Below are 274,169 nucleotides of genomic sequence, written 5' to 3'. Positions count from 1 at the left end.
CAGGCCCCTGCTGCCTTGCTGCTGCTGCTGCTTTGGGCACTGGTGAGCCCTGCACCAGAGCAGAAATTCAGCATCAGGGAAAGAAAACTGAGCATGATTAAATACAAGCTGTTTGTAAGCCAGATAGTAGCAATCCATCCACTCCACTGCCATTATCACACCTGCTCACTGGTACCTCTGTGTGTAAAGCACGTTTAGTTCAGCCTAGCAAGGGCGATAATCCTGACCAGCCGTTCCTCGCACATGTTTTGTGTCTGACCGGGGCTCCAGGCAGGGTCAGCTTCGCTGCTGCTCTGCACACCCCTGGGCTCATCAGCCCTGCAGGGCAGCCGGCTCCGGGGCTGTCCCGGTGTACCAGCCCTGCAGAGCCGGCTCCGGGGCTCCGGGGCTGTCCCGGTGTACCAGCCCTGCAGGGCAGCCGGCTCCGGGGCTCCGGGGCTGTCCCGGTGTACCAGCCCTGCAGAGCAGCCGGCTCGGGGCTGTCCCGGTGTACCAGCCCTGCAGAGCCGGCTCGGGGCTGTCCCGGTGTACCAGCCCTGCAGAGCCGGCTCCGGGGCTGTCCCGGTGTACCAGCCCTGCAGGGCAGCCGGCTCCGGGGCTCCGGGGCTGTCCCGGTGTACCAGCCCTGCAGAGCCGGCTCGGGGCTGTCCCGGTGTACCAGCCCTGCAGAGCCGGCTCCGGGCTCCCTGCGAGCCCCCGGGCCCGCCCGCCCCGCCGGGGCCCTGCAGCGCCCAGCCCCGGGCCCAGGCTCGGCTCTGCTGCGCGGACAGCCCGCCCTGGGGCTGAGCTTCCCCCGCACAAGGACCTGGCACGCCGGCTCACTCACCTTTTACATTCCTTGAATTCTAGCACGGGGTTCCACCAGCAGCTCCCACAACTGTCCATACACCAGAGCAAAACAAAACATTATCTTGGACAGCAGAACACCCAATTTCATTCTGTTGATGGGGAAAGGAGGAAGGATTTCAGCAGCTCAATTAAAAGCCCTTTCCCAGACCAGTCCCTGCATTTCCCAACTCACAGTTGTGCCCTGGCCCCACAGCCCTCACTCCACAGCCTCCCCATTTTCAGATGAGGCCACACCTTGCCCCAGTAATTAATGATGTAGGTAACACCTGGAAAAAGGTGCAGTTCTTGGCAACTTCTCGAAGGGGGATGTGGCAGAAGGATGACGGGCATTTTGCTAATAGGAGGGAACACCTTCAGGCTGAAAATCTGCAGGTTTATCTTGCCCCGGGGCCACAGGCAGCTTGTGCTTGCCAGCTCTGCTTGCACTACCATGCGCCTGCTGAGCTGGCCTGTCTGCCACCTCCAGCCCCCATCACTCTGCAGTCCTGCCCCTGCAGGGGTCCCTCCTTCCCAGCCCGAGTCAGGAAATGGGGAATTTATCAATGTAGCCACTGTTGCTAGGTTCTCTCTGTCCTGTTCTCGAAGAACCTCAACATTGTTAAGCATGATGATAACATGTGATTTTTCAATTTCCTTTTCTCTTAGGAAGCTACCCTGCATCCAAGAAAAAGTTGCTTTGTGAGTTCTGTAGGTGGGGACACCACTCCAATAGAGCAGGGCTGAGGCTGGTGCTTGGGGAGCCTTGATCAGCATGGTTTCCCCTTTGTTTCTGGGACAAGCCAGCAAATAGGACAGCACGTTTTCTGGGAGCCAGAGGAGACACCAAGCCTCTAGAGCCAGAACTGTGAGCAAAGACATCACGAATGGGAGCAGGAATGGGAACAGGAGAGGCAGCAGCAGGAGATCAGGTCTAAGTGCTCAGCAGAGCTGCAGTGGATGAAGCAGGGAGGAGCTTGTCAGCAGATCTCTGTAGACTCCAGCCCCACTTTGAGGAGAAGAGAGGAAAGGTCTAGATCAGACAAATGACTGATTTCCACTGTAATCACAGACCCAGCCATGCTTAACAACAGAAGCAGAGCATTCAGCCTTATGTGACTGCTGGTTTGAGGGCTGTCAAGCATGTCCCATGAACAATTACCCCTCAGAATGGCTCCCTTCAGAGCAGGGAGCACGAGGCATTGCAGATCTGCAGCCTGTGTCTGCCTGCTCCCTTTCCAGGTGGGACACGGAGCCGAGCGCAGGCCTGGCTGCCCTGTCGCGGATCAGGAGAGGGCCTGCAAAGCCTGAGCAGGGACAGAGAGGCTCTTCCCCAGCCGAGCCAACACGAAACAGGACTGCACCCGAGCAGTAATAACCACTGAGTTACTGCTGTAATGATGCTGAACCATGGGGGAGAGGGGTCCTGCCCAGCAGAACCAGCACAGGGACTTCGGTGCGCTTCTGCAGCTGCTGCCCGTGGCCCTGCGGTGGAGCGGCCGGGACATTTGCATGGCAAGGCCGTTTGTGCATCCGGGATGCCCCGGAGGCCGGGATAGCCTCGGCGAGGTGTTTGTATGACCGAGCAGGTCCGGGGCTGCACGTCCCCCCGCGCTGCACAGCGCTGCTCCGGGACGCGGCAGCGCTGGCCGAGCAGTCAGCGGCAGAGCCGGGGCGCTCCGGCGGTGCCTGCAAGCCGGCGGGCTGGGCTGTGCCAGCTGCCCCGCTGCCGGTGCCCGTTCCCATGTCCTCTGCGCACCGTCCCGCCGCTGCCGGGTGCAGCCCGGCCCCGCGGGGTGCAGGGGCACGGCGGCCAAGCCGCAGCCCCCGCGGCCCCCGGGCCCGGCCGCTGCCCGAGGGCTCCGCCCGCGCTGCCGGACGTGTCCGCCAGGGGTCGCCTGAGACCGCGGGCGCGCGCACGTGCAGTGCCAGGCATCGCCGCCAGGCGGCCTCAGAGCCGAGGGGGTCGCGAGTCCCCTCAGGGCGCGGCGGGACCCGCGCGGGCCACTCGGGCCGGAGCCTTCGAAGCCCTCAGGGCCCCTCCGTTAACTCCGAGATCCAAAGGGTTCCCATCAGCCGGTCCAGATCCCGTCCCTGTAACTTCGCGGCAGCAGTGCCCCAGGCACCCCCTGGCCCAGCTCTGGGCACTCGGGGTAGCGAAGGCTTGGCCCCGCCTGGGCTAGTCTGGCCGCGCCCAGCAACAACCGGCCTTCGCCAGCTGGGAAAGCATTGGACGGGACAGATGGAATGCCAGCTGATACCTACCTGCCAGTCTGTTTCCAGAGGTGGAGGGAAATGCTGATGTGCCCAATGGAGCTGGAGAGCTGATCTGAAAAAAGTGAACTGTCTTTCAATGAAACATTTTTGGACGAATATAACCCAAGTTCTTGAGCAGTGTGGGACAGGACTATTTTACCCATGCCAAGGGTCACAACTGCTTCAAGACGTGTGAGACAACAATCAGGAGGGTGGAGAGATGTTGCTTCCTTGAAGATGTTTTCTGCTGAGGAGTGCTCCATCAGTGAAATGTCACCTGCTTCCTCATTCAGTCCCTGTTCTCTTCTCGGGATCCTTTGCCCAGGCGAGCAGGATGGGATATTTGTAAAATATCTCGTTTAGTTCTCAGGGTGTGTCTGAGAAAAATATGAGCCATGCTGTCACAGCTCCTTCCCAGAGCAAACCAAGCAGCTGCCTCCCCCTCAGTGTGCTCACTGTGTCAGCACCATCCCCTTCAGGGAATGCTCAGCAGAGCTGCGGAGGAACGGGGCTGGCTTGGCCCAGAGCTCCTGTTCACCCTCAGGGAATGAATGGGGAGGCACCTCGGTGATGTGCAGATGTGTCAGTAGTGCCAGAAGCAGGTGGAATTGAGGAGCTGACTGACCAGATAGCGCAATGTGCTGTCACACTCTTCTCTATCCTGGCCAGACAGGCTCTCAGGCATCCTCCTCCCTGGAGGTCACAATCAGGATTAGGTGTTCTTCAAACAATGATTTGGAGCCAGAGGTGTCCTCAGGCTGTTGCAACAGAGGTCTGATAGGTGACCCCAATCTGAAAACACTGTTTTATGTGTAGTGGAGGAACTTTTGAATGCCTTCAGACCTCTTGGCTCTAAGTCAAGAAGACTATCAGCTGAAAGCAGGCAGGACTACAGGAACAGCTGCACTGAGGAAGAGGGCTGAACACACACTGCATATCTCCCCATCCGGCTCTGGCCCTTCTCAGGCAATATTACTTTTTTTTTTCCCCTTTGGCCAGGGTTGGCACAAGGCTGGTACAAAGGCCAAGAAGACATTCAAGGTGACTCTTATTCCTAATTTCAGAGGGGATCTGGCTAGAGTACAAGCCACTCAGCAGAGCTGGTTTGCCCTGGGATATTCTATTTCATGCTAACTCAGGCAGCAAAGAACCCTCTTCCTATTTCTAACTCCAGTCAGTGAGGGAGGCTCCTCTGAGGCTGATGAACTACTGACCAACACTTAAACACCAGTTGATTTGGTGTTTAAGAAACAACTTAAAGACTGGTATTTTGTGGTAGGGAGCTGGCTGTTTGCAAAAATTTCCACTATTAGCACATCAAAGTGATGTTATTTGGCCGGGGAGAATGACTGCTCCAGTGAGAAACATGAGCCAATTCCTCACCTCCACTGCTGCAACCCAGCTTGGCTGTACCCTTGCCATATCCCTGTTTGTTCCCCAGGACCTGGGTGGAGCTATCAAACCACTTCCCACAGACTAACCAAAAAGCTGAGTAACACCACCTAATCCCCTGCATTATCAGATTAAATCTGTTGACATGGGAGTAGAAGGCCAGTGCTTTCACCTTTGGTCATCATGGTCCCCTGCTGCTCCTGAGCCACAGCCAGCACCTCTCAGGTGACCGTCCCAAAAGAATGCAGAACCATTTACCCTCACAACCATGTCCCATCCTAAGTCAGACAGCTCTAGCAAAAGCAGCACCATGCACTTGCTTCATCCATAAACTGCTGGAATTTGCATTCTGGTTGTGAGGAGATTACAGAGGGAAAAATCCTGCAAACAGCTGCTTTTGCTTTTTGATCTCTTGCTGGTTTTACAGTACTTGCATCTCTGTGAAAACAGAGAAAAGGACTCCATACCTTTATCCGTAAAATATTGTTTCCATTCCCTTCTTGGTTCTTTGTTCCTGATACCACATGATCAAAACCCAAGAGGAACAAGTATCTTCTCCACCAGTGAGGAATCTGCTCACTTTCAGTTTGTACAAATAATAAAGGATTCAGAAATTCTTCTATGAAACACAGTAGCCAAAATACCTCTTGTTTACAGCAGGGGCTCAACCAACATTGTGCAGTCTCTTGCCTCTGCTCAGGGAGAGGGAGCTTTCTGCTAAGGAGTGCTGTCCTGGCAGCTGCAGCCTTTCTCATCCACACTGAGCCAGGCCTGGAACTGCTCCATCACAAGCTCCCTGAGACACACGGGTGATGCTACAAGTGCACCTGCCTCTAAATACGCATGTCACACAGAGTGGGCCCTGAAATCCCTTAAGGACAAAGTCCACAGAGGCAAGGGCTGTTCTCATCTGGGACAGGGCAGGCTACTGACCAGTGGTGGAAAAACACAGGACCAACTGCTGGTCCTTCCAAGACAGACTCTTGGTGGGTAAGTCTGACTGAACTGACCTGCAAACTGAGTCACAGTGTGGCTGCAGGGACCCTGCCAGAGGCTGTCCCACGCACAAGGGGGCTGGAAAGGATCAATGAGGACGAATGCTATGCTGCTGCTCCTTTCCTACACCTGCAAGACCAGACACTGACACCAGCTTATTTTTGTTGTGTCCTAGTGGTGTGTGGCTGGCTGAGTGTAGGATAAAGTCTGACAATCAGAGCTATGGAGAACTTGCCGACATTTTGAGCTCTCAGGGCTCAGCAGTTTTGACACACCCCTCTTCTTCTCCATGACAGCACCTCCCTTCCCCTGCCCTCGCCCCTCCAGAAAGATCCAAACTAGACCGGTGTTAATAGCTGAGGTCTTTATTTAAAGTTTTTTATATACAGTAAAATTGCCACAGATAAATCTGCAACAATCAGACAAGACAAATGTAAATCTCTCTCAACAATTAGCAGCTTAAGATCTATAAACTACAGTGTTACGTTCACAAGTGTCATTTCTGTACTTTTCAACCCGTGCAAGTGAGTTTTTCTGGTTTTTTTTTACACTTTTAAAACACACTTACAGCTAAGTCAATTGCCTACGACTATACCACCTGGCATACACAACACAGACACACAGGGTAACTCTTTAGCCACTTCCAGAATTCATTTAAAAACTGGCAAAACTACTCAGTCTTGAACCCTTTGTAGCTTGGCTTCTTTTGTTATAATGCCTTTTCTTTTTTTAATTTTAAAAATGCATATTTTCAAAGCTGACAGACAGTGCTTTCCTGCAACACGCACGTAAGTCAGCAGTTCATCTGATCCCACCTAAGCACACATGGGATTGGAATAAACCAACAGAGTAACTGCTGGGAGCATGCTGAATACCCTTGAAATAAACTAATGAGGCTGAGAGAAAAAAGAACTTTCTAAAAGTTTTAAAAATATTTTTTTTTGCATCAAGATTTTCTTTCTTCTTTATATTGAAGGAAATAGGGGAAACAGATGAACTTCACTTGAACCCTCAAATGTTAATGAGGAGGTGCTGCTCCTGGAACTTACACAGTCCATTATATTTTTCCCTTTTTATGTGCCAAGGCAGTATGTGCTAAACACATCTAAGCAATTTCTGAATCACTTCAACTCCGAATATGAAATGTTTTGGGAAACATTCTGCCACTCAGAGATGGTCACTAAAAAGTTTTTATCTACAAAGGAGGCTATTAAAGGTACTCACGCACGCACGCACTCACATCCACAGCAGAAACTGTTCTCTACGCGTCACCCAGAAACACTCCATCAGGAAAGCAAACACAACCATGTACAAGGAAAGGGAGCTTTAAAGCTAGAATCACATTTCCAACAACATCATCATTAAGCTATCAGAAATCATCACAGACTTTCAAATTGAAGAGGGAGGAAAACCCCAAAATGTTCTGCTAGTGCAAAAGGCAAAACACATGGCAGTTGTGTTAGGATATGAGAAGTGGATGCAGCATCATACATGACGTTACTGCAGACAACTTTCTGGAATGGAAGAAACTGTTGAGAGAGAAAGAGACAGACACTTTGTCCAGACCCATATGTATATGGCCTTCACCAAAGAGTTCTGAGATGTCAGTTTCTATTAAGCCTGCACTTCTGGCAAGCTAGCAAATGATACTTACTGAATATGACAGAGTTGAGAAAATAAATGAAATTAGGACATAAAGAAGAGGGACAACACTTCCTTAAATACTACAGACACTAAATGTCCAGAGCCACTGGTTTTTAACTCCTTCCTGATTTGACCACATGAAAACGTATCTTAAGCAATTGTAGTGTGAACAAGACTGAGAAAAAGAGGTACAAAGGCCAGTTTTCAGGAAAAAAAAGGCAACGAAGTATTTCAGTTATGTGCCAAATCAGTTCTTACTGTGATTCACACATTTGTTTCTGAAAAAACCTGGAAAATGGCAAGATGATAGTTAGCCAAGAAATGTGAGTCACTAGAGAAGAGCCTCACCGGAGCCAGGAGCAAGGGAGGGAATGGCCACACACCTCTGCTCTGGCTGTGGCACTGCAGAAAGCACAAGCAGTTTTGGCTTGAGTCAGCTGTAAATGTCAGTCTTTGTTTTAATTAGGACAGGAGCAGATTAGTGCACATGGTGACAGAGAGGTGTACTGGGATCCCTGGGGGAAGGGCACCTGAGTTTCCTGTGACTGCAGAAAAAACTCTTGGAGGAAGAAAGATGGACAGTGGAGGCCTTGCCTTTGCTGGAAATCAGAAAACACTCAAGGTATTAACTTTGTTTGAGGGAATTTCTCAGAACCCAGAATCTGTACCATAGCACAATGCCTATGCATGTGTGTATATGTATGTTGTACATGTCTCATACATGCCCACGTATGATTTCAACTGGTTTAGGTCACTTGGGCAACATTTGATTCCTAGAGGGAAGTTGATCCTGGAATGAAGGAAAACAGTAAGACCTAACTAAACACCATAAATGGTTTTGACAGAATCCTGGAGGGTTTTTTTTTAGATTTCATGAAGACAAAAGATGAATCTTGGCACTGTTATGGTGAAAAGGACAGCAGTTAAAAATCAGCACAGAATGAACACAGATTCCTTGGACTTGAGGGCTGCCTACCTGTACCAACAGGTCACCAGTAATGGCACATTGTGAAGACTTGGGGCTGCATTTGAAGCTGGCATTTCCTTTTGAGATTTGCACACACAGGTGTCTGCACCAAGTGCTGTCCCTTGTGGCTGAAAAAGAGGATGGCACACTACAGATACAGACACACAAATAATCTTACCAGAGCCTGACAGGACGAAAACTTTGGTTTCACTTTTCAGGTTTTTTTTTTTTTTTAATTAGAACTATTTTTGAGATAACCATTCTGTTAAGTGAACTGTTGAGTCAGTACTTCTTTCCTCAAAAGAACTTGTCTTTTCCCTAGGAAGAGATGAACAGAAATTCCTTGCTCTTATCCTGAGGCCAGGAATGAGAGATGACACGCAAACAAAAAATACAAACATAGCATCCTTCACATGTGGAAAAAGGAAAAAAGCCCTGCATGACAAAAAGGTATGGAGAAAACAGATGTTTTCCATGATGCTGCATCTTCAAGCTCAGGAGGACAGACAAATGGCATATGGACAGTGCTGCATTTGACAGCCTGACACTAGAAACTACTCTCTGCCCTTCTCAGAACTGCTTCAGGACAAGACGGCTCACAATTATTCACGCATTTCTTCATTTAAAAACATCACTTCTTTATTTGAAAGAAAAAAAGTAATGACCCTCCCAACCCCTTCAAAAAAAAACCCCAATAATAATAATAATAATTATAATTATAATAAAAAATCCTATTAGAAACAATAAGGAAGCACTGAGAGTTTGAGTATTACACTCTTCAAGTATGCTGTTCGGATTTTTTTTTAAATCTGTGAATATACATATATTAAAAAAAAACCTTAAAAGTGCGACCAAGGGCTTCTGCTTAAAGAGTATATGTATTTCAAGGACTACTTCAAAATACTGTAGCACGACTGTGCAGTTACTGTATATGGCATGAGGCTTCCACTCCATATACTCAGCCAAGTTAGCCAGCCTTACAGAAAGTTACTGAAGTCAGGTTAACACAAACGGCGAACCCAGATGCTGAGCTGGGAGAGGGATCCACACGTTGTTGTTTTTCTCTTGTTAAGGAAAGAAACCACTCAATGCATACACTCGGACATGGAATGTGAGCAGACTTCACAGTAAAAGTTTAGTGTTACAGGTTTGCTGTGGTACCATCATTCAAGGCTGTGCACTAGATTGAGCTTTGCTCGTCTTAAGCTAACCACGTTCTCTTCTTCCTGACAGGTTTAGTACAGTAGTTCAAGCCACAATTTAAACTGCCCATTGGTATGCTCCAAATTTCTGTATTTTATTCATTTCTTTTGTACACTTTAAAGAATCTTAAGATTTGCATCCAAAGAGAACCATGCTACATAAAAATTATCCAGGATTCTCGCCAAAAGAGTTCTTGAGTAAAATCTAAAAAATACTATTGCAATGCATCTTGCAGAGAAAAAACGTTATTCTAAATGTAAACAAATTCACTCGGACACTTTAAAACTTCAGCAGAGTAGTCGCTGACTAATCTTTGCCACACTTGCTCACCAAGAGCACCAGGAGCGAGCGGCGCAGCCCATTCCTGCCACCATCATCTGGGGGGAGACAAGAATCGTTCCAAGTAGCCGGTGATGGCATCCCAGTGCTTCCACAAAAAGGCAATGAAAACCACTATAAATAAAGTGCTGAACGTCCTATTGCGAGTCTTCATCAGGGGCACAACGCAGTTGGCCACAGTGGAGACAAAGACGAGGAGGACAGCCATGACAGCCAGCAAGATGTTGATGAACTTCCCCAGCAGGTTCCTGGCTGTGGCATTCTCCAGCCCCTCCAGCTGCACCACTTGCTGCTGCTGCTGCTGCAGCTCCATCTTGGAGATGCGCGTCTGGCACGCTTCCAGTGCCTCCTGTGGGCAAGAGCACGTACTGGGTTACTCAAGCTCACATCTGTTACCGCACCAACCAGGCCAAGCCAGGAGCGTCCCCTCACCTCACCCTGCTCATGCACTGAGCTCCTGCCCTGCAGTGGGAGCAGGGGAAGCAGTGCCATTTCCCATATCCGAGGTGAGAAGCCCCTTGCTGACTGGGCACTGCAGCCTGCAATACCCCAGGTGCCTCATCCACACCCAGAAAGCTTGACTTGGAGATGCTAGGCCGGGAAAACCCACAGCTTCTGCCAGAAGGGGGCTACCCAGCCATCTGGTCACTTCAGCTTTTCCAGCAAGAGGCCACTCAGAGGACAGAAGTGCTGTGCCTAGCCAGAAATCTTCATCTTCTTCTGGGATGTGCATTCCCAGAACCTCAACTTCCACCACCTTCCTTGGAGTCACTTGTGTTTATCTGACCCCTTTGCAGAAACTAGGCAACCTTGCAGAAGCTACATCAACAAAAATAATTACCAAAGGCTCAGCTGTGTTCTGCTTGCTTAATGAGCTGTGAGCTCAGAGAAAGGTCTGAGGGGCACTAGGGCTGGGACTGCACAGCTGCCATTGCAGGAAGGATATCTTCTCCAGACTGCAGCAAGCTGTGGCACTGGCATAGCTCCAGCTGACTGTGAGGGCTGGGGAAAGACATCTAGAAGGGTAAGAAGCATGAGATTTGTGGAACTGCCTACAGGAAGAGGCAAAATGAAAGGAGGTGCAAGGAGAAGACTACCCTGCACAAATCCACCTCTTTAAAGCCCCACTGACTCAAGCGGGATTTGTCAGACCTTTTCACCGGGCTGAACCCCAACTGGACCAACCCAACCTGCACTAAAATACCGGTGACATGCAATGCAGGGGGCTAGGAAGTAGGAGAGAGGTTTTCAGGCAATTAACACCAAGAGAGACTTCTGCTCTTGAAAATACCAAGTTACAAAATTTCTACCAATCTTCCCCCAAGAGTCACCTGAATTTCCAGACACATAGGCCATCTGCAGCAGTCCTTCCTAGACTGATCACCAAAAAAGGAACCAGGACTGTTCCTCTGCAACAGTAGCCCATGTTCTTAAATAGTTTTTTATACAACAAAACACCTCCCTCTTCCCCAGCAGTGCTGAAAAATAGGCTGTCCCAACTTTTAAGATTACACTAAAAGTACTGAATCGTACGATGAAGATTAAAAAAAACTGTTGAGAAATCCCACTTCAATTCAATCTTCCTGCCATCTGAATTTAGAGAGGAGAACAAAACCCGACTGTTGTAACACTCCTCCAAGGGACAGCCTCCTGTTTACACTGCCAGGGGCCATTGTACCACTGTCCACAGACACGGATTAAATTTAACTTAAAGGTCATTGTCACCTGTTACATTTCTCACTGCATCATGTTTGTGGGGGTCAATGAAACATGGAATGCCTCTCCTTGGTTAAGACCGCTGAAAGCACAGGGCAGAATTGCTCAGCTGTCCCAAACAGCAGTGACCAGGAAGAACGTTTGACAATCAGTTACAGCTGGTGTATGAACAGCATAGCCTGCTTGGTCTTCAGAGGAAATTACCTGGCTGAAGTACCTCGGCAAGAAAAAGGGAGAACTCTTAACCTACAACTCTCTGCTCACACTACAAATATTTCCCATGAGCAATCAGAACTGAGATATCTGTTAAAACTACCACAGCAAGTACTTATAATAGTCAAGAGACTTGTTTCTGAACAGGCCTTTTTCTGTAAGGGTCAGCAGCTGCTTTGCTTTGTTAGAAGGGCCTCCAACTTCAAGATCTCGTTTCACAACCTTTTCTACATATTAAAAGAAGCTTTTCTTTTAGAAACACCTCCTTATTTCTTCAAAGCCAACAGAAAGAACTGTTTCCTGACTCAATGCAGTGCACACACATAGCCATTTTTCCTTAGAGCTATGTGACCATTGCTGTAAAATCAGTGACACAACCACACCCCAGGGCCGTGTACTGGGAACATGACTGCAAAAAAGTGTTTGGGTCACGGCCCATTGAGTGTCTAATACAGAAACCTGCAGAAAAAGTGGGCTCTGGCTCCTGCTGTGCTCCAGCTGAGCAGCAGGTTCCCTTTGTGTGGGACACAGCCCTGCTTTACAGAGGATGTTACCTGGAGAGATACCCAGAGGTCAGAAATGGAAAAAGGATCTTTTGGAATGCAGTAGTTTAGCAATAAAGCTACAAGGATTAAAATCGAATATTGAAGTGCAGGCATACTTCAAAAGTGAATGAGTTCCTGAAAGAGCAGGCAAAGGGCAGGACCTGGGTTGTTGCTTCTATCACCCACCTGGATGTCCCGGGCTCGCTCGTAAGACTGATAGGCAATCTTTTCCTCCATGCTGGCCAGCTCCTGTTTTAAATTGAGAATCTCGTTCTGGTGGAGCTCAGTCAGGTCATTTAACTGCTCTTCAAGTCTTTCACATCTAGAAATGACAACACATGGTACAATGGCTTTAATGAGAAGAGGATGGCAAAATGACACCAGTGACAAACAAGCAATGAACACCATGGCTTGTGTCCTGAAACCAGCATGGCTGCCTCAGTCAGCACACAGCACATTCTAGCACTAATGCCCTCTTGCTGGGAATTCCTTCTTTCTACCAGGTAAACTCTGTGATATTGTTCCTAACCTGGAGAAAACACACAATTGCATGGTAACTGTTAAGTGATGCAAGAAATCGAGGACAGAATAAGAATAGAATGAGGTATTCACCAAACTTCTGTGTAAACCAAACAGTTCCCTTCTATAATACCATAAACTCCTAAGCATTTTTATCTACACTTGGAACTGTAATGGGCATAAAAATTACACGGAAATGACATGCGACTGATGCCTCAGAGAACATGGTGTTACTGTCTGATCTCTGCATGAGGTCACATGGATCTTTGATTTGCTTTTCCTTTATCTCCCACGAATGATGCAACTTAACAAGCAAATACCATCACATTATTTGTAAGAAGGACACATGAATCACTAACCCGCAGGCTTATTTTTCAGTTTGCTGCTGGTGAATGAACCAGGAGCAGTCCCGAGGAAGACGGTTGCTTAAACAAATTGAGTTATAACAACTCAGAGAGATAAAGTTTTGCTTCTCCCTGAGAGAGTTATAAATTAACTGAAATGGTAGCTCTGATGGTAACAAAGGTATGGACACAGACGTGGTGGCCATTGGGCCTTTTCCGCTGTCTACTCATTGTAGCAGATGGAAAAAGTCCATGAATGAAGTTTACCACACAGTCCTTATCATCTGAATCTTGATACTAATAACCAAGACATTTCTAAGGATATAACCACAGAGATAATTCCTTGTTTAAATTTTGGTTTTCTTTTGACTCCACTGAATTTAATTCCTACAAAAAACTCCCACAAGATGAGTAAGAAATATTTATCTAGAATGAAGAATTTAATTGCAAGTTCTGAAACTAAGACACAAATCCTGCTTCTCGTTTTTTTCAAGACTTTTTTTTGTGTTTTAGAATCTGTAGTCAAAAGCCAGCCTTTGAAAACAGTCTTAGTGTTTTGTTTTTAATAGACAAGTATGAAAACAATTTTTGTTTATGTTCCTAATGCAATATTACTTTAAACTAAGGAGTCAGACACAGCATTTCTGACAGCATGACAACTTGCAGCAGTAAAATGCATGTGGTCAACCTGCAGTGAAACCAAGACAACTGCCAGCTGACATGGCTGAGCCCAGAAAGGTGCCAGAAGAGCTCTGCAACTGTGCCGGGATACACCAGAACTGGTTTCCCAGGACTGACAAGGGAATGGCCATATGAAGACTGGCTAACAAAGAAGGAGCCCAGATAATTAATATTGCCCTTTGTTCCCACACGACTTAAAACTGACAACAAAACTGGCCAACAACCAAAAAATCACAACTAAACCCACTCCAAGCCCAAAAGGCAGCATCAATTACTTGAAACATATTCAGTTTGTTACTATATTACAAAATTCAGCAGTGTGTTTATTACACAAAAAGAAACTTAAGCATTTCTGAAAATAGCATGATTGTATTTTTTAACCTCCTCTCACATAACACCTTTCATAAAGCAGCTGGTGCCAAGCAGCTTAAATCCTGTTCTCTAACAGGAAACAATTGTATTTTAATAACTTCAAAACTACCTCAATCTACAGGAAACATAAGGAAACCCTGCTAATCTGTATAGTTAAGAGTTTAAACAGAACATGATTAGCAGAAGGGTTGGCTCCAGTCTTCCTGCCCTGAAGACTGCAGAACAACCAGCTCATTCCCAATCCACACTTCACTCCCTGCTCAACACCAGAACTGCTGCAGTTTGCATCCAAGAATCACCTGCATTTCCAGAACTCACAGTGTCAGGCAACTGCTAGAACTGGGTTATTTAAAAAAAAAAAAACATCCCTGCCCCCACTAACCTACCCTGACGTATTTTTTAAATGACATATCCTCCATTCAGCTTCTTTTCACTTCTTGTCCCAATATCTACAATTTAGAAAATAATTTTCTTCAGCGGCTTTCTACTGGTGTTCAAATTTACAAAGCACTTACGGGGCCCAGAACCAGGGTTTCCCTATTGAAAGCTGATTTGCATTTAAGTGGGAGTATTACACAAGTAAAAGGGATAGGCTACCTGTCAAGAGGGTTAAGATGAAATACATGCCTCTAATTCATCAGTGCCAGGCTCTACTGAACAAACTAAACTTGTCTGTGAATATAGCAGTGCCCTGAATAATCAAATCCCACTTCACATCATGTATGGAAAATGCCTCAAGAACTATTTTGTTACTATTTAAAATGTGAAATTTATCCTCAAAAGAATAAGGTCCAGCCCAGAAACATCTCTGTGCAGCAGACCAATGCTGCCTGTCACAAGTATCACAGAGATCATCAGACCTGTTCCTACGGACACAGTAAAAAGCTGGGGTGCTTGGCTCAAGTGTGGGATATGGGAACACTTCATTTCAAATAGCCGTGTTGTATTTCCACATGTTTTCTGAGGCTCACTGCGTGGGAATTGCGAAAGTGGTCTGAAAAAGGCTCGGAAACACAATTATGACCATCTCATTTTTTAAAAAAAGCTTTAAGGCATTTTAAAGTAATAGTTGCAAAAGGCACAGCTAGCACAGCATATGGAAGGGAGGGATGTGATAAAAAAAGGCATTTGATCTGCACTCAGTGCTATGGTGAGTAAAGAAACTCTGATCAAAGTAATGCTACAAAGACGTCTGCATTAGACTGTGAATGAAGTTTAGTACCTGTCTTCAGATGTCTCTCAAGATGGATCCTTTCCTTTTTATAGCTATGCCATACAAACCTTCATGTAATCTTTATTTTTCACTAAATACATCTTTATGCTACTGACCACAGTGCTTCCAATAGTGGAGTGAACAGGTAAAACCAGAAGTTATTTCCAGTATGCTCCAAGTCTTTGATCTTGCAGGACAGATGAAGGACAGAGCTTGCTCCCAACAGGGAGCACAAGCTGCTCATGACACCCACACATATCCCTGTACTTGCGGCTCCGAGCCTCCCTGGAAGGAGGACAGACAGCTTTGCAGGGATGTTTTGGTGCTGTCCTGGCTGGGTGAGCACCAACATGCTGCCTCCACTGCCTGGCCACACTCCAGAACAGCCCTGCCAACCCTCCCAGACCTCAGAGGTTTAGCTCCTCTGCTCTATTTTAAAACACATCATGAGGACAGACTGAATTGCTGCAATTAGACTACATTAGAACCCAGACAAATGGAAGCACCAGTGACTAGCCTTTAGGCTGAATGTTTTCTTCTGACAGGAGCATGGGAGACCTAAATGCCCTTTCCAAGGCTGTCAGGCTTGGGAAGAAACCCAAAACCTTAGACTGGCCACACTCCAAATATGTGAGCTTATGGTTTTGCCATGTGCAAACAGGTTCCTGAAGGGACAAGCAAGATGAAAATACTCAGCAGGAACTTTATTTCAGTCTTGATAGCACAGAAAGTCCCTGCTCGTACCAGTAAACAACTGCCACCTTCCACTAACGAGATTAGCAACAAGCCATTCAGGCGCCTGCTCCGGGTGCAGAAGAAAACAATGATGGCCAAGCAGCGTCAGAGCCTTCCTTCCCTTCCTCAGTGGCTCAGCCCCGGCAGAGCAGAGCAGAGCAGCGCTCAAGGGCCAGCACGTGCTGGCCAGCACAGCCCACCCTGGCCTGGCCACGGGGCTGCCAGGCCTGCACCAGGGCGGGAGAACTGGAGCAACTGGACAGGTGAGTCCCTGCCTCCGAGACGGGTTAGCACACCGGCAGCCACATGGATGGCAGACAAGATTTGGAAGCAAGGGGAGGGGAGGGGAGGAGGAGATGAAGGAGGTCATGGAAAACCTGTGAGGCAAGCCATGGATGATAAACAGAAACTGCACAAACAAAAACGGGAAAAAAGATCAGAATCTACAAAACAGTAGACAATTTAAGAAAGAGGAAATGGATTAAGACCAGGTGAGAAAATGTCATGGCATGTTCATTCCAGCTTCCAGGTACAATGCAAGCACTCAGTGTCACCTGACAAGAAAAAGACTTCTCCAAAAACTTTTTTTTAAACTCCAAGTCAACTCTGTGTTTGTTTTTGAAAGCTTCCCATAAATAGAGCAGAGTTAGGAGATATTTACAACTTTAAAGGCCCATTAGGATTAATCTGAATCCTCAGCCTGCCAGCATTAAATCACAACTTCTTTTCCCTTCTTTTAGCTTTTTTCTGAAGAGAGCTGAGGAGCAAGATGGGTTCCAGTTGGAGGAACAGGCACCACCTCTCCCTGCCAAGGCAGGAGCACCCTCTGCCCTTGGACACATTACATCACCGTCCACTTCTAAGGTGATGTTGGCTGTTATCATTGTGATAGTTCAAAATACAGAAGCTATAAAAACAAGAATCTACATTTGTAGAGTCCTGTAGTCATCTAACTGTGATTAACCCATGAGCTCTTGCTCATCATGCAGTTACCCACACAGACAAGGGTGGTTTGACTGGTCCTTTTTAAAGGTCACACCTTTAATTAATTTGCATCAACATTCCAAATGACAGGTCTAAATTACTGTCTTAAGCTTTTAGAAGCCAAATGCAGATTGTCCCTGCTTTTCACTCCAGGCTGCCCTGGTTAGTGCTTGGGGTCTGGGCTGACCTCAGGGGAGTGCTCTGCAAAGGTTAATGGCACATAACACAACAGATATGACTTCATGGTGAGCTAGTATGGCACCTATGTGAACCTTGCTCAGAGGTGCTGGGCAGTAAGCAGCCCGCTTAGCTGACAGCACACATCAGTCCCCAAGGTCTGCTATTGTACTTTCAGGCCACTCCTTCAGCTATGCTGTGCTTGCATTAGCGTTCCACCATGAATGGCTGCTGCTGTATGTGTGAAAACAACAACCTACACAGCAACAGACAACGGCACCTCTCTCCTCTCTGAGGAGCAGAAGATCCAGCTCTGCATCGCTTTGGGATGACTTGATGACACTGCGGCACAAGGAACCAAAGCTGCTGTGCTGGTTGCCGGTTTCAGTCAAACTGCTGATTATTACAAAGCAGGATTAGAAAGTAGTGTTGGTCTGGCTTTGTTTGCCCAAGCTCTGCAAAGCACACTGAGAGCCTGCTGTCTCTACCAGATCCTAGCAGGTTAGCCTTTTCCAGAGTTTTTCTAATGATTTGGCATAAGCATGTCTAAAGAGCTGGAGGGCAACTCTATGTTACACTGCACAAACCAGTGCAGCAAGTGGCACAGGGCACTTCAGCAAGCTTGTACACACCCCCAGCAGCTCTGCTGTGCCTTTCAGGTTGTGTTTCACATCCTGGCAAAGCAATGAAGGCCATAAAGAACCTCATGACAACAGCGTACTGCCCTTCATCACAAGGAGGGCTTGCGCTTTGCGTTTGTTATTTAAAGCTTAAGAATCCTGTCCGGGATGCCTGCAGAAGGGCAGCTAGTAACTCTTCCCTTCAGAGCCTGGAGTCAAGCCCTTGCTCCCAGCACGCGCGTGGAGGACATCGGGTGTTGGGCAGGACAGCACAGGGCAGTCTGCAGAGAGCCTCTCCTACCCAGCAAGGAAAGGGAAGCATTCCCTCAGTACCTCATCATGGGCAGCTTCCCTCAGCCGGCCAGGCTGCCTTACTGAAGGCCACTGTCACCTCTCCCCTGCGACTTCGTCAGGGACCAGCAGTACTGCAGCAACTGCTCCACCTTTCCATTCCCTTCCAGTGAGGGGAAGACTGATGGAAACATAGGCACCTGCTTCCAGTGTCCTCTAATCACAACAAGAGCACTGTCAGTATCTGACATTTAATTCAACTTCATTTCCCTGGGTGCTGCCACTGTGGACTGAGCAAAGAAGGGAAGGGATATCTTAGTTTTGGCACATGGGCAAGATCATGTATTTTTAGAGAACTTGAAGAAAGCTGGAATATTTCTTTCTCTGGTAGATATGGATCTGAGTGTTGGAGAAGGCAGGGTCAAGTCATGTCCACATTATTTCCCTGTCATTTGCTTTGATCCAAATATTTTCAGGATTTTTTGCAGGGCAAAGCACTGTGTGATACCAGTAATTGCATCAACGTACTACTCCTGGCTTTGGGACACCTTATTAGACCTCTTCAGCTTCACTTTTTATCTGGAAAACATTTTGAAATAACCTTTTTCCTTACAATCTCTTTCTTGTACAGAGAGGGAGGTGAGCAGTAAGATAGAAATATTTATAAAAGGCAGAACTGGGAGGGAATAGTCCTGAGAAGACCTCAGAACCATCCACTTGAATCAGGCTGCTGGGAACAGCCTGCTGAGCACTACCATCCACAACTCTGGTGCTTTGCAATCACAGCATTGGAATGTCAAACGAAGTACCACAGCACATACCTGTACCGCTCCTCCTGCAGGGTCTGCATTATCAACGTGTAATCCCTCTGGTAGCGAACCTTAAGGTCCTCAAATGATTCTTCCAGTCTTGCCTGTGTCTCTCGAATTTCTTGTATCTCATGCAGTATTGCATCAAACCCTGAGCTCTGCATATCCAGAGTGTTTGTTTTGGAGCTGGAAGCTCCCACAGGGCCTCCTGTTGTACTGTTGGCTCCCACCGAGCCTGATGTGGCACTGGAACAATCCTCTTCACTGCCATATTTTGGGCTTGACTGGAAGTTCTGAATAACACCTAGAGCCTTGCCACCTGTCCCATCTTCCTGGCCTTCTTCTAAGGAGTCTTTCAGATTAGCAATATTGTCTGCACTCCCAAACTTGTTCCTTATGAGGGAGGCAATCTCCCGGGGTTTGGAAACCACAGCTCCTGCTGCTGAATGTGTGGCCTGGGAGAAACTGGAAAGTCCGCCTTTTACACTGTCAACCACTCCCTCACTGAAGCCAGTGACTTTTGCTCCAACGTCTTTCAAACCCTGATGCATATCCCTGAAGACATCCTTTGGCTGCCGAGGGATCCCATTCTGTTCAATCTCTCGCAGCTTTCGATGGTAATGTTCCAATTTCTTCTGCAGCTGCAAGATGGTCTGGGCTGACTTTTGATTTTTCTTCTCAAACACTTGCTTAATGCGGGCACTCTGCTGCTTGTCTGCATTGTTGGCCAATTTCAGGTACTCTGCCACGTTGTCATCACGGGCTGTTTGCTCAATTTTGATCTGCTCTGTCAGCTTCAGTATCTTCTGCTGCAGGTGTGTGATGGCCACTTTTGTCCGCTGAGGATCTGGGGTCCCATCAACGGAGTCTGCATTGATGCTGCCATCCGTGCTGGAGGCCACGGCACTGGAGGTCTGTGCCAAGCTGCTGACTTCCAGTCGCTCAATCTAAGCACAGAGACAGAGAGAAACATGAGTGCTAATCAGCAGCTTCACCAACAGAAAAGCTTTCCTTCTTTATGCCAACCAATTCTGAAAAATTGTACCTTTTTTCAGCTGGCCAGGGGACAGTATCAATCAGGAGAGCTTCATATATTTTACAGAGATCCAGCAAAAGTTTAAAAAAAGCAAAACCTCTCATACTTGACTCCACTTAATCACCTCAAACAATTGAAAACTCAAGCACAAACGTGCAACAGGGCATCTCAGTTTGGCAGACCGAGCACTCCAAGATATCAGTACAAGGGCAGGGGCTCAAGAGAGAGCAAAGAGACCAAGAAGGTAACTGAGAGCAGGAGTCACAGTTTAACTGTACAGTACAGCACACCCGAGTCATTCCTAGTGCTTCACCTCTCTGAACAGCAGCAACAGTGAAACCTACAACCGATCTACTATGGTCAGAAAAATGGAGCCTGAGAGGCACCCTAATGCACACCTTGCCGCGGCAAACCCTGCGAGCAGGTGTCTCCGAGTGGGAGGAAAAAAGTGAGTTTCAAAAGACAAACCCCACGTATGAAGAAAAAAACCCAAAAAACAGGTTACAGGCTGTTTCAGCGCAATCCAGCCCGCCAAGGACCCGCCGCGAACCCGCGAAGGACCGGGCAGGTGCGGCCGCACCGGCGGCTGCTGACCCGGACATTCCTCCCCCGACCATGCCCCCCATCCCGGCCCCGCCGGCGGTGGGTGCTCCGGCGTTGGAGCGGCCGCCCCGCGGGCCCGCGCCGTACCTTGTCCCGGCGGGGCAGCAGCGCCCGCTCCCCGTGCATGGCTCCCGCCGGCCGCCCGCCGCCCGTGCATGGCTGCGCGCCCGCCGCGCCGCGCCGCGGCCCCGCCCGGCCCCGCCCGCCCCCTCGCGGCACGGAGGCCTCGCCGGAGCCGCCCGCGTCCCGCAGGGAACCTCCAGCCCCGCTTTGACAACCAACGCTTGGACCCCGCGGCCCCTGTCCCGGCGAGGAGCTGGCGAGCAGCCGCGATTGCTCCCGCGGCTCGGCGGGGACCGGCCGGCAGCTCCCCGGCTCGTTCCACCGACACAGCTGCCAGCCGACCCACCGCTACTGCCCAGTCGCAGAACCATGTCCCGTGATTGGGAATATGCGCTTTACAAAACAAAAATGCCGTTACACTTAACTGTAACCTCTCTCACGGTTCATCATTCCGTATTTAATGCAAAAAACCCCGCAGTCTGCAACACTGGCCGGCGCCGGGGGTTACCCGGGCTCTTTCCCATAACCCTAAGGTTCTCTGCTGCCCCATCAAGAGGAAAACCAGACACCTGGGGAAGCAATTGATTCATTTTCTACAGGAACTCAGCTGCTGGAAACTTCTATTATAAACAGAATATAATTTCTTGGTCTGTTGTGACTCCTAAATATCAACTGCTTTCTTAAGAAGGTTGAGTGGTAGAAACCCTGGAGCTCTGGAGAGATCAATGGAAAATTGGTGCTAAGAATTAATATTAATCAGTGGGACCAACACTATACATGATATCAGTATATCAGCAGATCCAGTACTGCACATATTGTTTCTGAGATGTAGGGACATGCATTTGCAAGTGATACACATTTGTAAAGACACCTCTTCTTGGAATTTGTAACTTCACTACGATTTTTCCAGGGCTGTCAGTGATCAGACTCTCCCTATGGCCTAGACAAACACAAAGACTCGGCCTGTGCAGGGCACGCTTGCCCTGGGAGCATCACCCAGTCTGTGCCTCCCCCAGAGAGCAGCTCCGCCAACCAGCCGCCACCCCGAGCAGCACAGAGCATCTGCGCAGCACACCGAGACAATCCTACCGCTGTTAACTGCCTGTGAACCAAGGGCTTCTCACTCCATTCTTAACAATCTCTACCTCCTCCACACTGAGGACATTTTAGTATTTAATGACAGACGATGAAAACCAGAAAGATCCACAGTTTTGATGCAAAACTTCCACAATTTAATTTAATATAATTTTTTTTTCTTTTTCTTTTCATAATTGATTTTTTTTCTCAGCAGTAGTAAGGGTGAGTGAGCATGGGACTGACCCAGTGTCTCAGAACCAAACAACAGCTCATCACCAGTTTTTCTGCAGCCCAGAGGCTCTGAGCTGAAATCTGCACAGATCAGTTTCACAGAACTACTGGGGCTTCAACACTACTTTGCAGCAAAGAGTTTCTAGCAGCTTAATTTACTCCAGGTTTGGTATAATTAGTATGTGTGTATGGATAGTTACCATAAATTACACCAATATGGTACACTCTTCCTCTCATGACACAAGTTTTATGAGAGAAAAATTTGGTAGAAACTTTTTCTTCCCCCCCTTTTAAAGTCAGTTGACTTCAGCAAATATGCCCAGGTTATCTCCTTACACCTGTGGTAGAAAATGAACTAGAACAGCAGTAACAGAATAAACCAAGTTGGGATAATGCTTTATAATTACCAGCTGTGTGGATATTATTCGGAAATAACAAAAAGGGTTCTTTCCAATTCAAAAGGAAAAGGCTGAATAAGTGCAGTTCTGGAACAGAACTGAGACAATTTAAATACTTTGTCCATATCGACAAGGCTTTGTAAAGGGAAGACTCAGCACAAGCTGGGTCCCTGGGAAATGCTGATGACATATTATTTAATTTGAGATGATGGTCAATCTGTCCTGAAAAGATGCTGGTAAATTAAGTACTATAATGATCAATGTTTGTATAAGAATAGGGGTTAGAATTCAATAGTCAATCTCTCTTGCAATACAATTTTCCGTAATATCTGACAGTCCAGTTAAGGGGAGCTGTGTGCCCTCCCACCAGGAGGTACACTGAGAACTGCTTTGGAATTATGCCACAAAGCAGGTGAAATCATGTGAGGGCCTTACACTTTCTCTCTCTCAAGATCTTACCAAATTCTCAACTGTTAATGCTCTCAGGCTTTCCCTCCTGTACACGCTCTCCAATGTCTCTATTCTGCATCACACAGCCCAGAAAGCACCTCATGGTGCCTTTTGGTGCTGCTGAAGATTAAATACAGCAGTTCCTTTAAAGGTATTTCACCCTCCTAAAACTCCTCAGTAAAAGCACACACCGGTCATTCATCAAGAAGATGGATTATTGTTTTTAAACACTCAGAGCAGCTCGCCTAAGCAAACAGCAGCTTTCAGAGCAAGCCGGCTGCAAGGGGGCAACTCCTGCTTCCTCCTCCCTCCCCTTGTGAAGCCTGGAGCTTCACAAGTGTGACTGAAAATTGTCATGCTACTTAAAATAAACACATGGAGGGCAAAGTGATTCAGGGGAGCTCAGAGTGAGACTGCACAGCCCCGGAAAGAAGCTAACAGCACCTGAGGTGCCTGGGTTAATCACCTTCCCACTGACTGCACACCTGACTGGCAGCTAAAACTAACCATGAAAACATTCAGAATTTGTTTGGCTTCCTTTTCCCACTGTGCTGAAGGCAATACAGTCATACAGACAGAAAATCTATGAGACTCATAGAAAGTCATAGGTTTTAGACTTCCTGTTTGGAAACACCACTCAACAGCATCATTAGTGCATGGCAGATGCAGGCTTGGGCACAGAGACTTGGCCAACCCCTCCACACTAGGCGGACAGATGGTCGCCAGCCTCAGGCAGGCACAGGAGCAGAGACTCAAAATCTCTGATGACAGTTACAAGGGAGTTGGTTTGTTAGTAAGCAAGACCTCTAATCAATGCCTCAGAGGAAATAAAAATCACAGGGGAGAAAAAACCCCACCATTCTTTGTGCCCGACCACATCTGCAGAGTAAAAGCCCCCCCAGGCCCCATTTCATTGGATCTGCATTACCTAAGTGCACATTTGAATGAGCACACACGTAATCCCCAGCAGGTACAATGAAGAGATACTTAAACTTCACAACTTACTATGAGGTTCCCTTAACACATTAGATTAAGTGCCATCAACAGTCACAAGTCACCTCCCTGCATGCCACCTGCAGCACATGACTCTTGAAACACATGGGTTAACGTGGCACCAGCCCCACTGTCTCATGAGCAGCCAGTGTCCTGTTCCTCTGGATCCAACACAGTCATTGTATAGGGCACAACTTACCACAGGTCTCAAAGGAAATGAAAAAGTGTCACAAACTCCCCTGCCTCACCCACTTGGGTGATGCAATAAGCTCTTTATGACCTACACGTGATCTAGAATTAAGAGTCTGTTTTTCTGATGCTTTGCTTTTTAAAGGTTGTTATTGAATCACAGATCAGTTGGGGTTGGAAGGGACCTCTGGAGTTTACCTGGTCCAACCTCCTCCTCAGGCAGGGCCACCAAGAGCCAGCAGTTGTCCAGGACCATGTCCAGAAAGCTTTTGAGTATCTTCCAGATACTACTTCCACATCCTGCATTTGTGGATCTGTCTGTTGCAACATTGCCACACGTCTGATACCAGCGACTCTATGGGTCACTATTTACTTCTAGTTGCGTATTTCTGTGATTCCAAATCCTGCGCAACAGCATATGTAAGGGAGAATATTTCTGTTCGTTCATCTCTCAGGTAAATATAAACAGAAGATCTAAATACTGCTGCACTGAACCATCCCTAGAAACAACTGCTCACTCACATGCGGATTCATTTACAAATTACCTTCCACCTTCCTTCAGCAAGTGCTCAGGGTGCATACATGCTCCCGCTCCACAAAACAGCTGCCTTGGATTTACTGTCAAGAAAAAGGAAAAGCAAAAAACATGTCCAGTGTGATTCCTTGTGACACACTGCAGTTATTCTGAAATACTGTATTGAGTGATTGAATCTTCAGAAGCTGCAGCAGCTTTGCTTTTTAACGGGCTCCAGCCACTCGCCCACAGAAACCTATGGTCATCCTTGACAGCAACTGTACTGAGGTGTCTCTAGCATGCTCCTAAATCCAAATCCAAATTAAACCTGGCTAAGGAAAGCACACAAACAGATGGACAGCTCAAGGAAGTCTTGCTGTGTGTTTTTCACAGCACAGCTCATTGTTTAGATTATAAAATGGGGATTTCTGAAAGTTATACAGCCTTTGCCTATGAGCAATTAACCCTCAAAATGATGGGAAGATCACCGTGGTTATGGGTTTAAAAAAAAAGCGAGAAAAAATGAAAAATTACTCTGAAAAATATTCAATAAAAAATTCCAGTACAATGCCTTTGCCTGCCTCAGACAACAGCTTGAGCAGGAAACCAACACTGTGACACCAAGAGGAAATGGCTTTACACCTTACTCACAATAGTTAAACAGTCACGAGTGATGATTGCTGCAACAGGAATGTGCTAATGGTACATCCGCCAACACAGAGCCCCACAGGCCTGCTTTGGAGAGAGGGGAGAGGGCATGTCCCTGCCCCGGACAGAAGGGCTGTGGGCAGCCACAGAGGGGAAACATTTCACATATGCTGCATGCAATTGGGCATTCCCTTTCTGTAGGGGGGTCCAAGCCAAGCAGCTCCCTGCCTAACCCTGTACTGGCACAGCCTGGGGACAGACAGGACAGCAGCTCCCTCTAGAGCCAATCTGTGAGTTCACTGGGAACCAAGTGATAAAGTGCTTGGGGATGTTCTTACTACTTTCCCAAATGTGGTTCACCATCAGGCCCAAGACAGCAGAAATACCACTGGAGGAAAAGGTGACCTGGGTCTGCTTCATTTGGCACTGGTGCCAAGAGCAGCATCCCTCAAGCAATGGCCTGAGGCACGTTAACAAACCTTCACTTGGGATTTGGTAAAGCCAGCTGCAGGGCGACTTGCCCATGGCCTTGTACCTAATTCAGTATGAAATGGAGATGTGACTTCATGTGTCACATCAAGTGCCAAAAATAGTTTAGCTGTAAAGCAGCCAGCTGTCTGTTCCTCAGAGTTGTCAGCAGCAGACCCATATTCAGCTGCAGCCCTTCCTGGCGTTGGGAGCAATGATGAAAGATGCTGCTGCCACACGGCATCATACTCGCTGTCCCAGAGGCAGCTTCTGTCACAACCAACACCACTTGTTCCACAGGGGAGCTCCAGTGCAGCCTTGTCAGTGAAGGCTGCTCACAGATGCTTCCCCCACAGCACCTTGCTGTCAGTGCAGGGGGGTCCAGGGGGCTCCACATGTTCCCCCTGCTTGACTCCCCCTGCCCAGGGCCCCCTGCCTCTCGGGAAGCAAATGTTTCGCTTATTAACTGGTTAAGAGGTAGCTGAAGCTACAAGCTGACCTCCCTCTTTCCCAACTGCCCCTCAGGCACATGCATCCCTGATGCCTACCAGCCCAGTATGGTGGGCTGAGGCAAGGAGCACTGCACAAGCTGTTCCCTCAAGCAGGACTGGAACACGTGGGACCAGGCACTAGCTTGGCCTACAAGTACTCACTGACATCCCAGAGACAGAAGGGATTGACACAATGCAGTGTAAAGTCTCCCTTAAGAGGCTGTCTACAGCCCCTTTAATTCCTTTTAAACAACATCGCGGCCAAAGACATCACCTTCTTGACCTCAAATTTCTGAAATCCTGAGAAAAATATATTTTTGAGCAAAAAAAGTAAGGCTTGATGGCCCAATTCAGTAATGGTTTCCTAAAGCTAGACTAGTCAAGCAGAAAATCATCAGTGTTGACTGAATAAACAAGGCAACATTGAGGGTGAGGGAAGTCCAAGGGAACGGACACAACAATCTGGTCGGAAAAATAGGAAAGAACTGAATTATACACAAGAACTTGTAGGAGGTGATAAGGGATGACACAGCAAAAGATACGGCCAAAATAACAACCATGGATGTTTATTTTAGCAGCTCCTGATTTCTAGTGGGGAGTGCCAGTCAGGCTAGAAGTTACAAAAATAAGGATAGGAAATGAGGTAAAGCTGAGCAAAAGTTAAGTACAGGAACCAGCAGAAGAGGGTGGATTAAGAAACAAGTTTATACAAGCTTTTAAAGGAAAGTGACTATGTAAAATGATGTGTGGTTTTTTTGTTTGGTTCTGATTTTTTTAAAATCTCATCCTATTTTCCCCAGTGTTTGAGTCACATCTCATTACCTGAGAGACAAAATTTTTGTTAACACTTCCCAGACTTTTATGCTTCAAGTTGCTATCTGATGAACAGAGATTATTATTGCATATTATATATTCATTTGTAAAGAACACAGCTTAATTTTATGGTTGCAAGTTAACTTTGACTTGCAAAGCATTGGAGCAAACTGGATCTGAAGTCTGGAAGGACAAATGCCTCTGCATGATCCTTCTGCACAGAACAGCCGTGTGCAAGAGCAAACATTCTCCCTTTTTCAGGGGATGTGTCTCTGCTGAGTTTTAACATGCACATCCCCTCCAAGTGTTTAATCTGAAGGGCTCCAGCAACTATACTTCTACACTTCCTTCATTTCTTTATTTTTAACTGTAGTATTTGTTGCAGGTACAACACATACTGTGACCATAACCAAAACTCCTCCCTGAAGTTTATCCAATCAACAATACAATATTAAGTAATTCAAAGCAACAAGATTCATGCTTCCTGTGAATATACTGCTTTGCCATTGCCATAGAGCATTTCTTGACATATTTCCTTATTTAAAGCCTTTGTAGTACAACATACACATAGTACCAAATAAGATCATACTTGTCACAAACGTACAGTACAGCTGCTTCAGACTCCTGCTTCGTTCAAAAGCAGCTTGTTTACTCCAAGTGCTGCAGGCGTTCCTGCATCAGCACCAACTAAATCTCTAAGATCGCTCCAAATGGCAAACACAGCTTGTAAAGGACAAGACACTGTGAGCAAGGGCAGTGCTCTCAGCCCATGAACATGCCCTCCTCAGGGCCGCTCACGTGCGGCACAGATGCCTTCGGAAACCTGGAAGAGAACAGCAAGCAACGAGACATCGGAGAGGAAGAGGCATTCAAGGGGTGACGAGCACCTGTCAGGGTCAGGCAACAGGGCACTTGTCCAGAAATCCACAGGGAACACTGAATTAGGTAAATACTGAAACCACTATGCTGCTTTCAGTGTTCCTGCAAAAGCTAAGAATCCCCATTGAGAACTCCATTTAGAGATAGCCCTCAGTGCAGCATCTCCTCAACATACGGTAGAAAGCTGTTCAGACCACCCTGACCTGGCCTAGAGAGCACAGAACATGGTATCCTGTGCTCACTATTCCTCTCTTCAGCTCTCAAGAGGTGATGCAGTAGTCTCAAGTTCGGTGTGACAAGATGCAAAGCATGCGTATCTATCAACCTATGATGTGGAACATGTGTAACCCCCTGGGCTTTCCTGCTGGCCTGTACCACCGCAGTCTGCACCTCTGCAACTCAACAACAGGCATCTTTCCTGAGAGCCACCTGTGTGTCGCTTTTATTATGAAGAATAATGAATGCAGTGAGACAAAGTACACATATAGAAGGTATTATTTTCTTTTGGGAAAATCAAAGTTAATGAAATAAATATATTAGACATATGTGTTTCAAACACAACAGGAATACTATTCAACCTTTCAACCATGTCTTCTGCGGACTGTAACAGACTCCGGGTAAACCATCAGCTATGTCAAAAAAACAGTTTGAATCCCAGGTTTCTTTTTTCCTCAAACACTGGACCACAGAGCATGGGAGAGCTAACTGCAACAATTCAAAGAGAAATAGCTTCTATTTTGTGTTGCAGATCACAGCATCAAAGACCTTACTGTCTCTCTTTGGTATTTAATAAATGGGGGAGGAGGGGAAGATACAGTTTACTGTTAATGCAGACTGAAAAAGGGCAATGCTGAGCTACACAGCTCAATGAAACAGAAGAAAAATACTTAATCATTTCTGAAGGTCACCGGGTCTATGGGAAGCAGCACATTTACTCTTTTTTATCTGGAAAAGAATATGGTTCTGCAGTTTGTTTACTACTTCCTGAAAATACATTTTGCACAGCTAAAAACAGCAAAACAAGAGGTCACATTAAAAAAGCTACCAATGCAAATACTTCTCTCTGACACTCTGGGCTGCATCTGCATCTTCTGCATCTCCCATCTCTTTCATCACTCACTGTATCATACAAACCAAACCGCAAAACAACAAAAACAGAAAATCCCAAAAAGCAGCACCACATTTGATCTTGTTTATGGATTGTAACACTCACTCAGACAGGAGCCTTTTTGCACTTCCCAGCTTCAAAAGCAAAGAAAAACTATATTAAAAAAAAACAACCACTGAAATTCAACAGCAGTGCCCAGAGGAAAAATGGAGGGCTTCCAAGGCTGATACACAAAATGAGGTCAAGTTCTACCGGAGACTTAAATAAAACAGCCAAACGTGACAGCTACAACTGCTCCCGTACAAGGCGCTCACCTTTGTGGGCTCGCAGAAGTCGCTTTCACAGCACACGCAGGCACAGCAGCACCACATGAACATCCCCGCGCAGCCATGGGCGGGCGCGGCGCCGGGCACCGGCCGGGCAGGGCCGCGGCCATGGGCCGGAGCGAGCGCCGCCCGAGCGCCGCTGCCGGGCGCGCATGGCTGAGCGCCGGCCCGGCCCGAGCGCGGCTCCCCGGCGGGACCAGCCCGGCCGCAGGACCGCGACACGGCATTTAAAGCTACAGCCCTCCCAGCCACTGCGCAACGCCTGACACTGTTTTAAAACTGTACTTTGAGCCAGAGAAATAGTTCAGGATAACAGACAGCCAAATCAAGAGCAGATCAATAGAGTCTAAGTGACACAGCTGCTCCTCAGCAACACAACATAACAGACCTGGGAGCAAAGGCCAAGCAGAATTGGCACTGGAGATTCAAAAACGCACAGCAGGACATAAATCCACCTATAAACTATAAGCTCTAATTACAGCAGTGCTGAAACGCTATTTAATAGTCACTAAACAAAATTTTCCGAATATGAACGTGATCTCCTGGAAGGCTGAAGCTCTGACTTTGTCACAGAAGGACTCCAGTACACAACAGTGCCAGCACAGCACTGTTACCACAGCTGACCTTGGGGCATGAAGAAACCTCAGCACCTCTTATCCCCTACCCTCAATTTCTTTGTCAAAGAAAATGTGTTTTACTATCGTATTTCGAAGAGGTAAAACGAAGGCCATCACCCTGTCTGACATCTCTGACTCACAGCACCTTATGCCACCCAGCCCCACTCCTTCAGACACATTTGTAAAAGGCCACCCTCACCTGCATGGCTATTTCTCCCCTTGCTCTTCTTTGTCTCACTGATATTCTGTTCATAGCAAATATTATCACTCACCCAGATGATCCGAAGACAAGCCATACATAATCTAAGTTTGGGATCTTCAGAACCATTATATTTAGAGTATGCAAGGTGCTCCCAAGGCTGCAGGTGTAAAAAGGGCTCTTAAACAGAAACATTGGTATTAGTCACTGACCTGTACCAAACGAGGATCCCAGACCACATCTGCCCCATCTCTGTGATCACCCACTCATCCAGGGCCTGCAGCAGGGTCTCATCACAAACGCCCTGACCGCGCTGCACAGCACTGCAGAGAGTGCCCGACTCCATCCGCAGCAACAACAGGCCGAGAGGCGTCCACTCCATTGCAAGAGTCTAGTGAGAAATGGCTACTAAAAACCCACTGTCCAGGCTAAATGCAGAAACGGAATAATTTCTATTCTTGCACAAGTTCAGAGCACACACTGGATTTGGAATCACAACCTAATACAACAGCAAGACATTTAGAGAAAAAAGAAAAAAGTCTCTTTTCAAGGAGCTGTTTCAAATTCATATGGCAGATTTCCCTCTCAGAAAGCAGTATTTATACCAAGAAACCTCCAAATGCCCAAGATATTTTTTCTGTTAACAACAGCAGATCTGACTTAACAGGGGTGAGAGGGAAGGATGGTGAAATTACTTGTGCAGAAAGAATGCCATTAGACTTACTTAGGAAGCAGCTGATGTTAGGTACAACCCAGTCTGATTCACATGAATTTTACTACTATTCAGATAGATAATTTTACCACATAAAGCAATAAAACAGATCCATGAAAATATGCTAATTAGTCTTCTTAATATAATCAGAGAGCCTTCAAAAGTTTTATTGCTACAGAGCAATAAAACCAAACCTACCAGGCGGAATTTCACCACCAATAAGAGGACTCTGTCTCAGTCATCCAAAAGGAATGCATGCTTTTCTCAGTGACTTTGTATAGCAACAGAGCACTGGTGTCCCATGCCGTAAAAAAGACACATCTACACGCACAAAGAAATAAAAACATCATACAAAGAGCACCAACAGGCACTCTTCCATGCAAACAAAACTCAAACAGCTCTGGCATGCTGCAATCCTGCAGCGAGTCTGTGCAGGTCTCATTGCTGCAGGAACTCCTCACCTCCCTGCTGTGACAGCCTGACACAGCAGAGACAGAGCCACTGCAGCTGGAGCCGGATGATGGCATCAGGCCTCAGCTGTGTGGGGGAAGACAGACATTCCAAGCGCCTCAGCCAAGAACCAAGCCTCCTAATTTGAGCCAGCACTGAGAAGGGCAGGGAAGGAATGGGGCACTAAGCACCCTGCTCCAAGTGCTCTCAGTACAGGGATGCAGCCAGGGGCAGCTTGTAGCTTGCTTACATTCTAGAGTATTTATTTCCTGAAGTTACTCAGTAAAACTGGAAAGACGACTAATTGCAGGGGTGGGAGCAAATGAGCTTTGATAGAGGTTAAAACTTACGGAGATTAGATGCTTATATGACCACCTGTAACAAGATGAGAACTCTTTGCAGGACACCTTAAAACCAAAGGGTTTGGAAAAAAATACAGCAGGGCTAAATCCACTTATGAAGAAGAGTCTGAATGCTGCCAAATATGAAGTAATGCAGAACATTATATGAGAGAGTGAGAAATTAGCAGAAAATTCAAGTTCCAAGTTGCCTTTATTGACTAGAATGTTGTAGAGGCAGTGAAGACTTAATATCCCAATGGCACTCCTGGATCAATAACCGCAGTGATGTGAGGCCTCTTGCATAAGGCTTCCTGCTTAATTCTGTGGTGATTACTAAATTCCTGCACGGTTGCAAGACAATAATCAGAGATCCCTGGTCTTGATCCATACTAATCCCCAAACTGAAACCCCCCAGCCTGTTCCCACGCTTACTGCCCAGGACAGGGGCTGAAGCCACCTGAACATTTTGCTGGCATATACAAATTATGGACCCGTGTGTGATTACAAATGCTGCAACAGCCTAATGGTATGAGGTACCATTTGGGCCAGAAGCACTTTAAGCTAATACATTATTTAACATTTATCTTCTAATTTAAGATCCTAGACTTCAAAGTCACTGCACAGAGCTGGATTTCCCCTCCTCTGTACACACCCATTGGAATAAAGCCAGTTTTGACTATATTTGTCTTTTGCAGATTTCCCTCAGAGGATGCTCTGTACACAAACTTGCTTTCTTTTTACTAGTCACAGATTCTTGCCCCAGTTTTAATCACCAGAAGAAAAACAGCCTTCCCTTTCTCCACACCTGTTTCCAGAAGTACTCCAAATGTTTCCATTAGCACTTGCAGTGGGGCGGGGGGGAAATGAGAGAGAGAAAGGTTAATTCATAATTCTCACATCCCATAGCACTGATGTGAAGTGCAGCCATACTGATGGGACTTTTCATAACCAGTTCAGCACAAAACCACCACGGTGAGTGCGAAGGAAAGCCACGGCAGGCTGGGATCACGCAGCTCAGGAGTGCGGTTCCAGCAAGGGCAGCCCGCAGCCAGAGCAGCTGTCGCTCAGCAGAGGTCCCCAGGGACCGTGCTGGAGAGGGAATGGCTGCAGGGACGGGCAAGTCCCCCTTCAGGAGGGATCAACACCAAGGACATTTCCCAAGAGCATCCTTGTGATCACTGCTGCATCAAGTTGACTCACCCACAGTCATAATGAAGCAAATCCAGCTGCTACCAACCAGATTGCTACTGGACCAGATCTGCATACATGGTTAAATGATGTCTAGTTAGAAATGGATTTCTCAGTATTTATAACAGCCTCTCTCTAGGGGAGACTAAACAGTTTGTCTATTCTGGCTACTCATGTGATGATCCAAAGCCTCACTTTAATCTGTTAGTAATGGTTAAGCTCCAGTTTCAAATACAGAATGGAGCTTTAAAGAATTACATCCAAAAGACATGCAAAACTGCACTAAAGTCTGGTCCTGTCTCCTTTCCATTTCTCCAGGTACAGGAAAAACTGACAAGTCCAAGATAATTGCCTACAACTCATCAATGGCTGCTGCTTCATGATCACTGGGATCTGCTTCCAGCCACAAGGGAAAGTAAGGGGAAAACAAATTTAAACTTCAGCAGACCTGAGACCTGCAGCATGGGCTTTAAACCCATGCTTGTTTTGTCCATAAAGCATAGTGTTGTTTTTTTCATAAGCAATGAATTGGTTAATCTGTTACAAATCTGCATTTAAAACATGATCTTCCTCCTTCATGATACAGAAGATTAAAAATAAAGAGTCTTAGCACACTATCCAACATGGCTCCAGTTCAGCAGAAACCACAATCAGGGCAAAATGCCCAGTCTGCATAAAGGATTAAGTTTATCAATAAAGCAACCTAAAAACTGCAGAGTGATGACATGGAACATTTTCAAGAAGACTTGGTTAGTCATTTCTCCATATTGCTGGCATGAACATTACCACAGTGTTTAATATTTAAGTCTAACTGACACGTAATACACACTCTCCCCAAAACTTACATTTCTTTTAGCCTTAATGCTGTTTTCTCCAATGACAACTTGGGAAGGTACACAGCTGTGGTTGAAATTGCTTGAATTTTCTTCAAACAGAATTTAATTTGCCAGTTTTTAGTTTTGCTGCACATCTGTATATCAAATTGATTACTTTTGGTTAGCATGTAAAGCTTTTTGAGCTACCAAACTTCACCTTTTCACATTTTCACTTTATTAAAGTAGTTGAAAAAAAATCACAAAAAACCAACCAAAGTACAAACCCACAAAAAACATCTCACTCTTCAGCAACTGTCTTAGTGGTTGAGTTTTGCCATTCAGTGACTGAAGTTCATAACATAACAAGCCTACACTGACACGTGGAGCGGGCTTGTCCATCACCGCACCTGCCAATGTGAGTCCTCCTGGTCACCACACGTGCGAGGCAGGATCCAAGGTTTTGTTTCTACTTTGCAATAAGCCCAAAGTGTGCAGCAAGCACAGGACGCGATGGGTTACTGCAGTTTAGGTGACACAGGCTTGTTTGTTAATTCAATAATATACCTGAGGCCTTATGCTCACTAAGTTGGCTTGGATACATTGGACAGCTCTCCTCTCAGCATAAAAGTGAAACCTTCTTCCCTTTAACCCATGTTTCCTTCAACTGCTAGAATCTGAAGAGCAGAAAATCTGATCCTTTCTGGCTTTGCTGGAGAGGTGTTGAAGTCCCAGATACTTGTAGCTAAGATGACAACACAAGAAAGCTGAATTTTTAAACCCAAAGTATTAGTCATTGAAATAGAGTACATACCATAAACCACCTGAAACCAGATTGACTAAAAATGTTTTTTCCTTTTAAACAGATCAGTCAACATGTATCCAGGCATCTTAGCCTGACACTGATGATGTCCCCTATAAAAATATAAGAACCCTTAATTGAAAGCAGCAAAAAATCCAAAAAGCTTACAATTTTCCTTCTACTCCCAGCTCACCTTTGAATTCTGCCAGTGGCTCTACACACTGGGCTGGCTGCTTTGCAGAGCTCCACAAAAGGCTCCCAAATAAAAAGAAAATAGTTTGAATGCTTTTAGTATTTTCACATTTCGTTGTCCCAACAATGCAGCTCTGTGCTCTGGGAAGGAGCACGCTCAGGCTGAAGACAGAGAGTTATTTTGCCCATGCCATGCCCAGGGAGCAGCCCAGCACTGCCCGACCCGCGCCCAGCAGAGCCAACGCGCACCAGGGGCACATCCAGAGCTCAGCCGGCGCACATGACGGCAGCGATTCCAGCAGGGACTGGATTTCCTCTGCACCAAGGGGAAGGAGCTCCTGGCGGGTTCACCACTGTCTTCTCTGTGAAACACCCCATTTTAGTTGACCAAAATATTTCCATTGAAATATGCAGGTAGACTTTCAAAGACCAGCACGTTTCCCTCCTGAAAAACACGGAGTTTCCTAGAATTGTCTTGCTGTCCTGATAAAATGCAGCCTTTATATGCTAAAGAAGTCTTAAAACACTACTAAAATGTATCTCAGCCATGTTTCTTCTGTCGTTCATATTCCCTCTTGTTCACTGAATCTGTACATAACACTTTCTGACAAACTCCCCACATTCTGTGCTGTTTGGGACAAATTCCAGAAGACTTTGCAAAGGATTCCCACGAGGAAGCCAGACCTTAAAGCTCCCTGGAAGAAATCACCGTAACTGGAGTAAAATTAACCATACTCCTGAAATGGTCTTCTGGTATTGCAAAGCTTTTTAATCACTAAACCATTCAAACTACAGATTCTTTGCATTCATGGGGAATGTCCCAATGAGCAATTTTTACTGCCACATCCAGAAGAGATCAAGCATTTAAAACAAAACCAGCATCTCAGCCGCGCAAGTGGGTTTCCTTAATTTAACGCTGAGCACAAGATGAGCCACAAACATTGCTTGCTGTGGAGCAGAAAAACAGCAGCAGAAAAAACTAAATCACTCAGATGAGAGGATGGACAGGAGACACTTGATTTCATTCCCTTGGTGTCACAACACACAGCACCTTGCTGACTGATTTTTTAAAAGCAAACTCCAGCAGCATCAGCAAACAGACATGCAGAGCCAGGCTGTTCAAAGGTGACTCAGGGCTCTGCCCAGCAAACCAGTCACATCCACAACCCCAGTACAGCTGACATCCTAGAGAGGAGAAAGGCCCAGGACATACGGTTCCAGAGGCAGGCAGCGAGTTCTCCATGCCGAGTGTGCGGCGAGGGCAGCACGCAGTGTGAAGCCCAGCACCCCTCCACTGGCCAAACACGCTGTACCACAGCCCTGTGCTGGCAGAGCCCAGACCCAGCTCTGCCTGCACAAAGCAGGACCTTGTAACACGACGCTGTAGTGCCCTGGGTGTCTTGGCAGGAGCCCCAACTGCGCGTTTGAAAAAGCAACTGCAACCCTGAACAAGCAAGGCATGAACACACTGCAAGCAGAGCCACTGAGCCTGCTAAAAATACTTCCTCCCTGCCCCTGTCAGAAACACATCTCAAGTGAGAGTCTGAAGAATAACAAAGTTTTCTGAATAATAATAAAACCAAAAAAGCAAAGTAGCTCTGCTAGCAACTGTCTTGGAAGCTTATTTTAAAAAACAAGCAAAACCCCAACATACTCTTGAACAAGAAAACACCTTATGTTTTATTTCAAGAGGAATACTGCTGAGTTGAAGGACAAGCTTTACACCTCTTCTAGAGCTCTGGGCCAAGGTGCAACCTCAAGATCTCTTCCTCCACAACCTGCCAGAGGAGATTGTTGAGGCTCCTGTTACAGGTTAAGGAGTCAACTGCAGACAAATCTAACCCGCGCCCTGCTGAAGAGGGCACAGACACCTTGTGCACTGTGCAGTACCATGAGAGATAGATGAACACCTGTCACCTGGCTGGTATGCTGCAGTAGGGGCCTTGTACCAGTCAGGCACCAGAGGAAAAAAAAGAGCTGTCAGACTGGAAAGAGCTAAAAACCACACTGCACCTGCTCCATCCCTCCAGCAGGACAGACACGAGGCTCTTCTGGGGACCAGGAGGAAACCACATGAAGAACCACAAAGCACAAGGTGCTGAACCGATCCCAAGCAAGATACAGGGAAAACACTGTAAGATGAGGCTTATATTTCATGCCTCTAGTAAGCACAGCAAACAGACACTGCATGTTTTGAGAACTGTTGGGCAATGGTCTAGACAGTGTACTCTTCTAGGGAAGAAGCGAGAGACTGTCCTCTCACAGCACACTGCCTTGCAGGTAGACAACTGTGTTCACCATCTATTCGTAACAGATCTAGCCTCAAAAAGAAAGACATGTGAATTTATTCATTGAGCATGTTTCCACACAGATTGTGTTCTGTTAATTACTAATCAGCATGGCTGGCTCTACCATGGTCATTCAAGAAATGCAGAGGTGAAAACCAAGTCCAAGGGACACTCCGCTGCATTTCCCTCCTGGTCGGTAGGTCACAAACATGGAGAAGCTACATGAGTATACTTTCTGGATCTGTAGGAACTATCTGTTTAGTAGCCATCTACCCTGATTGTCACAGAGCTGTTTCAGGGGCAGTCTGCTCTGCCACATGCTGTCCCAAGGGTGGCCCACCAGGGTGCATCCCCCAAAACCAATCTACCAACCACTCCCACTGCTGAGTCCTACATCTACCCAGTAGCCCTGAGAAACAGCAACATCTGCAAAGGCCTTCTTTAAAGACAGAACAATGAAAAAGGCGCAAGAACTGCAGAAATACTTCAAAAAACTGGTAGCAACAAGAGATGGTTTTAAAAAGGACAAATCTTGTACTCCTCCTTCTGCCCTCCCGCAAAGCCAAAACACAAGCTTGGTTTTCTGACTTAACTGCTACCTCACTTGGGCTTACAGTTTGAGGAAACAAATGCACTTCCAGTTTAGGTAGTGAGCATACCTTTTGTTCTGACAGCAGTCCCTATCAGCTGATCAGTGACTATTACCAGTTTTTAAAGGGAACCTTCTCCTATCTTCTTGCTCAGCAAGAACACAGGTAGTTCCAGGACTCACATGCTCTAAATTCATACTTGGAGTGGAACCTTTGCAGAAGTCACCATAATGGACAGCTTGCTGATAACCCTACAATGCACCAGAATTATCACATTATTTCTTCCCTTCATACTGTTTTAAGCTTTAATTTTGCAGAATATTTGGAAGACAAGTCCTTTCTTGTGACCACCACTTTTTCTTTTTTTTTCTTCACTAAAATTTAAAATTTTCACCTGTCTCAGTCTAGGTTAACTCAAAGCATGTTCTAAAAAATTAGTAAAAATTATTTCAGGAGGCTCTGGTCAAACTCAGGTTGGTACATTTCTAAGGTTTACTGTAATAATGCATTGCTCCCAAGACATATCGATTCATTATTAATCTCAACTCACCACAGAGGCCCTGCCTAATATTTGGTCTTGATGACCACTCAGATGGATGGTAAGGTCCCACCTGGGTCACAATGAGGCCACACAGATTGGGTCACCTCCCCAAATCACCATTAAACAGCATTCACAGCTGCAGAGTCCCGCCAGAGCACCACCAGCCGGGCTGGGACGCCGGTCACTAAGTGCCCACCAGGACAGCACGCTGCAAACACCCCACCTGCACCAACGACAGCTCCCTGTGCACACAAACACCCTCTGCACTGGCTGCTCCAAAAGGCTTTGCGGCTGCCTGGCAGTGCCATGGACATAACCCAAACTAACTAACACGCAAGAGTGGGGCAAGAGTGAAATTCGTTGCTATGGCAATTAGCTTCCACTCCTTCTAATCAATATCTCACAAACAAATGGCAAAGGCAGCGTCTTCTTTGGCCCGTGGCTGCTCCTTCCCCCAGGCAGCCCCTTTCCAGCTGCCCCAGTTCTGTATCACTGTCCTGCTTACAGCTGCTGCCAGAGCCGTTCCCTGAGCTTTCAGTAAGTGAACAGTTCCAGTAGAGCATGTTTCACTAACCCAGCTCACTGGAACTAATGTTTGGCAGCTAAAGAGTACAGGAGGAGTTACACAGCAAATCCCACCAAAAGCACCACCCCTCTTTTCCAGCTGTGCAATCCTTGGCATTGATCTCACAGAGGGACTTGCGCAAATACAGCAGGAACACACTGACAGGCAGCGGTCACTGTCCTGTCTTCTCTGTCCTGACTGCCCCACAACTCTCCCCATCCCAAAACCTGGTCTCAAAGTAGGCAATAAAATTTTTCCAATAGTATCGAGTTGTTTTCTGCTTCCTAATTGGAGTATTCCCACACATTTTTAATGACAACTGTCATTGGTTAGCTGAAAAGAGCTGTTGTAAGACAACAAAGAGTAGCCACAGAGGACAACACATAAACCTCACCCAGAAGACAGTCCAGAGCAGTGGATGAAAATACCCCCTCATAAGCAACTCAGCCAAATAATTGCTGAAAAGTGTCTCAATTTGTTAAAAAGAGAACGAATTTCTGCAGTGGCAGAGGGAGTTTCAGCCAAAATATCCACTGAGCCACTTGAGTAATTAAGTGTTCCTTCTCCATGGCATAGCAAAGTAGCTAAAGTAATTTACTGCCCTTTCTGAAAAACAGGATAGAAATACTGTTAGATAATTTTTCAGCATAGAAATGACAACAAAAAGGTTTACAGCACTGAGCAGCAAGCCTCTAGCTGAAATGCTGCCAAGTCATCAACACCATTCTCTTCATACACAGAATTTAATCTCTCAGGTAATTACCTCCTGGAACAGAAAAGTAATTTAATCTAGAAATCGGGTTTACTTAGGGGAAAGCAGCTAGAACTCTAGACCGGGAATCCTCAGTGACCAGAAAGACAGAGTTAGACAGAGGGACAGAGGGCAGCTGATGGACAGTGAGGTATTTTTAAAAGTATACGTACAATTTTTGAACAGCTATATGTAAAATTCAGTCTTCATGATAATACAAACCCTGTATTATTGCCCAAACTGCTTACACTTCACAGGGTCAAGTTTTTAGTTTCAACTCTTCTTAGCATTTCATAGAATCACAGCATGGTTTGGGTTAAATTGCATATTAAAGACCATCTAGTCCCAACCCCCTGCCAGCGGCAGCTTCTCGGGGCACCATGTGCCAGGCCCTCATCACCCTCACATTCAAGAATTTCTTCCCCATCTCCCACCTAAGCCTGTTCTCTGTCAGTTTGTAGCCCTTCCCCCTTGTCCTGTCACTTCATTCCCTTGTCCAAAGCCCCTCTCCAGGTCTCTTGGAGCCCCTTTATGCACTGGAAGGCTGCCCTTCAGCACACCTTAACCTTAAACACTTTTTCTTTCTAAACTTGAAGTTAATTAATGTCAAATTTCCCTTTACTTTGCTAAAACTATTAATTTTGTAAGTTTAAAAAAAATACAAGGTCATACTCCAGATGGATGAATTTACAAAAACATTTTGTAACACACACTATAAATGGAAACCTGGCCATGCTGGGCCAGGACATGAGCAGGTAAGAGGAGGATGATCATTGAGCCATGTCCAAGCGTACTAAAAATTTTCCATGAGATGAACCGTGACAAGAATTCAGGCATGACTTCTAGAAACTACTGAACAGCCTGAGCAGTCAGGCTGAGTGCAGTGCAGCACGTGTGTGCTGGCTAACACTACAAAGCCCTGGCACAGCACCACCAAGTGCTCCACCAAGTGCTCATTCCATGCCACATCAGTCAGAGCTTCTGAGGTTCTGCACAGAGCAGCAGACAAGCAGCTCAACCGGCACTCGGGTCTCTCTTCTCCCCAGCTGCCCCCAGGCTCAGTAAGCAGCCTCACCAGCAGGACAGGCAGCCAGGGCCATGGGAACGCGCCTGGCAGCAGCAGGGAAGGCCGAGCTCCCTGGCCTCTGCTGCAGCATGCAGCTCCAGGTAAGCCAGCCCCATGCAGCTGTCAGCATGAACCTGAGCACGGCCCCATCTGCAGCACGGCCACGTAATGGGCACCCCAAAAACCCACAGAGACATAGGGCAACGGCAGCAAAGCACCACACACAGATTGCACAGTACGTAGTGCAGGCACTTCCTCAGTTAAAAGCAGAACAGCATTAAAGTTTATCCCCTCCATTACCCTGTTTCCACCACTATGTACATTTAACCTGCATTCTAAAAGGATACAATTTCAATATTTATCGGTTAAACAATAAATATTTCGCTGACTAAATTCCAGCAGCTCTCCAGTAACATCTGCAGCAAGGTCCACTCTCTGCATTTCTGAGCAGTAACAGCAAGTTCCATACTTCCCAAATTTTACCAATATTAGGATAACATGAAACCTAGCACAGTCCTGATTTCCAAATATCTAACAAAATAATTAAGTCTAGGCTCATGTAAAAGGATTTGCTTTGAATCTTCACCGTTCTGGCACAGGCTGTCAGTGAACTGCTAAAGTTGACCTGCTGTCCCTCCCAGCTATCCACAGTTTTTCCCACACAATGAATGAAGGCATTCTCATGGTACTTTACATAAGAAAACTCTCGAAGACTATGTAGAAATTAAGTAGTTAGTGATGAACAAGAAAAGATCACCATACCTCAATTGTTTTGAGAACATTAGTAACAGAAGAACAAGTGCCCCTCCAAACTAGACTCTACATGGGAAGGATCTCCCTTTAAAGCAGATGTTTATAATTCATTCAGTGTAAAAAGCAGCTGAACAACAGCTGATGAGCTCTGAAACCAAAACCCTGCAGCAACCAGCTTTCTGGTTTCGCTAGCCAGCCACACCACAGGCATTTGCCTGGAGAAACCTGTAGCACTGCGGCCACAGAGCTCTGTGGTGCCCCGGTCCTGCCAGTATTCCAGGCAGCACTGCAGGGTTTCACCTATCGAGCGATTCTCCATCTGGGTCTGGAAAGACAGCAGATTCAGCCACACTACGTGCACTCTGACTGAACTTCAGTGGCCAAGGAAAGTTCCTTGCCCAGCAGTTTGTGACACAATTATTTAAATCTATAACAGCATAATGACTTCTTTGCAGTCTTTAGCTTTCTTGCTCTCTTCTGGCATGAAAAGCAGTATTTTCTTCTTCCTCTTTACTTTTCATGCAAGCTAGTAAAATGCTATATTCTTCTTGGTGGGCAGAAAAGAAACTTAGTCCCACTCCAATACATCAGTCCACAGGCTCCAGTGAAGCACCACCTCTCCATCAACCTGAAATTCCTAATTTCCTCTGCTCCTGCTGCCAATGCCAGCAGGCTGAAATGATTTTTTCCTGATGATAGAAATAGTTCTTTCCCCTCTAAGTTTTTGTCGACTATCAACAGGATCGTGGGACCTCTCACAGCACAGTGTAGGCAGTGGGTTTCAGTGCACTTCCGAGGCAGACATGCCTGAACAAGCACAAACTGTGCCTGCACAAAGGCCATCCTGTGCTAACTGAAGCACTGCAACATTTCATTTTCTTTGGGAGAAGCTAGTGATTCTAGAATGGAGACTTTTACAAGTTACAGACTTTCTGAACATGACTTCAATGTTCACAGGATTCCAAGAGTTAAGTAAGACCACAAAATACGCAGATAACACAGAGAAAATATTTTGCTGCAGTTGAACATTTACCAAGGGCACTCCACGAAAAAAACTCAACAAAACCCCTCTTGTAGCAAAACTTCAGTTTGCCTTCTGGTGATCTTGGATTCTGTTCTTGCTAAGTGTGTGCTATTTGAATGCCCTATCACAAAGCTCAAACAACAGTACTTATAATATGCTGCTGAAATATTTTATTACTCATATTTCAAATCCAAATACAATTTTCTATTCCATGCATACTAAAACCTTCACAGCAAATCTTTGAAGGACAAGAACCTTGCTTCCTTAGCAATTCTTCCTATCTATTTTAAATTGTATCAAAGCTGAGAACTCAAGAAAGGAATGCTGACCTCCCTATTCGAATACACAGTTACCCAAACTGTGTCTCAAGTTAGGAAAAAATCAAAACAAATAAACACAACAACAAAACCAACCAACCAAACACCCACACACATCAAAAACCATTTTGCTCCTTTACTCTTCCTGTCCATAGGAATAGGTTGCTGTAAGGTGAGCAAGTCAGCTCCCTCCACTTTGGGAACACTGAACAAATATGACTGAAAGAACAGGCAAACCCCATCTTTGAACAACCAAAACCCTGTGAATGAAACCTCAACCTCATCTCTGCTCAAGCACAACTGTTCACAATCAATCTCTGATAAGAATTATTTTGGAAGCCATTGTCACATTCTTTGTCACAAGAGGGAGACCCAAACTGGATTCATGTAAATGTTAAGAACTAACTCCTCTGGCACCATTATTTCATTTCCCCTGAACTTCCAAGGCCCCCCACTAGCATAAGGGTTTTTCTGTCCCTTCTGGAAAGGACCTAGTTTACATGTGCACCTTTATCACTGACTGTCACATCCGCAACAGAAAGACTTGCAAAACGACAGCAAACTTTTCTCTGCCCCTGAAGAAATACTGGCTGAGGAAACAGCCCACGGTTTGTCACAAGGAATTGAGGGGGAAAGGGAAAATTCTACACAAGCCAAAATCTCTACAAAGAACTCCTAAAGGTAACTAATTCAGAGTAAAGATGCCAACACTTGTAATGCTTCTTTTGATCCCTGATGGGAGGAAATTCCAATTGTTACTGCCATCCAGCCACCCATAAGCACCTATTACAAAGTATGGTGATCTTCTGTAAACTGCCATAAGCTGCAGAATTTCAATATTACAAAGAAAGATGCACTTATGTAAGCTGAATTCCCCTATAGTCTGTGTTTACAGCTTTATACATTCTAAGTCTATTTGGCAATGAGCCATTACATGCAATTTGCCAGACCTCCAGCTGGCTCTGGATTATTGTTAGTAATGCTTTCTTCACAAAGAGAAGTTCCCAAATCCTACCTCTAACATCTCTGCAGGTGTAGTTTTACAGACCCTGTTAATTACCAATGTGAAAGATGCTTCAAGTCTATTTTACTTCCTCACTGTCACGGCATTCATGGAGCTGTTACAGCGACACAGAACAAACTCCTCAGGAAACGTGGTATTCCAACTTGTTCAATCAGAGCATTAGAAGCCAATTTTCCTTTCGTAAGATGTATGTAGCATCTCTGTAACATTTTCCCACATTTTCCTCTGAGCAAGATGATGCAGTGGAAGCTTCTTAAGAACCCATTATACCTAGAAAAGTTCACAGCATTTCTAGTCACTCATTCCAAACCAGCACAGCCAGCAATGCTTAGAGACCTGTTTGCACATTGCCGCCTCTCAGCTTTGTGTAGACAAGCCTTTTGCCCTGTACACCATGCAAAATATCTGCAAGAACAGATTCAAACCCAAGTAATGTGAGGAACAATACACTGCAATGCCTTGTTGGCTTGTATATAACAGGGCACTCAAATGGCCAACACAAGCCAACCTAATGCTACCTTTCCTTTAGAAGCAACAGGAAAATTCTGAATAACTGCCCTTGCACTGACTGCGAGAAGTTCATCCCCTGCACGACCCAAGCAAGGGCACACACCTGAGTTATGGTGAGGTGTGCCTGGGACAGAATTGCAGCACACTACAAAGGCTGCAGTGAGAGTGAGCAACCTTCTATCAGACACCCTCAGCAGTAAGTTGCATCACATCTATCAAGAGAAAAAGGTTAATTTAAAGGTAATCCACTGAGCTACCAATGTGGTGACAAATATGTCCTTGTAGCTCAGATGATCTCATTAGATCCAACTACCCCACTGGCCTTGCTCAGCCACGGGTACAACCATGCCATTCCAGTTTCACAAGCGGGCAAATTTGAAGAGCCATAGGGAAACTGCATGCCTGCTGCTCTGCTAAACATGAGAATCATGTTGATGCATAAAATTTCCAAATCTTCCTCTTACTTCTAACTTTTCCTCATTATGAAGTGTAGGCAAGCTACAGCAGATATCTCTCCAAGGACCGTTTTACTTGGTAGTGAACAGGCACACTCTATCCTGAGGTATCTGCCCGACACCACAGGCAACTCGAGCTAAGAGACCTGAGGAAGGTGGGGCAACACTGCAGGAAGAAGTTTTTGTACCTGTGTCAGTGACAAGGAGAAATGCAGCCTGGGCTGTCAAACACAGCCACCCCGTCACTTTCACACAGGCGAGCTTCTTTTAGCTCAGCTATTCCGCGCTACTTCAACATAAAACACTGAAGTTCCTCTCCCATAAATAAGCTCCGCACACACCAGTGGCAACACAGAGACACTTCAGATGCTGATAAATCCAGATTGTACTTGGCAGCAAAAGAGTTTGGCCTGAAATTATTAATATTTTAATGTGCTGGATAAATGAATGGAGTATCAATCACAGTTCACAAAAATTACTTCTTTTGGCTTTTTCTTTCTTTAAATTGAACTTAACTACTTGTCTCACTGGAATCTTTCCCAGGAAAGGAGTACCTTTCAAAAAAGGGGAGTCATGACAACTTAGGAAAACATCCTCAAATAGAGTTCAATTTGTCTCCATTATTCTCTTTCCATAAACCCATCTAAAACATCTGAAAAAATTCAAGTTGTCTAACAGCTAGATACAGTTTTGTACTACCACCCCAACAGTGAGGGATCTCTCCAAATGCAACACATCAGCAACTGCACTTCTTGAGAACTTGGGTGACAGTAACTGTAGGGCCTCCAAGGGCTTCCGAACAGTACAAGATAGAGAGCAGTTTGAATCAAAATACTCAGAAAATACCTTGGATACTTAAGGAGGAAGGGAAAACATAAAAAAAGAAGAAAAAAAGGAAAAAAAAAAAAAGAAAATAAAAAAGGCATGGAGACCTCCCACAGAACCAGAAGATAAAGTGAACAAACCAAATTTGGCCAGGGGAAACTGGTTATCAAATGCAAACATTTCATAAATTAAGACACAGTTAAGTGCTGATACAGCCCTTTCCAGAACAATATTTTAAAACTGGATAGCCATTATGAAAATAAGAGAAAGGCATTAACCTCATTCATAGGTGGAAGATGGAGACTGGGAAAACTGAAATGATTTGATGGAAGTCATTCACTGCAAATAGCCCCGTGGAAAACCAGATCTTGGAGACTAAAGCCTGGATCATGAGGCCATATTTCTCCTTCCTGCATGAAGTCCTGCTTTTGCTTTGCTCAAGTTTTATAAGCACCAGTGGCAGCATTTTCAGTTTGCAGCTCTCAAATCTGCACATTCTATTTGAAGCGTCCACCATTAAATGTGGTTAGAAACTGCAATTTTGACCTTGCAGCTGCATAACACACGCACACCACATAATGCCCAATTTCACACAAGAAGCGGACACACCCTGGGAGCAGGTGCTCCAGGTCCTACAAAAGGATTTGCCAACTCTGAAGTGTAAGTCACCATCCATAAAAGAATCGAGGTTTTCACAGAATAAATACTAATAAAGTTACAGTTTATTTTTTACAGTCTGGCAGTGATTGAATTTCAGCTGATAAAGGTATCAGCAAAATCATACATATTTTCTATGCTTTCCTTCCAGCAGACAAAAGATGGTTTTAGCACCATTTGCCTCTCTTCCGCCAAGGTGCCCAACACACAGGGACTTCCCAGTCCATCTAAGGCACAGTGAGGAGACAGGGAGATGCAGTTCTCGTCCTACATCCAAACTGAGATAAACATAATCTCTTCCAATTGTTCACACAACTACGCTTTTTGTTTCGGTAAACACAGACCAAGCTCTCATTTTCTCCTTCAGTTCACTATACTGTAAGAGCTGCGCAACTTTTACAATTAAAACAGAGAAGTCAAGAGAATATCAGGGCCAGACAATTGTATAAAGTAGGTTTGACACAATCAGAGCTAATGCAGTGCAAGACACAATTGTGTCAGACAACACAAAAATGGACAGAGCCAGAAAAACAAATTGGTGAAAAATCAGTGAAAACATTTTTCCAAATCACCCTGCTCACCTAGAAAAACAAGGATTAAAATGGAGTTATCCAAATGAGTTCATTTTAAACTATTTTGGCTGCCCTACATAAATAAAGCTTAGATACAAAGTTCATTACTAACTAGATCAAGTCTCTTTTGAGGGGAAGATTAAACTCCAAAGTGTCTGTGGAGACCTCTACTGCTTGCAGACACAGCTTGACACGTAAAAAGGCAAACCCTTAGAAGATGCAAGTTGCACATTTCCCTGAAATGGCCACATCAAGATGAGGAGGTAGTAAAAAAAAATTACAAATTAATTAGAAAGATACCACATTATTGCAAAGCTGTAGCATTTCCCAAGACAGTTTGCAGGATGCGAATTCTGACCCATTTTAAATGCTGATGACAGCATTTTAGAATTCTGATTACTGCATTTTAAAACCTTTACAAATACACAAAAGGTGGTGGGAGGGATGAAGAACAGCTTAAATGTAAAGCGAAAGTTCAGCTTGCCTTCTAAGAGTCCAATACTGTAACTCCTATGTCCAGAGTAAATTCTGCTCATTGGGAAGGGTGCACAAACAGGGCTGTGCTGGCAGCTCTAGAACGGTTCATACATGCAGCGTTCTACACACTCACTTTTATTCACGGATGGATTTTTCCAAATGCTTTTGCAACTACATGCATTGCATTCAGTGACAATCTGCAAGACTACTTGGATTAACTATTCTCTCTCTTAAAGCAGATTCCGGAAACGAATTCGAACACTTTCAATTAATAAACAGCAAAAGCTATACACGGCAGCTCCTTTGTTCTGAAGCCCCGTGTTGCCAGTGAGGGTTTCTGAGCCTGCACAGGGCAGGGCGTGCCCCCCGTCCCTGCAGGTATGCCGCTGGGAGGCTCACACCGCTGAGGACCTTCAGCCCAGGACAAAGCACGCGTGCGAGCGCTCTCACAGGCACCTCTCGGGCACGCCCGTCGGTTCCGCTGCCCCCTCTCGCGCACCCCCGGCCCAGCGCGGAGGCTGCGCTGACCCCACAGCCGGCACCGCTGCGGTACCGGCGGACCCCCGCCCGCCCGAGCCTTTGTGTCCGCGCCGGCGCCAACAAAGGCGGAGGGGCTCCTCGCCCGGGCGCGGCTCTGCGGGGACCCGCGGCTCGCACCCACCTTCGAGAGCTGCCTGCGCAGGCTGAAGCGCTGCACCATGGTCCGCCGCGGGGCCGGGCAGCGCGGGGCGCGGCGGGCGAGGGGCGGCAGCCGGCGGCGCTCAGCGGGGGCTGCGCATCCTCGGGCGCCGGGGCTGGCGCCGCGTCCTGGCCCAGCGCTGCCCCGAGGAGCCCGGCGCCGGGCCGGGCCGGGCCGCACAGGAAGGGACAGCAGCGGGCAGGGCAGCGCGGGGCGCGGCGCTCCCGCCTGCCGCTGCGGGGGGCGGGCACAGACACACCCGGCACCGCCCCGGCACCGCCCCGGCACCGCCCCGGCACCGCCCCGGCACCGCCCCGGCACCGCCCCGGCACCGCCCCGGCCCGGCCCTGCGGGGCTCAGGCGAGCCCGTCCCAGCGCTCCCGCCGAGCCGCACCGGACGCGGGCCCCGCGCAGCTCCCGCTGCATTCGCACCGTGGCACGGGAGTGTCAACTCCGCCCCGGGAATCAGCACAGAAGACCCCGTTGCAATCACTAGAAAATAATTCAAGAAAGTATTTCTCCCTCCCCGCCATAAATATGCAATAAAAATGTGTGAAAAAACAGGTACACTTGCAGTTCTTCAAATGCCGTGACAAGAGTGGCTTTCGGATCCTGAAAGTGTTCTTCCTCCGCTCACAGCACTGGTGAGTGAGGGACACAGCACAATCTTGCAGAACAGGGGACTGCACGGCTCTAACCTCGCTTTGCAGCAATGCTCCGAGGGGCTGCAGGAGTCCAGCACACAGGACAGACACAGTGCCAGCCGGTGCTGTGCAGAGGGAGCCCGCTCTCAACCCATGGGCTCGGGCAGCTGCCAGCATGTTCACACACGAAGGAGGCAAACCAAAAACCCCAAACACAATGAGGACCTCAAAATCTCTGGGAACAATTCTGTTTCTGAAGTAGTCCTGTCTCACCATTTTAGTTTTGGACTTCTTAGGATTTTATTTCCAACTCATTTTGTAATTGCCTCCTGCATGCAATAGAAAGGCTTCCTTTGTGCACTACATTGAAATGGCCATGGCTTGATCACTCCAGTACATGGTCTTACCTACACAGAAAAATAGTTTCTCAGTAACTATCAGCAAAACTACTGGATAAGGAACAGCTCCCATGCCAGAGCATGTCCCTGATGAGTGTTGACTCAGTATCAGTGCTGGATTATCCAGGACTGTACTGCTCACTAGCACTCTCCTCATACCTTAGCTTCACTGGGTACCAAGTACTGGCACAGTGGCTAAAAGGGATCCCGTTGCATGCTTCAGCTGAGACAAATCTGGGGCTCCAGACAGCACAGTATGTATGGCCATGGTGTGTACCTGGCTGTTAGGAGTCAGCTGTGCACTGACTCCATACAAAACCCCTCCCAATGGCAGGTACTAGGTAAGTACAGATTACTACCATGCATGATTGTACAGTCTTGTAGAAAAAGGAAGGTATATTAGGCCAGAATATTTGCCTTGTTAAGGAAAACGTTTCTAGCCTATTTTTAAGGTCATCAGGTGATCTGGACACTAGAGATAGAAGAGACATTTGCAGTTGGGCCATGGAAGGTTATGAGAACAGTCAGTATGGTTCCTTAAATAGATCTTGAAGGGAAAGTTATAAGAAGATTAAACAGGGGTGTTTATTTTATAACTGTCATTCAAAAGTAACATCAATAGATGCACTCTTCAGCACCGAAATCCTAGCTATGAAATGAGAGCAGGATTCAGTAGCATTCTGCCCAGTCAGGGGTAACTCAGGGGTATTGGAAGCAGACATGTTCTGTACAGGGAAAGTATTCCCTGACAGAACTTGGACTCCTTCTCATAATGCCCTCCTTTTTTTGGAATATACTGAAAGTACATTACCCAGTTACCAGGCCTCAGTTTTGTGATGACCACGGAGAGCTGACAGTACAGAAAATGAAACGGACTGGGACACTAGAAGCACTTCCTTGTACTGGCAGAGAAGACACCAGATGCTATGGGGATTCTGCATCTAGCAGCTGCATCCTCCTCCTCCCTGAACTGGGTCAGTACTTCTTGTTCTGCAGTTTGGCTATATTCAGAAGCCTCATGCACACTGTTCAATTCCTACTTCAGAAAATCCATACCAACACCTTGAACAGCTGTGTGCCCGGGAAAGCTCATGTGCCTACTGCGGCAGAGACCAAAAGGACAAGTGTGTGTGAGATGAGAATGAGAGCGTGAGTGTAAGAGAGAGTGTGAGTGTGTGCACATACGCAGTCAGTCAGTGATGCAGTGTGGGAGTCCACCATAGCACTGGAGTAAAACACTGGAGCCTGGACAGCCAGCCGGGCACCTTATCTGCTGCACCCAAACCGCCCTGCTTCCATGCTGCCTGACAGCAGATACACCCCGAACGGCTCCGGGTGATCCCCTCTCACCCGCAGGGCTGGGTGCCCACTGTCCTGCACCTGGCACACAGAGTGCCTCATTTCCTCCACAGACTCTCAGCTCTCCCTTCCCCAGCAGGCTCCTGTGGCTCAGAGTCTGGGTCACAGAGATACAGATAAGGAATGGAGCCAGCTTGGCTGGGAAATAATCCACATCAGACCGAGATGGGACTGCCAGATTAGCAGAATTGATGGTAGTAACATTCTCCTTTGTCTCTGGAGCCAAGGCCTCACATTCAGCATTTCCAAACTGATGCTTATGATCTTCACAGTTAATTAATGGCTCCTGCTCTGAACATATGCCTTAGTCCCCTATTGCTGGGCTATCGTCACTTTTTTTTCTAATATTACCTTCCTACAGCAATTATTTTCTGTGCAATAGCTTAACTGGTGAATTCTTCTGTTTTTATCCAGGAACACGACGGAGAAAAAGCAAGATTTCAGTAAAAGACATAAAATTTTATTTTCAAATTTAAAATGAACTTGACATAATGAACTAGTGCCTCTGCCTGATACCCCTTCATGAGAACACAAAGCACAATTGGAATTAATCTTTGGTACAAAATATTGTGTAAATAATTTTCTTTTCTAAAATGTGCAGTAAAGAAGATAATTACTTGTTTTAATATCCCACTCACGGAGATCTTCTACAGCTTTTTACTTGTATATCAAATACAGAGTTTTTAGCAGTTTTTAAAAAAATTATCTTTTAGAACCATATAAAGCTAGAAGAAATATGTATGTATGAATGCTACATCAATGCTTGACACATGTAAATGAACAGGAAGGGATCTTCCTGATAACCTCTTACAGAAGGACCTTTTGAGATAATCAACAGGAGAGACATTTTCTTATTGCAGAAGGTTTGGAAGATTAAAATTTCATATTTTGAAACATACACGTTCTCAGGATAAACCCTTTCGATAAACCCATTATTTTATATGTATTTCAAAATGAAACACTTAAAGACGCCTCAGCGCTCTGGATGCAGGGCGGTGAGCCGCAGGTCTCTGCCCGCAGCAGGTACGGGCTGCTGTAGGTCCGTCTGAGCTCCCCCCGCGTTATCAGGCACCCCGCTCCACGGCGCGGCCCCGCGGCGCCCCCTGCGGGCCGGAGCCGCCGCACCTGCGCACAGCACCGCGCTACCGCCACACCTGCACCGCCGCCAGAACGGCCCAGCGCCTCTCCCTGCCCCTGCCTGGCGTGGCACTGCACACACCAGCTCCTTCCACCCTGCTGCCGTGGGCAGGGATGCCTTCCACTAGCACAGCTTGCTCCGAGCCTCATCTAACCTACCATGAACACTTCCACATTCGGGGTATATCAAAGCCCTTCACATTTAAAAATCACCAGAAACTCACAAACTTAAAAGATGCCATGTACTCCCAAGGAAATTCTCAACAAGTTCACAAATTAGGTTGATTGAGAGGAAAAAGAAGCCTATGTGCCCCACTGCAGCACAGGCTGCAGCCACCATCAGCACGACTTTGCCTCTCAGTCCCGAACACTGCTAACCCAGGCCTCCATGTCTGCTTTAGGTTAGGCAGTCTTACTTTGGGTAAGACTCACCTGTCCTGCCACATTCAGCGCTCACAGAAAGTGGGACACGGGCATAGCATTGCACTGCTTAGAGTAAAAATTACTTCCGTTTTTTCAGGGACCATATCTCTGTTCCTGGCCAGCACCGGTTTGCTGCTCGAGTACAGCAGATTTCCATTTCTCACCAGGAAAGTCACATCATTCCCATAGTGTAAAATACTTGAACATGCCCCAGAAAAATATCCTTCCTTCCTGCACACCATTTGGAACCGGGAGATTAGATTAGCTCTTTTATTCAGGACTTCCACCTGCAAACTGCACAAGGCAGATAAACACACCCAGTGGTGCCACAACCCTGCCTAATCCTAACACCCTGGCAGAGTGTCATGGTACCACTCAACATCTCTCCTCTCTGCCGCTCACTTCCTATATGGGCGGGCCACTGCAAAGCAAAAGCCCAGGTTTTATTATTTTAACATTAATTTCCAACTAAATTACACTTAGAATTTCTACATAACTGCTTCAGAAAGCACTCATGACAAGTTTGCAAAAAGGATGACACATAAGATATATATTGTCGCAGACATTTTTTATGAAAAATCCTTTCTTTAATATTTTTCCTCCTGAGAAGCTGAGAGGTCTCAGGAACAAAATGTAAACATTGATTATCTGCTGCTGTGGAATGCAACAGGTGGATCTTTGATTAGCCCATGTCGAATGTTTATAATTAATGGCCAATCACAGCCCTGATGAAATCTTTTCTTCTATTCTTGTAGTATAGTTTTAATGTAATATATATCATAAAATAATAAATCAAGCCTTCTGAAACATAGAGTCAGATCCTCATCTCTTCCCTTATCCAAGAACCCCTGTGAACATCGTCACAATATATCACAGTCAAATCTACAAATAGAAATTACTTAAAATGTTTTGGACTTGCCATGAAATTTGATACTAGCACCGTAACTATCATAGACAGTGTTGGTACAGTGAATAACAGGCAAACAAAGCATTTGTCACTTTGGTGACATCCCTGCAGTTAAAGACCATGGGGATAAAGATGGTGCAGCTCCTTTCCCAATGGCTCAAAATCATGATTTTACTGAAATTGACCCCAGTCCTAAGAGAGATTTGGGGATGATGTTGGATGGTATTCTACTGTGGAAGATGCAGACCAGTCAAAAACATCGATGACACATCTGCAGTGGCTCTGCTACCTGCTGCAGCACGCACCTGTCTCCAGAGCTTGCTCTATCATGGCTGAACACGTCAGCAGAAGATGCAGCACTGAGTTTTAACAGCACTGCCTAGAGAAGGTTACATTTTTAGCCTTATAATTGAGCAACCAAGTAACCTTCCAGTGAAGGACACTAGTTGTTGGCAACTTGAGGTGATAACACCTCCACCCTGCCCAGAACAACATCACCAACTGTAGGACCTGAGGAACACTGGAGGGGTGACTGTAAACCGAGGGGAGAGATTATAAAATAAGAAGTGTGTGCATAACATTTTAATACCAATAATACTTTTCCTTCTGCAAAAATTAGATCTGGACTAATAATGATGAGACCCTTCAGATTTCGGTTATACTAAAATTCTTGGCTCTTCCCATAGAGAGTGTGTGTGTATCTTTGCCCACAAGACTTTGAGCCTAATGCCCCTCTCTGCTGCACAAAGGTCACTGCTCCCAGAGAGGGAAAACAGTGCCAACTGCAGAACGGGCTTCTGGGGCAATTAAGCAACTGAAGACTAATTTCTGAGCTTGTGAAATAACCCTCAGCCTACTCCTGACCTGTCTCAACTTGCAAGCCACCCCAGTGATCTGCCAGTATCTTATCTTGCTGCAAGACACAAACAGTGCAGCCCTATCACCCTGCACAAACGCTGGGCTGGCTTCCCACTGGGAGCAGAGTGGCACAGGCACACGGGAGCCAGAGCTGCCCTGGACACAACGACACAACCCTGTTCGGATATGCTGGGAGCCTGGACCTGCAGCTCCAGGGGTGTACAGGGCCCCTTTTAAGAAGAGATAAACTCCTGCTGTCCTGAAATGATCTTTGTGCACTGTCTAGCGAGGTTCTTGTACGCCTGGCTGTCAGGGTAGCCCCTGCTTCACCCTCCCAAAAGAGTACAAGTTCTGCCTTCACGGGAACTGTGCAAGTTGGTGCTGGCTGAACATGATTCAGCTGCAGATGCTGAAAGTGAAATAATTTTTAGCATTTCCAGTCCCTTACGGCCAAAACTACAAATATTTTACTTCCATCAGTTACAAAAAAAAATAAATTACCAAATGCGCACCACCAATGTAAGCTGAACTGGAGAGCCAACACTAGAGTATGGTGCTAAGATTGCTTGTTCTTTGGGAAAATGGGTTAAAGCCAAAGTCATCTTTTAGAGATCCAGGACATACTGTTCTCAGCCACAGTAGACTTTCCACATGGTTTTAATGTTATAAAAAAACTCTTATCTTCTCCCTTTACACAGGTGGTTCTCCTAGGTGTATTGCATGGTGTTTAGGACAGAAGAATTTGCAAAAAATATCTGGCAAATAAGTTACAACTAAGACTATTTACAGTTGGAGAGAAACTGTTCATTCTTTCACAACTGTGCTACATATACTGAAAGGATGGCACCTTGCTGTCTTGTTTATGCTATCATGCAGTGTGCAGACCAGTGTGAACACTTGGAAGGAGTCACTGTAAGTAATTAAGAAAAGCAAGCTTATTGCTGGTAGGTTTGTGATACCCATAGGATCTACTTTATCTGGAAAATTATTGATGCAGCTGCAAGTTGAAGACTGTAAACTTATGCCAAAAGTATATGCAGTAATTTTCTAAAATGTGGACATTAACAGAATATAGATTTAAGTTGATAACCAAAACCAAAGACATTTGAAATATTTATGAAAACTTATTGTCAAAACTGACAAGTGGATGAGGACATGTGAAGTTCTGTCAGGATATAGTAGGACTGAAGTGAGTGGAGCCTTGAAAAGCGGGTCTATGAGAATCCCACTGCAGGACAGTAAATCCTTTCTCTCATCATTCCTGCAGCCCTAAGACAAACAAATGGCAACCAGAAAATGTCTGGGCCTATGGAGGCAAAAAGCTGCAAATCCACCAAATGGCTTCATACTAAATTAATCCAAGCTGGTCTGTCTTCTCAGTGATGCCAGAAGGTGTCAGCCAAGGGCTTCCACCAAACATTCCAAACCAACTGCCTGTCCAGAGTCCAGACTGAATAACCTGACCTCACTACAGCCATGCTCCAACAGCAGCACTGGTGTCATGCCCAGGTGACAGCAAGCCATACATGGTAGAAATAATGGTAAACATCACAGTGAGGTTCCACAAGGCCAGGTGCTGGGTCCTGCATGTGGGTCACACGCATGGATAAAAGTTCACGTGGACACAACTGCTCACCAAAGTACCAATAATTTCATATCTCTCAAACATCAATATTGTTCTGGTCTTGACACGTAATTAATTACCTCACAAAAAGCTCTGTAAGTACATGAGACCCAAATGAGATCCATGCAGGCTCAGCCATTTTCAAACAACCACAATCCCGATTTTTTCAACTCAGTGGGTTGCCTCTACAAGAAAAGATCTATGCAAAAATATTTAGACTGCTTGAAATAAAAGCCCAAGTGAAGTATCTCGGTAAGATTTTAATTATTACACTTTCAATGCTATGACAATCTCATTTCTCAGCTTCTATACAAAGCCTAACAACATGTGGCAGGATTATTACACATGCAAATATATGTAAATGAGGTATTCAGAAAAATCTGATCTGTTGTTTTGGGATAACATTTGCCCTTCTATTTCAACAACAAACTAAGAAAACAGAGAATGTAACAATCGTGTGAACTGAAAACATTTTGTGTGCAGAGGATTATTAAGAATTTATTCTCCTTTACACTACAAAATACTCAATGTCCTTCATTCCTTCAATGAGAGTGGAGGACCTCAGCACCACAGAATCAGGCTCATCCAAAACTTATTATTCTGAAGAACCATACAAACACAAGGTCAACCTATTTACAGGCAAAGTTCCAACACCACCTTTACCTGAAAGGCACGATCACAGCCCTTGCTAAACTCTGACAGTTGCTCCAGGCTTAACCTCATTCTTCACATAAACCAGTGCTTAAAGCAGAGATTGTATTATGCTTCTGTTGTATGGTAAAAGAACCTCTAAACTCTCTGAACAGCCTGAGCAAGCAGCTCTGTTGCCTCTGTGAGTGCCGAGGCAGTAACACTGCAACCTGGCCCCAGCACCCAGGGTCTAACCTTGGCCCAGGGGCTTTGCAGAACTGACGAGAAATAAAGACTCCTCTCTCCAAAACTTTGCAGCATCCACACATAAAACACTGGCAGGAGAAAGAAATACCAACACCTAAGCAACCCAACCCCCCACTTCAGTTAACAATACAACATTTTGAGGACATCACCCTCCTAAGCTTTCTGGCACAGTGTTTAGTGGGGGAGGTTGTGTGTGTGTGTAATGGGGTTACAGACATGAAAAGGAAAGTGTAGGTGTATCTAATCAGGAGACAGCTGGAAACTGACCCTGCCATGTGAAATAAGAAGACTGGGGAAAGAGGAAGCTCCTGAAAAAAGAAGTGTGAGGCCTAAGAAGACATCTCACATGCCAGAAACTGAGGAGAACGAGTGAAAGACACACACTGGCTACACCTATTTTTAAAAATGCAACATAAATGACAGAATGGTGCCCAGCACATGAAGAAAGATGACTTCTATCTGGTTCTTATAGCTGGAACAAAGACACCAGGAAAAAAAGGGGTGGAAAAACGGTAATGCGATAGAAGCTTTCAGAAGTTTAAAAAGTCCAAGACAAACTAATATCAATACCACATCTTGCACACATCTTCTCCTCGCACACGGTACTCTGCATGCGACTCAGGAAGAAGGGGACTCTGAGGAGCTGGCTGGAAAACTCAGCTCCTAGAGCTTCCCTGCTCTGAGCCCTGCCCTTCCACAGCTGCCCCATGACAGGCGCCTGAGTTTCTCAGTACACCATGGAATTTAATTACAAAATTTCCTTTTGCACTTTTGCAATTTACCTCGTGGACATGGCCAAGCTGATAAGGGTTCTTTCCTTTTCCAAAAGAAAAATATCTGCGTTCAGACATAGCACTACTGCTAAAAAGCAAATGTAATAAGCATTGAGCAGGACCAACCCAACAAGAAAATAAATCACAAGCTTTAGCCAAGTTCAACACAGCATTTATGTAGGCAATGTTAAGCATAAACTCTAATCCCTGTGCAGCCTTGCACAGAAGGATGATGCTCAGGGCTTGACTCCACAAAACATGGTAGATATGGAAATAGCCCAGATGTGTTTAACAGGTCTTTAAGCTTCAGTAGTAAGCAAGACTGAAGCACGTGGGCTCCTGCTCATCCATGCCTGCAAAACAGTTCTGCAACAGGTAACGCTCCTGTCGTTCCAGTAAGAAGCACTGACAATTTCACAGCCACCCACAAAAGCATATAGAATAATGCTCTGATAAAATAAGCCTCTGATAAAATACAAATGAAGGCTAATTTCTCAGCAATCCAAGTGTGATGACTTCCTTCATGGACTCATAGCAAAACCTTCTGCAGTCACAGTCAAATCTTAAAAGCAGTAAGGGTGCAGGGCACACAAGGGTGTGCAGTGCCTGCAGCTCCCTGAGACCTTCACGTCTCACTTCAACAGCCTAGTGAGCAGGTACAGAGCATGTGAAGCAAACACAAGGTTCACTACTCTGCCTGACTGTCTGAATAGATCTGAATACTGGGAGAAAAATAATGAAAGAAAGGAAAGGAGAGCAGGAATTCCTGCCACAAGAGCAGCGCCAGCACAGTGACACAGGTGACATCAAGGCATGGGCACAGCCCTGCGCAGTCCAACACCTGTTACCTGACAGGGCAGAGGAGCCCCAGAACCACTGACACACACCCCACACCAATGGGAACAAGCTGTGTCACCACACGGGGAGGTACCAGCAAAGCAAACAATCATGGAAGACAGGAACCAGAAAACAGTTATATTGCTTGACTACAAATCCTATGTTACATAGTTCTTGTCATAATTAAATCACAACTTTTCCATTCTATGAGTTGTTTCTCTGTTCCTTGTAGCTTGTGTAGCCCATATGTTCATAACAGATGGATCAATGCTGTAGCTCAGTGACATTTTTCTAATTATAGATGGATTTATGAAATTCTTAAATAATTTTGAAGGAAATACTCTCTGCTGAGGGAAGGTGAGTCAGTGTAGCATCACTGTCAACAGCAAACACCAAAACCAAGGAAGTGAAATTGCTGTGGCTTTATTAAAAGGAAAAGGTCAAAAATTTATTTAAAAGATAACATCACAAAAAGCTGAAGGAGACAAATAGGCAAAGTGTTGAGAAAGTGAGTACAAACCAACAAAAAAAGTTAAGTGAAAGTTAGATGCAGAGATAATCCATACAGGCTTGGTAGGACCTGGGGTTCCAGAGGACTCTCAACCCTGATGAGTGAGCATTATCTGCCAGACACTTCAAAAAAATTATTTCTATTTCTTAAGCTTCATTATGTAATCTAGTCTCAGTGAGGCTAAATAAAATAGGAGAACTTAGGGTTAAAGTAATACTGTGTGAAACAACTTCAAAACCTCATAACTTAAAGACAGTGTTTAAAGTTTGAATTCACATCAAACTTTAAGTTTGCTCTAATGATTTCAGATTTTTCCTGGCTCTTTACTGATTCTCATTTGAAGTGTGTTGTAAATAATTTTCCAATACAAATTGTTGAATGAAGAGTTAGTTTTTGCAACTTAACAACTCATTAATTTATAGTGATAAATTCCAGCAGCACAGCAGCCTGAATGCTAAGCTGGCTTCTCCGATGAAAACAGCACTGACATCTGTTATAAGGGTGATTTACCAAATGACTGCATTATGCTTTACTGATTTGACAAACCAAGGAGCTCTGCTAATAATTATATCAGTGATTTAAAATTTACATGGAGCTAATTTACAAATACATTACATCTCTATACTGAAAATTCAGTAAAGGCTGCTATATATTATTTAAAGCTGTACAATCATCTGCATTTAACCTGCAAGCTGTCTCCCATTAATTTGTAACTTCAACTGGCATCAACATACTTTAAACCTAGTATGTATAGACACATGCCATAGCCAAGACAGTACGCCTCAGATTGAAATAATAGCAAGATATTATGTTAATATGGCAAAGACACACAGTGCTTTTCACAGAATATCAGACAACATTCTGTTGTTCTCCGTAAAAAAACCCCAACATTTCTATTTTTCAATTTTTACATTTTGTTTCCTGTGCAAATTAAGTCAAGCATAGTTCATGTGATTTTTACAGCTCTAAACATTATATAGATTGCATAGCAATGTTGCAGCAGGCTTGACCTTTCTGGCTCTTGGAGGCATGAGAAAATAGAGATCCCCACATTTGAAAGGCACTAAACTACTGAATAACTCTTCCAACCTCTGTGCCACACTGTGAGATAGTGCTGTTACCTGCTCTCAAGAGAGTAAATGAGGTACACCACCCTGACCTGCGAAAATTTCCCAGGAAAAGAAAGAGTCCAAGTCTCCCGCCCATCCTTCTTCCCTCTCCTACAGACTACCTGCTAAAAGACAAAAGGTAGTAACAGAAAAACAGGCACATGCAACGTGATTTCAGTACAAGGGACTGACACTCACATCGCCCTCTCATGTCTCATTCTCCATAGCAGTATTTCCTTGGCCGCGTCACTTCAGACCTACAGTATGCATTGTTATTGTCTGTCATAAGATGGTGCAAATATTATAAAGCAGCTAGAAATTCACCAAGCTCTACCAAGGGTCAACTGATCACAGAGGTCTCCCATGGTTTAGTCCCCAAAGGTGGCCTTTCCCCCCTCATTCAGTTTTCTCCTGTCAGACTCCAGTCCCTCTCTCAGAAGCCAGTGCAGCCCCTCAGGCCACAGCCAGCAGCACCAAGGATGGCTCCCAGGGGTGATGGCCTGACAGGCCAGGAACCGCACGCTGCTCCAGAGGATTAGGCTTCACCTAATCACAAGGCCTTATATGCCAAAAAGTGACTCCTGAACCTGTTCTCACACCTGCAAGATGCTGTAGCAAAATGCTATCAGATTAACAGTCTTCATTTTTCCTGTCACTCCTGCCACGTGACCCCAGTGGTTTCCAAACTTTGCACATTCAATCAGTACAAAACGTTTGAGCATGGACTCCCAATACATGTATGCTTATTTATAAACTATGTATATCTACTACTCAACTATTATAATATGCTTATTTTAAAACATACACAGAAACACAAACTATAAAGGAAAATAAATATAAAAACAAACCAAAAAATATTTCCTTCCTACACTCCAGTGGACCGTCCTACCCACATTCCGCTTTGGAAACCACCAATCCAGGCAAACATTTCATCAGACAAAGCTGCACAGTTGGGAGAAAAGGCCTTTCGCCATATTCCCACATTACTTACCTAATATGCTTTGGCCTGTTCAATCTCCCTGCTCATACATGAAGTAAAGGGATGACAGTTTGAAATCAACAAACCAGACCTTGCTTTATAAACTTCTGTTGCTGGATTTGGGTACAAACTCAAAAAACTAACAAATTTCCCTAAAATTCTCCTGAAACAAAGATCCTGAGTCCACTCACAAGAGAGTGGCAATATGCAAGTAAACCTGAAGCTGTTATGAGGTCTCTTTCTCTCAACTTTTAATGGCTTGACTAACTGCAAAGTTAACCAGCCCAGGAGAGTGCATGCCTTTCACAACTACTTCAGTACTATCTCTGTTGTTGTAACAGTCAGCAAGAGGCAAAAGCTTCAGATACAGCTCCAGGCAGACTCCTTGCAAGAGGAAAAAAGTATATCCAGCCTCCATAGACACCTTTGTTATTAAGGGCTGTTTTTCAGAGGACTCTCTGAACCAGTTTCCTCAGCAAACTAAAATTACCTAATCAGAAAGCTAGTCTTCCAAAAAGCAAACAAACAAACAAACAAACAAAAAAAATGCAACTTCACGAATGCTTCAACTAAATTGATCTGGGAAAGGGGAGAAATGGTAAGACATGCTGTTTGCTTCTTGATATCATCAATAGGCTGATAGGCAAACTTTGCAAGAACGTGTCACAGAACGGAGACTGTCATTTCATCACTGCTTTTCCCACACAGGCAGGACAAACTGAAGGAGACAGCAGTGATCCCTCAGCAGCAGAGCAGCCAGGATGATCTAAACCACAGACAAGCAACCCAGCACTGAGGGGCTGGACAGTAGCACAGGCTGCAGCCCATGTTCCCAGAGCCTCTCACAGCCTAAAACACCAACAACACCATCCACTCACACTAGAACTCTTTAATTTTATAAAATACAAAAGAAAATAAGAGAGGAATTAAAAAAGTCATGTAGGTAAACGGAAGGTTTTCTTGCAGGAACTAGCTAACAGTTGCTAAGAAGGACCACTCTGGCTGCTGCTCAGCCTATCGCTCCTTGTTTGACAGAGGTGTGCCATTCAAACAACCTAATATGTTTCAAATGTAGCTCTCATTTCACTGATCAAATACATATAAAATCAGCCACCTGCCATGTGAGAAAATGACTAATGCTTGCATCTTTTAAGCTCTTTGCTTCACCACTGAAGAAGCTTTTGAACACAGCACCATTTGAATTTGCTGAAAGAAGCCTGCTTTTCAAAACAAGATTTCAAAGGGCTTAAGAAAACATACAAGGAGATGATAAAGATCAAAGGTAAATCTGAGTAACTTACTGCTGCTGCTGTGGCCTCTTCTCCACCTACATAGATAGAAGAAGCAATCTCCATCACAGACAAGTTTGTGGGAGCATCTGTAGTGGATGATGATCTGGGCCGACCCGACTGAATATCCTGAGCAGACCTTCGGTTGATCTGCGGGCTTCCTTTCGGGGCATCTCCCTTGCCCCACCTGCTGTGCAGGCTGGTCCCTCTCTTCATTTTGGGTGGCACTCTGATCTGCTGAAGCACCCGGTTCAGAGCTGTGGGGTGGGTGGAGACACCATCAATTTCAGCACAGACGCTTTGGCTTTCCAAATCCAGGTCAGGCTCCAGCTCAGCCTGAGCTTGCTGGACATCATGTGGAGAAACAGACGACCTCCTGCGCTGATGCTGGAACAGGTGCTTCAAGCCTTGACCAATGACATTAATGTTCTCCAAAGCATTATGCGTTATTTTGGATAATTTTTGCTCTGATTCATGTTGTTTTTTGGTTTCTTGATCTTGGGATTTGCCTCCAGGATCAGGGTCATCAGACAACTGTTCAGTGCCAGACGGCTCCATTGATGACACCCAACAAGTTTATTTGACTATTCATACATAAATATGTCCCCTTTCTTTAAAAGGCTTGTGTTTATTTTGAGAATGCCAAGATTGCCAGCCAATTAGGTGTGTAATTGCTTCAAGAGTGACTATACATGCAGCTGTGCCACGGTGATCTCATGCTTATCTAATGTTAAACAAAAGAGTAGTCATTATTATACATCCATGCAGCAAGTGTGGGTTAAAAATCCAATGCGCAAAACATGCCATTAACAAAATAAAATGTAGCAGTCCTTGGAGCACCCCTCCACGTGGCATTAGTTGCATCTAGGCTGTACGCAGAAGCCAAAGCTTGTGTGAGACAAGTCATTCATTGCCTGGGGGGAGAAGTCCAGCACAAAGGGTGTAGGAAAGCAAGAAAGGTACAAATGCTGTTCAAAAAGGGGAGAAGCAAGAAGAAACCAGTGGGGTTTTGTTTATTAAGAACAAGCCCATAATAACATCTAACATGAGGTTAAATTTCTGAAAAGCATGTTAGTCACTTAGGCAGAATTAATTTTGCTCTTTGACAAAGATCTGATACTAAGGCCCTAACTTAACAGTATTTAATACATGCAAAAAAACAGAACATTTCCAAATAAGTTATTCATTTCCACATAGTGAGAAATGGCTTATTACAGCCAGCATCCACTGATGGCACTGGAAACTTGATGTGAAAATCTATCTTCAAGCAAGAACAGGCAAGTGAAATGCTTTCAGTTGGCATAGTCTTGTTCCACAGCTCTCACAGGAAACAAGAATGCATTTTGAAAAGTAGATTAAGCAACCAAATCTGCAAGGGATCAGCACCAGGTATGTGCAGTTCAGCCTCTGTCACAGGAACTGCACATCTGTTCTGAGAGATCTCAACCCGACTCATTCCCTGGGCTGAGGCAGGACTGGATTATACAACAGCGCAGCTCAGCACTTGCTCATAGCAACAACTATGGGAGAAGGTCAGCAAAGATATGGGGAAGAAAGGGAGGAAGAAAGGAAGGATACAGTAACTGAAAGGGTTTTACATCAGCACCATGAGATCACATGCTCAGAAGCTGACCATTGTTTTCTGCAAGAGAAAACTTTGTTTAGGCTTCTATAAATATAGAAATCAGGTCACAAAGGTCTACCTCAATCTTGGCAGAAAGCAGTCTGTGCTTTAGAAAAGAATTATTTGAAACTCAGCATATTTGGGATTTGAGAGTGTTCATTTCTCTGCAAGAACAGCTGCAGAAACAGAATGCATTGGAGTTTACAACTGGAGTACTCTAGATTCTGTGCATCTGAAACCTAACACAATGGGTTAAACAGAGATTCCAAAATGCTTTTCAAATTGCCATCCAAAAATAACAGAAGAGCTGCCTCTCTCTTTCTTTTTTTCAAGTGTCACTGCTATTAGTTGGAGGCAAGAAGAAACTCAGTACTTACAGAAAGCAGAACACTGGAATCATGCAGGATTTTACCTCTGTGCTTTGAAGATGCTATAAGCATTGAGTGTAGATATACCGGCCAGTTTAATCAATAACACATTAAACGCAAAGGAATAAACTACATCCAAGAAACATATATTTACCCACATTCATGCAGCAATTGTGTGGCAGAAGAAAACAACATACCTACATACTTAACACTATCTTAAATGAATTAAAGTGCCTTTCTGTCTAGTAGTGTGCTTTGGCTTTTGGGCTTCCTCTTTCTTAATCTTTTTTTTCCCCTTCAGGCAACAGGTTTTGCAGAAAGTTAGACTGCACTCAATTTATGTTTTGGGACAAAAAATCGCAAAAACCAACAGACCAAATGGCTCAGTGAACAAAACTCGCCATCTAAAAAAGCAAGAGTCCCAAAACTATTTGGCGCATAAAATACAAACCTGACAGCTGACCTATAACTGCCTTTTTCATTTTAGCTAATTCACTCAGCATTTATTTTCAGTCAGGACTCACTGAAGAACTGCAGTTCTTATCTAAGATGATGGGTAAACTCTCCAGCCAGGATCTCTTTGATCTCCTGCATGCTCTCTATTCACATTATCACTGGCAATGCTGCTGGTCTTAAAGAACACCACCTGAGTCTAACTGGAACTCCATGCATTATCTGCTAGAAAAAATTACCCCGCTTAAATTAACCCTATGGCAGTTTACAAACCAACCTGAAACAAAACAGCCCACAGTGAGCTTACAAACAAGATATGACCATCCTGTGTATTCTACAACATATTTCTGAAATTATACAGACTCTCAGAGGTTACTAATGGGAGCTTTGTAGTCATCTCCTACTTCTATTTCCATAGGATGAGTCTGTTGTGAGCCTGAAATGAGCTTTGCAAATTACACATCTGGTATGAAGGTCCTTACCAGTATTTATTTGTTCTAGTACCTACTTCTGAGGAAAAAAAAATACTCTAAGTGTGAAGAATTGTGAATCTTCAAAATTGATTAGCACACTTATTTCATAAGGATTCAACTTTTGTGGCCACTTTTGTTTTCTCTACTTACAACCACTTTTATATTCTGTTAGTGGGAGGAAACGATACTTTATACCATAAAGTTCAAAAACATACATTTCTTATTTGTACAAGAATACACTACATCAGGAACAAAATTCACAATTACATATACAGCCAACTGAGCAGATGTTACAACATTATTATATCCCAGAACATTCTAATGCAGCCCTTTATTTGTGCAATTATTTCCCAGAAGCCCTGAGAAACAAAACAGTTCAAAAGGAAAAACTGGCAAAATCAACATTAGATAATAGTGAAAGGATAAACTTTTACTTGCCTCCATCATATGCCCTTTAGCATGGCTGACCCACAGCAGTCCCTCCACTGAACAGAACTGCAAAAGAAATTGGGTATGAGATACAATACTGAAAACCAGAGGAAAGATATACATAAACAGCAAAGAAAAAGCATGATTCCAACTTTTAATTTTTTTTTTTTAGTAATTTTTTTTCCATTGAAATGCAAGCGCCCCTGGAAGCTGTCCTGTTTTAAACTCTTTCAAATAACTGAAGGGATAAAAATATGACTGAAGTTAAAACTGAATCTTATGGAGTTAATCAAGAAGTTCTTGTGAAGTAGCATTTTATGTTGGGGTTTACGGCCACCACCACAGGCCGAAAGCAGAGGAAGATGCTAGGGCTCCAACCAACACCATGTAGATTTCATTTTCCTCTCCTATTCAGTCATTCTCCACGCTCCCAGCGCAGGTCAAACAGCTGGCTCTGGTGTTCACCTCACAGGAGGAAAAAGCTGTGGGCACTCGGACACACTTGCACCTGCCGCAGCTCACTGCACAGGCAGCTCCTGCCTGCCAATTCCTGCACGAGGCCCAAAGGCCAGGTGCTGGCTAGGAGATGACAAGAGCGCAGCTGAGACCACACACGCCAACCACACTTCTCAGGCAGCCTCAAGGACTAGTCTGAAACACAGCCAGATCACCCAGATTTTCTGAAGATGATCATTAACTCAACCAGCTCTTGAAAACAGGGAGCACACTATTCTTCAGATGAACACCCCAAGAACTCTGCACAAAAGGGGTATTTTGACCGTTTTATTCCTCATCAGATTCCCACCTCCAAGACAGAAAGAAAGGAAGAAAGGGTTACTCTGATCCACTGAAGTGGGATGCTAGAATATGAAGAAAGTGATGACAGCAAATATTAGGAACTTGGAAAAAAATGAATGAACACATTTTTGAAAAATATCTTCCTATAGAAGAAAATCCATTTCTATACTAGCATTAGTGGAGAACTAGTACATTGTGTGAAGTACTGGTCACACGAGGTGTCACTAACAGAACTTCAGTCACATTATTTGTCTACTTTTTTTTAACGTTTTAATGTTATTTTTTATTCATAGTAACTGTAAGAGCTTTTGTCAGCAAGGTCTTCAGAGACACGACCTACAGCACTACAGGATGACCTACAGCATTATAGGACCTGCAGATCAGCAGCTGCTTTTGGCTCAAATTGTTTCACAGCTGCCATAGTTCAGAGTCTGTGTCAAGGAGTGCCCACAGGTGGGCACTAACAGGCATTAGCACCAAAACTACCTGTACTGGCCCTCGTGTAAATCACAGCCCTAACTGACACACCACCAGAACTCCCATTTGCTGTCAGAAGCTCCATTTTCTTCTGAACTTTGAGAAACTATTGCACAGGGCTAATCAAAATTCCTTCACTTCCATATACTTACAAAGCGAAGCCATCACCTTGGCTTTGATGTTTTTTGACAATTCTTCCCACTCTTTCACTTTTCTTTTTTTCTTTATCAAATTTGTAACATGAACATTTCAAAAAATTTGACAAGCCTGAAAATACTTCTGCCCCTCTGATTTTAGACTTTATTCAAGTGAAAGTTTACTTTAATCAGTTTAATTAATTCCCTTCAAAATCAGAGTTCTTTGTAAACAAAGTGAACTCTGAAGCTACTACTGAAAATCAGTTTAGAGATTACTTATCTGCAGCTGAAGTACTCGTTACAGAAACAAACAGTACAGGACTGCAGAAATGGGGAAGAAAAATTATTTTCAAGCAAAGGAAATGGGAAAAATTCTACCTTCTTATAGAGTATTTCAAATACCTTTCTCTTATGCCATATAAGAACACCATGAACCCTTAATAATAAAGATGCTGAAATACAATTAGCTATATAATCCTCACATTCCTTTTATTTCATAAACAGGTCAACTTAACAGCTCACTATAGACTTGTCATCACAGTTAGCAGGGATCTTAGGAAGGAGATGCTTCCAACTCATCCTATTTGGTAAAAGAAAAGCACTTTTCAGTTGTTTCAGAATAGAAGCAATTTTTGCTAAGAAAAAGCCCAGCTTAGTTTGAGAAATCCCAGATTATTTTCAGAAACCCATCCCAAAATGGAGTCTGTATCCAGGCAAACAGTTTAGCAAGAAAGACTAAAGAAGCAACAGTCACACACTGGAAAGCCACCTGTTACAGGAATTGGGAACCCTAGCAAGCGATTTACATCCAAAGGAGGATTAAGATATTTTAAAAGCATCATTGCTCAGCAGAGCAAATAAGGAGAAAAAGATCTGGGTGTGTTAACAGCTAATGCTATCAGAAAAAAGAACTCATGAGAAACTGGAATGGGTGTGAAATTCAAGAGGGCTTTCATCTGGAAAACATTTAAAGAGGAAGATACCAGTAACAAAGTAATTTGACTCAAGAAAACAGGACAGTAACATGACTATCCAATATCTAGAGAAATGTATATATTTAGCTATTACAATAGAACAATTTTGAAAAAGTCTGAGTGGAGAATTTGGGCCAGAATGGAAGAAGACATACAAGAATTAATTAAATACAAATACCTTAGGTAAATGGTAGAATATAGGCAGAAAGAAAACAGAAAACAATACTATACTATCTTTAATGGAAAAGATACCTACAGTTTTACATACATAATTCTTTATCATCCTCCTCCTCCAAAATTTACCCAAGAAAATATTTTTTGAATTCTACTGAAGTCTAAAAGGAAAGCCAGAAACATGAGATATAGATACACAAAGACCCTCCCCAAGCCAAGACCAGAAAGGGAGTATGACTGATAGCACTGTTAGAGGAAAAGACTGGCAGTGTGTTTAGGTATGAATTACATGATTTTTAAGATATTCAGGGACAAAAATGGCATTATGTGTGATCCCATGTGAAACATGAAATGTTTCTCCTAAAATCCTCACAAGCCTAAAATAGCTGTACACAGTCCAGGCACTTGTTTGTTAGAGGTGAGTATGTTACAAGGAAAAAGGAGTGAGAGCAGATCCCCTATTGTCCTCCTCTCTGAAGCAGGGGTGGGGAGGGAGATAGTCACTTTTTCCCATGCATTTCCATACACATTAACAAATAGCAACTTCAAAGGTTTCATCAGCAGATTTTATGCTTTGGCACACCAAAAAGAGTTCACCATTTCTATTACTATATCCATTAATGGTTCACGTGTGCAAGGGCAGCATGCTCAGATCAGACATACCAGAAGGCGATCTTTCAACATCAGCCTCTTCTCAGATCCCCATCCTGTTGAAACAGCTCCTATAACTTTATATTTAATAAATATATTATTTATATTTAATAAATAAATTATTAGTTCTGCTGACCAGCAGAACTAATGTGTACAGTTTACGTTCCTGAAAGCTCAAATACTAATTCTGTAGATAAGAGAAAACTTCACTTATTGTCACTCACAGAGCATATACCAAACACTGCCTTAGTGAGTGACAGATCCCTTCCTCCTTTCAATTTCTTTTTAATAAACATCTTCCTGAGTACACCTACATCAGAATCAAGTACCTTCAATAACACTTGTGGGCAACCACTACATTACTGATGCCCTCCCTATAGGAAGTATTGCTTGCTCATTGCTCTGAATGTGGAATAAAGACTGCTGGTTCTTCTGCAAAGTAGAAGTTCACATCTGAGAACCACAGACAACATCACCAAAGATGAGGCAATTTTCCATGTTTATTTGAGTAATAATAACTCAAAAGTGGCCTAAAGTTGAGTGACTGGTTTTCAGAAATGGTTCTGCTGCTTTGGAGTACAACCAATTGCCAGTGACATCTTTTCTACTCCTGACATCTTTTCCATCCCTCTCTGAACATTCAGTAACTCAGTGGTTACACTGTTTGAATCAAAGCTATGAAGTAAAGATCAAGACTTCTCCAAAATTACTAACTATGCAGAGGTACCAATACATAATCATTCTGTGTTTGTGATATGTTAAAATCTCATGTGAAAACGAAAGCAAAATGTTTCAGCTGTATTTCTGTAGCTGGTGACCTGCCTATTTATCAGAAGCCTTTCCCAACTGCACTGCTGCATCTAGAGCTGGTGTGCCACAGAGTCTGACTGTGAGGCAATGCTGCTGGTTCCACAGCTCAGAACTTCATCCTTGATTAATTCCTTAGCTACATAAAGTATTTCTAGGTTTATATTACCATAACATGTGAGCAGTCTGTGAATTCACCCTTCAAATGCTCCTAGATTATGTTGAATTATCATTATTTCCCTAGTTTTCAGGCAACCCCCCACCACCACAGAGAGATCAAGAAGCTGCCTAAAGGTCATGTGACACTTTTACAGCAGAGAACGAAACTTAAAATTTGCTCTCATAAGGTTAGTGTTATACTTCCGTGATTTCTCCTGTTGATAGCTTCAGATTCATTTATGAACAGTGTACAGCAGTGTAACTGGAATCTACTCAAACCACTTAAAAACATTATTTTCTGGAAAAGGCTACATATGGGCTATTTTCCATCACATTATATAAAAACAGTGCTTCAAGAAAGCTAAGTGAATGTTGAAGAAAGATTTAACTAGAGTCTTCTGATTAGTTGACATTGACAATTACATATATCATGTACATTTTCTTGAATTTTTTGTGAACATAATTAAAATTTGGGAGACAACACTAACAGTGCAGTCTGCAGGGATTTTAGAAGAAAAACAAAGTGGATGAAGAATTATTATAAAGACAGCTGGTTTTACTAGGCTCAAGAGGAAACCTGCAATTCAAAACTGTGTGGTCTGCCACAGGAAGGCTGACAGTTGACACTTTCACTTAATTTAGTGGCCTGTTTCAGAAAACTGACATCCTCACCCACTCTTCCTCAAAACCAAACTGAAGTTAAGCCAAACAGCAGAATTTCCTCTAAAACACCTCTGATTTTTGCAAAAGGAAAAAATGCTGCACCTCTATTACCGTGTTCTAAAAACCAGCCAAATGCATCCTCTGAACTCAGGGCTTCACTAAAGAACACTGAAGGGACATCTCCAGCCACAGCCCAAGCAGGGATCTGAAGCTGTCCTTTCACAACACCAGAAGTACAACACAAATGGCAATTTAAGACATTTCCAACCTCTTTTGTCCCCTGGGGCTCATTTTCAGAACCATAGCATGGCATTCAATTTTAGCTTTTGTAAGCACAGATATTTCCACGGCTGTGATATGAACCAATACAAAAGAAAATAACTCTTATTTGAAGGAAGACAGGACTGAGGGACGAATCTGACCACAGACCCAGTTATAACAACTTTGGAATAAGGTTAAAGAGAGGAAGTAGACAGACAGGGTACACAATTACTCCTAGATGGTGTTATCAAAAACCTCCTATCTGATGCTATGGCCATAACAGCTGCAGAAACAGGAACTTGCGTGAGCTTCAGCAAGGATTCATCAGAACACAAGTGATTTCACTTCTACAGCTCAAATACTGCATTTTGCAAACAGAGAAACTTCCTCCCCAAAGGAAAAGACTGAGGAAGTGTAAAGCAAATATTCAAAACAATGTGTCTTCCACAAAGAAAAGAATGGATTTAATTCCTTGAAGCATCTCAAGTATTTTAGTGGTCAGTTGCACTCCTACTTTTAACTTCTCCTACTAAGATCTGCATTATCTGGATCTGATTCTTCAGTCTCTGGAAAAATGCAACAGTACTAGGCCATGGCAAGAATTTAGGCAGGATCTTTTCAGGAGAAAAAGGGGTGAAGGGAAGAGATCAAAGCTGCACTTATCTCCTCACTGCCTGTCTGCCAAGAGACAGTGACACCTTCTGTGTGTCAAAGCTGACTCAAATGTCAGGAACAAGTGAACCAGAAAATGGAAATACAGGTGTTTTCATTTCATTTCCAAGGGAAGACAAAAGGTTATGCCACACCTATTTCTGGCATTAAAGAGAGACGTCTAACCATGCTAGTGATACAAAGAAAAGAAGAGATGGCCTCTCATTTTAACTCCTAGCAGAATTATCTGTGATAATGCCAGCAGAGACGCTGGCAAGATTTAGCAACTCTAGTTCTAAAAGAAAGGTTTATTCCAGGCTTGCAGTTGTAAGGAGGTTAAAACAAGTTAAATTAGCAGGCTTGTAAAGAAAGATATCTACCATCAACCCACACCCCACACACTGTGTGATTTTAACATGTGCTTTTAGCCCTTGGAAAGTATCATATTTACAATGACTCGTGAAAGAAGTAGAACTAACCTCACACATAGTGGTAAAATAGTCCCCCTCATGACTCAAAACCAGTTCTTTCTACCAGTATTGTTTAAAATGTGACACAAATCTGGCAAGACAAATTCTGACCAGAAGTCAACAGTCATCGCTATTCTGACTGTTGATGCTGCTCAACCACTGACAGCTTCATCCTGCTCTTCAGAAGAAAACTCTCCTTCCTGATCCATTTTCAAGACTGCGAGTCTAGGGAGCTTTTACTCAAGTGTGACTCTTCAAAAAAATTGTATTAGTATAACAGTAGTGGCCTTAATCCGGGGCCAGTTTGTTTACGGGGCTTTTTCTAATCAAGCATTAGCACATTCCTCCCTGCAGGACTACAAACAAGATGTTCAGGTTACCCAAACACTGCTTGAAGTCCTTCAGTCAGCTTGCATGAAGCTGGGAGGACCTATCAGTAAAAGACTACCGCCACCCACACCTTCTTACCTGTTCTCCATGTTAAAAACCTGCTATCAGCTGTCAACAGAAACAGGAGACATCCATAAGGTGCTTTTGACTTGACTCATTACAGCCACTTCTCCCAGTCCCAGGCAGGCTCAAGCAGAGCTTGCGACAAGGAACAATATAATTGCATTCCTATGTACCCTAATGAGTAGCAACAGCATCGGCCTGGCCTGTGTACCTCACAGACACCGTGTGAGCAGAACCATGGGCACCTGCCCTGCAGCACACAGACACGCTGCCAGGCCTCTTTTCAGGGGCCAAGGAACCAGCCCAGCACAGCCACAACTCCCTATCCCCTCAGAGCAGCACCTTTTGGAACAGGACCCATGTCAGCCATTCATCAACTGCTACCACACAGACTTGGGAAGTCCCTGCTTTGCTCACTTTTTGGACTTTTGCAATAAAAATACAGGTGCGTATCTACGGTTCTTTTCTTCTCTTAGATCTTATCGTGCATTTTAGAGACACACACACAAACTGCACAAACACAGCACAGCAAAGCAGCCACTCACAAATAGGCTGCTCTTCAATATCCACCTCCACATCCAGCTGCACAGAGGCAATAATCTGGTATAAAGCAATTGGGCTTGACTACTTTGTTGCCAATGGGAAACAAGTAGTCATGCATTTAAAACCTCAGCCAAAATCATGTTTCTTCCCACATTCACAGTATAGTCCACATTAAAAAATCCACAAATCTTCACTCAAAGCAGCATAAAAGAGCAATCTTATTTGAAATAAGGCTGAATTTCAGCTACCACTGAGAAGGTGTGGGCTTACAATCAGAGCCAAAAGCAAGACACAAGTTAATGGCTCCTTACAGAGCAGCTGTGCAACTTGGGTTTCTGCCAGAACACCCGTTTGCTAGCTGCAGAGCAGCTTTGCAGCTGGTCAGGCTCCCAGTACAGGTACATGATAGGGATTTCAGTACATGGGTGGTTACAGAACACCAGCTACACCAGGTGGGTCCTCCCCAGGTGCAGAGCTTCCTCTTTCCCTTCATTGAACCTCATGAGGTTCATGCCTGCCTATTCCTCAAGCCTATCCAGGTGCCTCTGAATGGCAGTACTATCATCAGGTCTATCAACTTCCCATCTTGCATCACCTACAAAATTCTTCACCTGGCCCTATTAATATATTATTAATAAACAGATTGTATTGTACTGGACCCTGTACTTTTCCCACAGACTGGAATTACACCAGAAGCATTTAAAGGACTTCAGTAAACCAGAACCAAAACTTTCAGCACAACAAACCAGCTGAGAACTAACTCCCACAGCAAAAGTATGACCAGCACAGGAACTGCTCTGCAGAGCAGCAAGCAGCCACCGATTCAGCCCCCCTCTCTGCTCCTCTTACCACAGCATGCTCTGCAGCCCAGGCAGTAAAACTTCTCACAGGTACCCAATGCATAGCCAAGTTCTTCTGTTATGCAAAGGCTCACATATGCAGAATATCTTTCTCCACAAAGCATTTAATATAAATCAGTAGCAACCAGAGCTAGAGGCTACCCCAGCTGAAAGCCACCACAGGGAAGGACCACAGCCCCATGCACCTAGGAGGGACTGGCTTTCACCAACAGAGATTTTGCCTTACTAGTCAGTCTGTCATTACTGGCCTGAATGAGCTAAGTTCAGTCTTAGCAGATTCTGACCCAAAGTCGCTCTGTGCTCATTTCTCCCATTTAACTGCTATTCAACCTCAGGATCACAGCAAGGACACTCACTGCTTCTCACTGACAAGTCACACTACCCCTTATGACTGTGACCCACTAAAGCATGAAATGCTTGTTCAGCGGGCAGTGAATTTACAAACATGGAGTGCTATGGGTGCAGCACTTCCAGTGATCCCAGAAAAAGCCACAGTCCTTTTGCTCAAAACTAGTAAAGCTGGGAACCACAAAAAACACATTTATTTGCCTTCAGGATAATCACCATGGCAACTGGCTTCCAGGAAAATAATAGTCAACAGTTTCAGTATCGAAGGCCACTATGGGATTTGTTAAGGACACCATCAGCTAACACAAATCCAAAATATACTGAAATTCACCAAATTTATGCCTGAAAAAACTGGAAGTAGGTATCTACAAACTTCCGGTCATAACAGCAGTACCATTCATCTCAACACTGCAGTGTCCTCTAATGTTCTTTGAACTTTTCAGACAACCTGTAGAACAGTTTTAATGCAACTTTCTCTAATGTACACAATTTCACCTTTCAGACCACTTCTTTACATCAAAAGAAAACTTTATCTTATACTCAGTCTCCTTGTCATCCAGCATTTTAGTAATTCACTTTTAGTTATATGAGTTTGAATAATTAAACTGCACTTATGTTTTTCATGAAACTTAATGTTTTACAAAGGTAGGTCAACATTATCTTACAGTTAAGGAAATAAACACTAATACTCCGTTTAGGAATATACACTCATGGAGACATGCAGTCTATGTATTCTTACAGGTATTCAAAGATACTGCAGGACTTGTTCTATTGTGACAGAATGGCAGCTTTTTTGGGAAATGTGCACCATTAATTGATAGGATCACAGAGATCACAACTTATATACCACAAAAAAAAATGCACCAAGTTGGGTTGCAGAATCCACATCCCTGGTACACTGCTTAAAGCACCAATAAGGTGGCAACGGGCAGCTCAGCAAACCACTCCTAGTGTGTTCCTACAGCTTCTATGAAGGAAGGAATTACAGGAAACAATGCTCTCCTTTCTGCCCAATGCTGCTTTTGCACACTGCCACAGCCAAATAACACTGTCCAGGCAGACTGAGAAACACATTTTAAGTGTGCTGCACCAACTTCTGTCCACTCGTAACAGAGAATCTCACCAAGATGCCAATCCCTGGCCCCAGCCTGCTTGCAGGCGAATGAGTTCCTTCAGCACATGTAAGGCATCCCCTTCCCAACCAGTGCGCTTCACTGCCCATTACAGTTCAGACTTGCACTGCAACACAGCCCACTCTGCCTTCCTGTTACAGGAACACCATCAGGCTGTTTTAAGCCAGACAGGGAGGTAGGTCAGATCTGTGTCCCTCCAGCATCATCTCAGCCTGAATCACTGGAGCTTATCAACAAAAGCATGCATGTTGTCTGCTAAACATATCCTGTACGGCAACTGTGCATGATGAATGATTCAGTCAGGTAGCTACTTTCAGCACAACTAGTTTTCCTTTTTAAACTAAACCCACTAATGAGTGTCTGTTCTGGAAGCCAGAGAGGTGTGTGTTTGGCTGCCTTTCACTCTAATCCACCATTAATTGACAAAACTACCACTGCTCTGGAACGCTGGCATCTACATCACAGAAGGGATAAGGAGTCCAAGTAGTTTACAGAAGGAAAAGATGTTATCAGTGCACACCAGCCTCTTCTAAGTCCATACAGAGGCAGTTAGCCAGCTTCCTCATTCCAGGTTTAGAACATGTATAGACAGCTAAAAGCCTCCAAAGGAGGCTTTAGGAAAAGGAAAATAAAACCGTGCATACTGGTTACTTTCTATGCTGTGGAAACAGCCAAGGCTGTCCATCTCTTGTTACCTGAGTGGGACAAATGTGCACAGCAACAAGGCAAATCCCACCCAGCTCTGCTTGTAACTTGTACATCACAGGCACATTGTCTAATGAGACTGCTCCTTTCTGGGAGCAGAGACCACTGTGCTAGCACCTGTGCACAGGTAGGCAAGCAAAATATCCTTCTTTCCTAACCTTCATGCCAGATGCTTGCAAATACTCTGTAACTTCATGTGAGTGCTTTACCTTAGCAAACAGAGCAACCACCATGGCCTCCCAGGCGCATTTCAACAACACATGCACTTTGAAGAAGAAAATTTCGCAGACCATGGTGGTATTTAGGAACTGAATGGGTAGCAGTGGATACAGCTTTTCTAAATACCATCTTTTGAGTACTCCCACAGTAGGTTCAACCAAGGTCACCCTCCATACAATGCCAGCTGGTGCTCCTACAGCCTCACTGTGTATATGTATATTCTGCTGCTAAAACCATGCAAAACAGAGCACATCAGCTTAAATCTAGAATATGTATACCTAGAACTCTCTTTGCCCCAATGAGATGGCTTCCCCTTCCATGTGTTCTAAGTCACAGAAGGCATACATACCTCAAAAGTGCTCAGGATAGCTTGTCTCTTTGCATAAGTATGCTCACAGTTGTAATTCAAATGCCATCAACAGACGTTTAACTTTAAAAAAATTTAGAAGTATAAATTCCAGAGGAAACAGGAAAGTCAGGGGAGGGAAGAAGATATGATTTATCAGCTTCTACACTTGCAGGCATCTGCAGTAGGTACTCTAGGTCATTTTCAGAGTAAGTCTTGGCAACAAAGCTTCTTTGTAGAGGAGAAAGACCTGCCAAAATTAACAAGCATAATAAGAAACGCCATTAATACCTGATAAACAATAAAACAGCATACATATTCAGAGTCCCCTTCAGAGAAAAGAATTAACTCATTTGAAAAACTGGGTTACTGCTAGCTTTGATGTATTTAAAATCAGAAACAGCCTCTGAAGTTACCTCATACTCTGACTATTTTAACCTAATAAATTATCTCAAGGAGGGAAATCCTCTAAGCATTCAAATAAAGTTTGATCATATCAGAGCATGCAACACTATATCACATCACAGATTGCCCTGAGTCAGACAAACCTTCCCAGCTCACCAAATGCCTTCATGTTCACTGAGTATTTTGCCACAGGAGTGCCTGTGTGACCAGTGTCAGACTAAAGAATTAAGCCACTGTCCAAAACGGGGACGAACACAGAGTGTGATGGAAGCCCCAACACAGCATGCACACAAAGTACACACTTTGGGGGGTACCTGCATGGCGTAAATGTTCCAGAGTGTTGGCAAACTTCTGAACTTTTCAGGTCTGGATTTAAGTTAATAAAACGTAAACATTTTTGGGGCAGAGACCTCCTGTTCTGTGTTTGCATTTCACATGGTGTGTCAGATCTAGCTTCCAAATCAAAGTTCTCAATCTTATTTTGATAGAAGTGTTTTGTATTTTTGGTACAGGAGTTTATAAATAAAAAGGGTCAACTAGATCTGCATTACCATTAAATGTTTCTGAAAGTACGAAGACATTACATTTTGCAAAAATATATTTAACTCTACACAATTAATTGTCTTCTTCTTTCTTTTTTCCTTAACAGCTTGGTTGGAAGAACAATTTTGAGAATTTGGAGCTTAAATTCAAGACCAATCAGCTTGGTCAGCTATCATTGTCCTGTAACAATATCCAGGGTCTCAACTGCTTAGGGGAGTTAAGTATTTTCAGTATTTAATCACAGCAGAATACTGAGTTTCTAGAAGTGCAGACAATGCATGTCTAGACTGCCACTTTCATGTTCCTTTTCATTCAGCCATCTTCACTCTTTCTAGGGATGTCAGTTTATCCTCTAGGAAACATTGTGCCGAGTTCACAGATTTGCTGACCTTGGAAGGGACCTCTTGATGTCACCTGGGCCACCCAGGGTTCATTGCCTACACACCATTTTTACAAGTCTTGCTGTTGAGAGACCATCCTGTTCCTGGCCCCAGAGAGCTCAAGTCCACAGGAGCTCCATCCCCCATGGGGAGTGCACAACCTCTGTGCCAAACAGCATTCAGTGTGCTACAGCAACCAGCCTTCATCAGGCCTTAGGGGACAGCAAAACCCACTCCTATTTCAGGGGTGAGGAGACTCCAGGTCTATCAAGAGGCAGGCAACCAGCCAGCTCACCTGAGAAACACCCTGCACTTGGTGAATTCAGGTGCCAAAACCCAGCTCTCACTGGCAGACAGACAGCTACAGAACCACCTGAGGAGAACATGCCACACCAGTAAATGTGCTGGGGAAGCCAGTGGAAAGGGAAGACTCCTCCTCCAGAGTTCTAAGCAAAAATTCCTAGAAACCGAGCCCAAGATATTATCACACCAAGTCTTTTTGAATGGTTCAAAACAATTCTGAGAAAGACCACAGAAAACACTAACACAAGGTTTGCCCGACTCCAGAGCAGCCACAGTTGCTAGCTCACAGTCAGGCACAGGCCATTCACCCAAGCAGTGGAGGAGCTGACTCACTAGATACAACCTGTTTCCTGCAGAATGCACCGCTCTAAACACAGGGAAACAAAATCTGTAGACTTCCAATGACTTCCATTTTGTATCTGAATTAGACATAGGTTTTAATTACAGGAACTTTAGCTGTGATTAAATAAGATGCGAGACAGCTCAAACTATGACACAGAACTGCTGGGAAAACCAAACTCAGCAATGTGGTAAATGTGGTAAATTTTATGTGGTAAATGGAGGAGGGAAACCCCAGACTTCATGGAAACCTGAAGTTCCAATTTCTTTCTAAAGCAAATTCCACACAAAGTAGATCTTTCTCCATCTTCAGTTTGCTTCCACACTTTGGATGGCGTGCACATCAGCTGGGTGGCTTTATCAGGCAAAAGAACTGGACACAGTGTATCCAAAGCTCCAACAAACTTGTTCATTTGGTGCCAGAACCCTATGTGGCTGCAGAGCTGCTGAGCAGCGCAAGCCCTGCAAGCTGGGGAGCGCCACTGTCCCCGGACAAGAGATGGAAGAGCTCTCCCAGGACCAAGACAAAAACAGCCCTTCCAGCAAGTACTCACCGGGCCTTCCTTGCCTCTAGACACTTCCAGATGGGCGAAGAATTTACCCTAAGAAAAGGATCATGACCAAAAATGGAGTCACCTGCCACACGTTAATCTTGAGTAAAACAGAGTCAGTGGTGAGCAACAGGGACAGCAGCACTTACTCCCTGGGCTGAGGAGAACCCAGTGGCACTGGCTCAGATCAAGGCATCACTACTTCAGTGACCACACCAGTATGCTGTTACTAAAGGTTTCCAACCTGCAGAAACACCTGATTTTAAGGTTTGTGGATGATGGACACTGTTTACTGATGCAGTGGGAGTTCCATTACCCTCTTCTGTCTCCCCTTCCCCTAGCCTTCAACTCAGATCTTTGTACCTTCAGTTCAGACCTTTACACCTCCTACCCACCAAGAAGCCTCATTAAGTTTCCCTACTGATAGATTTTTTTAGTGAAAGCGATGCCTCCACCCACCATGGGAGTTTTGCTGGCCACCGCATTTGTCACTAATGCACACCAGGTACTTCCGTGTCTCCAGTGACAGCAGCTGCACACAAGTCACAAACACAGCGTCAGCTCCAAGTCTCGTGAATTTTGGCACTCATAAAGCTTCGAAGCTGCTGCTTTACCCCTTAAGCTCTTTACTTTAAAGGCCTATCACTGACAATCTGCTTTTGAGCCGGCAAATTCTGAGCCCGCCATGAAATAATTCGTGTCTTAACCATCTCATCAAAGACAGCCAAGGCGAGCAGGAATCAGTGAAGCGAACACACGGCTCAGCCCGCCCCAAACCAGAGCGAGGGCCGAGGCGGTGCCTCGCGAACCTCCGGCACAGGCCACACGTGCGTGGGGCCGCCCCCGGGAGGGCCCGGGGGGCTGTGGGGGCCGCGGGGATCCTGGCGATCGCGGGGGCCACGGCAGGGGCCGAGGGCGCCGCTCGCCACCGCCGGGCCGGACATCTCCCCGCCAAGCCCGGGCCCTGCGTCCCGGACGACGGCCCGGAACGGGGCGAGCGGGCCGGCGGGGCCGCGACCTGGACAGAGAGTCCTAAACTGGCCGCAGGAGCGGGGACGGCGAGAGACAGCCCGGCGAGCGGCGGGTCTGGGGGCGGGTGAGGCGCTCGCGACGGGCGCACGCGGGGCCGGTCGGGCGGGGTCTCCTCGCCCCGTCCCTCGGTCCTGGGTGTTCTCCCGCCCCGTCCCGATCCCGTTCCCTCTCCGTTCCCGACCCCGCGGTCCAGTCGGTCACTCACCGGCCGAGCGGCGGCCGCTCCATCCCCGCGCGCCGCCACCGCCCGGCCCGGCCGCGTGACGTCGCGCGAGAGGTGGGGCGGGCGCGCGCGGTGGCGTCACCTGCGGGGGCGGGCCCTGCGGTAGGGCACGCCCTCCCCACGGCGCCTGCGCGGTGAGGCCCCGCCCCAGCAACGCCGCCGCGGTCACGTGTGGACTGGGCGGAGTCATATCAGTTCCCGGTCCCGCTGCCGCTGGTCTTGGCCTGGCCCGTTCCCGTTCCGCGGGGTCTCTGCCCTGCCCTGCCCTGCCCTGTCCCTTCCGCGGGGTCTCGGCCCGGCCCGCTCCCGGCCGCGGCGGGCGCCGGGGCGGCTCTCGGTCTCTGTGCTGCGGTGGCGGCAGACTCGCACTCCAGACAGTTTTTCTCTACTCACCTCTTCCGTCTGCCGCAGCCCCTTCCCTCTGGACCCGGCCCCTTCGGGCGCAGCCATGGCTGAGCTCCCTTGGGTGTCTCCTCGCCTTGAGACCCCGGCACCCCGCCTCAGGTGTGACCCCCGCACAGGTGAGTCACGGCCCCCTCAGCACTGACTAAAGCACAGCCTTCCAAAGAGCAGGGAAAACCCACATCTCCCTGCCAAACACCCTTGGCTCTGACCTCTGTGTCGAAGGAGCAGGAAAGGACAGTCATGCCAGGGTTGGCTCTGAATAGTTACCATGGCTTGGTATGTCCTTAAAAGGTAAAATCCATGCATTTCCACCACAGCCGACACTCCAGCCTGAGGTAACTCAGATCAATAGCATATTCCCAGCTGAGTATTAAAGGGGCTGTTGTCTATTTTTCTGGTCCCCGTGACTAAATTACTGTAGCTTTGCTCTCACGGTCCAGAAATCCTAGAGAGCCTTCAATGAAATTATGGCTCATTATAACTTTGAAGGATGCACTTTACTCTCTAGATAACGGTGTAATGCAATAATATAATGAAAAGTACCCTTCAATTTGCAAGATACTCTGTCTCTTGTAACTGCTCCAATGCAGCCAAAGAAATTAGTAAAAGAAAAGCAATTAATGCAAATAATAAAATTTAGTCTTTTTCATGTGGCATTTCCAAGAAAGTCAGCCTCATATCATTGCCCTTGAGCTAGATAAATGTGATTAACCCCCACTGCAGATGGAGGTGCTGTATTAAAAACACCTTTCTCAACTGCCCAGGTACAGGGCACCCGATGCTCAGAGGGCACAGGTCCAGCCCAGCATAATGCACAGCGTCAGCAAGGGACACCGAGGCCCCACAGCTGATCGGCACAATTTCTCTGCATACACCAGCATGTGTCCTTGTTGTGTGACTGGATTGCCGTAGATTCCCGGTGCTGTGCAGAGCACTGGAATGAAAGCCTGGACAGCTTTTCCCCTTGGTAAGGCACCGGTACTGCACAGTGTGAGTGTAAACCGACTGTGTGCAATCTCCTTCTACCCAGCGCTGTCAGCACCTCGCAGCACCTGGGCTCGCTGGGTCCCACTTCAGGGGCCCGTGCACCGCACAGCTGCCCTTGGGCACCCACAGCACTGAGCGGAACGCTGCGCTGCCTATGGGCACCCACACCTTGCAGTGTGTAACCCCAGCGGGGTGCCCAGCCGTCAGACGTGAGGGCAGACATGTCACACGCGTGTCGGCTGCACTCATGTAGGCTGGGCACAGGGCATGGGGGGACACAAGGGGACACGGGGGCCGTGGGGAACACGGCGGGCGGAGCCCCGCACCCCGCGATGGCAGGTCCGTCCGGCAGGGGGCAGCAGCGCCCCAGCCAGGTGAGCGGAGCTGGGACCGGGCTGGCATCGGGCTGGTTATTGCACTGAGATCTGGAAGAACAGTAGGTGACAGAGAGGTCCCGAGGAATGACAGGAAAACACTGCAGGACACCATCAAACACATTATTGATCCAGTCACTGGAATGAGATGTCTCAGAATTGTGATTAACTGCAGGGCTTACTTAAGAACAAAGGATCAATACTTAGCTTGGGAGGAATGCTTTGGTGGCATAATAAGTTTCTCTGTGACACTGAATGATAAACTCCCAGTTCTCATACACTGGGAGAGAAAAAACATGTTTTCATATTTTCCTCTAAGTAAAAACTGCCAGGTTTGCCATCTTTCTGAGGATGCATTCAGAAAATGAAGGCTGTGAGGGAGACAAAATGGATTCAAGCAGTGGCCAGTGCACTCAGCTTCATTTCTCAGACTCAGTGCTTTCAGGCTTCACAAGGGGAATACAAAGTCCATGTGTATTCTCCCAGCTCATAATACTGGTGGGAACCTTTGTGAGAACAAAACTGGAGGTTCTTACAAGAAGGACGCCAGCATACAAAGAGAGAACTTCAGGAAAAATGCTGGAAGGAAGGAGAGCAATAATGATGAGGGTGAAAATTTTAAAAACTAAACTCCAAAGGGTCTGAAGACCACAGAAGTAATCCAACTAGAAAGTGCTGAATGATGGTAGTGAACTACCTTGATATGGTTCTGCATTTGAAAAAACTATTTCTTTTGTTGCAGTTTACAACTATTAAAAAAGTAACAAGAGAGACAATTTGTAAGAGCATTCAGAATCCAACCCTGCCCTTACTCATCAGCTTGTACTTGTCATGAACACTCACAGGAGACACAAAAATGTTTTAAGTGTTTTAGTCAGGGATACATCATTTCTTCAAGCCCTTCCACTTCCAAAAAAAAAACCCCAAAAACCCAACAACAAACAAACAAAAAGCCCAAACAAACAAACAAAAACAACAAACCCAAAAAAACCTCACCCCCCCCCAAAAAAAAAAAAACTTAATATGCCTTGCTGCTTGGAGTAAAAGATTAAAGTGATCATTTACTCTAAATGCCATGTAATGCAGACATAGTTTAAGATGCTTTATGACATCAAAGCAGAAAGAAATACTGAACACATAACATGAATTATCTGTATAGCCCAAAGCATACAGACATTTAACTTATTGCTTTGTTTTACAAAAATCACAAAAATTTGTCATGTTCCATACAGGAAGCTTTTTCTCTCACTGACTTGGTCAGATGTTAAAAATGTAACATAAAAGATTTTTCTGTTCTCATAAACACGACTTGCCAACAAAGAAGTTTGTTCTGCATGATGTACTACTGGATCAATAAGCAAAAGGCCGAGAGGAAATGTAACCTACCAAAGAATAGACACATTTTGCTGGAACGATGTGTTGTCATTAGGTATAATTGGGCAAATGGCAGTGTGATCTCCAAAGCCTCAGCTGATCATATTCCCCTGAGTACATTAATAATTTTAGGGAAAAGTGCATTAACTATGCCTTGCTTTATTGTACTGCTGAAGTGGAGAACAGGTGTGATAAAACAAACAAGTTTGTAATCTTTGCTTCCTTTGTAAATGAATTCTTAATCACTTTGGCTCTTATTTCCATACAAGATTTAACGTTTTGATAATTATGAGAGCAATGGAAGCTTGGCAGCTTCCCTTTTGTGGCACAGGTAAGCAGATTCAAGAGGCTTTTAATTCCTAGTGCTAATACATATAGCTTATTCAGGTCTTTCTAAAAAGGCAGATAACATCACGCCTGCCCTTGACATAATAAGCAAAGATCAACAACACAATTGTTGCCATTCTAGACTTACTTGCACTGAGAAGCAGGTTTTACTACATCAGGATAAAAGCAGAGTATCATTTCAGCCTTTGTCATGGGAATGTCTAGCTCTGTGCCAAATTTTGACCCTTCTTGATACATCTGATCAGTATGCTGAATTAAATCAACTGGGGCTGAGCAGTCCCTACAATTTATGCAAGCATGAATTTGGAGCAGTGTGGATAGGAAGAAAGAGGAATGAGAGGGTCTTTTCAGTGCTTGTGTGCAGTTAGATCTGATTATGGTTTACAGTGACACAGATGACACTGGTCTAACACCAGCTGCTCCAATTCTACTCTCAGTACCTCCAGCTGGGTGACTGTGCTCCAACTCTTGCACCACCAATTCATTCTAAAACTAGTGAGTTCTTTGAATGAAGAAAATTATCACCAACTGCTGCTTAATTTCAGGGTCACCAAGTGAGTATTTTAGTTTTCTCCCCAGTCTTTCTGCTCCCCTAAAGGCAGTTCTTCCCTGTGACAGATGCCTAAAGGAAAAATGCTCCCCTGCTGAAGACCCCTGGTGGAAGCATACATGTCACCGGGCCAAACAACTCAAACTTTTTCTTTCCTCTTCAGTGGCTCAATTAGGAAGTCAGGGTGTTCTTGTTTCCAAGTCTCATATGAGATGTGAGACTTAATTTAAAGACATCTTGTTCAGTCAGAAGCACCTAAATGGTCATTGATTGTTTTTCCATAGTTGGATATGTAAGTCTCTTTAAAAACACAAACTGTTTGTTATTTGTGTTCTATTTCCATTGCTAGACAAGCTACAGGGTTTGTGTTAATATTACTGGAATAAGACGAATACAAGTTTCAACAAGTCAAGTCTGAACTCTTACACTCCTGAGTACCAGGAGTATTGCCATGTTATCGAGACAAAATTGTTCAGGCACAGTCACATTAATTAGAAACATCTGCAAGGATCCTGGAGAAAGCACATCTGGTTGGAAAATTTCCATCATCATTTGGATGCTGAAAATTCAATAACACAAGGACAATATTACTTTATACCAGTTAAAGATAATAGGATGGCTATAGCTCCCCTTTGGTTCATTGGGCTCTGAACAGCACAGCAGAGCCTGTGCAGTGTTGGGGAAACTTCAGTTCAACCATCCAGGAGCTGCTCTGGCATTCACACTTGCATCGCCTGAGCCGGGAGTGAGGCCCCTTTGCAGTTTCTACCCCCACTCTCACAGTCAGACCAGGTTTCCTTACATGGCTCAGACATTAATATATTTCCTGAAGTAAACATTAAATAAGCAAAGACCTTTCAGCAACCTCTGGCAATATCAAGTCAGATGACACAATATCATTCATTTAACTTAATCTTTTCACTTAGGTTCCTAGGAGATAGCAGTTAAATTCTGCTGGAATCACAAACTTACTCTACATCTATACGATTTCAAGGGCTGCAGTTGATTCACATGCTATAGTAGGGCTCTGCTTCTGCTCTCACAGCCAGAGAAAGAGGGCAGTACCTGGTACCTAGAAGCTGCTACCGTTCCATATGTTGTCAGATCTTCAAAGGATCAAAGCAACCAAGACAACAAATACTTGAGCAAACCTGGCTACTTCCTTTGTGTTTAAAATGGGAAAGATAACCCTTTGAAAATGTCACCACTTAATTGTAAATTCACTGTCATTCCATTGGTTTTAATTTTTTGTGTTGTCAATTTGCAGGAAGCTGAGAACTCTAAGAACAGAAGTTAGTGCAGAAGAAAAAAGTTCTGTTAGTTCTGTTAGTGTAGAACTAACAGAAGTTAGTTCTGCAGACTACAAGTTTTGTAGTCTGCAGAACTTGTAGTCTTCTAAATTTTTAAGTAGGGAGGTCCAGACTATATCACCTTGGAGTCCATATTCTGAAGCAGAAGTCTAAATAAACCACGATCTACTTGTAATCAGGTACTGTTTTACATCATAAGGTCCCCAAACTCTCTACTACTGTAGATCACTAACTCTGTAATTAAATAATCTGTAGCTACCTGAGGCTGAAAAGGACTTAACAACTTTGCAATTTAAGTTTGCTACAGAGTGAGAACATTGCACCTGTCTTGACTGGTAAACCTGGCTTCTTTATCCAGACAAGGGAAAGAACAAGCTAACTCTGAGCCCTTTTTATGTATAGTTCAGAGCTCCTCTGTAACCACTCTGGCTGGGACAGAGTTAATGCCAGTGCCAGGCAGCCTGCATGTCTTGATAAGCTATTTCAAATGTAAAATATTGGGTCATATTTTTGATTAAAAGCTATAAAATAGAATGTTATGAACATTTTAACTTTGTATTTTCCATGATGATCTCTGAATCACTCATGGCAATGCAGGTGTGAAAGCAACTCCCAAGAGGTTTGGGTTTTTTTACTTTTTCTAGTTGCTTTGCTTTTGTTACAGTTTCTAGATGTGTAATCATTTGCTAGGATACCTGCAGATCATCACAGAGGAAATTTAACAAAAGGATTGCTTTTATAAATGTCCTTTTTCTTCATCCTTTGGAAGTAATTCCAAACCCTGCATTCTCTTGTACCACATTCAAGGAAGACTATCACCAGCCATTCCAGGAGTGCATTCTAGAATTCCATCACACCATTTAGGTGTCAACATAGAACATTTCAAATCTGATAGCAGCTTCAACAAGGAAAGAAAGAAATCTGGAGGAGAAAACTGTTTACTAAACGCATCAGCAATTTGTAGAAAGAATCCTGTGAAATTGCTGATATTTAATATATGTATGATATAAAATTGCGGTTTTGTCACAATTGACTACACCAGAGCTTCACCAGAGTCAGATTAAACACGAGTTTTGTATTCACCATTTTCTTTACTAAGATTTGCATGCCCTGCCCACTGGGCTTGGTGAAGTCTACTTGTCCCTAGGAAAATCCCCAACAAACTATAAATAACAATTTTTACTTCTCTTGTCATAATTTGCGACTGTTAAAGCATATCACAAGCATCAAAACTCTCTGTATCATAGCTTATTTGTGGACAGGGAACACAAAACTCTGATATTTAAGAGCTTACTTAATTCCAGTTACCATCTATGAAAAGTCTGACTCTGATTTTAACTATAGTTGGATTTTTGCCTCAATGAGTCACTGAAAATCACAGAGCAATTCAATGTAAGAGACAGAAACAAAATCAGCTCAGTTTTCAGGCTCCATTCTAATCAAATAACCATGTGGTCTCCCAGCTTGGTGCTTATAAAAATACAACATACATGCTGTGGTTTGCATCTGCAAACCATTCTCCAGCTACTTTTAAACGTATCTTTGTTCATGCTCAGGCTTTGCTGAAAACACCCAGGGGAAGAGAATGACACAAAACCTGAGAGGCATACAGACTTTGTGCCTCACAGTCTTCTCAGCAGAAGCAGGTGTTAAATGACTCAAGGAACTTTTGCTCCAGTGCTACATGTTCATTCACTCAGCTTCCCTTGACATGCACAGAGTCTGCCAGCTGGACTAATGAGAAGAGAAATCCACAAGAATATCACAGAAGCTATTGCTAAAAATCAATACTACTCCTGGTCTCAGCAGATCACCTCATGTGTGTCTTTATTGCCCCATAAAGAACAATATCTAGTATTTGTTCAATAATTGCAATTCCTGCCCCCAAAATGGCATCTGAATACCTATTGATTCTCACTTTATGCTGTTTGCTCATAAACAAACCCATTAAGCACCCATGGAAGAGTCTATTGTTATTACAATGAGTATGAGAGTTATAAAGGTGCAAATTAGATAAAGGTCATTGTTGTTATGTAGCTCACAGTACAATATGAAAATGGTCTTGAGCAACTGGTTGTGGAGACCTTCGTCCCCCTCCAAGTCTCTCAGCTGCACATCAAGCTCCAGCTAAATGGCTGTGCACAGTGGGCAAGGGAGCAGTTCTATACTGAGTACTCCGTAAACGTCCCTCATATTAACCAGTTAGTTCACACAATCCACCAAGGAAAGAACTCCCAACCTACTGTGCTCTACACAAGGCACACATGGCAGCATATCAGATCTCTGGTGGCTTCTGTGGTTAGTCAAGTACAGGCAGTAGCACTTCCCAGTTGTCTTCCAGCCACACCTCTAGTGCCATAAATCCATACATTTGCTACAGTGAAGGCTTGGATTCTAAGTAAGAGCTTCCAGTTTCACTGGTATCATTAGTAATGGTTGCAAGTGACAGGAATAAAAATTCCTGTAGCCATGTGCCCTGCAGACACAGTGAGACTAATGGACAATACTAGAAACAGTAAACTATATCATTAATATTTGCTAAGACCTTCCTATAAATGGCCTGTGCTGGAATTAGACAGCAAAACCTGCACGTCTTTATCCTTCTGGTAATGGCAAGTGACCCACTTTCTTATAAGCCTTTTCTTACAAAAGGGAGGAAATCCATGCCAGGATAAAATGACTGTCTTCTTTCTTTCACATCCTTTTTCAACACTGTAGCAAAGCTCACAAATCAACTGTAACCTGGTCCTGATTAGCTTGATGCTGATTTACAGCTACCCAAACTCTTGAAATATCATATTTATGGCCAACGCAACTGACATGATTACCCCACCCTCTTGCTTCATCATTTCATACACCTTCAGGTGCATGTGTAGATGTATGATAGGTGTAGGTGCACGCAGGGGTGTATGCATATACACCTAGATTTCATTCTAACTCTCTTGGGAAGACAGTTTCAGATTTTACTTCACCATAGTACTTATGTCTTCACTGTTGCTGTGCTACAAGACTCTTAAAATGAGTAGCTGAAAAGATAAAATGTCTAATCTTACTGCAGGAACGTGGTCAGCAAATTTAAGCCCTCACCAAATGAGTAGACCAAATAACTTAGTAACTAGTAAGAAAGACAAAGATACTAGACAAAATAGACAGGAACGGTTCATAAGTAAAATCCAGCATTACACACATTCATCATCACAGGCAGACAGGAATACCTGAGGAGAAGGAGAAATACCTGAACTGTTACCTAATTCAACCAGATCAGCTGACATGACTGGTACCAGAAGTTAACTTTGTTAGTTAAACCAGATTCCTGTTCAAAATTCCTCTCTACCTCTGATTCCAGGATTATCCTCCAGTAGAAGAGCAGTTCTTAGGTGTTGTGTATGGATAGGCACAAACACATCTGCCTTTTTGAGGTGGTCCTTCCACAAGCCCATTTCCCTTTCTTAGCACAGCAACATATACAAGTTAAGGGTAAATCACATTTGTGTTGCATCCTTAAAGCCAGGCTTGAGGTCACTTTACAGAATAATTTTAAATTAACTTCGAACATTGTCTTTTACAGCAGCCAAATGCAACAATAAGATATACACATCTTTAATTTTAAAAGCTGCTATATATATATCTAAATTTTGAGAGGATGATGTTCTACAGTGAGGCACAAGGAACAGTTCTGGAACTTTTCATTCTGCTTTTACATCCTATTCTTACTTGTGCTCTCCGATTCCCAATCACTGGGGATGCACCATTTGTGTCAAGCCTTCAGGAGCTTTGGAGCCTTGTACCTCACAACTGAAGCAGCCAGGACTGGCAGGCAGACTGTCCAAATAGGCTCTCTGCTGATTGCTTCTAGTGAAGTGGACAGGAGTACTGGCTGCAAGCTGAGGATTGTGGACTTCAAAATCCAAATCAGCACTTTCAAACACTGGTGCCAAACACTAAATCTCACAAATTTCCATCTCTTCACACCAAATTATAACTTCTCTGTCATAATTAGTATGTCTTAGGAGTGAGTGTAAGGGACAGGCACAGAGCAAGCACATCACCATGCCACTTCTTCAATTTCTATGGAAGTAGTGATCTTCTATCTACAACCATCCAGATGACTTTGCAATTTACCTCACAGTGTGAATCAGACTTGCTTCTGAAAAGTAAGCTGAATGTTTTCTACCATTCTAAATCAAATTTCCCCAAATCTATTCTTGCTATATGATGAAACTCACCCCAGTTCAAACATAGTATTTTGGCAAGGTGAACGGAACTGTAAATTTGCTTCATCTGATGACTGTTGGAAGTGAACAAGATCTTGAGTCTTGTCATCAGTAGCTGTGAAAAAACAACAGGCTGGGCAGCTGGAAGGTTTTTTTGGTGCTTGGAGGCATAGAGCCATGTTTCATTTAGTGACATTTGTTTTTGAAAGATCCTGGACTGTGCCTGAAATAAGAATCAGGGCACAGAAATATTCTTTCTGATGATGGCAATTTTCTTCCCAAATCACAGGGCTCACTTGACTAGAAAACTATAGAAATGATTCTGCATAAACATTGTGGAGATAATTACAAAATAAAGAATCACTACAATGAATCTATTGAGATCTTTAATTCCAAACTGCCACCCTCCCAGAAAGAATAAACTGTGAGTTAGTCTGACTCTTAAGTATACAATTAAGCCTGTCAAGTTTTGGCTGCCTAATATGCTGTTTAATATTGAAAACTCTGTCAGTTAACCAATATGTGGCATTAATGTCATAATGCTTTGGGTTTGCTTCCTCATGAACAATACAACTATTTAGCCGATACAAGCAACATGTTATTTATACACCTTTTGGCAATAGTTTTAATGATATGTGGAATACTGCCCTTTCCTTCTAATATAATAGTTCCCTTTTTGGATTGAAATTGATGAGGAGAGCTGTGTATGTGTTCCATGTGGAATTTACTCAGTAATTCTATTAAGGGCTTCCTCACAAAGAAATAAATGTTCTCAATCTCCTTCAATACTCATCCTACTCATTATTTAAAACAGAAGGCCTAATCTCTCCAGTTTCCTCAAAGGGTTTTCTATTAGTTTCAATGAATTCAAAAAATTAGGCTTCAACACTTTCATGTTTGCAAAACTATGAAAGTCTGGGCCTTACAGTCAGAGCAAAAGGTTTTGCCATTTCTGGAATTTTTGACAAGGAGGTGTCAATTGAAGGTTACACAGTCTTCAAAAAGGAATCCTTTACACGTCCTTACCATGTTCAGGTCATGCTTCAAGTGCCATTCAACATCAGCCAGCAGAGCTTCTAATAATTTCACCAGATTCTCCAGGCCAATTCCTTCACCTGGCTGTAACTAAAGCTCACCCCTAAAAGGCCACAGAGCTTACATCACAAACAAGTGTGTACCACTACAGATTCTTGCACTAGGCAACAAGAGAAGTACTGTGGTGGGGGCTCAGTGCTGGAAGAAGGAGAACATGATAGACGAGTTACCTTTGTTTCCCTTCCTAGATTTTATATTCACAGCTAACAAAAACAAATAGGAAAGCTGTCCTTATTATTCCTCAAGGGTTTTGGTTTTGTGATGACTTGCAGCAAAACCAGCTGGGCTATGATAAGCTGATCTGCTGCCCATAGTGAAGCCCCCCTGGCTGGTTACGTTTACACAAAGGGATCGCTTTTGCTAACAGTGGTGGTGACCGCAGTAGGCTGCATTTCAGAAACCTCCTTCATGTGTCATTACATCCACTCAGAACTGTCTAGGTCCATTTACCTAGCAAATGAATTTTGGGGACTAGCAGATAGAAGTTGCTTAAAACTCTCCCTTCATTAATTATTAATATTTAATACAAGGTTTGTAGATTATACAATCTTCTATTGTAGTGACATCTACTGCCACAAAAAGCTGACAGTTCTGGGAGATCACAAGTCCTTTTTTAATTCTAAGAGGAGAGACAAACTTTCAGACATTAATGCATTTCCTTGGGCCTAAAAGAGGTTTGTACTCCTGAAGGCTTGCCTCCCTTGTAAAACTTTATTATGCATGTAAAAATATACCATCTAAATATCATTGTGGCTGTACATACTCTGGCACTCCGATGTCATTAAAATCAGAATGAAGAAAAGCTGGAATTATACGTCTCACAAAAATACAATACATCCTCCTCCAGGGCAAACTATTTACCTGTTCTTATGCAGGAAGGATCATGTTAAGAAATCACATGGAAAGAGAGAATTGTCCACCTATTACTGATATCAATCTCCCTAATTTTCTGCCTGAATAGTTCAATCAAGGAACAAACTGGGACAAATGATATAAAGAAACTGTGCTTTTACATTTTCCAGAGAAAACAAAATAGCTGATTTGACTCTCATTTCTGTTAGCAAACAAGTCATTACTAATTCACAGCACTTTCAACAAGAGGAAGTTCAGACAGAACAGCTTAGATTTGCAGTCATTGGAAGAAATACAATTCAGGAAATATCCAAGAGGTTAAAGTTATTTAAAGAGATGAGAAGATCAAAATTACAGTCATAGTGACAGTGTACAGTTAATAAAAATTAATGGGATGCCTTAAGTAGTCAGTGAAGGTATTTCTCTCATTCTTGCACACAGAAGCAATGCCATGTAGGTAACCTTTTAAATGGGAAAGATGTGTGTCTTGTGAGGTTCTACCAGAAACCAAACCTATTTTCTATAAAGGAAGGCTAACTTTAGACCAGAACAGATTCTGGTCTCACTTCCTAATTCTAAAACTATGGATCTGTGACAAAGGGCAAACCGCTTAAAATTCAGCGTCTCCTAGTGAAACTGGTAACAAATGCAATGAGCCATAGATTCCAAACAAGAGTATTTTTTATTCCTATAGGTAAAGAAAAGCAGTTCCCATAACAACTTCTATAATTCAGGATTCCTGGAGGGATGACTATACTAAAAATGAGCAATGTACTTCAGTTACTTATCTCTGACAGTGACAAGAGCAAGGCAGTCAAAATAAGATGTATAAATTCAAAAATCTGCCAAGGAGAACTTTCTGCCCAACTCATGGCTGACTAACTGTACAAAACATGTCTATATTCTTTAAAATAGAGATGAGACTAGGGTTAGCAGCAGATTTTCTCATTATTCTCCTTTGAGATCTTTTTAGGGACCAACTCTGTGCCCAGTGACAGCCCCAATGTGAAGGCCCCACTGCTATGAACGCCAACACTGAGCTGGACAAGTGCTCGGCACAAATGGAGGCACCAGGGTCCCGGTGCCACATGGTGAGTGACTGCAGTCAGCAACACATGCAACACGCAAGCTGGAGAGGGGAGCAACACAGACCTCAGTCCTCACAGATCACGTGTATGCGTCTGACTCTGGTTCTGGAGGAGCTGTCTGCCTCCCAGTTTCTTCATTTAGAAGCACCTTGAGAAGCAGGGGTGCCCTTGAGAATGTTTAAAAGAAAATTCAGGAACTTCCTCAACTGAGCTGACACAAAAGATCAAGGGGCTTGATGCACTTGTGACAAAATACAGCAGCTGGACAAAGGATTGAGGATCACAGTGATGCTGAAATGCTGTATTTAGGTGTGAAATGTGGTAGTTCAACATCTCTGCAATTCTAGAACCTACCGCAGACTTGGATGTGGACTGGGAGCCAAACCCCGTGCTGACAGAAGCTCTGGGCAAGTCTGGGTTGTCAATGTATTTGTGACAGGACAAAAAAGTATAGCTTGGAACACTCTGGAGTTTGAGGAAACAAACTCTCCCTCCTACCCATGAATTCTTCTCAGTGCCATGAGTAATTGTGCAGTCAGGGGGAGGAAAGAATATTTACACTTATAAAACAAACCTCCAGAAATCTTTTAAATAGAAAAATCACCTGTGGGGGAAATGAAACAGAAATAATGTAGCTGGGAAAAGGCAAAACAGAACTCAAAAAGAAAGGATATCATATAAAAATCAGATAGTTTTCCGGCTGTGAAATAGAAAAAGGACATTTTTCATTAAAAACCCTGACTCTCTGAGGTGCTGAATTTTAAGTTTCTTCCTTTAAACAAAGCACTAAAACTACTAAATGAGTCCAAAATAAGATAAAATAACTCTGAGCAAAGAGATGAAGCTGGCCAGACTGGATGTCCTGGGCATTGCACTGTGAATATAATTTTGCACCTGCTGAGGAGCTTTGCATGGGGATGTAATTATAACACAGTGTTTTACATGTTCTCTAAAAGTAACCTCAAAAGTGTGTCAAGAATCAGATTTTAAGGAGAATGAAACTGGGCAGTTTCCCATTTCATCAATGCCCACTTTCATAGGGCAATACAGTAACTGTTTAAACTCAGGTGTCGTACCTGAGAGACCTTATGGGCTTACGACACCTAGGAAATGCCAAGGGGTTGTCCTGCCCTGTATGAACAGTACTGTGTGGAGCAGTATGTTAAGTAGACAACAGGTTAAAGACAGGGAGTCTTATTTCAAGTCACAATAGTATAATGCTTTTTGAAGCACATAGCAGCAACATAAACATGTTTTAATATTTAATGTTATGCACCTCATATTCTAAAATACTTTCTGTGGAAGCCTATGCCAAAAAAATATGTAACTGTGAGCCAGAAACTGTATAGTGTCATTCAGAATAAGAACCCAGGGTATACACTTACTTAAATCTAATCCATTACATTTTTGCCATTGTCTTTTTTCCCTAGCCTAATTAATTACCTACCTCTCTGCTTTTATTCCAAAACACTTGCTTAATAGAGGACAAACAAGCTTAGTTTTGTTAAGCAAAGAAAACCTCCTTTTATTTATGCTGAGTTACATAAAGTTCAACATAATCTCTTTAGAGAATGGGAAAATAATGGTTTCTGGGAGCCGAGCACGGATTTATGGAGGCCAGCAGATAACTGTGTGAATCTTAAATGCATTCAAAATGCAGCTCTCTGAGAGCAGTAAAAAAAAAACCAAAAAAAAACCAACAAAAAAAACCCCCATCATATTCCCTAAATTACCTCAGAGCTGTTTGCATAAAGGGTCCAGAGGCAGTAGACTATAAGTACAGAGATGTGAGCCCTGCAGAGAGCACACGGCAACGCTTCTGTTGGACACTCCGTGTGCCTGCAGCAGCAAAAGGGCAACTGAAACGCAGGTGCACAAACAGCTTTAAAGGACTTGGCAGATGCATCAAGCAGAAATCTGAAACTACAAATCAGGTAATTTATCAAATAATTTCCTTTTTAGCAGATTTTACCTTTCTGTCTAAAGATTGCTCTGAGTCAAATTGCCTATGTGATGTTCTTAGGGCTATTACTCAAGGATTTGATCAGAACTGATAAAAACCTGCCAATAAAAAAGGTAATGAACTCATTTTCTATTTGGGAAATTTCTAGGACTTCATAAAATTGTGCATTTCTTTTATGTTCTGAAAATATAAGATAAATTACTTCTGCAGTAGTATTAAAGATGTATTCCATTCTACTGAAGGAACTCTGTTTACTGTAAAATAAATCCCTAAGCATGTTAGGAATTCAGTGCTAGCTAGAAGAAACAGGAAAACACTTGGTATCTGGGCAAGACGTAATAGAGGATACAATTATTATTATGCTTCTGAAAAAAATATAAGGTACTTCCCTCATTTGTTTCCATGCAAGATATCTCCCTGCCACACAGAGCATAGCTGTCTTCTTAGCCTGACAAATACCCAGCACATGGCTACTTTAAATGTATAGAAAAAGACAGCAAAAAACTAGTGGATTATTTAGGTTTGCCTTTAACTAAGGGTGGAATGGAAGTGCTGCTAATCTCAACATCATTTTAAAATTAACTCTTAACAAAGGGAATTGCCTGATGGAGATAGCAGGTATAGATGCCTACACCTTGTGCATACAGAGTTCAAGGGGGAAATTATGTTTGCCTCTTGACAGAAGGCAGAGTAAAATCACTGTTTTTCAGAATCACTTGTGCCTCAGGAAGTTCATATCATATTTATTCTGCCAGAAAAATGAACAACTACCTGGTTTTAATTATGAAGAATTTAAATGCTTTGAAGGATAAAAAACAAACGGAGAGGTTAAAAACAGAAATTAGGAAAGACCCTAAGAGACTTCAATCCCTGCATCAGTGCCATGTTTGTTTTTCAGTGTCTGGAAATATTGCTGTTATTGCTAGGTTTGCTTGCTCCATCCTCCTCCCCTGTTGTTCTCTGTCCAATTGAAGTTGCAGGAACCCCTGTCCCAAAATGCCATCCATCCAGCTGCCACTGCTACTCCTCTGCTTGACCTCGTGTGGTGTTTGCTTCAATGGGGGACATCTCCTTCCAGAGGAGAGTGAGAACATGGGAAAAAGTCCCCTGGATGACATCCTTCAGAGATCTGAAAGCCTCATTCTTCAGTCTGTCCTCAAGAAAGCTGAAAGGGAAGAGATTAATAAAGGTATATATATCACTGGGGACACCCATTTGGTAATAGCATAGCACTTGATTGAGATCATTAGATCTCAGAAATCAAGGTATGACTTCCATGTCTTAATCTTTTTACTTAGCACTGGAACTAAGGGGAAGGGAAGGATAAGAGGGCTGCCACAATACAGTGACAGACAGTTCTTCACAGGTGCTTTCTTTTCTAAGATCTCTTTGCTCAGGAAAGGCTGTACTATCCCTAAGCAGCTGCTGCATAATAAAAAGGTAGAAGCTTGTCAGAGAAAACCTGCTTGTCCAGCAGGTACTTCCCTAGGGAAGCTCCAAGAGGTCCCATGAAGGACATTCTGCAGCTGTGGACCCTGCACCTAATGTAAATTCGAGGTGGGGGTGCTGCCATTCACCTACTGCCCTGATCCACTGGTGCCTACCCCCCAACAGAGGCAGGCTTTTTCCACGGCTGGGAATGCTAGAGGCTGCTCCAGTGTCTACATCTCCCACCTTGTAGACGCTCTGCTACCAGTTGTCACAGCAAGGAAGATCAGACTCAGGGATTGCAAGAAACAGCACAGAGGTGCCGTCCAGCAAATGGGAGCACTGGGTCCTTCCATAGTGGAAGACGAGCTGGCCCCAAGTGCCCACAGGAAAAGCCATTCTCTCTCTTCACTTCAATGCTGAGAATTGTTTGTGTTGATCCAAGCACTGAAATATTAAAAAGAGCCTAAGAATGAGTAAGATATACTAATAGGGTTATGACTGGTAGCTGGAAATACAGAGTTGGCTTTCAAAAAGCAACAGATTATGATCCTGCTCCACAAATTCCTATTACAACTTCCTTCGGGAGGATTATGGGGTTTTATTAACCTTATTCTTTTCCTTGGACAGAATCAAATGCCCCTCTGCTACAACGGCTTTCCAAAAGACAACACCCTGGGAAAAAGTACCTAAGTAATCTGGAGAAGAGACAGCATCCTGGAAAAAGAGATGTTGAGGAAGAGGCATCTTATGGAGACAGTCAGAAGAGGCAGCATTCAGGAAAAAGGGAGATGGAAGATGATGTCTATCTGGAGCTGAAAAGGCAACAGCCTCCCAGCAGAAAGTCACTGTTGGATCAGTTTGCTTACAGCCCTAGGGCACAGCTAATCTACACGAATGAGTTATCCAAAAGAGAACATCCAGGCAGAAGATATCCGATGTACAAGCACCAGCGTCCTAGCAAAAGAGGCTGGAATTATGAGGTAGATGTATATGGTGAGAAACGCCAGCATCCTGGAAAAAGGTACTGGAATTCTGACAGCTCAGATGACACAGGTCCCTGCAACTTTCAGGAGACATTCACTTGTCATGAAGGCAACTTGTTGCTTGATTTAGTAGATGATGTTAGCAGAGACAGGGTAGAAGAAAAGCGTCAGCACCCAGGAAAAAGATCAGCATGGGAAAATGAAACAGAGGAATGAGAAAATAATTGTGTAGCACTTGCATTTGGTGAAGTAAACTGCCAAAATCACCAAATCACCAAAACATCCCGTTCACTTCTTTTTGGCTTCCTGCTGCTGACCTCTGCACCTACCTTTAAGTGTGTTAATGCTCCCATCCAAGTTAATGGCTTTGTCACACACTTAAAGCAAAGAAACTAAAGGACCCATCTGAATGGAACAGGCAAGTACTGAGAATCCTCAATTTCCCCACTTTAGGAAGAGTGCTTATTTTCTTAGGAGCCCAGACCCCAAAATAATCCAGCTGTGTGTTCCTAAATGAATAAAACAGGCTCTTAAATTTCTGTTCTGATGCTACTGAAGTAGAATAATTATATGGTTTCCTCTCACATCAGAGAAATCAGTAAATAGTGAGGAAGAAAAAAGAACATATGGCAATTGTTTCAAAATTAAATAGAGCAGGTTTTCAGTTCTAAATAATAACATTCTGGACACCTGAGTCCTTGTACACTACAATCTGTCCAGACAGTAAAGCACTATAGAGAGACAGGAACAGTTTCAACTGGAACAAAATAAATTAGTGACTTTATAGTTTGTCTTGGAACTGGCACAGGAAAACCCTCTTCACCTAAGAGGCTACAGAGTGAAAATGGTTAATGCATCCCTGAACATCTCAAGCACACATTGTGACCCCTGCTGACTGTGTACAGCCCACACAAGAACTCCCACCCTGGTGTGTCCACACTTCAGTCATGCCACTTGAAATCATGCCTTCTCCTCAGGCATTTAATAATAAAGCAAGAAGAGATCCTTCTCTTTCAGTGAGGATTTCTGATTTTACTTCTCTCAAAGGAATGCTTTTACTTTCTGTGGTCAGATTTCCAAAAGTGTTAATTTGATATGAGTTATTCAATAAACAAGAATAGTCAACTCTGGTGTCCTTATTGGTTGTGCAAACACACTGCAATAATGTGAAAAACATACAACCAACTCAAGCTAAATAAAATAACAACAAAGGGTATTTTTCTATGTACAATCTCCTTGCATGCTGGTAGTCAGCACATGCTTGTACTTAAAACTATTTCATTACTGAAATGGAAGGATGATAGGCTCCCTTTTAAGATCTTTCACCTGTATGACACACATAATTATGCATCTGGGCTAAACTCACATCAATGGTGTCACACACTTCACAGGGAACTTGACAAGAAGCTGATTTCCTGTTTGTGGGTCTAAACACTAGATTTACTGATTTTTGCAATTGATATGCAGTTACTGAGCACACTGTGTTACTCATATCACTTCTTGTACATTCAAAGAGGTTAGACAACATAAATATTTTGCTAAAATGTTATTTTTACGAACAAATGAGTATATTTTCCATCAACATTCATCCTCAAGATCATAGAGACACATCAGCTGACTTGGAACTCCTCCTCAGTTACAGAAGTCAGCTTTGCAGAAATCAGTTTAGCTACCCTGAAGAAAAATAATTCATCATTTCACAAGCTTCACTGAAGTTAGATGCTCACAAGCTGATCAAGACTTCATGTGGTCTTTCAAACAATTTCTAACTTTGGAGGTAATATGATGTTCAGATGTTCAGTATGTGACAATGGACAGACATCTTCTATTGACAGGGGGCTTCTAATAAACAAGTGCTGAAATCCTTGGAGAAGATAGGTGGGGACATTCCATATACTTCAACTTCCTTCAGCACACTTTCTGTATATGATGCTTTTTAAAATTTTTCATTTGCATTTTATCAGGGAAAAAACGATTTATCTGAAGTATACCATTTCATATACCATTTTTGGCAGTGAATCAATGCTTCTTAAACCTTGGGGAACACTACTTGCTGTGAAATCTTCAAAATAAGTGAAAAACAGAAAAGAAAAAAATACCAATTGGGTAAACATGGCTTACAGCAAGGATTACATATTTCAAAAGTTCTTTTTTTTTAACTCACTCCAGTATTTCAAAATGTCCAGATTCTTGTTTTAAGCAAAAGGACATTTTCTCCCAGTATCTGCATGAAAATTTCACCTCTATTTATTAATTTCTTCCTGTTTTCTGCAGTGTTGCAGACATACTAACTGGCAAGTACACACTTTCTCCTACAGACATCATTCTCAGAGCATTGACTACCACAGGGGATTTCACACTTTTGTGAATATGAAGCACACACAAGCACAGGTTTGTAGTAAACCCCTCAGGTTTAGCCAGGGCCCCTTGGAGAATAGAATGCTGACACAGCGGCAAAGAAGTTTCCTGTCTCCAGGGACATCCGCCTTGTACCTTATCCCTATAGCCATGTAAGGCAATATGTTGTTAACCCTACTATTGGTCACTTGTGGTCACCCTAATACCTTTGCCATTGGTCAGGATTGGATCCGGGCCAAGGGTATAAAAGTAGCAAACTGTACCCCTACTAACTCAGAAGAAGAAGAGCTGAGACCCTTCACGGACCCTCCAATAAAGCCACACTCATTGAACAGCCAGCGTCTTCTGCTTCTCCTCTCTCTACCGTCTGCTGGAGCCTTAGGCCAAGGGAAAAGCTACCTAGCAAGCAAAGAGCTTGAAATCACAAGAGCTGCCTAATCACTAAGAGCTGAATATCTCCCTGCTTGCTAGGGGCTGACCCGCGGCCTTGGTCTGAGAGCGAGCTGGCTTCTGGCACCCAGTGCCCTTGGGGACTGAGCTCTGGAGCTGTAACAGCTTGCATAGGATAAGACCAAGTAAGGCTCATTTACAGGTTCAAAGTTAAGTATTTGTCAGATTTATCTACACCAAAAAAGCTTTTCCACTCTGGAGTTTGGCTAAGAAACTAAGCAGAAAATAGGCAGCTTTTATCCTATTATGCCATGCTTATTTGAATAGTAAATATAGTGCAATTTCTTAGCAATATGAACAACTTAGATACAATTATACTGTTTAGTTATAACATAAGAATTAGTTAATTGCACATCTCTCTTTCATCATCTTATTTTTATTGTACAACTTCCCCTCACTGTCACTTTTTATTAGAACTTAGGAGAATTTAATAGCCATGCAAACATCCACAAGTGACTAGCTTTGCTCTGTCACTCACACGGCGACAACTGCAGAACCAGGCCTTACAGTTGCACTGCTCCCTGAGGAAGAGCTCTGTCTGTCAGACAGGCTGGGGCTCTTCAGGAATGAGAACAAACCAGCAGCAGACTTGGTCCAAAGGTCATGGAAGTCAGTAGCAAAATCTGCAGAATCTGAATTAATTCCACAGAGAAAAGCTGTGCAATGGCTCTAATGTGGCAGCACAGTCAGGCAAAATCTCATTTCTAGCTCTAATTGAGACTAAACTCACCTTGCACAGATGAGTTCTTTGTTGATTCCACTGCAGTTTCATATATCTGGGTATTATTACCAGTTACTGAGACATAAGGGAGCTTGATTTGTAAAGCACAGATTTTACAAGTGTCTTCAAAATGAGTTTTGTTTTTAATGGGTTGAGAAAGTTCATGTGAACCAGCTGTATAATGAACATTCCCTGCAACTATTTTCAACACCTCTCAGTATTACCGTTCAATGCCCCCTTCCACACACTTATGAGCCTTGACCTCTTTGCTGACCCACAGTAATTAGCATGGGCTGAGTGTTTCTGAGGGACATGTGGCCCCAACAAACAACTTTATTACTACTTATAATGGCTCATTAGTTGAAGAAAGTTTGAAAACAGCATCATCATCACCACAGCTGAAGTAGAGTCGCTGCTTCCCTGGTAACTCACTCAGTTAACATTAAAGGGTCAGCTGCAACTTTAAAGAATCAGTCAGGTCAGGACATCGTTATAAATAAAAAATATGATTGAAAAAAGTCAAGTGGAGAATGCAAGAGGGATGACACTGTGTGAAGTCTAGATTGTACAGAGACATGACACAAAAAATTAAGACAGGGAAATCCTTTTGATTCTAGGAAATGGGTATGTGGACTATCAGCATTGGAGTGCAGAACCCTCTCTTCCCCTTCTGATAAGAACAGCGTGAACACCCCTGCAGGGTAATGAGGAAAGGCTGGACACAAAGACCTTCATTAAAACCAGATGGGAAACTCCTTGAGAAAAATGAGCTAACGTACCTGCCTTAAGACTACTTTTAGACCTACGTGAAGACATTTGTGCTTTGATTCCTTGATGAAACCAATACAGCTTATATGTACTAAGAAGGAAACAAAGGAAAGAACATTTGTCAGGTACCAGCCAATTCACCTTGTCTGCTTCCACAAGAAGGGAGGAGCACTGGCTGAAGGAGTGCTACTAGATCATAAATTGTATTGGTACGCTAGAGCAGAATACCTGTTTCTGATACACATGGGCATTCAGGTACCAATACAACAGAATGATCCCAGCCAAAAGGTGAAACCAGCTCTTGAACTTATTTCAGACACTGTGGTTTGAACTGACAGCCAGTGATCCAGACAAGACAGCAGTATGCCACAGAAGGGTTGACTGAAGGAACACCTTCCTCACTTACAGCTAACATTTCCTCACTTTCTTCCTGTTCATACACATTGGAAAGAGGGGGAATCTGGACTTCATAGATTGCACAAACACTCCTACAAAATGGAATGCCAGTAAACGAGAATCCAACATGCGATAGTTACTTCATTGCCATCTTCTCTCTATAATGGATGTAATTAATTTGATAAAGCATAGACTGATTGGTATAGAAAACTAGAGGAACTGATCTGAAGAGTCTGCCTGAAATATGATTGTTGATTTAAAGTAATTTTCACAGAGAAGCATATGTTTTCACCATGAATTCCCTCTTGATTTGGAAGCTGGAACTGTGTGGGGTGTCAGAAGAAGCTTTGTGAAAAAAGAAGAGGAAGAGGAGGAAAGTCAAGACAAATGAAAAATATAGTAAGAATTTATGAAAGGTTCTCTGAGTCAAAAAAGTCAAGACAAAGAGCAAGTGATGTTAAAACATCACTTTGAACAAGCAAGTGGTCTTGAAAAAGAGAGCAACAACCTTACAAAAAATCATAAATCTTTTCCTGTCAAATACCAACTGGTGGGGGTATTCTACTTACTGCTTTTAGACATGCTGTCTTCAAGAAGGGCATCAGTTGCTGCACAAGCCTGTAGACAAAAGAGAAGACAAGAGGCTAGAAGAGACAGCACCCCAATATGGTGTACTTGACATTTGAAATGAGCCCTGAATGGAATCCAGGCATTGTGGTGTATGTCTCTTACAGTTAAACCATTAAATTAAATGTAAATGCAAAGAAATTCTGAATATTCCCATCTCTCCTCTTTATAATTCACCTTCTTTATGTAAGTGCTGCCACTCCATGGCACTCAGGACCAATATGACAGATTATTCAGCAGTGTTAAGGGACCAAACAAACTTGAGATGATGACTGGCTTGCAGGTATCGAAGCAGTTAATCAACAAATCAGATAAAAGGGGCTCAACAAGCTGCCACTCTTGCAAACCATGAGGCTGTCAGTTTGGATTGATGAGACTGCAAACACAGTAAAAATCATGGATTTGGCATGGAAATGTAGCTTTTATCCTGTCTACACAGACCAATTAAACAGATTTGTTATGTATCAAAATGTTTAGTATAAGCAACTTGAGTATACTGAATATATGGGCTTTGGTAAAATGAAGAGCAACATGAAAATATTTTAGTTCTCTGAACAAAATGAAAAAATACAGGAAATTTTAGGTCAGATCCACCTAAACAAACAAAAAAACCATCTTCTCTGATAAATTAAAAAAAAAGATCATTACCATTGTAAGATGAGTTTTGTGCTACCTATTTCAATGTTAGGAAATTTAAAATTAATTTTTAAAAAATCTATCATTAAATGATAAAATTTAATTTAGGTAAATTTAGAAAACAGCATTAAATTAAATTAAGTGACCGTTTTGTTTAGGGAATATTTAGGGAATACAAAGAACATTCTGAAGAACAGTCTGATTTTTTACTCTGCTTACACTCTGTTTAGAAAGTCTATACTGAACTCAATGCTGTTAAATTTCAGGTATTTTAAACCTTTTTTTCACTATGTTTGTGAAAAACATTCCACTTAAATACCCTGAGAAGTAGACAGGCATCATTAGCATTTACCTCGCCTGTGCAGAGGTCAGATTCCATTATTAAACATTCCAAATAGTACTGAAGGTATTACAAGATACAAGAAGTCGAAGAACACAGATGACGCCAACTGGAACATTTTTCTGATTGAGCTGTGCCATGGCTACAGGACCAACTGCATCCCCCTTCTCAGCCGTATTCTGAAATTCAGCCCACTGAAATTTCTCCTCTTGGACAGTAGCAATTACCAATTTAGCAACAGACCAGGTCCTTAAATTCACAGTTAAGAGTTATCACAACTCACAAACATATTTTACCACTTACTTTCTTACTGTTTGCAAAGGACCTTGACTGTGGCAGAGGAGTTACCTAAGAGATGTGGGCTTTTGTCATCTGAGCTTTTATATCCTAGGGGCAGGATGAGGCAGTACAAGTGCGACTTAACTGCTGGAGCGAGTCCTTCTGTGCTACTGTTTGCTTGCATTCATTCCCTGTGAACCATTACTGATAAAATGAAGCCCTCAAGAGAACCTGTAGAATTGCAGTAAGGTTTAATTTGTCCCCAAATACCTCTTCCTATTGCAACTAGCTGGATGAAGACAAATTAATTTTTGAAGCACTGTAAACTGAATTGCTATAGACTGATCTGGATGTTTTCACTTTGTGAACACTCTCTGTATGGGGAAGTGTGATGAGACTGACCAAATAACAGCAGCCAAAGTCTTTTTGTTTATACCAGCACAAAACTAGATCATGCTCAACATCTGTTAAGGGATATAGAAACTCAAATTTCCCTTTGAGGAAACTGATAGCATTCCACACATCACTGTATCTGGCTTAACTTTGTAGTATCAGTTCTCTAATTGTCTCTGAGATATTTCCAGTAAGTCTAATACCCTCATAAAGACCCAAATCATATTGAGAGGTGGAGTCGCTTCATGGGGAATGAGTTTCTCAGGAAGGGATGAAGTCCACTTATATTCAGAAACAGGCAAACAAGTGGCATTTTTCTTTAAAAACGCTGAATTAAATTTCTCTTTTCAAGAGTGATTGACACTACACAGTGTTTTATCAGTACTCGAAGAAGATTCATTCAGTGAGATGTGTTCTCATATCTGAGGTGAAATGTAGAACATGCAAAGGAGCACAATTAAGTGAAGACACAGTGAAATGTTTGATTTGCTGTGCAGACCCCACCATGCCATCATCCTCCTCACAACTCACTGCAGGCAGTCCTCACTGCATGGTTTGTATCCCAACAGGAGGCTACCAGACTTCAATTGTTCTATTTACCACTTTAATTAGCCTTTAACACTTTATTTTTGAAATAGAGCAGTTAGTGAAGCTGTGGAGAGACAGGGCTGAAGAAACAGCTTGCTGTTCTGTACAGCCTCGCTTTTCCTTACACACCTGATTCCTACTACCTGGGAACGGCAAGACAGGATGGACTGCCCGGGTCAACAGGGCTCACAGCCCGCGGCAGGAGAAAAACCTTTACAGCGAACGCGGGCGCAAGGCACGGCCGCGGCCGCCGCGGGCCCGCCCTCGGCTGCTCCCGGACGGGCTTGGGGCGCCATCTAGTGACCGCCACGGCTCCCATCCTTCACCCACCCCTTTCTATGCCCGTTCCCTACACATTCGTGACAAATCAAGCACATGAAACGGGAACCAAAAAACTGAAATACCAACAGAAACCTCCCTAAAAGTTCTGCGATATGGATCTTGCAGTTCTTCTAGAGACACCTGTATCGCTGTAGTGTTCTTTAACTGCTCAGTGAGTTATAACTCACTGGCCTCAACCGAGGACAAAAGGAGCAACAACGAAGGCAGCTGGTGCCACTTGGTGGCGCAGGTATGGCTCATCACCAGGAAACTGCCCGGCTCCAGCAAATCCAGACACCACAGCAGGTGAATCCTCCAAGACGCTGATCACGATCCGGGCTGAAAAGCTTTTAAAGGGCTTAATATAGAGGGTAGAAGAGCAGGGCATGATGAGTCAAAGTCCACCTTTAATGGATAGGACTCAAGTGTAAATAGCATTGCCACGAAGAAAATCTCTGCCTCCAAGAGCTTGTAATCCCAACACATGAAGCCAAAGAGTGGTCACACACTCCTATTGTTTCTATTCGACTGGGAGTGTGTGAGAGAAGGGACTGCTGCCAGCTGAGACTAAACAAAAGCCGGCATCAGAAAGGGGGACACTGGAAATGCCCTGCCGTTGATTCACACAAATCTTTGTCAGGACGCAAGCAGTGGGATTCCTGGGCTTCGTCTACGGCTGAATGCGCCACCGGCTGTTCTGGTTTGCAGTTTTGGGACACTTCCTTTAGGAAGATTAGGTAGGCTGGGAAAGGGAATGTGGAGAGTGTTGGTATCGGCAGCGGTGGTCCTCTCGAGCGTGCTCAGCGGTTAGGACACTCAGCACAGACCCCTCAGCGCTGTGGGAACGGTCCCAGGGCACCGGGGCGGGAAGGGGCGGCGGCGGCACGCGTGTCCCCTACGTGACAGAACCGTCCCGTCCTGGTGAGGACTCTGTCACGGCAGCTCTGCGGGCCCGTTACCGGGGCCTACGGCAAGGCGGCTGGATACAGCGAGCGGTCCTGGCCTCAGAAGAGACAGCCATCCCGCTGCCGGCCCTCCGCGTCCGCTCCCGACCAACATCGATAGCTCGGCGCTCGGCAGCCTCCCCGCCGTGTCGGACGAGCCCTCCTTGTCCCCGCCCTTTCCTCTCATCGATGGCTCAGCGCCCGCCCCGCCCTCAGCCGCGCTCTGCGGCTCCCGGCAGTCGGGACGGGCCTCGGCCGCCCTGCTTTGTTGACAGTCACCGGCCGCCCGGGCGCTGAGGTGAGGCAGGCCCTGCCCCGGGCGTTTCCCGGGCCGTCCCTGGGCTGTCGCTGGGCCACGGACCCTCCGGCGGGCGGAGCAGCCCTCAGCGGCCTCTCCCCCGGCGGGCGGTGCGCCTCAAGCCCCGCCCACCTCCCTGCGCGGCCTCTCTCCTGCCCTGGGCGGGGCCTGCGCGGGGCCGCGGAAGGGACCGGAAAGGACCGGGAGTGACCGGGACGGGAACCCTTGGAGGGGCTCGCGCCCAGCCCGGGGCCTTCTGCCTTCTTTCTTGCGCCGCCGGTCGCACGGCCCTGGCCTGGTTCGTTTTAGGCAGTGCCTGATGACGATGCCGCCCCCGCATCCCGTCAGCCGCTGAGGGCAGCGCGCGCGGCCGCGATGGCGTCGGGCTGCCCGGCGGCCTTCGGGGACCCGACCGAAGTGCGCGAGGGCTTCCTGTGCCCGCTGTGCCTGAAGGATCTCCAGGCGTTCCGGCAGCTCCAGGCGCACTACGAGGAGCAGCACTCGGGCGAAGACCGGGACGTCAGGGCGCAGCTTCGAAGTAAGGGTGGCCGCGGTAAACGCGTTCGGCTTGGCCGTGGGAAATCCCTGCTCGTATTTCGAGTGCTCCCAAATGTCTGACAACAATAAAATATTAATTGAAGGGACTTAGAGGCGAGGTATGCAGTTCCATTCTTCCGTAAATCTCCTTGGGCCAAGCACAGTATTCACCTTCTCCCGATACTTTCCATAAATTGATTCATTGATTCTAAAGCAGGGGCTAACGGACGTTGCTCTTCAAATGTTTGATTTTATGCACAATTTTTACTATTGACCTTTTTGCGTTTTTTGTTTGTTTTTATCGGAAAACTCAAAATTATACTAACCCAGTGAAAACCCAAGAATTACTTGAAGACTGTGGAGAATATGGAGAATCTCTGGTACTTGCCAGGTTCCAGTTCAATAATTTCTTGTTTTGACAGTAGATAAAACTGTGGTTGCAAGTAAAGTGTGAAGTTAAGAACTGTTGTTATATGGTGAAGTGTGTGGATGGTGGAGCTAGCAGGAGATGCTTGGAGTGCTCCATATCTGTTATGGATTTCCACCTTTCAGTAATGTTTGGAAAATCTCCTTGAATTTTGTTTTACTAAGATATTTCCCTTATTTTACTCCCTTGTGTACCCAATGTCATTTTATATTGACAATGTCATTTTATATTGAGAGAAGAATGTTTAAAATCTAGTGATAATTCTCTGTGGTTCCTGCAAACTCTGGTTTTAGTATGCTCGAGGTAGTGGCCTGGCAGTCTTGATTTTTTTTTTTTCCCTCTTGAGATAGATTTTTGAAGTATTAAGTAATTTTCTTGGTGAAACCCTAACCCTAACACTGGACTGTTACAAGCACACTGAAGTTGGTAGCTTGTGCAATAAGACAAGGAATGTGTTGAATGTTCTTGAATCTGAAGAAAATAATAGGAAATTATGAGAATTAAGATAAAACTGTATGATGCCCCGTGCAGTGAGACAGGTACCGTAGTTTAAGATATGTTACTGTTTTACAGTGAAGTCGGACAACGGTCTTCTCTCTTGTCCTTAGGACCTCATGCTGCTTTATGACAGACAACAGAGAGCATTTTGTGTCGTCTGTGGTGCTCTGAACTTCATTTTTCTTCTAAGAATATTTTGAGGATAAATTTATCCAGGAAAAATATTTCTGCTAAAAGACGAGGAATATTCTATACTGGCTTCACATGGCAAATATTTGGTGACTACCTGATATGTTAGATAACTTGGGTTTATTTTTTTTAGATTTAGTCCAGAAGGCCAAAAGAGCAAAGAAGAAGTTGCTGAAACAAGAAGATGATGACAGAACTGATTCTGGATCTCAGGAACGATATGAGTCATTCAGCTATGGTGGAGTAGATCCATACATGTGGGAGCCCCAGGAAGTAGGTAGGAGAGCTAGGAAGCAATACACAGTGGGGATAAGTTTTGGACTCAGTCGGGAAAGTGCTACATTATTGCTGAAGTGGCTTGGAATTGTGTCTGTGCTGCACTGGATTCGCTTGCAGGGGTTATGGTTTGCACACTGACTGAGCAGCCTATTTGCATTGGGTGGAGTGCGGGTAAAACATGGTTAATGGGGAGAAGAAAAGACATGTACAGAATCAGTACCCAAACTCCCCTTCAAGGAGCTGTTAGTCATGTCATTGTTGCTGTCCTGCTGAGATCTGCTTAGTCTGTGTTTACCTCTGTGCAGCTAGCTTCATCTTGTGACTTTACAAAACAGAAAAAAATTAAAAGCTAAGTTATAAGTGTATAAAATCTCTAGCTTTTGGGCTACACTTAAAGTAGCTGTTAGTTTGCATGTTCAACAAGAAGAGTATCCATCTATTTAAACTTTTTTCCTTGGATTTGCGGTGGCAATCACCTCTTATTAAAAGGGGGCTTACTTTAAAATGACCAAGTTATAAAACCAAACAATAAGCAAACTCCACTCCTCTGAGTATAAAACCACATTTGTAGAATTTCAAGGATATTGACTGAGCCTGTAATTATAAATACTGCTACTGGCAGTTTCCTGTACTATAACTGAAAATACCACAGTTATTTCTGGAGAAGGAAGCAGCACCATCTTTTGTGGATCATGGGAAAGTTTCCACTATGGTGCTGCCAAACTAGGACTGAGTCCTTTGGGTGTGCAAGGTCTGAGTTCTGTATATTTCTTTACTTTTGACTTTGTAACTATCTGAGCAGCAATCGTAATGTAAATATTAGCTAAGAATAAGTTTAGGGAGAAGGTTTATGAACATTAGATAAGTGAGAACTGCTTTCTGATGAGCGTTGAGAAGATAAACCATAGAGATTTTGGCATGTGATTTGAAGGATCAGTGAAAGGGATTGTGTCTCCAAAGCAGTGGCTTAAATCAGTGACCCAGAGGGACTCTTTCGCTTGTATGAATGCATCTTTGGAGATTTTTGGTTACCCCATTAGCATGAGGAAGTGAGATTCTTACATTTACATAGGTTGTAGCAAAAAGTAACATCTGATTTTGAATTTTGCTAGCTGGAAGAAAGATATTTTTTTGGGTTGGTTGGTTAGTTTGGGGTCTTTAGTTTTTTGTCTGTAAGTTTGATTTTTTAATACCTCATCCACCTTACTTGTAAAAGGAGTAATCTTAAACCAATATTATTGACTATGAATTGTAGATATCTTAGAGATGCTATATAGTTCATTTCAATACTTGGTGACCAGTTTTCTGCAAATCTAAAACTCTCATCAGGGATTTGATTCAGGCAAATCTAAACTGTCATCAAGGATTTGATTCAGGCCCCTAAAGGTGTAGAGATGATCAGAAATCTGAAACAAAACTGCTGCTGCATAGACCTTCAGTAATCCTTGGGTGTGCTTCTTCCCTTTGCTCAACATGTAGCCAGGAAACTAAAGGGAGCTGGTTTTGAGAATGCTACTAGTAGGTAACAGCTTACCAAATGTAATTGTAAATGTAATGAAGATGGAGAAAAAATTATTGCAGATTTTCTTTTTAACACAGTGCTGCTTGTTTTCTGTAGTAGAAGTAAACCACTGTTTATTGCTAGCCCGAATATTAGGCTTTAACTAGCATGTTTTATTTACAACAACACTGTGAAAATGTAGGGTTCCAATGTGTCTTTAAAATTGAATTTGAACAGGACAATGGTGAAAAGAAGAGACATCTGTTTTTCAAGTGGCATTTAAATCCATACAGAGTACTTGGGTGATAGGACAACTTTCTGTTATCCCTGCAGGTGCTATGAGAAGCCATCTTTCTGAATTCAAGAAACACCGAGCAGCCAGGATTGATCACTATGTAGTTGAAGTCAATAAGTTAATAATCAGGTTAGAAAAGGTAAATTTGGTGCTTCTTAATATTCCAACCTTCTAAATGTTTCCTAGATTTAAAAAAAAAAAAAAAAGCTATTTCAGTATGAATACATTTTATAAAAGATTCTAAACTATGACTCTCTTTATGCATTACCTTGAGAACTGTGCATGATTTGACTCTGTGCCATGGGTGTTATTTCTGGTTCTATGCACCATTTTCAAGCTGAAGATGCTTCAAGAGCCATTTGTTCTCCTGTTTTATTTTCTCCATGTTTACTTCACTAAATTGCTCCCCAATATTTTTATCATGATTCTTCCAGCTTTTCATTCTTCAAAATCTGCCAATGGTACACCTGCATTTTGGCTCAGATGCAGTTACGTTGGCTGCAAAAGATTATGTCCAAAATGTCCTGATTTGTACAGGTTTGATAAGTCATTGTTTAGCACTGGTATGAATATGGAATTAGAAAAAAAATAAAAGTTGCATAAGTCTGGTGTCAAACCAGCTGAAACTCCTCTCTCTTAAAAAAAAAAAAAACAGGTTTCTTTTTCTTGTTGGGCTGAGTTGTGTTGGGTTTTTTCCTTGCAAAAGTATAATCTTCTTGAATATATTTATCTTCAACCAGCTGACATCATTTGACAGAGCAAACACTGAGTCAGCTAAAATAAGAGGTTAGTGTGATCTTATCTGAGACTATTTGCCCCCATAGTCTAACCAGGTGAGGAATCAATTGAACACTTATGTGGTGTATATTCCTGCTCACAGCTATAGAGAAGTCTGTTGTGCCTTGGGTCAGTGATCAGGATGTTCCATTTTGCCCAGACTGTGGCAGTAAGTTCAGTATCCGAAACCGCCGTCACCACTGCCGCCTTTGTGGGTCTATTATGTGCAAGAAGTGCATGGAATTTGTCAGTCTTCCTTTGGCAAGTAAGTACTTAAGAGTTAATTCTTTGTTTTCTTAGCTCACTTTGGGTGCATCCTGGCTTTTTGCCATTAGAAAAAAATATGCTGCTAATAGTCCAGCTCTGCAGAAAACTTCCATTCAGTTTCATGCAGAATCTTGCCTGTGAAGCACAATACAAGGAATTATTTCTCCACTCTTTTTCTCTGTTCTTCTTCAGATTTGGAAGTGTTGCATAACACTGAAAAATTTACTAGAAGTAATAGTCATAATAGTAAATAAAAAATACTAAGAAGTAAAAAAGTAGAAATTCCTGGTAAATATAGGTATTATTTATTCTACTGAGTACTATAACTATGGAGCTATTAGCTTTAGGAACTGCCAAGGTTCCAGTATTTTGGATTTTTCCAGTTTTGTCTGTGTTGTCCAAATGTTAGACCTTGGGACAGCAACTTAGGGAAATTTATGTGTAGGTCTTTAAGAACCACTGGAAACTTTTATCTTTCTCGTCTTGCACTGGAGAGCAGACTGTATGTTCTGTGGAGATAAATGACATTAACTGTGCTTTTCAGAGTGTGCAAGCACAATGCCTGGATGCCATTATCATACCTGTTCTACACATTGTTTTGTGACTGTGCAGGCTCAAACATGAGAATGCTTGCAGGCATAAGCAATGTCGGTGATGCTCAACAGTCTGCTCTCTAGCTAGTTTTAAATACAACAAGATTTGCAGTGAAGACCCAAATTCTGACTTGCAGTCATGGTTGTCATGCAATCCTTGCATATCTTTCAGCAGACTGTTTCAACCTAGTTTTTTAGTACCACCTGAATGTAAAGTTTCTGTTAAAGGGCAGTTTGTTTGTGTTGGTAAAATCTGTTGGCTTTTCCAGTTACTGTGAAATGACATGTGTATTACTTTCAGGCAAACTCACTAGTGCCAGCAGAGAGGCCTTGGGTTCTCATACAAGCCCAAACTCCTCACCCAGCAGTGTCCACGGCTCCCGCCGTGGCAGCATTAGCAGTATAAGCAGCGTGAACTCTGTTCTGGATGAGAAGGATGATGAACGAATACGTTGTTGTCAGCACTGCAAAGACACCCTGTTGAAAAGAGAGCAACAGATTGATGAGAAAGAATACACACCAGAGATTGTGAAACTCTATGAGGTAAGTCAAGCTCTGTGCTACAGCATATATGTCTGCATATATGGTCACTACTTGACTTTTGGCTTGTTACCTTATGTCTAAACTCTATGACTTAATACTGACTTGTATTAGAAGAGATCATTGGGTGTTCATGCCATGTAGCAAAGACATATCTGAAATGTTGGAATCAATTTCAATATAGTATTTATAGCCCACATTAGCTTCCCACGTATTTTTAAAATACATCTTCATTCTCATCATCTGGCGCTAGTAGCTCAGACATGCCTCTCTCTTAAAATTGTGAACTTGTTTAAACCAGTGAGTGATATACTGTGCATTTGATAGCTGGGCTGCACTGGAACTTGACGTCACCACTGTTGCTATCAGTCCTTACACTGATGGGAAATGCATTTTTTGAACCATCTCTATCAACATTACATTCAAATGCTTCGCCGCAGGTACTGATGATCACCAGATACCTTTTCAGTAGGGTTCACAAGCTCCCCTGGTTAGTATTAATTAGAGTTTTTGTTGGTGCTCTTGTTGGTGAAGAGAGGTAAGGCTAGAAGTTGTCCAAGTCAGCCATTCAAACAGCTTCAAGATTCAAAGTCCGCCTTGTAGGGGTACAGTGAGTCTTTCTCTGTTCCTGACAATGCCATGTGTGTTCTGGAGATAACTGGAGAGTCTTGTCATCCTGAACAGTTAAAGTGCCTTTCACCTGGTTAACTTCAAATCTGCACAAGCAGCATGAAAAAATTCACGTCAACAAGTTCTTGCATTAGTATTTTAATGTCAGTTATTTTTTTATACGTTTTGTTTTAATATTATAACAAGAAACTCCGACTCTGCATGGAGAAGGTGGACCAGAAGGCACCAGAATACATAAGGATGGCAGAATCACTAAAGTAAGTCCTATTGCTGGCTAACATGTATTTTTCCTCCAAGTGTGAGAAGTAGTAAGGAAGTGGTGTACTAAGGCTGCAGGAGTGTGTAACTTTAAAGAAAAATCAGTGCTTTATTATCTGTTGTCTTCTGGATGCTCTTCAACAAAGTAGTACTGAATTAATTATTAATGGTAACATACAGAGGAGTATGTTGTTTGATTTGTTAATTTTTTAAAGCCACTTCCCAGTGAGGCATTGCTGTTGTACTTTGACACATCATCTTTGCAAAAAAGGGAAGTACAGGGCTTGCAATTACTGTGTAAATGGGCCTCTTCAAAACAGTTGCAGTAAGCTGTTGCTGTCCTCAGCTGGGATGCTCTGGCTTCCAAGGAGTGCTAGCAGTAGCAGATCATTAGAACACTGTTCTGTGTAAAGCACCTTCACCTGGCAGTTGTTCTGCGTGTAGCTGGGTACCCTTGTGCTGCAGTGGTTAAGCAACAATCTCATGTTTCAGTTTTGTGTGTAATTTCTCGCAGTACTATTCTCTGACTGGGGTAACTTAAGTCTCTCCAGCTCTGTCTGCAAGAGGTTGCCAGGTTATAATTTTGGCTCATATAGTGAGAGAAATACATGCATTGGTCTTTGATAGGAAGCATTTCCTTTTGAAAAGTTAAAGTTAATAAATAATGCTATACCTGTCCTTTAGGTCTAATGGTTGTAGAAAAATTAGTAACGAGCATGGTTGTAAAAACACTCCTCGCAATAGGAAGAAGTACAGAAGGTGAAAAACCTGCTAAGATGTTACTGCTTTTTGTCATGAGTTCATGAAAGATTGGGTTATGTGGCTTGGCAGCTGGAGAAAAGTAAAAATACAGATGTCTTGGATAAAAGAAGTAAATGTCAGAAAACAACAGGCTTGTTATGGGTGAAATTAAAGATTTCTGACTAGTAGTGTGTCCTGGAAATCAGAATCCTGTGGATAGCAAAGTTGCTTTTGAGAAAGTGATGCTTATAATTTATTTTTGTGATATAAAAGGACAGGGAAACTAAAAACTCATGAAGAGTTTTCCCCACTAAGTCCTAGTTTGTTTTATCAATAAAGTGGCGACTCTAGTAAAGTGCCTGTAATAATTGTATCCCCATATGGTCAGTCATTGACAGGCATTTTAAATACTACACCCTGTCCAGCATAGTTTTTTGCTTTCTGACAAATGCTAGTGGAGGTAACTATTGTGCTTTAATGACATAGTTAGTTACTTAGAGATTTTTCCCACCAAGTTGTCTGGAAAGAAATCCCCCCAAAATAGATACATTTGCTAAGCATATGTATATTTTAGATATTACTTTAGAGTGGCATTTTTGTGTTAGAATACAGTTTCTCCTAGAGTAGTAAGTAATAATATATAAGTAATAATAATTTTATATATATTATTAAATAATTGTGTTTAATCATAAATACAGTTATCTTCTATGAAGTGTTTATGTTTGCAAAATTATTGTAATTTTCCACTTTAGTCACAAAAAAAAAGTTTTTTTAAACATGAGCTTGAAATAAAATCATTCAGCCCTTTAGTGTTAGCAGTTCTTATCATTGTTGAATCTTGGTCATCTTGGATAACTAGTAGTGTTGTATATGTTGTTAACTGGATGCATGACTTACAGTAAAGTTCTGTTTATTCTTTAGTGCTGGGGAGTCAGCCTACAACCTTGATCATGCTAATGACTTGAGGGTGGAGATTCAAAAAATGTATGAATTTATAGATGCGTTAAGGTAAAAGATTGTCTCTCTCCCTTTTCCCCCCAGCATGTATGTATCTCTGTTATGACTTAAATGATTATATGGATGATCAATATGTCTGCTCAGTTGTAAAGAGCATTTGAAAAGGTAGATGCTGTTCCTGTACACCACTGATTTCTACTTCTTCTCCAGCCTTAAAATTCATGCATTTCTCTTCGGGAAGAATAACCATAGAGGAAACAAGTAGAAGCACCATTGAGGGGAAAGGAATTGTGTGTTTTGGTTTCTTTGTTTTTCTAAGGCTGAGAGTGGAAAGTGTTGCAAATTGTAATATCCAAAACTGTTTATCTAAAAGAACATCAGAAGTTTTTGATCCAATATTGTCTCTCCACTTTTGTGGCATTTTTCCTGATTTTGTTTTTGAACTGATGAAGCTGTATGTTTTCTTTGATTCAGTAAGAAGATTTTGAGTCTAGGCTTGCACGAAGATCCTCAACCTCATCCTAAAATACTACAACTTCAGCGAATGATAAGATATTCAGCTACACTTTTTGTTCAGGTGAATAGAGCATATGCTGTGAGATGAATGTACATTTTAGATTGTGTTCTCTTCTTTGCCAGGCATCCCTGTGGTTTGAAACTATTTTGACAGGGGCCTTAGTTCTATACATTTTCTGCATTTTCTGTAGTTCTCCTAATGACTGTCTTGAATAAGCTGTCTTGAACACAGATTTTTCACTCAGAGCAGCATTGCGCCTGGGGAACCCAAGAGGTGTGTGAGCCTTGGCTCTTCCTCTTGCTGAGGTATGAGCCCACACAGCAGTGCAGGTGTGGCAGCAGGGACTGCAGTGTAGAAGCATCTTTGATGTCATGTGGGGTTTCTGCTGGTAGTATCTCTCTTCTCAAGGACTTGAAAAATGAGCTGAATACCTGCAAGCAATGCTGTAAATATTTCAATTTTTGCCAGGAAAAACTGCTTGGCCTAATGTCCCTGCCAACTAAGGATCAGTATGAAGAACTGAAGAAGAGAAGACTGAATATGGTAAGACAGGTTGGGATCTGTTACATCTTGTTTCAGGCTTTCTCTTAGCTGCAAGCCTGGGAGCTGTGTGGGGATATGAGTCGCTGCCTTCAACACTGGATTTCAGGGGTTTTTTTTTTCATGCATATTGTCCCATCCCCTTTATCAGGGATTTGCCTAGCTGCTGCTTTGTTCTGCCCAGAACAGAAGTAGGTGGGCACAAAGGTGGACACTTCTAGGAAGCAGCAGGGAGTTGGGTGCATGGGCTGTTTCTGCTGCAGTGCGTGCAGAGCAAGCTCTGATGTTAGTGTGTTAGTTTATACTGACTTCGAAATTGTGTTCAGGAATTCACTCACATAAGTAGAATTTGGAAAATTCTTTTGTTGGTGGGAAAGAACATACTAGAATAAGGATGCCTCTGCAGGGAGAGAGGCTTTTTTTCCTTTAGGAGGGAGGATATCTTTAATTATAAACTAAAGCCAACTTCATCTTGAAGTATAAGTTGAGAAATTAGAATAATCCCACTCCAAAAGCCAGTGATTCAGTGACCTTAAAAACTGATGTTCTATGTGATATGATTGATGTCCAGATCAATCTAGACCACTCTTTGCACAGCTGCATTAGGCATTTTTTTTTCCTCTATAAAGAGAATTGTTGCTCCTAGTTTCCCTCAAGTTTGTAGAGGCAGATGTCATGGGTTTTTCATCAGTATCATCACAAACTCAAGGGAAACATGTAAGGAGTGGTATGAAAGCAAGAATCTTCTGCAAAGTAACCCAAATGGCAGCTGATCCCTTTAAGCGTCAGCCAACAATGTCTTAAGATCGGCTAACTTGTACCTATGGATACTTAGAATGAAATTTTTCAAGCTTGCAGTGTTTTATTACTACATGTTTTTTGGTTTAGGTTGCTCTTGAAGCACAGGGAAGACAAGAGGAAAAGCAGAAGGAGTTTATATCTGCATCTGCAGTTAATGGTGATGAAACTCACATAAAAAAAGGAACAGTCAAAAAATCTGAAGGCTGGTTGCCCACATCTAGCATTTCGAGAGAGAGGGAGAGAGCAGACCCACTTCTTCAGCAGATTGACAATATCACATCCTTTATTAAGCAAGCAAAGGCAGCTAATAGGATAGATGAGGTCCATACGTTGCAAGAGAACCTGATGCAGCTTCAGGATGAATATGATCAACAACAAACTCTGAAAGCTATTGAGCTTTCTAAAAAACAAGCAGAAGAGGAGGAGATACAGAGGGAGGAACTTCAGGTCCTTCGTGAAAAAGAGTGGGAAAGAGAGCACCATAAATTCATGTCTCAGCATTCAAGGACACGCTCCTTAGACTTCAGAGAAGTCAAACAGCATTTGGATGTTACTTGGATCAAAGGGGACACAAGTTTTGAAACTCCTGTTGAGCAGCTGCCAGCAAAAGAGCCCTCAACCTTCACACTCAAACCCCAGAATGTCCCACAGTGTGACAAAGACCGTGATCAGCCAGCCTGTCTAAACCCCTTTGAGGATGAAGCAGATACCCCTCAAGTAGAAGATCCTGCTAATCCATTTGCCAAAGACATCTCTCCAGTGGTTTCTTTCTCTAACACAGCTCAGCAAAGTGATAAAAAAGAATATAATCCATTTGAAAGTGAGGAGGAGGATGAACAAAGTAATGGAGCACCTGGCAGTACTTCAAACCCCTTTGAAGAGGATGAAAATCCATTTGAAAAGCCTGGGGGCAGTTGGAATTCAGGGAATCCATTTGAAGAGGGATCCTCTATCAATCCCTTTGAAGTGGAGGATGGCAGTGAGATCTCTGGAGAGGAGGCTATAGAGGAAGAGCTGCTTCTCCAACAGATAGATAATATTAAAGCTTATATATTTGATGCCAAACATAGTGGACGACTGGATGAGGTGGAGGTACTGACAGAGAACTTAAGGGAACTGAAACACACCTTAGCAAAGCAGAAGGAGAAATCTAACTGCTGAAGCAGCAATAGGGTTGTGTAATAATTCAGTCTGCTGCTAAATATGGGAAAGTAAAGCAGATACTTACAGACAGGAGTACAGATCACAAGAGGGAATTGGGAAAATCCTGACTTTAAAGCACTTTCATTTAGACATAGCCACTACTACGCAGTCTTGAAGAAAGAATCACTGAGGAATGCTGCTGGTCTCTAAAGCTTAGAGTAGGAAATTTTAAAATAACTTTTTACAGCACTTTTTAATGCTAACTGGTCTTACTGAATGCTTATTTTGGTCCAGGGGTTAAGTGGTAATAGGGGAACTGTGATGTGGAAGTGGTTGGAATATTGGTTTGCCCTCTTTCCTGCTTTCTGCTGTAGTGTTGGCCTTTCACGTGTGGCTTTGACTAAAAAGAGATGAAAACTTTTCTAAAACTTCTTCATCTTCTCCTGACCCAGGATAGTTGAACAGCTAAGGGTGTTCTGGCAGTGTGTTGTTATAGAGCTACTGTGATGCTCTGGGTGCTGACTGTACAGACTCACAGATCAAGTTTATGCAGTGCTAATCAATACATAAAAGGGATCTTAAGACTGAGAAAAACTTTCTAACTGATCTTAGTATGAGTAACTTTTTAATATCTGTATAAAGATTCCCAAGTAAAATTTTGGATGCTTCATCACTTCTGGTTTCCCATTTGCTCTGAGCGAAAATGATGGCGTTGTAGCATCATGCTGGCTTCAGGCCTGCTCATGAGGGAGCAAGCATTGGCTTATTTCCAGGAAAGGAGCATCAGGCCAGCAACACTTCTATCTGTAATATAAAGGGTGAACCTCCAATTGCTTATTACATTATGGAATCTACACATTCCTTTAAATCCTCTGGGTGACAGAATGATCATGTTTGTTATATTTGTGAGAGTGGAATATTTTGTAGCACCCAAGCAACAAAAAATTTTCTTTATAATGGAAAGCTGAGATGCCACTGGAATTTTGTGAAAGCTGGGAGACAAAGTCTGGCTGCAATAGTGCCAAATGGCAATTCTCTCTCATGTTACATTCCCCTCAGTTTTTATGAAAATGAGGCATACCTATTTTAAATAAGGAACTTCAGATTGCAGACCTCTTGTTATCCTGTGGCCTGAGGGATGACCTGGTGACAGCCAGTACCTGTGATGCAGGAGGACCTACAGCTGGGCAAATGCAGGGTTTTTGAGAAAGATGGAATCTAACTGCTTTGATTTTTATCTTTGAGAGGCACAGACCCATCAGCAGGAATCACTGTTTGCAGGAGTGGTGGTGGTGAGTTAATCTTAAAGGGTTTATTTAGAACTGAAATAGAGGAAAATCAGGCAGATCACACTGTATAGCACGAACAATAGTGGCCTTACTCAGAGGCGTGAAGTTCTGTGGAATGGGACATATGTTTTAATCATGTCTCTGATATTGGCATAGCTGTAACCCCAACACTGCTTAAGATTTTAGAGACAAGTAACTCTGTTACCTAAAGAGCAGGAACTCTGGTTCCTAGCTGTGAGTAAATGGAGGTAGGGACTTGTGGAACTGTTGTTTAAAAAGACCAAACCATCTATATCCTCACTTAGTACAACTAGCAAGGGGTTGAAGTAACTCAGAGCAGCCAGTCAAGGATGCCTGATGGTCTGTCTGGTGTAGCCTAATTCTGGGTTTAAAAGGTGTGTAGCAGAGGTTGGCTTAAGACCATGAAGTTCTTATACTGATGTTTTCTTAGAGCTGATTTAGTCCCCAAGTTTTACTTTGCACCAAGTAGAAGAACACAGGATTCTTAAAGGTCTTGACAGAACATAGGTGCTTAGCACCAGATTCATGAAGGCAGCAAAAATTGTTGATAGCTAAACAGAATCCCTGGAATTATCTGAGATAGTAAAAGGCACTTATTTAGGACGGTCTTGGTTGCTAGTCAGGAGGATTGCATCCTGCACTGTAACCTAATGCTTTTTTAGGTATCAACATGAAAAACTGTTTCAGTGGCTACAGCTTTCTCATTAAAAAGTGGTTTTATCCTGGTTGCAACTATCCTGCCTTGTTTATATTTTCTGGCTAATACACTAATACCTGAAGTATTCTTATTGTATATGTAATGCATTATTTTTACAAGCAGGTAACAGACTAGGATACCTCATGATCTTTGTCAGTGTTAACTGTGATAGACTAGACACCTAATAAGAATGGTCTTCACCTCTAATGTGAAGACCTTTGCTGGTATAGGGACTGCTGTGTGGCTTGCAAGGCACAAGGGAATGAAGATGAGTTAAGCATAAAGCTCAATAACTAATAAGCATCGACTTTTGTTACAGCTGCATGCACTACTCTGTATGAAAACTTTGTAAAAAGAGATGAAATAAAGCAACGTGTTTATTTTGTGTTGTGTTCTTGGCAATTTGTACAGGATGCTTGCATCAGTGTGAAATTTTGTATTCAACTGAATTCAGAAATGCTGCAATACATTTCTACAGTGACTTGTACATATAAGCCTGACGTAAAGGTCTGTAGAGTACAATCTATCATGTTTATACATATTACAGGGATGGTGTAATTGGTGAGGCAGAAACTGTAATGATTCAGAAAGGGTTTTTTTGGTAATTGTAAAACTTGCCTTTTATAAACCAATTTTCCCATTCTCCTTTCCTGCTGATATTCCCAACTTGATCAGTGCTTCTCAGAGCTGCAGTATCAACAGCAAAAGTTGTATCTTCCTGGAAATGAGACTCTGAACTGTTTCTGATTCATAACTACATAAATTAGGAAAGTTCAATTGAGACTGGAGTTATGTTATCATTTGTCTGTCTTTAGTTGGTACAATATGGACTTTTGCACCACTTTCTACAAATTATGGAATTCTGTGCTACTTTTAAGATTAAATTTTTTAGTCTAGCCACTCTATCCCAAAGAAAACATGATCTTAGTTTTGCCATAACTGACTACCTGCAGTACTTCGTAGAACCACAGCTTTTTTTGGTGCCAGTTTTAACTTTTATTTATTTCTCACTGAATACTTCTAGTTGTAGTTATAAGAAGCCTTATGGCGCAGAGTTCTCTGTATTGAATGAACTTGCTTGTTCCTGTTCCCAGGAACTGCTGCCTCTTGTCTCTCACTGAAGCACCTTCATTGTCCAGTCCTGAGGCAAAATAGCTCCATGACTTGAGATCTTGAAATGTCAGGCTCATGCCTCATTTTTCATGGCACCTTTGTATTTTCCCCTCATCTCTTTGGGCAATGGTACAAAAGCAGGACAGGGAACTTGGCCTTCAATCTCACACATGCATTCTCGCAGATGATACTTCTTGGGCCCAAAGGTTGCTGGATGTGATAGTTTTTTCCTTTCTCTTTCTTCTTTATCAAGCATTTCTCTAGAAAAGAGATTTGTTACTATTACAAGTCTGACTTGCAATATTTCCTCTCCCTTCCCTGGACCCAGGTTATTAGAAAGATGGAGTTACAGTTCCTACCTTGTGGACTTTATCTTGCTTGTGTCAGTTTTATCCAGGAAAAGTAGTATTTCTTTCTGTATTCCACAAAAGTTTGTAATATGTATGCTAGATGATGTATTAGCTTACTGCATGCTACTTACTTGCTTTTCCCCAGGATTTTTTTAATGTGCTCTGTTATCTCTCTGTTGGTTTTATCTTCCACGTCTACCAAAACTTGTTCTCCACTGTCTGTCAAGAAAAATTCATAACAGTGTACCAAATGATACCACTTCCTCCTGTATGCCATTTCGAGAGGCTTTTACACGCACAGGAATGAAGGATCTACTTCCTCCTGCGGTTAATGTGTAATGTAACATTTTAAGTGGAAAAGCACAATCTCCATGAGGGCGAGTCACGGGGAGCTGCTAACGGCTAAAGCTCTATTCCGCTCAAGCAGCCGAGGGCGAAGGGCCCAGCGCGGCGGTCACCACGCTGCCGGCGCGACCCAGCCACTACTGTGCGGCTGCTGCGGTCCCCGCGGCTGGCGCCACCTACCCAGGTAGAACCGCAGAAAGGGCGAGGGAGTCATGTTCCTGAACAGCATGATCTGCACCCAGGGGTTCTTGTACTGGATCTGGGGGATGTTGAAAAACACGAACTTTCTGGAAGGAAAGAGAAAAGCACACAACGGCTGACCCGCTGTCGCTGTGCAGGCGCGGCCCGTGCAAGCTCTGGTGTCTTTGCAGGGGCACCCCGCGCTCCCGCCGCGCCCCGCACTCACCTTGCGCCTTCGCTCAGTTCTCCAGCCGTGTTGTAGTTCACGGTCATCACCTTCACCGAGCTCTTGAACACGACGTCGCCCTGGCTGAGGTACTGCAGGGTCCGGCGCACCGGGAAGCGGCCCTTCATCGGCATCGCGGCGGCGGCCGGAAGGGGAGGCGGCGCTCCCGCGCGCCCCCTGGCGGAGGCTCCGCCGCCCCGCCTATCCCGTCCCTGGCAGTACCCGCGGAGGGCGCGCGCTGTGCGCGGGCCCGGCGGCGCGAGGGGCGCGCGGGCCGTGAGGGGCGCGCGGGCCGTGAGGGGCGCGCGGGCCGTGAGGGGCGCGCGGGCCGTGAGGGGCGCGCGGGCCGTGAGGGGCGCGGCGGGTCCCGCGCGCCGCAGCGACAACTTCGGGGGTACTCAAAGCTTTTGTGCTCACGATGAATTAAAACCTTAGGAAAAGCCCTCTCTCCACCTAGAGAAGTTCCTTGGAGTCAGTAAGTTAATGAGATTTCTTTTCTATACCAGACCCGGTTAAATCTCTCTCCTAAGATAATCACTGTGGTGAAAGCAAATTGCTGTTTCTCCCTAAAAGATAGTAAATTATGTATTTGGCTTACAGAGCTCCTGTTCAAGAGAAACTTAACTTCAAAATAAAACTCAAGAATGCAGTTATATTTGTAATTCACTTTAATGGTAGAAACCTCATTTAGCTACTAGTATTAACCGCAACAATATAATATCACAACAGCATTTAATAAAATGCATAAGCTAAATCATGCGCTGCAATACTCTATATACAAACACAACAATGCAAATTCCTCTTTGTGACTGAAGACAGTGCTTGGATATAAAATTTAGTTTAAAAAAACCCCATGCTATTGTTTTTAAATGCTATCACACACAATAATACTGATTTCACAAAAGAAGCTGTGAGAAATGAAAAACTTTTGCAGTTTTAAAATAAACAATCGTTTTCGAAATTATAAGGAGTACAGACTTCCAGAAAATATCCCAAGGAACTGAAAGTAAATGCTTCCTTCTATAAAAATTTGCTGTATTTTAGGAGCTCAGCATTCCCTAGTATGCCAATACAGATACAACTGTGCAGTTTGTAGTTAGGAAACTAAGAACACTGGCTTCCAGTGTATTTTGGAGTACAGATTAATTATTAAAAATACTTGAACATTTGATCTTGATTCCATATATGGAAAATTTAACATTTACAGTCTGTAAGTAATATGTTTTCTTCTTAAAGACTGTGCTTTTTTGTTTTAAATTTACTTAGTCCTGCTTTAACCCACAATCATGAAAATACTATAAAGTGGACCTGTGTTGTATTATTGCAGAACCTTTATTGCCATTACATTTGAGCACATTTTGTTCTTCAGAATACAAACAATTCAAATGTGGATATTTGGTTTCACTGAACTTTGCCTTTTATTTTTTTTTTTTCCTGAATTGACAGTTGAGTTTTTAAACAGATTCAATCTTGCATTAATGCCCCAATTGGCTTCCTAAACTTTAAAACTGTTCCTGCAGAACAGTGACCTTAATAACTATTCACCTTTAAAGAGAAAAGCAAGCATTCAAACACCGCCAATTGTCCAGACACCAAGGAAGGAACACCTGTCACAGAAATTCCTGACATTAATTTACACATTTTTCGTGCTGAAAATCGTAGAAATAAGGGTTTGAAATGCTACAGGTTTATTCCTATATTTGAAATAAAAGCTTACAAATGCTCACTAACCAATACACCAAGAAATAGAACATTCTCAGCATTTTCCAAAGCAAACTTTCCAAAATTTCCTCAGACTTGTGGTTCACTTTAATAATGCACAAAGTTAATGTTATTTTGATTAGTGTCATTTCATTGGATTAAACATACACAAGTCTTTGCCACAGTGAGCATAGAAGGTGGAAATAAATGCCCATAAAATTCTATTTCACCTTTTTAATGACAGAAACAAGACTTGCTGAACTACTGTCCTGCATGGTCCGTGAAATGCTTTTTTTGAAAAACTCACAGTTAACAGATTTACTTTATGGAAGGCTTCCTTTTTAGCTTCATCAAAAGAGAAGAAGAACAAGCTTTGATAATGTAAATGTTTGAGTCCTCATTATGAATAAGAAATGGTCTTACTTCACATCTCATTTCCCAACTGTGTGTCCAGGTCCCACATGGGGTGGGTCTGTCACAGGCAGTGCAGGGGCTGCACAGATTGCAGACCCAGGAGAGGACAGAATGTGGCAAGGGACATAGTCTGACAACTGAATTAAGAAACTAGCTGTGTTCAGTTTAAGCTGGAAAATAAAAATAAAAACTTTGGAAAGTGAATATACAATTGAAATGCATTGTGAAAATCCTGAAGATGTCTTGATACTTGCTAAGAAATAAACTACCTGCAATGTCCCTACTATTTAATTACCATCGTACCAGAGCTGCTTTTTCACTGACCAGAGCACACAGTCTCTATCTCACAGCTTGGTTTCATGAAATCACTATGACAATATGACTATTGATTTCTTAAACAGCATCCATTACCTCCTCTTCTGTGTGCTGCAGTTCAGTGATAAATGGCAACTTGGTTTACTTTCAATTAGCCACAGATGAAGACTTAAAACCAAAAAATCAGTCTCTTACCAAGCTTCACAAAAAATACAACTTTACAGAAGTATCTCAGGAGGGCTGGAAGAGAATGAGTATATAATGAGCAGGGAAGCATTTTCTATGACTATAGTTATTTATTCCTTATTTTAAAAAGGCTTCATATGCTCAATTAGCTATTGACTTGCAGACCTCTGTAGGTCAAATGAGAAAAGGTAAAGAGAGTAATGTAAAAGCCAGAAAATTAATGGAATATATTTGTCAGTTCTGAACAGCAAATAGTGAATTCAGACTGGTTTAGAAAAAAGGTGCAAAGCTCTGAAATTTGTGAGGATTCACCAAATTAGGAAGCTATGGTTTAGCAAATGAATAAAAAATTTTAGCACATAATAGATGAATAATGGCTCCATATCTGTACATATATACATACACTACACATTTCCTATACACTGTACAGAAAATATTTAGACAGAGAGGTATAAGCATATACATTCATACACACATACATACATACAGCTATTTACATATGCATCATCTGCTCGAGTGAGTTCTAGAACTGAACATGCAGAAATGCACAACGGTGGGAGGCACAAAATAGACATGTACAACTCTATCAAACCCCTTAAAAAGAAAGGCAGGAATTTAACAATAATAAGCCATTTTCAAAGCATTCATGTAACAAAGAGGACTGAACAGATTGTGGGCATTAATGGAACATTACAACAGTACTACCTGTGATGAACTTAGCATGACTTCACAATAAAAAACATCTAAACTTCAGATGCTTAAACTTAGAGCATCTAAACTTTACAAAGAATTTTACTTTAACTTGTAACCCCGGTATAAATAATGTTGTAATTTTTTTTTTCACAAATAATTTCCCATATGTTGATAGCACTGATTGCACCTGAAGTAGGCTTGTAGCATTATCTAACAAGATGGGCTAATGGCATCAAACAATAAGCCTAAACTTAATTCAGGAGTATTTACTGTTAAAATGACTCAGCAACTTTAGAATGAAAAGGTGCAAAAAGTAAATGCTTTCATTTGCTCTCCTTTGCCATCCCCTCTTGGTAATTTTTCATATAAAGCTGTTTCTACACTAATTTCCTGTCATTTAAGATCCAGTAGATGCTGGCAATTTGTCCTTCCTCTGCCCCTCACTTTCCTCTCTAGGGTGACCATGCCCTCATTTCGCTGATCCCTGCTGGATGTTGGCAAGTGTTAGGACTGCAGACTGTTGTGTGCTGTTTTCAGCTGGCCCATGCTTATCACCAAAGCCATCTACTGCAAAAGCTCTGCTGTATAGCCAGTGTGGCAGACCCTGGGAACAGGTGGGCATCTGCCTGTATTTTCTGGGATTTATGCTTTTCCTCTTATGGACAAGAGTAGGTGAAAAAAACACCTGGTTTTGTACTATTAAGAGTAACAGGGGAGGAAGAGAGGGATCTCAAATAGAAAATCAACATTTTTGGTCTTTCCAGGATGGTATCATCCAGTAGATGTGTGCTGGTACACCTGTGCACCTGACTGACCTGCCAGTTTTACTGCTCACTTCTCCTGATTCAAACAGGGCCCTGACTGGTGCTGTTAGCGCAGGAAGCTGCTTTGTCACTGCTTGAGCAGCCCATTCATTTCCAGTTCTGTCTTCCTGGTTAAACTGTATTCCTGAAACCCTGTGCTAGTCATGCTATGTGGTGCTAATTTTTTTTTTTATTATTGTCTTTTACTAATTAAACAACAGGTAATCAAGAAAGAATCCTAACTACTGTCTGAACTTTAATGGCCAGGAAAACCTACTGACACCTGCAGTATCCTGAATGAAGTAATTCAGGACTCTGTGAGTTCTGTGTACTATACAGAACAATAAAAAAACCACACAAGTGTTTTACAGTCTCTGCCAAAGGAGAAACAAGAGTCACGAAACTGATTTCACCTGGGAGCTTCAGCCCTGACTTGGTTTCTCTATGGCAGCCTCAGAATTTGCCCTTTGCCAAAGGGAACTGTAATGGTGATGCAGAGCTGCTGGATTCTGCACACACTGGAACCAGAGCTCCTCACCAGAGGCATCATGGCTTTCTGGGGGCCACGGGCTTCAGAAGATGGTGCAAGGAGACTTGGCAAATGATGCCAACTAATCAGTGGAGAGCAACAATAGTTTCTAGCTGCAGTGTGCTCTGAAAACTAAGCCTTTTTAATGATCTAACATTTTAAGAAAGAAAAGAAACGCTAAAAGAAAGCCTTGTATGACTTCTTAGAAGGATCTCTCCTTGGAGATAACTTTTTTCTCCTTTACCAGTTTCATGCCAGAGTAACTCCACAGACACCAAAAGCATTGCAGACAATTTATAAGCAATGTAAATAGGCTGAGAAAGATTACTTTTGCACATGGTATTAGTTCTGACTCTACAGTCCAATGTAAGTAAATAAAAGGAAGAAAAGAGTATACCTTCCTACATTTGTCAAAAATGTAATTAAAATCATTATGACAAAGCTAGTCCCAAATGCTTTTTATCTACAAGACTGAAATCCAGTTCCTTTGCAAAAGAGTTGGAAAACAAATGAAGCACAGTGGACATTACCGCCTCATTATCATTCCCAGCATTGCCTCATTATCATGGCCTGGTCTCACCACAGAGTTCTAACATTTGTCTGACTGAATTATGACTAGTATACACATTTGCTTAGGTTCAGATAAATGTAATCAGATAATTGATTACTGTATTTCTGCCAAGTTAAAATATTTTCATTTGAAGAGCAGCAGAAATACAACCTCAAAACTTCTGAAGAGAATAAATTTTGGCACTAAGTAGAGCTTCAGTGAGATGAACTTTTCCTGGAATCACTTTGTGACTGTGATAGTTTGACTCCAATTTCTTGTGAAAACAAGTTTGGCATTTAAATTTCACCTTTATGAAAACAAGCTATTTCTATATTTAATACTCAAGAAATAGTTCTTCAATAATTGTTACAATATTAAAAAACTCTCCTGTCCCATGTTCATAAGGAAAAGTTTGCACTTTCCAAGGAGAAAAATAACCAAAATTAATTTAACAGTAAAGCTAATAAGATTAGCCTGTTACCATCTTCCAGTCACTGTAGGAGGGATGGAACAAACCTCAGAAATTTGAAGAACTATGTCAGTGTTGCAATATTATTTTCAGCGGAGACCGTGCAAAGCTTGCTTGATTGCGCAGCTGCACTGTATGCATCACAGGATCCTGCTGCCACTGAGACAGATTGTTATGAGGAGAAATGGGCCAAGGGGAAGCAAGAGGGGAAGCACAAAGTCCTTTTCCTGGGTAGGAAACAGCCTAGGCACACACATAAGTTCAAATTTCTACAATCCAAAATGTTAGTCTTGGAATCAAAGTAGTGTATAGTTAGAAAGAGTACTTTTTGTTAATGGCATCAGAAATAAGTAGCTTGTTTCTGACCTCTGCAAGCCAGCAAATCATGCTAATGATGCTGCACAGAGAGGGACTTTGTAGCTTTTAGGTGGTAATATCCAAATCTTAAGGATGGAACCACTCCATTTCATCTATTAAATGCATGCACAACTATGGATTGCATGGTTATTACTTAGTTTACAAAAATTAATATTTTATCCCTAATAAGCTATTTAATAACTATTTGCAGAGTAAGAAACTAGCAGGGTTTGAGCAAGGATATGATTATGTGGCCTTGCATTTGTGGGGAGTGTAGTTTATTTGTAAACAGAACTGCATGGTATTCATTGTTTCAATTTACATATGTAATGCAAGGCACACATTTTACATTTTATTTCGTGTGATCATTTTGTTCCCCAAAAACTAAAATGCCTTTCTTTTCTGAATTGTTATTATCACAAGTAATAAAATTTACAAACAAATTTTCACACAGAAAATGGGGCACTTTTACTTGAGAAATTGGAAGTTGAAATGATGTTTGTCAAGAAAAATCTAGCTGGTGTGTATTGAGATTTAAAACCAAATATTCCAATGGCTAGTTTTTGTGCTAAGGACCATTTAATTTACCATTAAAATGCCTTCTTATCTGCTTAAATAGTTTTTACTAAATTCTGAAAGAAAATTAAGTTCCGTAATCCTTTTGGCAATTAAAAAAATCAAAATATTTCAATGCATTCTTTTTGTAGAAGTAAAATTTTAAATTTTAACAAAAGCAGCGACTACTTCTTCCAAGGTAGCTACTGTTTCTGATTTATCTCTTTTAATTTTTAACTTATATGCCTTTAACATAAGGACTGTGCAGCAGAAGTGCTGACACAATCCCACAGCAGTTGCACTTCAGTCAAATGGTTGGTACTAAAAGCTGAAGTCCAGCTGACTTCACGTGTAGAGAGCAGACTTTCCATCGCATGAACAATATGACAATTTCATTTGCTATAGCAAAAGTTGAGACAGATACAAGTGCTGTATTACAAATCTCTGCATGGATACTGGAACTCAGTAATACTCTTCTGAGAAAAGAAGATTCTGAATGTGCTAAAAATAGTAACTATAGGAGACTAATGCATCCAGAAGCTGAAATTAAATAGTCTTTTGTGTAACAGTAAGTGCCACAAATATCAGCCTCCTAACAAACATGAAGTATACAAGTTCTTTTTGTTACTTTCGAAGCCTCATCTAAAGCTGCTTAAGGTCTTTTGGCTACAATTCAGACTCTGAAAAGTCACAAACACCAACCTAGTTTATATTTCTAAATAAATATCAATAACAGAAGAAAAACCAAAGTGCTGAATTTACCATTAGATAAGTTTTGTCACATAAATCTACTAAAGTAAGAATGCCTCTAACACACAAATAATTAAAATAATTAATGCATCTAATGTGCCAGGATCAGGTAGATGAAGGTATTAATTGCTATGACTTAAAAAAAAAATCTTTGATTTTAAAATACTGAACAGCCACAATAGTAAATTATAGTAAAATGAAACCTATGCTAGCAGCTAATGGCCAGTACTACTAGCAGACATATTGATGGCTCATCACTCGAGACATTTAAAAAGTAGTTCATTTTATACCTCCATGGTGCATCAGTCATCAACTGCAATTGTACATGAGTGAAAGTAAATCCTAACTATATTTTGGTTTCAAAGTGAATGACGGGAAAGTTGAGAACACTGCAAAATCGGGAGCGCTTCATGAGGGAGGGAAGGAGAAATAAAGTGAGAGAGCTTTGTAATAAACTCTTGCTGACAACCAGAGGTTCTGCACATTTCAGGTCTTAAATTGTACCCTGTGGCTACATTATGAGGGTGTTCAAAGTACAGAGAGGAGGAGTAAATTTGCAGCATACAAAGAGCATACTCAAAGAGCACCACACAGCTCTATTTGAAATTTACTGCCCTTCCAGTTAATGACTGATTTTCCCCTAAGTAAAAAGGCTGCCTCTTAGAATAACGTTTGTCATGATTGTGTTTGTCTGAATAAACACTTTAAGGAACCTGCATATTTAATCATTATTGTGACAAACACTTTTTTTCTTTAGTGTGGGGAATTCCTGTAGCACATAATATGACTGTACTGTACCGTGTATTACAACTGCACTAATTTAACAGATAAAATTTTATATAATGTGGATATCTGATTTAAGAATCCACATTAATATTTCATGCATAACATAACAGCAAGTGACTTTTTGTAGATTAAATGATTGTCTCCTTTAGCATTCTGCATTTTTACAAAAATTGCTAGCATTTTGACTAAAGACATATCAATTTTTTTTCATTTTCCATACTCATAAACAGAATGTTGATGATGCTGTTGCTCTGACAAGAAGTGATTACAAAGTGCTAGTAATTATACCCTGGCATTTGCTAGACATTCATTCCAAGGATATTTTTAAATATATACATACTGTTCTTTTACTTTTAAAGTAATTTTATTACTACTCTGATATTATAAAACTCTTTTTAACCACTGATAGTTTCTAAATACAAAGCATGTGAAAAGTATGTTCAGTAATCTATGGCCTTTTAAATGAAAGGCATCCAAAATATTCCTTGTGGCAGGAAAGGTCCTATAATAGGTCTTTTAATAGCTGCTTTAAATTTTGTCAACATCAAAAAAAGACAACAAGAAATCTCTCAGGAAACTGATAACAATTGGTATTTTCTGCACATACTGAAACACTACTCTTTTAACTTCATAATTATACGGGTTTTGTGAAAATTACTTCAATCCCTCAAATTACATTGTTCCCTCTATGCAGATGTGCCAGTTATTTGTCCATTATATTCTGCTGTTTCCATTTTGAGAATGTAGGGGATTATGCTGTCAATGGGAACGTTTCCAATGAGACCTGTGAAAAACAGTTCCTCAGTGATGCTAGAGCTCATCAGCCTAAGTGCTGGCAGGCGAACTAGGATCCGGGCTAGCCTGAAAAAGAAGTTGAGTGGATTATAAATACATGTAAGACCAGTTTAAGATACTGACTGTATGGCTAAAGAGCTGGATCTGCCTTTATAATTACCATAATTCATGAATAGGTGTAAAGAGGCAATTAAAGCTAATTTGGCTACACCACAAAAAGAATGGTTGCTGTTCTATCCTGCAAGCAAAATGAAACCTAAGTAGCTTTGTAGTTTTCCAATGAAAGGGACATGTTAATGCCCTTTGTAGATAGAACATGTACGTACAAACACACAATTTTCTTGGCCTGCTTTTGAAATTCCCAGCTCTGGACAGACAATGCTGAGATTAATGATATTTATGTTGATTAGTGTGAATATTTGCACCATTTTAAGAGCACAATGCTTAATTAAAATTTCAGCCATAAACAGCATAGTCCTCAGTTGCCTAGCAACTTCATGTCACATGAGATAGCAGGAAGGGGGCTGGATGCATATAAACAGAAAAGAGAGAATTGCCTTCTAATGAGAAAAGGAATTTGGGGGAATGTACTGTTAAGCATAAATATTCCCAAATTGCCCTGGTGTTTTATTTACCAAGATGTTAACAGATATCCAATACAATGAAGTGACTGTATTGAAATGCTAGACTTCCCATTAATATGAAATTTAGGACAGTGATGAAAGCATTTTGCTGCCATTCATATGGCAGATGTGCATCACAAATGCTAAACCAAATAAATTTTCTGAACCAGAGCCACGTAATAGCAAACCTTGAGGAGCACTGACCACAGGTTCTCTGGAAAATGCTTGAATATTTATGGAGAAAATATCTAAGATCCATCCTGCTAATATACCATATCTTGTAAAATTTAGGGCAAAAAGATTGAAACTATGCTCTTGTTTTTATGGAAATTGTAACACTTGTCCCCTATCTTAATTTCTACCAGCACTCAGTTGCTCAGAAATAAACAGATTTGTTCTCTAAACTTGTCTATAGGGGAGCATGGAGATAGAGACACTGTTAGGTAAAATACAAGACACTGCTTGGGGAATGTAACTCTGATTTTCTTCCCCAAGACACTACTATGAGAAGTAAGTATATGGAACAAACTTTATATTTAGTTTTATGGTAGATATTCAGCTCTCACTAATCAAACCAGAAGGCCTCAATTGTACATGGAAGAATTTGGGATTTGAGGATATTTCTGAGGCAGACAATCCTATTTTCATTGCACCACAGTGTTAATTCTGCAAGATCAGGGCAGAAAACATAGATGGGAGCAGATTTCTTTTTCAGACAGGTTTTTTTCTTCTTTTTAGTTACTCCACCCCCAGACAATGCTTAAGTGTATGGGATTTATTCTTTACGTGAGGATGCCTTTCACAGTAAAAAAGAACACGTTCTAGTATATCTTACAGACAAAGGTGAGTAGTTCCCTGAAAATGCAGAGAATTATTGTGTTGATGAATTTTGAGTTTTGATGGAGATTCTTAGAAAATACAGTAATTGTTTCTAGCACATAACAAACAGAAGAGCTGAGAAGTGAAAAGAAACAAGCTAAATAATTTCAGAGAAGTCCTTGGAAATTAAAAAAAAAAAAAACACACTAAACCCAGGGGAGAAAATAACTAGGATGTGGGAATTTCTTATAAACAGAAGTTTGAGAAATGGTTATTGTTCCTTGTTATATGTGTCATTGTTTTTCCAAGGGCTATAACTGACAGTTTTAACATTTTCCTGCATATGCAACTTAAAAAACATTTCAAGGATGATAATCACCTTTTAGTTGTCAAAGAGACTTTAAAATAATAACTTGAAAAAAGAAGCAGTGTGAATTAGTCAGTTGAAGCAGTTATCCCCCAAACTTCTAAAAAATAAGTCTGTTTACTTTTCGAAACATGACTATGACCATCTCAAACCCCTCAAAAGCCAAGAAAGTACTAATAAATTTAATTTACATGGAGGAAGCTAGACAGCTATTCTTGTTTCTATATATCTTTAAACAAACCTGCTTTTATGAATTGGGTTTTAGTTCTTTCTCACCAACAGTCAGAAAAAAACCCAAACCCCGGATGTCAAAACCATCAATGACATTATTTCGTACTTCTGTTAGCTGCAGCCCACAACATTACTTTGGGAACTTTAGAGATAAATACCTATAAGTATCTTCTGGATAGGTTTTTTGTACATAGTCCTGCAATTCCATCTGTGCCTTCTCCTGGAATTTTTCTATTTGGGTTGAACTGGTCAGACCAGGGTGATCTAAAGAAACAAAACATTTCTGTATGTCGATAGTTTCCCTATACATTGTGAAATAAATGTATTTATAAGACTCTCACATTTAATTTCAATGAAATATTTCTCTGGTATTGTGATGTTTAACATGCTAGCTGTATAAAGGTAAACATTTACTTCCTGGCTTCAGAATTACCTTGTTCACTTTTCTCTCTAGAGCTGTGTGTATCCATGAGAAAGTGGGCAAAGATTAAGCCTGTATGAGTGTACCAGGCAAAGACATAGAATTTGTTTTTAGCTTTGCCTGTTTAAATGGTTGCCTCTGTGATTTGTTCTAACTAGGCTGGCTAAGCAGTATCTAGGGTTATTTTCTTGATAGATCAATGTCTTAATCTTCTCAAGTCTGTCTCATGTTTTAATTCCAGCTAGCTCAGCTCCTCAGACAGCCATGTTCTCAGAGCAAAAAAAGGCAAACCCACAAAATATCACCTCTCTTAGTATGCCGAAATATCTTCACTCATGTGTCCAAACTGCTTGTCCCTTGAAATAGGAAAGAGCTACCTTGAGTTTGGATAGTTTCTTGCTTTTCCAACTCAAAACCCCTAACAAACCTAACTCTAATGGAACAATCTCCCCCAAAAAATTCAAAAGAACATTTCAGGACACCAGTATCTTCTAATTAACTTTTATTACAAAGAGAAAAATAGTTACGAATGCAAAAAAACCCCAAGCACACACACCAATAGCAATATATCCTTTTACTTTGTATTCTATTAAATACAAAGTAGTAAATACCTTTGAATTAAAGTAAATAATATGCATTTCTGAGCAAAACCTTCCCTTTTACTCAACCTGTCAGCAGTTTTAGATTAACCTTGGTGTGTCCTTGAAACATTTCCATCTTTGCTGAAAAGACTGCCACTTCTAGTTTCTTTCTCATTCCAGAAAATCTTAAGGGTCTTCTTTGAGTAAATTTTCATATTTCAGAAACTGCTTTAGCTGTCTGCTGTCATTTTTTTAGTAACAAATGGAAGACAGCCTATTTACATTCAGTTTTCGAGATTTTGTGGAAGTTTCATATACAATAGGTATTTCTGCTTATATTTCAGCTATTCCTATTATAAGCATATTAAAAATACTAAAATTGAAGCAAATTTCTTTTTGTCACTCAGAAAATGCATTTCTTCTAATCCCCCTCACCATTTACCTCGCTAATATTGCTAGCACACATTCCAGATAATTTATTACTCATAGATTCTCAGCTGAAGGTAACTTGAGAATCTAATCTTCTAGGATGGATATACAGGAAACACCTGATAGATTTGAACTGTAAATAACATGGATATGTTGCTCTGAAGTTATTTTAAGACACATATTATGATAATCATTATGAAACAATAATTTTATCTGCAACAACTCCTCCTTGAGATGAGGAGTCTCCTCTCAAGACATTAGTCTAATTTAAAAAATACTAAAGAATTTGCATATTAAGACTTATTATTTAAAAAGATATGATTACTAAATTCCTTACCAGGGCTAAAAAGGACTATAGCTTTAAGGTATGCATATTCATATCCATCAATATCAAGCTTGGCCATGCTGTTACAGAACTCCTGAAGTTTCCAGATGTGTTCCATGACTTGCTTTATTCTGTCGCCAGAAAGTTTATCTACAAAAAGATATTGCTTACTATTTCATCTGAGCTCAAGCATTTCTAATATATTAACAAATAAAGTTTTATAAACCAGGTCAGTGATATTTGCAAATCTTTTGCTGTCTTGGAACCACTTAACATATAAGGATGGCCTGAATTATTATGAAAGCAAAGTGAATTTTTAAAGTCTGAGACAGACCCAGAGCTAGCAAACAATGTTAAGAACATTCTAGCAACAGAATGTTATGCTGCCGCCAGGACAGCATAATCTGCCACACCAAACCGTTTCCAGTGAAGTACTGTTCTGAGCAGAGATTCTGAAATGATGCTGCATTATTCTAAAAATGGCTAGAGTGATTCTTGGAATGAACAGAAGCACAAAGCAAATACTAACGCGCTACCTTAATTTTAAATTCAAACATTATTGAATTAGCCTTTACAAAAGTGAATACAAGAACAGTAATGACAGTGCTACTTTCTCCTCTATGCGTACTTTTAGGAGTGAACTTTTCATTAGCTATGGTAAATAGTCTTTTTCCCATCTGATAGGGTAAATGCACTGAAATATACATACACAGATTCTTCCATCATTTGAAAGATCACATTCCTTGTATTGGGTTCATAATCTATCTTAAAATTTCAATTTAAAAGATGTATTTTATTTATAGATCTGTTACGAGTGAGTGGTATTAGCTGCTAACCTAGGAAGGGAGAGATTTCTATTTTGGTAAATAGAAATCCTTATATTGGACTCCCTATCTAAAACTAGTCAAGGAATAAAAACATTAGAGAATACATTAAGACTTTTTTAAAATACATAATTACTATTATCAAACTTCAGAAGTCAGTTTACAAGGGATAAAAACCTTTACTTGAAAAACACATTAGAAGAATTTTATTCCAGTCATAATATCCAATGCTAGTATTTCAAATAATTTTAATTTGAATATTTTATTTTTCTCTATACAGCTTACAGTGCATAGGATTGCTTAGACTCCATGTGGCTTAAACAGAATCTTTGGCATAGTTTATTATGATTTGATCTATTTTCTGGAACTGCAATAAGAAGATTAAATGAATGGAAGAACCATTTTTTTCACAGTCTTGAAATAAGAATGAAAGCATAATCTACATTTCTTAAATCATTAATTGTGATACGAATTTTTAGTTACTCGAGATGGATGAAGATAGACATAATGTAATGTTTTTATTTCTGTATTAAATGGGAAAATATGGTCCAGAAAAACTCAGGAAAAGCAATTTTAGAAAATTAGAATTCCAGAGTTTCTAAGCAGCTTCATCACTAATAAATAAAGTTCTGAAATTTCTTTACTTTGTTTTGAATTTTGAAGGTATAATACAAATGTAACATGATAACTTTGCAGAATAGATAAATAACACTAATGATCCTCCTTCATTGGCTGGTTTCAGCTAACGCAATATGAATGCAAGTACAGGTTCTAGAAAAAAAATATTTTTTTACAACATTGATGCATAAGAACAGAAGTGGAACCAGCTGTAACAGCCCTCCCACTTACTCCTCTCCACTGCTTGGAACAAAGGTGGAATACACAGTTCTGTGCATTGAGAAACAGATATAAAGCCTAACTTTGCATAGAACATCCAATATGCAAGTTTCCCTACTGATCTTTTCAACTCCAGGAAAGAAGCAGCACTCTGTTGTATTTTGGGACTGTCCAGGCTCTCTTAAATGAGAAAACAAACCAAAACAAACAAAAACCAACCAACAAAAAACCCCCCAAAACCAAAACAAGAAACAACTCTATATTCATTATGAAAGCAATTAAAGCATAATACTCATTAAAGAATCAAATTTCAGTCTAATTTACTTTATCATGATGAAGCTAATAAAGTAGATTAAAGCTTGATTGTAGAACTATAAAATATACAAAGAAGATAGCTGGAAAAATATTTAATATCCTTCAGGTCTGGAAAAACACATCTGTTTTACTCTCCTCAGTAAAAAACTATTTTCTAATTTTTTCTGTGTGCAAAATAATGACACCATAAAAAGTATTTTTTAATGGTACCAAATAGTATTCTATAACTGCTTTTAACGGACGTGTAAATTTAAAGTAGTTTTCATGTATTATGCTGTCTTTGCAGAGTTTAAAACTGGTAGCATTGTTTACTTCCTCCTTTTAAAAGTAAATATTATTTTCATTCCAATGAATCCTATTGATTGGAAGGTCTTTAAAGAATGAAAAAAAAAGCAAATATAACAGATTTTCATCCATTCAAGATACAGTCATCATTATCAACAGACCAATGTTGAATTAAAAAATAAAATTACATACATCTTGTTAAGAATGTCAAGAAATGAGGTTGCTTAATGCTTCAAGGGCACTTCAAAATACATTAATCATTATTGCATTACAGTAGTATCCAAAACCATTATACATGCAATAATATGCTTGTTGTGATAATTGGCAAACACTGTGTTTTTACACCATAAAGAGGAGAAGGAAAGTTCCTGAAGGAAAAAGTCTGGTGTGGTTTGGAAGAGGATATCATTATTCTAAGAGGAAAAAACATACATCTGGATGGGAAGAAAACCCTCTGAGCACATCCAAGGAGTATTTTAGGATGTACTTTCTCTGTAATATCAGTCAGGCATAGAAGACCGCCTTGCCTCTATGGACACTTCTATCCCACAGATATCTCTGTGAGGACAGTGCAACAAAATTGTCAATCACCAGGGGAAAGATAATTATGCAGGAGAAAGCTTCACCTTCTCCTGGTTCCTGGTGAACAATTTAGCCACAGATGGGGAAACACCTTTGGCCAAAGTTATCCAAACATCCCTGTATTGTTAGCAGCACTGGTAACATACCTTCTTGTATGCTGTTCTGGAGGTGGTTGACAATTGCTCCCAGGATAGTGGACAGACTCATCACCTGTGCACACTGTGCCAGCCCTAAGGTAAACAGTTCATTCCAGCAGGCACGCACAAGGCTCGTATTACAGTCCTGCCTGTAAACAGCAGAAAATCAAACAACACTAGGTAGTTTGCATATCAGCTTGGTATTGCCCTATGTATAATTATGTTATGTATAACAATTCATAATAAGGATTAATCTGTTGCAAAACTTTTTGGTAACAGGCATATATTAGCATATTACAAGTATTTCAAGAAGCAAAAAGAAATTATATAGACTATGAAACCATTTTGGGTTATCTGTGAAATGGTGCTCATCAGTTCTTTACTAAGGTATCAAGCAAGCATTTCATTTCTACAAATTAATGCTTGCTTTTGATTTGGCTTTAGTTTATGTAACCACAGTAACATCAGATATTGTAGTTACCCTCCCTTCTGCCATCTTCTATTTTATTCTTCAAAACAGGGAATATTGCATAGTCTTCACACATTTTAAAATATTAATTAAAAATTAAAAAATATTGTAACTAAAAAGTTCAAAATATCTGGAAGCATTCAGATGAGTGCTTAAATTCATTCAAAAGCAAACCATTCAAACGGAGTATGTCCATTTACCCAAGAGCTTGAAACGCAGGTATGGACCTAGCCCAGTGCATAGAGAGGAAAAGGAGTCGTGATGCTGACTCACAGATGTAGTGTACATTAAGGTACTCTGGCATCGGACTGGGCATTGTCAGCTGCAAAAAATAAAAGTACAGTACAACACATATAGTTCAGACACAAACTAGTTTTTATCATTGGTGAAATAACCAGCAAAAACATTCAAAGTACTCTCATAGTCCAACACAATCAACAGTGTGACAAGAAGTTGTCAAAGGAAAATTGTATTAAATAACTCATTACTACTGGCAAGGAATGCAAATTAGGAATATGAGACAAGAAATTATGTAGGAGCTCATACATCTTAAGCATTAGTTTGTTTAGTCAGACATTTAAAGAAGCACCTACCTTAAATGTGACATGTGTATCTGTAAGTAGGGGTCCTTCCACTTCAATAATTGGTGTTGACTGATCTCTACTGATTACATGAATATTCCCTCCTCCTGTAGGATCCATCCCATCTGCCAAGTTATGAGCTGTTGTACCATCTGTGGTATTAAGTGCTTTAGCCAAAGTATCAAATGCCCTAAAATATAAGTAAACAATGAAAGAGTGCTTCCTTAGATCTTAAAAATTTCACAGTGCTCAAATTAAATGCTATAAAATATTTCCACTTTGAGGCAACATACACAAGAACTCTTTAGGATGACAGAAGGTCAGACGTTTCATTACAATTTGGTCACTCTGTACTCTTTGAGCATTAATAAAACAAACAGATGTGGCCACATACTGCTGGTAAAAGATCTCCTCTGTAAGGGAAGGATTTCATACTGTAAATCCTGCTCTGACAGTTTTATCCTAGTTTTGTACTAGTAAAGGGGCCTTGTGCTGTACTGGTTGTGGCTGGGATAGACTTAATTTTCTTCACTGTAGCTAGTATGGGGCTATATTTTGGATTTGTATTGAAAACAATGTTGATAATACAGAGATGTTTTTGTTATGCATAGCAATGCTTGTGCTGTGTAAAGGCACACAGCTGGGTGTGCATAAGAAGTTTGGATCTGACACATCCAGCACAGTTGACCCCAGCTGATACAAGGATTATTCCATACTTTGTGATGTCACACTTATAAAAAGAAGGGAGGAGAAAGAGGAAGTGGGGGGATCTGAAGTGGTAGTATTTGTCTTTGGAAGTAACTGTTGAACGTGCCGGAGCCCTGCTGTCCTGGAGGTTGCTGAATCCCTGACTGCCCATGGAAGGTAGTGAATTAATTTCTTTACATTGCTTGTGTGTGTGGCTGTCGCTTCACCTATTAAACTGTTTTTATCTCAACCCACAAGTTTTCTCACTTTTGCCCTTCTGATTCTATCACCAGTCCCACTGGACTGAGGGAGCAGCTGTGTGAGGCTTAGTTGTCTGCTGGGCATAAATCTCAACAGTCCTCTTGCACTTAGCATTTACTATTCCCCCTTCTCACAGATTCGGTGAGGATTACAGACCAGATGTATTCTGAAGAACAAAGTCCCTCTCCTTGTCCCCATCCTTGATCTCCGGCTTTTTGGAACAATGGAGAACAGTGTGGTTTTCTTCTAGACAATATGCCTGAATTTCCTTTCCCTTAAGATGAAATATAGGCAGGCATCCTGATCTCCCAGTATGCATAGAGCCTTAAAAGCCTTATGACAGTAACACAAGAGAGACTGGTCCCTGCTCTTCTTTATACTCAAGCTGTTGCTGGATCATTACCCGAAGAGATCACGGTAAATTCTCTTTGGATTAACAGAGCTTAAATGTAAAGAAGAATTTTGTGTTCCAATTTCATACCAGTGGACATTGTTATGGTATTGTGCTTCTTTGCCATTTTTTGTCAAGATGTTTTTTTGGGAGAGGTATTTTAATAATATTTTTTTTCTGCTTTAAAGAAGGAGTAAGAGGTTGACATAAGCTGACATTGCAGTGTCAAGTATTTTAAAATATTAATTCACTTCACTTGAAGAGTTCAAATGAAAGACTTAGCAGTCTTATTTAATAGAAATAAAGGAGCATTTTCCCTCTCTGGGTACAGTATCTTGTTTCTCTCATGTGTGGAACTATCCTTTATACTTCCTTTAAACCCAGTCAGCCCAGATGGACATTAATTAATGTCCTTCTCGCTCTCGCGCTTTCTCTCTCTCTCCTCAGAGAGGTGTTTTCCAGTCAGTGTAGTGGGCAGACTGGTCTGGTATTTCTTTACTGTCGGGGGCTTTTCTGTGTAAATCATTTTTCTTATACCTTTTGTTATTAATGTTGTGGCTATTACTGTTTCATTTTGCTGTTACTGTTTGTTTGCTAGTCTCATTGCTGTTCCCAGTAAACTGTTCCTATTTCAACCTGTGATCTCTGCCTTTTGTGCCTCTGACTGGAGACGGAGGGGGAGCAAGTAGCAGCATAGGTTAAGTATGAACATTAAATTGGAGAATACCATTCTTAAACCACGACAATTAAGCTCCTCCTAAAAATCTTCTTTTTGAGAAACAGTGGACAATTTTGAGTCCAAGTATGTTGTCTTATTAACCTATACTGCTAAATTCAACCAATCTGCTTCCCCACACAAAAAACGCAACCAAAAACATCCAACAAAAAAATCCCAGCCTTGCAAATCTCAAGCTGTGCTGGAAATTTTAATATTCCATGCTCCTTTTTCATATATTTTTCATTAAGAAAAGAAAGACTTCAAACTCTTTCTAAATGTACATTACCAGGAGATTTTATGGCAGCACAATCTCAAAAATAAATCTGCTGTAATACAGACTCTTAAAGAGCAGGGCTTAGGGCACAAGCATTGCACAGGAGAAGCTTACATAAAATACATCTGTGAAATAAAATGGCACTGAAATGTTGCTATTCTCAGAGTCTTTCAAGGTCACAAACTAGTAATTGTTAATTTTTCTGAGAACCAAATCTGGTCTAGCTTTAGAACACTACACTTGTTACACAGGACACAGTTCTTCACAAGAGGGCAAGAGCCAAAACTGATTTCTAAAGAGCTGGTATTTTGTTTCAAAGTAGGGGCAGTCTGGCAATCTATACTGTGTCTCATGCAACAATGGCAAATTAATTTAATGAATGAGTACAAGGATACACCACGTAGAACACAAATTACTAAATAAGGTGTAAATATAAAGGCATACCGTGTAATCTCACTTGCAGATTGCTCTTCTTGTTGAACTTCAGAAGTATCTCCATTATTTAGTGACTCACTGAGATTAGCAAGAGATGTTACAACATTTGCTAGTGTTCCTAAGGCACCCTGGCTTGTTTCAGCCTAAAAAGGAAGCACTGTATTAGTAAATCAAAATTATAGTTAATATGTATAATTTCCCCCTCATTTTCAATCTTTTTGTTCCTTTTCCCCTATGCACCTTTTCCTTCTTCCTGAATGCCAGGAAGAACAATGGTTCACAATTATCTTTAAATAGGATTTAAAGATAATTATCAATCCTAGTCACAGATGAGACATCATATTGAGAACTAACTGTAGGTGACCTTTTGCAGAAATATGCTTGCCAAAAGAAACCACAATCCTATTGATCAATTGATTATATCCATTCATACAGTTCTTCACACTTATCACAACCTTATCTTTTCAAGAGCAACAACTATTTGAGACTATGTGCAACAACTGTTTGAGACTAACAGATAAAGTAATCTGAACAAATTAATAGATATCTCAGAACTGAAGAGAGACAGTAATACCTTGGAATCAGCAGCTAGGAGGACTGTACCATCATCCCTGATCAAAGGCTGCTGAATATTCACGAGCATTCCTGGATCAAGAAGACTGGCTGACCTGTTCAAAAGCATAAGGCATCTGATGATCAATAGTATTTTCCATTAATCAGAAGCATGTGTAACAACTCATGAGATCATAAAAGGAATTACCAGTTTTTAAATAAACAATTTAGTGAAGCTTACAGTTTATTTAACAGGACTTAAGTCTTTCTGAAACAGTTCCCAAAAAGTAGCTTGAAAGACAGAAAGACTGAAAGATCTTATAATTTCCAGTACAAAACCAACAACAAGAACTTCCCAAATGCATATCTTCTCATTTGCTTTTTGTTCTGGTTTGGTCTGCTTTAAGGAAAGATGTTGTCGTCTCATGCTCTCAGAAGTCACCTGGTAGCTTTAGTTTTATATTAGACTTAGGAGGAAGGCATAACTCTGTATTCCAAGCAAGACACTGGCCAGCACTAAATAAAAGTCATAGAAATATTTTTTATATTCCAAAATATAGTCAGAAACAGTCACGTAATCAAAGCCTGCATAAAATCTCTGCTGCCTTTACTTCCGCTGTTTTTTGATCAAATATCCTCCCCCTCTCCTGTATCTAATTTAGGGAGACAGTGGAAAGTCTTTACAGTCAGCAAGAAGTTTACTTATGTGATGCTCCAAGTGTCTGTAACATGACAGCAATGCACACAACACAGGTGCAAGGCTGCAGGACATTACAGTACAAGGGGTCCTACACTAACAGCTATCACTGTGAACAAGCACAGGCAGCAAATTATCATGCATTATGCAAATCTACATCCTACATAAATAACAGAGTGGTTCTTAATGACTGTAGTAGTGTTTATAGGTCTGTAATGGATCTGTAGCTCAAGGAAATTTTTAAGAAGCAAATGTCTCTGTGAGTACTTCTTTCAAACAAGAACACTGAAAAACAATTCTCCAAGAAACCTGCAGCCCAGACTTCCTAACTGCAGTGTCATTTGTTCAACAAGGAATATGTATATGAAAAATTAAACACACACACTTCTTCCCTTATGAAAACTGAATAAAAATATCCAATTTTTTACGTAGTTCTCAACCATTCATAAACTACAGTTTTAAAAATGTCATATATAACCTAGACTTTTTTTATTCTATTCAGAAAAAAAAAAAAAAAGAAATCTTGTCTTTGTTTGTAATGATGTACATTTTCACACCCATTGCCTAAGGAGACACCTGAGAGTGCAGGAATTGCTGCAGCAGCAAGGTACAGGAACCACTTTGGAGTATCTTCCATATAGTAAAAGGAAGCTGCTGTTTTGCTGTTGTTGAAACCAGTATTTGGGATGCGAATCAGCAGTCACTGAGTCTCCCTAACTAGTGTCTTTAGGAGAACGAAGGCTGAGTCTGCCATTTGCAGATCTGATTTCAGAGAAATGCTAACTCAAATGTATCACAGCATTAGCCTACATGCTTTCTGCTTGAATATCATTCAGTTGCTCTGCATTGCTCTGACCTGGCTGGACAAGAGCCAGCTCTGAACTGAAAACCACATACCTGTATGCAGACATGAAAACTTTCATGAGAAGCAGAACCTACATTGGCCTTGGTAATGGAAACAGATGATGTGTGCATTAAAGTTCTTTTCTGTTCCCTCTAAGAGCAGAGGGGAGAAAGAATATAGGTGTGACTGCAAAGTAATATGCACAAACGACGTGAAAGAAGATACGTGGAACTGAGGTACTCACCGTGTCCCATCTTTATCTGCCACAAATGTTGGAGTTGCTATTAGAGGGCTTCGAAGATCTTTTCTTATATAGATTTTTTCAGTAGAAGCTGCACAGTTGGTTGGTTTTTCACGTTGCACATCAAAAGGCTTTCTTTCACTTTGAACCGCTACATAAAGATAGAAACATACAGATTTGAAAGGAAATATTTCAAACGAAAAATGCAAAAAGTAAGTAAAATTCCTGCAGTTATGATAGTGTACCAGTTCAGTTAAAAACTGGAAATTTAATACCAAGAGGGAAGAAACGCAGGCTGCAATTTTACTATATTTGTGAGTATGTGTATTTTTACATATGCTTTTACCTAAGAAAGTCAGAGATTGATCTTTTGCTTCAAGTTTTGCTGATCTGGAATGAAATATTGCTCTTTTTTTGGCATTTGATAAGATGGAAGATTCTACAGATTGTGTTTTCAATTTGTATTTTTTTTTACAGGCACAAGCTATATCTAAATGTTAGGCAGATTTCTATTCTGGATGACACAAAACAATGCAAACCCTGAAAAAGTCAAGAGAGGCAAGTTACCTGAGAGATGCAGGTAAATTCCTTGAGAAGATACTTTCTGCATAAAATGCACTTCACTCACAGCCATTATTTCCTCCCAGTTAGGGAAGAGTGTTCCAAAACTAACCCTTTCATAATCTACATTTATACTTGAGAATTGGAACAAACTAAGTGCAGTCACTGAAGTGCCGAACAAGTGTAGGAAGTTTTTTAATGAAAAAAAAAAAAAAAGCAAGAAGCAATTTGTAACTTTTAAAGAAAGTGAAAAGTACATCTTTATAATATTAAAATATTATTATTAAACATATTACAGAAAGTTATCCTCACAACCAGCAAGAGTTACTTAGTTCCTGGTTTTATTTTTACTATTGCTGTTACTATTAGCAAAATTTAGGGGCTTCCGAGTTGGCATATCAAATTTACTGGCTTGGTGAATACATATAAATTAATCAGAGGCCTGACTCAAAGCCAGTGAAGTCAATAAACATATACCCAAATCATATTGGAATAAGAAAGGTTTGCTATCTGGAACTGCAGCAGGTTTTTGTTGCACAAACATCTCATCTTATATTCAGCACATTGTGCATAAAGCAGCAGAATCGTCACAACAGGTCTGGAGTTTCAGAGTGCAAATACAACAATTATGTTCCTATTTACAGCCTAAAGTTTTGCTTCCCTTGAACTCAGTGGCTGGAACTAACCCTGCTTATATCGTATCACAAAACAGCTTTGTAATTGTTTCATGTAGTGCTAAATTGAAGAACAACTGAAAACAAAAATATATTGAAACAAGTGTTTGGCTGCTAGCACTGGAAATGTATGAAATACTACATACAAACAGGAACGCATATTTTAAAACATATGACATTTTGTACAATGCCTCATAAAACACTGCTCACAAATTATCAAATTAACATAAAAATTTAAAAAGAGGGGAAAAAAAAGACTATTTTCTATCACTGGCTGAAAAAGCCACAAAAATAAACTGGAAGGAAAGCAGATTCTCAAAACAGAATATTAGATTCAGATTCATGTCAATCCATGTCAAAATATTTTCTGTTATAAACATAGGCTGTGTTTGGCACATGCATTCTAAGTGCAGCTGTAACTGGGCTCCTCAAAGGCAACAGTACTTGGAGACGTGGTTCAGAACAAACCACTACTGCACCTCAGACAGAAAATGGTGATGAAAGAAAGGTGCACTAGATGCTGCCAAAGCATTCCGTTTCCTTCCAGCAACATATACCAAAACAGAAAGAACACTAACAAATTGTAGTCCACATAATTGTTATTTGGTAGAACAATATCACACTGAGTACTTAACACTCACATTCCATTTTCATGCCCATCTCTAGACATTTCTTAAGCCTACAAAACTGGCATCGATTCCGATGGTGTTTATTGATGATACAGTCCTGGTTGCTACGACAACTGTAGGTCAAATTCTTCCTTACACTCCTTTTAAAGAAACCTTTGCATCCCTCACAACTGACAGCACCATAGTGACGACCTAGGAAACATATATATTATCAGTTGAAAATTACTTATAATTTAGCATAGAAATATTAATTTTAACCAAGTAAAACACTGTAAGTCATCCTTTAAATTTGTTTTGGATTTATGCCAGCATTTTAGACCATGAAGGCATTACTACAGTCTCACAAGATATTTCTGGTTTACCTAATGTCGGGGGTTTTGGTGAGAGAGTGGAGAGAAGAGAGGAAGGCTCAGGCTATTTCTGAAGGTGTGGGTGATGAAGGTGTAGTTCCCAGGCTGTTTAAGTACAGATACAATTCCATCTGCTGTTACAGACTATAGCATACGTTTAGAGACTGTATCAGCTAAGAGCTCAAGTAATTTCAGAAAACAAGTAATTTTACACCAAAATTTAAAATGCAATCTTAATTTAAATTTCCTGTCCATATTAATTCTGGTATTGTCTTAATTTCATAAACACTTAAAAGAAGAAAAAGAAAGTGAGAAAAAGAGATAGAAGGGTGTCTTCTCTCTAGGATGAAAGCACGGAACACCCCCTTGACAAAGAAAAAAAATTTATCTTAAGATTCCTTGTTACTGCATGTTACTGAAGCACTGAGGTTTCACATAATCTCTGCTTGCCTTGTTTTGTGATAGAAGAAGAAAAAAACCTACCAGAAAGTGTTAAGTTTGTTAGAGAGCACTAAGAAGTATTTTCTTGGAGCAGTTACACATTTTTAGGTGACATGTTTATTTCATGGTAGCACATCACTGTGGGGAACTTGACTATATGCTTCAAGCAGTCTTTTTCAAATACCAGGAGCAATTTAATCATTATTTTATCTTTAAGCCAATTTATCGTATGCTTCAGTTCAAGGAGAAAACCTAATGTTCTTCCAGGCAGAGTTTAGCTATTTTTGTGTATAGATACAGAGTATATTTTTCCATTTAAAAACTCAGTTACTTTTGCCATGAGCATAACTTAAATCAGTTTAAGCACATGAAGAATCATCTCTTCATCCCAGTCATCCTTTCAAGCAAGTTTCTTCAATATCAGTTTGAAGGCTTCCTTACCTGATGCTTTATCACCACAGACTACACAATATTCTACTACCTGGGGCCGCTGAACATCAGTTTTTCCTAGCAGACGTTCCACTGAAGCAGAGTCAGTCACTATCTAAAGCAAAATTCCGGAACAAAAAGATGTAATTAGCCAGATATAAAGGTAAGGAGTCTTGCCTATAGAACAAGATTGGTGTATCAGCTAAGAAGAGGGGACTGAATTTATGAATAAGTACGGCATTTGGAATGAAATTAAGTAGTATAAAATGCAATTTAATGAGAGTTCTTACTGACAACAGAGAGACTTTTGAAACAGTCATATCAAAACAAATTACAAATAAAGCTGCTAGCTTTGTTTATTACAAATGTTTCTTCACTTGTGCAATCAACAGTATTTTTCTCTTGTTGCAAATACTCTCAAGTGGCTGCTATACTTTAGCCAAAGACAGTTGGCTTTCAGATGCTGTTCCCATCTATCTCTTCTCTAGCTATTAGGGATGTGTGGTTCAGAGAGGATAGCCTGGAGCTCAGGTCTACAACAGTCTAGCTTCCAAAGGCCTTGGATTCCAAAACTTCTGTTCTGAACATTCAATTTAACCAAGAAAAATATAAAAACCCAACCCCTCTGTAATGTCAGATATCCTATTTATCATGGAAAATGAATTTTAGAAGACTTTTAATAACACTTTAAAAATATTTATGTAAAAGTTACTCTTCTTCCTGTAAAATATTCTCTATTGTAACAGTAACAAGAGAGACCAGGCACATTCTCATTTGTTTTATTCTTTTTTTTAAGACTGCTAGGAAGAAATCTGAAATTTCATGAGAGATAGATTATTGTTACATCATTGGCTTGCCAAAGCTTCTGTTCGTGTATATTATGCTCAAGACCCACAAAAAAACATAAGAGCTTTATTGCAATGTCTTGATACTGAATGTAAAGTATGAACTCATGTAAATTTGCTCAGGTGAGTTGTATCTCTGTATATGAGTGAATCTTAGGCTAAGAAATCCTGGCACTTCTCACAAGCACTATCTTAAGGATTCCCGTATGTCTTTGGAACCTGAATGAGAACACATGATGAGGGATGATAAATGCAATGGAATTCATGAGGTAGGTGAAGACTGAAGGATTTGTGACTGAACAATGAAGCCTAAAATCAGTATGTCTGATCCATGTCATGAGAAAACTACTGCAATTTAGACTTAATTTAGAAACAAAAGAAACAAACAAAAAAACAACACCCCCCCCCTGCAAAAATATTACATGGTTTATCTAAATTACTGTATTTACCTGAATTCTGCCTGGCACAATGTTGTCTGTGGTGGTAAAGATAAGCTGCTTGGCATTAGATGTCTCAGGTGCTGCCAGGATCACCTTTCCTGCACCAGTTCCATCTGGACTAGCTAAAATGAACTGTTGCTTTGGAGACACAGCTGAATCCACTGCTGTCACTATTTGAATTTTCTGACCTGTTTGCTGATCTGTCACAATCTGTAAAACATTGAAGAAATTAGTGACCACAGTAAATTTTGTTTTAAAACCTTTCATTACATCTCAGAATTATATCAGTGGAAAATTATAAAGAAGCTCTCTCAAAGTTTTCTTCATAAATATCACTAGGGAGATGTTCCCCAGTTAACATTTACCAATATATTTTACATCAGATGTTACTCCCTAAAGTTATCATCAAAAGATGGAATCAGGCAGCTTTATTGTTTCACATGCCAATTTTCAAGATTCTGTTATGATGGAACGTTTCTATTTCTGAGACACTTGTCTGGTAGCATGATCTCTATTTTGCCTGGTAGAGTAACCGTATCAATATGCACTAGAATTTCATTAAAATTTACTAAGTCCTATGTAATTTGTCATTGAATACACTCTGATACATTAATGACATCTTTTTATTATCTCCCAGTAACAAAGTTCCACCGTGCAGCATTCCCAAAGGCCAACTTCATGCTAAATAGATCAATCTCCTACTGGCTCCTAAGTAAGTGGAAGAGGAATCCACTTGGAGACAATCTCAGATATCTGTTGACAATATCTCACCCTTTGGTGTGGCCAGGGCTCTGGAGATTTGCTTGTGCAGGCAACGTTTAACCTGTGTTAATACTCTTCACTGCCTATTATATACAGCCATCTAGTCAGCACCAATACTGAGGGAAAAAGAATTTTAATTTTCACTAAAAATTACCTAATCTCACAAGACTTGAAGGAAGTATTCCATAGTCTTTAGCATGCTTTTGTATAAAGCTAAGTAGGAGGAGAAGAAAAATAGAAAATTTATGAGAGTTGGTTAATTATTGGATTTTTACCTGAATGCGTTGTGGTGAAGCTACAGAGGAGTCTGTGGAAATTATCTGGATACGCTGAGAAGGGCTGGTCATCACTGGAGATTCAGATAACGAAGTCTGAACAGTCGGCACCTGTAAATAACATACAGAAATTTAATTCAGTGTTAAGGTATTGAACACTTTTTAAAATACCTATATTTATAAAAGATCAGATAGCCCTATAGTTTAGAATCTAAATTTACTGGAAAGGTTACAGTCATTTAACCAACTTGGATTGGCTTTCAATGAATTATCAGAATATTTTTCTTTTTCTGGAAATGGAGTGAACCTGACAAAACCAAACCACCACTACCACCACACACTGCTCAAGTGAATCACTAGGTAAGTACTGTACGATTCTTTAGCTTACTGAAATGCAGAAATACTTTTTTGAACTTTCAAGTATACACTTGTCTCATTTTTTTCTTCTGTAAGTAAAATGTTAAGTAGTTCCCCTTTTAATAATTTCAAAGTACTTTTGAATGACAGAGATTAACTTTCACACTGCTTCTGAATACTATTGTTTTTTGTCCTATTCCATACCTTTCTAGACACCAAACTATAATGCAAATTTAGTTCTGAATACTTAGTGCGAAAAACATCCCTTGCAAAGCCGTTTTCAGAGCAAAAATGTTAAATGTTGAATTAAACATAGATGACAACATTTAGATTGGATATTGGGAAGAACTTCTTCCCTGGGAGGGTGGTGAGGCCCTGGTAGAGGGTGCCTAGGGTGGCTGCCCCTGGATCCCTGGAAGTGTCCAAGGCTATACTGGACAGGGCTTGGAGAAATCTGGGATAGTGGAAGGTGTCGCATCCAACCCAAACCATTCTATCAACCTGGTATCTGCATTAACATGTCCAATACTAGGATGGTCACAAGTTGTTATTATCAAATCCTAAACAATCTTGGAGTTATATCAAAATTTTTACAGCTGGACAACAGGACAGTTTCAATTTTAGCTTGCTTTGAAAAATCTTTGTTTAATATACAGAAAAGTTGATTTATGACATAAAGAAAAACCAGTTTGGATAGCAAGGAACATGAACTGCAGCCCCTTTGGGGAAGCAGAGGTATTAAAATACACAAGACTTAATGAAATCATACTATTCACTCCCCTATTGCCTACACCATAAGTAGTTCCGCATACTATAAAAGTGTAATCTAAATTAAACATACAATCTTTAATACAGGTCACAAAAATTGCACACTAAATGAGGAAAACAGACAGGAGAGATGTAGAAATAAGAGGTGTCTTCTAATTATTGCATGATCCAAAGTTTTCAGCAGCAGAAAACAAGATACCTATGTGAGAAAAAAAGACTCTCAGAAATCCAGACTCTTAAAGGACACATTTAATTGATGATCTTGTCTTCCATGCCGAATTATTAACAAGGCTGTGTGCCCTTTAAAAGATCTAAATTAGAGCAAGAGGGTCTTTTAAAACTGTTTTACAATTGTTCAGCTGTAGAATCCTTAGCCTTTCATTGATCCATCTTCAGACCTTACACCACAATGTACTGCAGGCAGCCTAGAGAAAAAGAATAGTCTATTCTTCTGTATTGTTCAAGGAGAAAGATAGACAAGACAGACATAAGGTACCTGCATGGAAATTCTTTAAACATTTTGGAATTGAACAGCCACGTTGTTTTCTGGGTTTACAATGTATGTTTAACCTGAACCCCATGTGGTACAACTTGAAGCGATTTCTTTTTGTCCCCGACCTGACCCCACCCTCCTGTCAGGGAGTTGTCGAGATTGAAAAGGTCCCCCCTGAGCCTTCTTTTCTCCAGGCCTAACAAACCCAGCTACCTCAGCCACCCCTCAGTGACTGACTCTCCAGACCCTTTTCCAGCTCCTTTGCTCTTTTCTGGACACACTTCAGCCCCTCAATGTCTTTCTTGCGCAGCAGGGCCCAGAACTGACCACAGGATTTGAGATGTGGCATCACCAGTGGCCAGTACTGAGCAACAGCCACTACCCTGGTCCTGCAGGCCATGCTGCTCTTGATCCAAGGCAGGATGCCACTGGTCTTCTTGCGTGACCTGGGCACACCCACCTCACATTCAGCCACTGTCGACCAGCACCTGCAGGTACTTTCCTGTTGAGTGGCTTTCCAGCCACCCTGCCCAAAGCCTGGAGTGCTGTGTGGGGTTGTGGTGACCCAACAGCAGGACCCATGGCCTTGTTGAACCTCACACTGTTGGCCTTGGCCTCAGTCCCCTCATCCAGGTCATCCATAAAAATATTAAAGAGAACTGGGCCCAAAACAGCCCTAAGGAACCCCACTGGTGACTGAAGAATGGATGTGGCACCACTCCCCACCACTCTCAGGCCCCAGTCACCCAGCCAGTTCTTAACCCCATGACGATGCACCTGTCCAAGTCCTGGGCCACAGCCTCCCTTGGACAGTGTTGTGAGACAGTATCAGAGGCTTTGCTGAAGTACAGGTAGGCACAATCACACCCTTTACTTCATCCACGAGGTGGGTCACCTCATCATAAAACAAGATCAGGCTGGTCAGGCAGGACCTGCCTTTCCTAAACGCACGCTAGCTGGGCCTGATTCCCAGGTCTTGTGAGTCCCATGTGATCTCACTTGGAAAAATAATTTAAAATTAGCAAAATTGAAAGGAAAATCCATCAGATTTCCCATAGAGCATCTTTAGCTCTAAAAATTCATTCCACAACAAAACATTTTTATGAGGCTGCAGTGAAAGCTGAGAAATGGATGAAAACAAAAAATATTTTTAAGATTTTCAAAAGTTAAATTTGTTAAAGTTATGGTACATGAAATTTTGAGAAAGTGACCATCTACTTGACAAGTTGTACAACAATAAACTTATTAACAACAATAAACAACAAAATCCAGTGGACTTCCACTAGAAAAGTTTCTGCAGCAAATAAATAATTTACTTGTCTAAGTAGCATTAGTATTTTCTTCTAATTTCAAGGATTCCACAGCACAGAAATATGCTCACTATTGAAATGAAGCACTTTACTTGACAGAAAACACAATCATCTATTGTACATCTCTCTAAAAATAGTATCCATACATAATTACCTACGGGAGTGTATTTACAGCAGGGGTACACCGTAAATGTTAGGTCAACTAACTGTGATCTAGTGTAGAAGAAAGTATTATTTGTGTCTAGAATATAACTGCTATTGCTCTCAAACCAGTAAGTACCACTAGCAATAATTTCATATGCTGAAGTTTATAGAAATTAATAATGATTTGCCTTAAGTGACACAGAAAATCTGTACAGAGCTCAAGAAATACAAAGACACACTTAAACACATATGCCTTTTTCATCATTAAACTAAAAACAAGTATTTGGCAATTAGGTGCATTTTGAAGGCTGGCAAAATCAAATTTGGTTTCTTCTGTTTAAATTACTAATATTTTTTCTCTTTTTAAACATAAATATATATAATTGTATATTTACCTTATATTTTCTACTTTTTCAGTTTCTAAATTTTAGTTGAAATCATATTAAACTTCCAGTAGATGGGTGTATATACATAAAATATATGTGTATATATAAAATCAGTAGTTTGAAGTTAAGTTTCTCCAAGCATTTCATTATTTTATGTCATTAGAAATAAATAAGGTTTCTTCATAGGCATATAGTTGTGTTTATACAGTAATTGACTGATTTACCCATCATGTACATATGCATCTATGTGTGTTTGTACGAGCATATGTACATATATAATAAATATTTGTCCTGACTAACCAAATTTTCCGTACTTTCTGTAGCTTATTTCCCCCTCCGACACTGATTATAAAAACAGCATTTGAGAAATAAATTGAAGGAATAATCCATTGGCCACATAGATAGAAATTTTTAAAGCCTCTAATCTTTTCTAACTTAAGCAGAAAAACATTTTCTACACACACTCCAGTAAAGGCCAAAGTAATTGTATTGGTTGAATACATTATGTGTAAACCAATTTCAGGCTGAATAATTTCTATTCTCTTTCCTATATTAATTAAAGCATAATTTAGCAATCACAGACCAAATATTTTTAACTGCACCCATAAAACAACTAAAGAATTTAAATGAAAGATATGGTACCAAGTTTTACACCTGCAACTCAAATCAAATCAGAAAGACTTATTTTTCCATAGATATTTTTCCTAATGAGTAGCTTTAGCTATTAAATTAATAATAGGCTTTTACCAAAAATGTATATCCAAATATATTTCTTTGACAGTTGTAAGACACATCTAAAAAGGAGTTTCAGAGGAGAAACTGCTGAAATTCCCTCCAAATCCCCTAGCTGCTCTCTGTTCTTCAGTTTCATGAACTGTAAGTAATGGCAACTTCAAACACTAAAAATGGAACTCTCATCCAGTCTGTTCAGAAATGCACAATTGGAAAAAAAATTAAACAAGCGACACTATATAAAGCACAAGGAAGCAAAAGCCATGAAATCATTTGAAACCATTACAAGAACAATTTCTAAAAGTCCTAAAAATAGAATAAGTACAAAAATACATGCAACACTGGAGCACACCCAGCAACTTCTGTGAAACATTCCATTTTATGAAAAAACTGATGAACTATTGCTCAAGAAAGAGAAACAATGTAGCCTACTTGCATGACAGTCTGGTTTGGTGCTTGGCATCACAGCTTTCAATAAACCCATGCCACTGCATATGTGGCAGTTATGTTGAAAAAGTGATGGGGATATAGGTAAAGCTACTAATATTTGCATTAGGTTATTCCAGTTGCAACTTGTCTCTCATAGTTCATAACCTAGAATTCAGTGCATTGTCAATAACCCTCTTCTTCCATTTAATTTTCATTGACAAAAAATATCATATTCCAAAAGTGTCTAAGTTTTTAAAGCCAGTGCCAAGTTTGATTTTCTTTAAAATATGGTGAGTACAAATATAGAATTTTAGCATATTTAAAGAAAACTAGCTGTGTATTTACCTGTATTAAAAACTGAGAAGACAAATAGCAGGCAGTCAGCCATTCATAAAGAAATTATTCAATATTAACATGGTCATAGTATTAATGAATTCCTAATGAGATAATGCTGCTTACAACTGGTTTTCCATGAACAGTTTTCATGGTGTTACGCAGTGGACAGGCATATTATTTAAGCAGCAGCTGAATACTACAAAGAGATGGAACCCTCTATTTACCCACCGGCCACGAAGAAATCACAGAGCTTCTTACACTCTTGAGATGGAGCGATCTCTCCAGTGGCAAGATACAACCATCACACTATGTTACCACGGTGCATTTCCTGCACGAGGAATTACAGATGTCACATATTTTATGTGCTTTAGATGTTATACCAATATAGTATAAAGTTTTCCATTACAGGTTTCTCTTTCCAAGTATATTTGGAAGTGTTTTTAAAAAAATGCAGCTTGCCAAATTCATACCTGGTACAGAAAACTAGAGTGAAAAATCTCTTCCTGGTTTTCACTGTGAAACTTAAGAAGTTTTTTGAAACTATTCCAAGATGTTAATTTCAGGATACTCACTAGGCCATTTTGTTAAAAAGAATGAAATTTCTTTTTTAAAAATGTACTTCTAAGTACGGAATCTCAAATCAACTTCTAAAACCAGAATTAAACTTATATTTTCTTCTTTTATAGGATTTCTTGAAATAAAAATATTTTTAATATACATGTGTAATCTTAGATCATTAGGTGAAAGAAAACTCCACACTAATGTCTGAAAAGTGGCCTTATCTCTCAGCCCATTTGCCCTTAATTGTTTATTAAATCCCTTAATTATGTAACTATATGAAAAATCACAGTAAAGTTCAAGGATGCTAAACCAAATAATTTTTATCAGACAAAAGATCTTGCTTATTTTTTGACTGAAGTTTGCATAGTGAGGGAGATAAATTATTTTCTATGGCCATGAACACTTGCAGTTTGTGTTTATGAGCTGATTTAAACTTTTTAGCTGTTGAGCATCCAAGCTTCAGAATATGTATCTAGACATCACTTAGTCAATATCACTTTAAGAAGGTTTTGTGCTTTTTTTCTTTAAAGTGTGGGCACAATATATAAAAACTGATTTAAGTTAACCACTTTGCTGTAAATTCAGAATGGCGCATAAGTAAAACAGGTAACTTCGAACACTGTGGTGGATCTAGATTACAATTCCAATTAGGTGCAGAAGCTTTCCATGTCCCAAAAGGTCAATCTAATGATCAAATGACAAGAAATTTTGTTATATTAATTTTTTAAACAATTCATAATACAGACAAGTTTCTCTATAGCTCATGTTGAAGTTTCTACTTACAGTCTTAATATGGGGGCCACCAGAACAAAGTAGGGTGAACAAAACATGTTCCAGTTGGACTGTTTTCATGCTTGTCCCCAAGTGTAAAGCAGCACTTTTCTTTAAAGATCTTCTGTTCTGTTTATGCTTAATTGTAAACAGCAGGGACTCCCTAATAAGTTTTTAATTTCAAAATCTCATATACCAACTGTTGTGATATCATCTGTCACTCACCTCAGCCACCTGCTGAGTCTCCACTACCTGCTGAGCCAGCACCTCCATATTGGTTGCCATGGTGAAACAAGACCATTAGAGAACCTGTTTGGAAAGATGCCAGCAACCTCCATCAGGCACAAAAGTTTGGGTTTTTTCTTAGTATTAAAGCTCGCTCTGCTATGACTTTTTGAAAATTTACAACTCTGCTTGAAATATCTGGCAAATAAGAGAAGGTGCCATTGACGTGTGTGTGTGCGCATACATACATACACATAAACATATATGGGACATGCATACTATTCAAACTGCTGAAGTACAGTTATTCTTTTACTTAATTAAGCCTCTAATATACTCTTTCCAGTCCACTGTTTAAGCTGTAAAGAAGAGATGTTAATTTCATAAATGAGAAAGGACTAATTTCAAAGTCAAGTTCTAATGCAGCTTGCAGAATTCATAGATCTCAAAGGCACTTTCCTCAGCTCAGGCAGGAGAAACCTTGCCATTAAACTGCTTCTACCCCGCATGCTGAACCAGGGAGCAGCAAACTAAGAATGCTGCTTGGCATTTAAATGAGTCATTCCATCAAACCACCACGTTCATCCATATTCTTAAGAGTAATCTTACACAATAAGGGAAATAAACAGTTTCATCTAAAATGTATCTTCCATTATTTAGGCTATTTCTTTATTATAATGTGATGCTGCAGAGTCATTTCATCCTATTCCAAGTAACTCCACCTTCAACTTCAGGGTTTAGAAAAAAAAATACAAAGAAATCAAAGACAAAGAAACAATAAAAAACCACTTTCAATATATTTTTAATTATCATTATTACGGATGTATTTCTTCCAATGTAAATTTAATTAAGATTTCTAATTAATACATTCAGTTTTTAATTGTGACTTGCTAATTATAGGGCTAGACTTCAGATTCTGATTCAGGCGTAGGTAATAAAAAGGCATTTCTGGATGCTGGCTTGTTTGATGTTTCATTGGAAACTTCTGTTTAAAATTGCAAAGCAGTCATTTAATATAAAATTTAAAAATACAGCACACAATAGCAACACAGGTAGCAGAAAAACGTATGCATGTTTCTCTAGCATCCATTCAAATGTAACTGCTACAAAGCTAACATTGTTAAATATGTCAGAATTCATTAAATTAAATGAATTCACTTATATTTTGACAAATGTGAAAGTAATTTTGTATATGTCAAGTATAGATTATTTGTAACAATGGATAATCAAACTTGAGACATCCCCATGAAAACTGTATTTATGCTAGGTTCTCCTACAGCTCATCATTATTTTATTGAAGTGTTGACTTGATTAAGACTATGAACCATTTCCACCATACTCAGCTTATGGATGGTTTCTCAGTTGTTCAATGGTTCCTATTCAGTGTTTCCTCTTATTTTTTTTATGTTCAGCAAGAAGCACAAGAAGTATAATCATATGCTTATAAATGTGCTATTTTCTCAGCGCTTTATGATGACAGAAGCCCTTCAGATAGAGATACTTTGTTCATAATAGTAGCTTTCTGAGACACAAAACCCAAGTGTTTGCTATAGAATGAGTCTGACAGATTTGCTGTTGTTGGTGCTATCACCAAGGCTTTTTGTACTTTCGACCTTCACAAAAGAACCTTAAGCTGAGGCTATCTGATCAAATCCAGCTGAAGCACAGAGACCATACACAGCCATGCCAAGCTTTTTAATGGTGTCAACTTCCAGAAGGCAAAATCAGCTTCCCGGCAAAAGCCCCGAGCAACGGTTTGTAAGGCAACCACAACAAAACCTCCCAAATCAACACAAGAGGTGAAATTTAAAACCTAGGAAGAGGCACCAGGAAATTATTTTCAGCGTAACAGGGTGGCAGCCAGCTCAGTATACGCTGTCCAAAACACAGTGTAGAATCAGTAATCTTTCCCTAAGCTGCAGTGAAACCTCAGAAGCAAGTCATAAATTCAGCTTGAGAGGTTGTAATGGTATGGCCCTACTGACAAAACATGGCAAAAGGCCGAATTCAAACTTATTGAAATTTTTCCTTTGTCTTAATGAAACGAGGTTCTTTACGCTGTGAGCTCGACTCGGCTACACCGAGCGGCCTGCAGCAGGCTGCCATCGGCGGGACGGGCGGGGAGCCCGGACAGGGCCCAGCCCTGTCGGCAGTCTCCGGCACATTGTCCCGGCGGCAGGACCCGACCCACACCCGGACACCGCCGACCGAGCGGAACACCGCGAGCGGCGCCGGCAGCGCGCCGGGCCTGCCGCGTCGCCATTGGCTACGCCGCGCACGCCGCCCGTGCCCATTGGCTGCGCCGCGCCCCGTCCGCTGCTGAAGGGCCTTCGGCAACTCCCCGCCGCGTGACGCCGAGACACGCCCCTGGCCCGCCCCCGGGCCCGACCAATGACCTCACGACAGACGCAGCTCTCCCCCGCAGATCGCCCATTGGCCGAGCCACCCGCTTGTAATAGTGGCGGTACCGCCCCTCGAGCAGAGGGAAAGCCCCCCGGGGATTCATTGAGCACAAGATGGCGGCGCTGGCCGCCCGCCAGAGCCCAGGCGGGGCTCCTGCCGCCGCCATTAGGCCCCTTCCCCTCCCCTCCGGTACAGCCTTGTGTCCGCCTAGAGGAGGCCCAGGCATGGCAGTGAGGAAGCGGCCGGTAAGATGGCGGCGGTTTCAGCCCCGTATGCAAAGTACCCGCCGCCCCCTCCCCTCCGCCCTCCCGGTGGCAAAGGTAAAAGGGTCGGGTTCAAGCCGCCGCCTCCGCCCGCTCAGACTCCATCTTCTGCCTCTCTGGGTGTCCCGCGCTCATCATCGCCGCGACCATCGCCCTACACCCCTTGGACAGCAGACTTTGCTCACCGCGATCGGACCAGCTCCGACCTCAGCCGGCCCACGCTGCAACCAGCGGCTCCGGCACGGGACTGCCCCGCCGATCGACCCAGCACGCCACAATGGTCGTTTCCTCTCTCTCCAGGAGCTGTAGACCAGGCCAGACCACGGCCGGTGCTCGCTTACCAGACAAATACCGGAGCCGTGCAATCCCCCTCCCCTAAACCCACCGTCACCCCACCCCTCCCCTCGCGGGGGTGTCCAGAGTAGGGCCCTCTGCCGCCTCCCCGCGCCCCCTCCCTCGTCCTGGCCCCCACGAGACAAACCCAGCAGGCCGCTTCAATTTTAAAAAATGTTTTTTACCTCAGGAATGGGCGCCAAAGGTGCAGTGGCGGTGACCCGACCGGGCCCGGGCAGGCCGGTGCCCAGCAGCGGCCCTCCCTCCCCCCGCGGGGGCTGCAAGGGGCTGTGGGGCCCGCGGAGGGGAGGGGGCCGGGACTGTGTTGGGGTCGGGCGTGTTTTGTTGTGTGTGCCGTGCCCTGTGACAGGTCAGAGTTCGTGACCCCACCGCCGCCGCCCGGTAGCGCGTCCCCGCTTCCTCTTCCAGCGCCAGCCCGGCCGCGGCCCCTCCATCCCCCGCGGGGCGGGGCCGGCGGCGGGGAGGGGCTACCGGGCTACCTGGGCCTCCCGAGCCCTGCACCGCTCCGGCCGCGCCGCGGAAGCGCCGGCGGGAACCTGGCCTCCGGGGCAGCGAGGGGAAGGTACGTTCACCGCCTTTGTCCCTCTCACTCGGGAGGCTCTTCAGGAGCCGGAAGCCCGAGGTTGCGGGCTGGCGGTTGCTGTCCAGTGCGCTGATGGTATTGATGTTCCAGGTGTATCTCGGTTCTCGCGGAGGATGCAGTCAAAGGTGGGCTCACAATTGAGCAAGCTCTCACAAACGCCGCCGCCAGACTGTTGAGTTTTTATTTAATTTTGTAAAGTCAATGTCATTGATTAGGGCTCTTATGGCAAAGCTGGCTGTGACTGAGGTATGTTGTGCCTTCACAACATAGAACAAATAGGCATGACACAAGTTTGGGTGTAGCTGAGGTGGTTTAAGAGTTTACCACCTTTCAATGCTTGTCTTCTTACACGCTATCGGATGTTCACTCCCTGTCATAACTAGCTATCCTTAACCTACTCATATCAAAATGTTCTTAATGCTTCTAGTAGGTTTCCCTTGACTCTAATAATTTTTACAGAAGTTAATTTAAGGAACAGTTAGATGAATAAGATAACACCTGAAAGAAAACATATGGAAGAGAGAGCAGTTAAATGCAACAATCACAGAAACAAGAGGTGCTATTGACTATTGAGTATGTATGTTTTGTTTTTTTTTTTTTAATTTTTCTTTGGAAGGTTGTTTGTAGTTTTTTTCTTAGAACTGACTCCTTGGGGTAAAGGTGTGATTAATGTACTAGACCTACAAATTACATCCTTACTTTTACAGACCAGAAATTAGTAAAGCATATGATGTGCAGATATGTTTGCAGTACACAAATAAAGGAAAATGTTTCAAAAATGTCTTGGGTGTTTATTGCTGTAATGTTAAATACATGAAGAAATGTCAAATTCTCAAAATATGGACGTGCATACCTTTAGAAGCAGATATTTCTTTTAACTTCATAAAATATACATCAAAGTGTGACCAAATGAAAGGAAAAATGGAAAATGCTAAAGCCAAATATGAATGGCTGCTTTCCCCCCTGAGTGTTTCCTAATGGGCAAGTTGAGGAAAGGTTTAGAAGGCAGGAGGATTTGTCTCCTCCATCTTCCTTGTTTCTGCCAGGAGAAAGCTTTGCAGCAGTTTTACTCTGAGCTCTGGTGGAGAGCAATCATGCTTGCTGTACGGCTCCACCACACAAACTAAGGTTAAGGAAAGCTGCATTAACATTGTGACAAATTTCACTGTGGTTTTTGCAACAATTTCAACGAAGTGTAGAACAACAGTGTATGCCCTTGTTTAATAAGCAAGATTGTATTAGATAATGCTGAAATTTGCTAAATTTATATGGACAGAAATATAAAGGAGTGTTAGTGAAAACTGCTTTTTGGCCTTAGCTATGACTGGACGAAATTAATAGAAGATGCCAGAGGTGGAAAACATCAAAGAACACTGAGATTACTCTACAAGTCAAGGTTAATAACTAGACTGGCAGCAAAGAAAATAATTATATCTGTCTACCACACAGTGGTGAGCTTACTGTGGATTGCAGCCACAGGATAACCCAGTCACTTATTTTCCCCTCCTCTTCTATAGCAGGATGGGGAGAAAATGACATGAAAAAGCTCATAGGTTGAAATAAAGACAGAGTGATCACTTAACAATTACTGTAATGGGCAAAGCAGACCTGGGGGAAATGTATCTAACTACTGAAATAAACAGGGCCAGGAGATTTCTTCTCCTTTTTAATGCCTTTATTAAAAGTGATCAGCTCAGGATTGGGCGGCCCGGCAGGGCTGCAGTCCCCGTCGCGTCTCCCAGGGCGACTCAGAGGAGGAGGACATGCGCAGCTCTGTCCGCTAGGGGCAGAGCCGGGGGATCCAGGCCTCGTGGGAGCCTGTAGGGCGGGATGTCCCCGTCAGGTCTTGCTCCTTTCAGCTTCTCAGCTCGCTGGTCCCGGCGTTGGGACGACTCTCTGCTCAGGGCGAGAGGGACTCCGCATCTCTGCAGGCTCAGCACTTGGCTCCTCATGTCCAGACACCACTTTAGTCTCTCAATTCTTATTTGGCTCGTTGTTTTTGGGGTTTTCTCGTTGCATTTTGAGTCGTGGTCCCGCAAAGCATTCTGGACTTTGGAGTCACTTTGCATAACCCCCCCCACCCTCTCAGGTGTCTTCCCTCTGCTGGAAGAGAGCACAGCCTCAGGGAAGGGCCATCTACCGCACCCAGCCAGGCCTTTTACTAATACAAAAGAGGAGATAAGCTTCAACAACCTGTGATTACACTAACAAAGCACTAAGAACCCTGGCAGAGACAGATCTGGCTGCGCCTCTGTAACTCTTTCTCACAAAAAAAATATTAACCGAATTTTTGTTCATAACACTACCAGTTAAAACGGATGTGGATGGTGACAAAGCCTAAAATTAACGTACCACCTTCTCTAGCCGCCACTTTCTGCCAAGTGTAGTTTCACTCCCTCTCCCATCCAGCCCTCAGGATATGGGCGATTCCAGCCGGCATACATCAGCTCCTGCTTGCCCTTCTGCTCCTCACGGAAGGCTCCTGTCCTCATCCCGCAGTCCTGCCGCCGAGCGAGAGCTGCACCGAGGGCCGCCCTCCTCAGGACCGCTCTCTTGACGGGACAACGGGCTGCTCTCCTCAGGGCTGCTCTCCCCAGGACCGCTCTCTTGACGGGACAACGGGCTGCTCTCCTCAGGGCTGCTCTCCTCAGGACCGCTCTCTTGACGGGACAACGGGCTGCTCTCCTCAGGGCTGCTCTCCCCAGGACCGCTCTCTTGACGGGACAACGGGCTGCTCTCCTCAGGGCTGCTCTCCTCAGGACCGCTCTCTTGACGGGACAACGGGCTGCTCTCCTCAGGGCTGTTCCCCTCAGGGCTGCTCTCCTCAAGGCCGCCCTCGTGACGGGACAACGGTCTGCTCTCCCCAGGGTCACTCTCCTGACGGGACAACGGGCTGCTCTTCCCAGGGCTGCTCTCCTCAGGACCGCTCTCTTGACGGGACAACGGGCTGCTCTCCTCAGGGCTGTTCCCCTCAGGGCTGCTCTCCTCAAGGCCGCCCTCGTGACGGGACAACGGTCTGCTCCCCAGGGTCACTCTCCTGACGGGACAACGGGCTGCTCTCTCAGGGCTGCTCTCCTCAGGACCGCTTCTTGACGGGACAACGGGCTGCTCTCCTCAGGGCTGTTCCCCTCAGGGCTGCTCTCCTCAAGGCCGCCCTCGTGACGGGACAACGGTCTGCTCTCCCCAGGGTCACTCTCCTGACGGGACAACGGGCTGCTCTTCCCAGGGCTGTTCCCCTCAGGGCTGCTCTCCTCAAGGCCGCCCTCGTGACGGGACAACGGGCTACCTTCCTGACGGAGCACGGGCTAGCCCGAGGAGGCCTCTCCTCGGGCCGCAATTCCTGCCCGGAAAGAGCGAACTGCTCCCAGCCTTAGCTGAGAAAGGATTGTGGTTGTGGTCGGTTTCAAACGCACCTGCTGATAACAAGGACGTTTTAGCTCCTCCCATTAAATAGGATAGTTGCCTCAGAAGAAAAAATGAGGCAGCTACAAAGCTGCCAGGCAAAAAGAGAAGGGAAGAGACCCTGCGGAAATTGTTTCCTGCCCAGGAGAATGGACTAAATTCCCTATGGAACAGAGGTAAGATGTGCGTACTTCCAGGGAGGGAAAGAGGCTGTAGGCGTGGAAGGAGAGGACCTCTACAGTGAACGTGTGGGCTGCAAGAGGCCAAAGCTCTCTCTCTGGCCATGGTGGTGGCAGTAAAAGTACATAATGGACTAAGAGGGATTAAAACTTGGTGTGTGCCATGTAGTATAAAATATAAATAGGGTTTGAGGTTATTCATGTGTTTTGAATGTTTGGGATAGACAGTACTGTAGAGCTCGGTTGTTTGGGGTTTTTATTAAGTTCTCATTTCAGTTGTTTAAAATTTTCTGGGAACTTTCAAGATAAATTGTCAGAGCAGAACCAATACTTAGTATAAAAGAAATCAACAATTACAAGTGACTGACAAAGTTTTAACAGAACTGTTTGGTCTTGTTAATACCACTTTCAATTTAAGTCTCTCATTTAAGTGTTAGCAGATGATTTTTAAAGTGTGAGTCCTTATGCCTTTCATTTGGGTTTGTGCGTGGCTGGGCCGTGTAGAAGGAAGCTGGTGACCTTCAACAAGTGGGAGGTTTGCCCTCATTTCTCCATGTTTGTCTCTGAGTAAAAGTGAGTTTGCTGTCCGGTGTAGGTTTTGTTGATTGCAGAAAAATATTACTACATAAAATCATTAAGGCTGGAGAAGACCTCCATGATCATCAAGTTTTACCTTTGACCTCATACCACAATTCCCTGGAGTCTAGAAACTTTCTTGTCAAAATTTGATGAAAAGTGGTGTCACAGTGTTACCCAGGCTGAAGAATCACACTGCTTTTAATACACAGAAGCTTGTATGTTATGATACTAAGTTATTTGTGGAGTTAGACTAGTGTTTTTTCCCTTAATATTTAAAGGAATACCTTTTCCCCTCACTCAATATTGTCTCCTTCTTTCACCTTCCCAAGCAGTTATATTCACTTAATGTTGTTACAGCCAGCATAGTTTTTACTGGTTTTGTATCAAAGCAGCATGCAAATAGGAAAGCCTGGTTGGTATTCATAGCTGTGTGGTAAAAGCTGCAGAGAACCAGCTCAGGAAGGGTAGCAGTCCAAGGTCTTGACCAGCAGTGCTTGAGTAAGCGGTATAGCCTCTTGTCATGTTGGTATTCTCTATCTCCAAATGACTTGTACTTTGATTTGAAGAAGAATTTTATAACTTTTAAGATTTAAGATTTTTTAATAGGCATATACCATAAAATAGGTCTAAATATTATTTGCAGATATTAACTAATAACCTTAATGTTTTTAAATCAATTAACAAACAGAAGAATTCTGAAACAAGAAATGGCAGAAGCTTGATCCCAGGTGTTGGCTGAGCAGCTCGTACATTGTGACTTAGTATTAAATTTTTTATCGTATTTGTGAAGATATGGAACAAAATTTTGTTTTAAAGGAGTAATATTAGCTTAAATTAGTAAGAAAAAGCTGTGTAAGTAAATGTCAGGTAGTAAACTGAGTATACACCCCTATTTTAATGTGTTAGCATTTTCTAAAAGGTGATTACTGAATAACTCTGAAATGAAAATTTCTGTCTCAGGTGCTTATTAGCTTTTCTCAAATTCAGTTAACAGTAGGACTGAAATTGTGAGGACATTTTCTTTTTTTTCCTCTTTATGCTGCATTGAGACTATTTGTATCTGTAACTGAAGTCAAGATGAAGTAAAGTAGGTGGGCTTTACAGAAGGTAAATCAGTGTGATTGAAACATGTCATCATATCAATTAGGTATAAATCCTGTTTCTACCAGAAGGCCTCCAGTACCATCTTCAGATTTGATGTTTTTTCTTATTTGTCAGAGAACCGTTTAATAGGCAAGTGTCTGTTAACAGTAACTGAAACTGCAAAGCTGGAATTAAAGAAGGTAATAATCGTGTAAAGGAAAGGCCTGTAGAACTGCAGTTATGTTTTGCTCTTTTTTTTCTCTACATTACTTTAACCAATGTTTAATAGCACTGTATCTTATTTTTTACAAAATATTTTCATGTTAATTTCCTGCTTCTAGCTGAAAGCTTCATACAACAGTCACTACATGTCAGCACCTAAATCTTCATAATATTGTCATTCTCTAGTGAGTTTTGTTTTGTTTCAGACCATGGTTAGAGATCTTGCTCTGTATTCAATGTTGTCTTATTTTTCTTGTCAGTGCAAAATGTTTTCAAGGGGGAATAAACATTTACAGTGTATTGGTAGCAAGGCCATGGCTCTACATGAAACAAAGTTAACCTTGCTGTTCATCCATTAATTAAAGAATACAAAAGTTTTATTTTTCTCATTCTTGGTTTCTGTTTGCACATGATAATATATGCTTAATGGAATGGTCAAAGTCAGATGTATAAAAAAAACCAACCCCAAAATGAGCTTTTTATTTAGTGGTAGATGTGTATTTGTTTCTTTAAGCTTGTTTATCCTGGTGATAAACTGACCTACCTTACCATTTGGATATATATTTTAGACCTTTAAAAAATATGGAAAATTCTAAAAAAATTGTTAGGGTCAAAAATTCAGATCTCCATTAAGTTCCTTGAAGAAAGGGAAAAATAAAAGCAATAAAAATTCCCACCAATATAATTTAATGTAAGTAAATTCTTGAGCATGTTATTTTTATGTAAAGATATATTTTAATCATAGATGTAATTCTGTTCCTCAGTTAAATATTATGACTGAGGACAAAATCACTGTATTGCAATGATTAGAACATCACTTCTCAATCTTCTTTATAAAAACTCCCATCCAAAACATAAAAAACCCCACTGCAACAGCAATAACCAAAATAACAAAACCAAAAAAAAACACACCAAACCAAAACAACAAAAAAAATCCCACACAACAAAAAAAACCAAACCCAAACCAAACAAAAAACCCTACCCCCAAACTCCAGAGATCTATATCCTCAGCTGGCGTAAAACACCACAGCAGTCTGACATAGGACAGGTGTGGCCACAGGAATTCCAAATTACTCCAGCAGAGCAGGTTCAGACAAGTGCATTTCAGTCCACCCAGCATATTTCAAATGCTGTGCTGGTTATGTGGATCAACTTTTGATGACATTTTTCATAACAAAAACAGCAGAAACAACAGGAGTTTTGAAAATAAAGATACAGTATTTAAATAGATGATAAAAATCTTAACACTACTAGGTAGATGTGTTAAATAAAAACTGTCTGTAGTTTAATAATAAATTAAAAATAACCTTTGGGTTTGAGTCTGAAGTATTTAGAGAGATATAATTCAGCATCTGGCTCTGTAGAGTTACTGGAGTGCATTTCAAAGTACTGCAGTGATATGAAACTAAACCTTTAATGTAAATTATATGGTGGTTTGTGTAAAATTATAAATTGATAGTAAGTAACTATGTTGGATCACAGTGAAGTGTTGGTAGACCAGATAAATTGTGGTTTTCCTTCATTTTCTGTGGAAGCAATTTAGAATACGCAGGGCATAATTTCATTCTGGTGCCTGTTAATGGACAATTAATAAATCAGGCCACAGAACTCCTTAGAAACATGAAGAAAATGAGGCTGTAGTTCAATAAAAAAATGATAAAGTGCTTTAAATGATCATTTGTTGTTTACTGCATTGTTTCTCATGTCACAGTAGACATCAAAACCAACACAATGAGATACAATAGTGCTCTGGAATAAGTAAAACTGAGTCTGTTACTTACTGTAGTCAATATTTCCAGGTCTTGATGTTAAACTTAGTTTACTGTGGGATCAGAAGGGAAGCTTATTGTACAGGCTGAACTTGCACAGACATAAAGATCACAATAAATAATCTCTTATCTTGATATTTTCATTTGCAACAATGTGTATGTAAGAAGGAAGAAAAAGAGCAAGTTGGAAACAGTTGAGATCCAGTGTGTGGGGCCAGCGGGCCTGAAATACATTGTTCAGTGTTGTAAGTCAGAAGAGTGTTGCTGGAAATGTATAGAAATCTGAGAATTTATTCCAAGTTCATTGAGTGAAAGCTGCTATAATATGGATGCTTCTTCCATGGCTTCAATCCACCTAAAAAGTAGAGGAAAGAAAAATGGTACATACAATTATTTTTTTTTCATTTTAAGAAAAATAAGTACTTTAAGAACATAAAGCATTGAAGAAGACTATATTTTCCATCCCAGCTCTAATGAGGAACAATAGTTCTGTGATTAAAGTGGGGAGCAGAGTACTGGGACTCTTGCTTTCTAGTACAATCTTGATCAGTCATTTATTGTAAAATCTCAAAGTCAGTGCTGACTTAGAATAGGAAAGATGAATATGGCAAAGTATGACTTAAAGCAACAAAACCTCCTATAAATACTAATTTCTTTTTCTGTGTGTCTTGGGGTGCTGGGTTTTTATTACAAATGTTGTGGCTATCTTATTATGTGAAAGCAGTAACATTAGAGTGGGAAATCCAAACAATTATTTGTGGATGAGAAAACTAAGAAATGGGTAAATTTAACATATAAATTGGAAGTTTTTCTACAGTAATCACTTTTGACAGACTTCTATCTATGACTCCTGAGGCTCAGTCTCTTCTTTACCTACAGAAGGGAGCAAGTTCTCCTTCCTGAAGGAACTGAAAAGCACCAGGTAGATTTTTTTATGTCAGTCAGGCCAGTCACATGCAATCTGGCTTAATCAAAATTCTGAAAGCTGTTTTTTCATCTGTTACAAAGGCATTCTGAAGTGAAGGAGGGAAAAATCCCCACATAAGCTCACTGGCTGATGTGGAAGTCTATCCCCATACCTATGTGCTGAATTGTTATCCTCTGCTCGGAAGCTATAAAAGAGGGTCTGCTTGTGGTAGAGATGAAAAACTGTATCCACGCTTCCTTCCTCCTTTTCTGGGGCAATGGTGAAACCCAACAAAGGCAAACTTTCTGTAGCAACTTTGTCCTGAAAGTGAAGAAGCGAACAAAAATGTAGAGAGAAGGCTTGTAACAGTTTGAGGGCTCTTTCTGAAAAGCAAATGATCCAACCCCTCTGTGACAGTTCTGCAAAAGCGGTAGTGTGGATGTTCTGCTGGACACATGGCTTTTAACCCAAACAGGAGCAGTGCCTGTGTACTGCGCATGTTTTACCTACTCTGAGTCTTGAACACTAGCTCTCAAAGTCCAGTTCTTCATGATCGTCCATGTGGCCATGAAGGTCAAATTAGCCATTCGTTTAATGGCTGCCTTTGACATTATGGTCCAGGAGACAAACTTGAGATTACTAAGAGTACAGCAGCAGTTCTGAAAGCCTGAGACTCACTTCCAGTTATGTTTATTTCAATCATTTTTATTTGCTGGCTGCAAGTAGTGGTTCTTTTGGTACCTTGTCATTTCTTTTCACAGCGTGAGTGAATTTTTTAGAAATCTGCTCTTTCTCAAGCTGCACACACGCCTTCCAAAAGGCTGCTTGGAAATTTCCCAGTTAGTAATGCAATTAATCATTAATTTACTCCCATGAATTTAGCATGGCAGACACAGCTTTGTATGAGTCAAAGAAAACCATAAGCCTTAATGAAATTGCAGTAAGCTGCTAGTGATAGCTGCAGTTTTTGGTCACAACGTTTAGGTAGATTATATGTGTATATTGCCTTTGTCTCTGCTTTTAGAAGGTAAATTGCAGCCTAGGAATGTAAAGTAACCCATTATTGCTTTTTTCCTATTGCAAAATGAGAAATAATCACTTTTTAGGTTAAAAGAGATAAGGCAATTGTGTTGGATACAGAATTTGATGCTAACGGTCTGAACTGCTGGCTTTGGCCATGAATTCTTTTGTGACTCAATCTCCTCATCTGTTTAAAGGGGATAACATTGCTTCATGTAACCAGCACAGGGGTGGTGGCAATTCAAGTTTAAATATCTGATGTTTGCGAAGTATTCTAAAGGCTTAAAGTACCAAGCATTGCTTTGACAGGTTTTTGCATTCTATATCCTTTATTTGAGCAAAATGAATTTTTATGGTTTTGCTTATGAAATCTGTCAATTATAACCAAACTTTATATCACACTTCAAGTTCATCTGTATTACAGCTATTATATAATAAGAAAAGGGATAAAATACATAAAAATTATCTAGCTGATACCCAGCCTCCTTGACTGTAAGGAAGAGCTTGCAGGCCAACACAGAAGGCATTGTTCTCACTTCTGCCTCCTGTCTTTCTCTGTTGGTGCTAGTTGGACAAGCATGTCTTATTCATATTTGCCAAACTACAAGATCCTCCTCCCCACCCAAAATGGGTCATAGTACTCTCCCTCTACAAAAATATGTGACAGTTACTAAGTGCACCAGAGAATATGGAAGGATTTTGAAGTCTTTAGGTGTAAATATGTATGTTAAGGTTCCCAGCGGTTGACAATTTAAAATAGTATGAATAATAAGAAATCAAATAATGAAGGGCAGCATGTGACAGGTCCAGGTAGGACTGTGGCCAAGTCAGTCTGTTAGGACCAGGTCTCAGTAGCAGGTAGTTGGAAGAACTACCATTTATGCCTTTCCCATTTACTGGTCTCCTGCCTGTAGGAAGCAAAGAAGGAGTCTCAGATAGAAAACTATTTCAAGACAGATTACACAGTACCTCGTTTGCTAGGTAGGTGTAGAGGACTTTGCCTTTGATAACAAACCAGCGTTTCTTCCAGTGTCTTTTGCCTCCCTTACATCTGCTGAGGTAACCACTTATGGTAGCTCCCTCTCCTGAGGCTGCCACCTGGAGCACAGAAGGAGAAATCAGGATTTGTAACAGTAAAGTTTTTTCCCCTCTTGATTATGCATGTTTGCATCACACCAACCACTAAGTGAAACCTTAAAAGTATTGATACAGAAAAATATAAGCATGCTATTATTGTTCTATTTAACTGTTTGAATATTTATAGGTAAACTTAATTCTCAGTTACTCCAATGGAAAATATGCAGTTGAGTTATTATTGAGGTCAGTAAGATTACAGTTGTTTTCTGAAAAGCTAAACTTTTCCCTTTTCCCACATCTGGTGGCTTTGGGGTGCTTTTCATATTTTAAAAGTACATGCTTCCAGAAGTGAATTAGGGTCTTGTAGCTGAACACTTTTAAGACGTAGGTATATATAGGGCCTTGTTATGTTTTTATATTAATTTATGTTAATCACTTTGGTAATGACTTGGTTTCATTTTTGAAATAATATTTCTGAGAAGACTTGCTCCTCTTATAGAAATATTTTGAAGTCTGAAGGCTTAATGTTCTCAAAAATCCAGGTTTTGAGTAGATGGAACTATACACATGCACACAGAGAATGCAGTGTACATCATTAGTTATAGCAGTAAACTATAGTAGTATTGGATTTGGAAACAAAGGACATAGATTCAAAAGCAGCTTTTGTAACACTAATACAAGAGATGACTGAGAATTAAAATAGCAGTGTTTTGCAGCAGAACAGAAATGTTCCAGGACATGGAGTAATGCTATTGTGAGATAGTTCATGTTAATAAAGATGTGCTGCTTCCCTGTGGATAAAAAGGTGATTTTTTTCCTCATGGGGTTGAAATTCTGCCTGCTAGTTCTTTTAGTACTCAATTTTTGTGTTTGTATTATGTGCTTATATCTTTGGCACGGTTTCATGAACAAACCTCAAGAAATTCCAGTGTCTCGACTGCACAATAAGTTCAGCAAAATGTTTGCACCCTAGTCTCTTTAATACAATGATAAATGCCTGCAGAAATGGGAGTGCCTTACTGTACTCAAGTTCAGTGGGCAGTTTAGCTACCTAGAATCAATCATCAACATGATTGGCACCTTGTTCCTGGAAAGAATACTAACACAATTGGAGAAATCATGTCCCCATTGAAATTGGTGGAAATTTTGTTTACATTGGCGAAGTCAAGATTTTACCCATTTGATTTGAAATAGTTTTGTTTGAGCTGGAGGGGAAGTGCCTGGTGAAACATGCATGCTCTTGAATTGACTGCCAAGGACTACTCACTAAGTAAGTCTATTTCCTAAGTAAGTGTTATTTTATTTCTCTTGAAATCGAAGTAAGGGCCTTCTTAAGAAAGGTAACTGATGACCAGTATATTGTGCTCTGTTGATCTGCCCTCTTGTTCTGTCTAGTACCTTGAAAGCATTTTAGTTTTTTCAAGACTTCATAGGCTGATGAACAAATTAAAGTACCATACTCTCCCACTCTCTCAGTGGGCTGAAGACACATCTGTGGTATCTCCAGAGCTCAGAGTATTTTTGTGAACACTACTGTGAAAAGCAAAAAAGAAAAAAGAAATTGCATGATGAAAGTAAACCAAGGCATGTGCTGAGCCCACTGCACACAGTATAATTTAAAAACATAGCAGCTGAAATATGAGCACACACTTTTCTATAGTTCCTTGCCTTTCTCAGGCAGCTTGGTTCCTACCTCCATGAGAGCTGAAGGGATTTTCTTCTGTTTCTTAAAAGATGAATAATGAATATTGTGGAAAACAGAGGAGAAGGCACTGCTTGAACACCTAGATGAAGCTGGAGGGAAGCTCACACTTAGTGGTCGCTCTGCAAGATTAAGAAAATTCAGAAAGGGAAGGGGGAAATGGATAAGTTGGTATATATCAGGCTAGGGTAGAGACATGATACACTAATATAAATAACTATGGAACATGCAATGCCTCCTTTACACACAGTTTTTACTTCAGCCTTTCTTTCAAATCACCTTTTTAAGTCTGATGAATGGGTTCCATGGCACCCTCAGTTAATGGTACTAACCTAAAGTTTCTTGAAAAGGCCTGCAAGAAAGCTGACAAAGCTCAAAACACAGCTTGTTTTCTTCTTGTTTAAAATGAGCATTAAGCAAATGGTTTTGACATCTTTCTCCTTTATGTTCTGTAACACCTTTCCAGGATAGATTCACTAATGCTACGTTCTTTCTGTATGAGCCATTCATTATCTTTGAGTTGTACATGGGAGACAGAGTTATTATGTACCTGAAAATTTCCATTAGGCCCATGTGTCTGAGTTAGTATCTTCATGATATCACTTCTGGCAACACATTATTTGAAAGCTCTTAGTAAAGCATAGCATTAGTTTAGCACAAATCTTAGTTACTGTTTCTGGACACACATTGGCTTGGGGATGCTTTTTTTGACTGTTGTGACAGCATCTGTTGATGTGTTTTCTTGGCTAGCATGAATTTCTTTAATCAGAAGGGAAAAACGAAGCTTCATCTGTCCATGCCTTTTTTTCCTGGCAATGTAGTAAGCTTACTGTTAGAGACTATCTACATGAGTAGTTGTGCAAGAAAATTATTTCCTGTTCACTCTCTGTTCATATATCTGTAACCCCTCTCCCCCTTTTGTCTTTTATTTGGATGTGTACTTAAATCAGAAGAGACTTATTCAGTAGGATAATAATACAAAGTTCTAGATAGGCAGTAGCTCTTCTGCATTGAATACATACTTTCATCTATAGCTAGATAAACTTGCCTTGTAAAGCATCTCTTAGTGACTCTGCACTTAGCTTTAGTATTTCTTTTTGTAAAAGCAACAACATGGATGAGGACAGTGAAGAACCACAAAGACATGTTTTATTTTAATGGATAATTAATTGGAAATGACAGGGAATAGTTATCACCTATAATTACATCACAAAATAAAATAGTTCAGTTAGGAAGAACCTACAACAATCTAGTCCAATTGCTTGACCAATTAAGGGTTGCCCAAATATTAAAACATGTTATTAAGGGCATTGTTTAAATGTCTCTTAAACACTGACAGGCAGGGGGTATAGACTACCCCTCTAGAAAGCCTGTTCCAATGTTTGACCACCCTCTGGTAAAATAAAGGTTTCCTCATATCAAGTCAGAGCCTTCCCTGCTGAAGTGCTGAACCTTTCTCATGTGTCTTGTCATGGGAGCAGAGGGAGAAGAGATCAGCACCACTGTTTCCATGTCTCCTCCTCAAGAAGCTTCCGAGAGCACCTTCCAGACTCCTTATCTTCAAAGGAGGCAAACTCAGTCCTCAGCTGCTCCTCGTAGGACCTTGTTTTTATCATTATTCTGGTTTATCCAAAGGCTAAGGGAGGTCTCACAGAACTGGCTTATAATCATACAATCCCAGAATGTTTTGAGTTGGAAGAGACCTTAAACTTCATCTTGTTCCATCCCCTGACAGGGGCAGGGATGCCTTTCACTAGACCAGGTGGCTCCAAGGTCAGTCCAACCAGGCCTGGAACACTTCCAAGGGACAGGGCAGCTGCAGCTTCTCCAGGAATCCTGTGCCAGCACCTCATCACCCTCCGAGCAAAGAATTTCTTCTGTGGAGCTAACCTAAGTTTCCTCTGTTCCAGTCTGAAAAAATAGTTTGCTAAACTTGATTTTATGGCTCACTAAGCAGTTTTAGCTGCTATAGAGCCTGGCTCTCCCAGAACCTCAGTACACATGCCGCAAACTTGAAATGAGGAGTACTATTTAACAAAACACAATTTAGAAGACAGGTCCTAAATCATCCCCATTATACAAGTTGGAAATAGATTTGTCAGTTTTGTCAAGAATGAAGGAATCTTACCTCTTTTCTTAAGTTCCACATAGCAGCTATCACAGACTTTGGCTACTTGATCTTTGAGGTACTTCATAGGGTACTTGTTCCTTGAACAATTTCGACATACAATCTGTTTCAGCAAGAGGAGAGGCACATAAATACAATATAAGTTTATAGATATGCACATACAAAACAAATCCCCTGAGCTGGCTGGGAGAGGAAGTTGGATAGTGGACCAGACATGACTCCCTCCTGAATCTGTGGCAGTTGGGAAACGCCTACTGATTGAAATGTGATTGCTGTAGCTTTACACTGTTGCAAGCCAAGCAGAATTGGTCACTGTATTTGGTTGCACGCCATTGCTGTGTCCTTCTCTCCAGGAATTTACACCTTCCCACCACTGAATCACAGAAAGACACCTTTAATATGACTTCTGTTTTCGTAGCTTTGTAAGTAACATTGTTTTCTTAAACAAGTTTGTGTGCTCCTCCAAACCCTGTGTATGTACAGATTGATTTTCTCAGTGGAATTAGGAAAAAAGATTAAGTTAAACGCTTTTTTATCCTATCAAAAATTGCTGTTTGTTTTATTAAAATAAATTTTAAAATCAGGCTAAAAGACAGCAGTGGTTTAAAACAGGACTGCAGTTTTATGTATACAGGCAAATCTCTTTAGTCAGAGGTCTAGGGATAAAACCAGGAAAGCTTATAGATCCCCTGAGCTTTAGGGCAAAAGGCAATAGCTCTTTGGAGCACAGAGGAAACAGTCCCTTTAAGTCACCGATCGAACCATGCTCTACTGCTGAGTTTCTTCACTTTCCTTGGAAGATCATTTTGCCAGCTGTTATTAGGGACACGACATGGAGTAGTTGTGCTACTGCTCTGGTCCAGAACAGAGCCTGTACTTTTAGTCTATTTCTTCATTGTCTCTAGAGCTAGCTGTGTGTTAGATAAAAGGGCTGCACTCAAAAATAATTATCCTGTCAGCCTTTAACAACTAGCCTTTAGGAGGTAATTTGACCTTAAGGAAAAGTTACTGTTATCCCTTCTAGTAACAGTAGAAACCTAACTAGGTAATTTAGCAAAGTGCTCACTGGTTCTGTTAGAAGTCGAATTGTCCTTTTGATGTTGCTACAAATTTTCAGATTACAGCAGCGGCCGCCAGTGTCCTAGTGATGTGAATAAAACCCCCTTGAGAAGCTGGCACAGCTCTTACCTTCCCGCAGGCATGGCAATGATGTCGCCTCAAAGTGAGGGTAAAGTCACAGCCACAGTTCATGCACATCATGACATGGGACACGGGCACCAGTGTAGGAGGCCTCTCACCCAAGGGTATTCCAAGCCTTTCCCTTAGCTTAAAATCAAAGAAGAATAAATGAAGAAGCATCCACACTTCCTAAGTCCACTTAGTCAGCCCTGTTGCATTACATACAATTCTCTCATTTCAGTCTACCTTCACTTACTAAGATCCCCAAATTTTCTCATTCTTAATGCACTTCTATAAGTGGCATACAGCTGCTTCAGCATTGAAAGACTAGCACACACTGCTATTAAAGCGAGTCACAAAAAGTAAAAATCCACATAAATCTATTTTTGGTCAGGCCCTGACACTTTTCCACATCAGAAAAGTATCTGACTAATTGCATATGAAAATTGCAGGTAGGAACATGACTTAAAAACATCTTTTTGTTAGCAGTTTTTGAAATGATATCCAAAAAAAGCTCTACAACCTTAAATCGAAAAAGCCCCTGAGCTCATTGTCATTACACCTTGGGATAGCTGTGTGATAAGGGAAGGGAGGATAAAGAAAACAGTAGAGCCAAAGATGAATTTACCCCACTCCAAATCTGATCCATGCTTTCTGGTTGATCTCAATATGTGTAAGCAGTTTTAGAAAATGTATTTACTGTTCCTAGTTCTTGAAATGCATCACATGGCAGTGATGCTCAGGTGCCTTTGCTCCAAGCCCAGGGAGCCACGATCAGTGTGGAACTAAATGCAAGCTAACAAGGTGTGCTACTTCAGGTTCAGCACCAAAGTATTATGAATGCCCCATTGTGATTTCACAACTGCTCAGCATTTTGCACAAGTAGGACAAATTTTGTGCTTTTGAAGGATTGTTTTCTGTATGGAAATTAGGCTTCTGCCGACACACAGGATCTAAACACAGACAAATCAAATTCCTCCAAGTTTCTCCATGCGCGCATTCAAGCTTATACCAGATGCAGAGATGCAAAATAAATTATTGCTTCATTTGTTGAAAAAGGATTTGGTTTAGATTAAACTGACTAATTTCAAATGTTTTTTTCTGTTAAATATTTGAAAGTAGATTCGAATACAGGCCAGAAAAACAAGTCCAATTTGTTTTTGAATTAATTTTTTACTTTCTGATGTCTTAAAAAAATAATTCATAGAATGGTTGAATTTGGAAGGGAACTCTGAAGGTCACCTGGTTCAACCACTCTGCTCAGGCAAAGCCACATAGTGGCAGTTGGCAAGAACTGTGTATGGGTGTCTTCTGAACATCTCCAAGGATGGAGACTCCACAACCTCCTCAGGCAACCCTGGGTGCCAATGCTCAGTCACCCTCAGGGTGAAAAAGTGTTTGCTGCTGTTTAAAGAAATTTCCTGTGTTTCAGTTTGTGGCCACTGTCTCTAGTCCTGTCACTGGACACCACTGAGAAGAGCCCGGCTTCTTATTCTTTGTGCCCTCCAGGTATTCATACAGTAGATGATCCCTGAGCCTTCTCTTCTCCTGGCTGAACAGTCCCAGCTTTCTCAGCCTTTTCTCCTATCTGAGGTTCTCCAGTCCCTTATCAGCTTTGCTGCCCTTTCTTGACTCTTCCCAAGGTTTCCACGTGTCATACTGAGGAGCCCAGCATTGGACACAGCACTCCAGATGTGGCCTCACCAGCACTCTTCTGTATTTAGTAAAACTGGGGCTCTATGTAATCTAAAATAGCTTTTTAAATTTTTATCAGATGCAGGTTTTGCCTCCTTAACTGGGAGTAGAATAACTGAAAATAATGAGATAATAATATGCATAATTGCACTGGTATAATTTCAATATTGCTGGTGGGGTTTGCACTGATAGTGACTTTATTGTTTATATGATATTAGTGTAACTAATGGGTAGTTTTTTTTTTTAATCTGTGAAGTTTGTAGCTATTTTTAATAGATCCAAAATAACTACTTGTTTGTTGTTAGGACAAAACAATCTTCCTCCAGAAGAAAGAAGCAAAGGCCACAGAGTATGGAGTGTGATTAATATTTCAGAGGTGGCCCATGAGCTGTGATGAGTTTCACTGTTCAAGCTTGGTATGCTTATTTAAATGAAAATAGAATGTATGGCTACTAGGAACTCCATATTGTTCAACCCTCCTCCTTTCATGTCTCTGTCTTTCTCTCCCTTCCCTTTTCAAGCATTGAAAGATTTGGCCTCCTTTTACCTCCACGCTACTGTGGAAAGTCGAAGTCTTGTGAGCTTTGCAGTCATCTGGGATGTGTTTGGTGATGCAGCTGTACCAGTCATCCCTTTCTGAGCAAGAGCTGGGGAATGAAATACAGCAGAGCAGTCAATGCCATGTACAGCAGGGACTGAAACAAACTGATCAGAGGAGAAAAGTTTCACTTCATGAATGTTTGCTTTTCCCCACAACGGCACTGAACTTGTAATTTTCTGACCAGGAACAAAACTGACTGTTGGACATATTCATATGTTGGACATGTGATGATTAGTGTAGCTCCATGCTTAGGACTGTGACTGAGAAGGAACCAAATACCCAGAAATTTTTTCAAAGTAGTCTCTGGCTTTGCTATAAGCTGCTCAATCCTGGATCACACAGGACAATATGAAGTGGCTCTTTTTGTCCTTGTCTGGCCTATCTTTTAGGGACTCTAGTGCATAGAGTGTTGGCATACAGGGGCTGCTCAAATCAAGCGTGTTTATGCCCATCTCTACAGTGGGCTGCTTAGGTGAATTGCATATCGGGAAATGCAGAAGTGTATTGCCCACGGTAGAGTTGTGAATGATTAATTTTCCTTTAGCTTCTTCATAGACAGCCTCCAGTCTCCTGGAACAGAAGAAGCCAGGATAGCAATTATTGAAGGAAGCTGGGTGTTCCCTGGAGTTGCAGTTACCCGTGGAGGCCAGTAATTCTCCAGACTGGCCCCTAGATGCCCCCTGTGGACAAGGCAAACCAGCGAGCACTTGGCATTTGCCTGCTAGTCCAGCTGTCTGCAAAAACCAGCAGGGTGGGTTCCTGTTATTTTACAGATGCATTTGCTGTGTTACAGCTGTGAGGTATCCTGCCTGTTTTAGCTGTTTTTTCTGCTGTGATTTCAAACTGTGCACTTCCTGTTCATCTGAAACTCTGCACAGCTCTAGCAGTTTCTAGCCTGTCACTGGAGAGAATGCAACTCAGTGTGGTCTCCCCTTTCCAGATTATACCAGCCACTCACATTAAAGCTACCCACTAGCCTTTGTTGTAAAAACTAGCAGTGGTATCATTGCCAGCTGCTGTTCAGCTGTGATTTCCTCACACTGTCCTCATGAAGACCACCAAACATGACATCTGAGAACAACTTGTGTTTATGGTCTCAAAAAAAAAAAAAAAGGAGCACAAAAAGAGAGGAAATGCCAGATTTCCAGATTTTCTTGATGATCTTTGACTTGGCATCCCTCTGCACTATAAGCACAAACACCTTGTCTGACAAACATCAGCCTGTGCAAAATTCAACAAGCCTGGAGCAGAAACTCTGAGCTAGTGTATGTACTACAAATGGGGTAGCTGCTTCTGGAAGTGAAGGAGCTAAGTTACAGGAGATCACCTCTGTCAAGAGTCACACTACTAGTCACAGAATCCCAGAATGGTTTGGGTTGGAAGAGACCTTAAAGATCATCTCATGCCATGGGCCTGCCATGGGTGGGGACACCCTTCCCTAGACCAGGTTGCTCAGAGCTCTATTTAGCCTAGTCACTCCTTATTACTACCAAAGTTACTACCTGTCAAATTACACTTTCTAAGAAATCTGAAGATGTCTGTATCGTCCAGACAAATCATGTTCACTGCCTAGAAAACACTAAAAGAAGTCCTGATTTTCCTGATTTAAACATTTGTCTTGCTAATTCTTTAATGGAAATTCTCTTCACTTGAGAATTAATATATGATTAAAAAACCTGAAGGAAACACAAAGGAAATCATGGCCCATAGAGTGGTGGAAATTCAAGCCACTTTAGGAAAGACAGGTAAGAAGGACAACATAGCAAAAGTCTGTATCTAATTGGCCCCTTAAGCCTCTTTTCCACTCAATTAAAAATATCTAGGAAGTAATTAGCAATTTTTAGTGACTAAATGTGGGAATAACACCCATATGCTGATAAGTAAAATCAATTATGTCAATTTGCATAGGCTTGTTCTTAATTAGATATTTGACTGGTTGCATGAAAGCTCAGCAGAGTTTTTGCTGAACCTCTGACACTCAGAAGCTCAGCCCTTAATCCACCATTGCCACATTTGGTCCTTGTAGGATTTTTGGGATGCATCTTCTGTGCTGAGCTATCGGTTATCCATGTCAGCTCACATATTCATCATTAAGCAAGCAGAAAGAGGGGGTTAGGTTGCCAGTGCATTTCACTAGACAGCAGGGGACATCCACAGAACAAAGAAATTGGACCAGGATGGGATTTTGTCAGAGCGCTACCACTATCACTTTAATTTAGCCTTGCAGGAGGTAATATTGACTGTGTTATCCTAATATTTTCTCCGGTATTTTATATAAGCACCACAGAGTTATACCTGTGTCCAAAATTAATATTTTTGAATATTTTGCGCTCAAATCTGTTAGTAGCTCCCTGCTAAACCAATAACATGGCTCTTCAGGTGAATGAGCCATTTTCAGCAGGAAATGCTAAGACTTTACAGTACTATCTGCTCATACAGCCATGCTGACTTCTGAGTTTTGGTCATCCTTGGTCTACAGCCTTTAGTGCTTGGCATTCATGTTGTATTTACTCAGTTCACTCACCTTGTCTCGTACAAATATAAAGGCTTTGAGGTTTTCACTTTGGTTGTTAACCACTGGCCTATAGTGCAGCTTGCAGCCCCTCAGTGTGAGCAGTAAAATATAGTCTTTAGAGATACTTGAAGCCTTCTGCACTTTTCTTCACGTCTTTGGTGCTTCTTTTGGTGAGTGTAACAGGCCAAGGATGTTGTGCAATGGAGTTAGCAGAGCGTGCTGGCTACTGGCTCACTGGTATCTCATTAACTCTGCCAGCCAGTTCCAAAAGGAGGAGGAATAATTGTTCTTGGGTGACTTTTGGCAGATTGGTCACAGAATGAGCAGCACAAGGAGACGGAAGGGGCTCTATCCCAGCCTCTGTCCTTCTGTTATCAGAAGGATAATCTTAGTCTCAGGTGCTGGTTCTATCTACAAACAAACACAGCTCACAGTTGCCTCAGATACTTTATTTATCCTAATTAAGCATGGACTTGATATGAGTACAAAAGGCAAAGAAGCAACCTAATAATGCAAGCACAGTGCATCCCAATCTGCTCACTAGGGATGACAACTTCATTTGGTCTGAGGAAAGGGGACATGCAACAGAATTTCCCCTCTGCAACACAGAAGGACTGTACACATCTTGCTTTTATAATTGGCAGATAATTCATTATTATATTTTGAGGAATGTGAAGAGTGTGGAGGTCTATGGAAGTCTCAGATATGTTTGTGAAAGGAAATGGACCAAAAGGCTTTAACTGGTAGCTGAGCACTCCCCACAGACGGTAAGTGCTCTGGGAAGGATGAGAGCTCCGAATGCTGATTCTGAGTAAGAAAGTGCCATCCCTGTCTTTTTCTGGCACTGTGTAATTTAGGAAGTTGCCTGTGTTTCTAGGCATTCTGTTGCATGCTGTAGTTGCAGACTGATGGTGGGAAAGTCAGTACTTAAAAGCACTGAAGACCTTGTTATTTGGAAGAATTAATTTTAATACCCTCTGCCATGGACATTTGGGAACACTACCTTGCTGACAGGGTCAGGCAATGCTCATCATATTCAATCTTCAGGATGTTTTGGGCTTTCTCTATCACTGGGCGACTGACCTAGAAACAAATGCCATGAACATGAATGTGGACATGAGTTAAACTGTCTATAATCAATAAACCACACAAGTTTCAATGCATATGACCTCTTATATCCCTACCATCTGTTTCATATTTCAATGCAAAAAGATGGGCATTAGGGTTTTTTGTATTGCTGTTGTAATGAGGTATGATCTCTATTTCAACATGATGGTGTGCTGAAGGGAAAAAAACCCCATAATCCAGCCTATAAGGAAGGATGAAGTATCTATGAGGGTTCAGTTTTAATATGACAAACTTAGGAGATATTTAGTCTGCCAAGTGTCAGAGCATTTTGGTCTATGCTTGTAATGAATAGAAATCACTTTTTTTTGATGTGTGGGCATTATACAGTGAAGCACCTCAGCGAATGCCTGCCTGCAGCAAGGCTCTGTAACAGAAAAAAAAAAAACCAAAAACAAAAAAGCCAACTTAAAGCTACAGCTCAGCTAAAATTTTTTCCCTACCATGGAGTATATTAGTAGCCTGCTAATTGCAACAGCCGGTGAGGAGAAACATAGGTTCATAGTTTCATACATTTTTATTAACAAGCACCATTATGTTACTCACTCAGTATTTCAAATGTATCTCAGTAAGAACTTGCTCCACAACTCCTTTTCACTAAACAGTAGAATATTTTGGCAATTCCTAGGAATTTCTGGGATCCTTAAGTTAGTTTTAAACTCTCAGGTCCCTGGGGTGATCAACCCGTGCCACTTTTTCACAACACCTTAAACTTCCTATGTCATTCCACTGAAATTAAAGATTAGTAGTTCTCATTTTGTGTGTTTTCTAGATCATCGGACTCTTGACTTTTCACTTCAAATCCTCTTTCACATAAAAACAACCTGGAATATTAGTTACAGAATAGTTATGAAGGTCCAATAGATCTCTTTGGCCCACTATTTCCTGTTGCATAGGTTCTGGTGCCAATGAATACTTAGGGAAAGAGTGTGAGGACAGCTTAATTGTGTTTGCAATTTATAAATTTATTGAAGAAGAAGCTGGTTTCATATCACTACATGAAATTGTTCCCAATACACTTCTTCCCCATAAAATTGCTTTTTGAACCATTTATGCTTTTGATGAAAACAGTTAAAAGGCACATGAAAACCAGCCATGTGTCAATTTTGAGTAGCAGGAGTTTAAAACCAGGCAGACTAAGCTCCAGTGAATATATTGAAAGGAAAAAGAATGCATTGGCTGGAGACAAAATGAGATAATAAATCTTTTCTGTTTCATGTTTGGAGGGTAACTGATTTTGGCTTCTATTATTTATGCAGTCTGAATAAGGCTGTCATATTAAGTCACAGACTTAGAGATAGCATTTTTGTTTGTTTTCTACTGGTTTTCCTTCTGTTTCCTGTAAGAGACAAGGGAATGCTGTGATAACAGGTCTCTCCCCTCTTTCCCATTGCTTGATATGAAACATAAACTAGCAAAGCACCCTATAAAACTTTAATTCAGCCTTTTAATAGAGATGAAGTATTACCTTCATGCCTGATACAGCCCAAGTGTTTTTCAGTCGGTATTTGCCATCCTTCTGGGGGTATGTATACAGCAGAACATCATTCATCTATATGAAAAGAAAGACAGAATCAATAATTTGCAATATGGCTTGCAGGCTTGCCTGCTTGCCCATTCTCCTGGGGTGTATACCGGAACAAGCTGTAATTTGATGAACTGCTGGAACTGTTACCTAACCCTAACCCTTTCCTAATATCCAGCCTAGCCCTCTCCTGACAGCTTCATGCTGTTCCCTTGGATCCTGTCAGAGCAGAGACTAGTGCTGCTCCTCTACTGCCCCTCCCGAGGGAGCTGCAGACCATGATCAGGTCTGACCTCAGTCTCCTCTTCTCCGGGCTGAACAATTCAAGTGGCCTCAGCCACTCCTTGTATAGCTTCTCCTTCAGATCCTTACCCATCTGTGTGTTCCTCCTTTGGATGCTCTCTAACAGTTTTAGCTCCTTATGCTGTGGTGCCCAAAACTGCTCACAGTGCTCCAGGTGAGGCTGCCCCATTGCAGAGCAGAGCAGGACAATCCCCCCCCTTGCCCAGCTGGTGATGCTGACCCTGATGCACCCCTGGACATGGCTGGCCCTCTTGGCTGCCAGGGCACTGCTGACTCATATTCCAGTTTTGCTGACCAGGACCCACAGGTCCCTCTTCACAGTGCTGCTCTCCAGCACCTCATTGCCTAGTCTACACTAAAGGTTTTCCCCTCCCCAACACTAGTCCTTGTTAAACTTCATATGGTTGGCGATTGCTCATCTTTCTAATTTGTCCAGGTTTCTCTGCAAGGCCCCTCTGTCCCCGAGGAAGTTGACAGCTCCTCCCAGTTTAGCATGACTGGCAAACTTACTTCTTATCCCTTAGAGTCCTGCATCCCTGTTATTCACGAAAATATTAAAGAGCACTGGCTCTAAAATGGTCCCTGCAGTACCTGGGCACTAAACCCAAGGAAGTGAACTCCTGAGAGAGATTTTCAGGATCCTGACATAGTCTGCTATGAGGCTTCCTGAATAGCAAACTCAATTTTTTAAATGTATTTTAGAAGTTATATATATCTTTAAAAACCAGCTTATTTTTTTATTGCTCTTGATAAAGGATGACATTATGGTGTACATCATTAGCATGACGACTTTGCTTAATATCCCAAGATTTTAGTAAATGTTACTTTGCTCTTAACTGCCCATTTTTTTCCCCGTCCTTTTTTTCTCCGCTATTTAGCAGTAGGCTGTGATTTGGAGGTCTCACTAGCTACAATTTGACATGGTGAAATCATGACAAATATTTCAAAGCTTGTGAAGCAAGGCACACATATTCATGAAGAAAGAAAGGGTTTGCACTCACTGCTGTTTCCTTTGCAAAGACCTTAGTGATGGCCATATGAATGGTATGGACAGAATTAGTATTAGTACCAGTGGTTTCATGCATTCTCCTGCTTCAACTATTCACTGTTCCCTCAATCAGTGAAGACTAGCTGATGATAAAAGCTGATCTTGCAGCCTCTCAGAAATTTGCGCTAGAGGAGATGGACTGCTAGAACCCTGTGGGAAGATTCCCAGACTGCTCAGAGTTTGATATTGGACCACATACCCTTTTTCTGCACAGAGAAAGAAGGATATGTCTCATCCTTTGTTCCCTTTTTTCCAGTAACTGCTTTCCTTTCGTCCCACCTTCTTTTTGTAATTCTCTCTGTTGTGACAGTACCTAAAAACGTTACAGTCAATGCAAGTTTTCTAACCTACAGTGTTCAAGTTGATTGATCCAAACAAATTTAAGCCCTGCTAAACTGCTGGCATCCATACATAATATAGTCTCTTTCTAAAATCTTCTACTGCGTGTTTGTTTTTTCTGAATGTTTTAAAGGCTATCTAATTATGAACCCTGCCTTCTTCCATTCAAGTCGGAGTTAAACATGCCCTCAAGTGTCAGTGGATCAGTCTGAATGTGTGCTGGAGCTGTGTTTTCCAAGCTGTGACTCCAAAAATCTCCTATACTTCAACCCTGCCAGATACAGCATTAAACAGTCTCCCATTTGATAGCAGCTTCCTGCAATCCATTTTCAAAACAAGTGGTCTTTGTAGAGAAATTCTTAGAAGGGTGAGATAAGAGACAGGCTCTGAGTTGCAAAGTCTTGTGGTGAGGGGCAGTTAGGGGACCTGCCAGTTTCAGCAGTCCATACTGTGCTGCACAGAGGCCACAACATCCTTGTAAACAGAGACTGGACTCAGGAAACAGACACACAGCAAAACTCACAAAACATCCTGCCAGGAAACACTAGATTCAACAATACCATCAGCCTGCACAAAACAGCCAGCTCAAGTAACATTTTGATACACACAACATACACCTGCAGAAACATTTGAAATTTATCTTTACACTGTCATGCATATATGTGCTGTGCAGAGACATACAGTGCTCCTTAGGGGTAGATAAATATTCAGAGCACACCACTAAAGCACACTTTGAAAGCACAGGCCAAGTAGAAGCCTAGCACACACCAAGTTTTACAGCCTATTCTAGCTACAACTTCAGTTTGATGGCCTCATCTCCTGGGATGTGTAGGAATTAAGTTCTCAGGGTTATCCTTCGGTGTGTACTCTTGCTCTGAAATTCTCTCCAGTTCCTGATCTTGATTTAGCTTTAGTCAGAGCAACTTCGCTACTAAGAACTTCAGAAAATGCTATTCATGTAAAAATCTCCTTGGGATAGTGAAGGTAAATACACTTATTCCACCAAAGCAAATTGATGGAATACATGTTATCTTCTGGTGATCTTTTTGAGTCACTGCTGACATGTGAAGCATTAAAAAGAAGTTCTGAAAGGTATTTTTGTTAACAGACAAACCTGAGTTTTGCAAGTGGCTGCAAAGGATTACAATATGGTCATTAGAAGATAAAGGCCTATAATAAATGTCAGTTTTAGGAGAAAATGTTTAGGAAATTATTCTAGTCTTGGGGTTTTGTCATGGATTTTTCTTCCACAGAAATCAGTGAACCTGAAGGTAGATATTTGCCAATAAGTTTCAAGTAGTTTCAATGATCCAGTCACTCTCTCCCTGCCCCTACTGAAGATACAATACAGAAAGCCTGAAGTAATTGCAACTTCAGCATGTTAGATCAGGAAATAAGCCAGGTTTATGCCTCTTGGTTCTTGAAAGTGACCATTATGACTAGCTTCACCCCATTCTTTGCATGACAGCACATTTGGTCACAATTTGCCTTGCTGACTGAAAGGAAGAAAAAAACCCACTGTTTCTGGATAGTGAGAGCGTCTATTAACAAGACACTGGCTACTGTAATGTCTCCAGCTGTCAAGAGACACTTCTCTCTCTGCAGTTAACATCTGAACTTTCCCCAGGAAATCGTTTCTAAACTAGAGTGTGCCAGAAAGTAATTTCTGTGCTTGTTCTGTTCCAGTAATTTTGGCCTCTTGTGACTTATGACCTTCAAGATGATACAACCATTTTGGATAACTTAAAATTTATGTAAGTTTATTCCATGTGTAAATTACTTTCCTCTCAGTGTTTTTTATCAACTTGATTTTATATCTTCCTTTAAAATTCTCTGTATCAGTTACAACAGCTAAGTTTGTAGCACTTCCGTTTTTGCTATAGTAATGGGTTATGATGACAGCAGCAAACACATTGGAAGATTAAAGGGTAGTGATGTCTTGGAATTTTGCCCCAGCTTTAGCCACAATTCCAAAGTAATTTTGAACACTAGCAAAGGCAAGCTCTTCAGAAGAGAGATCAGTAGGAATGTAATTTTCATCTGTTATTAAGTGGTTATCAGTGGACCTCAGAGTTACTGCTGCTGAGAACATTGTTTCTTAATGCCAGCTCCTGGAGTTTCTGGCATAGCCTTTTTCCTGTGACTGCAACAAAGTCGTGATTCTACATGGGCTTTAGGTAACCATAGGTGTAGGCTGGGCTTTGACTACAAAGGCTAGGAGGAGGGCCGGGCTTGCCGCTAGGCCTGATCAAGAAGAGTTTAGTGTAGTGAAAGTTTGAGTATTGGGAAGTATGTATTTGACATTTATTGCACTTGTTACAGTCCATTGATGCTGACTCTGTAAAACAGAACTGCAGCTATCTCACATTTGAAGATTTGCATGAAATCCATAATTTTCAGTACATGAAAGTCTGAATTTTCACAGAAACCACTGAAACTATCAAAATAGTGCAGCACCAGCACTTCATCCCATCCCATCTGATCTTTGATTATGATGGCAATATGTGATTGAGGCAGGAAAGAAGCTTGTGCATACACTCATGCACAAATAGGAGTTACAAGTAAGAGGGAGAAATATAAAGGATTAATGCAAATTATATGGCTTCTGTAATAAGCCATGTCTCTGCCTTACAATGATCCCATGGTGAAAAGCTGTCAGCATTTAAAGGCAACAGCAAATACATATGCCAGGCAAATAATTAATTTATTTTAAAATCAATTCTGCAAGCAATATTGTAATGTTAATAGCAGCAGTAATTCTCAGTTCTTTATGGCTTTTTTCTGGGAGGGAGCTCTGAGGAATTTTTCAAACATTAACAGGTCAGCAGGTAACAAAGTTCTAAGACACAGGTAAGTATCATAATCCCCTCAATATTGAAAAGTGTATAGAAATATGTGTGGTTACAAAACACGCTACCTGAAAAGTTGAGAACAGAGCTCAGGAGCCTGGAGTCTCAGATATTCTCTAACTGCTCAAAGGAGTGTGTGATGCAAAATAGAAAGCATAAGTGATCATAGCATATCTCCAACAAAACAGTGGGATTTCATCAGTTTTGATTTGATTATGATGGCAATATGTGATTGAGGAGGGAAAGAAGCTTGCGCATACACTCATGCACAAATAGGAATTACAAGTACTTGCAGGAGGGTTGTGGACCCTTGTAAAGGGTATTCCAGCCAAGTGATGATAATGATAATTTTTCCTAATTATCCTAGAAGAATGTTGCAAAGTGTCACTGAAAACTGTCGTTCTAATCCACACTAGGCTGGAGGTGTGTGTTTAGAGGAACGACACTGAGGCAATGCACACAATTATCAGGACAGCAGGAGCTAAAAGCAAGTTCTTCAGTTTCAAAGATCCCTCCCAAGTGTGACCAAAGGATATTTTCAGCTACTTCAGCAGTAGGGTATTCTCTCTTGCTCCTGATTAAGTCTTCAAAGGTCTTAGGACTTTCAAGTGTGTAGCTTAATTCCTGAAGGTTTTCAGGAGTTCTCATCTTCCTCATCCCCTTGAGAACTTGCACTTCTTGGCAGAATTACATCCCGGTGAAGGCTGTATGTAACTGTTGCACAACCGGAGGATTGCACAGCCCATATTTCTGTATGGGTGCCAATGGGATGTGAGAAAGGACTACAGCCCTGTCGGCAACAGGAACTAACTCGCTACATCACTGTTGATGGTTAAATGACTTGCAGCCTAAAATCTCCCAGGTTTCAGGGTTGCATAAATGCATTGAAATATATGAGAGAAACAGTAAAATTTAAAAAAAATCTTACCAAGAACAAATGTCGAGGATGCCTGTTTTTGCCAGAGACTTTCATCAGCGTTCCCTCTTTAACAAAGATCTGAAGGAGAAAACAGCAGATTGTAATCCTGAGATTTCATTCTGAATCTTTCTGAGAAAAAAAGAGTATTTGTCCTCGGGAAGGAGCTACGCCAACACCATTCATCAGCACAAGAAGACATAGATAGCCTCAATGCTTGTTTCTAGCCTTACTCTGTATGATCTGGCTTAGTCTTTGCCTGGGTTGCTCTGCTACCCTTCATGGCTTGCATTTGTGTCAGTACAAAATGGGCTGGAATCCCACTTGTCCTCAGCCCACTCTTTCTGCACTGTGGACTGTGCTCAGAGGTGATTGTCACAGGTTGAAAATTAACATGTAATGAGCTTTCAAAAAGAATTCTTGTCTTTAAAAGTCCTCTGAAATAGGCAGACCTGAGAAAACCTGAAACCTTGGGTTTTAGTATGCTACACCATCTTAACTATACCTCCATATATAATTTGTATAATTTTGCAAGCACAATACTTTTTCAGTCCATCTCATTACTTAGTATGTAGGTAGGACTGTGTAGGTAAAAGCAGCAAAACCAGCACACTAGAACTTCATTGCAGCAATGTTTGAAAAAGTCTGCCATAACTAACTGAACTACATCAGTGGATTAACACTCATGTGCCCTTTTCAGATGGAGAACAGAATCTAGTGTACTTCTCCACTCTAGAATAGTTTATAATCAAAGAGACAAATCCTGTAAAATCTGTATGCTGGGCTTTGCAGAATTTGTTAAAGCATTACCTGGTAAGGGCAAGTGAGAATACGGATGTTAGAGAGAAAAATATTTGCAATATTTGGCTGATGAGTATTCTTATGCTTTGAGTATGCATGCTTTGAAAATTGCTTCATGAATTTTGTTAAAGATATTGGTGGACTGAAGGGAAATTCAGAGTTACAGACCTCAGGAAAGAAATCTTTTGAAGCATAGAAGCAGGTTGGAGCTGAGGGAACTGGACAGGTTTGAAAGTCAGAAAAAATTTGCATTTGATGTGGATAGCAAGACAGCTGTACACTCTCTCATGTTTCTGTTGATATGTTGCTTAAAAACACTATCTTATATTAAAAGTACCATGGGTCAATGGTGAAAATATAAAATTGAAAAAAATTTAATTGCCCTAATTTAAGGTTCTTAGCCAGCTGTATAAAGAGGCTTTTCAGGCTGAAAGCAATTCCTGCTAGACTTGCAGCCTTTTGATAGGAGTATATAAGGAGGAAAGCAGTAGCTCCATCACTTGGGGTGTCTGAGGACTGCTGAAGTGAAAAGCCAAAAGGCTGCTCTATGTAAAAGCAGAGACAATGCATATCTTTCTCAGCATGACCTTATTTTTGTGCACTGCCAAAGTGACGTTTTTTACACAAACCAGTGCTCCAACTTGTATCACAATAGCTCAGTAAACAACATCTGTAGTCATCTCAAACATGGCCATCCACATGGAGATATTGCTGGCCAGAAAGAATACCTTTATCAGCGTAGGTTTGCCAGCAGCACTCACCCTTCCTGGCTGGAGGAGGCCACTCTGCCCTCTCACACTGTGTTCAATGTGTACTAGCTTCTGCAAGTTTTCCTGGGAGAGAAAAACAGCATTTAGGAGGCTGCATGGAGACTGTTTTTATACAAGTGGGCAAATTTCCCCTCACCCCTCCTCACCGTTTTATTTCTTTAGAACTGGTATTACAGAATTAGATTTCAGAGAGAGCTGAGACCGAAGATTTACACCCAGAAAGTCTTCTTCCTGCCTTATGGATTTTACAGAATCTCATCACCTGCATTCACACCTGCTGTGACCTTCTACCATTCTTTTACCTGTGATTCCCCAGTGTACCTTCCAGAGGAACTGCTAACTTCATATGGTATTTTTACATTGGCTTCTTTGCTGACTTTCTGGCTCTATGAACTAATAAAATAGGGACAAAGTACAGTATCTGCTCTGAAGGCCTTTGCATAAGAGCCATGACACCAATAATCCAAAGCATGCTTTGATACTTTCAGACTGTTGCTAGGTTTATCTGAAGATTTACATTCTGTGATAACAGATTAATGCCTTTGCAATAGGGGATGTAGAGGGTACACTAGTAAGCAGGCAATGAAGCTGCATTTCTGTTTGGATGCTCTGCAAAAACCAGGAAGTTTATGATTCAACTCTGATACTATTAACTATTTACCTGGCCTTAAGGCACAGTCAGTCAGTGGGCACTGGCACCAGGCATGAACTTATCCATGAAGATGGTAAATAAGATTAATCTAGATAAGTCTGTGCTCCCATAAAGAAAATCAGATGAATGTAAGAAGGAAGAAGGGATGTCTGTACCTTTGCGATATTGCTAGTCCTTTCAAATCTCCTTCCATTTAGCAGATGAGGCTGTTCAAATAGAGGCTTGTGCATAGCATTCACCTGTGGTTTTTATCTGATCAGAACAGTAGAATAAGCTACCCAGGAGAAGTGAGTCCTCACTGGAATATGCCTAAAAATTAGGAGTCTCCTATCTAAGTCTCCTAGACTATAGAGCCACGTGATAAACTACAGACTAAGGACCATACTTGATACAGCTTTGTGACCTGACAGCCTTTTAGAACAGTTTTCTGCTTCAACAGGCAATGTTTTGCTCCATTGACTGGCATTAATATACCTCTGGGATTAGTGAGACATGATTAGATCATACACTGTATCTACCTGGTACAAATCAGTCATGTCTACAAGATCAGCTAACTGAGAAAGTTATCACAGATACCAGAAGGCGCATATCCAAGTTAACATGATGATATGTCAAGGCTGATTTACCCTGGATTTCAGCTAACACAATTAACATACCTATCGAGGCTTGCTTTTTGAATAAGCCTGAATTCTCCCTATCTTACCACTCTAGTGAAATATTGCACTTGTTTAGCATGATACTTAATAAGTAACTGGGTGTTAAATACATGGAAATACCTACAAGCCTACAAGGCTTGACAAGCACAGGGCCTCACTGTGCCCATGCAACATAATTGACAGTTGACACATTTTCAAGAATTTGAGATGTCAAGTATCTCTTTTGCAATGCAGGAAGCAACAAATGGATTTTTTCAGGTCACTTCTAAAATACTATAGGCAAATAAAATAGAATCAACATATAAAGCAATAGCACAAGAAATATCAGGGATCATGGGAGAGCTAACTTTTGCAAAAGGTATTTGCAAAGGACTTTCCTGTCACTGAAGGGTATTTTAGCCTGGCAATACCTGTCCAGTTGACAGCTTCCACAATGGAAACCTGTTTTTCATCTGCAGAAAAAGCAGTGTTCTCCTGTGAGCACACTCATGCCAGCGCTACTTCTACTTATCTGTATTTCTACCAGAGAAGTTGTAGCAGCCCAGCTTCTCTCAGGACTGCTGGCAGAGGAGCCTCTTGAAATGCTGATGTTTGCAATATGGACACATGTTCACCAGGAAACAGAGAAGTATTGAACTCATTTCCTGAAGGAAGTCAAACACGCAAAACATGTGAAGGATAGTGGTTTATCTGGGAATGTGGACAGCTGAGGCAGGGCATAGTTTCCTGTCAGTTCCCCAGAATTCTGAGTTTATATAGCTTTTTTCATTGGTCTTAAAACTATCACTATTCTTCTTTCTAAGATCCTTCACAATCCTACAATTAAGGAATAAAAGCAAAGCTCTATAGTACTGCAAAAGTGGGTGTCAGAAATACTGCTGTGGCCATTTTAGCAGTGAACTGCAGGTTCCATAATTTTATCCTGATGTCTATACAGCAGGAACACCTCCCCAAGGAATTCACCAGCTGTTAATAGCAACAGTGATTTATAGCTCTCAGCATCTCAGGGCCTCTAACAGATTATAGACATTCAGAGAGCAGTACAAACCCTGCTTAGTTCATCTCCTGGAATTACAGATAGACATAGACTCTGTGGTGATGGTGTGCCTTGTACTTCTTTTTGTACATCTGTAACTTGAAAGTAATATTTTCGTATATGGTGAAAATGCTGTAGAGAAGGTTTTGTCATAATTTGCTTGAAAATCCTGGGTTAATAGTCCCCAGGAAAAACTGCTAGAGTCTTATTATCATAAAACAACAAAAAAAAAGCTAATAATGGGTCACTGATATTCTATAGAAAATGTAGATCCTAATTCAGTGCTCCTATGAGATTTTTGGAGTGTTGTTTGATGAGCTGGTACACAGGAACAGAAATCATCTTCCTTCCAGGTATACGCCAAGTCTAAATTATTTCTTAGAAATTCAGCCAGGTACATGACAATTTATTAATGCTCTAGAACAAGTGGCATTGTTCAGTTTCTTCTGTAATTAGAGTAATTATTTTCTTTTATGTTTTCTTTTTTTTAAACTGAGAGAAAGAAAAGACGTTCTGGTTGTGGCTTTTGTGTCTGGGATGTTAATTCAGGAGGACAACCTCTGATTTAGCAGAAAATTGAACTTTGTTTCTCATGAACCTGCGTTTTCACAAAACCCTCCACATTCACACAAAAGGGAAAGAACAAAATTTTGTTTCATCTCTTCCATAACAAAGTTTTGAAAAATAGTAAATGTGCTCTTATGATACAATAAAAAACAAGTGTAAAAATATATCTGGAATTTTTGAATCGAATTATTCCACAAGAGACATTATTTATAGCAATTATTATACAGTCTGTGACATGTGTACGACTCAGATGATACAATGACATTCTTCAAATTGAAGCATGGCTTAGTAGAGACAAAATGATTTCATGGCAATGCAACACAAATTTGATTTTGGCCACTTACATATACTTCTGACTTCAGAAAAGTATTTCTATAAATATCCGATATACCTGAGTGAAATCTAAGGAAGCAGAGGTGCCAGGAATGTGTGACCTTGATCTATTTGAACTGAGCTCTTAAGAGTTCTGAACCTCTAACACAGATATCCCTAAAGCTCTGAGATTTTTCTGGAAGGTTTGCATGAGATCTCAGGTTTTGGATGAAATATTTATTTTGGTACAAAGACTGCTCTAATAATGGGAAAATATGATTATAAATTCTTTCCCTGAGGAGAAGGAAAATCAGAATCAAACCAGTTGAATCAAACCACTTTGCTTAGAAGACTGTAGTTTCAGAGTCTAGTTTACAGAGGGGTCAGATTACATTCCTTATTATGATAAAACTCTAGGCTTGTTAGACATCCTCCCTGCAACCTACATCTGTTCTTTCATCTTCATAACCGATTAGTGTGTTCTTCCCTAACAATTTGAGTGCATTCATTTTTTCAGCCTTAAAAGCCTACCTGAAAACAAGCTCTTACTGAGAAGATTGATATTTCACGCCTTTCTTTCATCTACATCATCTTAATGTGATGCCTTTTCACTTTGTATTTTGAATTTCATGTTCTGACGCCTGAATGATTATTAACAACCCTCTCATTGCTCAGAAAACGAAATAATAAAGAAGTGAGTTGAAACCTAAGAGGGAAAAAACCTCCTCTGTGCTATTTGCTATAGTATCTTACATCTTGCACAGCTGCATTAAAGGGCACAGACCAACTCCACATCTGCAGTCGTGTAAACCAGATCTGTATAAGCCCTTGAGTCTCACCTTGGAGGAGGCTTCAGAATCTAGCAGACATATGTACTCACTTGAACAGGTGTGTAAAAACCACACTATTGATCAGGGGAGCATGTGTCATGGTAGGACTCACCGCTTGGAGCATGCTGTCATTGGCTTGGTCCGTGATTTCAGAAACAATGAATAAGGCAGCTGAGGGATGAAGGAAAAAAACCACCATGCATCACACAAAAGAGTAGAAAAATAACTCAAATCCCTCCTGATTGCAAGGGCATCCTTTGTCTTCTCTGCCATTTTCACAATGCAACAGCCTAGCAACTCTGACATGGCATGGGGTGCTGTCTCCCCTTCCTCCCTTCATCATTTTCTTGTGTGAAACAGCATCATGCTTGTGCTGATCCAGAGAGCTTATAAGGTCCCTTTTAAGCATCAAGGATGGCATGAAGCCTTTTTTATAATGCTTTCTAGTTGCAGATCCTTGTCGATGTCTTGTTATATAGAGAGATGAATGTAAACCAACTTTAGCCACCAAATAGCATGGCAGTCTAAACTGTAACTCTTACTGCTGAGAGAGAGGACATGTCATCCCTTTCTGATAGAAATGTGTGTGAAGTGGTGACACAAATTAATTCCTGGATTCTCCACTGGCAAATAACCTGGGCTGGGACATGTTTGCTGGCACTGAAAGCAGTGGCATAACACGGCTCAGGTCCCTATTTCACATCCCTTTCCCTGTGGCACAGGGCTTTCTATAAATTTCTGGTCATAACTTGGGAGCATGCTGGCTAGGAATGGCACAAGCATCTCCTAACCAAAATGAGATAGGCAATTGTGGTCAGAGGGCTTGAACTTCTGCCCCGCTAGTGTTTAAATTACTGGTATAGCTGTTGTGCTACCGTCAGTGACTAGGGCCCTAAATCTTGCATGAGTCTCTGCTCTTGGGCAGAATAAACTGACTTTCAGTCAACCACTGACTTTATTGCTATGAGTTGGTTTGAATTTATAATCAGTGTAAGAGGGCTGAATAGATTTAATTAATACAATGTTACTGCTGCTTACTCCAGTCTGGAAAATACTCCTACAGACATCACAACTAAACCTTGCTATGATTTTAGTGGGAGTAAGAGACTTCTGCTTTATCTATCTCATGTGTTGGAAAGGATGGTGTTAGCAGTAGATTTGTTCCTGATTTTGCAGAACTGCTTTTTATGCAATATCTTTCAACTTTATGTAGCGTTAAGGAATCCAGAACACACATATGCAATTCAAATCTCCTTGGTTTGTCCCAAGTTCACAGAGTATAGCAGGCATACCATAGCTAATGGTACACAGTCAGGCAGGGGGAACCATTCAAATGGATTTTACAATGACCAGGCCAAACATTTACAAAGTCAAAGAGGACTAAGATTTCCTCGGTGACCGGGGCAAAACTACAGCGTCTGCACTATGCCTGTATAGATGTTTTCTTCTTCCGTAAATTCCATCATGCCAAAACTACAGGAAGCCCATATGTTTCAATTAAAAATAAAATGATACCATTCTTGTCCTAAATAATTTGTCTAAATTAGTAATCCATTCTTACAGATTTTACATCTAACCTATTAGCACAAAATCTTGAAAATAATCATCTTATATATACTACCAGTATAGAAATATTCCACCTCTTTGGAAGCAATATTAGCAAAACAGAAGTTTTCTTCTACCAATCTCATTTTACCTTGTGTGGCTTCATACTCTGTAGAATCAGGACAAAGATTATTCAAGTAATCTGTAGTAAATGATCAAATAAACACAGACATACAACAATCAGAATTCAGATCAACATAATTTGTGGTGTTGTTAGCAAAAACATTAAATCCTAATCACAAAATCAGACACTGGTTGGGGCTGGAAGGGACATTAAGTATCATCTTGTTCTAATCCCTCTGCCTTGGGCAGGAACACCTTCCAGCAGACCAGGTTACCCCAAGCCCCATCCAACCTGGGCTTTGAATGCTTCCAGGAATTGGGCATCCACAATAAAGTGCCCCACAGCACTTTATTCCCAAATCATTAAGTGTATACCCAGCCTCTGTCTGAAGCAAAATTCATCTTTGATGGCATTTTACTTAGAGAATCAATGCAAAGAGCATTGATACAGATTTGGGCTCACATAACCTGGCAGGTACAAATAAACTGTTAAAAATGTTTCTCAAGAGAATTGCTGAGTAGCACCACTTTACAAATAACTCATTTTTAAATTAATTTTGATTTCCCATCTGAATGAATGCTGTTGGCTATACTTGCAGTTAGACTAAATGAATCGTATGCTTTTTATGGGCACAGGAAGGAGACACTAGTTCTGTACAAGCAGGGTTTAACTAATTACTACCAAACTCAATCATAATCTGAAAATAGGTTCTGTAAGATAGATACAATAGTGCTCAGTGTGACAGCAATTATATTTGCATTATATACAAACTTTTAACCAGTGTTATTTCGGACTACTTTTCTTGGACCACCTCCTTATTCTGTCTGGGTCTTTATGCTTTTAAAGACTGTAGTATGGACGTGCTACATTTTAAAGACTCTAGCCTAGAAATACTTCCTTCTTATCTTGCTGATTAGTCCAGATTCCTAAATTCTGCACTGAAGAACTAGACTTCTGTGCTGAGAATGGTGCTGGGCATGGATGTCTGTTCCCTTGAATGTCTTATCCCTACACATTTCTCTTTCTAGTGCTGTGTCTTCCCTGGCATCTTGAACTTCACCTGGCTTTTACCTGCATTCTGGAAAGCATCTGCCTGTACTCAGGCAGGCAGAAGGGGTTGTGTGATGTCATCAGTCAATATTTAGTGTTCCTTTTCACCACTGCAAGCTCTGTTCTCAGCTGTGGACTGAGTGGACAAATCCTTTCAGTTGTGGTGCCATAAGTGGTAACCAATACCCTCATAAAATACCCCTCCTTATCTGGTAGAATCAACCAGTTATCACACAAGTGCACCTGAGAATCTGAAGGACTGCACTGCTCCAGACTCCTTCTGTCCTAGCAGTCAAAGAGGGGCTTGGTTTCTTGAAGTGAAGGACTAAAGCAGTAAACCTATTTTCTGTAGTATCTTAATCCAGTAGACTTCATCTCAGTACACACAAAAGCTTTCATTTTCCCAGTTAGTGTCAGTACATGGGTGTCAGTCAAGTTGTTTCAAGCATAAATAGAATCCAGTCACTGGAGTTTCACTGAAGTCCTTCAGCTTTCTCACAAAATATCATGCTGCATGTTTGCAATTTATCTTGTGGACCACAGAAATGGGAAAACAGATAATAGAAGGGCTATTTTAAAGTTTTCATATGGTCGCTTTGTTCTGCTGCTTTTATAGAAGCCCCTTCTAGTACACTGTGTCCTTCATTGGCTGTATGGACAGGGTTTATGGCTTCCTTTTTACTGTCCCATGGGTAACTAAAACCAATCTTGCATCCTTGTCCACCCACAAATATGCATACTTCCAAAATATTTCTCTGTCTTTATGTCTATGGAAGCTTGTTCTTTTGTGTTCTGACTAAATTACGTGACAACACTGAGTTTCATTGTTACATTTCACCATTTCCTTCCCTAGCCAGTTCTAAACTTCGCAATTCTTTTAAGTGGCCACATTCTGCTTCAGAAAGCCTACTCTTCTCACAGGCTCAGACTTGGTAGATTTGGGGTGGCTTGCAGAGAAGGAACATAACCCCCCTTGGAGAGACTCAGGTAGCAGTTATACATATGGCTCTGAATGTAAAGGGAAGGTATAACTGTAAATGTAAAATCTGTAAGTTAAAGCTGTACTGTTAATGCAAATTTGTGTCTCTTCCTCCTATAATGCAGCAAAATTGGACTGTTTTTTTGACTGTCACTAGCTTTCGGTACACTGCATAGGACTTATGATGCAGTACTGGGTACAAATGTTTTGTTGATAAGAAGATGGTGCTTGCCACTTTCATAGAGGATTAAGTGCAGAGTATCCTTGCCAAAGTCACCTGTCTTCTAGTGTCTCTGATAACTACCCTCAACATAATAAGAAATTAAACCTCTTTGTTGGTAGAGAGGCTGAACTCTTCCTCTCCTTATTCACAGAAGGAAAAAGCCAAGAAGTAATGGCTAAAATCATCTGACTATGCTTTTTTTGTGACTTTTCAACATGGCTGTCCTGTAGAAGTGCCTGCATCTCCCCAGGCTGCCTGACACTTCCTGAATCCTGAACTAAGCACATTGAAGTTCCCAGGAAATCCCACACTGCTTTGGCCCTATTTTAGCTGTTATGGCATCAATATGTAGCGCAGTGGAGGCACAGAACATCAGGGCAGTGTTTCTACTGGGTTCTTTTCAGAGTAATTTTACTGACCTGTGAGCATCACACGATACTGGAAGACACGGTGTACCACTTTCAGAAGCTGGTGTTTCACACTGTAAGGGCTGTCACTGGAGCTTTGCTGTCCTCAGTGGAAGGGAAGAAACACAGACATCAGGCGGAATGCGAGCTCAGCAGCACATTGTCATCTTAGTTTTAATCCTAGTTATTAACTCTAACGCATCCTCAAAGAGCTTGATAAGTTAATAAGTGACTGAGAAACCACTCCAATATGTTTCAGCAAAATATGTACTCATGGATCTGTGTCTGGGTCTTTATGCTTTTAAAGACTGTAGTATATAAGTGCTACATTTTAAAGACTCACCAACACAAATTCTGTATGCACATACAGGAGTGTGTGGCAACAGAGACAGAAACAAACACATCACACACAAGTGAACTTCTCATTTCAGTTTTAGCACCAGGTCTGTGAAAAAAGACTATTCTTCCATTCTACCCTATGTGTGAACACTGGTGGAGTTACCGAAAAAAATAAATCCTCGAGTAATCCCCATGGCAAAGCCATGCATTTAGTGCATGTGAAAAAACACGTGAGCCTCACCTCAAACTCCTGAATCATGGTAGCCAGTTGGGAATATTTAAGGCACATTTCATCTAGCAAAGCCAAATTCCTGTCAAACTGCATAATGTATGCTGAGTGGTGATGCAGCCTTGATTTTCTGGAGAGAAAAACATCAGCAACTTTCTGGTGTTCATCCCTAAGTTCACAGAAAGAAAAGAAGGAGCAAATAAATAAATAAAAGTAAAGAAGTAGAGCCATACCTCTTGCTTATTGTATTAGATGCACAGTGGCTCTATACACTGTGCACTTAAAGCCTAGGCTGAACAGCAGGAAAGGAGGAGTCCTTCAGGACAGATTGACAACACCACATGCTGTAGCATGGGCACCATGGGGGCTGGTCCTTTGGCTGTGCCTCTGCCATAGCATCACTGTGAGGCTCATTTCAGGACACGGCTCCTGCTCCTGTAAATAGACCTTCCAATTGCTGCAGTGCCTTGAGTACTATTTGTGGGGGAGAATATAGCATTTGTTGTAATATTAGATCTTCAGCTCTCCTTCACTGTCTGTTTCTCAGCACTGCCTCACTGTCATCTGTCTCAGTATTCAGGTGCACAGTGTTGAAATATTTATAAAGCATATATAAGGAGAGAGGAGAACAAAGCCTGAGTTCACAAAAGAGGAAGGAATCGTACTTAAAAGAGGAACGTGAGTTCCAGAACAACAGAGTGTCTTGAGCAGTGCAAGCACAGGGAAGGGCTTACTGGAAGCTTCAGGTGTGGTAATCACCTGGGAACCTATTTGAGTGCAGGCATATAACGTATATATATCTGTTGTGCTGACAGCATTTGCAATACAGTCCTCTTTTATCCCCAGTGCCACAGAGTAGTTCTGGACAGAACTCTCAGGGTATTTATGGTTGCGTTCTTTTTGTCTTAGGGAACTGGCAGCAGAGTAGGGTTGTGGCTTTTCTAGTACCCAAGACATTTGAGATCCCAGAAACACTGTGTCTGTTTGTGTTCTAAGTGTATAAATCATAAATCATCGGTGACACTTTTTAAGTCTTTCTCTCAACAGTCCCTTGGTGGGCACAAACCAAAACACAGTTCCCTTTAGCCTCTCCTTTCCTTCTTGTGTGCTTTGATTGGGAAGAGTAGGGCTGCAAGGAGACTTGCGCCCTACATTTAGGATTGTTACTGAAGAATTCTACTAGTTTTTAACTGATTTCCTTAATTGCTCAGTAGCTGTACAGAAATAGGATCATCCATTCTCAGTGACCAATGCCTCCTGGAGTTTGGCAAGTTGGAGGTGTGCGGTTTCATTCAATAGAACCTGGCAGCCTGGCTTAAGTCAGGGGCCTCCTCAGCTGAATGAATTTTGCAGCATTGTCCGTCCTATTCATGGTCTTATTCTCTCATGGAAAGACTTTTCCCTGTAAGGATGTTTGATGGAGTCCCATTAACAGGCTGTCAGAGTCCATTAGGCTTGTAAGCCTAGGGTAGCAGATCCCTGCCTTGGTGATGGGAGCAAGGGGCTGTCCCTAACTGAGACCTACACAGCTGCTATGTAGATTTCTGTAAGCAGATGATCCTTACGATCAGTTCTGATGTAAGTTGTTCCTGCTTTCCACAGCATGAGCCTGTGACCTTCAGGCCATAGATATGAAGACATTTGGTGATGACTGAGAAGTGGCAGGAGATAATGCATATGAAGCTGGCTGTTCTTACACTGACTGACAGGGCCATTTCAAAATCATCGTCTGTTCACTACACACATATTTCAGTATTTGATTTCTTAGCCTGACTGCTTCTACATTTACTTCCTTTCTGTCTGTATGCAAAATCTGCCAAAGTGGTTCAGATTGTATTCTTTTCATTTCTGCTGGGATGGTGAAGGGAACACCGATGAATTCACCCACCTGCTATGGGGAAGATATGTTAAGGCCATCAAACTATGCCATTCTGTACTTGCCATTTAAGGACTCGCTCTTCCAGTTCTTCCAGGATGTCTTGGTGTAATTCATAAATTTCAGGGAGTTCACTTAAACCTTGCTTGAGTTTAACTTCCTCTTGTTCATTTTCATCATCATCTCCGAGCACTTTCAAGATACCTTCATAGAAATCCTGTGAACAGCAGCATTGAAATGAGGCAAACAGACTTAAAATATCCTTTCTGAAATTATTATTACAATTTCTTGACTCCTAAACTATGCTTTCTAAGAATTAAAAGCTATGCTATCAACAGCAATAGTGTTCAGTATGGCAAGGAGATCATAGAACATGTTTTCTTTTATCCATTAGTTCATGCACTGTTTCAGCTGAATTCCACAATGCTATCAACCTAAAATGGAATGTTTCACCAGATCAAGCCATATGACCCTTATGTATACAACGCTTTGGTATCTTTTTATTTCCTTTCCCCCCTGCTTTCCTGGGTCTGGTTTGCCTCATTTTTACAGTGTTTCTTAACCCGAAACATAATTTTTAAAAATGAAGGGTGAGATTTTTACCTCATTGGATCTAACATCTTGACATGAAAAACATTAACAACTCCATGCCTTGTGCTAGAAATTGCACTAGCTATACTTCTGAACTTAAATTTAAAAGTATGGAACAAATAATTTTCCCTATGAAACCTGAGTCCTTTCTTCCTCATCTAAGAAATGGTTTTCATCATGAAGTGGTTTATAAATTATGTAGGCATAGGGGCAATTTCCTCTATATTAAAATATAGCCCACTCTAGTACATAATAGGGCACCTATTTCAGAGCGCATAGCAAAATACTTTCCCAGCTTTGAGTTGCCAAGAAATGAATTTTTGTTCCCTGGACTTTTAGGGACAATCTTATGAACTTCCCTGGGCTATACTGGGATTCATCATGGCATTTCTCATGACGCTAGCTTCTGTCTAGTTAATTTTTTAAAAAGTAGATAGAGTTATTAAGGAGGAGTCTAAAAATAACAGACTTGCACAAAACTTGCGAATGTCCAGGTATGAGCAATACATCAGAGTATGCTTCACTGTGAATCTATATTTTACGTTGGATTGTCCACTTTGGACTGATTAAATCAAGGTTGCTGTACTGATTTCGGCATGGTGAGATGTGGTTTGTATGACTGTGATCCTGCTGAAAGGTTCTGCTCTTACACAATAGGAAAGAGTCTAGTCAAAGACCTTCAAAACTCCTCTCATGGATAGGAACTGATTCCAGGCAATACCAGGTTTTAGTTTCCTCAGATTAATTCCTGGTTTTTCTGTTGTTACTGTCAACTGCAATGTCCACACTGGCTCTCTGTGAACTGGGATGACTGGATTATCTAATTGATAATAGCCAAGAGTCACACATAGACAATGTTGGGGTTTTTTAGCAACTGTAACAGCTGAAACGTTTGTTTTCTGAAAAGCCACTAGAACTAGGTAAAAAAAAGATCATGATGACAGTTTTCTTTTTGATTAACTATATCCTGGATAAAAAAATATCATAAAGATTTCTGAAAAAATATTACTATATTTCCTAATTATCTGGGTCTAATTTCTGCAACATGTCCTGCCTCAGTACCATAAATAATCCCAATGTTGTGGTATTAAATTTCCAATTTTTTCTGATGTGAGCTAGCCTATCTAAGTTCTTGTTTCAGCCAGTGTACAATTCAAAAGTTTTTCAAGCAACTAAACCAATCAATCTCTCTTCTGGATGTTTTTACTAACTCAAAGGAATCTGCAACCTTTCAAAATCCTCAGTCATCATAATTAATCCAGATCAGGGAAAGGGAAAGAATCTAAAGGGTTCTCTCAGCTTATTGTGCCTAGACAAGTGAATAGCTTGTAGTTCACTAGTGATGTGCTTAAGTAATCTATTACATTACAAAGATGTCATCTTTTCCAAATTAACATCAAACAGCTCTGTATCTGTCCACTTTCCACCACAACAAGCAACAGGATTAACACTCCTTTCCCACAGCATCTCACTAGATTTAATTAGTTATTAATTGTCTGTCCCCTTGATTATAATGAATTCTCAGACGAATAATTAAATTCCAGTCGCCTGGATAGCCAGCCTTCTAATGATTAACAAAAACCCTTGCAGCATAACAGTAATCACTATAAACATCCATTATAAATAATTATGTCACTGTTGAAAATGCTGAGTGTCTGTGAGGCCATTAATCAAATGCAAAGTGCTTTTCCAGTCTCACTAACTGTAATCAGTCATGGCACCTGAAGCCTCCAAGTCTCTCACAAAAGCCCAATGTCTAAGTACAGGAGGTAGTAAACACTGAGTCTATATAATTCCCTGATGGATCAAAACTTTCTTAAAACAGCTTCATGAACAGAAATTGTTTGGTTCAGGGCTCTGGTGTGATAGCTACAAAGCTCAATCTCCTCCAAGGTTGGATGAGCCTACAGATCTCACACAGTCTTAGGCCTGTACTTGCATGTGCATGGACATGCAAGTCATGTGCCTGCCTAGGTGACACAGAAGGTTAGCAAGCCAGCTATGAAAATACATTTCTGAAACATAAACCTTTTAATTACATTTTGGGGATCCATAAGTAAGCCCTTTATAGCCATCAAATGGCCATATCCTTAACATTCCTGATATAAACCCTACAAATAATGAAGTGAAACAAAGAGGATCAAACCCCACAGCCACAAAGGTTGTTGGCTTGTTTTTTTTTCCTTTTGTTTGTGAACATCACTAATACACACAAGTTATGTCTTTTCCCTCCAGAAATGCCTCTGGAGAATTCTGTTCTCTGCTGTAAATGGGGACTGTAGTCTGGAGTTTGTCATGAGAGTATGAGACCAGGAGGAATGCAGGGTTTCAACAGTATCTTCTGGTTTATGTGGAGCCCTGCCTAACTGACATATGATTGGCTCTTGGAAAAGAATCTGACACCCTCTTTGAGGTGATGAGCCTCCCCGCAGGATGCTGGGGTATGAGACACTTTACTGATGCTGGGAGTGCTGGCTGACACCAACAGGAAACAGTTAGGGTGTGTGAAGATTTGGGAAAAAAAAAAAGTATGTGGCTGTAGGCTACAGAAAAGTAGCCCAATTTACCTAGGATCAGCAACCTTGATACTTTTGTAGCAGTAGTTATTTCTAGATACTCTTACAAAGAAGTCAGCAATGCCAGCAACCAGAGGTTTTTGGTAGAGCATTTATCAAGAAAGTTCTGTACAGGATTCAACATCTATATGAAATGTGATATTCTAATAAAAGGGCAAGAGGTGTAGTTAATTGGACAAGAGCTAATTCTGGGTTTAGCTTCCAGGATTCTGTGAACAGATGCAGAAACAGTGAGTTTGTGTATCATTTCTCTCCAACAATAGGGGTGAATGTGTGAGTCCACCTGCAAATTTCAACTGTGCAATCCTGTATATATGTTAGCCTTTATTAGCAAAATGAGTGAAATGAGAACATTTAACCTTGCAGGATCCTAGTGAAAGGAAGGAAAATCTCTTGTCAGATTTATGACTTATCAGGCAAGTAAGTTACCCTGGAGAAAAAAATTGCCTCTCTGTACATGTATGCATACATACATATATGCTATGCTGGGTGACTTCTTTTCTTCGACTTCTACTTCAAAAAAACTTGGAGTGCAGTAATTCATTCTGGATTCAGAATGTCTGTTTCTTTTTTTCTGTATATAACAGAACAGGCCAAATTAGATCAGTTCATCCAATAGAGATGGATGAATCCCTGGGAACTGGGGTCTACTACAATCAGTCTAATAGAGGTAGTCAGAAAATGATAGGACCGAAGTTATTTTCTACCTTTACTGTAAAAAGCTAATGATTCTGCCATCTGCAGTGTATTGAAAGCAACTATGAATATTAGAAAGCTGAGTACACTATAGAAGGGAAAGTTGGGATTTTGACTTACAGGTGTAGCACTATTTGTGCTAAACAGACAGCACTATTTGAAAGAAGACCTTTTAGAATTGTCCAAGAAATGCTGATCAGTTGCTAGATTTACTTGGGTTTCTTATTTTTCATCTTCTAAAGCACTAGCATAGACAATTCTAATCTAGTCATAATGAAAATCCTAGTCCTTGCATATTGACCACAATTGCAGGAGAACAGAATGGAGAAGGGAGTACACCACCATTAATATTGTCTTTGCCAATAGTAATTTCTAGTCCTATGGTCTGACCAGAAGTTCCTCTGCAGGTGGGGATTGAGGTTCCTTCTCACTGGCTCACAGCATTGTGTTTCTAGCATCAGGCCTGCATTTGAGCTAGAAACTGTGACGTTCCAGTAGAAAATGATGATTATAGAGCAAAGCCACTCTTTAATAGGCCAAGAGAAATATCTGAAACAAATAGCATTTCTGTGAACAAAAAGTGAACATTGTACTAGAAGGAACAGATTGCTAGATTGTGGTTGAATTAGAAAGACTCTGAATGCCTGCAGTCTAAGGATTATGGGTGACCTTGATTCCAGGTTTTGAAAACAAAGTTGACTTGCTCTTTATTACATCATCTTATTGGGAGGAACAAAGGTTCTTACAAAGCAGAACTGAACTGCTTCCCGAATTTTGAATTAGCTTCACATTGTTGTTAACAAGGTAAAGAAATCTTAACTCAAAAGGATGCAATGCAATGCTTTGAAGACATTAATCATCTGCTGTTCTTGCCAGAGAAAAACTATGTAAATCCACATGAAGTAGAGGTCTGACCCCTACAGCTGTAATGGCTGAATCAGCTTTTCTGCATATATCTCTAGACTGTATTAAAGAAAAGGGAATGGTCTGATGGGTGAATAAATTCCCCTGGGATATTTCTACAATTTGTAAAATAGATGTGTGAGTTTCCATTAGGGAATAACACTGGGGGAAAAAAAAAAAAAAGGAGCAAGTGTACAGAGCAGATGCATTAGTGGAAAACTGCAGCTATTTTTCTGCCTTTGCCTTCATATGGGGATACCGGCACTTCAGCTACAGAAATCATGTCTACACACAGCGTATTTTTACCTTCTTCACACCACAACACCCACCTGGCATCCAGACCTTTATGCTTTTCAGCGCAATACACACATACATCAATATACATGCATACAAAATAACTTTACATGTATATCTAGAATTGCAATTGCTTCCATAGTCAAGCTGGTGTTTTAATGGACCGATACTAATAGGAAGTCATCATATTTGACACTTTGTAAGGCAGCTAGGGAGGACAACAGAAAATCTTGTTGCAGCCCAAATTATGTAAATAAAGTCTACACTAATTGCATAAAATGGGGCAGGATTTTACAATCACTCTCACTACTAGAATGAAGGTGGATTTAATAGATTCTGCATATTGCAGAATCCAAAGCTCCTTTGGACATCTATGCATTATACCTGAGGGGAGGGTGAAGAGTTCAAAGGGGGAAAAGACAGCCTCCATATTAAAGCCAAGTACAGACATGAGGTGCTGTACAGTACCCTATGAACCGAGTCTGACTCATGGAGATTCTTGGAGGTATCTGCACCACAGTTAGCAGCCCCTCTCCTAATGATGAAAGTGGCACTCCTGAATTAAAGAGTGGCACATCATCTATAGCAGACTGAATGACCCCTGATCTGTATGGAGCAGCGATCTCACATTTCTCACTACTAGACTCAGCAGAAACAATGCCAGATGAACAGCAGAAAATGCTATCTCAGCAGCCACAATTAGTCCCTTATCCTGCCATACAGGGTACAATCTAGGTCAGGAACCCTGACCTCAGCACACATTCACATGCAGCCAAATAGACATATTCATCCAAAACACAATGAATTCAGCAAATGAATTTTAGAACCAGCAGACTGTACAGTATGCACTGAGGATATTGTATCAGTGCAGCTTTTTACCAGGGAGTTGTCCTGATCCAGATGTGCTGGTGTGGCTTCCTTCTCCTTTTAAGAGATACACAGGTTATCTGAAAGCTATTTTGGCTCAGCATTTCCACTGTGGAAGCACCCCGGCCAATACATAGTTATTTTCCCACTGCTGATGAACACAAAAATGAATAAATATATGAGAACAAAAATCAGCCTGGTGTAAGTGAGGACGGGCTATTCTTTTGTAACAGCGTGTCCTTAGGCTGTTATAAGAGCTTCAGAGGGCCTAACAGCAAGCTAGCTCTTTGCTTAGGCAGCACATTGCATTCACTAAAACATTTTATTAGGAAAGTAATGACTTGATTGGTTCAGCAGAAGTTTGAACATCATCCAAGAAATTCAGTCGTAAAAAAGGCTCAGCAAATCATTCACTAAAAGTGTAAATAATTAGAAAGATGGAATGGGATAATGAGATAGATGGAATTTTGTTTTTTCTAACACCTAGCAGTGGTTCCTAAATTAGGCAGTTAATTTTTGGTTTTGAGAATGTGCCACATATAAGAATTCTGAAAATAGAGTTCAATCAATGAGGTTTAACTCTTAAGTTAGAGGCTTGAGCACTACGATTATTTTGTTCTTTTTTATGTCCAAAGATCTATTTTGCAGTCATGAACACTGAGATGTCCAGTGTAGGGTTGAATTCCAAACTGCTCTGAAGGCTGGAGAACCAGCACATATCGATCTTTATCATATTCATAGTAATATCTCCAAAGGCTTAGGAAGCATAAATCTGGCTCTCTTTGTTTCTAACAATTGTGGTCAATTGTTTGAGGAAAATACAAACCAGGAAACAGGGTCAATTTTCTTTTTCAAAGGAGATGTTGGGACTGATGTCTTTTCCGTGCAGAGCTGTCCTTCATTCAGTAAATATCTTGGAGGGAAGTAATCACTTCAAAGGGGTTTCTGCACTCACAGAGATTTTATGTACAAAAGCCAAAGGCAAAATAAACATGAACATGGTCCACTATTAAAAATGAAAGGCAAAATAAATGTGATCATGGTACACTATCAAGGAAATGCTTGGTCCCATACAGACTGGGATCCTGAAGCAATTTAAGTCACCCCAAGTTTCATTTGTGTACATCTTGTAAAGCCATTTGAAACAGACCAGCTGAGGGGAAGCAAATAAACCATCTTGGTGATGTGTGAAATTTTAGACTGAGAAAGCCGTCTGCAGCATTTTGTTCAGGAGCAAGTAGTAAGAAAAAAATGTCAAGTGCAGCCTGCACTGCTGGGGAAGCAGAATAGGAGACAGAATGATAAAGCTTGAAGATTAAGTGATCCTGAAGGAGATTCAAAGACTAATCGACTTTGGAAAAACTGTGAGTACCAAGAGGTCATTAACTTGGACTAGAAGGCCCTGCCAGTTCCATCTGCTCAGACCAGAATGGGTCCTGAACTTACTGCTCCAGAGAACTGCATTACCTTTGAGTAGGGCAAGTAACAGCTAACCTTTTAAATTATTATCACTACTTCCACACCAACGGATACCAAGTTTGTGAGCTAACACAATGTTTCCAGTCTTTCAGTTCAATAGCGGAGTGGGTGTATGGAAATGTCATCATTTTGGCAATCAATCAGTTTATTAAAGTCTCCACTGAAAGGCCAAACAGAATCTGTTATGCTGAATGAACAGCAGCACTAGCCAAGTCTGAAAATGAGATGGGAAATTGCTCTTGCTGCAGGCTTAAGAAAAGCCTTTTTTTTCCTTTCTGAAAGTAGCTAGGGTGTGGTTTAGTTCTTTGCCTTTCTTACCAAGATGTGGATTTACATGAGAAGATGAAACTTCAGACATGATGCTAGGTTTCTAGAAAATGTTTTCTTGAGATAGTTGGTGATGGGAAACAGAAATGCATGCCTGGGTTGAGGAATGTTGTCAAGGAAGGTCCTAACTGGCCATGAATGTTGTGTTGTACCTTGAGATCAGTTTGGTGCCTGTGGGCACTCTTGGTTGCTTCTGAAATCTGCCAGTGGAACTTGTGTCAATAGCAAGTGCACAGGAAAGCATGATTTTTTGCTGATGTGATTATTCTTAAAACTATTCAAATACGGAAAAAGGAATAATAATTAGAATTATTGTAACTTTTAGTGTTACGGCAGTATTGAAAATATTGCTTGGTTAGGTAATAACCAATATTACCCCTACATTCTAAGGGATTTGCATGTTGTAATATTGGTAATAGTTTCTCTAAATATTCTGAACAATACACTGGGCAGCAGGTGAATACAAAGATTCAACATTAGTTGGGACAGAAAAAGTGACAGTGTTTTCTAGATTGAACGTGTTTGCAAACGTTTGGAGAAACCTGCAGATTATTTCTGAATGCCACTGCAGTAGGTAGGTATCATAGAGAGTTCAGCTTATACCAGTAGAGACGGGATACGCCAGGGTGACAGACAATCAATGAAACTCAGAAACATACCCTCTGAGCCTTTTCCCATAAAGATTTTTGACTTCTTCTAAACCAAAGACTGCCTGAACTAGCAGACAAGTGTGAAAACAGGCTGCCCGTTTCTCTCTTCTCCCTCATTCTCTGACACAGGTTCCATTCATACATCCTCACTAGTTAGAAAGCCAACTCATAAAAAGAATTACATCTTATCTGAGAAACTCGCTTGTTGGCTCTGTTGAAAAATGCCTCCTGTAATCCTGAAAGGAGTGTATGGGTCAAGACACATATGAAATTTTCCACTATATAAGGAAATAATTAATCAAAATTGTGATTTTGCCCTTCTTAAACTTCATACGGTTGGTGACTGCACATCTGTCTGATGGGTCCTTCCAGTTCTCAAATTGATGAGGTTTTGTTAAACTTTCTAACCCAGGGAATTGGGATAGGGAATGTCACAGTGCATGGTTATAGTAATTCTGACATTTCACAACCAATAAGTGGCTTAACTTTGCCCACCAGTGCATTCATTCAAGGGTTTGCTTTGGTCCATTTCTCACTTTCATTTGACATATTAATTTCTCTTTTTTTTTTCTCTTTCTCTTTTCCTTAATTTCTTTCATAACTAGGGAAAAATGAGAACATGCTAAATATTCGTAAGATCCCTTTAATCCAGTGAATTGGGCAGGCAGGGAAACAAATTTCACTACACAGGGATTTACCAGAGGAAGCAGAAAAGGGAAGGGATGGGGAATAGTCCTGAAGTATTTTTTTCCTGCCTCATAGCATAGGCAAGGCAGCTGGACACTGACATGGTGCTATAGCAGCCATGAGGGTGTGCAGCCATTTATACTGTGTGTAAAGGCACTGAAAGGCATTTCAAGTTCAGATATATTTATTGAAAAGTTTTCTGGCATTGGTAAGTCACTTTTATCTCGTAGAGGTGTATGGAAAATACCAGGATGTAATGCAAATGAGAGACCTCTCCTAGACACCTCCACTAAATACTCTCACTCTACTGTCTGTGTGCTTTCCACAGCGCTGCTCTCCAGCCTCTTGTTCCCTAGTCTATCAGCCAGGGTTGCCCTGTCCCAGGCACAGAATCTGGCATGTGTCCTTGTCAAACTTCATGTGCCTGATGATGACCCACCTATCTAACTTGTCAAGGCCTGTCTGCAAGGCTTTCTGCCCTTGAGGGAATCGACAGCTCCTCCCAATTCAGTGACATTGTCACACTTAGTATCCTTTGAGTTCCAACCTTATTACTTTTGTCCCCATCACAGTTCCTGTTCCACTGCTAGTGCTTGAGACGTCCTCCAAGGACAACGTGGGGTTACTTTTTCCCTTCTCAGGAAATTTCTTTCCAAGCAGCAGTGGAAATAGCAGCAGTATGCTTTGTGTAGTGGCTATTATTCCTTACTACCTTTCAACTAACAGCCAAGAAAGATACTGACAGCAAGGCCATCTAAGCTCTGTACCAGTCTTTAGGGAAGCAGAGGAAGATCTGTTAAAGGGACACAGAGTATTCCAGTATTCCAGTCAGTTTATGCCATGCAAGAATTCTCTATCAGGGACTAAAATTGATTATTTCTGGGTGTTCTCTCACATGTTTCTGACACCAGAATCTGTATTTTCACCATGGTGATTAGCTGTGTGTCTTGGCTAACCCAAAATGTTTTGGTATTCTATACCTGAGACCAAAGTTGTTACTGTCTCATTAAGACTCCATGGCCAACCAGAAGCAGAACCAGAAGGTGCCCGTCTTTTTCATGTTCACATTGCCCAAGCAGAGCTCTTTTGCCTCTTGGCTCTGCTCTTTTCCCTTTTGTTCTTGCAGGGCAAGATAGCTGAGGCAGTGCAGGTAGAGGCTTTGGCTTGTTTTTGTTTCCCTTTGGCCTTAGAAGAGAGTTGCTTCAGGGTAGCAACCTGAGAGGCTGCATTTCAAAATGAAAAGCTTTCAGAGTGAATTTTGCAACATCTGCCTGCAGCGCAAGGCCGGCACTGGTTGGGGTTGAGCCACTGCTCTTTCTGTGCTTGAGAGTCCGTTTTCTCCCTAGCCCCCATCAGAACAGGCACGCGAGAGAGCAGCACAGCATCAGCACCAGTGGCTTGGAGGACGCAGTGCTGATGCTGGTTGGCTGCCGCCAGCCTAGGGACATGCAGAGAGGCTGGCACTGCAGATTCACCAAATTCTTCAGTTCCCAAATTCCAGATGCCCGAGGGTGCCGGCCACCTTTGTCAATGGAGCTGTTGCTGCTGGAGAGATGAGGCGCGGAGGGCTGCTGCCACCTTTGTCTCCCCACATGCAGTTGCGGAAGGCGCCGTCTTAGGGGTTTGTCTGACATTTTCCCTTTGTCTCTGACACGCTCTGGGCTGCAGGGGGCGTCGTCTTGGGAGAGGGGTTACTCTGCCCTTTGGAGTTAATGTTTGTTTCCGGTAGTCCGTGAGAGCTCAACAACTTTGTAACTAGTGAGGATTACTGTTATTTTTTGCCTGTTGCTGTTTCTTTTTTATAGAATGCTATTTTTTCATTTATATCTACTCCTGTTCCTTTCTCCTTATTGGTGGAAAGGGATTTGTTAAATCAATGGAGAGGTAACTAATTTTAGAGTATCTGCCTCTTAAATTGTCTTAAACCAAAACACTGTGACACAGTGTGGCTACCCAGAGCACACCGGCTATTACCAATACTGCATTATTAGAAAACAAGAAGCTTAAATGCAAGCAGAGTGAGTCCATTGAAACCAAATCCCCATGCTTCATAGCTCTAATCTCATCTGTCTCACTGTGAAGGGAGAGTGTCCACTCCTGTTTATCACCATCTCCTTCTCTGCACTAGGGTTGTTATGCACCTTACACCAGTCTCAGCCTCAAGAAACCCCAACTGTTGGCCATGGCTTTTCCCTCTAGATGACAATAGATTAGAATGGTTCACAGTAAGCCATTCCTCCTCAAATTCACTTAAATCCCTTCAGTGCTTTTATGTCTTTTAAATTGCAGCTAAATAAAAGAGTATCTAGGTTTCAGTGATTAAAATTATTTACTTACCATACGTAACAACTGGAGCATTTCCACATATCTGGGGAGAGAGACAAACTTTTATTAACTGCCATCAAATGAATATGGAAGGGTGGTCTACATACCTTTAATTTTAGAAGCGCAACAGGTAGATTATAAAAACAAACTCACACTTTTTCTGAAGACATTAGTTCCTGGGCAATGAGGTAAGCTCTGGACTGGCCTTCTTTCTGTCAACAGAAGAAGTCAGAAGCAATTAAGAGATTTCTCATTCTACAAAGTAAAGCAGTGTTAGAGAGCACTTTAAACTGACATATTTCTATAGTAGAAATAGTGACCAGACTTTATTCTTTGTTGTTCAGTGTCTGGTATCCTGGACTTTCGAAGACAGGCCATTTTCCTCAATTCAAATACTAGTAATATAGTACAAAGTAATAGCTGCTAATACAGATGGCAAGTTTGAAAAATGTCTTGTTATTGAAGGAGGAGTGAAATTTTCTGTGGATTTTTACAGGTCCAAAATTTGTCAAAGAAGCAGAAAGTGCTTAACTTTGAACAGGCTAGCTTCACAGCTGTTGAGGATATACCTCCTGGAAAGGGGAGTTCTTTATCAAAATGGTCATATTCCAAACTGTTCTGACTGCTGTCAGAGAGATCTGTGGAAGCAAACAGGATAAAGGGCTTTATTGCGTACTAAAAAAAGTGTCTAAACTAAATGGCAATAAATATCTCCAGAATTAGTTCAGTACTTCACCAGACAACATTGTTTGAAATCTCAGAGGCATCTATTTAACTGGTTGGCATCTTGGAAGAAACAGATAACTGTGAAAGAAGCAAACTGTATGGCTCTGAGGTGCAAGTGGCTAATAGTATTTTGCTCCTAATTCACGATTCATCCTTATGGTAAGAGATGGCTAAAGCACAGAAATACGTACTGAAAGGAATGTACTGGAAAAAGTTTGACTTTTTCAGCAGTGATGAAGTAAAGAGCAAAAACAGTGGTCTAGTAGTTGCAAAGAAATGCAGCCCTCAGTGACTAAAAGTGGACTCAGAGGAAATGAGTGCAGTATCAAGTCTTAGTGACTTTGCTTGCCAGACCAAGTATGCTGGTAAGAGACTCAGCGAAGCAGAAAGTCAAGGGTCCCTACATGGCTGCCATGGCCTCCATCTGCTAAGCAAAGGCTTGGAGCAAGGCCCAGAGGGCAGCTACTGAAGAGGGAGCTGGGAGACAGCTATACCACAGGACTAGGCACATGACTGGCTGCAGGGAGTAAAGATTTTAAAATGCTGGTAGATTTGCAGTCTTATAATAATCACTTGGACTTTGTTTCAGAGAGTGAATAGTTGAGGGACCTGCACCCACTCAATCCCCTGTTTGCAGAAATCTGTCTACAAACACTGTTTTGTATCTCAGAGCTAATTTCCTGGTTAAACAAACAGCAATTAAATAACCCAAGACAGGCAATGCATAGAGACACTTTCAGACTTGTTCTGGACAGACCACGTGACACTGAAGTCCCTGAATTTTGCCTGTGACATATTAATCATAAAGATTGATGGCACTTTGGTGACAGTGCCAGTCATTCCCCTTTAAACATAGTGCCAGTTCTCAGTTGTGCTGACCCAGCTGTTTGTACAACCTTTATCAGAACCAGACTGGTATCCTTAAAAAACTGAACTAAACAGATCCAGCTCAAAAAAATGGTGGGGCTGGAGGCAAAACTGCCTCCATAGGGCTACGATGGAGTTGTTTGGCCTAAGAGCTGCACAAGTAGATCATAGAACAATTTTCTAAATCAGAAGCATTGTGCAAGTCACTTCTCTGGAGTACTCTTTTGTACTGCATTTCAAAGCAGGGCAACTCATGAAAACATGGAAGCAGAAGCTCCATCGCTGTGTGTGCCACTAACTTGCCATGCTAACATGGATAAATTTCATCTCCTCGTGCATTTCACTATGTGTGTGTTGTACTTCAGAGTGTATTGCAGCTTGATTTTGTTCTGGTGTATTGTAGCTTGATTGTACTCAGACAAGAGCGCTACTGCCACAATCAGAGGCTCATAGCAGTTTTATAAGCTTCACTATCTGGATGACTTTATAATGCCCCATTTGTACTTGTTATGCACTATGTAGCAGTTTACAGTAGTGCTAATGGTAAGTAAACGGAAGCATTATGAGAACAATTAACTTTTTCAGGTTAGCTCTGCGAACCAGTGAGAGTGAAGGAAAAGTAGTCCATATCTGTCTTCCACATCCATCCTTGAAGAGCTAGATTGCAGCTGTCCTGGAGGATCTGCATAATTATATAAATCAAGAGCTGTCCCTTGAAAGGCTTCTAAAGTAGGTACTTCCTCAAGGCACACAAGTCTGTAGTTCCCAACTGCAGCACATTTCAGTTTTATGTATGTGCACATGAGTGCACATTTTGATATGTTAAAGGTTGGCAAAACAGAATGATTCCTGGAGTCTGGAAACAGTGGAAATGTGTAAGGAGCAGCAAAGACATTCTTATGTACTGCTGCTTTTGATTCAGTAGCTGCCCTGCTTGTTTTGAGACCTTTGAGACTCTGCTTACTGGTCCCTGTTTGTGCACTGTGCAGGTCTTCTCCATATGTCTTTTTTGATTCAATGTAATTTTAAATTCTCAAGATGGAAACTAAATGCTTTGGAGTGAGACTTTTTTCCTGACATTCAAGCCAGGCCTTTCTTGCTGTTTATGTTGTCTCCATTGTCCATCTTCAGACTACATTCTTTGCCTTTGCCATGTGCTGTAGAGGTAAATTTTTCCTAGTGCAGTGGGAGAGCAAAGGACTGATGGCTCTGCCATTTCTAAATGAGCACCAGACAAGCTAAGAATCCAGGATCTTCTGCAAATTGCTTTTCCCTCTCCAGGTGCCAGGCATTAACCACTTTTAGAGTTTTTTTACCTTGTTGGTGAGACTGGGATCACCAAGGCTGCTTTCATCATCTTCTGAACTCTTTTGTTCCTCATCTGATGTGACTACTTCCATTGGTGTCACAGAGACTGGGCACACCTTGTAGGGCTCAGTGTAGGCACTGCAGAAAAACAGAACAGACTAGTTCAATGGTGTTATTCCCAGACTCACTGTTGCTCAGACATATAGAATCCCTGCAGAACTGCAGGGCTTGGAAAACAAAATTTATCAAGCAGGTTTTTTTTTGGCTGCTATGTTCAAAGGCAACCATTTGGGCAACCAGAAGACTCTGAAAGGAGCAATGAGAGGTTAAACAAACTTGTTCAAGCTTTCCCAAGAGATGATTGTTCTGGCCTCGTTTGGAGTAAAAACTTCATACTTAGTTGGAAGCAGAATTGCTTTGTTCCTCCATAGTCAACCCCTCAAAATAGATTCAGTAAAATCACACTAACATTTTTAAATGGAAGTTAGATGCTGTGGCAATGGGTTTTCTGGGAAAACATCAAAAGGACAAGAAAAGTATAATGGTAATACCAATGTCATTTAAACTACAAGATACCCAGGTTCCAGAATCCCTGGATTGTTTCAAGGGAACATGAATTCAGCTCCAGAAACCCAGAGAAAGCTATGCAGTAAGAGTACTGGACCTGGTGTGAAACACAGGCCAGTGCAATACAGGCCTGTGGCTTCACAGCATTTTATTAAAGAATTTTTTTTTTCCGATTAAAATGGCCAGTGATCTCAAAACCTCCACAAAGCATGACTAAAGCAATCTGTATATGCCTAGCTCCAAATTCCAGCTGCTGGATCTTGTTAAACCTTTGCTGAACTGGTGGCCAGTCTTTCAGATTTTGTTACTGTGTACTTACAAGCTGTATTCAAGTTGTCCCTTAATTTTGACTTTTATATGAAATAGGTGAAGATTTTGGTGTCTTGCTCTGTCATGCCACTTATGATTTAATAATTCTAAAATCTCTGAACTTCATCAAATTATTATTAGCATTAGCATTATTCAATTTACCAATAATTTTAACACCAACTTTTGCTGCCATCCAGTTTTGATACTGCTCTTGGTACTGCAACACGTAACTCATTATTCCAGCACTGGCAAAAAATGAGTACCAAGCTGTGTATATAAGCTGTAACACCCATCTAATCCTACCTGACTTTACTGAGTTTTCACATTCAAGGATCACATTTGGTTTTTTTGACCACAGTGTCATTCTAGGAGTTTATATACAGCTTATACACCACAGTGGCCCCAAGCGTTTTACATTTCTAGGGCAAGGTTCCTGTGTTCAGCCAAGAGGGTGAGTCTTTTGTCTTGAGAATCAAAATCTGACATCGCCATGTTTTCTAGTAGACATGTTGGCCAGACAGATCAGTCTGTAATGCGGGCCTGGATGACTCAGTTTATATTATTTCTATACTTCCCATTTCCTCTGAAACACTAACTTCCTTTCACATCTCTGCTTCATCCCTTTAATCTGCTTGGAGATCCCACAAACCCACAGCATCAAAGCCAACGCTAGAATAACAGAAGGCTGGGCAAAGATGAGCTAATGTAAGTGAGAGGACAATGACGAGACTCCCAAGGTCACTGACCAGATTCTTATTTCCTTTCAGAAAGGAAACTCCTCAGATATCTGCATTTACCTCTAAGCTGCAAACAGGGCTATGCGTTTCCCATGCAAGTGTGGCTGTCAGCCTTTCTGTTCTGCCTCCAGATTTTCCCTCATGTGCAGAGTCCAGGAGCTCATATTCAGTCTATAGAAGGGTATGAACAAGTGCAGCACTTAAGGAACCTCTGCTGCTTTCATATTTGAAATGAAGTAATAATTTGTCTCCATAAGGTACATGCTGCCTAAAGGATGATCCCAGCTAATAAAACTCAAGAGGTCAGCAAAGGATATCTTGCTCAATGTGTCCCAAAACCAGTGTCTAGGGTGTGCTGGTGTTTCAACCATTGTGACATCATTTGGTTAACAGGTATCTGTTCAGCATTCAGACACCTAGACTACCTGGATTACCTCCTTGCTGCCTCTCTGTGGTCTTTCACTCTATCTTCCCAGTCAGTGTCAGGACAGAGAAAGAGAGAATAATTATTTTCTTTGCATCTGTTGCAAACTGCAAATTTGATGATGCAAATTAATGACCAGCAATATACATGAAGGCCAAAGAGCCCCCGATATATTTTCTCAAAGTTTCTTATGGTTTCAAAAGTGTCTGAAAGTAAAGATCATGACAATATTTGGCCAAAAATTTCACCACAAGCGAAGAAAGCGGTAGAAGAGGCTAGAAATCACATCCTTGGTTCCAGTCCTACCAGTACATTAAAGGTGCTTTTGTCAGTAATTATCAACGCAGGGCTCCCATATTCAATGTTTACATGTAGTGACATAGTCTGTATTTCTGAGGTAAGCACTGACTTCTGCTCTGCCTGTTGTGGGGTAACAGAATGTCTTTTTGTCTAGGATGTTTCATCCATTCATTAGTGAGACCATGTTTCTCGACTGCTAAAAGATGATCCTTCAAATATTTGCCTAAGAGAGAATGGCTGCAGTGTTGAGTTCATTTAGACCTAGATCCACCAAAGCTCTAAAATGAACAAAAGTTATGACCCTAAATGTTTTTCTGTGTGTACTGGTGTTTGCACTGGCAATTATTTGAACTGAGTCACCAAAGCAATCTTATATGAAAACTACTTTGGAAGGTACAGTTATTCTTTCCCTATAGAGTACATCCTCTACAAGTATATCTTCCCTGAAGCCAGCTGAGTGGTGATGAGCTTGACATATCAATTCAGATAGCGCATGCTCATGCTAAATTTGCAAATGACTACTAAATTGCTGCCATAACATTTCCATCCACAGACCCCACCCTGTGCCCATTTAAACTCCTCTGTCACAGGAATCTTAGCTCATAACTAATTATAATGTATTCGATGCAAGATCAGAATCTCACCTGGACACAGCTGGATGACGCAAAACTCACATATGCAAAACTCACATATGCCATCCAGTGGGAAGGAAAAATAATCTACACCTGCAAAGACCCCAGCCCTCCATTGTTTGGCCAAGAGGATTGAATGCTGCTTTTTTCTGCATGCAGTATCCCTGTCCCTATCTCAAGTCCCAAGCCCAGTAGTTACCAGTTCAAACTCTCAGACAGTGACATTCTTATTGCAAAAAACTAAAATAATATGAACTCAATGCAGATTGAGTAATTTGGGAGATGCAATGGGGTGCTGAAGTACCCTGTTTTATTAAAATTGATTATTTATTTCCCTGTATCAATTTGTAAATGAATGTTTTAATTCATTCTGCAAAAGGAAGGCTCATTAATAAAGGAAAATAATGTCCAAATGCATTTAAAGACAATAAAAGGAAATGTCTATTAGTGCAGCATAATGCCTATTAGTGCAGCATATGTTTAGCCAGTCAGTTCCCTATGGCAGATCATCAAGACAAATATTGTACCTGAAGTCTGAAAAGGTCAAGAAAGACATGATGCCTGCTAATAACATACACAGCCTGTAAAGGCAAGGTAACACAGGGATAATCACATTTCACACTTTGAGGCATAAGCTGTTTGACTGGCAAGGCCAGAAAGGTGCTCTTTCTAATTCCACAAGCATTTCAATTTGAATATTGCTCCTTCTTACATTGTTGTGTTACAGAATACAGGCGAGGGGAAGAGGATTTTTGATCAGGTGCATAAGGCTTTTGCTGTTTTCGAGACAACTTTGGGGACAAAACTCTCCCGGCTTCAACCACTGCTCCTGGAGTTGGTCACAGAATAACAGTGCTGGTACAGCTCTAGTTTTGGAAGGGAATGAAGGAAGCACAAAGGTGTTCGGGCTCCATCTTAAGGAATATTCTCTGTCCCAGCCTGGGGCACTATCAGTAGAGAAGGGATAAGAGAAAGCCTGAGAGTGAGGTTTCACTAGCCGTGTCCCAGATGTGCCAGGATGGATAGCTTTGAGGCTTTTGCTTTGAGGCACCTGTGTAGCCAATCCACACTTCAGGCTCAGTGACGTACCCTGGGGTGCATCGCTGTCTGTGAGCACCATTACTCTCCCCAGTCCTGTAGTTTTAAAACACTAGGTAAAACAAAGAAGCAGTAAAAGCTGGACCTGCCTGGAAACAAAAGTGTCCTTGGGCCTCAGGCAAGTGGCATACCCCCTTCCTGCTCTCCCAACCATGAGGGAGAGGCAGTGAGCTGTGGTGGCCTCAGCTTGTGCTCAGCCCAGCCCTTCGGCCCTTGTCCTGCATTTCCTGTAAACAGGGAACAGTTCCTCCCCAGAGATGACCTGGCAATGAACTAGCAAGGGCTGACGCTCAGCTGCACCACACCCAGCGTCCCACCATGCCAGAAGGTACAATGGGGCAGCCAATAATACATAATATATTATTAAAGGCAGCTCTACCCTTTAGGGACTCCTTTGAACATATTAATCACATCACATGTCAGCCATCACAGAGCTTTTACTTTCAATAAATCATTAGCTTCAAAGGCACCCCAGAGCTTTTATATCCAACAGCCCCTGCAGAGGTTTCCCTTAAGATTCTTTTTATGCTTCTCTTTTCCTTCTTTCCCTTGCTAAATCATAGCCCTGTTGATCTCCGTCACCCTACCATTCCCATCTGAGGGAACCTTTTGCTATGTTGGATCCTTGCAATGCAAAGGATGTGGGCATAATGAAGACCTGAGTGCTTGACGGTGACAGAAGTACTGTGCTGTGAAACTTCTTCCTTCCCAGACCATGCACACCATATATCTGCGTTATGTTGAAATTCCATTCTGCATTTCTGTCAAGGGACAGAAGCTAACAAGGAATACATCCACCAATTATCAGGATAGGTTTCAAATGATTTGCTGAGTAATCCCTAGTCACAGTACAAATGGCCTCTGACTGTGAAACCACCCAACACTTTTGCCGTATTCTCCTCTATAAAATGACTTATCTCAGTGACAGTCTGACTGTGGATACAATGATGTAAAAATGGGGAGGGTTCATCCTGACTTCAGTGGACTCACTTTGTATTTGTGATCTTTAAGCAGCATAAGACCCTGTGATTTCATACAACCCTCTGTAAGACTTATTCCTCTCTATAAATCAGTGACAGAATAAGCCAACCACCTACAACTTCATTAATAAAGGGAAGGAAAAATATAAGTTAGAAACAACTTTCAGCTGGTCACCTGATAGTCATTTCAGAATATGAGACGTACACCTCTCTGGGGAGACCACTGTCTGGGAAGCAAAGCTGAAACCACTGCTTTACTACTAATTATTTGTTTTGATCCTTGGCATGTTTCTCAATTTTGTGCTTAGGCAATCAGTTGTGTAGAGTGGGTAATCCCAAAGCAGTCACGTTTAGAGCACAGGTTAGACCTAAGGCTTTGGACACTGTTGATCCCTGACAGGGTCTAAACCTGAGCTAGTTTGTCCATCTCCCTTGAGGCACAGTTTTACTTTTCCTGTTTCTGTTTACTGCAAACTAAAATGGATTTCACTTTGTCCTTAAGAGAGAGGGCTGGGTACCCCAGGATTATGTCCATGCTTCAGGCACAGAGTAGTGTTTTCATTCTTATGGCCAAGCTGAGATGCAGAAATCTATCTGGAACTATTTAACAGTCATGTTTGTTAGCATTGCTGCTTTCTGCTGGCGGTGAGGGTTCTTGAGTTTAGACTGTCAGTGGCTTTCAGCAATCATTTCAGAAATCATCAGCAGCCAAGCTGATGATTTCTGCACAAAGGCACACACTGGAGAAGAACAGCAATAATGAAAGATTTAAGCAGTACTACTTGCTCAAAGAATTAGAATTCATAAAAACATTGCAGATGGACAATTCAGAAAAAGATCTGCATCAATCATCGTGTGGGAGCTCCGCAAATGGAGCCAAGCAGAACCAAGGCACATTTGTCACACACAAACCTGGCCCTGGAGACGTTCTGTGTTGGTGGACAGTTCTGTTATCTAACAAGCATATTAAACAGGTTTAAAATTTTACGTAGGTAAGAATCAGATCCAGATATCTTTCATACCTGTACAAGGAGCTTATTTACTATAGTGAGCTACACAGAACTAGAATATCTTTACAAGTCCTCCTCCTTAGTGAATCTAGGTCCGTACCCTACAGCAGTTGCTCTGTACTTTTGCACAAATAGTCCTGAAATTCAGAGTACAACCAGGACTACATTGTTGCTTCTGGAATCTAGTCTGGATGAGATGTGATTAGGTGTCAGTTAGGCAAATGTCATCAACATAGCAGCAAATGGATGCAACTCATTATAATCCTTTCAGAATATCCAGTTTGACATAATTGTAAGTGATAATAGTTGTGAAAACTCAAAGGAGGATGCCAGCTTGGGAATTGTGTCAGTGAAACACAAACATAAAATTCAACTTGAATCAGTCATCATTTGCTGCAAACAGACTTTTTAGTGACCTGTTTATTAAAAGAAATTTGAATTCTTGGCATTTGATTCCAAAAGACATAAGAACTGGTGGACAAAAGAGGCATTGGTTTTTGTGGTAGAGAACACTGCCTTTTTAAAAACCTTTTTAGAGTTGTATTGGGGAAAGACTTAAAAGTAGTATTCCTAGAGCCATTTAGACTACAGAGAAAATGATACTACCAATGCAGGTAATGACAGTTTTCAGGGTTTTTTTCTTTCTTTTCAAAAAAAGCTTAATTTTTTCTAAATTTAGGAAAAGTAGAAGTAACATAGCACCAGTACTTTACAAAGTCTGAATCTGCTATGACAGACAAAATACTAATTTCTTACAAATAGTACCTTGTTTAGAAGTGAAGTTACAAACACCTTGTACAATAATGAGTCCTAATACAAGAATTATCTCTAAGCATTGTTATAGTATTACTGAATTAAATTTCATTCATGCATAAGTACAATAACAGTTGGTTACATACATAGCAGAATAAGGGCAGAACACGGAATTTCAAAACTGGTATTAGGAATGGGAGGACACCCTCGGTTTGTAATTGCCATTTCCAAAATGGAAATGACACTTGTCATGTATGGCTTTAAGAGATCCCTTTCAATGCAGTAACAACATCTGTCTCTCAGATCCAGCAGTAGAAGAGTGCCCAAGAGGGCAGAATGTAGACTGCAAAGCTCTGACTGTTAGCTCTATTCATACAGAACTTGACCAGGAGACCACTGTCTTTCTTTGTTGCAACATCTGAGGTGTAGGAATTTATTTTTGTACCTGAAAAGGTACATTGGGTACATCAGGTATATTTTTGTACCTGAAAAGGTACATTATTTCACATGTTCTAGAAATGAAACAGGACTGTGTCCATTTTTGGGTCTTGCGACCAAAACCTGTAGGTATTTCCTTCTCCCTGTGGCTGGTGTTTTAGGCATTGGGTTGTGAGAAACTCATAATCTAATTACCACTGCTGACTGATTCAAAGTCATCACTCAAAGTGATCTGGAAAAGCAGACCTGCGAGAAGCAGAGACTAGGTTTTCTATATCTTAGGCTACAGCATATAAGAGTTCCTTTAAATTCTGTCAAAACAGATGTAAGCTTCGCCTACAATTATTTCATGAATGTTTCCCTTTTGGAAAATGTTTCAGCTCATTCTAATTTCAGGTTCTAGCACAAATCATCAAGGCAGTCAAATCACAAATTGCTGTTCACATCCTCAGATGTACAAATGTACCCACTTTTCCAACTATGACACTTTTACTAATGTCCTTCTGACTATGAGTCCTGGATCTCCTTAGAAAAAGATGATACATTTCACAAAATGAAACTGTTAACATGGCACATAACACAGACTGGCGATTAGGGATATGTTCCTGATTATTATTACTTTGTTTATTTTTTGGCAGAGTAATTTAGACACTAAAACTTGATACCAAAGTCTTTATGTTCTCTTTTCATTTTATTGCCAGTTCATTATTCCATACTTTCCATGGAAAATACTCACAGTAAGTTCAACATAATGAACACCATTCTGCCCTGCAGGACTCTTACGATGGAAGGCAAGTTGTTATTTCCCTGTACTACCAGGATCAATTGTTTTATCAACACCATGCAGCCTGGGAACAAACCAGGGAAAATTGCAGTGAAGCTAGGATCAAGTGAACTCAGTTTTCTTGCATTTCAGAGATTCACCCAGTTGTTAAAACAGTACTTCCAGAAGGAGAGAAACAGAGCTTAACTGCTAATCTGTAGAGCTGAAGCAAAGTGCTCTCCTCTGTCTTCTAAGAGGTTGGGTTCATTTCCCAGATTAAAATTAGAGTTTGCTGTACTTTTTGGCTGAGGTTTTTTTAAATTGGAAAATCAGCTTTGGAATGATTAAAAATGACATAGATTTGTAATATTTGGCTGGGATGAATACATTAAATACTTCTGGCCCCTCTCCCAAATAATTGTGGAAAATCAAAACCATCTTAATTCTGCAATTCAAAAATATGGCTTAGTTCAGAATTTACTTCAGTATCTATTTTTTTTTCTTACTTGCAAATGAAACAATCAGAAAAATGTCATGAACTACAGAATTCCTTTATTTTGTTGGGGCTTTTTTCTTGGACTTTTCAATTAGGCATGCATATTTTATCTCTCTTTTAGCCACTGAAGCAATGTTTTTTCTTAAAACTGCAATCAAATGGCAAGACAAATTACTTGTCCAGACAACTTACTATATGTCACTCTCACTGAGTCCCTTTGCCCTGGATGTATTCACTGTGATGTAGTTTTATCTCACTGCCAGTGTCTGGATTTTTTATGGCTAGCAATGTGAAAGTAGAAAGAGTGAAGGAAAGATTTTGAGGTGCCCAGTTTTACCTCACATACTGCCCTTTTCTACTTAAGGAACAGAAGATTTGACTTCAAAGTTGTGTTGTACTGTATGCAGTCCATTACTTCTGTAGACATGTGTGTTAAGGAAGAATCTTTTCTGAGGTCTTCTAGCCAACTCTCAGAACTAAGAATGCAGACTGAGACCTGAAATGTAAGAGGATAAGAAACTCATCAGAAACACCAAACTAGCTATCCTTGATGAGGTCCACCTGCCCTGAGGGCCCATCAGGGGGATGCAGTGGGTTAATATCCAAGTTTAGTGAACATATTCAAGGCATAAGGACAAACTACCAAGAGACTGAAGAGGTACTTAATTTGGGACAGCTGAGAATAGCTGGATGGAGACTGTGCAGCAGACATATGCAACTATCTCTTGTCTCAGTTCATCAGTACCTAGTTGTATTTCTTTTGAGAAAAAGAAGTTTGAGTATCCCTGTGATATTGATAAAGCTGGGGTAGCATGTGCTTTTAGCATTGCTTAAATCACACCAATATGACTTCTGGCTCCATAATCATCATCCAAGACAATTCTGCACAGCAGACTCTCTCCTCTTGTCTAATCCCACTGAAATGTATTTCTGGTTCATTTAATGGAAACAGTGAAGACAGAGAAGTCAACCCAGGCATAAAAGCCCTCAGGACATGAAGAGGGCGATGTGAACACATTTCTTCTTTTCTGCACTGTAATTTGATAATTAAAATAGCCATCACAATGGAGTCCATCTACTAATAAAGCAAACATCTGCTGAGTTTTTTGGACCATTTCCTGGGAGGTATATGAGACTGTGATTTCTCATAAACAAAGCCAGGGTGAGATCCAGCACGTCGTGTCTGAGTAGCGGCAGTTTTCTGAGGCTGTGCTATGTATGCAGGATGGTGATATGCAATGCAAAGCTATGCTGGGGAGCACACTGGCTTTATCATGACTTATACTGTCCCTACACATCTGCATCTCCAGCATGAACCAAGACAAACAGCTCCACAGATATGAGGAAACAGGACAGCAATCACAGAGTTGCTGGAAAATTGATACCTGCTTGTAGGCAATGTATTAAAATCTTTCATTCTTTGGTATTAATCTGACATTACTGATGCTGTCTAGAGACACTTCTCAGAGGTGCTTCTTAGAAAAACTCTGCCATCCAAGAGCACTTAATATTTTCTGTCTCTAATGCCTGACAGTGCCAGGTGAAGCATGCCCCATTGCCCAGCAGCAATGGGTTATCTCCAGCAGACTGTTCCCTGTCTATGAGCAGCTTGAATTCTGCATTAACCACTGTCACCTTCAAATTCCCTGCTGCAATTCAGACAATACTCAAGTAAACAGAAATAAAAACGTGACTCATGTCAGAGCTGGCTGAGGCTGTTGTCAAGATTTTCAATAGGTTGTGCATGGCCTGAAGTCAAGTATAGTACTGGGATCCCTTATTCTGCAATGAATTTACAAAGCTTTCTTTCAGGTTTATGCTGCAAAATTCAAGAAGTGGTGAAAGCTCATGAGATTTTATTTTTTATCCTATTCACCCTTTGACAAGTGACAATGTCTCTTTTCCTCATCTCTAGGCTTAGACCCTGATCCTTCTTCCCTCTGTGACAGCATTTTTATGGGACTTTCTCCCACCTACAAGATCTAGAGCACAGCATCTAGATCATGTCTCACACTGACATTTAAAAAAAAAACAAGCCAAAAAACTATGTAGAGATTTTTATGAGCAATTTTTTAAAAAATTACGTTTCTTTTAAAAACCTCTCACAATGCTCACCATCACTTTGGTTCTCTTCAGCTAAATGACTGTCAGCAAAATTCCTTACAATTGACCCGTACAGGTCTTTAAAGGAGCTAAGCCCCATTAGTAGACCACTACCTCCATAATAAACATTAATATATCACCAGCCCTGAGAAATGCTAGACCTACAAAACCAAAATTCTGTCTCTTGTAAAGCTTCTCATCAATGCTACACATGCATGGTATCTTAGTGTAGTCACAGAGCGGGGGTTTAAGAAGTAGAGAACTAGGAACTGAGTGGAATCAGCAGCTAGAATTTGTTTTCCTGTGAAAGCAAGAAAAAGAAAGGATGAGAAAATCTTTCCCAAATCAACTATCTAAAATCTATGCTGATTCTGTAGCTCAAAACCTGCTTTGTGGAGATTTGCCTCCAGTATAGATACAACTTGCTTCTATTACAAATGCAGGGTAATGTCAGCAACACTGTTATTATGATACATAGCAGCGAGCCAATAGACAGCTTGAACTGCGTTGAACATGTGTTATCTTGTTTGGATATCCTCTGTACTGAGCAGCTCTAGCTAGGACAAGCAGAAAAAACAAAGCATGAGTTGATTTTATCTTCTTGACAAAATTCTCCTTGAGTTTTACCATAAACAGGAAAGTATGGTAACTGAACTGCTCATTGGGATGAGAAGTCTTGATACGGTCACCATATGGGCAGGTGTTGTACAGGTCAAAACCAGCTAACAAACTGTGTGTCTTTTTTCTGCCCATGTTTTCTATAAAATGTCAGAAACATCTGGAAACTTGGTGTTGCTTCTCCTTTCACCACTACTTTTTGTATATGAGGTTATTTTAATTATCTAGAAGCAACTAGAGTGCTTCCCACTCATTTGCTCTTTGTTGAGACAGAAACAACTGTAGCCTTACGGTTTACTTTGGGCCAGAGTTCACCTGATTTAACTGTCATAGGAAGGGGCAAATTGCATCTGTATAAAAAACAATCAGGTGCTTTAGCTGCACCTATTGCTTCAGCTGCACTTTTTATCCAAGGAGTGAAAGGCTCCAGGAGTTTCTAGTGGCCATCCTCCATGCCCATATGATGCAATAGGAGTTCAGGAAAGGTGGGTGAGTTTCAAAACAGAGATCTTGAGGGCACAGGAACAGACTATCCCTCTGTGCCAAAAGATGATTCGACGAGTTAAATGCCCAGCTTGGATGAGCAAGGAGGTTTTGAAGGACCTTAAGAATAAAAGGAGGATGTATCACCTTTGGAAGGAGGGTCAGGTCTCTCAGGAAGTATATAAGGGGGCTGCTGGAGCATGTAGGAAAAAAATTTGGGAGGCCAAAGCTTGGTTTGAACTTAAAATGTTGACTTCTGTAAAGGATAATAAAAAATGTTTCTACAAATATATTAATGGTAAAAGGTAGGGTAAGACCAACCTTTGTTCTTTACTGGATGAGGGAGGGAACTTAGTAACTGCAGATGAGGAGAAGGCAGTTTGCCTCAGTCTTTAGTGGGAAGATGGCTTGTCCCCAGGACAACTGTCCTCTTGGGTTGGTTGGTGGTGCCAAGGAACAGAACGGTCCCCCCATTATCCAAGAGGAGGCAGTCAGACAACTGCTGAGCCACTTGGATGTTCATAAATCTATGGGACCAGATGGGATTCATCCCAGGGTGATGAGAGAGCTGGCAGGGGAGCTTGCAAAGCCACTCTCCATCATTTACCAACAGTATTGGCTCACTGGTGAGGTTCCAGATGACTGGAAGCTGCCCAGTGTGACACCCATTTACAACAAGGGTGGGAAGGAGGATCCTAGTAATTATAGACCTGACCTCAGTATCTGGCAAAATAATGGAGCAATTTATACTGACTATCATCATGCAGCATCTACAGGATGGCCAGGATGGTGGATGGGGAAAAGGCTGCGGATGTCGTCTATTTGGACTTCAGCAAGGCCTTTGACACTGTCTTCCACAGCATACTCCTAGACAAGCTGGCAGCCCACGGCTGGGACAGTACCACTCTGTGCTGGGTTCAGAACTGGCTGGATGGCCAGGCCCAGAGAGTGGTGGTGAGCAGTGCTGCATCCAGCTGATGGCCAGTCACCAGTGGTGTCCCTCAGGGGTCTGTGCTGGGGCCAGTTCTGTTCAATATTTTTATTGATGACATGGATGATGGGATTGAGTCCCTCTTTAGTAAATTTGCAGATGACACAAAACTGGGAGCACGTGTCGATCTGTTGGAAGGTAGGATGGCTCTGCAGAGAGACCTGGACGGTTGGATAGATGGGCAGAGACTAACAACATGAAGTTTAAGAAGTCCATGTGCCAAGTCCTGCATTTTGGCCCCAATAACCCCCTGCAGCGTTATAGGCTGGGGACAGTGTGGCTGGACAGTGCCCAGGCAGAAAGGGACCTGGGGGTGCTGGTGACACCCAACAGAACACGAGCCAGCAGTGTGCCCTGGGGGCCAAGAAGACCAATAACTCCTGGCCTGTATCAGGAATAGTGTGGCCAGCAGGAGCAGGGAGGTCATCCTTCCCCCGTACTCAGCACCTTGAGTGCTGTGCACAGTTCTGGCCCCTCAGTTTGGGAAGGATGTTGAGACGCTTGAGCACGTCCAGAGGAGGGCGACAAGTCTGGTGAGGGGCTTGGAACACAAACCCTGTGAGGAATGGCTGAGGGAGCTGGGGTTGTTTAGCCCGGAGAAAAGGAGACTCAGAGGCGACCTTATCACTCTACTTCCTAAACGGTAGTTGTAGTCAGGTGGAGGTCACTCTTTCTCCAGGCAGCAACTGACAGAATGAGAGGTCACAGTCTCAAGCTGCATCAAGGGAAATTTAGGCTGGATATTAGGAAAAGGTTTTTACAGAAAGGGTGATAAAGTACTGGAATGGTCTGCCCGGGAGGGTGGTGAAGTCACCATCCCTGGATGGCATTTAAAAAAAGACTGCATGTGGCACTGGATGCCATGGTTTAGTTGAGGTGTCAGGAAATGGGTTGGACTCAATGATCATGAAGGTCTCTTCTAACCCAGTGATTCTGTGATTCTGTGATTCTGTAATACTACAACTGTATTTCTCAGAGCTGATTAAAATCTTGGTATTGCTGTTAGGATTCTCCTGATGACTGCATAGCAGCGCACTTCAAATGTCTGTCCTTTTAAGCAAGAAACTTAAACAGTGAATCTTCTCATCAGAGAGTTTCTGCGAAGTCCCCTCTTGCCCTGCTGTTCCCCAGTCATTCACAGTAGGGAAGGTTCCTGGTTTATAATAATCTTTTATAACACTCATGTTCTGTTCTCTGAAGTGTGATAGAAGAGTTGAACTTGGTTATTCATCAAAAGTGTAGCAATTCCATAAGGTAAAGCAGATGTAAACCAGATGTTTAGCACAAGTGCTCTACAGGTGAATGCACAAAAAAAGAAGTTCATGGGCTCAAAAACCATGTATTGCAAGGGTTTAGTCCAACACACTTGTACTCTCAAACGGTTGAAAAAAGCCTCTGGATATGAGCAAGCTGCAGTTCAAAGAAACTTTTTATGCCATTTTGGTAGAGGTATGTTAGATAGATATTCTTACTAGAAATCTTAAATCCATGGCAAGGCATTTTAGGCCAAACTACTTTAGCAGCAAATAAAAAATCCATGTCCACACATCATGTATGCATGTGTAAATAGGTGCACCTGCTTGTACAATTTGCTTTGCTTTTCAATTAGGCCATACACTGTTTCTTCAAGTCTGTTATGCCACTGCATGTGTATGTACATGGGATGTGTATTTACATTTCATCAAAGCTTTTCAGGCATGTCTTTGTCCAAATCATGCTGACAAAATATAGCAAATAATAGCTATCTCAGCAGTAATTATGTCTGCCTGGTGCTCTTCCCCTCCACCCTGGTTATCTTGATAAAGGAGCTGTACAGGAGCCTAGCCTTCATTTCACCCCCAGTGGCAAAAACTACATGCACAACAAGCAGCAGGCTGAAGATTATGTTCATGCCTTGACCTCGAGACTTCCTGAACCAGTTTGGATTGGCTCTCCCTTTGAAACTACAGGCTTTCACAGGAAGTTCATAAATGGGCCCAAGTCACAGCAATTGACGTAGTCCTAATATTTTTAACTTGGTTCTTCAAGAACTACCTACAACGGGTGGTGTTTCATGGATACAAAGAACTGTCCAGCTTTTTCAACAGCAAATGTGTGTGCTAGGTAAAATGCAAACCACTGAAAGCAAGTGAGTAATGTAGCTTTTGCTGCTCTGTGGATGTGGTGGTGTGTGCTGTGAAGCTGCATTGCACTCCACCATGTCCCCGTGTCAGCATCACTGGAGCTTTCAATACTGCAGGCAGCCATTGTCCCCAAAGAGCTAAACCACAGGCCGGTGTTCCACAACCCTCAGCTTCAGGTGCATTTGGATCCACTGCTTAGGCCTTAATGCAATCTCTTTTCCCATGTCTCACTCATTACCCCACATCATTTGTGTCTTAGAAATGGTTTGCAAGACTCATTCAGAGGCATTACAGAAAAGTTCTTTTACTCCCTAAATCCAAAGTACCCTAAGAGGGGTTTGTGAAATGCCCATAGTTTGTTCTATCCACAATGACAAGAGAGATGAGCAGAAAAAATAAATGTTGCAAAGAAACACAAATATTAAATCTTTTAGAGAAATGATGGATGCAAATGGGCACGAAAATCTTATTTCTAAGATTTTTATCTTTTTCATACAGCTCTAACAAAATGCAACTGCATTAAAGACATTCCTTTTCATTTGCTTTGCACCTTGTTATCTCATTACCTGTTAAACACAAACTTAATAGAAAACACTCTTATTTACATCTCTGCATTCCACTGATTGTATGCTATAATTTGACAGCAAGTTCAAATTCAAAGGTGTTGAATGCATTGCTCCTACATTCCTTTGAAAAAGACATTTTCATGTTTGCAAATAACCTGATGGAATGGGGTGAAAGGTTGTTATTAACGTTAGCAGTGCATATGATTTCAGAACTATTTAATTCATTTCTAATTTAGCAGCTCTGTCCAAGGGCCATGATAGCCCTTAAAGCAACTTCTAAAATTCAATGTCTAGTCTGATTAGTTCATGATTTGGGATTTTCTAGTCTATACTTAACTGATGGACTGAAACACAAATTATGTATATATTACTGTTTTGAGAAACTTACAGGAATTAAAAAATGAAGCAGGGCCCCTTCCAGCATATAGGCTCTCTTTTCATTCAGTCAAGAAGTGAGAAACCCTTCTTACTGAAGAACAAAGCAAACTCTCCCCGTTTCTCCTGCCAGTAACTAAAATTAGATCCACTGTATAAACCAAATATTTTTGAATATTCTTTGGTTTCTGCCTGCAAATCATAGGATCCAGATCCAGTATTCATTTACAAAGTAAGGAGTTAATTTGATGTCTTTTATTTTTTTCACTGATAAAGGCTTATCTTGTATTCTTCCAATCTTTCTTGTAAGCATTTCCTGAGAGGGGTGTAAGTCAGCCAACATGGAGAATCTGCCTAGGATACCTAGCAGGGAAGGCCTTGCTTGTTTGGCCAAGGCTAGCATGTCTTACATAATAATTTATTACAGTACCTTTCTGTTTCCTGGTCTGTGGTTTGCTGCTTGTTTTCAAAGCCAGAGAAGCTGCTCATATCCACATAGCCATCATTCTCATTAGCAGCAGATAATGCCCTGCTGGGATCTTCAAAAAACTCAGTAAAAGTTCCTGCTCTGGTGGATCTCCGAGGAGGAATTTGTATGTTTTCATAGTCAGAACTCATAGCAGGAATGTTCTCATAGTCAGATGTGTCAGCATTGGGAAAAGAAATAGACCTAGGTTTTGTTAATGGCAGTGGCATGAAAGGAGGTCTGGACCGGTCCTCAAAGGACTCCACCCTTGACACACTCCTGCTGAAGGACTTGGGCGTTCCTTTTCTTTTACCATCCTTATAGAAAAGAACAGCTGAGGAAGACTCAGATGCACGGAGCTTACCCACATGAGATTTTAGTTGAGGTGAGCTACTTAGGTTCCTTCCTTCCAGCTCCATCAGCCTAGGAGGCCCATGATAGCTAGACTCTGATGAGGACCTTGAAGAAGAAACATTAACATCTACATGAACTTTATTCTCACTTTTCTTCTTGAACTTTAGAGTAAGAAACTTCTTAAAAGAAGACTTCTTTTTCTTGGAATACTTAGTAGGTGAGTCATTCTCTATCAAAAGGGAAGGTGAACTTTTAGTGATTGGCTTTTTGGTGATGTAGGCGAGTTCAAACGGAGGTGGTATATCAACAACTGAGGATGGAGTAGATACGCCACATGATGAGAGATGATTTTGCTGGGAAAAACTACCTGAGGAACCATTGACACAAGGCAAGGACAAGTTATCTTCTGTCCTTTTTATTCTAACACCATCCAGTACACAGACATCACTTTCTCTGTAAACAGAGATAGGTATCTCTCTCCCTTCAACAGAATAAGATCGAGGATATAAAAGAAAGCGTCTTGACTTGGTTGGTAAAGCCCTGTTGGCTTCCACTGGTTTTCCTTCCAATGAAAAGGAATTATTGCTCAAGTCTTCTGTCCCACAGCCATTTCGGGAAGAGGGTAAATCAGTTTCAGGACCAGTTTCTTCTGGAACAGTTTCTGGGACATAGCCTGGCATTCTCCCAGAGAGAGATCGTGTTCTAGTGACAATACTTTTACAATCAATGGGCAGCAAGTTGTTGTCACCATCCATGCCTAATTCACCCTTTTTACTGTGATCAGATCCTAAATCAGTCTGCACATCATGGACAATTTCATTTTCTTCAGGAAGCACATAAGGATCATCTAGGGAATCACTGCTAGTTTCTCTTTCCTCCAATTCATCAGTCACAATGACCACTTCAGGGACTGCTAGATTTTCACGCAAAACACATTTGGTCCCACATTCTACATTAATTTTGCCATGCTTACAGATTTCTAAGTTGTCCTCAAGTGGGACCTCTTCAGGCAAACTTTGGACACTTTTGCTGAGGCTGTTTGCTTTCACCTCATTGTCTTTCAGTTGCAACTCATCTGACTTAGAGGCCTTGACAGTATTTTCATTATCCTCTTCAACAGCTACAGCTTCTACCTCTGGCTCCGTCCCTGGACTACAAGGTAGACTATCAGAAATCATGCCATCTTCATGCAGAGAGGCTTCTTCTGTTTGAAGACTCTCAACTGAATGTTCCACAGGTATTTCCTCATGACATTCATTCTCAATCTGACACCCGTCATCCATATTCTCTGCATTCACAGTTTCTTCTTCCTCTTTCCCAGAGACTTTGCTTCCTTCACAGGCTGCCTCTGATGTCTTCTCACTTTTCCTCTCAGTGATCTGGCAGCCATCACTGGCATTTCCTGTGTTTGTATTATTGTGCTCATTTGGGTCTACTTCCTCCTCTTCAGCTGCTGCTTGATGGGTGAACTCTGCTAAACCGTTTTTGGCACCGCGTTCATCTCCACACAGTTCTAAGTCAGGACTTGTTTCTTCACTGGCATCCTCAGGCAGCATGTCAGGGTTTGCACAGTCATCATTTTCTAAGTCCCCTTCCATGTTCAAATCAAGCTCTGCATGCACACTGCAGTCATCATTTTGTGCTAGACACCCATCTGCCATTTCTAAAATCTCAGGCAGTTCCTCCTCTTGCCCTACCTTCTCACAAGCTGGGATTGATTCATCTGCAGGCAGTGGCATTGCAATGGTATCTCTACAAGTATCATCCATTACTTTCTCATCTCTGTTCAAAATGTTATCACCGTCAGTCTCACAATCACTACTGTTCTTGACCAGTTCCAGGTTGTAAGAAGTTTCTTGCCTGTTTTTGGTTTCAGTACAATCACCTACAAAATCCTCATCTTCATCTACATTCTTGGTAGCATTGCTATCCCTATCTGGGGCATCTAATGACTCCTCACAAAGTGCTTTGAACTGATCATAGTCTCTGGATGACTCCTCAGAGTCTGGTTCCCTTGGTTCAGCAGTATCTGAAGAGTTACGGTGCTCATCTCCGAAGACTTCTCGATTACTGGTATTCTCATTACTAGCAATGTTATCCTCTTCCTTCTCTACCTTTTCTGGAGTTTCTGAGACTTCATTTTCCACAGAGGAATCTAGGTTTTGATCACGCTCATGCTCCAAATCATTAGAGTCTTTGCTGGGCAGCTCACCTTCAGGAACTACAATGTATTCATTATCTGCCTCAGATCCTAGGCAATCAGCATTGCATTGGTTTCCTTCACACAGTTCTCCACCAAGACACAGCAGTTTCCCATTTGCACATTTATTTAAATTATTGTTGTTAGGAACACTGGATTTGCCCTCAGTGTCAGCTGAGAATTTTGGCTTGGGAGCAATAGGTGGTTTCGGACCCCTAGACACAGAGTTCGGGTGATGAAGAATATCAGCTCTTGGCAGTGAAGGAGAAAATTTGGAGACAGGTGCTGGAGAAAGATGACCAATAATCTTTGGTTTCGGTGCTAATGGTGGTTTTGAAATTTCTGGAGAAAAGAGATAAAAGTCATGTCAGTCATCTTGCTTTCTTATTAAAGTCAGCAGAATATATCCTGCAATACACTTTATCAGTGACTTGTAATGCAGAAGCAGTCCAGCCAACAAAAAGCTGAAAAGAGAACTGAAGGAGCTAAGCATATGGATTGCCCCTCCATGTGACACTGTAGCTATTCCAGTGAGCATAGTTTAAGGTCACATCTGAACTGAACTAGATCCAGCCCTAACACACTTGGGGAAAGATGTACAGCTGCAGAACCAAGGATGTATCACACTTCAACCCAAAACATGAAGACAGTTACTGGTTTAAACTCAAGTTATGTTTTCAGTGTACAGCTTCTTCAGCCCTTTAGTCAGAAGATCCTCCATCCCTCCTGTAAATGCCAGGATGCCTTGGAGGTACAAAATTCTCTAAACATCAAAATGTACTTTAAATGTATTTATGTAAATGCATTTATTGTTATGTATTTAACATAAGGCCAGCCTTGTGTTTCTACTGGTAGTGCTGACACATATGTAGGGGAAATCAAGCAGACTGGCAATAAAGTAGATTGAAGCTATGTAAATTAAATTGTATCTATATCACCATTTTACTCAGTAGCTTGCCTGCCACAGTCATTTCCAGCTGTCTTGGTCCTGAAATTATTATTCTTCAAAAACTAAATGAAATGCTGAAAGACTGCATAAATAGGCAGCAATAGGGATCCTCCCTGGTGTGATTTTTTTATGAGATAAAATATGTAGTGTGAAGAAGCCAGCATAACAAATGGTTACAGATGGTAAGAAGTAGGGAGAAGTGGTTTCCTCCTATTGCTGTTTCCTGGCCATCAATAGATAATTACATAGGTAAGCAATCAGAAATCTCTAATTATAATTTTAATTCACATATTCTGGTGGAAAAAGGAGAGCTCTCCATTGTAAAGAAAAGCATAGAACAAACTATTTCATCATTACAAAGATAGAAACAATTTTTCATGGATAATCTTCATGCACAACACACAAGAAATAACAGAACAGCATCTCAAAAGACAAAAACTGGTACTCTGTTCATATGTGAAATCCTACCCAAAATCATGATATGAGCTTCAGAAAGTGTAGCTACTGTGCTGTTGCATTTAGAGCATTTTGAAATGTGGACTTTAGATACGTAGAAGTGCAGACAGTTAGAACTGAGCTGTGCACTGTACTGAGAATAAAGGAATACTGAATGTAAACTGCTTGAAAAAGATTCTCTGATTGTTCCAATATTTGGTGGCATAGTACTTTTCTTATTGTTATCCTAGTATAATTGGAGTAATTTGTACTGAAATTTGGTTATTTGTTTGGTTATACTCTGGGAGGCATAAAAGGCTGTTTCTTCTGATCTTCTTAACCTTCCTACAATTTCTTCTGATACACAGAAAGAAGCTGACAATTTGGCATTCTGATGTAATCAGAAAACAGTCTTTCTAGAGTTATGAGACACTAGAGAGATTTTCTCTGGTTAAAAACTGAAGTTAAAAACTCAATCAGTGATCTCAGCCCAGAAGGAATGAAAAATCTGTTATAAGCAGGTGCCTTATTGCATATACCGCTTAAGAATTATTCTTTATCTGGAGTTTTATCCTATCCAGCTGCATGTGGGAGACTTAACTCATGAAAAAGGAGGGAGAGAGAACTGTGTATTCACCAGTCTGCAGTTACTGCAGTGTTTCACAGTATCCACTGCTGGTTTAGGCTGCTGGGCGTCTGTCTAATCACAAAATGTGTAACTGGTTTTTCCCCGCCCATTAAATCAGAAGTGTTACATGATGAATACTCCACCTTTGCTGAAGTAACATTGCTTCTTTTGCAGGCAGCGGTTGAAGGCTGTAGAGTACTGGAGACTCTTGCCAGTTAAAAACAGGGAGGCAACAGAAGTGGGTTTAGTATCTTGTAAGCCTGATGCCGCAGCGAGAGCTACCTTTTACATTTTTAAATTAGTTACTGAAATCATGAAACATCCTAAACTAACTTTCTGGTAGTAAAATGAATGAATTTGTTATTAACTAAAACTGAGTCTTTACACCTTTACCACCCTAATAAAACATTTTCAGGACTAACTCCAAGAAAAAACCCATCATTTTGGAGGTACTACACCACTTTCTGCAGTGCCTAGCCTTTCCTAGGAACGCATATCCAAGAGTAGGATGCAAATATTAGTCTGTTCCTGGAATGTGACAAAGCTTGAAGTTTCTCCATTCCCATCCTTGTTCTTTTCAGAGAGTGTCTGTACCAAAACAGTGAATAATGAGGAAAAGACTGGACTTTAGAGAGTGTTGGGACCTTCCAAGCTTTGTTGTATAAACAAATTTGAAATAAAATAATGACAGGAACTCTTATCCTTTAAGTAAAATAACCATGGAGACATCCACTTAAAAGAAATGCAACTTAAAGAATTACCCACTTTTCCTCCAGTGATAATTTTCTACAGCAAAAGGACCAAATAATCTTGAGTTTTCCTTCTGGTACCTTCAGTAACACTGCTGTTGGAAGAGAACTTATGGTAATGGAGCCTGTTCACAGTATGATAATAGGCATTGTCGTGTCCTTCTCCTACCCATTTGTACTAGCTACTGGTCACTACTGTTTCCTTACATCGTTTTTTTCCTAACTGCTTTGTCCATTGATCTTGTATTTTGTGAGTCTCCTTAAACAATTTTTCTTTTTCTTTGGTGGCAGTGTGAGGAAGAGGTAACAGGAGGAATGTAAGTGTTTGTTTAAAAAATAACCCAAACAAAAGAAAGCACAGCTTCTTGCCTTTCATCACAACTTCATTCTGCTTCAATTTCTGCTTCCTTTGCTGTCTGAGCCACTTGAAAGGCTCTGGCTGTAACTTCTAAATGCAACATTGCACCATAAGTAATGTGTATGCTCCCAAATAATTGTGCATGTTTATTTTAGGATGTATTTTATGTTGGAGGGAGACACACCCACCTTGTGCTTAAAAGGAAACTCTTGGGGAATACAAATTCCTTTAGCCTGCTCCTCCCCTTATTGTTCAGTGCTTCCTTGTACTGACAAGGACCGCTTCCTCTCCTTGCCCACCTTCCTTCAGGCAACCCTGCATAATTCTATTCCTCATGATCCATATGAAATTAAATTACATTAGTCTCCTCCCGTCCAAGTTTCTAAGCAATCAACAGTAGTCTAGCAGGTCACCTGGTATAGCTCTCCTGGAATAGCAAGCAACCCATGCAGCCTTCACTGTTCAAGTGTTTCTTTGAAACAATATATAATTTGTGGTATGGTATTACCAGAAATACTGCAACTACCCGCTTTCAAATAATTTCAAATTTAGGATTTCAAATTTAGCCTAGAATTTAATTAGGGTTTATAAGGGACCATACCTACAAAACACCACCACTGAGAACTACTAAACATTGAGGTTTCACATTTGCCTGGATATACTGTACACGTGTCCCAGGGCCATGGTCTCTGCTAGCGACTCAAGAAAGTACATAGCTCCAGAGTGCATATAGTGGTTCCAGCCTTGACTGGTGCTGCAATCCAGTTCAGGCTTCTTTTAAGATGGTGAAAGTAGCTTTTTCTGACCAACGAACTTTTGTGGACCTGCGCTTCCTCCATGCCTTTGGCACTAATTCAACTCAGACATTTGTTAAAATGGCAAAGGCACTGAGGACAGAGGGCAGAAATGCATTGTTCAGGGATTTGCAGAGCTTTTGGGTGGAAGTGACAGGGCAGGTGAAGGGACAATACTGCAACAGTGGGATGGGACTGCGCCAAACTGAGAATCCTGGTAGAAACCAAGTTTTATCTGCCACTGCTTCTGCCCAGGAAGAAGGGACTGAAATCCACAGATAGAAAGTGTCTGAGAAATAGGAGGTAGAGGGAGACTATCTAGACAAGGACACGAGAAAGTTCTGTTCAGCTCTGATCAGGAGCTTTATAATTTCACATAGCTATATCAGAATGAAGTTAAAACTGATTTTCTAGATGATTTTGGTCTAAAGTCAGTGAAAGGCAGACTATACATCTTAGTATCACCATATTTTAATCCTGTAATTAATTGTTGATTTAAAAAATGAAGCCCTTATTTCCATTTAGTGCTGCCTTGCTTCTATTTCCAGCACTTAATAATGCTTCTTCCATTGAAACATTCCATTTATTATTGTTTCTTCCATATTATTAATTGTGCAATATTTGATGCAGAAATAGTTCTCTTTGTTTTACAGCATATAAGTGCATAATTTTTTTCACACTACTGGAGAAAAGTCTGAGATTACAAAAATTACATAAGAAGTGGAAACAGTTGCATGGGAGTCACTTGAAATGGAAAACGTATTCAGACTAGGATTTTCAAATTATATAGGACTGCAACTCTTCCTATTAAGTGGGGTTCCAGTCCAGATTCAGGTACTAGTTTGACTTGAACAGGTATTAGATATTTACATGGCTTTTGCAAATTTAAACTTCAGGAACCTGAAATACGAGGTCAAAATCAGCAGGCCCCTAGACGCCTCAGATATTTATGAAAATGGTATTTCATGTTCTTTGTAAATCTGATACTTTTGAGAAGTATCTATCTTATCAATATGTGTTCTTGTGATCAAAGGTACTCTGCATATAGCAAGAGGGCTCCATAGTGTGAAGATAGACCTATAGTCACTAGTAACGGTCCCAAAAATTCCCAAAGGAATTTTATCATCTTAAAAGTCATAGTTGCAATATTAACAACTGGGCTGTCAAAGCCCACCCCACTCTGCTGCTACATACAGTTACAGGAACATGTACTCTATGATCAGATCAGTGCATTATGATGCTGGGATATCAGATCAATACCTTACAAATTTCTGTCACTATACAACTTTACTGCAGTCATCTATAATTATAATACAACAGCATAATATTCCACAATGAAACAGTGTTGGAGAAGGGGAAAAATTCAAAAGGCAATAAAATCAGGAAAGGGTATATTTCAATACCAAAACCATCTTGATCCTAAAAATTCTCCCGTGTTTTCACTGTCTCTAGCAGACCGTACGTATAAGTCTTGCTGGTGGGCTTAGCAACAAAAAACCACATGTACATAACAAATAACCTTGGTTGTAAAGTACTGCCATACATTTCTTTTTAATGTAATTGTAAGCGTTTGCGATGTTACCAGCTTGGCTCTGTTTTCACAACAGTAACTTAACACTGAAGCAGACAACCTGTTGTTTCATATATTGCTTCCTGGGAGCCAAAGATGATGGTTAAAATTCTCTGACAGGTCCATACAAGGTTTTTCCCTATATCACTTTCAGTAGCAGCTGAAAGAATATACAGTCTGCTTATATCTCTGAACAACTGGGAGTCTAATGTCTATATGCTTTTCATTTTACATCATTTCACCACCTGGCAAAAAAATTACTAGAGGCTAGAAGGTCCTATATATGAAGCTGGTCTGGTCTCTTGTCTCTTACCGCAGATTTCCTGTGGCCTTGGGTGGATTGCTTCATCTTTTCATATCAGTTTTGCATCTCTGAGGATAATCCATATCTCCCTTCCTGTTCTCAGTCTGTCATTATTTTAAGTTCTGTGGGATCAAGGCTGCCATATATGCCTGCATATATGACTCTACTTACTGGCGTTATGCATTACTTACTATAATACAATGATAGCCTAAGGCTGGTGCCCAAGTTGTACCAGTTAATAAATATCCCTCTCCTTCAGATTCAGTAGGAAGTTCTGCTTTGCACTGATGGGGGAGACATTCTTTGCATTGTGCAAACATACAAAACAAAGGCTGAGAAGGGATATGAGCACTCTATAAATACAACCTGGAGGTAAACACCAGAAGAGGAAAAGAACTATTTTTAAGCAAAAGGACAATGTAATCACAAGAATAAATGGTGTTGAATCTGGTCTGGAAACCAGGAGTAGCAGGAGAGCTACCTGAAAAGTTTTTGTTTAGGATATAATTGGAGGAATTATTAAAAGCAGTAATAACAATGGGTGCCACTTTTGATAATGAAGGCAGTCCCGTTTGGTGCTACATTCCTCAAAACTAATAAAGTTTAGTGGATACATCTAATATTCCTTACCCTGCACTTCCACTGAACACAGGGGTAGATTAGAGCTGGTCTGTTTTAAATAATGGAGAGATGAAGAAAGACAGGTAGGAGCATCATTGCTGAAGTTATTTTTGGATGGCTTCATTTTCAAATGAGTTTGTCTCTTGGGAGGGACAGAATCCAGACCAGCATCAGAAAATAGAATGGAACTATCACCAGATTTTAGGACTACTAGAGGAAGAAGAACCTTTTTGCTTTAAATTCAGAGGAGTGGTATAACTTTGGATTTGACAGAAAGTAACTTTTCCAATCCTATGTTACTATGCTTTGGCAAACAATGAATCATAGTTTCCCAACACAGAACAGTTGTAGGGCAAGGTATCTAGCGGTAAAATTTCTGGGCTTCGGGATGTACCCATACATGGCAAGTGAGGTGCCCAGCAATGTTTACCTGGAGCAAGCAAACACAACGGAAATTTTTAGGGCTAACAAAGATCTGCTGCTCTGCATCCTTAATTCTAGAAAGAGCTTTAATTTTTTCTAAATAATTCCAGTTAGCAATAACTGTTTCCTATATTGTTGTGCTTTTCGCACACATGCCTCATCCCTGAAAATTGGAAAGTCTTGGTGAACAGTTTAAAGTTTGCCCCAGTTTTCCAGTGGCTTCTTTTTTCTGTTTCAACTGTTGAATGCCTGTTCCCTTATTCCGTCTCTTTCACCTTCCTAGTTTCCATCAAGGAAAAATTTGAAAAGTTAACAGAAAGGAGGAGGAAGGGTTTGGATTTGCCTTAGAGAGCAAATTCTGCAAAAAACATAACCTCCTCCCAAAAATATCCTCTTGGAAAGAAACTCACAGCAGATTTTCTAGGAACTTCGTGAACGGTTGAGTGTATCCAAGGGAGTAGTGGGTGCACAGCCATGTCCCTTAGCCTCGCCGGTCTGCCAGCCTGGTTGTCCTCGGAGCACCTAACCTCGCCCGCCCTTGAACCTTCAATGGCTGGGCAAGCAATGGGCACTCACAGCCTCGGGGAGCCACTGAGCATCTGCTGGATTGCAGGGAAAAGGAGGGCCGGCCCTGGACGGAGGGTGCACGGGGAAGAGGTGGCAGCCCCAGCGGCACGGCCCAGAACCTGCCGGCCCCGAAGGAGGGATGCCGGGACGAAGGGGGACGCGAGCTCCGGAGGAGCTGTGCCTGTGCAGGGGGTCTATCCTGGTGAGAAGATGTGCCGGCCCGAGGGAAGGAGGGAGCCGAAGGAAGGAAGCCCGCCCGGCGTTTGCCAGCTCCGGGGAAAAGATGTCCAGAGGCAGAGACCCTTCCCGGCGGGCCCGCGCACTTACCGGCGTTGTTCATCTTCCACCCCAACTTCGCTCGCCGGCTGCTCCGGGCGCTCAGCGCATGGCTCCGGGGGCCCCACCGCCCTCGCCCCTCGAGGCCGCGCCCAGCCCTACAGCCCCTGCGGGGGCGCGGGAGCGCAGCGGGACGGCCGGACGCGGACAGCGGGCTGGGCGGGTGGCTGTGCCGGCCGGGGGCGGTCAGCGCCGCGCGCCTCCGCCCTGCCCCGCGCGCGGCCCGTCGGGGGGCGGTGGCGGCGCCGGGGCCCCGCACGGCCGGCGGCGCGCGGGGCCGGACCGGGCGGGGCACGACCGACTGCGTGCAGGCAGCGCCCGCCGCGGGGCGAGTCCGAGGGTCCCCGTGGGGAGTGGAGGACATGGATGCGGCACGGATGCCTAAGCGCGCGAATATTTAAAGGCGCGGCGGGGTCCTCCGGCCTCCTTTTCGCGTGCCCCCCTTCCCTTCCTGTCCCCACTCCCTTTCCACCGCCCTTGGTCCCCCTTTGCGCTCTACATGGTCCCTTTCAGCCCCTTCTCCATCCCCTCTCCCGCTTTCTCTACTCTCTCCGTGTCGCCTGCATCTCCCCCCTCTCCTTACATCTTTTTTCTTCTCCATCCTTTTCTTCCTGCCCAGTCGTCCTTTCTCTCCATAATTTCCCCCCTTCCATCCATCCATCCCCCTCAATCTACTCATTCACCCACCCACCCACCCACTCCATTCCCCTGAGAAACACGACGGCCCCAGAGACCCTCCAGAGAACGAGGTTCGGGGAGGCCCCAGCCCCACCCCAGGCGTTTTTCCCCCAACCAGGAGCATCCCTGCAGGGCCGACAGCACCTGCTGCTGGAAGCGGGATCTGAGTGCAGAGGAGCCAGGCACGGTCCCTCGCATACAAACGACACTTGCTCAGAACAGTTTCAGGCAGCTGTAGGATGCTGTCTGCAGCCCTCTCCCATAAGTCAGCATCTGGCTCAATGAAGTTAACGCAGGCACCTAGTTTTCTGGCTGGTAGCAGCACTAACACCCAAACAAAATTGGATCGCCCTCTTCCTCTCAATGGAGGCATTATATCGCCTTGCTACGTTTCCCTGTGGGGCTGGTATTGCTCACGCAAGTAAGCACAACTTGGCAGATTCCGCCCCCCCCCCCCCCCCCCCCCCCGGCTAAGAAATCTCAGGAGGGCTGAAGCTGACCTCGAGATTCGCTTCCCTAGTCTGGGACGGACCCTTCCTTCCCGGAGCAGGACGGTTGTTTGCAGCAAGCCCAGAGTTCAGCAAGCCAGCAGAGAGAGGAGAGAAGTGGGGAGAAGTACCACATTATACTTGCCCCGTGTCCAAGTAGGGGTTTGAAGCTGTCAGTTCTTACTTTGACATTTTGAATCCCCCAGGAACCATGACAATTGCTAACACTATCCAGAGAAACTTAATTTTAAATGCTGTTGTGTTTTTGCAAAGAGCCTAATAACTAACACCATCCTGCTGGCAGGTGCTCTGTAGTACAGGCAAAGTTCTTTCCTTGACCTTTCTTTTTCTTGACCTTTTTCTCATTGTGACTGATGGGGTGCAGGGTGCCTTGCGCTGTAGCGCACAGACCTCTCAAGAGAGAAAGCAAGCAGAAATGGAAAATGGGAATGGGAAGCAGAAATGGGAATTCTTTGCATGGGCTTGAGTGACTCCCACTGAGGCTGGTATCCAGGAATGCTGAATTTGATTCTCTAGAGGACCCTGGTTTTCTCACTACGGCTCTAAGTATGCATTTGCAATGCTGTATGGTTTTGGAGGTGAATAAATTCACAGTAGCCGCTCTTTCCTTACTACTCTGACTGACATAAAGGCCTATATAGTCCCAGCATAATGTGTCTGGTCTGTGCCCTGGTGAAGGGAACAAAATGGGTTTCCCTGGTCCACCTATGACCAGCTGTCATGCAAGCTTCTCCCATCTTCATGTATTGATCCCTGATTTTATTCTTGCCACCTGCAGCCTTGATGTCTGTGTCAAGCAAAATAAATAAGATGTCAGTACAAAGCAGCATGTAAAATAACTTCAAGAATACAGATTTAAGATCTTGTAAATGCTGGGAAAAAGTTTATGGGACACAATGGAAAAAGAATGCACAATTTTAAAAAATCAAGCACAGTAAGAGTGATTTGGGAAAAATTCCTTGAATATGTTTTCCAGGAGAATAACATTTTGGTTAAACAACTGCAAAAAAACCCAAAATAAACAGTTGGGAAAGGGGCAGCAGGAAGGCAAAAAACAAGTTTTCACAGAAGAATTGAGAATATTTGCTGCAGAATTTGGGGTTATTTCCAAATAAACTGAAAAACATAGTCTAGACTACAAAGTTTCCTCATACCTAAATACATAGTGGAAGAATGGTTAAATATGTTACTATCTAAACAAAGCCATGGTAAAAGAGATGTTGCAATTAGACTAGATGGTGTTGTAATTAATATAGTATTTCTATAGTGCCCTTCACACAAAATCTTTTTTGGTCTACTGTAGGACAAAGAACCTTGATACTTCATAGGTTTTGAGCCAAACAATTGATTTGTGAAAAATTTCATTTTTCTGTGGAAGTAGCTGAACACTCCAGCAGAACCCTATACTTAATGACAACGAGAACTTGTCGGGAGTTAGGAACTCCTGTTCCTAACATCATGCCATTAGCTCAAAGCCTGGCTAAGGAGGAGACATTGCCCGAGGTTAATTTTGGGACCTAGCTCTGTACAGGCTGAGTGCTTCTCACAAGTTTCTGACTGCCTGTGCTCAAATCTGCTTCCTAATGGGAAGAGTATGGTGCCAGGGTACCTCCAAGAGTTATTGACTCCTTTCTTTTGTCAGATCTGATTGGTTTGAATTTTGAACTGATTTGTGGTGGTTAAAAATGTAACCAATACACTGCTACAAGATATTGCGCTCTTCACCAAGGAATGTGTTCTTGAGCAGTTCAGACAAATTTTGGGGTCTGAGAACTGTTGCATGGGCAATTAGACTACAATTTGGATTCAACAGGGAAAACCCCTGAAAATCTGTGCAACTAAAGTGTGCTTAGTAAGCAAAAGCCTTATATTCTTTTTATTATTAGCCTAAAAGACAATCCAGGGTGCAATTTCCTGTACTGAAATGATGAAATGTTGTGAGAATTTTGTAGTTAAAGGCAAGTAAGAACCATAAAATAACGGCTTGAAATTTTTCTGTTTACTCTGTAATCCTCTTGAAAAATAATGGGGAATGATCTGTATTATAAATGGAAGAATGGGAAGGTGAATGCATGTGAACATGTTCAGGAGATGCTTAAGGGTCAAATCAAGTTTCAGCAGCCAGAAGAGGAATCTCTGCTTTTGCAAGCATATCCTGCAATTAAGGTTTTAAAGGGTGGAGTCCACACCACATAACACATTCCTTGAAGTAAGCAGAGTTCAGAACAGAAAAATCATTTTCCCCAGGGAGAACCCATGACTTAATTGATGGGAGGTGGAATTGACACATCTAATTTCTTAAGTCATCTATAGCAATAAATGAAGTATATATTTTAAAAATAATTTTTACTAACTTTTAATACTGAGATGTCTTTTAACAAAGGATTACATAATATAATAGGGATTAACATAACCCAACTACCCATTTGACAAATTTTATGAATTTAAAACTCAGATAAATGTTCTAGGTTTATAGGTCCCCATCCAGCAGCTGTTTTAAGTACTTGTTTAAAGGCAATCAAGTGCATATAATCTGTTTTAAGTAGGGTTACTCCATATGCTTGAGTGCCCTGTTAGATCAAAGCTATCTAGCATGCTGGAGTCTTTTTTTTTTATCATTGTAACATAAGCTAGCACTCTTTTTGCCATTTTAATGGAGCTCTATAGAGTCTGTCTATCATAATATACTACCTAAGCATTTACCTAAGCATTCTAATTGTTATTTTTAAGCCGCTTTATGTTATTCCACAGAGGTGTTTGCCAAGATGAGGTCTGCTTCTTTATAAGCAGTGTTTCAGGGCATTTTTCATGACCTTTGACCTTTCTGTCTCTTTTTCTTTATGGTTTATAGGTTTGGATTTTTGGGGTTTGTAGTTACTTTATCACTCTTTCTGTGTCAGTGGCCTTACTAAAAGAAATTTTCTGATATTGAACTAAAAATACTGGGGGTGAGGGAAGAGGGTGCATTTGACATCAAAATGACATTGGGCTAAACTTAGTTCCTAGTAGGCAGAATTTCAGAAACCAACATTGCTTTATAAATCTTTATATGCATCTGGCCTTAGTTGCCTGAAAAATCACTTATTTTCTTGCTATTTTGATATTACCTGGTACATTCTAGCTGGTAGTATGCCCCCCAAGAAACCACAAGACACAGAGAAGTGGTTCAACAACACATCTCTCTTGGTGACCTGGCAAACCCAAGAGTGTAGATCTATAGCACAGGGTACATAGGGTAGCTAATCCCTTGTGTTTCACTTTGTAAGTGTGCTTGGGACATCTGAAAGGCTGAATGTGTTGGGAAAAATTGTTATATTGGCAGGGATTCATGCCGATCAGGCCTACTTTAATGTTATTCTACAAAAGCATTACAATTATTGCAGTAAAGTGGTGCTGCATGTTACAAAAAGTGAAATAATTTACTAAAGCAGGATGAAAAACGTTTAATTTAATAACCACAAGCATTCCTTGGTATGTCAGATAAATTTAAATGTAAAATATGGGCAGCTGTGATGAGCTGAGCATAGTAATAGGTAAATACAGTAAATACTGGTAGGTAAACACTTTTCAGTTATTTATCTTTTCTGTGATGTGGCACTGGAGCCAGAAGTCATTGCTACCTGTGTCTGTGGAACTTTATATCCTTCAGTGACTTGGCATGTCATCTCTCAGACTTTCTTGGTTTCTTTTTCCTCTCTCCTCAAAAGGCTGACTGACACCAAGTCAGGCTCAGAGACAGAATAGTAGGGAGTGCTGTAGTGAGAGTCCTGACCAGTCAGTATTCCTCAGAGGCCTGGCGAACAACAAGAGATGTGCTGTATTAGAATTGAAGTTGCATTGGCAGGATGTGTCTTAAATTTGTAGTTCTGTAGTACTCCAAGTTTCTTCAGTGAGAAGTTAATATTCTCTTGAGAGCTCTTGATAGAGAAGGAAGTTGAAGGTCCATCACTCAGATGAGATCTCAAAGATTATTAGTGAAAATTTCTTTGAAAGACAGAAATGAAAACAAATGTTGTCATGTCCATTGGAGACTGAGAGGAAATCCTTCACCCTGCAGGAGCCCATATTGCCTGGCTAAAACATAAGTGTCTGAAAGCAAAGCTTGTTCATATCAAAATTTTACAGCATTAGCTGCTCATCTCAGCACAATTCAGCACAATACTTCCTGGCATGTAATGGTAATTTTTCCTATTTTTGAGCACCAATATACCTTTTATGAAAAACAGTTTGCTTGCTGTCTTCACTCTACATTTGTGTTCTTCTTTACATCAAAACTGATTGCAAAGAATGTGTTGTATATATGTCATAGCCTGTCGCTGTTGTATTGAGATGGATGAATAAAGCGACATATAGACTCCAAGGTCTCAGAAGATAAAATGCTGAGTTTATTAGACATCAATTTCTTTTTATAGACTCTTCTGATAAAGCTGGACCTGATTGGTCCTCAATCAACACCCCTCACGTCATTGGTTAATTAGGAACAACATTTTTCTTGTAAACATCTTACAAGTAATTAACAGGTTCAAAACACCAGCTGCAAAGGTAAGGGATTACTTTAATTCTTTCTCTGAATTTTCTCAAAACTTCCCAGGGCAATACCTGTGAAAGTTTATCTGACTCTCTCCCTCTGACTATACTGTCCGTAACCACAATAGCTTTGGCCCCTGATTTTACATCCTCATTAAAGGCAAGAGAAGCTGAATGAAGACAAACACAAAGGAAGTGGAGAGGAAAAGAAGTATGGGAAAGTTATAGCTACATGATTAGTATTCTGTCCCATACAAGCAGTTTGTAACTTCGCAGCATACATTTTTTCACAGCACTATTTCACAATAAAAAAGAAGGGATTACAGTTACCAGTTATTAATGACTAACACTGCAGACATGCTGTCCATTACGTAGTTAAGAGAGCTCATTTCAGACTACGAGAGATACTAGATTTTGAAAGATGGTTGATGTGTACAGACCCCAGCATGCCGTAGGAGAGGGAGGCTACAAGGATAGTGGCATCAGTTCTGGGAAAACTAGTCTGTGTTTTTATTCCTTACAAAGGAATACAATTTTGAAATACTCCAAATATGTCTTTGACTCTCACTTGATCAAATGAAGATCTGATTGCTTCACTCATCATTTTCAGTACAGAGCCTCTAGTAAGAGCACCAGTCCTTTCAGGATGGAGATTTACATGTTTCCATTCAGTCTCACAGTGCCATTGAGGTTCCTCTAATGCATCAAGTTTATGAGCTTTTTACTTCTTAGTATAATTGTAAGAAAAGAAGATTTGTAGCCAATTGTGCAAAATCTGAGAAATGCCACATTTGGGTCTACTCATTGCTCATTGCCATGGAAATTTTCTTTGCCACTCAACTGCCCAGATACCTGATTCTCATGTCCTGGATTAGTTTTTGCCAATGTCTTACCCAGGTATGACTTCATTTAATGTAACTTTGCTTGGGCAAGGATGTGTCCAGAAACAAGTCTATCTTTACTCAATGGCATGTGTCAGTTCTGCAGTCCAAAGCACTTGGTGCCTGTATTTGGAAAATGTCAATACAGCTCTACTGGAAACAAACAGAGGAGTAGCTGAAAGTCCATTTTGATGGACTGGCCTACTGCAGTTACTTGTTTTTCTCCAGACTTTCACATCCTTGCAGATGCTGTCCGTTATACAAAGCATGAGAGGAAATAGCATCAAAAGAATCAAATTGTGACCTGTGAGCTGAAGGATGGCAGACAGGTGCTTCAGACATCACTCAAAATAACCAAGCGTAAGTGAGGAGCAGTACCATTGAGGGTCAAATGTTACACAGGTGTAAATTTGATGTCAGTGAAATAAAAATTGGTCATCAAGTCAAAAAGGCTGAGACTTGGCTTAAAGAAACTCATCAGCAATGGGGACCTTCAAGAGCTGAATTTCAGCTCTTGAAGTCAGTAAACACTCTTGCTAAATTTCATTTCAAAAAGGGGAGAAAAAAACCTCACCCAGCTGGAGAAATTTTGACTGGTTTCCTGTGTGTGATGGGACCATGCATTTGATATCCCCCGAAAAATGCAACAGCAGTGGGTCATCAATGAGAGAAAAAGTTACAGCAATGATGGTTACTCTGAGCATTGTTTTGAACCACAACGATAATTACACACCTCATGTTATCATGGCTATGTACTCGGTGCAATCTGTTGTATGAGAGCTACATATAGGGAGGAAGACAAACGCCCATTTCCTCTCAGTATTTGGATTTGTTTTGGTCTCGCGCCAGTGAAAGTCTCCGTCCAGGCACCTTCCACCACAAATCCTCACTTTTACTGTGCAACCTACTTATCACTAGGGCCTTTTTTGGCTGTGGTAGACCTTGGCTGCATTGATTAGTACAACCACTGACCCAGAGTGGGGTTGGCAGCTGCGTTCTCCATTTCCTGCCCAGGCATCTGCTGCCTGATTGGAGGAAAGTAGTTCTTAAGCCTTCTTCAAAACAGGAAACTTCTCCTCTCTCTGCTTCCTGAGATACAGGAACCGTCTCCGAAGCAACCCGTAGACAAAGACTCATATTAACTATTGGAGTGCCATAACAGATATAGAGGGAGTTCATAATTCAAGCTATAACCTACATTGAAAGCTTGGAAAGTGCCTCTCTATGCACCACTGCTCCCACCTCTCTGTGCCTACATTGCTGCCTCTTTAAACAGTCTGGATGTTAAGTAGCATATGATAATCCTATCCACTGGAAGCATTTGTAAACACTTTTCATCTTCATGATTAAATATTGATCTTGTGCCACCAATCTCTGGAATATAAATTTGTAATATTGCCCCTGACTTTGCATTGGAGAGGTTACTGAACACGGCAACATTGCCACTCTCTTTTTTCAAGTTTTTAATGACAGTACAAGTAGTACAAAAAATATTGATATCTCATGCTTTGCTCTTTGAGTAGTTTCCCTGTTATGATCAAGCCTCCTTTAGTAGTCAGAAGTGGAGCTTTCAGCAAATCACTGCAGCTTGAATGCAATCCATTGTAGTCCTGGAGAAAACTACGTTCAGGCTTATAGTTTGCAGTTTGCATCACTGAAGGCTTGTTGCTAGCAGAGCCAGTGAAGCATAGCTGAAATTAATATAAACTTCTGTAATTCTGCATTCATAGACAGTGTCAAAAATTTTACCCTGAGGCTCTGATTTGGTGGATACTTTTAAAAGAGCCTGCTGATCAGCTGTATCTGATAGGTGGTTAAAGTGCACTTCAGAGCATAAAAACAAACGCAGTAGATGAAAATCATAAACTGTGAGAAATCTTTGTTCTTATTATTGGGTTTGGACATAAATTCTACCTACATGATCATCTTTTCACAGCAAATGCAAAGCCCCTGTCAGCTCCACCCACAAAGCTGAGCAATTTGGATGTCTGAGTAATTTTCCTGGTGTTAGGCTTAAGGATAGAGCAGTAGGATATAGCAACATTCAGAAGTCACCCTTTTCTTTGCATTCAGCTACTTTCTCACCAAATACTTCCTGACAGTAGAGTGCTACAATGGAGGATTCCCATCAAACTGTCTGATTTCCTGCCAGCAAGCTATGCTGTTAATCCTAGAGTGGCTGCCTTCAAAATCTAGACTAATTATTTTGCCTATGACTCTACCCCTGGTAATCAGCAGGTAACAGGGGAAGCTGTTATGTAATAGTGGCTCATGCCTGCTGTAATCCAAGCCATCTGACCTGCCAGTAGTGAACAGAGATGCCTTACAGAAGGATTTCTCATTGTTTCTAGTGATTTTCATACACACAGAAGCCTGTCCTTTCACCGCAAGTGAATTTTAAAGGGAGAAGCAGTTTGCCAAGAGAAGCAATTTATCTTGATAAGCTGACTGATCTGGGTCATAAAGCAGTCAAGCTCTCCTTCAGTTCTGTCACCAAACTAGGGGAGAAACCAGTATGTTTTAAGCTAACTACAAGCTGTATGTAACTTTTCTTGCTTTAGCCTAGTCATAAATGCAAGAAGAATGTAATGAGACACAAGCTTGCTGCTATGGTCTTCCCAGTTCATGGGTGTTTCTTTGTTCTTTGGAGGAAAAAACTTAAACCTAGCTCTTAGAAGGTGATGTTATGCTGCATGAGGAGAGGTAATACAAACGTGGTGTGATCAGAATATGGAAACATTTTTCACAGTGGCCTGGACTGTGGGATAAACTGCTTGTCTATCTATCCTTTGGGGCCATTTATGCTGGGATCCTTATTTGAGATGAAAAAGTTGTGAAATGCCCAACATTTCCTATTTTGAGCACCTCCCTCCTTGTTTCTTCAGTCTCTCTCATAGGTAACCAAAACCATTTTTTCTATTCTACTGTGTCTAGAGTAGGCCAAGTGGTTCCAGGGTGTTATTCCATGTCCTGGCCACAGTGCAAGTCAATGTGCTCCAAGTGGAAGTGCACGTGAGGAAAGATGTGAGGCACTCCTGCAGTTCTGACTTACTTCTCACTGAGCCAGGCAATTAACTTTTTGAACATGCTCTCAGGCACTGGTATGGATGGTGAGAAACTCCACTAATACTGATTGTAATTTGGTGAATAAGCAACACAGGATGCATGAAAGCCTCGTGGAACTAATGCACTCAGAAATGCTCCTCATGTGGAGCATCAAAACTGAAATCTCTCTTTTCTGTCTGGCATGGCTTTGCCTCTAGCAAGCATTTCTAAGTAATTACAGCTGTTTAAGGCTGTAAAGATACCTTTTATTCCTAATTTTGACATTAGGTTTCATTTTGCCGAAATTTCTCTGTGGAAGGTATCCGAGCAGCCTACTTTGGAGCACTTCTTTGATGTTCTCTAGGCAGAACTGCCAAATAAACACTGTTCCTGAATGAATCAGTCCCCATTTATATATTTGGAACATTTTTAGACATCACCAGGAGAAGAATGTGTACACAGCCACAAGAAAGTATTTGTACAACCACTCCGTCAAAGCAGAGCAAGAGTATCTTCTGCCCATTTTGTAGCAGTACTTTCTTTCAAAAGCATTGAGTCCTGGAATGAATGAAGCTTGCCTTCTCATAAATTTGTGTCATCCATGGTGCTTTTTCAAGTGGAACATAGTGTGAAGTCTGATTTTAAGATCTTGCCTGTAGCTGGGCTGTAAACAAAAAACTTTCTGAATTCCCTAGTGTCTGATAAAGAATGGACTCATACTGCAGTTTCTCCTGTACTGATTCCTCCTCTCTGGTCTACATGCCAATCCCAGACTTGGATCTTCAGTGATGAGCATCAAAAGGAGAGTAACAAAGTTCAGCGGAAGGAATTTTAATGTGGAGGACTGAAGTGACAAGACACACAACAAGTGTATATGCTGGGTGGTAGCATTTATGAAGCTTTAAAGCTGGGTCAGAGCTCCTAGAGTCCACTTCTGATCCAAGCAGAGAAAAGGGGACAAAATTTAATCAGGTGACAATATTTAAAACTATTTAATTTTCTTAGGTGTTTTGATTCATGAAGGCAGAATCACTGTCTTCATGTCATCACTGTCTCTATCCTTTCTCCTGTAACCAGGAGTCTTCCACAGTTTCTTAGCCTGCACCATTTTTCAGACTGTTTGCTCAAAGTTACAGAGGCATTAGCTTATATACTCTCAATGTGGATAAAAGTATATTGCTCTCCTAAAATCAGGATATTGGATTTTTTTTCCAGGAAGCTAGAAAATATTTTTACTGAGTTTCCATCACTCCAGGACATCTCTATTTTTGCTTAGCCGTGTCAGTAGCATACACTTTCCATGATTTTTGTATTCCTTAGTTAAGACAATAGTGATAAAACCATTTTGTACAGGGGCAATTATAGCTGATTATTTCCTATCCTTAAAACAGAGATACAGAGTTTTAATTGTTTAAAAACACTTTCTTGTTTTGCTCTGCATATCTTTTCACTAAATTAGAATTCAAGTCATGCTAGTTCTGGGACTTTTTTTGCAGTTCTACATATTTTCTACGTGGCCTTCCTGTCATAATGAAGGGTTCTTCAAAGTCTTGTGAAGGTCGGTGGTTTCAACATAGTGGGAACTGAGAAAATGATGGGGGGAAATCAGGAAAAAGAATTTGTTCTAGCATTTTTTTCCCTTCCTTGGGCACCTCGTAGTGGGAGAAGAGTTTAAACCCATTTTTGCAGATCCTCTTGAGCACTGGTATGGAATGACTCTGAAAACAAGTGTGTTTCTTTTGAGAGGAACTCTTCCTTCTGTAAGCTGAGAAGAGAAGGGAGCCAGAGGGGCTGGGAAGAAAGAGGTCTGTTTCTAGAGGTCAATGTGAACTGTGAAAGGATTTTGCTCCTAATTCACAAGACCATCCTGGACCCTTGGACTTGCCAGACTTCTTACATTAAACAAGGGAAAGATTTGCTTTGATTGAACTGTGTATCTGGTGTACTCTACAGAGACCTCCCCCACTGGGGTTCCTTTGCTCTCCAAAACCAGGACCTTTCTGGGGGCAATCTGCCAGGGCTCCTATTGCTGCTGTTACTGTGAATGGTGCGCACACAGCACGTCTCTTCCTATGTACCCACCCTTGCCTGATTATCTAGCCTTTATTTACAGCACCTGGATAAATAAGTGGGTTTTTAAATTATTTTCTCTATGGTTAGCTTTGGTGATATTGATTCATGAAAAAGGAAGATTTTGACTGACCAAGGGGCAAAAATACACTCGATAATACTGCATATCTAAGTGGCCAAAGACCTAATCAACTTTTAGACAGCAGTAAAAATCTCCACAAAATCAGCAAATGAAAAACATGTTTTTCATTTTCCAACAACAGGGACTTCAAATGTCCTCCATTTTTCAGTGAAAAAAGCACCTATTTGCTCCTGGCTTTTAAAAAGAGAATATTATTTTGTATGCATTTTGCCAACAGCTGATAAATATTTCTGCAGATGAACTTTCAAAGAAAAACATGTTTTTCTGTCTCTACCAGCTTTTTACTTCCTTGCTTTACACAATTGCAGGAGAGAGAGTGAGCAGTGAGGAAGGAGGGGGTAGTTGTGGCTATTACTGTAAGTCTTTTTTTCCCACATCCAGTTTTGTTAACAGATATAAAACATGGCAAAACATCTTTTTCTTCATCAAGAAAGTAAATTTCATTTTGCTGCTGACTTAAAAAATTTTTATTTATATATATATATATATATATATAATAGATACTATATATATATATATATATTATTTTATATATACAGGAAAAAAAAAATATATATATTCCTGCCCCCCCCGCCTGCTCCAAAAGTCAAACTGATTTCTTGAATTTAAATTGTAAGTAACGTTTTGAGACCTGCTGGCACTTTTCAGATTGACAGCGGAACAAGTGCTTGTGAGAACTTGTGAGTTTGAAGAATAAGTGACAAAAAATATTCAGAATGATTGTAGCTAGGCGTCTGTTGTATGTGTGAAAACACAATGTTCTTACACGTACTGGTAGGTCTGTGCAAATCCACAATCTGATTCTGAATTCAAAATTTTAACCTAAAGTTTTCAGCATGGTAAAAGGTGAAAAACTGTGTAGTATTGGCTCACTTATATTGCAGTTACTGTAGATTACAATTGTAACAGAGTGTCTTATAATGAACACCTTGGTTCTTATTAAACACATGTACAACATCGAGGTGAGCTTTTTATTAATATATATGACTATATATATGACATAGATATACCAAATGCAACTGTAATTAAACATGCTAATTCTATCAGTGTAAGACCTTATTAGGTCTTAAGTACTGCTCATGACCACACATTCTAGAAAACCAGTATATCAATGTACAAGCATATCTTATTGTGTATGAAATTTTCAGATGCAGTTAGTGGGCCTGAATGCTTCAATTTTGTTCCATTCTGAGCTGCAGAAATGCTGTCTTACAGCTGTAGTGGCAGCTGTAAGTTCTGTGGATGTTAAAGGACTAAAAATCTTTAATTTACCTTGCAAAAAAATAAGAATATGCATTTTAGAGGCCACTTTAAAAGTCTCTTTATGGGTTTTTTAAATTCTGCTTTTAAATTCTTACTTGAATTTACATATTATATCTAATTAAAATACTTCAGCTTCTTGGTGGAGTGATATGAGTGGAAAGAAAGTGACACAACTCTAGACAAAGCTATTGTTTTACATTTCCCTGGATAGCCATATGACCACATGGGACCTTGTGCAGATAAAATATGGCTATTTTGCATTTTAACAAAGGTGAAAGTGAAATAAAATCTGTGGGCTTAACAAACCTTTTGATAGTGTAGTAGGTGTTGGTGAAATAAAAATATTTGGTCTGCTTTGACAGTTTGTCAACAGCACTTTCAATCCGTATTAAACATTGAGTACTGTCTCAAATATTGTTCCCTGTAGGGGACATAACTGTCATCTGTCTTCTTCAGGTGATTGCCTGTGCCAAAAATGACAAAATTTAAGTGTTGTCGGTGACATCATGCTGGCCAGCACGTGCTATACAGAGGGAAAGCCTTCTTTTAATAGGGTGTTGCAAGAACCAAAATTTTCATGGGGACTGTTAACCTGAAAGCTGCTGTGAGTTGCTTCCTGTCTAGCTCCACACTGCAAAATGTGTTTCTTCCAGCTGCCAGGGGAATCTCTTGGGATGCTACATAATTGTGCATGGTGCCACTGAAAGGAATAGGCAGTTTGTAAAACACAGGAGAGGAATGCCTAGATGGGCCAGCTAGCTCGTGACCATCATACATATTGTACTTTTGCCAAGGATCTGGCTTATACCCTGCTCAGTTTGTTCTGTTGGGAGTATTACTGTGATGGACGGGGTAGACAAATTCTTTGGATTACGCAGTATGTGGCTGAACAGGTCATCTGTTATTTTACCTAACTCAAGACTCTTTGCTATCACTGACGGCTGTCTGAGCAGAGCTCACAGACCTCATTGCTATTTCTTGAGGTGAAGGTCTGCGGTTCATTTTAATACATCCATTTTCCATGGGAAACATTGCATCTTTTTGCCTATTTTCATTCTGGTTGTCTTCCTCTTACTTGGATGCTTTTGGGAGAGCTGGAGGGGTCTATACCAATTCCATGGTGCCTGATTTGCATTAAATTCAAGACACAAAGATTTAGGCAGAGATTTTTCCATCCAAGAAGTCAATAGAGACAGGCAGAGAGGCACACCGTCTTTCCCTGACTGGGTAGGTGCTACTCTCAGACGTGCTACTGAATAAGAACTGCTGGCAAGCACTACAGTTGCCTTTGTGCACTTACTTAATTTCGTGCTTTTTTACCTGGGGGAGGGTTCTGGGAAAGCAACAGAAGTCTCCTCCCTCAAAACCCCAGCACTTCTATATAAGTATTTCCTTGGAAAAATTAGCTTCCCATTTTCAGCCCCTCTCCAGAAGAGCTTCCAGATTCCCCTGTGGAGCTTTGACTTTGGCAGGCTCAGGAGACCACAGCAGTATTGCTTTACCCTGGCTACAGAGGGTCCTGGGCCTTGCACACACCCTGGCAGTTCACGCCCTGCGGGCACCTGGCCCTTCAGGATTGTGCCTGGGACCATCAGCCCCACAGCCCATTCCTGCTCAGCATCTGTGGAGCAAAGAGGGGCGCAGCTGTTTCTGAGGCTGTCTGACAAGGCAAGCCTTTGGTTTGGTACAGCCAAAAGAGACACTGCCTGTGGTACATTGCTTGAATGTACAAATACAGCTGCTGTTTATTGCCTTGTTTTTCAGGGAAAGCCATCGGTACGTTCAGAGACTCAGGGAATTTCCACTATTTTTCTCAGCGCTCCCCCCACCCCCTTGGCCTTCAGACACACACATTGTGTTGTTTTGACGTAATTTCAAGCAAATATTTTGCCACCGAGAGGCAGTGCAGGGTCACAGAGGTCCTCCAGGCTTGGGCTTCAGGCTTTCAGCCCTCCCCAGTAAACAATAGCTCTATAACTCATTAAAACTCCCTTTTGATTACTTTTTCCTGTTTCTGATTGTTTTGGAGCAGCAGGGGTGGATTCCACACTCAACAAACTTCTTTTTCCTGCTGCTAAATTTAAATGTCTCTGAACTGAAAGGATTTGCTAATCTCTTCAGCAATAACTCCATCAAATACAAACTATAACTTAAAACAAAATTTAGACTATTTCTGAGTGCTACAAGGGAATTGTGACTAGGTTTTGCAGAACAATTTTCATGTCTAGGATTTTTATTTAGCTGTCCCTTTTTTTCTTTTTGTTCAGACAGAGAAGTTACCCAGACCCTAATACCTTTTCTGATGGTTACTGTACCCTCTTCACTTTCAGATTTAGTAATAGTCATGTTTTCCCATTATGGCCTGCATGAAACCAAGCTGATAATCTTGCTTATCTCCTATTTTCTTCAAATTAGTTCATTATCTTCTGCTTCACATCATTGATTCAACACTCCTTTTTCTGTCTCTATTCTCTGAATGCTTTTTCACTGCATGGTTTTCTCCTACTTGCAAGTCAACTGATTTACATGATCTACCTATAAAACTCCCTCGCTCAGCTGACTTCTCTGACAATTTGCATATTCCATCTTTTATTTATAGCAGGGGTAAACTCCCGAATTGTTTTCAGCAACCTCTAGTTTCCTCGTAGGCCAGATATAGATTAATAAATTAACAATTTTCTTTGATAGACAGCAAGGAGCATTTAGGAAAGTGAATGGCAAAAAATCCAATTCTAGGGAAAAATATGTGCAAATTTATCCATCTACATCCTTTTATCACATACACTGCCCACACATACATAGACACTAATCTGCTCAATCTGTACTAACCTAGCATGAAACCCGCTTTTCAGATATAGTGCAAAAATGATAAAATAACCAATTAAAATGTAATCTGTATAGCACAGGCCCCTATGTGGATTTAATTAGCAAGACAATAATTTACTTCTGTCATTTTTAAACCCACAAGTAGGATCTCAGGGAGAACAAAATATGAACATATATAAAGATCCAGTGTGTCCTGACAACCTTCTTGGAAATTTGCTGTTATTATTTGTTATGCATGCCAAGGAAAAATATATTTTTCCTGCCCAAAGAGCAGACATCTTAAACAAAAGCAAAACAGACTGCAAAAGCAGATAAATACTGTTGGGCATACTGTCCCTCACTTTGTGACTGCCCCTCGCTTCCCTTCATGCTCCTCCCCACCCCGCTAGTTTGTTCTCTGTTTTTTGTTTGTTTGTTTTACTTCTGTTGCCACTGGCTCAGTTTTAAGCACCCTCTGAGCAGAACAACTGTAAAATGACACAGTGTAGTAGATTCCAGAGTGGACTCTGTGCCCAGAAGGCAGAATGACAAAAAGACAACTTCCTCGAAAGAATTATGCAGCTTTTTCTTTTACCAGCCTAGCTACTAAAGTTGTCCTTTGCAGAATAAGCCAGGGACAGAGACAGAACTGTTCTGTCTGTAGCAAGTGCTGCGTAGTCTTGCAAGGTTTGCTACCACAGTAATGAAACCATGTTCTTTGCCTCAGAAAAGACACGTGCCTCCACTGTAAAGTGGACAATTTTGCCATTGCTTTTTCTTCGAGGATGAAAGGGAACACCTTTCTGCACAGTCTGGAGGTGATAGTGCTTCAAGGTGACAACTAGTGGATTTTAAATCTGAATGGAAACTTAAAAGTCACCTTAATAGCACACTGAGATGTTGCCGCTTCCACAGCACGACTTGTTCCTGCCACATGAACAGGCATGTTTTGCTTGTGGTGGTCTTCAGGGAGATGCATTTTATATATCTGTCATGGCTTTGGCATGACAGATATACAGATACACTACTGCAGAGTGTGAGATAGAGCTGAATCTATCTGAATTTCATCTTATTCCTAACTGCTTTATAAGGTATCTCAAGATGTGTAAGCAGTAAAGCAATAATAACACATCACAATGCACTCATCACAGACCATGAAGAATAATAGCCTATGAGTCAAGCAATATGCCCTCTCTAAATGATATGATGCTTCTTGCAGATAGGAATATTAATCACTCCAGGAACTAACAGGATCTGATGAGAGAGACTGTTATTAATATTATCTCCCTTGGAAACATTTGCAATGGTAATAGTAATTTTAATAATGCTGGAACAAAATTAGCTGGGGTGGCTAGCTTTGTAGCAAATGGGAACACTGAGGAGGGCAATACATAAATAGAGACTAATTCATGAAGGAGGTGGACCAGATTTCTCTCTTGACAGTTCAGACATGATAAGGAGAGGGGGAGGGAACTTTTGGTTTGAAAGGTTGCATTTGCTTCATCAATTGTCAAAATCTTGTTAAAAGTCTAATTGAGTTATGATGTTTTTTTTGCTGTCCAGAGACTGAATGTATGTAATAGAGCGGCCTTATATACAATTTTTGCCACAAGCAATTTACGATTATTATATTATTCCGATCTGTCTGGTTCCCAAGGAGCCTCTGAAACCAAATCGTATCAGAGGAAGATGAATATTAACAATCCTATCTCTCTCAGGAGAGCTAACTAAAGAATGGAGATCTCACATTTAGGTTCAGCACAAAGAACTTTGAAATGGCTGTGGAATTACTGACATCAGTTCTCAAGATTCCTAGTTCAGTTATTTACTGCTTGGCTTTTCTGCACCTGTGCCACAAGCCAGCAAGATTACAGTGGAAATAATGAATTTGTAAGCTAAATAATGAGTAACGTGTCATAAGGGTTTAGTAGGAAAACAAAGTGCCAAGAGGACTGCATTTGATTTCTTCCTTTGTTACATTCTGCTTTACCTGAATATGCCATCTGCCTTAGAGTACTATATACCAATTAATAATGAAAAAACAGATGAATTTGGAGCAGTGCTTTAGGCAGATAGCAAATTGCCCAATAATTTTTTAAAAAATATTAAACCAAATAAGTCTATGACTTATCTTGAGACTTATCTCTGAGCATCCAGTATGATACATTCAAGCTGTGTTGATAGCTGTGAATCCACCAATGCTGCATTACATTCCCAACTGGAAAACTATAATAAGGCATTTGGCTTTAAAACTTCTCAGGTAAAAGGCAGAAAAGTAAATTAAACTGTAGAAATTGAGACATTTTCAAACCTTTCTTTCTGGCCCAATTCTCTTTAATAGTGGTATCAACTGAAGAGAAAATTTAGGCTTCTCCCAATGTATTTACAAGACGCACAGAAAATAGTTACCCATATATGAATTATCTTATCCCTGGAAAGGGTGTGGTAAGATGCTTATTTAGTTGCTCATGTAGGCAAAATACTGATAAGAAATTCTGAAAAAAACCCTCTCTATTCCAGAGCTTAATAATTTAAAATGGGGGAAAATACTACAGTTCCTGCCCCTGCATATTGCTGCCTGAGACAGATATCAATCTCCATTCAATATTTTAATAGACTGGGATGAGACTTTATTGTTACTTTGGCCTAATATCTCAGTTCTCTATTTACAAGAACAACTACTTAAGACTTAAAGTGGTTAAAAGGAATTTCTGTTGGAAAAGGCCAGTTTGCCTGAAATACTTTGAGGAGGGAGAAATTATTAATTTGCGCCTTTTCCACAAAACAAACCTCTTTTAAAATTAAAGATGTGACAAGGGTGGCTTTGCAATCCCTGCTATCAGTCTCTCTCCTGAGCATGAGAAATACCACATCAGTTTAAACAAGCAACAGTGACTATTCATTATTTCCTGCTGTCTACTTGGTATGGAGCTGATAGCAGAGCTAGAAAATTCTCCTTTGCTTTGCTTAGGTTTTTCCCAGTCCCAGAGTTAGATGGATCCTCATCTAACTCTGCCAGTCAAAAAAAGATTCTCAGAATAACTGACAATTATGTCCCCAATAACTGGTTGCCTAATGTGATGACTAAATTCTGAAACCAGGGTTAGTGACCACAGAGTGATCATATGGATAAACTATGCAATGGACTATGACTGTTTTGGATAAACAAGTTTCTGCTCAATGAATGCCTCCAGGTTCAGCACAGCATGTGCATGTGATAAAAATCATGCACAATGTTATTTTCAGCTTGTGTTCTCCTTCTCTACCAGCACTATCAATAAACTTGAAATAAAATGTGGGTTCAACCATTTAATGTGGTAACATGAGGTGACATAGCAGACATGAGAAACAGACATATTTTCACATGGAAATAGCACTTTCAGCCTCTCCATTGCCATAGAAGCTACATCATAAAATTGCAACAAAAGCCTTTACAACGCCATAGTAGATATTTCACTCACAACTACTGCCTTGCCACCTGTTTTAGAAAGGTCAAAGAAAGGAGTCTTCACAAGTAGGAGCCTTGACACGAGTAGGTCAGTCAAAGAAGGAAAACCTCTGCCAAAACCAGGAAGGCACTAAATAAAAACAACCACGTGAGATGCCTGTTACTCTCAAAGGGATAGTACCTGTTTGGAGAGAAAGATTTCAGGAGCAAACACCTAACATTCCTACTCCTTCACAGAAATACTTTGAGTTCTGGAACACCAATCCAGCAACACCTCAGTAGCACTGGTGGTCGCTTCATGTCAAAAGAGTCACAGCTAATTTTCTTGCACTTAAGAGCTATTGAAGGAGCAGACAATACTGGGCATATATTGCCTATAGACCCTCACCGTCTTTCATTGTGTTCTGGTTCGTGTGATCTTATAGTGGCCCATTGTATCTTTTTGCTCTTGGGGAGGAAAAGTCTCTGTGAGGAGAGAGGGTCTGAGCAGCACAATGCATGGGATTGCATTTGTCTCTGTGTTTCTACCCAGAGGGGCTTCAAAGTAACTTACGCTAGGAAGGTGAGATATATATAATGTCCCTGCAGCTATGTGAGGAGGGTTTCTGTACACTAGAATCAGTGTTTAAACACATCACCATTTCCTGTCTATGAGTGACACAGGAAAATTGCTTTAATTTTTCTATTTTTTCTCAGATGTGGAGAAACAATTTTAAAGAAGGAACAGGAAAGTAGACAACCCAGCATAAAAAGAAGAGGACCTTTTCTGTGTTGATTACTCCTAAAGCATTTTTTCTCAACACTGTTAAATATAATTGTCTTCTAGGGAGTTTCTATCTTTTAACGGGCAAAGGAGATTTGGTATGCTTTTTCATTCACTTGCAGCCAGTCTCTGTTGTAGTTTGGCAGTATTCAAAGATCTTTGTAAAAGGGTTCTGAGCCGAAATCAAATTTTGTGCTCCGAACCAGTGCCCACAAAAATATGTTCTCTTCACTTTCTGCTCCATCAGGTTCACTTACAATCTTCTGGGAAGAATCAAGAAAATCAGTAAATTCTTTTGGGGCAGAGAACTATTTAAGCAGTGTTGAGAACTGGCAGCTGTCAGAGGCATACTGAGGAATGTGCCCAGGTGGCATGTGCCATAAAATTTTTGATGCCAGAAGAATTTGCACACCTCCTTTCACCTGGTAGGAAATAGCTAATACGCAGGAGGGTGACTGCAAGAAGTGACATGCTTCACATCAGAGAGGCTGCTTGGAGCCCCTGCTTGTCCCAACAGGTCCATACTGAATCTCCAAAATTATGCCTCGATGAGCAGAGGATCAACAAGTGCTCTTGACTTGTATTGATGTCTTAAAAGTACGTGTGGTATTTTCCTGGCAAGGAGAATGTGGAAAGTCTGCAGGCAGCATGATGCTAGTTAGGAAGAGCACGTGCTCTGAAATTCAGATCTGTCTCAGAAACAGATTGTCTAGTTTTGATACTCCAGACCAAGTATACACTGGGTACAGGTAGTAAAAAGAGAGAAGCAGGAATTAGGCACAGACCTACAGTAATTTTGTTTTTGTGGTCTAATCTTAAGGGGCTCAGATCCTGTGCTCCGACTGGAGCCATCCACTTCTTTAAAACCCTCTTCTTATTCCCCAGCTTTCAATTCCTGTGAGTTGTGGTGATGAGGAGAATGGCTTTGCCTTGCCCTGCAAGAAAGAAAAGAACTACTTCAGCACCCTCCAGCCTCTGCCATCTCCAAAACATACTTCTTCATCATCAGGCTTCAGCTACAGCTGTCAACTAAAGAAAATTAAAAGCATTAGATATGAGAAGTACCTCCACCAGGCCGGCTCAAACAATGACAGAACAATCTTTAAATGTTCAGGCATAGCCCACCGAATCTCTGCCCACTGCAGCACCAGCCAGGAATTCCTGATAACTTTTTACTGAATGCATTAAGGTATTTTTTCTGCATAAATAAGAGTAGGTCTGTGATGTCAAGAGCTTGTCTTTGCTTTGCAGTAACTTATTATCTTATTATCACTGTTTGCAAACATCTGTGCTCAGCATTTCCTTCCTTGTAGTACTGAAATACTAAGTGTTCAGAAAGCCTAACCATCAGCCATAAAATTCAGTAAACTGCTGTATGCTCTAATGTGGAATTAAAACCATTATTTGGGTGATTTACTTTAAGCACATATGTGACAAAGGAGCCTATAAAAACTACAGGCTGCTTATTTTCCTTTTTCCTCTGCTGCTGCAACACTTGCAGCGATTAGTTGGCATTTTAAAACGTGCTAGGGGGTAGGGGAGGGTTTTTGTTGTGTTTTTTTTGTTCTTTGGGTTTTTTTGACTCACAGACAAACATAGGTAACCCATCAAAACTGAAAGCGGAAAAGCGATGTATTTTTTACAGCTGGAATCTTGGCTTGGATTAAACGTCTTCCTTTTCCTGTTTTGTCCAGGGCTCCCAAATCTGTATTTTCTCAGTATCTGACGCTCTCAGTGCTACACATTCTTCCAAGCTGGAGATCGGGAGCAGCAACGAGGGAGGCCGGGAACAGAGAACCGAGCACTCTTTTGCGCGCCCGTGTCCAGCGGTAACACTTTTTGGCCACCCCAGACCTGCGCCCTTCCAACCGGCGGGGGCACGCTGCTGTCTCTCCGGAGAGCGAAGCCGCCGCGCCTTCCTCCCGGCCAGGCAGCACCCACCCGAGGCCGAGCGCGGCCAGGGCCGATAGGACACGAGCGCAGCTCAGCCGTGAGCGCGGGGCGGGCGCAGGCCGGGCGCCGGAGCCACGCCGTACGCTGCGGTATTTCCGTTCGAGCCGTACCCGCTTCCGCCTGCGCTGCCGCTCTTCTCCCAGCTGCGGACAGCTCGCTTGGGCCCCGACCAAGTAAGCGCATCCCCGCGGACGGCCACGGGCCTCTGGATGTTTCCTGGCCGCCGTGCCCGCGTCCCCCCTGGGGCAGAGGAGGGGGCGAGGAGGGCCCTGGCACTGCGCCGGGCAAGGGCTGCTCGGGGCCCCGTCCCCCGCCGGGGTCTGCCCCGGCCGCTCGCCCGGCTCGTGGCCGTGCCTGCGCTCGCTGGCGAGCCGTGGGGCTGGAGCAGGGTCGCGGCCGGCGGGCGGACCGCCTGCCCCGGGCGGCCGCGGGCGCGTGGTCCGGCCGGCGCTGCCGGGGCTGCTCGCCCGCTGCCACCCCGGCGGCGGCTCCTGCCGAGCGAGGGGCCGGCCCTGGCCGCGGGTGACGCGCGCAGTGCCGTGGGCTGTGTGTACTGAATGGTGTCTGAGCGGGGTTCAGAGCTCTGCTGCCATGAGATGCTTTCTGCCACCGCATTTCCCCCCCTTAAATTCTATCAGCAAACTAATACAACCAAGCTTCCATCTCTGCTGGATCATTCTAGGTATTTTAGTATCCACATCGTTAACTTAGTGTTAACTTACGTTGGGTGCTACTGTCATGGACTGAGTATATGCCTCCCCTAACTACTGCTGGAATTAGCCACGCTAAGCACTACATAAAAGTTGAATTTCTGGCTTAATTAAGTTTTGTCCCTCTTATTTTGAGGAAGGAGAGTAGGAGGGCACAGCATATTGTATGTTCTGCTGAGTTTTGATTTGAAAATGCTGCATTTTTAGGACATGAGATGCATTTAAGAATTATGTGATTACTGAAGGTTTGGGTGGGTGTTGCAGTCTGCTATTTAATATTATAAAATCACCTTTATTTCCTTTACTCATCCTAAAATGCTTTAATTTTCACACATTTTTGTCAAAGCTTCTGATTACACTGTGTTGTTCCAACAGCTTCTGAAGATGACTCTGAAGACTGATGCTGGTAGAACTTTCATACTGCAAGAAACAAACAGAATTGCTGCAGAAATGCTGAACTGGCAAGAACAACATCAACATGCATTTGTTTTATTCCTCTCCTTAGTAAAATGCGCATTGAATATTACTGTAGTTTTTGAAGCATTGTTGAATTCAAAATCAATTGCTGCACAGTGGAGCTCAGTAGACTTGAAAACTACTCAGCATGTGTGCAGATTAGATACATAGAAAGCAACTTCCCTTTTTAAATTATGAGGATGTTGTGCTTTGTTTTGGAAGACATCAGATTCTGAATATTTAAGGAAGCTCTATCTCCCTTTGTGTTTTCTTCTTACTGTAGTCAGACTTCTGGCTTTGTCTTACTGAGTTTTGCTCCTGTACTGGCACTAAGTGGTTATATGGGGTTTCAAAGGGAGGGTGGGGACGCCCAAGTACTTAAATAGGATTTGTTAAGGTGTTCTTAAATGCTTCTTTTGCTGCATCATATAACTGATTGCTTCCATTGTTAATGAATGAACAGGAGGATAAGCAAGATACCCTAGAGATTGTTTGGATTTAGGCTTATATGAAGACTATTATTTAACTCAAAAAGCAATAAGAACTTGCAGTGGTCTTTTAATACTTGGTGATGGCTTTTTTATGTACCAGTTTGGAAATCTGAGATTATATTTGATATCATGTGGCTGTTCCATTATGCAGGTGTAAACTCTTGCATTTCAGGATTCCTGGCAGATATGCAACTTGATAAAGACCTAAGGTTGTTCAGTTTAATTAGACGTTTTTTAGATCGCACCCTCACTGTTCAAAGCGCCAGTTATCAATGTGTTTTCTAGTGTTGTCACTTCTTTATAAATAAAGATGAAAGAGGTATGCATCTCTACTGGTATTGTCTATTTCATTTAAATGTGGATATCTACCAGAACTTACACTTGAAAGCATAGAAAGCTGGAGTCTGTGGGATATTTTCACTAATGTTTCTGAATTCTTACCCAGATATTTTAGATTGTTCTGACCATTTTGGATTGAAATGCTTTCTATAAATGGTGGTACAATAAGTTCTTATACATGTATTGGAATTGTATGTCCTACAGATATCTGTTGTTTTGTAGTTGCCTCAGTAAACAATGTGTCAGCAAAGAGTGCAGTATGTTGAAATGCTATGAGTTTAGTTTATTATTGCACTATGTAAAAATAACTTGTGCAGAGGAAAGGATGTGCCTTACCAGCTTAAATGAACTCGTGATTTGCAGTTAACTTTGCTAGCATTACATAAGTTAGCCTGTCATCTGTAAGATTTGAAAGAAAATGGAATGCTAAGGAAATGGCACATTTCTATGCCCATTCTGGTAACTTTAGGCACTCAATGTCAACACTTACAAGTATTATTCAGTAATTAGTTGAAATACAGCTCCAGGACATTAATCTGAAAAGTGAAGGTCGAGGCATATGGGGAGATGTTTGTAATTCATTTCTGAAGAAGGTGAATTGAAGTTTATAATAAATGTTCAATCTTTGCTGAGGTAGATGGTACTGCTTAAGAAAATGTCATACAGTGAAGCAGTCAGTATTTTGTATGCACTCAATACATTTAGGGTTACAAGCCTAATACACTAATAGGGTTACAAGTTCTGATACCCTAATAAATATGTGACCTGAAGGATATTGAAAAAAAATTTCCCTCAGTCTTTGTAACAAAACACCATTCCACGAAGGTGAGCAATGTAAGGAGCTCCACGTACAAATGTGGTTGAAGTGATACTTGTGTTCGATGTTCTACAGCCTTGTCGAGCTTCATTGCAAATGAAAGAGTGACATGGTGAATGCCCAGTGGAATTGGTGAAGAGTAGAGGGTCTGAATGCACCAGTTGGGAAGAATGGGCCACCAGACCCAGCTGCCTTCTCCGAGGAGGGCTGCCTTGCAGATGGGTGGAGCCTGGCAGCAGCCAGATTAGTTGTCATCTGTGTAGCTGTGCTGTGAAATCTTTGTCTATGGGCACACCTATCTGTGCAAGCTCTTGTGGGTCCATGCCAGTGGATTTTTGTTAGCACACCACACGTGTGTCCATGCAGGTGTCTGTGCAAACATGCATTTTGTCTTGTCCGCACATGCACGCGTCCTGCTAGTTAGTTCCCAGGGTTTCAAGACATAAGGAATAACTGTGGCTGGTTGCTGGTTCCAGCAATTCATAGGCATACCTGATGGGAGCACACTGCAGGATTGAGTGCCTCATCCCATCCTGGGGCCAGTTAAGAGCTGTGAGGCTGACTGGATGCAAAGGTGTTGAGTGCCACCGTGAGTATTCAGGGCTGTGGCTCCTGCAGAGCGCCTTGGTGCTCTGCCGGATGTGCTCCAAGTGTCTATCCTGGGCTCCTGTGTTGGGGGTGAGAAGGAGAGTATACTTTTCTGCGTTACTGGAAATTCTGACTTCTGCTACTGTGCAGTAGTCTTTTGTTCTGTGCCAACCTCACCTGCCAGGGTGTTTGCACTGCAATGACCTGTCTTGTTTGAAATGTCCATCTTGTGCATTGATGCATTCCTCCCAAACCTAAGCACGGGCTGGGCTCTTCTGCTCGTTAACGCTGCAGATAAGAAGGCTGTACGTGTGCAGCACAGAGGACTATAGTAGGAGTCCTAGTAAAATATATGTATTGTATTTGTATAATTGTTAAAAGTAAAGGGGGAAATATTGTACTTGAATATCTGTATTGTATTTGAATATCTGTATATAGGCATTGCCCTGATAAGCCCCGGTTGCTTTTGATGGGCTGCAACTTCGATGTCCTTAATTGGGCTGCAGCTGTAGCTAGTGAAGATAACTGGGATAAAAGGGGGTGGGCTTGGCCAGTCAGGGAGAGCCTGGAAGGAGCCCTGGCTAAGAAGCAGCAACAAGCAGCAGAAGAAGTCTGTACTGTGAAGAACTGCCCCCAAGAAATATCACTGGGAAGGTACGAGACTTTAGAAATATGACTGCGACAGTACGGGACTCTAGAAATATGAAATACAATGAGATAACAACAGAGGATCCCACCCGTGAACACGAACTCTGCAGCGCCGTGCATGCGCTATTAAAAAGCAGTAATAAAACTACTCAAACATAAAAACACCCAGCAAAAATGCGTGCACGTAAGCGGCAGGACTCAAAAGAGCAAAGGGACAAGCGACGACTCGCAGAGCGGCGCACGCGCAGCACAGTGAGTTACTGCGCATGCGCACGTGGCGGAGGGGAGCTGCGTCTGGTGCAGCTCGCTGTCTCCACCTGCTGGCTGACCAGGAGGTGATGCTGACTCGGGAGAGCCGCGGCGCGCGGGGAGCGGCCGCAGCTGCGCACGCGCAGTGCCCCGGGACCGCCGCGCGCACGTAAGCGGCTTCTTCCGCTCGGTGCCGCCGCCTCACGCGGTAACAAACGTGCCGTACCGCAGCCGGGACCTCACATCTTCCCTGGGTGCCGCCGCCTCATACTTGTCCTGCCCATGTGGGGCCACAGTGCCCTGAGTGCAAATCGCGCAGTGGCCCTGCTGCTGCCAGGCATTCGTAGTCTCCTCTTGCTTCCGTGGCCTGAATTGCTTCCAGTCAGCAAGGATTGTTCCCAAACGTCATCCCCTCTGGAGCTCGATAAAGCTGTGTTCCCGAAATCCAGGTGCTGCTTCTTGGTGCTGTGTGCACCTCTTGTCTTTGCCTGCTGTGAGCAGCTTTGTGTTGCTGCTCAGTGAAGTCCAGTTCAGAGGTTTCTATACCAAAAACCCCTGTAGTGAGCCATCAGAAGGGAGGTTTCCTGTTCTGCTATATCTTGGCTTTCTGAAATTGCTATATCCTATTGCATGCTGTATGCCTGAGAGAATTCATGCCACGATTCCTCCAATTTGGCACTAGTCTGTACCTTGCTTGGGGTACAGAGCATCCTTGAGTGCATTGTTAGGAATCTTAGCATGGAAGATACTTGAGATGTGAAGCTGGGGATCATGAACACGTTTGAGAAGCAGAAAGGTTTACTGGACTATGGTCATGTTGTTTTGAATGCAGCAAAGGAAGGCCATCTATTGGCTGGGCCTGTCATTTGCACTGGCTTAGCTCTGCTGTGCAGGAAAAAAAAAAGTTCAGTGCTTTGGTGTTGTGCATTTCAACTGTAATGTATTGTCAAGTTTGTCTCATGGGTCTTGCCTGAATTTTATATGTTAATCTTGTTGCAAAGCTAAAGGCTGAGAGGGGATGCTGTCAGTAATACAGAAAATACTACTGTGGGCATACAATTCATCTGAATACCTCTGAAGAGACTGTGCTACCTCTTAGCTAGACACTCCCACCCAAATAGTTGACTTTAAAAAGAAAAGTAGACAGCATGTCTTTTGTTTCTCCTGGTTGCTGAGGACTGTTACCTCCCGTTGAGACTCTTGAGACCCTGCAGCTTCTTTTGTATGTTGGCAACTCTGCTTTAATTTGTTCTCTACCCCTGTAATAAAGGTGGAGTATGCACGACTGTACACACCATCTCCTGAACTAGTTGGATGTTATGGAGACTGCTAAGAAGGTGACAGATCAGTTGTCATTTTAAAAACAAAGGCAATTCTTTGGGATGATTCCAGAGTACAAATCTCACACTCAGTTGTTGCTTTATTGCCACTGAGGGTGGTTGCTTTCAAGTTTATGAACACTGGTAGACTGTCTTACTTTGTTTGAACAGCCATGTTTATTTCATCCACCTCCAAAGCTTGGGAAGAAACCAAAACAGTGTTTGGAAATTGTTTAGAATAAAGCTGGTGTTCCAAGAGTGGAGGAGTAAGCACTCAGGAGTCATTTAAGGAATCAGCTTTCCTCAGCATGAGAGGAACCAGCCATGGGCACTGCTGTGTAATATGGAGGACATGCAACCACTGCATCTCTCTGAACACACCCTCCAGTGTTTTGCAAGCCAGTGAGCTGTTTTACTTTTATGTGTAAATATTTTGGCAACAGGGACTCACATCTATGTGTGTGGCTGGGTGCTTCCCTGTGCATATTTAGGTATATCAAAGAAAACTGTACTTGTGACTGAGACCATTCTGAGAAGTTCTTTCCTTGCTGTCCTTCACAGGAGGCTATTACTTGAGAAGCGCTTATGGAGCACTTTCGCTGCTCAAGAAACCCCAGGAAGAACAAGCTGCCCAGCTGTCAGTGCCCCAGAAACGCTGAGACCCTTGTGCCTGACCAGTCTGTCAGCATCCTCTTACAGGGACCCTTCGTTGAGCAGTCCTGCTGGATTGAAGTCTGACTGACATTGACGGAAATAGGCCAAGAGCATAATGGAGACCTCTCAGCAGGTCTTCCCACTTTATGACCCCTCAGTAGGACTTCTTATTTGAATATGTTACCTGCTGCTGGCAATTGCTAGCATCCATGGAGTCCCACTTTGGAATTTTATGGAACAGTTTATGGAACTATACTCTTTATAAACATAAAATTGTGACAGGTTAAGGTTCAGGGATCTTGGTGATGGTATCTGTCAGTGATAGTATTTGACTGCAAAAGCTTATTCAAAGCACTATCCAGACAAGCTGTAGTTCCCAATAAAAATATTCAGCAGGCAGAGTGCATTTCTAACCCAACAGGCATTCCTATAGGGGAGAAGACAGCCCATTGACTGGTCCCAGCTGTTATGATAGAGCCTTCACTAACTTTTTCTCCATTCTTGGCTTACTTTTATAGTATTTCTTTATATTTAGGTGAAGCTTGAGTGACTCTACTCATGCATATATTTGCTGCTGATTGGTGTAGAATCCTCTCACTTCACTTTCAAAGATACAGCCAAAAATGTATAGAGCTCATGAGAGGTTGTAATTTGGAGGCAGTTAACTTTGGGATGGAGGTGTGCATTAATATTACAATTAGGCTATAATGAACCACGTTCATCTGAGGAAAGCGATTTTGCCCTGTTGCTGGCTTAGCAGCAAGACACCTCTCTCACAGCTGCTATGCAGTTAATCAGCTTCAAAGTACCATCAAGTTCCTGCCAGGGATTTTGGCAGAGTCTGGTCGTGGTATCTCCATTCCACTGCACCCCTCCTTAGCAGGTGCTTATGGTTGTCTGGGGAATCATCGTGGAGCATGCCAACCCAGTTCCATCCTGGGAACAGCACCTGTATTTTACCCTAAAATTTCTGTCCCATTATAACTCCTGTTAGGATACAAATGTAACTTAGTTTCCTCTGATTTTACCCCCAGTAATCTTTCCATACAAACACTGCTCCACTCTCCAGAGGATTATTGTGAGCAGATGTAAGCTCTGCTGTCCCTTTGGACTGACAGAGGTTTTGTCCCAAGTTCCTTTTGAACCTGTCCTGCACCTGTTTCAAGTCCTCTGTCTCCTGCAATTTTGTGGGTCAGTCACATGTAAAACAGCACAGCTGGCTGGCATGCTTTGCTCATGAGGGGAGACAAGAGAAGAATCCCTCTGCTCACACCAGACCTGCAGCTGCCAAACCTCACCAAAGCACCTGAGGAGCCCCCAGGGACTGATGGTACAGAAGGGAGGTGATGGAGGACAGCACAGCAGGCAGCCTGCCCTCCATCTGGCTGTGAAGAAGGCAGGGCTGGGAACTGTCAGCTACATCCCAGCAGGTCTGGCTCATGGAGCCACCCTGAGGGCCTCCCCTGCCTTTGGGTAGTCCCAGCTGCTGCAGCTCACTTGACAGAGACTCATTGTCTATACTGTGCTTGGCTGCACTGGAGATGATGAAGCCGAGGACAGCAATGGTTGCCTTCACATCCCCTGACTGCAGATGGGAGGGAGGGCGAGCTCTGTCATCTTGGGAAGGCATCTGCAGATTCATTGCTGCCTGTCTCTGGAGCATGGCTCCATCGGGGGATCGTGGTAAGGACAGCAGTGCTCACCTAACTTTGCACCTGAGGACAGCTTCAGGATCTTGTCATACTGTGGGAGAGCAGAGCTTCACAGTAAATACCAGCTAACATACTTACTACCAGTGTTAACACTAACAATTCTTAACCAAATATTAATACTAATAACACTTACTATGCATATTATTAATGCTAGTAGAGGCTGGTAGTGTTCTTAATGCTGAGGCTTGTGTGAAGAACGCAGAATTAATTAATGATGCTGATTATGCTACTGTGGTGTTGAAATACTTGGCCTCCACTGTGGTAGCCCCACACTTACCTCGATGGCCTCCCCCAGCAGGTCCCAAAACACCTGGATGCAGATCAGCTTAACCTTCACTGATGTGATAAACAGAGTTCACTCTTCAAAATTTCTGAAAGTTTAATAAAGGGTAAAAGGACAAAATAGTCCAGCACTGGGATGCTTTTAGCACACAGCCAAAGAACAGAGAGGTAGCTTAAAATCATGTTCACTATATACTGTTACATTGCTGAGATTACATGCATATTCATTAACTTACACATTATTCATCCAGGAACTCTCTTGTTTAGTTTTAACCTCTGACTTGTCTGCAGAACATTCTGTAAATTAGGTCTACATATTTTATTTCTTCCTGTAGTTTTATCCTGTTGCTTCACACTCCCCGATGACGCCGATAAGAGTCGATAAATCCTTCCTGGATGCTTAAGCTCTTTTTGTCACTATTATCTTATCACTTGGTAGGGGCAGTCTGCAGTTATAAGAAACAGAATAATTGCTTTACACCGTTTTCTGAGTTAGTTACATAGAAGTATTTTAGTTTTTATTTTAACATTTTGCTAAAGCCTACGATATATTTATCATCTACTATTCATATGAAATATACAGTGCATACATAAACTGACATATTACACTATACAAAGCAGTTAAAAGTAAGTATAAGTTTTACCATATCAAAATACTTGTAATGCAAAAAGCTAATCTATGAGTGTGAAAGTCAATATTGTTTTATCATCTATAACATCCGACGACGAGGGTGAGCAGCGGGCCCGCAGCAGGCAGAGGGCGGGCAGGGGGACGCAGGCACTTAACTGTGGCCAGGGTGCTGATCTCGGCCAGTCGGGGCAGGCCAAGTCCCCGCAGAAGCGGAAGCACTGCGGTAGAAGAGGCACCCAGAGCCCGCAGCGGGCGCTGCACGCCCTCCCCGCTCCCGAGCCCTCTCCTCACCAAATCGCCGCCGCTCCCCGGTCCGCGCTGCTGTCGCAAAGACGACCGGGAATCCCTCCCGGGCTACACTCCTCTCCGCCCCCTGCCCCGAGTGCCCAAGGGAGCGCTCCGGTAGGGGCTCTGCGGGGGTCTTTTCGCCGGGACCTGGGCACGAGAGAGGGCCGGAGAAGAGGACGGGGGTTTCGCGAGCGGGACCCCCGGCGCCTGCGAGCCCTTCGGGCAGCCCGAGCTCCGCCCCACGCTCCCAGGGGCCGCAGCCTGACGGCTCCCAAACCTGCCAATCACGGCCCGCCTTTCTCCGTCCGCCCTGTCCAATCACAGCCACCCTTTCAATCCGGAAGCGGTCCCGCCAATCTCAGCCCGCTCAATCGCAGCCCGGCCCCTCAGACTGGCCCCGCTCGCCCGTACGCCTGAGGCGCCGCTCCCGCCACCGCCGCTTTGGCAGCCGGCGGAACTATATCCCCGCTGCCTCGGCAGGCCCTGTGGGGGCCGGCAAGGGCGGCCGGGAGCTTCCAGTTCAGGTCCTGGTCGGGATCAGGTTCTGGTCCAGGGAAACGGGCAGGCAGCGGGGAGCGGGCGGACACGGCCACAGCAATGGCGGCGGCGGGAGCAGCGCTTGAGGGGACCGCGGGGAGGCACAGAGCCGAGCGCGGCGGGAATGGGCGGGCTGGGATTGGTGGAGCCGGCAGGCGCTGCCTCGGGTTGTGATTGGCTGGCTGGTCCGCCCGTGGGGCATAAATAGCGTGCGTCGGGGCGGCAATGGCGTCAGTTCGGCGGTGAAGCTGGGAGCGACGGGAGCTGTGGATGCGCTATCTGAGGAGCGGCGCTGCGTCAGGACGGGACCCCCGCGCCAGCTGATCCAGGTAGCGCCGGTGAGCACGGACGCGACGCCTGCGGTAGTATCTGGGGGCCGGCCGTGTCCAGTTCTTTCTGCCGCGCCCTGCGTGGCTCGGGTAGCCGGCGGCTGGTGTGGGGCCTGAAGTGGCGCGGGGGCGGGGGGGGACCGCCTACTGTCACTGGGGGCTGGGAAGTAGCCGTTTCGCGGTTTCTGAATTTAAAGAAATGTTCAGAATACGAGGAATAAAGCTTGCTTTTTTGCATTTTTATTACTTTATTTTGTTTTTACTTGTAGTGGTTTTTTTTTCTTTATTGTGTTATTTTATTATTGTTCATTTTATTACATCTTTTTGGTTTGATTTGTTTTCTTTACTAGATATCTCATGTTAATTCGGTAAGGGTTGTGGGACTGGAGCTGGAACACCAGTTGTGAGAGCAGTGGGGACATAAAACCCCAGGGTGTGGAATAATGACTTTGGCATGAGTCAGGCCCAAAACAATGTGGAGTAGTGGAAATGATGGGGCTAGATAAATGCCTTGGGAGGAAGGCATGGAGCTGCAGCACAGGGCCTGCAGGTTATGCCTGGGGATTCCCAGCCCCTGCCCTGTGGTACCAACGAGGGGCTGAGGGTGTGGGGGCTCAGAGGGTTCTAGGGCCCAAGAACCAGCCCAAGGGTGCGTTTTGGGATGGGGGAGCAGGAGTTCAGTGGCTATTCCCAGCCCCTGGAGCTGCCTGAGGGGAGGTGAGGGGGCCTTTGTGCAGGTGCTGGGCTGAGAGCCAGGGTGAGGGGGAAGGTGGATGTTGAGCTTCAGGCCTCCAGTGTCCCCAGAGTTGGGATGCCACTGGGGGGGGTGGGTGGATGGGACAGCTTCTAGAGATATTAAAATTGAAATGATGGCAGTAACTGATTTGTGGCCTTATCAACAGCCCCAAGGTGCAGTGAGAAGCATGAGCAGCTTTTAGCTGCAGCCAGTAGGAAGCTGAGCTGGAGCTGAGGCAGCAGAGCTGGAGGAGACAGAAATATGGTAGGGTTTGGGGTAAAACCCCTGTGGGGCTGGGATAGCGATTGTGGAGCGGGGACGTGAACTGCATGGCTGGAATTGAAATTGCTGTAAGGACTGTGATCTGAGCTCAAGAACTAGAGCTAAAACAAAGATCCTGTCCTAAGAAGCAGAAGTAGTATTGTGTGGCACTACTGTGAAGATGTTGAGCAGGAAGTGCAAGAGAAGAGCTGGCAGTTAAATAAAGCTTGTGGGACTAGAGCTAAAATAACTGGGGATGGGAGGGGGACTGAAGTACTGCAGAAATAGTCACTGCAAAAGGGGGTTTCTGGGGATAAGCACAAAATTGGGACAAGCTGGAAAGAAGAGACTGGCAGTAAAATAAAGTTGTGGGTCAAGAGCTGAAAGATTTTAAAAATCACTGGGCCGGGATTTTGTCATCTTTGCGGGACTGGAATTGTGGCTTAACACACCCACAGCAACCTTGGGGTTTGGTAAAGAGACTTTATTGTTTTTGGGCCCCGAGATCACTGTGGGCCCTTTGGACATGGTTGCAGGGGCTGGGTTTTGGGAAAATGATGGTAGAACAGGATGTGTGGAGGGGGAAAAGGGGGCTGAAAGCTTGCGCCCCGAAATCCCCGTCGATGGTAGAATACTGCTTTGGCCCGTGATGGCCCTCTTGGGGCACACTATTGGGGGTGGGAAGTGGGGTGCTGGGCTGGCACTTTGAATGAAAAAGGCAAAGGCACTAGACCTGTGACCCGGGCTCTGGGCATCCAAGAGAACTTATGCGGGGGTAGACAAAGTGACTGGGGACTGCTCGGTGGGAGCTAAAATCACTGCAGGGCTAGGATATGGATGGTAGGGTGGGCTTCCAGAGGCTCATGCGGGAGATGAGTTGTTACTAAGCTGGAGCCAAGAGCACGTTCTGCCATTTGAAGCTGGAGAAACAGAGCTGGAGCTGAAAGAAGGGAGCTGGCAGTATAATAAAGCTTGTGGGTCAAGAGCTGAAAGAGCTGAAATCACTGGGCCTGGACTTGTCATCATTGCGGGACTGGGATCGGGGCTGCACACAACATGGAAACTGTAGGGCTGGCACAGAGACGGTAAAATAAAGCTTGTGGGTCAAGAGGTGAATGAGCTGTAATCACTGGGCCTGTATTTATCATCATTGCGGGACCGGAATTGCGCCTTAACCCATCACAGAAACCTTAGGGCCAGTAAAGAGACTGTAATGTTCTTGTGCCGAGATCACTGTAGGCCTGTGTCATGGATGCAGGTGCTGGGTAAATTTCGGGCTA

General features: G+C 42.0%; 6 protein-coding genes across 25 annotated transcripts; 2 read left to right on the top strand and 4 right to left on the bottom strand.

Annotated features, from left to right (window-relative positions):
* Positions 1 to 5,813: 5,813 nt before the first annotated feature.
* TMCC1 (transmembrane and coiled-coil domain family 1) lies at positions 5,814 to 79,297 on the bottom strand. Of its 8 annotated transcripts, none has more exons than XM_064723868.1 (7): positions 79,215 to 79,297; positions 75,460 to 75,706; positions 64,637 to 64,693; positions 61,293 to 62,248; positions 18,854 to 19,788; positions 12,283 to 12,418; positions 5,814 to 9,971 (listed from the first exon to the last, which is right to left on the bottom strand). In XM_064723868.1, exons 4-7 carry the CDS (start codon positions 61,836 to 61,838, stop codon positions 9,657 to 9,659), a joined length of 1,932 nt encoding a protein of 643 aa, XP_064579938.1. In that variant the 5' UTR covers positions 61,839 to 62,248; positions 64,637 to 64,693; positions 75,460 to 75,706; positions 79,215 to 79,297; the 3' UTR covers positions 5,814 to 9,656. The 8 variants fall into 8 exon arrangements, with proteins under 8 accessions (XP_064579938.1, XP_064579939.1, XP_064579940.1 ...); XM_064723869.1 differs by having other exon boundaries at positions 61,293 to 62,004; XM_064723870.1 differs by having other exon boundaries at positions 61,293 to 61,537.
* A 135-nt stretch (positions 79,298 to 79,432) lies between these two features.
* Positions 79,433 to 97,330, top strand: TRH (thyrotropin releasing hormone). 7 transcript variants are annotated; one of them, XM_064724373.1, is made up of 6 exons: positions 79,433 to 79,753; positions 80,402 to 80,604; positions 91,705 to 93,763; positions 93,853 to 93,905; positions 94,767 to 94,981; positions 95,851 to 97,329. In XM_064724373.1, exons 5-6 carry the CDS (start codon positions 94,789 to 94,791, stop codon positions 96,420 to 96,422), a joined length of 765 nt encoding a protein of 254 aa, XP_064580443.1. In that variant the 5' UTR covers positions 79,433 to 79,753; positions 80,402 to 80,604; positions 91,705 to 93,763; positions 93,853 to 93,905; positions 94,767 to 94,788; the 3' UTR covers positions 96,423 to 97,329. The 7 variants fall into 7 exon arrangements, with proteins under 7 accessions (XP_064580443.1, XP_064580444.1, XP_064580437.1 ...); XM_064724374.1 differs by lacking the exon at positions 93,853 to 93,905 and having other exon boundaries at positions 95,851 to 97,330; XM_064724367.1 differs by lacking the exon at positions 93,853 to 93,905 and having other exon boundaries at positions 91,715 to 93,763; positions 95,851 to 97,311.
* A 7,902-nt stretch (positions 97,331 to 105,232) lies between these two features.
* Positions 105,233 to 119,208, top strand: RBSN (rabenosyn, RAB effector). The gene is made up of 12 exons (XM_064724561.1): positions 105,233 to 105,325; positions 105,635 to 105,863; positions 107,110 to 107,253; positions 109,090 to 109,190; positions 109,792 to 109,837; positions 109,932 to 110,093; positions 110,990 to 111,231; positions 112,045 to 112,115; positions 113,779 to 113,865; positions 114,289 to 114,391; positions 114,800 to 114,874; positions 115,760 to 119,208. The coding sequence occupies exons 2-12, from the start codon at positions 105,701 to 105,703 to the stop codon at positions 116,831 to 116,833; spliced, it is 2,268 nt and encodes a 755-aa protein (XP_064580631.1). The 5' UTR covers positions 105,233 to 105,325; positions 105,635 to 105,700; the 3' UTR covers positions 116,834 to 119,208.
* MRPS25 (mitochondrial ribosomal protein S25) lies at positions 119,182 to 121,220 on the bottom strand. Its single transcript, XM_064724562.1, has 4 exons — positions 121,037 to 121,220; positions 120,811 to 120,917; positions 120,417 to 120,504; positions 119,182 to 120,195 (listed from the first exon to the last, which is right to left on the bottom strand). The coding sequence occupies exons 1-4, from the start codon at positions 121,168 to 121,170 to the stop codon at positions 120,009 to 120,011; spliced, it is 516 nt and encodes a 171-aa protein (XP_064580632.1). The 5' UTR covers positions 121,171 to 121,220; the 3' UTR covers positions 119,182 to 120,008.
* Positions 121,221 to 121,686: 466 nt separating this feature from the next.
* Positions 121,687 to 158,284, bottom strand: NR2C2 (nuclear receptor subfamily 2 group C member 2). Of its 7 annotated transcripts, none has more exons than XM_064724026.1 (15): positions 157,965 to 158,284; positions 154,784 to 154,867; positions 148,272 to 148,382; positions 147,244 to 147,444; positions 145,962 to 146,064; positions 144,742 to 144,921; positions 142,869 to 143,016; positions 141,106 to 141,199; positions 140,541 to 140,674; positions 137,778 to 137,955; positions 137,385 to 137,506; positions 136,725 to 136,864; positions 133,748 to 133,885; positions 132,138 to 132,243; positions 121,687 to 130,005 (listed from the first exon to the last, which is right to left on the bottom strand). In XM_064724026.1, exons 2-15 carry the CDS (start codon positions 154,841 to 154,843, stop codon positions 129,831 to 129,833), a joined length of 1,890 nt encoding a protein of 629 aa, XP_064580096.1. In that variant the 5' UTR covers positions 154,844 to 154,867; positions 157,965 to 158,284; the 3' UTR covers positions 121,687 to 129,830. The 7 variants fall into 7 exon arrangements, with proteins under 7 accessions (XP_064580096.1, XP_064580097.1, XP_064580099.1 ...); XM_064724027.1 differs by lacking the exon at positions 157,965 to 158,284 and adding an exon at positions 157,632 to 157,649; XM_064724029.1 differs by lacking the exon at positions 157,965 to 158,284 and adding an exon at positions 153,455 to 153,554.
* A 6,267-nt stretch (positions 158,285 to 164,551) lies between these two features.
* FGD5 (FYVE, RhoGEF and PH domain containing 5) lies at positions 164,552 to 239,964 on the bottom strand. The gene is made up of 21 exons (XM_064724025.1): positions 239,750 to 239,964; positions 229,435 to 232,366; positions 213,247 to 213,376; positions 210,491 to 210,549; positions 210,350 to 210,380; positions 199,008 to 199,159; positions 197,079 to 197,235; positions 196,511 to 196,598; positions 193,867 to 193,917; positions 192,283 to 192,341; positions 188,109 to 188,180; positions 186,559 to 186,627; positions 181,035 to 181,118; positions 179,445 to 179,524; positions 175,873 to 175,972; positions 173,640 to 173,777; positions 172,452 to 172,554; positions 170,315 to 170,445; positions 168,514 to 168,642; positions 166,697 to 166,845; positions 164,552 to 165,972 (listed from the first exon to the last, which is right to left on the bottom strand). Exons 1-21 carry the CDS (start codon positions 239,760 to 239,762, stop codon positions 165,936 to 165,938), a joined length of 4,764 nt encoding a protein of 1,587 aa, XP_064580095.1. The 5' UTR covers positions 239,763 to 239,964; the 3' UTR covers positions 164,552 to 165,935.
* Positions 239,965 to 274,169: the final 34,205 nt, after the last annotated feature.

The sequence above is a fragment of the Zonotrichia leucophrys genome, chromosome 12 (assembly GCF_028769735.1).
Source record: "Zonotrichia leucophrys gambelii isolate GWCS_2022_RI chromosome 12, RI_Zleu_2.0, whole genome shotgun sequence".
Classification (NCBI taxonomy): Eukaryota; Metazoa; Chordata; class Aves; order Passeriformes; family Passerellidae; genus Zonotrichia; species Zonotrichia leucophrys.
The sequence above is the reverse complement of the archived record's forward strand: the minus strand, read 5'-3'. Positions and strand labels throughout refer to the sequence as shown.

Bases quoted from the DNA above. Each gene is read 5' to 3' on its own strand.
- TMCC1 (XM_064723868.1), bottom strand. From the start codon at position 61,838: ATGGAGCCGTCTGGCACTGAACAGTTGTCTGATGACCCTGATCCTGGA. The intron at 12,419-18,853 runs GTATGTGCTGTG...TGTCATTTCTAG, and splicing joins CTGCAGGAGGAGCGGTACAG to ATGTGAAAGACTTGAAGAGC. The intron at 9,972-12,282 runs GTGGGTGATAGA...TCTTGCCCACAG, and splicing joins AGCGAGCCCGGGACATCCAG to GAGGCACTGGAAGCGTGCCA.
- TRH (XM_064724374.1), top strand. From the start codon at position 94,789: ATGCCATCCATCCAGCTGCCACTGCTACTCCTCTGCTTGACCTCGTGT. The intron at 94,982-95,850 runs GTATATATATCA...TTCCTTGGACAG, and splicing joins AAGGGAAGAGATTAATAAAG to AATCAAATGCCCCTCTGCTA.
- RBSN (XM_064724561.1), top strand. From the start codon at position 105,701: ATGGCGTCGGGCTGCCCGGCGGCCTTCGGGGACCCGACCGAAGTGCGC. The intron at 109,838-109,931 runs GTTAGTGTGATC...TCCTGCTCACAG, and splicing joins TGAGTCAGCTAAAATAAGAG to CTATAGAGAAGTCTGTTGTG. The intron at 112,116-113,778 runs GTAAGTCCTATT...TTTATTCTTTAG, and splicing joins AGGATGGCAGAATCACTAAA to TGCTGGGGAGTCAGCCTACA.
- MRPS25 (XM_064724562.1), bottom strand. From the start codon at position 121,170: ATGCCGATGAAGGGCCGCTTCCCGGTGCGCCGGACCCTGCAGTACCTC. The intron at 120,505-120,810 runs GTAGGTGGCGCC...TTTTCTTGACAG, and splicing joins CTTTCTGCGGTTCTACCTGG to ACAGTGGAGAACAAGTTTTG. The intron at 120,196-120,416 runs GTAAGTAGCATG...TCTCTTTTCTAG, and splicing joins AAAATCCTGGGGAAAAGCAA to AGAAATGCTTGATAAAGAAG.
- NR2C2 (XM_064724026.1), bottom strand. From the start codon at position 154,843: ATGGCAACCAATATGGAGGTGCTGGCTCAGCAGGTAGTGGAGACTCAG. The intron at 137,956-140,540 runs GTATGCCTTTAT...CTTATATTTTAG, and splicing joins TCTGCAAGTGAGATTACACG to GGCATTTGATACTTTGGCTA. The intron at 130,006-132,137 runs GTATTTATCTCT...CTTCTTTTTCAG, and splicing joins TATCCAGAAGATACTTATAG to GCTAGCCCGGATCCTAGTTC.
- FGD5 (XM_064724025.1), bottom strand. The intron at 172,555-173,639 runs GTAAGAGCTGTG...TTGCTGAAACAG, and splicing joins ATTGCCATGCCTGCGGGAAG to ATTGTATGTCGAAATTGTTC. The intron at 170,446-172,451 runs GTAAGATTCCTT...TTAATCTTGCAG, and splicing joins TGTGGAACTTAAGAAAAGAG to AGCGACCACTAAGTGTGAGC.